Below are 288,358 nucleotides of genomic sequence, written 5' to 3'. Positions count from 1 at the left end.
ACTTGTTTCATTGCTGATGTTTGACTTGGACTGGCTAGGGGTGCTTTGTTGTTTTTTTCGCTGGGAGTGAAAACGTTGGCTCTTATTGGAGGAGCTTTATGCTGAGCACTACAGTTTGCCATTGCCCATTTGTTTGAACAGTGCATGGGGGTTTAGGGGCTCGGTAAAGCCTGGTATCAAAGCCCTGAATGCGATTGGCACCTGGATTAGTGACCAGAGAAGGGAAAAATCAGCGCACCTAGCAGTTTAGCTGTTTAACTGTGAAATCACAATTTAATGTTACGTGATGGGTTTGCTTAAAGTAAACATTTAAATAAAGTTTTTTTTTTTTTTTTTTTGCCGTTCACTTTGTTTAGTGAGAAAGTGGTAAAAAAATGTATGACTCGACCCCTCAAACATCTTGGGAATATCTATGGGTCATCAGCTGGGATAAGGGTTTTTTGTTACATAATTCCCGGTGGAATATCTTGTCCATAGTGTCCTGAACAGAACTGAACATGCCAGTCCAGTCAAGTGCTGCTTTGCAAATCCAGAATTATTTTAGTTAAGAAGTGCAAGAAGCTGATGGTGACGTTTTATCAATATGAACAGACACCAGCATTAATGCACCGTGAAAGGACCACGCGTAGAATGCTGGGTTAGATGGGTCAGTGAAAAATAAAAGTGTCCAAAAAGTGGATAAAATCTTAAACTCAATTGAAAATGCATGTCAGATTTTTTGAAAATGTTGTCTTGGTATTCATGGTGTTTTCACATGGTTTTATCCTTTAGACCATTTAGTGGTGTAACCAAGTAATTTTATACCAGACAGAATTTGTCAGAGAAAAGTTTTTTTTTTTATTGTTTGCTTTTATAAACTTTGCTTTTAGTGTGTGTGTGTGTTTTAGTTCTTTAAACAGAAATGAGATTTAATTTTTTTCTGTACGTTGTGTTTATTTCATTATAAATGAAATGAATGGTTTTGGTTTTAGTTAACAATAATATCCACAAAAGTATCAAAATAATGTTTTTATCAAAAATGTATAACGTTTATCATTGAAGAGTTGTATTCAAGCCATTTGTCAGTATAAATTGTATTTTTTATGTATTTTGAAATAATCTATATACAGACATGTATCTAGGTCAATGGAGGTAACGTATCCAGTCAAGGTCTACATTTTTCTGATATATAATTGTCTAAATTTCTCTCTAGGGGGTGCTGTCCAAAATGGAGGTGAAGACATCACTTCTCGACAATATGATAGGGGTGGGCGATATGGTCCTCCTTGAGCCCCTGTCAGAAGACACCTTCATTGAGAATCTAAAGAAGCGGTTCGATCACAACGAGATCTATGTAAGTAATGAATCCGTGTATCATTCGTTCAGTCGTTTTTTTATTTAATATCAAAAGTAGAAAAGTTTTGAGACTAATATAACTTTGCTTCCCATTTATTACTTTAAGTACTTTGATGCCACAGCAAAAATTCCTAACTAATAAAGTTAAAATATTATTAAAGACAAATGAACAGACAGTAAACATAAGAATACATAAATTGAAACGTAGATAAATACTATAAAAACAGTTAGAAATAGTTATGTCTAAGAGTAGTATTCAGGTTGGGAAATGTAGTAATTAATATAAATAAGTAAATAGCTGTCTAATGAATCAGAATATGCAATGTGAATGGATATCAAGAAGAATTGAGGATCTTCTACTTTTCTTAGATCAAGCTCTGTGGCTCTGTTTCATTATTAAAGCATTGCTCTGTATTGGCTCAAGTCAATTGGTTATCTCTTGTTTGACCAGTGGCAGATACTGTGAGTTTTAAGGAAACCTGTTTGAAAACAGTCAATATATATTTTTTTTTTAGCATAACTTACACACTGCATTCTTAAAGGGAACCTTTTATGCAAAATGTACTTTTTTTTCTTTTTCTTTTTACATAATTGTGTCCTCAGTGTGTGTACGCACTGTTTAGGAATGCACTCCATTTTGCGTGGCTTAGCTCCTCCCCTGAGTGAGCTGTACTCATTTATCTCCTCTCTTGTTGTTTGATTCACATTAACACAATAGACAGCAACAGGTACTGTACATTAAACTACTGCCACTTTAATACACCGATCTGATATCGTGACTTGTGATTTCTTTCCCAGCTGTTTACGTTCACAGACCTAACTGACTGTGTTTGAGAGTTTTTTACAGTTTAAGTTCAATAAGATGCAAAAGAGTGTTCAGAAAAACTTATATCTGACTTTTAATCTGATATGGCTTTAAAACGCATGCAAATAAAATGCTTTCATGATGACTTAGAACTGCAATGTAACGTGAGCATCACAACGATTGAGATGATAATCAAAAACAAACAGGTGTCAATGTCCAACGTATCCAAGGTAACAAGTCCTTGGAAGATTTTGTTAGATTTATCTTTGTGGGGCAATGAAATCAATGAAAAATGTTCCAAATGAATTGCTGCGTTAGTCACCACACCTCATAAAAAATAGCTTTCAGTACTAGGAAATATCAAGATTAAATGATCCAGCTGAATGGCCTGTTTCCATTCAAATTGACCCTTATAAAGGGTGAGTAATGAATGACAGAATTTTTTTTTTTTTTTTGGCCGAACTAACCCTTTAAGCTTATATTGTACGGTTCATGAAGTTTCTAGGAGTGTCTCCACTCTCAGTATCAGTACCACTCTCTATGTATGCCAAGAAGCTTACATCACTGTTCATCATATCACTTACATTTCACCAATACAATACTAACTTAACAAAGAGTTATCTCCTTATCTAATCAATGCCCTGTAAAAAGAGGCTATGATGGGTCCAGTTTTAGATACAGCAGGCAATAAGAGCGGAATTATGAAACAAAGGTCCTTGTATTTATTGATATCATTAAACTTTGCTCTGTATAATTAACTGCAAGAAATAACAAATGTATTAATGGGAATGTGTATATTTGCACATGCGTCTGTTCATTCATTCTTGTCAAAGTTACCCGCCGAATTGACGTCAGACGTTTGTCCGTTTACAAACCAATCAATGTCAAGATGCAGCCCACATAGATGATGAAAACAGGACGCAAGTATGTCATGTAAAGTTTTTAGTGCGTTCGCATAATTGCAATGTAAACCAAAACTTACCAAATGTATAAAATGTATCAAAACATGAACTTTGATTCGGACCTTGGTGTGGATTTTCAGGTGTGAAAACGCCCTTAGACTGGCATACTCCTCTTCTAATGCACTGATAGAAGTCTCATCTCTAGTGTCCCCGATGTCACCATTGTTGACAGTGTTTAAATACATCTGGGAATGGGAGGATGTTATCATATTCCTCATAGAAATGAGAGATGTCAGTCCTCTTCTGTTTGTGTGAAAGAAGAATCGCTCTGAAGTTAATAATACTGAAGAATGTTTGTTTTTTTGTTCTAAGTTCCATGTCATCAAACTATGAAATAACATAAATGAATGTATGTGAATTTAGTTATTTCCTCAAAGTTGCCAACTTCTGTCTAGATTCCCTCTCTCATGGTTGATTTTTTTGGTAATAATAATAATTAGTAAATGACAGTATTGAATGAGTTCAAATGTAGGCAGACCATTTGTTAACTGATTTTCCTTCTATGTAGTTAATCTAATTTTCATTTGTTTATTTAGTTACTTGTTAATGTACTTTTTATTTGTATAATTCAATGTAAACTATTTTGCTTTGCAAAATATATATATATATATATATATATATATATATATATATATATATATATATATATATATAATATATTAGGCACAAATGATGTCTACAAATGTCATTTTAGGAATTTAGTTAAAAAAACTTTTAAGATAAATTCAGTTGTTGGAATTGTCCCAATTATGGAGCTAATAATATGACAAAACGATTTGAATTTGAATTGTGTAAATTTGAATTATTTGCAAGTGAAATCTAACAAAATTGAATTTTAGGTGGTAGTTTAAATAGTTCTGAATTTGATTTTTTTTAAACGAATATTGAACATTTGAAATTTAACAAACTGAAATGTTTTTATGGCTGAATTTTATAGACATGTATTTTCCAACAGCTAGTTTTTTTGTTCTGAATTCGTATACTGCAAATATTCAGTTTAAAAAAATACAGATTCAAGTTTTCAAGATGAAGAAATTCGTAACTTCAAATTCAGTTTTCTAAAATTCAAGTTCAAAAATTCAAGTTCAAAAATTCAAGTTCAAAAATTCAAGTTCAAAAATTCAGATCTTACAGAAAGTAGGTCACAGCACAGGTCATCCACAGGGAAGAGTAAAGGATCTCAGATAAGTCGAACAGAGCATTTTGGCTGCACTGCAGTAGTTTTCTGCCGCAAACGCGGTGGTGGTTCAAGTGGTATAAATGTTGACTTTCAAAAGTAGGCGCGCCAAGAAGGCTATTCTCTGTATTTTGGTTCATTTTTGGTGAGCGCCAGAAAGATCTAAAGAGACCGAGACGTGCTAAAGCAGCGCATCATGTTGTTTTATTTATTTTTCAATGGCATTATATTTTGTAGTCATTTTGAATGTATACAAATAAAAATATACATTTTACTGTTTCGAATTATGTCATATTATCTGTATAGTTATTTCCCAGCAGTGGAACAAATCCAAGTGATGGCGCTCGCGCATCGCGCTCTCACACAACATACTATCAGACCTGACGTTACTACTTCATATCGCAGACTGTTCATTATCAAAATGAAACACAGTCAACCAAACATATAAAAAGTTATTCTGCCTAATTTTATTGGTCTGTTGTACAATATAAAGGGCAAGCTGTGCCGCACACAGTCCCACTCCAAACATTTCCCTTGCTGTGAAGACGCTGATTTAGCCTATACGTGTATTTTGGGATTCGACTGAAGTATGACGCCTTCTTTATATTAATAGTTAGCATCCACGTGTTACATTGCAAATATGAAAACTTTTGACTGAATGAGAGATGCGCGACCGTTTCGATTTAAATAAATTTGTTTAGGCTTGGCGTTTAAAATAGGCTAAATGTTGTTTGTAATAAAGGGCACAATATAGCCTCTTTTATAGGCTATGTAGCCTATATTATTTTATTAGGCCTATACATGGCTACTTATTTTTCATTCTTGTTGTTTTTTCTTGGTGGAGACCATTTGGGCAAAAGAAAAAAAAAACAAGAAAAAAAAAAACATGTGTTCATTACCCCCACCCACATTTGGGCTAAATCACTGTTATAATTAGGGGTTCCTTGGAAATGTATTTAGGTGTAGACAAAATCAGTTATGTTTATTTCATAAATATGAACGCATCTCCCGGACACTAGCCGTTAGTCTACTTCCTTGGCCTATTTTTTTAGCTGGCCAATTCTCAAAATCTGTGTGGAAAAGCTGCGGAGCTTTTTTTTTATTATTATTTTTTATTATTATTTATTTTGGAAGTTTAGTTGCCATAGAAAATAACACAGTTTTGTTTAACATCAACTGATACTCAATATTAATGGAATAAATAAATGTAATGTCAGAGAATGCACAAAGCGCATCCTTTTGAGATGTAAATTACAATACATTTTAATTTAAATAAAACACAAAAGGCCTAGCTACATCATAAAACTCAGAAGATGATGTATTTTAATATATTATATTATAATACAAATAAAAATGCGTCATACTTCAGTCGAGTCCCAAAATACACGTAGCCTAGGCTATAGGCTAAATCAGCGTCTTCAAGGGAAATGTTTGGACTGTAGGCTACTGTGTGCGGCACAGCTTGCCTTTTATATTGTACAACAGACCAATTAAATTAGGCAGAATACCTTTTTATATGTTTGTTTGACTGTGTTTCATTTTGATAATGAGCAGTTTGCGATATGAAGCAACGCCAGGTCTGATAGTAGGCTATGTTGTGTGAGAGCGCGATGCGCTGGCGCCATCACTTGGATTTGTTCCACTGCTGGGAAATAACTTAATACTCTGTTATTTATAGTCAATTTGTGTACATTCAAAATGATTACAAAATATAATGCCATTGAAATATAAATAAAACAACATGATGCGCTGCTTTAGCGCGTCTCGGTCTCTTTAGATCTTTCTGGCGCTCACCAAAAATGAACCAAAATACAGAGAATAGCCTTCTTGGCGCGCCTACTTTTGAAAGTCAACATTTATATTATTTGACGTTAAATGCATTATATATGCCAGAGTCACTTTGGAATAAATCACAGCGTGTTTCATAAAACGTGACTTGGCCTATACAGTCCGGAAAATAGGCTATAGCAAATTCAGACCAACTGCTGGTCTACTCAGAGAAAAAGCCCTTTCTGGGCTCTTCTGTTGTGCCGAGCCATTCGTTAGTCTAGTTGTTTGATGAGGAAATGAAATATAGCCTATAGTTGCAATACACAGTTTTTGTAAGCTCCGTGCAACAGCGGACTATTATTACTAGAATATTAGAAATCTAATACTCAAGCTGTTTTCTCATTTTTCTACTCTTAATATTAAATAAAAAAACGACTGAACGAAAGATACACGGATTCTCTTGAACCACCACCGCGTTTGCGGCAGAAAACTACTGCAGTGCAGCCAAAATGCTCTGTTCGACTTATCTGAGATCCTTTACTCTTCCCTGTGGATGACCTGTGACCTACTTTCTGTAAGATCTGAATTTTTGAACTTGAATTTTTGAACTTGAATTTTAGAAAACTGAATTTGAAGTTACGAATTTCTTCATCTTGAAAACTTGAATCTGTATTTTTTTAAACTGAATATTTGCAGTATACGAATTCAGAACAAAAAAACTAGCTGTTGGAAAATACATGTCTATAAAATTCAGCCATAAAAACATTTCAGTTTGTTAAATTTCAAATGTTCAATATTCGTTTAAAAAAAATCAAATTCAGAACTATTTAAACTACCACCTAAAATTCAATTTTGTTAGATTTCACTTGCAAATAATTCAAATTTACACAATTCAAATTCAAATCGTTTTGTCATATTATTAGCTCCATACCCAATGGCTCCAAACTTTTTTGATGGTTAGTGTATGCCTTGAGGGATGTCTGCTTTTGTTGATTTTTTTTTTTGATTTTATTTTTTTTTTACTTTCACTTCATCTGTCCATTTACAATTGTTTTTTATATCTTAGGCATTCATTATGCCTCTTGTGAACACCTTGACAATAGGCTGTGTTGCCATGGGAGAGGTCTGATTCTCCAGCTGCAAGCCTTATGCAACACTCACTGTAATGAAAGGTTGAAGACGGCAGCAAGAAATAGACATTGTTCTGAGGTCCCTCAGACATTTGAGATTTGCTTTTAACGTGATAAGTTGAAAATTAGTTGTAGTGTATACGGAAAGAAAGACTTAAAGAAAGAGAAGCTGGAATAAATTATTCAATGTTTGTATAAGTCTTCTGAAATAGACTACTTCAGACACAGTTGTCCACTTTTGACCACCCTGTGATGTTGATGCATCCTGGGATTCCGAACATTTTTGTTTGTGTTCTCTTGTTCAGTTGCTTGCGGGCCCCCCGCCTGTCTGAACAATACCCAGGAATTCCCATCTGGATCGTGCAGACGGAGGCATATTGTAGCGTTACTCCCCTACACTGCTGCCGCCGCTGTTCCTACAACAGAATGAGCCAGCAAATGTGCATGCTGATGTCTGTGTCTCACAGCAGGGGATGAACTAGATTTGACAAGTAGAAATACAGTGAGCTTTTAGGGTTGTCACAATAACAGTACAAATTCACAATTACCGTCATTTTCATAATAGGCACCGTTTTTTTCATTACGACTCATTGACCCGTGCATAAACAGTGTGCAGTGACAACACTTGGGTACCAAAATTAGTCTATATACTGTATATTGAATATATGACTGGTTATGTTGTCTCTACTCATATCAGGTATTTTCACAAATTCTTATGCTTGATTCTTCTTGTTTGTTGATCAGTGGTTCACTGCTTCTTTCACTTTCCTCCACAGACATACATTGGCAGTGTGGTGATCTCAATGAACCCCTACAAGTCCCTGCCCATCTACACAGCAGAAAAGGTGGAGGAGTATCGCAACAGGAACTTCTATGAGCTCAGTCCACACATGTGAGTTTAGAATCCTTCTCATCCATTGACCTCTGTGTCGCAAGATTACACACAAGTTGATGGCTAATTTCGCTGGTACTTGTGACTAAGTGACAATAAAGGCTACTACTACTACTACTACAATTGGGACAGTATGTCAGCACCATTTTGGTTATTTGACTGATGTTTGCAAATTTATTTGATTTAATTTTATTGTTTATATTTCATATTATTTTTCCATCCATTTTCCAAACAGCTTGTCCTATGTAGGGTAGCCTATACCAGCATCTCGGACCATAGGCAGGGAATTCAATTGTTTCTTCCTATTTTAACATTTAGTTTTTAGCACTAAGTTAGCAATAAATTACAGCAAAGATTTTAATCTTTTGGAAGCACTGTCCAACAGAGTCACTGGTACCCCTTTTCCACCAACAAGAACCGGGTGCTGGTTCAGAGCTAGAGCTATTGCCAGTTCGGAGTTGGTTCGACTGACGAGCTTACTAAGAACCGGTTTGTGTTTCCACCGGCCAGAGAGCCACAACAGAGCTATATCTTACGTCACTGCATACGTATCATGTTGCCCAGCAACGCTAGGTTCGGCAGCGCCAAACACAAACACACCAGACTTGTTCGAGATGCATCGGCTTCTCGCAGAACGATCAGCACATGAAATCAAAGCACTGCGAAAGCGATCAAAAAGCACAAGGAGTCGTATGATCTCCAAACACTCCCGCAGCTCTGATCGGTCCACGCTGCTCCGATGCATCTCGAACAAGGCATCAACAATAATAGACGTTGCGTTACTATGGATGCTCATGGGTTTGTGAAAATAAATCGGCATCCAAACACGGCGAATCCAACGCGTTCGTGCAGCTCGCCGTAACTTACATAGACGGATATTATAATCGAGCTGCTATTAGCTCGACTAGCTGCTATTTAAAAATGGCGGTCACAAGTTTCTCTTCAGTCTTGTTGGCCACGGTAACCCCGCCCCCAGCCTCTGACGCAAGCGGTTCTTTCTTGACTCCGTTCTAGACCCTGCAATGATTTGGTGCTACTTAAGAACCAGTTTTACTGGTTCGGAGCTGGTGCTTTGGCGGTGGAAAAACAAAGAACTGATTTGAAACTAGGCTCTGGCTCCGAACCAGCACCAGCTCTGCCTTGGTGGAAAAGGGGTATGGGTCCTATTTAAACGATATAAGCGAATGGTCTAAAGCACACGTCGCAAGTGCACTTGAGGGCGTGTCCAAATACACTTTTGCTAGTTTAACGACGGGAGAAATGGTGGGCGTGCCCAGTGCATGGTCTAAAAGGGTCGCCCCTATTCACTTAATGAGTAATGGGTGTGTTTTGCGCGTAATGTGCAATAAACCAACCAATCAGAGTCTCATCTCACATTCCCTTTAAAAGCCAGTTGCACTCGCGCCATGGTGGATTCGCTATTTACATGGTAGAATTGCAACCGGAAAAACTGAACGCTTCACCAGAGAGGAAATGGATCTGCTCGTGTGCGAGGTTAAAGTGCACAAGCAGACCATCTATGGGACAAAATGTACACGCGTTGTGGACCCACCTATAGGGGCACATTAATAACGCGCTCTTTAAATAGCAAGAAAAATATTGCACCTTTGTGCCATTGACCAACAAAAACCTGGTCTAAAGTCAGTCTATTTCAGTTGCCTCAAAATAGCAATGTGCCAACAATGCGCCTGAACACACCTCGTTTTCAGACCAGCACATGAATATACATTTTCTATTTAAACAACGTGGTGCAGGACTTGAAAATGATAACTGCGTCGGGCTGAAACTAGCAAAAAACACTGCGCCTGGCGCCGCATTGTGCCGGATGTATGATAGGGCCCACTTTCTCGTTTCTTCTAGGCTTTCTGGTCAGCAGAGCGCAAACTTGAGAAAATCGGTTTAGGCATGAATACACAGGGTTGGAAATGCCATGCAGATTTTATAAAGCACTTTTATCAATAATAATGTGAAAGTCCCCCAGCAGTGTCATGTTTGCAAGAAGTGCTTTTGCAGAGTAGTTGTGCATAAACAGAGTGTACTCCATTCACTCGACCCCTGAGACATGTTGTCCAGCCCTGCTGCCGGGGGAGGGGATACTCCAGCTCACTGTCCTGTCCTGCTCCAGCTAATGACCATCTGTCTCTCTAGTGGGCTGCTAGCCGCCTGACCAGACTGCCAAATCACAACAAAGCAGTCTGCTTTGTTTGATCGGCAGATGCACACTTGCCCTCTGAAAAACATCATAGCCCGATCTAACTCTCAAAACAAGAGTCATTGAGAATGGAATGGCTGTTCCATTACGCTTTTCCTACTCATTCTATACACTTTCCCCTGGAAAAGAAAGTTCAAATAAACAGCTGTGTACAGCTGCATTTTCTTTCCCAATACTTTTTTTTTCTTTTTTTTCTTATGATCTTTTGATACTTTCGACTATGTTCATAGTTTGCTCTCCTCGTGTTTCTAAATTGATCTCTCTTCTGTTTCTGGGATCATCATGTTCATCTGATCTGCTTTAAGTAAATATTTTCTGTGGTATGCAAGTTCTCCTTCAGTCTTAATTCTTTCCATATTCATATGTTTTAGTCTTAGCACTGTTACAGTGATGTCAGGGTCGATGCTCCTCTGATCTGAAGCCAGACTCTGAGCTCATTCCAGGGCAGCTGCTTTTCCTGTCATGCCTGAGAAGCGGACCTTTTAGATGGCTCTGGGTTTACAGGCCTCCCGGGCTCATACATTCAGGCGTCCTGGGACAATGGGCCGTAACCGGTTCTGTTAACAGCACAAGTTAGGCTGTATTTATGATCATCACCTCTGTAAACAGAGCAGTCAGGCAGTGGAAGTAGCGAAATGGCCCAGAGCCCCTCCGCTCAAACCACTGTGAAGCTTTTGGGTGAGTTTTTGTCAAGTCTGTGCTTGTTTTATCATTTTCTGAAATATTATGAAGAGCCTAGGGTCATATAGCCAGACTTTTAACTTGTGGAATAAAGGTGTTATAATACTTAAAGCGATGTGCTATCATTCCCATTGATTTCATTGGCAGTTGCTCAGCTGGTGCAGGACCCCCTGCAAGTGTTCAATTTGAAATCAGCCCTCTTTGCTCATGGGCACTTTTGCAGTCAATGACCTTGAAAACTGACGATAGTTTAACAACACGATGAATGCAATGCATGCTGCTTAGTTGCATCATGAACGTCATACAGACATAAACACATTATTACATGTGCAGGCTGCAGGGGTGTCCAATCCTGCTCCTGGAGGACCACTGTACTGCAGAGTTTAGCTTCAATCCTAATTATACACACCTGAACAAACTAATGAAGTGGTGTGTTCCAATTTGTGTACTTATGCACTATTCTATGCTGTTTTGTTGTATAAATAGTGTGTAGTGTGTTCACACTGAAAATTCCCCCCAAAAAAGTGCACTTTAAATACCCGAATGATGCGCTTAATTAACTGAAAAAATGAAGTGTGGAATGTAGGGATGAGACGGTATGAAAATTTCATATCAGTGACCAAAATTATCGTGATTATCAATATTATCACGGTTTTGTTAAAGCGAGATGAAAGTGTTCAAAAATAACTGATGCTCACACTGAAAACATTTCAACAAGTTTTATATTTGAAAATCAACAAACAACAAATAAAACATTGGGGGGCCATTCAGACTCTGATGTTGGGTGACAAACTAACCTTATAAAGTTTATAGAAAGTGTTGAGTACATAGTGCATATTAAGTACATAGTGTATAAGTGCATAGTGCATAAGCACATTGTGTACATGGTGTATAGATTGTAATTTGGGACACAACTATATCGGTATCCGAAACCATGGTGGATATTATCGAGTGCTCTCATTCAATCCCATAATGCATCTAAATATCAAGTGTACAACCGATGTACACTTAATGGCTAGCTGCTAAAATACCCATGCACTAGCACTTTTGCACTACCCTGCAGAGTTCTTCTGGTACACTCAATGTCCGAATTGGCTCACTGGTTTTCATTCGCTAATTCAGTGGACTGTATTAGTGGAACTTCCAGGCAAGTGTACTGGAGCAAAAATGAAGCTAAACTCTTTAGGACATTGTCCTTCCAGAAGACAGACTGGACACCCTTATTTAGTGGAGTATATAGTGGAGTAGTATAGAGAATAGGGTATAGGGAGCGATTTTATATACAACCTTAGAAACTTCCTGGCAAGTTGGAGCTAAACTCTTCAGTACATTGGCCCTCCAGGAGCAGGACTGGACACCATGGTCAATAGTGTACAGTATGTTTTAGACCTAAGAATAATTCTTATCTTGAATGAGAGGCTTGGATTAAGGTCTCTTTTAATTAGGGTCCTACTCAAAGACTGTGAGGTTTTTCAGGACTTTGTAAAAGACTCCATAATTTGATTTTAATCTCCAAGTCAGGCCATCTGCTTGGGGTTATTGTGGTAGATCTTTTGTAAGATGAGACTATAACAGGGTTTGGAAGTTGTCCTTCCCTAATAATCTTTTCCTATCCATTAAGAGGTCACTCAACCCTTATCGATTTTAACAGCTGTTCATGACCATTGGGTTTATATTGTCCGTTTTTAGTGTATTTTCTGTATAGTGATACTGTATGTGATGATTGCTCTTCATCCACTGTTAGGGGTGTAATGATACACTCATGTTATGATTCGATACGATTGCCGATACTGTGCTCACAATACGATTCCCGATATAGTGCTCACGATACGATACTATCGCAATACTTTAAGCCAAAATAAAGAAGACGGTTTTATTATTATTACTTCTAAGACCTATTGTAATAAGTTAACACATTTACTGTTGATTAAAACGCAAAAAAAAAAAATATGGACATGGGGGGTGAACTTGAATGGGTTTGGACTTGTTCCTGGTCCCCAATGCAGTTGGTAATGGTGACACCAGAAAGAAAAAATACATGATTCTGAAGCTGAAATTACAGAATTATGTTTGACGCATAACCTACTTGTAATCTGTCACGACTACATAAAATAATGTACTCCCTTTTTTACTGGTTAAATCCAGACATTTGGCATTATAAGGACCCACAAATATTCCCTCTTTGCTTCATTATATATTATATTCAACATTAAATATAGTAGTTTAATGCAGTACTTTGAAACTCTGTAAACTTTCATTTTGTTTTTTTAATTTAAATGCGGCTTTAAATGCAGTAATTCGTTGGATCTGTTTTACACAAGTCGAGCACGCACAGACTCTCCCTGTGCTCACTGTGTCCTGCCTCTGTTTGGATGACTCCGCTGTTTTAAGACCACATTATTATTATTGCTGATTTTGAATCATGTAAAACTACAGTGTGTTTTTGAAAGAGGACAGAGTGTGCAGATGGGCCTGAGGCATTGAGACCTCATATGCCCACCTGTTTTTAACAGGACGTGTCCAGTTGCAATAAATCTATTGTTAACCAATCAATTGTAAAGGTTTTATCTCTAAGGGTTTTCTTAGCATTAGGGGTTTGTTGGAACAGGTAGCTGAGCTTCAGGGGTGATCAGAGCCATTGAGACAATAAAGTGTCTGAGACCACCATGCTCACTAATCACCACAGATGGTAGCGTGTTTAAAGACACTCACTGGAGGTGGCAAACATCTGCTGGTTGCCACTATATCTTAACAAGAGCTATGTGCCCTCACAAGAGGTCTAAATAACAGGCCAATCTGACAGCCCAGAGAGAAGACTGGTGCAGGACCAACTATGTAATTTCATGGTGTATTTATAATTTTATATTTGTTCTAGCATTGTAACGGTTCATGGTAAAAAAAGCGAGCCGTATCGTTCTCCACCCATGGTTCGACACGCACTTGCACCATGGTTAATCTCGAATCTCAAATGGTTTGTTGGAAATTAATGTGCCTCAGACAGCATGTGAAAACTAAATTTAGTTATCCTTCTCGTCGTGTTTCGCTTGAACAGACACATTCACATAAAATGATGTCCAAAGCTTGCCTGTCTTGGCGAGTATCCTAGCAAACATATAGTCGGTTATGTGTGAACGTAAGACAACACTTGTAGAGGTATCACTTTTGGATCCATACATCGTCTTAAAGTGACAGCAGCCTAAAATGCCTGCTGCTGTCTTTGTTTTTAATGTTAATCAAACAACAAAAGACAAAGAAATCACTCTCTGCTCTTGACTGAATAACTTTTTGTAACTTTAAGGATTGATCTTTTATTTTATTTTATTTATATAGTGAAGATTAAATGCAGTGTTATTTTACATTTGATTACTTTATTCAATTTATATACCTGAAAACTGTTAAACCTACCTCATAAACCTGAAAAGCACTGATTATTTCATTTGTATCTATAACTTTATTTTCATTTGACTAGTCTGTAGTCAGTAGTTTTTTTCTGAACAGTTCGATTTGTATCACGGTTTTAGGGGCATGGTTCTAGGGTCAAGGTTCAGTATGTGCTGAGTAATTAGAACCATTACACCTGTAATTTGTTCTATATTTTGTATAAACAAAATAATAGTAAATAAAATATAAAAAATGTGTTTCTTTTCTGTAAACATGGCATTGTAAACTAATAATATTGTTGACTCTGTGACCAATTGGTTATGCTCGTCTATTGTAAGTCGTTTTGGATAAAAGAGGGCTAAATGCATAAATGTAAATGTTTTATTATTATTATTATTATTATTATAAACACTGTTTGGTAGAAGTGATAGTTTCCCTCATAAAAACATCTGCTTCAGAAAAAAAAAAAAAATGCATTTGTATGTTATGTTATCAGAAGGCAAAAATTGTATTCGATAGTATGTTTGGAAATGCTATGCATTGGATCTTATCTGACCGCTGGAATGTGAGCTTGAACTTTTGGTGTTGAGATGGTTTTAGTTAATGACCGAGCGTGAATGTGAAACGCTTCATTCTGGCAACCACACATGGTTCAAGAGCCCCGGTGTCACCTCTCCCTCCCAAACACTTTTTTGCTGTCTTTGGCTTAGTGGCCATCTGAGTGTGGTAAGAGCAATTCAGTCAAATCAGACTGTGAATGAGGTTGTCTGCGTTCAGAATTCCCATCTTTTTTGAGGGTAAACTGTCCCTTCAATGGTCTTTATGACATCTCTGCCTGAGGTTCATGCAGAATGTTGTTCATGGGTTCAGCACATTTTGCTCTATTGCTTTACTAAACAGAGCTTTTTTATAATTCAGGACTGAAAGTGTTCTCAGGAACAGCTCAATTCAGACACCCACATAATCCTATTCTTAAATGACAATGATTCGATGTCTATTTTCCTGTAGCTCAAACAGTAAAGCCTTGGTGCTTGCAACACCAAGTTCAGGGGTTTGATTCCCAGGGAAAGCAAGAACTGATAAGAATGTAAATGTGTACCTTGGATTGCAATGTAAGTCGCTTTGGATAAAAGCGCCTGCCACATGCGTAAATGTACTAAACCTTTGACAAGTATGATCACAGCGGAACATTGAGATCTGCATTTGACCGCTGCCGTTGACCTGAGCAGTTGTCGTGTAGGTATGGGACAGTCTTCTCAACCATACAGTATCATTATTTCTGTTACAATAATTCACATTATCATAGAAATACTGGTTCACAGAAGTTTAAAGTTTGGATATATAGTTCGGATATAAATACTGATGTCTACGGCAGAGATCAAAATAGAGTAAATCACATTTTGAAAGTAACTTGACACTTCAAATAAAGATTTTATCAATTAAATTGTTACGCCAATAGTTGGCTACAAGTGACGTGAAAAAAAAATTGTGTTGATTTGAGTCATTGAATCATTCATTCCAACAGATTTATTTACCCTCTGGGGTATTTATTTACCCTTTTTTTTTTTTTTTTTTTTTTTTACATAGCAGCAAAATAGACTTAAAATACTCCATCATTTAGACTCCATCATTTAGACATACAGACTTAAGAAATATGAAAAAATAAACTGTAACTTGTCTACTTTTTTATGCGTCCACTTACAATCGAAACAAAACATTGTGTTTTTGTAAAATAAAGAAAATAAACAGGGTGTGCTTTCTGCCTCTCCATCTTCGTGAACTTTGTTTCTGGAGCACGTCTCTAAACTTAAACAAAACTCGACAAATACTATTCACCCAGGCATGAGCAATATCTTTATGCACATTTAAGTGTCTACTATTAAATTATCTAATTCAAAACGAAAACAAATATTCTCTGTTTATGTAATCTGTATGAAAAGAGAGAGATGTCAATCATTCTCATTTCAGCTCATTATCTGCTAATATGAACACGCCAACGGAGTTGCGCTATTCAAATGCAAATGATCTGAGGCAATCCATGCATCAACGCCCACATCAGCTCGATAAAACACATCAAGTTTAATCAGATTCATGTACTTTACGTTGTCTTGCGACGCTGTGAGGAATAATAATAGCGTAATAGTAATATAATGCTGGAAAAATTCACCTTTTGCATTTTGAGGAGCCATGGATCCAGCTGAGGATTGTGAATAGTCTTTATTCTTAAGTGCTTTGTTCTAATCGCGATATGGAATAGTGTCAGTAAACCGCAAAAAGACTGTTTAAATATGAATCGAGTGTCTGTGTGAATGAATGAACGGCACAGATGTGTGCTGTTGTTTACAGGCACTTAAATTAGTAAACATGTTATTTTTAATTGAACACATCTACTAGTTTAGCTTTTACCAAACTATATTGCTATACTGAGATGAGTAAAAATCGACTGAAATATGTTGAAATAAAATGTATTTGTATAAGCAACGTATTAAACTGCAAAGTAACATTTATATGCCCTAATATATCATAAAAACGATATGTTACAGACGAAATATGAATGTTAAACAAAATTTTGTTGACTAGTTTTGGATAGATTCCAAAAGTTTAAAGTTTTTACTGTAAAATAGACTACTGCCACATCAAATAAGCTTCTGTTCGCCAATTTCTGCTCGTATGTTAAATATATAGTATATGATGTTTTGTAAAAAATGAAGTCATCAACTAAGATGTTATTATAGTGTTTGTTCAATGTATATTCAAACTATAAATAATGAAAAATGAAATGAAATGAAACAATTTAATGAAAAATAATGAATCCTTAACTTTGAAATACGTATGATAAAAAAAAGTATTTTTTACAAAGAAAGATCACAATTGAAATATTGTTAAAATTGTAATTGTTGTTGATTTACATGTGAAAACTTTTTAATAAAATAGCCAAACATATATTTACAAGGTAGATGTAAACAAAATCTTAATAGGTCAATATAAGCCTTCTCATTAAATTATGTATTATTGTGTTTCATTAGTGACACATTTGGGGAGAGGATATTACAAAACTTTCTGAAAAAAAACTGTATGAGAATTAACTGCACAATTACTAGAAATGTTAAAAAGACCACTTCTGTAGAATGGCCCATATAGCCTATTTGAACAGGATTTGTTTCCAGGTATGACTATGTACTAAAAATTTGCTTTTGACTTTCATTTATATTTGTATTATATTGTTAACTATATTCTAAATAAATTAAAATGATTAGGCAGGATGATTTTCAGATAATTTTTAAGCAAAAACTCTAGGCGACAACATCCATTAGTCAAAAGTCTTGTGGTGGACACATTTAGTATGTGTTTTGTGGCCTTATTTCAGAAACTTTAATTTTTTGTTTTTTCAATAACCATGCATAAACATTATTCTCTCAAAAATACAAACATGTACATACATGTTGCTCACATATTATGGTAGCCCTGTTTGTGCTAAATAGAGTGTAATGACACCTTTGCCATTAATATGTTTATAAGCAACTGAAAAAAGCACAAATGTCAGGGCATGTCAAAACATCTCAAGGACCCCAAAAACACGTTAGACCCCAGAGGGTTAAAGTAAATAATTAATAATAATTCAAATTTTTTTACATTATTTGTTCTTTAGATATTCCTTTTTAAAAGAAAAAAGTATCAGCTGTATGCAAAGTGACCCGCATTTGGTTTTTGACCATTGAAAATGTGTACAATTTACTCATGGAGCCACATTAACATGTCCATATCTCTGGGACTGAACTGTTGAGGGCCTTTAAAATGAATATACCAAAAGGAAAGTTGAAGAACCAGAATCTAAAAGGATATTAAGATATCTTTAATACTTCCTGAGTTACAAGCATGCAAACTACACAAGAAGTGCTTTTTGCCAGATTTGAACTGCCACCATTGGCATATAATAAAACAAAGATTGCTAAAGTCAACACATTTTACTAATAGACCTGCCAATCTCTGTGTAAAAATAAAATAATGATGCTGCCATTTTTCTAAAGTCATTTTTACACCCCTCTAATTTGGCTCCAAATCTTAGGTCAAAATTGTCATTTTGTGACTTACAAAATAGTGGATTACTCAGTAAATATACATCTGTAACTTGGTGATCCATTACCTGATCCTTAACCACAGCACACACATTATCTTAATTAAATGGATGAGCTTTGCCAAATGCTTTAGACAAGCATTGTCTGTCCAGACATCTTTGAAACACTGTCATTGCCCATATGTAATGACTAGGTGGTACCCGTCTTCCCTCTGGGGTCTTCTGTTTCCTGTGTTCCTGCTTGCACCTGCTACCCAATACTGCTTATCCCTCAGCAGTGAGAGTTTGCAGCTGTGTTCCAGTCGATTAGGCCTAATTGTGTTTGATTAGAGGAGAAAAATAACTAGCATTACAGTGATATTCATGTGCTCTGCTCCAAACCTACTGGGCATTCATTAACAAAGTATTGAACAAATATTTGTGTGTATTTCTATGTGCAAAGGCATTTATCTTAGCAACATGCTAACAACAAAGTATAATGAAAATTCTGGTAGTCAAGTCTATCGTGTGCTTTGCACGAGGAGTGCTTGTTGAATGATACACTTGTTGTTGCCTATGTAGTGCCTTCCAAATCACTTGCATATGAATTAGTCTACACCAGTGGTTCTCAACCTCTCCTGCAGGGACCCCCTGACAGGCCATGTTTCTGTTTTAACCCTGAACTGGCACACCTTAATGAGTAGTTATTAGAGTAGGAAGAGTAGGAATTAGTCAATTAATCAATTAGTCAACTACTCATTAAGCCTTTAATTAATTGAATCAGGTGTGCCATTTCAGGGTTAAAACAGAAACATGGCCTGTCAGGGGGTCCCTGCAGGAGAGGTTGAGAACCACTGCTCTACACTGAATCTGCAAATGCAGAGCACATTTTACCTGGTTTAAATCAGTTTTGCTGAATTCCACAGTTTTCCCTCAAAATCTGCACTGAAAACGAGGAGTGAATGTCTGACTATTCTGTCTGGGTCCTGCTTATTTGGTCCATTTCAGTTAGGTTTGATTTGGGAAAGGTTTTCGGACAAAGCCACACTGTACTGCGCTGGATGCACTAGCCAGCCGTAGAATTAAACATTGACGCCAATCAGTGTCCACGTATGGCTTTGAATGTTGTTTTAGTAATCTGCATGACAAAGTTAGTAGCAGGTGTTTATCCTCGTCTCATTTCTGGAAGATGGGGGTCTTAGATGGTGTTGCAGATGGGGACTTTGGTCAGTGTGTCATGCCCAGATTTAAGCCGTCTCAGGGGATGGGTTGTATTACATTTTGTGTAATGATGTAATGGGACCTTTCAGCACTCTGCTATTGAGCAGCACCAAGGCATTGTTTGCAGAGAGAATGTACCGTGGGGGTGAAGCCACTGCAATGGACTGGCCTTACATCAAGGGTGTTTCCCTGCCTAGTGCCTACAATCCCAAGATTCTGGGATTGGCTCCAGCATTCAAGCGTAGGACCCCTACCTAGACAAGCAATTTGGAAAGTAGATGAATGGATAGACAGTTGAAATTACAACAGGGATTACTTAACCACACCCACCAAGAATGGGTACCTGATGGTTTTGGAATAAATTACTTTAAATGCAGCTTATGATAGTATCATCATACAAAAAACAAAAACAAAGCAAATGTTTGGATAATGAAGCTTACTGCCATATAAAATTACATTTTTGTTGATATTGACATTATTATCTAGGAACCATTTAGCTGGGTGCAGATTTTTAAGCGATTCTCAAACCTTTAATATTCTAGTAAAGTGTGGATTTTTTGCATTATTGAAGATGTGTTTGGATTTCCTGTTTTAGTGACCCTTATGAAAATAACAGTAAATAGTCATATCCCATGACCAGTGCATTCATACACACAGCAGGACCTGAGTGAAAGCATTTGAGTCCCTTTGACCTGCTGAAGGATGCGGAGCAGAGACTCGAACAAGATCAGTTCAGCAGTTTTTACATCTCATGAGTCGTGGACAATTCTTTTGGCTCGTGTTTTGGGTATGTTCTTCAGTCCAACAGAATTAAGCTCCAGACACCTGGGGGTTTTAGACCAGGGGCAGATTTACTCAAAAATGTTCATCCATGCAGGGCACTCAGCCATCAGTCTAATCACAGTAGCTTTTGTATTTAGATATCTGTATTTATTGAAGGAATTGTCTGATCATCATTGCTTCACTACATTTACTGGTCTGGAAGTTCTACCAGTACCAGGTGTCTGAAAAGAACAATAAATTTGCAATGTATTTGCAGAGAGCAGAGACATTGCAATGACAGCAAGAAACTAGGGCTGTGATATTTTAGTGTATTTCTTTCCTTCACAGATGTGCGCTTTCTTTCCACCCTAAAAGCCAAAACTTAATGTCCAAATCACCTAGATCAGTGATTTATTGTAAAATAGTCTACTGTCGCTAAACTGCATGACTTCCTCGATAATAAAAGGAGTTATTAAAACTGCATTAAGCTGCGGAAGTGATGCTGTTCCCCAAGCGGCTTTCTGTGCGCGCTCTAAAACGGAGTGAAATACGGAGAAGCAAAGTGAACTTTAACTGAGCTTTGGGTTCACGCCTAAATGGTTAAATACACACAGAAATATGTCAAAATGCCTGGCTTGGTGAGCTATTGGTTATGTCTCAAGTAAACATAAGCAGTTTGGGAAATAAGTTGCATGTGTAACAGTATATTGGATCTGTGCATTCGCTCTTAAAGGTGAACTAAGTAACTTTTTTTACCTTAACCGAACAGCTTTGGAGTCATTGTAATGGTTATATTACTGATTTCGGGTTGAATGGTGGTCGTCTCGCACCCCCCTGGTGCCTGTGAGCCGCAAAACCACCCTTGCAACTTTGGGCCGGCGGGCCGCCGGCCTCAGTGTTAGGAAGTATCGTGTGATATCAGGTCTCGCGAGGTAACGAATTGCTTTACGGCACTGCACACGTACACGCCCTCATCCATCCAGTATCCGGCTAGCTATAAGAACAAGGTAACGCTAGATATTGAGTTCTTCAAGTTTTCATAATGGCTGAACATGTAAAAAAGAAGCAGAAAGCTAGGAAATCTTTGTCAGAGGACCAAAGAAAGAGGAAACGGGAGACTGACCGAGCGTGAAGTCAGACTAGAGTTAATATTGGACCGGCTTTTTCAGAATGGAGAGAACTGAAAGAAACCGAAGCCTGCAAAACCGATGCTGACCTGGCCTTCTTGCTGTTGCACTTGTATCTTTAGAATAAACTGTGTTTAATGTTTGTATTTCTTGTAATTGTGACCTCAGGATGTTTGTTATTGTCTGTTTAGGTTTTTATTATGGTCGCTGTCTGTTACGGGCTTACTAGTACGCTACTGTAACTTAGATGTTAGCATTTTCAGTAGTAAACAAACGTGTTTGTTTTCTGTAGTGTTTTGTCCGTTCCTCTATCAGGTTTTATTTGTGTTACTGAGATCGCCTATAAATCGATATGAAATTCTTCAAATTATGCTTTAGTTTAGCTTGCCGCCTGCCTCAGAATTAGTAACGTTATATGTTGCATGTTCACAGATCTAGCATGTTAGGATGCTAGCTAGCAATACAACTTATTATGAAATTTCAAACCAAACGGTATGAACGAATAAATTATAGCCTTATACCATACACGTATTCTTGCAAAATAAATAAACAAACTAGGCTACGTGTTTGACTTTGTTTGGTCAATCGTTATGATGGACAACTCGGATCACCGTCAAAATTATAAAAGAATGTAACGTAACATTTATTTTGATAATGTATAATCTAAGTGTCTATAGCTATAGTTCAAACTTAAATAGAAATAAATAGCGGAATATTTCTTATAGTATTGTTTTTCGCCATAATGTTACTGATTACGTTTGGCAACACTATACAAATATACACTATCTCAACATTTATATGATATTCTTCTGAGAATCATACATACTTCAGTTGACATGGCTCCGTTTGTTCGCCGGCTTCTCTGAAAACAAATGCACATGGCCTGAGCGAGATGGGAGGGGTGAGTGTTGACAACGAGTTTACGACAGTTTTCTCATAATATATATATACTCCGAAACTGTAGGGGGAGCTCGAGAGAGAAACCTGCGAGAAAACAGCCAGTCTTACTGAGCGCTGCTTTAAAGTGACAGCAGCCTAATATTCCTGTTGCCATCTGTGTCATTAAAGGGATAGTTCACTTTGAAATTCATTTTTGGTATGTTTTAGCTTACCTCAAGGGCATCCAAGATGTAGGTGTCTTTTTTTCCGCAGTAGTTTCAATTTTGATATTTTTAGGTCAAACCGTTCTTGTCTGTCAGTCATATAATGCAGGTCTATGGTCACGGTCTCAAAACACAAGCACAGAGTCCAAATTAAAACAATTCCCCGTCGTCCAAATTAAACAATTCCCCATCGTAAGTACACATTGATGGCCTAAGACACGAAACGAGCGGTTTGTGTGAGAAAACGAACAGTATTTATATCGTTTTTACCTCTTATACGCAGACATGTCCGAGTGATCTGAACTGATGTGTACGCAGACTGGTGCATAGATATATACACTAGATGTCGCCTTAAAGACATTCGTTCCAATGAACTGCCGTAGACAAGGCGACATCTAGTGTGTATATATCTATGCACCAGTCTGCGTTCACGTCAGATCAGAGCACTTCGACATGGCTGCGTATAAGTGGTAAAAACGATATAAATACTGTTCGTTTTCTCACACAAACCGCTCGTTTCGTGTCTTAGGCCATCAATGTGTACTTACGATGGGGAATTGTTTAATTTGGACGACGGGGAATTGTTTTAATTTGGACTCTGTGCTTGTGTTTTGAGACCGTGACCATAGACCTGCATTATATGACTGACAGACAAGAACGGTTTGACCTAAAAATATCAAAATTGAAACTACTGCGGAAAAAAGACACCTACATCTTGGATGCCCTTGAGGTAAGCTAAAACATACCAAAAATGAATTTCAAAGTGAACTATCCCTTTAATGTTAATCAAACAACAAAATACAGAAAATAACTCAGTGCTCTTTAGTAGATTGGATTAACAGAAGGATTAATCTATATTTAATCTATACAGACTATGCAGTTTTGTTTTACATTTGAATGCTTTCTGTTGATAAAGACTGTTCTGTTTTTTTTATTATATGCTATTTTTGTTTAGCTCTAAGAGAGGGAATTGAATATGTTGTTAGCCAATAAAGTAATTGATACTTTCTCATCTCTTATACTTAAAATGCATTGTTAAGAATAGTTGGCTTATAATTTATTTCGTTGATCGGTATCGCCCAATACTGCTCTAGTGAGCGATAATCGTGAATGCCCCCAAAAATCCTGATCGGAGCACCCTTACTTGAAGAAAAAACTGCAATTTCGTTCAGATGCTCAAACTAAGCAAAAGTAAGATGCAGTTTCTAATATTTATATGGTCAAAAAAATTCAGATGAAATTCTGATTGCTGATGTTTATAACAGTATGGCGGGCAAAATGCATATAAATATAAATTGTCACTCTATATCACTCCCAATAATATGTATAAAAGATGTTGTTGAACTTCTAATGTTTTAAAGTCCATTTTAGAAGACTTGCTTCTTTGAGAATGAATCATATTTGGGTTGTGCCATGTTGCACCTTTTGGTTAAGGCGGTCCGGCCCTCCTTGAGGTTGAAAACCACAATTTAGGCTAATATTATCTCTGCACTTTACTCCTACTTGTAGGCCAGGGCTGGGTGTACATGTAATTAGTGTATTTTTGATGTTTTTGATTACCTGTTTACTATAACATTACTATATCCTTTACTACTGTAGTGTAGGGTGTGTCTCTGTGCATGACAATCTTTACAAGCAGAAAAAGAGATGTAGAAATTACAGGATGGATTCATCATTATTTCAACCTGGAATCAGGGGTCATCATCATCATCACCATCATCATCATCATCATCATCATCATCATCACCAATAGCAGATCATGATCACCCCATTCCCACAAATTGCAGGAGTGTGAATTTGGGGAGTGTTGTGTGTGCAGGAGACTCTTTTATTTGACTTGGTCTCTCACTGCCACATCTCACACACATATGGGAAGCAGGAGGCAGGTTTCATCCAGGGTGTGGGCCAGATGTCTGCTTCTCTCATCACGCCTAAACTCCAGACTGGCACAAACTTGCTGAAACTGCCGCCTAAAGGGGTCGTGTATATATAATGAGGAATCAAGAAGAACTAATGAGAGATTCAAGTTTAGAACGTTCCCCAAGCCTTTTTCTGTCTGTATCACCTACTACTCAGCAGATCCCAGTATCCCAGTGGCAGACATGAGCAATTGAAATATATTTTAACAAGATCTCTGATCATTCCAGTCTGATCACATTTCATTGTGGATTGTTTTATGAATTTGTTGCAATGAAATGCAGCTTTGCACAGAAGGATGGAGCCCTTAAAACACCAAAAGAGGGCACTCAAAACAGCTTTTTTGTAATTGTAAAAGAGTCAGATGAAAATTTGTTGACTAAGTTGACTTTTTGGTGAAAAAAATAATTAAGTGGACCCAAGGGAGAACATTTTTAATAAAATAAAAAATAATTTAAAAAGTGGGTATCTGTTAAGCCTAATCAAACCCCATTGGTTATTTGCACCTTTAAGCTGTGTTTGACAAGCCAAGACCTTGAGCTATTTTCCATTGCCAGACCAGATAGAGAAACTATGATGTAAAAAGTTAATTACTGTTAAAAAGATGTGCTATCTGATCAGACCATATAACATACATTAGTCAAAGTGCATGAGATTCATAGCAGCATTGAAACATACATATATATATATATATATTGTCTTAAACCACCTCATTTTATATATATATATATATATATATATATATATATATATATATATATATATATATATATATATATAATGAGGTGGTTTAAGACAATTTTATTTTACTCAAAAAAGATACGGTACAATTTTCATAGTGGCTGCATGACAATGCAAATGGAAAACCTACAGTACCACATTTTGTCTCTTCAGCTGCCAGTGTACAGATGTAGGCATTAGGCAATAAGGAAATGTTCAGCTACCTCTGCTGTTTACAGAGCCGCTACAGTTGTTTGCTTTCCCAGAATCCCTTAACGATCCAGAGTTTTACAGAAAATAGCCCATTACTTTCTCCCTACACTGTGAAATGTAAATTGCTTGGGTTTGTACGGTACCATTTCAGTTTGTTGCGCCAGTGAAGATATCAGAACGATTATTGATTGCGCAGTCAATCCTGAGCAAAGTTCTAAGTTGTATATCTTAGATAAATGATAGGTGATGACACAGTATCTGCCTTTACAATTATTGCTTATCAGATTGTAAAATGTGACCTTGGTAAGATCTTAGGTATATGCAAAGGACGGACAGAAAAAGAAAATCGACTTAAGGCTGTTTCTGCGTTTAATTCAAATAATAAAAAAAATCTCTATCACTTCAGCACAGTTTTACAAGCTGCAAGTGACTCTTGTTCATTGTTGCTCATCCCACACATGCTTCCAGGTAATATTGTATAACAAGTGTTGGTAAATAGTTTTCAACACTCACATAGACATTTAAGTGAGTGTGTCATCCCGGTTGTTGTTATCAGTGGGGGCTTTTAGCACAGAGAGAGGTGAACTCTGGACTTTGCGTTGGCAGACGTGCTCTTTGGTGGAGTGTGAAGCTTCTCTTCTCATGTAATTGTGGCCACCCACCCTCATCCTTTGGCAGTGAAACACAAAGCTAACCACCTCTGTCCCAGCAGTATTCACTGCCTACAATGCAAAGCTGTATAAGTGTAAAAAAGCAACAACAAAAAAGACGAATAAAAGTATGGAGTATTATGGGGCCATAGGGATAAAGTGAGGGGAAATGCTCACTTCCCAACTGGAAAGTCCCTTCTATGGGATTGCATGAGAGTTGTATGAGAGTTTCAATATGTCGGCTCCACACTGTTTGTTCTGGCTCAGGTTGTGTAATAACTAAATCCCCTCCCCTCCGTCATCAATAGATATGCATCTGAATGCAAACAAGTGTTTAAATTTCTTTTGTCAGCCAGTTAAGCCAATTAATTATAGTAAAATAATTTTAGAATAATTTGTAATAATTTTGACCTAATAGATTAGGTCAGCCGGAACCGGGAACACTCCCCATAAATTCTGATGTACTTGTTACATCATAAGAAGGATGGCGTCTACTCTAATATTAGTCTCTCTATTTATCTGAGGTTTACCCCAGTCTGCCGGATCCAGGCCATATCCAGATCTGGTGAAGGACCTGCGCCTGGACACGATGACAACGCAGGCCTGAAGTGTCAACCAGTCCCTCCCCTTCACTTTACCTCAGTAGAGATAAAATGTTGTCGGGATAATTCCGGTTCGCATGGCTACGCAGACGCAACAAAAAAATTCTGTATTATAAAATTTTAAGGCCAGACAAGTAGTTTGAGGGTTGATTTGAAAAGAAGGACTACACGCCTGCGCACATATATATTCAAATGCACTTACCTTTGGACTGAACACGTAATGTGCATGTGTGCAACATCTGCATTTTTGCGGGTTTGCGCAGAGATAACGGACAATCGTTTGCACCTTCGAACCTATTTCAGGGAGTGCGTTCTCGAGACACCAGGCAGGGGTTTTCCTGTTAGAACGGTGTTGTGTTAGCGGCCCCTAAGTTGATCTTCGCAACGGAAGTGAATCAATCAATCAAAACTAACTTTAGCTGGACAATAACTTTATCTTAGAGATGTTGTAAAGCCTAAACAATCTGTTATGGTATTTTCCTGTTATCACTGTAAAGCTGCTTTGAAACACTCCATATTGTTAAAAGCCCTTTATAAATGAAGGTGACTTGACTTGACTTAAAATGCCAATCCATAAAGGAGATTGATGGGCTTTTGCATTCATATTCGCTATTGTCCGTTTTTAATATGTAAATATGAAACAGATAAATATTTTAATCATTTACTGCATTGAGGACTTTATCTGTGTCGAGTTTCCTAATATTAAAGTATCATGCTTTTGCCCTGTGTGGATTTATAATTTGTAATTGTCCCATGTCGAGAACTATGGTATGTCATGAACTTGGCCTCAGCCAGTGTTTGCTTTTCTCATTGTTTACATTCTTGCTTTGACTTTCCTTGGTTTCTCAGGGTTGCAGCAATGACTTCACATCTTTACACTTGACTTACACTTCTTTAATTTTTTTTACCCCTGGTATCAGGCACTTGTTTGAAATAAGCTTTAAACTGTAGCCATGGGTTAAATTGCTTGCTGTTTTAATTGAGTAATTGACACTTCGCTAAGCCATGTCTTTTAAAATATTACTGTTACTGTTATTACCAATTTTACCTTGCCAACTGTTGCCACCTGTCATATCACTGAGATGCAATTGCTTGATTTACAATCTCAGCAGTTTCTGTGTAATGTAACAATTTCTTTAAAGTAAAACCTAGGTTTTGCAATGTCTAACCTTATTTCAGTCTTCATGACAATAACAACTTTAAGAACATTTTTATTTTCTCAGATCTGATACACAAATTTCTAAAGCTTCTAAATTATTAACAACCAAAACTTTGCTGAAAAACCTGTTGAACACCATCTACTACACTACCTTCTGTCATCTGATGATAGTTTGTAATTTTTTAACACATCTTAATATTATTGGGAGTGACAGCTAATATGTATGTATGCATTTTATGTAGATATGCTGCTATATCTTATTGATCTATATTATCGGAATTTCACCTTATGTTTTGGTCATATAAATATCATATTTTTGTAATTCAATTGAGGTGTTTTTTTTTTTTCTTCCTTGAGGATGTGCTCCATGAACATCTTCCTTAAATGAGCCATAAAAGCCTGATGTATCAAATATGATACTAAAAAAAAAAAAAAAACTTGCATACTTTTTTTAAGTGTATTTTTATAAATATTTCATTTTAAAGGTCCATTAATTAAATCCATTTTTAAACTATTTTTTTTTTTTTCATATGCCTGGCTTTACAGCGTTAAATCATGCTGTTCACAGAAATTACTTATTCATGTGAGACGTTCTGTAAACTTTCTAGAAGCAAGCAGACTTTGAGGTAGTCAGCCACGTTATACTGTGATAAGTTATGACCATTATATAATCACCCTATTGCACCATATAATTTTATTTATTTTGGCTCTCAAAATGTGAAGGTGACCCCTCTCCCAGCATGTTCACAATCCCTCTCCCTCATTTCCTGCCACGGGGTTGGATAAACAAGCTTTGGCTCGTGTGGAACAGCCTCCCCTTGGCCACAGCTAGCTCGTGCCACAATGGCATCGTTTGTCGTCTAGTTGGAGAACGTTTGCCTCCCCAACAGCACTACATCCATTCAGGGTCACGCTTGGGTCACATCCCCCTCCCCTCCCCTCCCATTGAGACATGTCAAGTGATGTATTTTTTTTGTGGCATGTTCAACTATTCTTTCTTTGTGTCACTCACTACATTGGCAAATGCCATTTCTAGTTTGGGTATTAGTCGACTGAATATTGGAAAGCCGTATTCTCTCCCTGCGGAGTAAGGGTGAATGAATGAGAGAGGATGTTCTCTCTCTGGGGCATCAGTACATCAGAACACCAAAGGTTTGTCCTGGGCCTTTAAAGCATGCTGTTATTTTGCATGGACTTCATTTTAGTTCATCCGTTTTCCTGTGCATCGACAAAAGCCTTCTTATTACTGCCTAGACAGCATTTTAAGGCACCATAGATGTGTTCCCAATTTGAAGGCTGTTCCAAAATGCATCCAAGATAGTTCGCTTTGGCCAAAATCCATGGCAGAAACGTGTATCCTTTACTGAGAAACCAATCCCAGAATGCATTGTAAGCAAGACTGCAGAGAAGCCAGAGAAATGTCAATTGTACTTATTTAGCCTTCATTGCTAAAGTTTTTGTGGAAAAAATTATCCATTCTAATTATATTAAAACCGCAACATGCATTTGATTCCAACAGGGGTAAATATTTAATTTGTTTAACATTCTAGTAATTCCATACATTTGCTTCATAAACATCCTTCTCTGATATATCCATTCTGCTCTCTGTTTGCTCTGTTTTCAGTGTTTATTTGTCTCAAGCACTCCGATACACTGCGTGGTATCGGTTGTTGGTATCGGAGCATTTTAATGAGTACACAAGCGCAGTATCGGGCCCGGTGCATCCCTACTCTATAGTATAAATGTTTGTAGTATGAATGAAATTTGGGTGTACAACATCTCCAATTTGTCTTTGTCATTGTCATGTTGCACCACTTCATTGCCATTTACAACTTCTCCCCTATGGCCTGATGAGATGGTAAAGTGTCCATCAGATGCTCTCTTCAGAATCTCAGAAGTGGTATGTAGTCCAGGTACTTCTTGCCTACTGTTTGATGAATTCTTAACAAATAATTCGGACATGCTGCTCTCTTCACATACTTTTGTCATACTATATATTAGGGAAGTTGGCATATTCGGATGCCAAGTTTATTTTCCAATGAGTTCATTGCAATGCATTCTGGATTATTCATCTGCTTGAGGATGAATGTAATGCTGCCTTCTGTTTCCCAAAAGAAGGCATATATATGTTCCCTTAAAATACTTTCCACAGACAGCTCTCTTGGTTGGCCTAAATGTAAGTCTACATAGGTCTCCTCAAAGGACAGATGTAGGACACATGACAAAACATACAGTGCACAGACGTCAGGAAAGCTGAGTCAGTGCAGATAGAGGGAAGCAGTAAAGTCATCCGGTTTTGGGTGACTAAAAACAGACCGACTTGCTACTTCCTGAGCGTGTGAAGGGGATGATGGAAGGGGGATCCCAAGTGTAGGTCTCTTGTTTCAACACAACATGTGCAAGTACCCTTTGTGTTAAAAACACTCAGCAAATGGAAGATTAGAGTTTGTTTTGTTTTTCGCCCCCAAAAAAATATTACATTGGAGGAATCTGAAATATCAGTTTTATAAAGTCAATTTTACTGTTAGGTTAAAGTCTTCAATGTATACAGGTAGACCTCCTCCCATCTTACTCCCAATATCTGTCATTGTTTTAAATTCAGACTTTGGCTGGAGAACAAAAATGCTTTTATTGAACTGTTGAAAGTCACATTGTCTTATTTCATATCTCTCATGGAAAAGCATCACGTCCTGTAGCTGTTTACTCTCTCAGGCTCTGCAATAGCTTCTCCGTGTGCATGAAGAGTCGGACACACTAAAGTCTGTAAAACAAGAGCTATATTTGTGCAAATCATGGCCACCTGGTTGAATGCACTTGTTTTTTTGTTTTGTTTTTTTGGGCTTTCCTTCTCCGGGCTTCTGTGGTCCATTGTTTGTTTCATGTAGTCTGTGATCATTCCACCTCAAGTTGGAAAACATTACTTCCGCTGTGGCTCATTCAGAAGCAGATATGGATATCCTATTCCAGTGTAGCGAGGTGTCCAGCATGCTAAGCCACAATTCATTATTTGGCTACAGTGTGTTTTGTCCTGCCCAAAAAACAAAACAAAAATTTAATGGCCCAGTTGTTGTGTGGCATTTCTTGAGTATTTGGCGTTTTATTTAATTATTTGTATGTTATAAAATAGTTCTGTTTTTTACCTTACCTTATAAATAAAGGTAAAGAACTGTAAATGTTTAACATCGCATTGTATGCAGTTTTACTGTAAAATACTGTCAAATGTATGGCTTTTGCAAGTAAAAACAATTCAGTTGTGTTAAACTAAAATTTCAAAAATGGTCAAAGAACTTTCCAAAAAAGTGCTGTGACATCACATATGATTTTATTTTATATTAATTTTTATGTACAGTATAATACATTATAAGTTGTAAAATATACAGGCACAAATACGGAAACATTACTATATTTTTACAGCTATTTTCAGGCAACCAGCTGCTTTTTCTTTTCTTTTTTTCTTTTCTAATTTTACCGTAAGTTTAATAGTTTGGTTTATTTTTACAGATAAAGTTTATACTAGAACTAAATTATTTTCTTGACACTTTTGAAAGAAGTTTCTTGAATGTCTGCATTCCTCTTGCTGATCTGTAAATGAATGGCTCTTTATGATCAGACAATCAAACTTGAACTTGATTTAAAGTTATTGGTTTGAATCTAACGTCTCACTTACTAACTAAATCGGTCTGTCCACTAGGAAAAAATAAACTAAGAACTTTAACATGGTTGAGGCACATTCTCCAAAAAATTCTCAATATTAAAGAATTAAGTGGTGGTATTCAGGACCAATATGTCATTTAGATGTGACAGTATCATACAGTGTAAATGAATCACTTCTACAGAAAAGCTCTGTACATTAACTGCATTGATGCCGGCTGTATTTTGGGTTTTCCTGTCCTTATGATCAGTTTTCCCTTTTATGTAGGACTATGGGTGGTAGAAACCTACTATTTTCTGCCATGTGCCTCATGTTGCGGATTTGGGCCTTACCACGGCATTAAGCCAAGCTGAAATTACTGTTCAATCTCCTGTAGGCCATGTGCTAAAGGACATCCCTCCTCCATTCATCATGAAGCTCTCATTCATCTCATGGTCAGATGTGGATACTCCAAGCCCACAGATTTCATCTCACCAAGTCTTATATCAGTCAGAGTGATGCAAGACACTACTTCTCTACATTCTATACTCTATAAATATCTCTCTCTTGTAGGGTAGACTTAGCAAACTGACCCCTCTATTCTAACCTTGTGATAATCGCACAGAGAAATTTAACTGCAGATTTTCTTAATTTCCTCTCTCTCCGCACATGGTGTGGCTCCAGGCAGGGCGTGAAGACATTTCGAAGAACATCTAATGATTCCTTGGCCTTTGAATGCAAACCAAAACTCAATTTTAGCTCACAGTTTGATCAGGACAAGTACCACACACTTGTTCCACACACAAGTACCACACACTCCTCCCTTTTGTCATTGGAAGAGTGCATATCTTTTTTGTTGCTCTTAGTAGACTGACTGAGGAAGCCTAAAGGGTCCATTCATATTCAGATTTAAGGCATTCATATTCACGTTGACCCGCCTCCACTTAAAGAGGTTTTGCAGTGCCTAAAGCATCCCGTTGGTCCAGATCTGCCACTTTGGCAAATTTCCTTCAATGGGACCCTGACCCCTCCCATGTTCCTCTGTCAGGGTTTGGGTAATTGTATTATGCTTCTCTTTTGTTTGGGCCATGTCGAGCGTTTTGGCCACCTCACAATGCTCAAACATCTGCTCTCTAGGCTGTGCACTTTCTGGATTGATGTAATGCCCCGTGCCATTTCTGGCTCTCCTACTCTTCACTTTTCTACTCCCGGACCTCCGCCCAGAGCCCAAACCAGCATCAGATGGACTCCATATTTTTGGGTTTAGTTCTCGGTGCAATTTTTGGGAGAGTCAGTCTGTTCAGTCCATTCAAGATTTTGGGTGTATCTGATGTATAACATTACATTAGATCTGTGCATTAGCTCTTTCCCCACCATTGATGGAATTTTCCATCATTCATGACACAACGCTGCAATTTGATGGAAAAGCTGTAATGGAATTAGGGGGTGGGGTTAGGATTAGGCAATCAGGTAGCGGTTTCAAGGAGGAGTGTTTTATTCAACAATTGCTGTATTTCTTATCTTAATGCGCCTGTTGGAATAGATGTAAAATTAAAAAAAAGTAAAGCACTGTTAATTTATTTTGTTACTTATATTATATTTGGTCTACTGTTTGTTATTTGCATCTTTGTTCTTATTTTTAACAACAAAGATAAAATAACTATGTTGTGATTTATACATTTAGTAAATAATATCAATAAATTAATTTGAGGAAAAGATTCATTATGATGCATTGAGAATTCAAGCAAGTGAAGATTTGCACCTTTTGACTACCAATAGGAGTTTGTATGAAATAGTTGGTTATTGCAGTCAAGTAAAAACGCTTCTAATTTATACATTACTGATTTGGAACACTCTACATATGCAGTAACTTTGTGTGCCATACAAATATCACTATTGATGCAAAACCTACAGGAGACTCTCAATTGATTTCAGTAGAGTTTAGCTTTAGAATGCTGCCAATCTAACAATGCAGTTCTCCAAGAATAAAAATACTTGGGTAAAATAATCGATAGAACTATTTTTATCATACTTTTTGGTATTGAATTGTTTATAATGGAGCCTGCTTATAATCTCCTGCTTTTCCCACCATATTAGAATTTGTAACTTAAAAAAAAAAATAATCATTGAGTTTGTTGAAGACTGCAACAAAGTTTACATGCCATGCTGCCTTGTGGTGCGGTCTCTTTTGCCTTTGTACAACAAAATTATGTTGGTAAAATTCAGTTAATCAATGCTGAATTCAGTTAATAGGTGGATCCACACAATTTCACTCGAGAAGAGATGTTTCCCCAATTGTAGTTCGCATCAGATTCAAATTTAAGCTTTGAATACATGAATTCGCAGTGATGACCAATATAAAGCTGCTTTGTTTGGAAGCGACCTCTGAGTAAGTGGTGCTTCATGCATCGTTACACTATTGATAAAGGAAATTTACCTTTGCCCACAAAATTTGCTAACATGACAGTGCCTTTTGAATTTGACTATAGTAAAGCATCACAGAAGGCAGCATAATCATCCTGGACACTTTTGGAACAGCCTACGATGCCTAAAAAGGCTGTCTATGTAGGCAACTTGAAAGATTTTGAAGCCAAAGTATTGCAATATGGTTGTTGTTTGCATGGTATCTTAACATTTTATTTACTTGCATTATTTACCCTTTTTTGTGAGTTGAATAAGTCCTGACATTTTAGGGCAATCCAGTGAAATTTTCAAATGTTTTTATGTATGGCATGCCACCACAGATAAGGCAGTTTTGTCATGGTCATTATGAACATACATATAAATGAAGTATGCATATAAATTAAGTATTACATCAATTCCATTTAACCTTGGAACTCCTTATCAATGCTCTGGAGTTTTTGTACACTATAACTATATGTATACCACTATAGCTCCTCGTGAACCTGATGAATCCAGACTTAGAGGAGGGGAAATACATGCAGCATTTCCCTCACAATCAGACCTATTATTAGTGGTGGTTTTGGAAAATTCCTGAGTAATGATTGTTGAAGAAGTACAGACTGGGAGGAAACTGGGAGGTAGAATAAAATGGGTTGAAATTAGCACTGTTTTAGGCCAATTTATTTAGAGCTGGTCACTCAGACTGGAGAGTGTCAGTCAGTAATGGACGTGTTTACGCCTAGTGTCTACAGCAGCCAAAAACCCACTCATACAAATGTGAACTGACAAGACTGCTGCTGTTGTCTTTTCCTCTTCAAACAAATCATTTACAATTACATCACTGTTACAGAGCTTGCTGGGTTATAGGATAATATGACCCACTTTTCTATTGTTTATAATCCTGGAATTTATGTAGAGTTAATCTAATTGCATATATTAATTAAGAAGATATATCCTGTTTGTTTTCTATCAGGAAATCATACAAAACAAATGTAATTGGTCTGAGGAATTTTCTCAAGTGCTGTCAACTGTTGATGCATCCATCATTAAAAAGAAAATTTTATGCAAAGCAAAATGATTCAACAGACTGCTGGAGGGTTGTGACCAAACACTGATCACGTCTGCTGTTGTTGTGCACGGCAAAATAAAAATTACGGGAATGGTTCACCCCAAAATTCAAATTCTGTCATCATTCAATTTCATCATCCTCAATTTGTTTCAAACCTGTATGGATTTCTTTCTTCTGCTAAACATAAAATATGATATTTTGAAGAATGTAGGTAACCAGACAGTTGATGCACCCCATTGACTTCCATAGTAGGGTAAAAAAAATACTTTTGAAGTCAATGGGGTCCATCAACTGTTTAGTTACCGATATTCTTCAAAATATATTTTCTGTTCAGCAGAAGAAATAAATTCATACTGGTTTGAAACAACTTGAGGGTGAGTAAATGATGACAGAATTTTCATTTTTAAATGAACTATCTCTTTAATCATATACAGTTTTTAATATGGCTTGAGAACAATGTGTGTTGTGCAGAATTATTGGATGCAGAGATTATTATTTTTAATACCTATTTCATTTATAATTTGTATGCAGTATTATCAAGATGAATACATTTCAAAGTTTAATTGCAAGGATTTTATTGTTGTCGCCACTTTTATCGCCACTTGTTGTCCCATGTAAAATCTGGGTCCTAAAATCCACTACCCTAATCCATTTGAAAATAAATGTGACCTAGTGTGGTCCAGGTTTGAAACATGAATCCCTGGTGTGTGGCCATCACTGGCAATTTTCATCTCTAAACCATGCACTGCATGTCCTCTTATTGGAGCATATCACAAAGTGTCCTCGACTTAGGATTGGTATGTTAATAATAGGTCTAGATGGTTGAAGTAAATTGCTGATATGATACAGATTCAGCAGAACACTGAAGACAGGTGCCTAATTGCTAATGCAAGCTTTGCTTTGCTGTTCAATTAACTCTTAAAGCCTTAATATTCTCTCTCTCTTTTCAGTTATGCTCTGGCAGATGAGGCCTACCGGTCCCTGCGGGATCAAGATAAAGACCAGTGTATTCTCATCACTGGAGAGAGTGGGGCAGGAAAGACGGGTAAGACCACTGAAAATACTTGCACTCGAATCAAGCTAATCAGTAACAAACTAGATAAAAAAAGTTTGTTGAGACAAAATTAAGTTGGCTTGAGAAAGCCTAACCAGAAAGCTTGAAGAAGTTTTAAAAGCTTGAAAGGTTTTCAGTTTGAAATAATTTGAAGGGGTTTAAAAGCATAAAGTTTGATGGGTTTAAAGGCAGTACAGTCTATTGGATGGATGGATGGATGGATGGATGGATGGATGGATGGATGGATGGATGGATGGATGGATGGATGGATGGATGGATGGATGGATGGATGGATGGATGGATGGATGGATGGATGGATGGATGGATGGATGGATGGATGGATGGATGGATGGATGGATGGATGGATGGATGGATGGATGGATGGATGGATGGAATAAGTAGAGAGTAAACTGTATGTCATAGATTCTGGATAGATCAACAGTAAAATTGTTATGCAAGTTGGACTAATCTGCAATCTAAAGTAGGGATGCACCGATGCATCGGCTGAACATCGGTAACGGGCGATATTTGCCTCGTTAACTGCCATCGGGAAATAAAAATGACATTTGCCGATGTTTATATGTGTCATGAACGCTGTGCTCAGGAGAAACTTTTTTTCCCCCTCTTTTTATTTGGGCGGGGGGAGATACCGAGACGGAAGAGGGCACCCGCGCCCTCTCCTCAGTAACTTAGATTAAACGAAGAAGACGGCGGTCGTGTGGCAATATTTTACAGTTTCAGAAAAAGATCAGCGTTTTGCAGTTTGCAATACGTGTTCCATTGAAATTTCAAGAGGGGGGGCTGTTAAAAAGTCATTTAACACAACAAATCTCATTGGACATTTGAGAAGCAGGCACGAGGCGGTGTACGGTGATTACCTGCAAGCTGACCAAAAACGAAAAAATGAAGCCGCCAAGAAAGCGCAAACCCCCAGTAAGACTCAGACTTCAATTGACACGGCGTTTGAGAAATCCAAACAGCTGCCTCCAGACAGCGTCAAAGCGAAACAAATAACAAACAAGGTGATGGAGTTCATCGCTTTAGATGACCAGCCTTTCTCTGTAGTGGAGGACGTGGGTTTTCGGAGTCTGATGAAGTTTATGGAGCCACGCTACACGCTGCCGAGCCGGCGTCACTTTGCCGAGGTCTGTCTCCCCGAAATCCACAACATTGTGGCCACGCACATTCATGAGCTACTGGCTTGCGACATCGCTGCAATCAGTTTCACCACAGATATATGGAGTTCAGATGTAAGCCCTGTGAGCATGCTTAGCCTCACGGCACAGTGGATTGATAAGGACTTCAACCTGGTGAAGGCAGTGTTGCACTCCCAGGAGTTTGCAGGTACCCACTCAGCATCTGCCATCTCGGAGGCATTTGAGAAAATGTTCCAGACGTGGAAAATCGACAAAACCAGAGTGCATGCTGTCGTGAGAGATAACGCTAGGAATATGACGAAAGCTATGATGGACAGTGGTCTGGCTAGTTTTGGCTGCATGGCGCACACACTGCAACTGGCAATTCATGACGGTGTTTTTAGCCAGTGCAGCCTCACGGATGTTGTGGCTATTTGCCAAAAAATCGTCGGCCACTTTAAACACTCACCCCTCGCCTATTCACGTCTCCAAGCTGTGCAGATCCAGTTGGGAATGAAACCAAAAAGGCTACAGCAAGATATTTCCACTCGCTGGAATAGTACATTTTATATGATGGAGAGCTTGCTGGAACAAAAGCGCGCACTTGCTACATATGCCGCAGACTACGACCTCCCGGCCACTCTCAGTGCGCACCAGTGGCAATTAATTGAAAACTTTATAACACTCCTCTCCCCATTTGAACAACTGACGAGAGAAGTTAGCTCATCAGAAGCATCAGCTGCAGATGTCATCCCCTCTGTGACAGCCCTGAGACGTCTTCTGAGTAAGCAGGCTACACAGACCACGGCGTTAAAACAACAAAGACCTCATTATACGCTGATTTCACGCAACCGCCATTTTGAAATCGAAAGTGAGGCTCCGGTGGGAAGAACCCCGGAAGTAAAGATAAACAACAATGCCTTGGATTACCAACCTGAAGCTGCTGCCGCGTTTGACACTATTGGATGGTAATATCCAATATAGGATATGTATATAGTTCATTCCTGCTTCTTTTTTTACATTCTGAATTATATATAAAAAACATTTTATTTATAAATGAATTTCACAGTATATAGTCTAAAGTATGAAAGAAATGTATTTACATTTTTAGAATTGACACAACATCATTAAACACAACAATACGCCATCGCATTCACGACTCTCCTGTGATTAAAGGCGACACTTCCGGTTTTCTTCCCACCGGAGCCTCGCTTTCGATTTCAAAATAACGGCTGCGTGAAATCAGCGTATTAGAGGCTGTAAATAGACGCTTCGATCAAATCCAGTACGATCCCATGTTCTGCATTGCCACCTATTTGGATCCCAGATACAAGGATCGTTACTTTGATGAGGATGTTAAACAACGCGCTCGAGAAATACTTGAGGCACACCTGTTGCCTGCTGCCGGTGCAGAGGATGGGACGCGCGATCGAGAGCGCGCACATCACACAGAGCGCAAGAGGCAACGATCCGACAGAGCAGGGCCCTCCCTGCATGATGTGTTTGAGGAGATCACCACTGGGGCGTCACCACTTTTGAATAAGAAACAATATCAAGACTATAAAACTCCTCAAAAAACGCGCACACAAACCTGACTGCACATCACATTTTTGACTTTATTGATTCTGCTTTTATTCCGGAGTCCCTTTTATTTTATTGCTCCGGAGTCGCATATCAGTCACAAAATGCGCCACGGGGAAGAAAAAAACATCTAGCCTATAGCCTAAGTCACACTGGACTAAGTCGCATTTTTTTAGAAATTTATTTCACACAAAAAAAAATAAAAAAAATGTTACAGACAGTTCTCCGTTACGGACGTGAGCGCTCTAAAGTGGCACTAAAATAATGTTTTAAAACTTTCACAGAGACCTCAAACTGAAAGCACAAAGCCTGTCTTTAAATTTAATTTCGTTTTGTATTAATTGTATCTTAATTTTAATCGATGTTTCATCAACAAATTGTCTGGATTTAATAAGAAGTAGCCTAAATATAGGCTATTAGAAAATAAATAATCAGGATACGGAGGCGCTGGCGAACCTGGAGCTCGTCTCATAATGAAACTCAGCGTAGGCCTATAAGGTAGCCTATTGCCTCACAGACCTGAGACATATAGATAGCTTGAAATGTCTACTTTTAAGCAGAACAATTCAAAACGAAAGAAAACAGACTGCGCTGCTTATGTAATTCGTATGAAATGTGCATTTCTCTCTGGCGCTGCGAAGATCGCGAGTCGTCAACTTCATCTGTCTAGCCGACACTGACATAAAAAATAACTGTTTTATTAGTAAACAATTAAAATGTCTCCTGCTATATTTTACATATTTGCCTGTTCCTTACAAAACACTGACAGTGGGGTTTTTGACGGGTTTTTTTTTTTTTTTTTTTTTGAGCAGCTGCGGACAAATTCTTTCGACACACACACACACACACACAATATTACGTAACACTCTGCGCTTATGTTTTAAAAAGATAATTTAACATATAAATAAAAAAATTTAAATAGCCCACTTAAAGTGTTTATTACAAATAAATGACTAAATGCTAAAAATGTATACATTTTAATGAACAAACATATGCGTTGCATTTACAATTCTGTGAAAACAGGGGGTGCTGCAGCACCCCCACTTCCCGCGGCCCTGGATTAGTTAGCAGTCAAAGGTTTTTGAATGTTATTTTATTTTTCAGAAAAGAACTTGTCATAAATAAGGTTATAACTAATGTCAACCAGAAAGTGACATTAAAGGTTGTTTTTGTTTCATAAATTGGTCTGATTGAATTTGTGCTCATTCTAGGATAGTGTGATCAAGAGCTGAAAGACTTGTATGTTTCCGTGGCACAAAAGAAGGAATAAATAACAAAAAGAAAAAACATCGGCATCGGCCATCGGCCAAGTTGTTATGTTAAACATCGGTATCGGTATCGGCCCAGAATTTCCCAATCGGTGCATCCCTAATCTAAAGTAATAACTTGGATTAAATTAGGTTAGAGGACTAACTCTTCTTGTGTCAAACTGTTGGGAAACCGATCAAGATCTACAAATGGGTAACAGGTGCATTTCCCCTTATAATTTATGATCCAATCATAAATGTATTTGACGCTTTCATTTGGTTCCCATTCAGTGTTTACATATGGATACCATATCATATTCTCCCTTTCGAGTGCCTGCCTATCCATCTTTAAAAAAGAAACATTTGCCTTACAGAAAATAGGGATGATCGAGCAGTTAATGACTTGCTCAAGATGCATATTATATCGATTAACTTTTTTTTTTTTTTTTAAGAATGGTAAATTAAAATACACACTTTTATTGTAGTTTTTGTATTGCAAGTGTTCATCTGACAAGCAGGTGTAGTATATTGCTCTTTTGACTGAACTTTTGCTTGAGTTCTTTTAATGTCAGCTCAACTCTGTCATGTTCATTTGAAAAAAGTTGTCTTGTTATTTTACAAAACCACAGCTGTTTAGCAGTGCATAACTGGACTCTTGTTTTAAAATGACCATCTTACTGTGCCAACCATTCAAATCCAGGATGTCCAACAGTTAAGGCAATGAGATAAATGGGGATTGTGGTAATCCATGCACTACATACTACAGAGCAAGGGCTGATGAAAAACATTGACTGTTAGTCAAGGTGACTGTTAATTTCAAAATGCTCTTCTATACTAATGAAAATCTACCACAGCTCAGAAATAAATTAAATTGGACTCTCCTATTCCATATTCAGGATCCATGCTTAAGCTATATGAAATAGGAGTTATGGTGTTATTTTCTATCTGCTTGATTATCACTCTATCTCTATGTATTAGATTTGATCAAAATGTTTCATAGTTTAAGTCCTGTGAATTGAGCAGAGTCCAAAAATAGCTGTAAATCTCTAAAACATAAGTGGGCGTCCTTCCCTTCAGAAAACATTTCATATCAGCACTTTTGTGTGTAAGTCACTGCTCTCATAGGTCCAGACATGGGAAAGTCATTAAGTTTTGAACAAGATAAATCTTAAACCGCCATTTGTGCCAAGTAGATTTAAATCATTTCATGTAAAAACTAAAACAGTTTTAAACAAATTCAACATTTTCATTTATACACATCAATTTAATAATATGCAGCAATATTTGACTAGATATATTTGATTATATTTGTTAAGGCACACTGGGACTTCTGTTGACATTTTTGAATGAGGATGCAAACAAATCAGTGAATAAGTTTTAAATAGAATCATTTAAACCAACTTTTTTAACTGATTTACGGAAATAAATCTGACTTGATGATATTAATCTAACAAACTATATCTATATATTTTTTATTATTATAAATTTTTATGTAAGGCAAACTGGACATTGATGCACAAGCATTCCCCTATATTTGAGTTGTTCTGTCATCTCTTTATAATTAATAGCACCAGCCCAATGGAATGTTGAACACTCTTTAAACAGTTGATCTCATGGTTGGCTTTAAAGGAATGGGGGAGTTTGAATGGGAAAGGCGTTTTCTCCCTGGTGTTGGGTGAGCAGAGTTGATGTAAAGGGGATTTTTGGAGGTGAGGTCTTGTCTCGAAGATGACCCCTGCCCTGACCTCATTCTTCTGTGGTCTGTTTTTCAGAGGCCAGTAAGTTTGTGATGTCATATGTGGCGGCAGTGTGTGGGAAGGGCCAGGAGGTGAACAAAGTGAAGGAGCAGCTGCTTCAGTCCAATCCTGTGCTTGAGGGTGAGTTTTCCGTTTCTTTTGATTTTGTACCAATTGTCACACCTTTAGGATGTTCATGTCCCTTGTCCTTTTAAACATACATCGGATTTTCTGGAGGTCAGTTAAAGGCAAGCTGAGTGGCAGATCTTTCAGATTCTTGAAGGCAAGTTTGAAAGCAAGATGATTTGAGACGTATATAATTTGGATTTTCCAATAATCCTAGCCCTACTAATGGGCCAAAAGCTCCTTGGTCCCTGTTGGCAATCAGACAGTTGTGTTTTTATGTGGGGCCATGAACAGGAAATGCCCATAAGCAATGAGATGGAGATGGAACAGGAATGCCCAGTGCTTCTTGGCAGCAGGACTCTGAGCAGAGTGAAGTCCCACATCTGGGAGAGTTTAGCTGCTGGAAGTAATGAGCCCCACTCTGGGGGTCCAGCACATTTCCTGCTGCATGTTTCTCTACCATAGACTTTCTGTGAATGTAGGTTATACTATGAGGAGATGGCGTTTAGAAGGAAAATGCAAAAATTCATTATATTTAATGAGGGACATGCTACACTTAAAAATAAAGTGTGGGGACGGGGAGTGAATTTCGAGGGGGGATGGCGTAAAAAAAAAAAAAAAAAAAAGGTTATATATATGAAGAGTTCAGATGCAAAAGCCTCTAAGGGCCATCTGAAATTTTCTTCTTGAATGATCATTTTTATCAAACTTGTATATTTTGTAACGGTTAGTGTTCAGTAATTTCACTTAAATAGCAATGAAAATGACCTATTAATTGTCATTTAAGTGAAATTACTGAACTTAAATATACGAGCTTGATAAAAATGATCATTCTAGAAGAAAATTTCAGATTGGCACTTAGAGGCTTTTGCATCTGAACTCTTCATATATTTTTTTTGGGACATTGTAACGATTACTATATTTTATCTACAATATAATAGCTACATAAACGTAGCACAATATATGATAATAAAAACTTAGAGGGATATTGATATTTGTCAGTGGCATTCTGTAAAATTGGCTGCGGCGTCTTTTGTTATTGGCCAATGCCTGCAGACTGCAGCCAATGGAAATGCTTCTCTATCAGTGCGCGTCTTTCTTACTACTCACAGAACTTCAAAACAGACCGCATGAGGTAAATAAATAATCTTACCTTAAAAATCGTTCTCATAAATACTCAAATCGTGTTCTTCTAATTCTTCTGAGGTAAATCCAAGGTAAACAGCACAGCACATTGAGCACAAACACAGTCTTCCAAACTCGAGGAAAACAGGAATAAGGTACTTGTTTTTGAGGTAATGAGTCCGTTAACAGCGCGTGGATCATTTGCATGTCAATCGCTCGTGCGCGCGTGGACTTGGTCACATTAGAGTTAATTAGCTCGGACTGGAGAAACTGTACATGTCGTTGCTTTCATACGGATTACTTAAACAGAGAATATTTGTTTTTTATATGGTTTACATCATTTAAAATGGAGACTTCAAGCTTTGTAAAGACGCATGTTTCATGCCACAGTGACAAGCATTCGCAGAGTTACAGATCATTTTCTGTCGCATTTCAGAATGAACTTCACTTTGAGAGAGACGGGACAACGCTTCATGTTTATTTATATTTTATTTTACGAAAAACACAAAGTTTTGTTTTTATTATTTGCAATAGCCGACCCCAGGGGGTTAAATGAAACAAAATAAATAATTTATATAATTTAGTTATTATAGATTATAAAGGTTTTTAAACATCTGAAAGGTCATCTAAAGCCAGATGACCTCTATTTATTTATTTTTTTCAAAATAGCCCAGTGAATTTTGTCCATTTCCATCACTGGTTATACTTGCCTGTATTTCATCAACTAGACCAGGGACCAGCAATTTTTAACATGTCCCACTGTGCCATTTTCAAAGTTATCAACTTTAATATAATTTGAGAATTATTTCGAAGTTTATTTGTCACTGAAATGGAAAGTTGCATTGTGGGAGACAGTATTCTGAGCAATGTGCTGTTTTGTATACTGCAAATGTCCTGCTGTAGGTAATCTGAATGTTCCATGCATACAGAACGTTTGCATACTGGATGCATACTATGTACTGCACTAATATATTAGTATGCTTTTCTAAATGTAGCCATTGTTTGTTTAATCTGAATGCTCAATAATACTTTCATTTGTTGTGGTGCCATCTTGAAGCTTAAACAGGCATGCCAATGCCAAGGTCATGGGTTCAAATCCCAGGGAATGCATGAACTAATAAAATGTAAACAGTAAATGCAATGAAAGTCACTTCAGATTAAAGTGTCTGCCAAATGTAAATTCCATTCAGTGTCCATCAGTCAACTCAAATTTGCATATTCTCGTTACACTGTTTTATAATGGACACAATTATTGATAGGACGTGAAATTGTTCTTGGCCTTCCTGTTTTTGGCCTTCTATTTATTTAGTGTTTCATGAATATGATGAAAGATAGCTTAGAGGATTCAGGATATTTTTTCCACCCGATGACATCACTCAAAGTAGAAATATAGTGCTGAATGAATATGGCATAACTAACTTATGTTTTTCCACTGCATGTTTTTCCACTGCAGCTTTTGGTAATGCCAAAACCGTGAGGAATGACAACTCGTCTCGATTTGTGAGTATCTATTTCTTCTACCAGGAAGAATATTTTATGACTGTTTTGATGCTGCTCCTCCCTTTAGCGCATGTTTGCTTTAGATTAGATCAACATGGACTTTTGATCAGTGATGTAAACACAGGCAAATGATTATATTGCTTTGTCAGCCCACCCCTAAAGTGTTCTCTCTTATCAATCTTTTCTTGGGAGTTTGGTTTTGCTTACAGTCTCCTTTTGCTTTGTGTTCCTCTTCTTTATTGACTGACACATCTATTCTGACACAGCAACAGTAGAGTGATTGCTGTTCGTGCTTGTTCATACAGTTGGATTCAAACAGAACCCTGTGTAACCTCTCTGGCAACCACCTACAGATGCCTTTGACTCTTTTCTGCTTATTTTTCTATGATTTCTTTCCTGAATCCCACAATGCCATTCAACACAACTCGCAAAGATTAGCACAGTTAAATATCTCAATTTATGCAAATATGTTTAATGCTGCGGCTCTTTGACAGTTTGGCTTTTTTTTTTCAGCTGTCTATCACGGCCTGACCACATTAAATAAACATACTCTGAGCTATAGAGTGTGTACTTACAGAGGTCAGACCACACAGAATTGTCCAGCATTGGCTTTCAGAGGTGCTGTGTAATTTACATAACAGGGTAAACAGAACAGTGTTGAGTCAATGTTGTTGTTGCTGTTGATCTAAATTTTTGTAATTCATGGGTCAAAATGCACAAAAATGAGTTTGAGCACTCTTACTGGCTCTTGCATCACCCACATGAAACCATCAGTGTTACATAACCATTTATTTTTGTGGCTTTGCACTGTGAACTAATCTGAACAAACATTGTTGTTAATACATTGCCTTTATTGTAAAGTGTTAGCGAAATAATATACTTTAAAATAATATACAGTACTTAAAGGTAGGGTAGGTAATCATTTTAAAAAAAAAAAACCATTCCAAATTTGTTTAAACTGTCTTTATATACCAATACATAATTAAAATGTAAGTACTCTGAAAAAAAAATTAAAAAAATCGAGTGACTGTAGACCTTTTAATCTGCAATAAACACAGCTCATTATTTCCATTCACTCCACCCCCTCCCTTCTGAGCTCCTTCCAAAGCCACGCCCCCAAAACACATGAACGCGCGACGCCAAACGCTCAGGCTGGAACAAGACGCATTTATTACCTGAGACGAGTGGAGAGGAAGGAGCGCAGTACATACAGTGACATCATGTCAGAATCACATGTAATAAAATACCTAACTTTATCACTATGAATATAAACAAATAAGATTTCTTTTAGTACTCACTATCAAGCTAGCATATCGATAATGGTAAAGTTTCATTCGGTAACGAGCTATATTTATAAGGCAAAACTAAAAACAGGTTGCATTGATACACGTTTTTCCATTACCATCAGTTACACTGTGATGAAGATGAATTTCGTGTAAGATTCATAACATATACGGTGTTTTGCATGTAAGAGTTTCCATGATGAAAACATTGTTGACTCTAATGAAGACTAACGTACACTCCGAGTCCGGAGAAAAGTACCGCATCGTCGGCTCGAGGACAGGTCCGGGGTTGAGGGCGAAGCAGAGGAGGTCGTTCAAGAGTGCGGGCAGGGTCCGAGGAAGTAGTTTTTGCCTTGTTTGCCTTCGCTGACTGCATATGCAGGTGCTTTGAGCTGAATATTTCCGGGAACAGTGACATGTGATGAGTGCACGCAGGGCAGCGCGCGCAGTGGGGCTCGGGGCGGGCACGAGACATGAAGGCATCTGATTGGTTCTTTACATTCGCACCGAATGGCAGTGATTGGTCAGAGTTTTTACTGTCCTGCAGCTGCTACAGAGGTCTGATTTTTTTCATTCCTTTTTCTAAACACATAATGTATTGACTACTATCAGGATGGAAGGACCATTTCACCCAGTATAAAAAAAAGTGTTTCTGAACAGGATTACCTACCCTACCTTTAAGTGTGAACAGAATGTAATGTTTTCAGACACTTAATTACATGTCAATTGCATTTTAGTTCAAATTTATTTTTGTTTAAATTTATATGAAATGCATTTAGCTGAATATTTTTTGGATCCGCTTAAGTAGAACTTAAGTACATCTTTATGTAATTTCATCATAGTTTTCTGTTGTCTTTTGAGATATTGTGTACAAGCATTAATGGTAAACTTAAATATACTTTACAATATACTAACCCTTAAACAGTCAAGAGTGGAAAATGATCAGCAAAAAAACATTTCATGTCACCTTTTATATCATCTGGATTTAAGTAAAACATATCCAAAGGAATTTTTTAAATATTTGATAATAGTTTGGATTTCCCAGGATACATTGCCATATTAGGGTATAAAAAAGCCAAAGTCATCAATATTTCTATGATTTATTTGATGCAAAAAAAGATGTAATATTCAAAATATACTACATGTCTAAGTTTCCTAGAATTGAAGCATACACAATTCTTGTATTTTTATACTACTGAACTGTCCTGTCTTCAACCTCGGAGGGAGCAACTCTAGCCCTTGAGGTCCACTGACCTGCAGGGTTTAGCTCCATCCGTAACCAATCATATAATGTAATTTATGATACAACATATAATTAGGGCCCGAGCACCGATGGTGTGAGGACCCTCTTGGAATTGCTCTGTTTATTAGGGCCCGAGCACCGATGGTGTGAGGACCCTCTTGGAATTGCTCTGTTTATTATTATTATTCTTCTCCGCATTTAATTGCATTTTTGAGGGCCTAAACATGCTCGAAAACTCACAAAACTTTGCACACGCGTCAGAACTGGCGAAAATTTACATCTGATATAGGTTTCAGAATTGGACGGGGCAAAATGGCTCGATAGCGCCACCTATAAAAGTTCAACGGAGTGCGCCTCCCGCAACGTTCCACGTACGTGCACGAAATTCGGTACATACATGTAATCACCTAATACCTACAAAAAAGTCTCTTGGAGCATAGCCCTAAACACAACAGGAAGTCAGCCATTTTGAACTTCCTCTCAGATTTTTGTGCAGTTTTTGCCATTTTCATGCCTCGTACTTTAACGAACTCCTCCTACAGTTTTAATCTGATCATCTTCAAATTTGGTGAGTGTAATCTTAAGGCCTTTGCGACGTTAAATTGCGAAGATCTTGAGTTTTCGTCGAAGGGCGGGTCCTCGGCGGCCTGACAAATTTCGATGTTTCGCCATGAAACAGGAAGTTGCTGTAACTCAGGCATGGAATGTCCAATCTGCCCCGAACTTCACACGTTTGATAAGCGTTCTGTCCTGAACACATGACCATGCTCATATTCAGTTATAGTCATAGCGCCACCTGCTGGCAACAGGAAGTGACATGTTTAACACTGTTATGGACTCCTAATAACATATAAAAAAGTGCCAGCAAGTGCTAAACATGCTAACAACATACTAGAAGCATGCTAAAACATGCTAGCAAACTCTTAGCTAAGTGCTAAAGCATGCTATTTTTGCAATTAAATAGGAATTTGCTGTAACTCAGGCATGGAATGTCCAATCTGCCCCAAACTTCACACTTTTGATAATCGTTCTGTCCTGAACACATCTACATGAGAATATTCAGTTATAGTAATAGCGCCACCTACTGGTAACAGGAAGTGTCATGTTTAACACGTTGATGCCATTCTAGCAACATGTTAAAAATGCCATTGACTTCTAAACATGCTAGAAACATGTTAAAACATGCTAGCAATACTTAGCTAAGTGCTAAAGCATGCTAATTCAATGAAACAGGATGTTGTTGTTACTCAAGAAGGCAATGTCCAATCTGCGCCAAACTTCACACTTTTGATAAGCGTTCTGTCCTGGACACATGACCATGCTCATATTCAGTTACAGTCATAGCGCCACCTGCTGGCAACAGGAAGTGACATGTTAAACACTGTTGTGGACTCCTAATAACATATAAAAAAGTTCCAGCATGTGCTAAACATGCTAACAACATACTAGAAACATGTTAAAACATGCTAGCAAACACTTAGCTTAGTGCTTAAGCATGCTAATACTGCAATTAAATAGGAATTTGCTGAAACACAGGCACGGAATGTCCAGTCTGCCCCAAACGTCACACGTTTGATAAGAGTCATGGCCTGAACACATCTACATGAGAATATTCAGTTATAGTAATAGCGCCACCTACTGGTAACAGGAAGTGTCATGTTTAACACGTTGATGCCGTTCTAGCAACATGTTAAAAATGCCATTGACTTCTAAACATGCTAGAAACATGTTAAAACATGCTAGCAAAACTTAGCTAAGTGCTAAAGCATGTTAATTCAATGAAACAGGATGTTGTTGTTACTCAAGAAGGCAATGTCCAATCTGCGCCAAACTTCACTCTTTTGATAAGCGTTCTGTCCTGAACACATGACCATGCTCATATTCAGTTACAGTCATAGCGCCACCTGCTGGCAACAGGAAGTGACATGTTAAACACTGTTGTGGACTCCTAATAACATATAAAAAAGTTCCAGCATGTGCTAAACATGCTAACAACATACTAGAAACATGTTAAAAAATGCTAGCAAACACTTAGCTTAGTGCTAAAGCATGCTAATACTGCAATTAAATAGGAATTTGCTGTAACACAGGCACGGAATGTCCAGTCTGCCCCAAACTTCACACGTTTGATAAGAGTCATGGCCTGAACACATCTACATGAGAATATTCAGTTATAGTAATAGTGCCACCTACTGGTAACAGGAAGTGTCATGTTTAACACGTTGATGCCGTTCTAGCAACATGTTAAAAATACCATTGACTTCTAAACATGCTAGAAACATGTTAAAACATGCTAGCAATACTAAGCTAAGTGCTAAAGCATGCTAATATAATGAAACAGGATGTTGTTGTTACTCAAGAAGGCAATGTCCAATCTGCGCCAAACTTCACACTTTTGATAAGCGTTCTGTCTTGAACACATGACAATGCTCATATTCAGTTACAGTCAATGCGCCACCTGCTGGCAACAGGAAGTGACATGTTAAACACTGTTGTGGACTCCTAATAACATATAAAAAAAAATGCCAGTAGGTGCTTAACATCCTACCAACATACTAGAAACATGCTAAAACATACTAGTAAACACTATAAGTACTAAACCATACTATTACTACAATTAAATATGAATTTGCTGTAACTCAAACATACAATATCCAATCTGCCCCAAACTTCACATACTTGATAAAAGTCCTGCACTGAACACATCTACAAAGCAATATTCAGATATATAACCCCACCTACTGCCAACAGAAACTGAACTGGTTAACACAGTAATGCAGTACTAACCACATACCTATTGTGTACTAAGCATGCTAAAAACATACTAAACATGCTAGCAACTACTATATACTGTATACCTCCTTAAATGCACATTGCCCAACCATGCTCTGTCTTCCTAAAGCCAACGAGTGACGATGGCACGGGTGCGAGGGCCCTTTCATCGCTGCTTGCAGCTTTAATTATTATTATTCTTCTCCGCATTTAATCACATTTTTGAGGGCCTAAACATGCTCGAAAACTCACGAAACTTTGCACACGCGTCAGAACTGGCGAAAATTTACATCTGATATAGGTTTCAGAATTGGGCGGGGCAAAATGGCTCGATAGCGCCACCTATAAAAGTTCAACGGAGTGCGCCTCCCGCTATGTTCCACGTACGTTTATGAAATTCGGTACATACATGTAAGGACCTAATACCTACAAAAAAGTCTCTTGGAGCGTAGCCCTAAACACAACAGGAAGTCAGCCATTTTCAACTTCCTCTCAGATTTTTGTGCAGTTTTTGCCATTTTCATGCCTCGTACTTTAACGAACTCCTCCTACAGTTTTAATCTGATCATCTTCAAATTTGGTGAGTGTAATCTTAAGGCCTTTGCGACGTTAAATTGCGAAGATCTTGAGTTTTCGTCGAAGGGCGGGTCCTCGGCGGCCTGACAAATTTCGATGTTTCGCCATGAAACAGGAAGTTGCTGAAACTCAGGCATGGAATGTCCAATCTGCGCCAAACTTCACACGTTTGATAAGCGTTCTGTCCTGAACACATGACCATGCTCATATTCAGTTACAGTCATAGCGCCACCTGCTGGCAACAGGAAGTGACATGTTTAACACTGTTGTGAACTCCTGATAACATATAAAAAAGTGCCAGCAAGTGCTAAGCATGCTAACAACATACTAGACACATGTTAAAACATGCTAGCAAACACTTAGCTAATTGCTAAAGCATGCTATTACTGCAATTAAATAGGAATTTGCTGTAACTCAGGCACGGAATGTCCAATCTGCCCCAAACGTCACACGTTTGATAAGAGTCATGGCCTGAACACATCTACATGAGAATATTCAGTTATAGTAATAGCGCCACCTACTGGTAACAGGAAGTGTCATGTTTAACACGTTGATGCCGTTCTAGCAACATGTTAAAAATGCCATTGACTTCTAAACATGCTAGAAACATGTTAAAACATGCTAGCAAAACTTAGCTAAGTGCTAAAGCATGTTAATTCAATGAAACAGGATGTTGTTGTTATTCAAGAAGGCAATGTCCAATCTGCGCCAAACTTCACACTTTTGATAAGCGTTCTGTCCTGAACACATGACCATGCTCATATTCAGTTACAGTCATAGCGCCACCTGCTGGCAACAGGAAGTGACATGTTAAACACTGTTGTGGACTCCTAATAACATATAAAAAAGTTCCAGCATGTGCTAAACATGCTAACAACATACTAGAAACATGTTAAAACATGCTAGCAAACACTTAGCTTAGTGCTAAAGCATGCTAATACTGCAATTAAATAGGAATTTGCTGAAACACAGGCACGGAATGTCCAGTCTGCCCCAAACGTCACACGTTTGATAAGAGTCATGGCCTGAACACATCTACATGAGAATATTCAGTTATAGTAATAGCGCCACCTACTGGTAACAGGAAGTGTCATGTTTAACACGTTGATGCCGTTCTAGCAACATGTTAAAAATGCCATTGACTTCTAAACATGCTAGAAACATGTTAAAACATGCTAGCAAAACTTAGCTAAGTGCTAAAGCATGTTAATTCAATGAAACAGGATGTTGTTGTTACTCAAGAAGGCAATGTCCAATCTGCGCCAAACTTCACTCTTTTGATAAGCGTTCTGTCCTGAACACATGACCATGCTCATATTCAGTTACAGTCATAGCGCCACCTGCTGGCAACAGGAAGTGACATGTTAAACACTGTTGTGGACTCCTAATAACATATAAAAAAGTTCCAGCATGTGCTAAACATGCTAACAACATACTAGAAACATGTTAAAACATGCTAGCAAACACTTAGCTTAGTGCTAAAGCATGCTAATACTGCAATTAAATAGGAATTTGCTGTAACACAGGCACGGAATGTCCAGTCTGCCCCAAACTTCACACGTTTGATAAGAGTCATGGCCTGAACACATCTACATGAGAATATTCAGTTATAGTAATAGCGCCACCTACTGGTAACAGGAAGTGTCATGTTTAACACGTTGATGCCGTTCTAGCAACATGTTAAAAATACCATTGACTTCTAAACATGCTAGAAACATGTTAAAACATGCTAGCAATACTAAGCTAAGTGCTAAAGCATGCTAATATAATGAAACAGGATGTTGTTGTTACTCAAGAAGGCAATGTCCAATCTGCGCCAAACTTCACACTTTTGATAAGCGTTCTGTCTTGAACACATGACAATGCTCATATTCAGTTACAGTCAAAGCGCCACCTGCTGGCAACAGGAAGTGACATGTTAAACACTGTTGTGGACTCCTAATAACATATAAAAAAAATGCCAGTAGGTGCTTAACATCCTACCAACATACTAGAAACATGCTAAAACATACTAGTAAACACTATAAGTACTAAACCATACTATTACTACAATTAAATATGAATTTGCTGTAACTCAAACATACAATATCCAATCTGCCCCAAACTTCACATACTTGATAAAAGTCCTGCACTGAACACATCTACAAAGCAATATTTAGATATATAACCCCACCTACTGCCAACAGAAACTGAACTGGTTAACACAGTAATGCAGTACTAACCACATACCTATTGTGTACTAAGCATGCTAAAAACATACTAAACATGCTAGCAACTACTATATACTGTATACCTCCTTAAATGCACATTGCCCAACCATGCTCTGTCTTCCTAAAGCCAACGAGTGACGATGGCACGGGTGCGAGGGCCCTTTCATCGCTGCTTGCAGCTTTAATTTTCTATGTAATCCTGAAGACTTTAGATTTCTTCAGGTGTTCTTGATCAGGGTTGGAGCTAAACTTTCAAGGATATGATCCACTATTATCCACTATAAACTCCACTATGATAATGAAAACCGAATTGGATTAAAAAGTCTTTCTCATGCCTATTAAAAGAGATTTGAGTATGTATTCTGTGATGCGCACTGCCTGTTTAAGGGTTAATGTAATTTCTATTAAAATGTGTATGTTATGTATTTACATATAATCGTAATTACAAATTTGTAATGATGTTGCAATTTAGTACATTGTGTTATCTAAATTAAAATAATCATAGCACATCAAAATATGTGTACTTTATAGAACAACAAAAGATTATTAAAACAATGATTTTTAAAAGTAAAACTTCTCATTTGACATTTATTACAGTGCACTTTTTAAAAGTGTACTTAGTGTTAACAAACAGTATACCAAGTACACATAAGTGGCATTTTATTTCATTATTACTGTATATTAATTGCAAGTACAATTTTAAATATTTCAGTTTTGAAGTAAACTACATGTGCACATACAATACAATTAGGTTCACTTTTTTTAAAAGAGGTTATATATACTTAGCTTCACCAAGCTCTTTTGGAAGTCCATTTATGTGGCACAAACAGTTGTGGACTGGTTAGGATGCTGCCCTATAGATGCCATATTAACACCTTAACATTTAAAATTTCAAAGCACCATTTTATCATATAAATTTTTCAACAGCTCTCTGTGTTATAGCAATATCAAAGCAATTTTCAGCTATTACTTCCTGTGTTGGAAGAGGATTTTCGAGTTTATCCATCAGCCTCTAACGCAGTTTCCTTTAGAAGTGCTGTTGGATATAAATAAAGAGGGAACATTTTTATTGGCTCCAGAGACACTGGGCTTACTGTTCCTTTCCCAAACAGTGTACAGGGACAGAAAGACAAAAAAAGTTTATTTTACCATTACAGCAGCGGAGAAAAAAAAAAAAGGCTTTTCTCTCACAGTAGTCCATTACTCCATTGCAAATCTATGTCTGATTGGCAGCATGTGTTATGAACAGGCCTGTGCTTGGAGAATTGACTGCGCTTAGAGGGAAAGTCTTTTTTTCTCATCTGCCTCACGGAAGGCTCAAATTTCAGCCCTATTTGCAGTGATCACTGCCCTCGTTGTCATGCGTCTTTTCCTACCATCAGAAACCACTGAAGAGCCACGTGGTTCTCCACAGCAAGCCTTCCATTAGTACTAAAGGCCTTGAAGTGTCACCATAGGGGAGGGGACACACTTCTTAGACCTTAACAACTTAATCATATCTTATTTTGACTGCACAAGAAGGCCCTGTTAAACAACAATAAAGAACCCATCAACTAACCCACCATGCACTTTTTATGGGATGTGCTTACAATTTCTTCTTTTTCTACAGGGAAAGTACATGGATATCGAGTTTGACTTTAAAGGAGACCCCATTGGTGGAGTCATCAGTAATTGTGAGTATAATTATAAGGCAGAGACCATGGAGTGTCCCTGTAATAGTTCCCAAGAAGGAATAAAGGAATAGTTCACCCCAAATCTGTCATTATTTAGTCACCCTTATGTTGTTCCAAGCCTTTATGCTGTTTTTTGTTTTTTATACAAAAGGAAGAAAGCTGGAAAAAAATGTGCGCAGCGACAGTTTGTTACTATAACCGCTTTTCCACCATCCTTGTTGCTTAACCATTCCATTCCATGCCGACCTGGCCCAGCCGGCACGGATATGGTTTGATTTTCCACTGTGGGACTGATAACGGAGCTCTTTGAAATGTAATACAAATGCATTGCCTTGGTATTGCAAGAGTTTACAGATTGCATGAGATGTAAATAGCGACGGCGTTACGGAGGATGATCAGATATTTATTTTATTTTTATCATTAAATTGTGTTTACTTTGCTCAAATAGCACACTAGAAACTGTAGCCAACCATGCTGAAAATCCTGGGACTAGAATGGTTTGTAATCGTGCCATGTTGCGCCATACCAGGCTGAAGTGGAAATACAACTAGAACCGATTGTTTTGTTCATGTATTTTTAATCAAGTTAATGCAGACTTGGTGAGCATAAGAGACTTCTTTAAAAAAGTGAAAAAATCTTACTGACTCCAAACATTTGAACAGCAGTATATATGGAATGTAGTGCACAACTACTTTTATGGTTGCTGTGGTTACCATGAACTGTCGCTTTATGGAAAAGAACTGCATGAACATTCTTGAGAATTTCTCTGTTTTCTGGAAGTCAGTCTGAGGGAGAATAAATGATGACAGATGTTTCATTGTGGGCACCTATTTCTTTTAGTTTTTTATACAAGTGGCCTTGTCTTTACTCTAGCTTTTAGCGGTGTGCATTTCATACACACAAACCATCCAGAGTGTGTCCTTGTTTTTGTTTTGTTTTGACTGTTTTGTAGCAGCATAGCAAGCAAACGGTTACTGTAATATCCCCTTGAGCCTGTCTCTCTGCTAATTCAAATCCAGACCATCAGTCTAGTTGGTTTGGCACACATACCCTTGACTGTTGAAGCCAGTGGTAGCTCAAGGTTTTCTCATGCACTTGGTTCATTTATAGTCTCCAATTAATGGGTTGATGAAATAAGGAATGGTGAACAGTTGCAGGACCTAAAATATGTTTACGTTATACGTTGATATACATTTCAACATTAAATCATTACACTTTCTTTTATTTGTCAACTAACCTAATACATAATTGCTGGCATAAGTACATTTCTAAACTTTAGCTACATTTATCTGGTCAAAAATGTGATTTTGCTACTATGACAAGTGCCCTTAAAGTCTTTAAATGGAAACGAAAGTGCTACCACTTGGCTTTGAGAGATAATTAATCAACCTAAGTTTGTTATCCCACAACAACTTCCTGTAACTGTTGACACGGTCCATTGACACAATTAGCTAATTGATTTGAGGAGAGTTTGTAACCTACATTATATAGTACAGCAGTTTGAGTGACTAGTCGATCGGTTAGTGTGTCACCATCCATGTGAGAGAATCAATCAATTCTCTTATTGTTGCTGTTGCGATTTCTCTACTTCACACGTCACATACAGGGTTGTCACTAGACCTAAATGACAACCTAATGATATTTCTGATATTTGAAACAAAAGGACTGACTTACTAACAGTTACACCTTCAGCCCAGGTTTTGTAGTTAGGGTTAAACAATGCTCCATGTCTTCATTTCATATCAACCTAATAAATGTGGTTGATGATAAGATAATCAAGGCTTTGGGCTGATGCTGCTGTTTTCTACTGGACACACATCTGGATGGAGCGTGGGTGGTGTGACATTTCCCTCCTCCTACAGATGAATATCTCCTGTGAGACTTCCTGTCTCAATCTAAATACAATGAACAATGAAAGCTTCATCATGGATACCTAAATATTCATTCTAATGTAAACAGGAAAACACCTTTGTTTTCCTCTAAAATGACGGGAGAATTGTCTGTAGCCAATAGCGGTTTTATCATGTATTAAATATGTTTGTATGACAAACTTTTTGCTTCCTGAAAGTAGGTGATTTAAGACTGTATTTCACAACAAAATAAAAGTGAATGACATAAGAATTTGAATCTCATTGCAAAAGATTGTTATATCCAAATTTAAATATGAAAGATGTTCAGAAGTGTAGGGAGACTTATGTTATTTACAATATTTTATTGGAGTGGGCAGTCACTGATTTTTTAAATTCCATAACAGTTAATACTCTGATTGTTGGATACGGTATAAAAGTAATATATCATTTAATATTAAAGTAATAAAGTAGAAAATTGTATATTGTGAAATTAATTTATGAAGTTGAAAACACATTGACTTCATTGAGGATATCATTGCTTGAATGCATTGTATCTCATGTTAGGCCTGTCTTTTAGGTTTAAACATTCTCGCTAAAATTTTCTATGGAGAAAATTAATTCTTTTATTTATTTATTTTACTTTGGGACAACACTTGAGGACAAGTGTTTACTTTATACATGGACATCACCCCCAGCTTTTGTCATCTTTTGTCATGAACTGTTTTATGTTTTGATATTTCCCCATCACAGATCTCTTGGAGAAATCCCGTGTGGTAAAGCAGACCAGGGGCGAGAGGAATTTCCACGTCTTCTACCAGCTGCTTTCTGGAGCATCAGATGACTTGCTCAGTAAGAGACTACTTACATTTTATTTTGATTATATGTGTATTCTGGATGCACTATCCATTCAGTGGCTTTCAGAACATGGTGAGGAAAAGACTGCACTAAAGCGTACCTGAGAATGTATGGTTCATTTGTGGGGGGGTTCGCACCATGTTGGACCATGGACATTGTCTGACATTTTTCATAAAAGAGAACACAATAACAGACTTTGATTTCAGGCATCAAAGGGGTGAGCTGGACGGAAAACCACATAGATGTAACTTAATCTGATGGCAACTGGGTCTTATGAAATGACTAATACATAGACAGAAACCTTTGACAAAACCAAAGACAGTAAAAGAGAAAGATTTACCACTCATAGAAAAACAACTGGGAGAAATGACAGTGCTCAGTTATCAAAAAGATTGTTGTCAAGTGAACTGAATTGACTTAAAGGGCACTATCATTTCATTTTTCTTTCAGAAAAACTGAAGCTGGACCGAGACTTTAGCAAATACAACTACCTTAGCTTGGATTCGGCAACAGTCAATGGATTGGATGATGCTGCCAGTTTCAGAACAGTCAGAGTAAGTTTGCTTTCAAGCCTACCGTACATACAGTAGCTGGTTCCTAAACACATTATAGCATGTGAGACATTGGTTCAAACTGTCTAGGGATTAGCTCTGATCCATGGCACCCTGTATGATGAGAGGTTAGCAAAGCACCTTATCTCCTCAGCTTAACTGGATAATATCATCCTTTACCCCACTGAGGTGGAGCTTGATCCGAGCAAGACACTTTGCCTTGTGGCATTATGTAATTTGAGCTTCGTTCAAGCCTCTACTTAAAGACTGGGAGGTTCATTTAAGGGGAAATTCCACCTGCTCTTGGCTGACTTGTGCAAATAGAAATCATTGCTTCGGTTTTCATTTCCTTCTCTCATGCATATTTATTTTTTTGTGAAAAGGGTCATGTAGGGCTAGACAATAAGATTATTTTCTGCTGGCCTGGTTGAGACCCCTTTTATACTGGCCCTGGGACAGAAATTATTACAGTATTATACATTTTTGTAAACACATACGTGGTTTCTGACATATACAAAAAAAAGTTTTTATTAACATTTAATAATGTATTTCCCAGACAAATTTATAACAAATAACGTGCGTTTTTTGCTAACAGCTATAAGTTATGTAGTGTGTTGATTTAGATAAACTACTTTATTCAACAATTTCTTCTCTTCTGTATCAGATCTCTTATGCTATTCACATTGTGAACACAGTACAGCGCTTCCGGGTTCCATGTCAGAACGCAGAAGAGAAGAAATTGTTGAATAAAGTCTTAATTTGTGTTTGTTTTTTTGCATACAAAAAGTATTCTTGTCATTTCATAACATTACATTTGAATCACTGTAGTGTTTGTGTCCCAGCAAACAATGCAGCCCACATTAAACAGTTCAGAATCCAGCACTGTATCAGACAATGCAGTGCAGTTCTGATGAACAATATGTCTAAGCCAAGCTCCATGCTGACATCAGAACACCCTAACTCAGCATGTGCTGGGCCTCTGGCTTTTTCTTTTAACCCCTTGCCTGGGGAGTCAAATCCAATTAATTAGAAACATGCTTTTTTGCAGTGTAGACAGTTGCAGTTTATAAGGTTAAGCATAAATAAGGCTTTGTGTGTAGGAGACAGTAAACACTTCCACAAGGGAGGATGGTTGCTATTTATGCTAGGCTGTAAATAATATACAAAACTCAGCAGAACTTTCATTCTTGGAGACACGGCATGCCTGTCTTATAAACATGAAAACATTATTGAAGAGTTTCTCCACTTTGATTGTCATTCCCTTTGAGCTGTGTCACGTTTGAGGCCTTTACACCTCACTCACTGTTATCTCTGGCCTTTAGATCATTGACTTTGCCAATGAACTGCTTGCACATTCATTATTAGCGATTCCATGACATTTCAAATGTAATTTATGGCTTCACTGACACAATTTATTGAAGCACAAGCAACATGAGAAATCATAAGCTGCTGATGATTCTGTTGGTGAAATACTAAATATACTGTAAAATGTCAATAATGTATTAACGTAAATAACAATACTAGGGTAAATCTCAGGTCATATTTTATCTCAACATCAAATCAATGATGAATGAAACATGAATGAGTGAAAAACATCCACATGCATTACATTTAAAATAATTTCTTTGAGAAATGTGGAGTAATTTGCTTATTGTCAAGGAAATAATGTCACAATGATAACAATTATTGGTCCTAAAACTTTCTTTAAAATATAATTTCTTATTTCTTTCCCTTTAAGGTGTCGAATGTAAACACAATTTATTATTAAGACCACCTCCAATGCTCAGTCTTTTCTTTTTGACAGCCTGTGGTGTGATGGAAATGTCTGTCATTAGTTTTTCCTCTTGATTGTTCAACACCCTCAGGCTGTCCATTAGTGGTCATGGGCCAGTCAATCACTTAACAGAAGCCACCATATGTACTGCCATGTTAAATGTCCATCAGAAGACCACTATTGATATTTTCTTTTCTGTTTTCCCAGAATGCCATGCAAATTGTGGGCTTCATGGAGGATGAGGTTCAGTCAATACTTGAGCTGGTGGCTGCCGTTCTCAAGCTAGGAAATATAGAGTTTAAACCAGAGTCTCGCGTCAACGGGTTTGATGAGAGTCGAGTGAAGGACAAGAACGGTGAGTTCTAGGCTCTGTCAGAAAGCATTGCCTAACCAAAAGCTTTTTAGGAGATCTGGTTAGATATTGTACAACTGAAAGATTATTTCTTCTTTTTTTAAAACCTCTGATTTGCAAATGGAAACATCACAATCAATATTAGACATAATGATTTAAACATTTGCTTGCATGGAAAATCGAATTAATATTAATTTTGAAACGGCATATACTGTCGTCTTAAATATAACAGGCCTTCATCTGCTCAACAGGTTGTTCACTACTGCCATCTATTGATCTGTCCAGAGATATTTACAGTAATAGCTTGCAGTTGGTAGTATAGTTAATCAACACCAACCACATGGGTACTTAAACAAATAACCCTTGCAGCTTTTAGCATGCATGCATAAGCTGATGATAAAAATGTTTTTTGTAAAGCCAGATGAATGCCTCCTTGACTAATGGGTAGATATTATATTTAAATCAGTGACAGATGTTACATGCCGGAATTAATCTTAAACCATTTTACAATTCCTCTATAATTATTAAACATTCAGTTTACCTCTGTTAAGTGAACAAATTAAGGCAAAAAAGGTCATTCAAAATAATGCTAAAACTTTAACAGGCCATTTTTCATACAATGCAGTGACATTCATGCATTTTTAAGTTTGACTTGAATACTTAAGGCTATAATTTACATGGGAAACTAATGTCAACTACTTAAATACATGCACTGCATATGAGGGTTTTGTCACTGGTTGTTCTAGTAGTTTCCTATGGCCAGGGCAGTGGCCGTCCCAGACTAAACATCACAGTCTTATGTCAACACCTCCATTTACATACTACAGCGTCTGGTTCGTCTGCTGTGCTTAAACCCATTAGCAGTAATGTGCTTTCATCTGTCCTTTTGACCGGATAGCAATGTTGCTAAAATGAGGCAGATTGAGCTGGTGTGGGAAGGGTGGGGGGTGGGTGTACCTGATGTTCCTCTCAAAAAAGAAACACTTTTAAAATACTCTATAGCTTAAACTGCTTGCAAGGGGCTTATGTCATGTGTCAGTCTAAACTTTGACCTCTAGACTCTAGGAGAAGCCTTTGATAAGAATGACTGTAGTTTTACATTTTTAAAGACATTATTAAACTAAATTGAGTTGTTTTTTTGTTTGTTTTAAGAGGTGGAGGATTTATGCTCATCTTTGGCAATTGCCCAAAAAAAATCAATTACATAATACACTGTCTAGTCTGTCCATAAATAATTATTTAACCTGATCTGCCTGGGTTTCTTTTGCATTTCCTGTCACAGACCTCAAGGAGATGTGTGAGCTGCTAGGCATTGAACAGTCTGTGCTAGAGAGAGCGTTCAGCTTCCGTACGGTGGAGGCTAAGATGGAGAAGGTGTCCACCACGCTCAACGTGGCTCAGGTCAGCACAAGCGCACTCCTTCTCTGTAGGTTGAGCTCCTTTTAAATGGTTGATTCTATATTTAAATATATTCTCAGTCTCCTGAAATATATATTTTTTTTATCATCATTCTGTTATTTTGAATGACTGAAAGTGTTAGAAATTCATTGATCAAAAGATATTGGAAAGCCTTATGATGAAATTAAGCCTTACGTAGTTTAACTTGAGCACATAATAACAAAAAATAAAGTATATTTATATTCATTTGATTTGAATGATTGATTGTCCACTACAGGAAAAACAAGTAAGATGAAATAAAATAACTAAAGCAGAAATAAACTAAACTAAACTGTCAGAACAGCCTGTGGGTCTGTGCCAAGTTTGGTGGACATAGTTTGAAAGATTTGCATGGACATGCAGTCAAAAATGATAAATCTGTGGAATTTGATTGTAAGCTATGTTAGAAAAGATAACAGAGCAGCACAGAGTGGATGCAGATTGAGCTATCTAGGAGAGTCAAACATTTTATACATTTAAATATTTGAAGAAGAAAAAAAGCAGTAACAAAACAACAACTCTTAACCTAACCTTGTACAATAACACTATGTTGTCGAGCCAACAACATAATTAGAGGTCGAAAGATATTACCGGCCCAACCTCAGTAAAGGCTGCTGGAATCCATGTAAACCCAAAAGCTTGATTACTGCAATAATTACATCTGAGTGAGCGTCCTGTTAGCATCTTGTGATGTGTCCTTGGCATAGCATCATGCTGTTAAGAGTTTATGCATGAACTTAAAATGCATTTCTGGTCAAAGTTAACTTGATAGATGACAGACCTCAGCACATTTGGATCCGAGCCACAAGATGAGACCAGGAATCTTTTTTCGTCTTTTCAACTGTGATAATAGTGTTGTTACATGATGCAGCAACAAGACATTGAGCGAGTTGGAGCTAAAGATTAAACAATATCTTGCTGAACATTGATTATAATTTGAGACTTCTCCCATTTCAGGCCTATTATGCCCGTGATGCTCTTGCCAAAAACCTCTACAGCCGACTGTTCAGCTGGCTGGTGAACCGAATCAATGAAAGCATTAAGGTATGTTGTTCTGGATTTTCATGGAATCTTTGATGTTCCTTGTAAATGTGCAGTCACGTTAAAAGTCAAGTAAAAATTATTTATATAGCGCTTTTTACAATACATATTGTTTCAAAGCAGCATTACAGAGATAGCAGGAAAATAAGTTTGTTTCCAGAAGAAAATAGCGTCACAGTCCAGCTTAAATAAGTTCAGTAATGTTTCATTTTTGTTGTAAAAAAGTTCTTAATTTAGTTAATTTATATATAAATCCGCTCTAGAGAAAACCATGATGTCATTGTCCAGCTCAGTTCAGTTTTTATATAATGGTGTCAATGCAAGCAAATCAATAATATTCAATTAAATGTCCCCAACTAAGCAAGCCAAAAGCCAATGGCAACAAAGGTGAAAAAAGGCCAAAAAGGCGACAGTGGCAAGGAACCAACATAAGGTGACAGAATGGAGAAAAAAATCTTGGGAGAAACCAAGCTCAGTCGGGGGCCAGTTCTCCTCTGGCCAACGAGTGAACAGTGTATGATTATGATTCAGGCAGCATTATAGGTCAGAAGTCAGATTGGATTGGAACAATCAAAATATTATCCAGTTCCATCTGATTGAAGATCGGAATCACACGGGTATGGAGACGAGTTTGTTGAGGATCTGTGCCGATGGCTGTCGTGTCGATGAGGCCTTCACAGGGGAGAGTCTAGTTGACACAACCTCTGCTGACTCTTCAGGGATGCGTTGTGGTCGTGTTTAGGCGCAGGTCCTCCATCTGATCTGGATTCGGCCTGGATCCGGGTGATTCGAGTAAACCTCGGAATAAGCAGAAAGACTAACATTAGTGTAGCATAGCATTCTTCTTATGATGTAACGAATACAACAGGTGTTATAGGAAGTGTTCCCGGTTCCGGTTCCGGCTGACCTAATCTATGCAGCCTAATAATCATTTAACTGATTTGAATAATAGGAATGTATATTTTTCTATGTGTATGCCAGGTTAAAGGTGTTTTTAGTCTAGATTTAAACTGACAGAGTGTGTCTGCTTCCCGGACAATGTTAGGAAGACTGTTCCAGAGTTTTGGTGCTAAATAGGAGAAGGATCTACCGCCAGCAGTATGGAGCTTATAATATGACAAAATGATTTGAATTTGAATTGTGTAAATTTGAATTATTTGCAAGTGTAATCTAACTAAATTGAATTTTAGGTGGTAGTTTAAATAGTTCTGAATTCGATTTTTTTTAAAACGAATATTGAACGTTTGAAATTTAACAAACTGAAATGTTTTTATGGCTGAATTTTATAGACATGTATTTTCAAACAGCTAGTTTTTTTGTTCTGAATTCGTATAGTGCAAATATTCAGTTTAAAAAAATACAGATTCAAGTTTTCAAGATGAAGAAATTCGGAACTTCAAATTCAGTTTTCTAAAATTCAAGTTAAAAAATTCAAGTTAAAAAATTCAGATCTTACAGAAAGTAGGTTACAGGTCATCCACAGGGAAGAGTAAAGGATCTCAGATAAGTCGAACAGAGCATTTTGGCTGCACTGCAGTAGTTTTCTGCCGCAAACGCGGTGGTGGTTCAAGAGAATCCGTGTATCTTTCGTTCAGTCGTTTTTTTATTTAATATTAAGAGTAGAAAAATGTGAAAACAGCTTGAGTATTAGATTTCTTCTAATATTCTAGTAATAATAGTCCGCTGCAGCAGTTGCACGGAGCTTACAAAACGCGTGTATTGCAACTATAGGCTACATTTAATTTTCTCATCAAACAACTAGACTAACGAATGGCTCGGCACAACAGAAGAGCTTAGACAGAGCTTTCTCTCTGTGTAGACCAGCAGTTGGTCTGAATTTGCTATAACCTATAGCCTATTTTCTCGACTATACAGGCTAAGTCACGTTTTATCATGAAACACGCTGTGATTTATTCCAAAGTGACTCAGGCATATATAATGCATTTAACGTTAAATAATCTAAATGTTGACTTTCAAAAGTAGGCACGCCAAGAAGGCTATTCTCTGTATTTTGGTTCATTTTTGGTGAGCGCCAGAAAGATCTAAAGAGACCGAGACGCGCTAAAGCAGCGCATCATGTTGTTTTATTTATTTTTCAATGGCATGATATTTTGTAGTCATTTTGAATGTACACAAATAAAAATATACATTTTACTGTTTCGGATGATGTCATATTATCTGTATGACTAAATAACAGAGTATTAAGTTATTTCCCAGCAGTGGAACAAATCCAAGTGATGGCGCTCGCGCATCGAGCTCTCACACAACATAGTAGGATATCAGTTCTGGCGTTGCTTCATATCGCAGACTGCTCATTATCAAAATGAAACACAGTCAACCAAATATATAAAAAGTTATTCTGCATAATTTAATTGGTCTGTTGTACAATATGAAGGGCAAGCTGTGCCGCACACAGTCCTACTCCAAACATTTCCCTTGCTGTGAAGACGCTGATTTAGCCTATACGTGTATTTTGGGACTCGACTGAAGTATGACGCCTTCTTTATATTAATAGTTAGCATCCACATGTTACATTGCAGTGAAAACTTTTGACTGAATGAGAGATGCGCGACCGTTTCGATTTAAATAAATTTGTTGAGGCTTGGCGTTTATAAAGGGCACAATATAGGCTATTTTTATAGTCTGTAGCCTATATATTATTTTATTATAGCCTAGCCTACATACTTATTTTTCATTCTTGTTGTTTTCTGCATTCATTTGTCATAAGGGAAAGTAAAATAGGCAACACATAGCCTACATGTTAATAGTGTTTATCATGTAAATGTTGTATTTTATTTATAGGTCTTTTACACTATTGCTGAATAGGCTGATACAAAAATAAATAAAAAAAATTATGACGCCTTTCTCTCTCAACATGATCCAGCAGACCAATTGACTTGCACTCATGTGCATGCGACTTATTTTCTGGCAAATACGGTCAGTTAAAAAATGTTGCTGTATTATTACAAAATGCATAGAGTGGAGACAAAACAAAAAAACAAAAAACAAAAAAAAACACATATTGTGTTCATTACCCCCACCCACATTTGGGCTTAATCACTGTTATTATTAGGAAATGTATTTAGGTGTAGACAAAATCAGTTATGTTTATTTATAAATATGAACGTACCTCGCATTTCCCGGACACTAGCCGTTAGTCTACTTCTTTGGCCTATTTTTTTTAGCTGGCCAGTTCTCAAAATCTGTGTGGAAAAGCTGCGGAGCGCGGAGAGAACGCACAATGGCTTTGCTTTGGAAGTGTTTTTTTTTTGTTTTGTTTTTTTGAAGTTTAGTTGCCAGAGAAAATAACACACCGTTTTGTTTAACATCAATTGATACTCAATATTAATTAAATAAATAAATATAATGTCAGAGAATGCACAAAGCGCATCCTTTTGAGATGTAAATTATAATACATTTTAATAAAACACACAAGGCCTACATCATTAAACTCAGAAGATTATGTATTTTAATATATTATATTATAATACAAATAAAAAGGCGTCATACTTCAGTCGAGTCCCAAAATACACGGGACTCTGTATTGTCTTTACAGCAAGGGTAATGTTTGGAATAACAAGTAGGACTGTGTGCGGCACAGCTTGCCCTTCATATTGTACAACAGACCAATTAAATTATGCAGAATAACTTTTTATATGTTTGGTTGACTGTGTTTCATTTTGATAATGAGCAGTCTGCGATATGAAGCAACGCCAGAACTGATATCCTACTATGTTGTGTGAGAGCGCGATGCGCTGGCGCCATCACTTGGATTTGTTCCACTGCTGGGAAATAACTTAATACTCTGTTATTTAGTCATACAGATAATATGACATCATCCGAAACAGTAAAATGTATATTTTTATTTGTGTACATTCAAAATGACTACAAAATATCATGCCATTGAAAAATAAATAAAACAACATGATGCGCTGCTTTAGCGCGTCTCGGTCTCTTTAGATCTTTCTGGCGCTCACCAAAAATGAACCAAAATACAGAGAATAGCCTTCTTGGCGCGCCTACTTTTGAAAGTCAACATTTAGATTATTTAACGTTAAATGCATTATATATGCCTGAGTCACTTTGGAATAAATCACAGCGTGTTTCATGATAAAACGTGACTTAGCCTATACAGTCGAGAAAATAGCCTATAGGTTATAGCAAATTCAGACCAACTGCTGGTCTACACAGAGAGAAAGCTCTGTCTAAGCTCTTCTGTTGTGCCGAGCCATTCGTTAGTCTAGTTGTTTGATGAGAAAATTAAATGTAGCCTATAGTTGCAATACACGCGTTTTGTAAGCTCCGTGCAACTGCTGCAGCGGACTATTATTACTAGAATATTAGAAGAAATCTAATACTCAAGCTGTTTTCTCATTTTTCTACTCTTAATATTAAATAAAAAAACGACTGAACGAAAGATACACGGATTCTCTTGAACCACCACCGCGTTTGCGGCAGAAAACTACTGCAGTGCAGCCAAAATGCTCTGTTCGACTTATCTGAGATCCTTTACTCTTCCCTGTGGATGACCTGTGACCTACTTTCTGTAAGATCTGAATTTTTGAACTTGAATTTTTGAACTTGAATTTTAGAAAACTGAATTTGAAATTCAGCCATAAAAACATTTCAGTTTGTTAAATTTCAAATGTTCAATATTCATTTAAAAAAAATCTAATTCAGAACTATTTAAACTACCACCTAAAATTCAATTTTGTTAGATTTCACTTGCAAATAATTCAAATTTACACAATTCAAATTCAAATCATTTTGTCATATTATAAGCTCCATACTGCAGGCGATTTTGATATTCTAGGTATTATTAACTGGCCAGAATTTTGAGATTGCAATAGACGTGAAGGACTATAATGAGTTAAGAGCTCGCTCAAGTACTGCAGAGCTAAACCATTTAGTGCTTTGTAAGTAATCAGCAATATTTTAAGATTTATACAATGTTTAATAGGGAGCCAATGCAGTGTTGACAGAACCGGGCTAATATGGTCATACTTCCTGGTTCTGGTAAGAACTCTAGCTGCTGCGTTTTGGACCAGCTGTAGTTTGTTTATTATGTGTCTTAATTTAGATATATTTTTTAAATGGAAGAATGCAGTTTTACAGATTCTAGAAACGTGACTTTCAAATGAAAGATTGGTTTAAAGAGCACACCCAGGTTGCTAACCGACGACAAAGACTTTGACAGAGCAGTCATCAATTCTTAGACAGTATTCTAGGTTAGTATGTGTGGAGGTTTTCATTAGAAACTCTGTTTTTTCAGAATTAAGTAGTAGGAAATTACTAGTCATCCAAAATTTTATATCAGCTATGCATTCCGTTAATTTCTTGAATTGGCAAGTTTCGTCGGGGCGCGAAGAGACATAGAGCTGAGTATCATCGGCATAACAGTGAAAACTAATCCCAAAAAAAAGTGTCTATTGTCAAAATTGTAGTGAAGTATTAAATACAACTCATACAGAAGTTACTTTTAAACCAAGCAACAGAAAGCTGGTCAGCATAGGAAATTTGAGTGTCCTTTTGGACCTATTTCTATTGGACTACTGTCATGGTGAGCAACAGTTTGCTGAGCAAATTAGTTAAAGTTAATGGAACTGTTTGATATGATATGTTTATAGCTAGTGACACAAGAGTATTGTTTGTACAACGAGATCCTGCTCCTGCCATGTGGTGCATGGCCAAGTCAGGTTTGCCTTAGAATTATGATTAATAACTTGCTTTCTTCTTTTTTTGATCAGGCTCAATCCAAGAAACCGAAGAAAGTTATGGGAGTCCTGGATATTTACGGTTTTGAAATCTTTGAGGTGAGAGATTTGTTCTGGGAAAATACATTTTTAAGAGACATAATTTTCAAATCACTTCACAGTTTATGCAAAGGGAGGTTTCCAGGCTGAACACACTCACACACCAAACACAATTTTTGGATGTTGATTAAAATAAAAGTGTCCTGCATTTCTGGGCTGACACACTTACTGTGCACCTCCACCATCCCATGCTGTTGTCCTAATTTATTTTTTATGCTAATAATATGGCTATAATGACTTTATTGTTGTTGCTAGGCAAGCACCTATACCACTTTTCCCAGAATGTGTCTGATACCGATACAAAGTACCGATATCTGTATTTTCATTGCATTTTTTATTGAAAAAAAATATTGATCAGAGAAATCTAAAGAATATTAATCAAATTAGTTGGCTTACAAATAGATATTTCCTTCAGTTATTTTCATGCCTAATTATACCTGTTCAAATGTATTGTAGGACCTTCTGTTTCTTTCACTGTTCATATTATTCATCTATCATATTTTATCTTTAATTTAATATTTGAATATTTAGAGCTGCTCCAGCAGGGCTCAACCAGTCAAAATTAGTCAAGATTTTGTTATTAGATTAACATTGAGGACAAACACGACAGTGGGTTTGTTTGAATGATGTCACTTTAAGAGCTGCACGTATCCAAAATACTGTTTCACACGTGTTTTCTTTCTCAATTGTTTAATTCATTTTAAGACATAACCGACTTTTTAATTTTGACATCATTTTGTGTGAATTTGTCTGTGCAAGCTCAAGACAACTTGAAAGAGAACTGTTTAATAGGCTATCCGCGCGCTGTCTGAGAGACAGCTTTCTGGACGCGCACTTTGGATGTTTGCGCACAGAACTTCTTGAAAACGTCATGTGATTACTTCCTGTAATTATGTAGGGAACCACTCGTTATAGGCTATGCAAATCACGTAACTGTTCATGTTTTTACTTGCACAAACGATTTAGTTTTAATCCAAATTATGCATGTATGCTGAGTGAGTGATCAGAAATCAAGAGCATGTTGAGAAGTCTCTTTGCCGTCAGTTAACGTTAGTTATGTGCTCCCCGTTTTACTTTCTTTGCTATTGCCATATCCAACTGAACCAAAAACGTAGTTTCCAGCGATGCCTGTGAAAAATGCGATAAACAAGCTCACTGCACGAACACACACTCGCTGATCGACTTTGTCGCTGTGTGCTCAATTCACTCCGGCTTTCGTTTATCAGCTTGTGCACGTGTATGTTTAATTTGTTTAATATTCTATTAATTAGATACATTTACTTCATAGACATCCATCTCTGATATATCAATTGTGCTCTGTTTATTCTGTTTTCTGTGTTTCTTTGTCACAAGCACTGTACTGTACACACTGGGGAGTATCGGTTGATGGTATCGGAGCATTTTAATGAGTACGAGTGCAGTATCGGTGCATCCCTAGTTGTTGTCATACTAAATCTCACAAGTGTTTAACATAATACAGAGAACTACTTCTCTGGCCCACACTGAATCTGAACTCCATATTTTTTATTAAATCTGTTTAATACTTTTAGCAGCATACATTGCCATGTTTAAATACACTTAATTTTCCACCAAAAAGAGTGTGAAAAATATCTGCACATTCGGGCTGGGCCTTCTAATTCATCTTTCAGCCAATGATTTTTATTTGTCCATTGCATATGTTCTGATGTCTGACTGCATCACTCTCTCCTGAATGTTGTTTATGTTGTTGTGGCCATGGCGACAGGATGGAGTAAGTAGACCTGTGGAGGAAATCCTGTGGCAGTGTGCATGCTGCAATTTTTAGCACTTAATCCTAGTCTTAATTCAGCTCTTTTACCTCAGCAGCATAAGCCACTGTTAGAGCAGAACCCTGAAGCATAGTGTTTCCTTGTAGTATTGTTATGCCCTGTACACTTCATATTACAACATTAGCATCATTTATACTGTATTTAGAAGACCTTATTGGAACAGTTCAGTCATTATTTATCATCATCATCAAATTTTTCCAAACCCATATTGTTTTGGTTTTTTTGTATTGTTTTTTTTAGAGCTTGAGCATGATTTGATAATGACACAATTAAAACATTTTGGTGAAGTATTTCTTTAAGCTTCACTGAAACCAGCCAGAGAACTGCAGTGTTTTTGAGCTTTTTGGGCTACAGAAAATGCAAGAGTTGTTGAGGTTATTCTTTGAACAGATTTACTTCTTCAATTCTCGTTACTCTGAGAACACTGCAGCTCCAGGCTGATGTGCTAATGCTAGTGCCAAGATTAAACTGGCATTGCCAAGTGAAACAATGACCTGGTGCTTTTCAGCGTGCCATATGCTGCTTTTTGGAAGTGGCTTTTTTTTTTTTTTTTTTTTGCTTTTCCTAATGCCAGGCCCATAGTACTGATAATTGCAGTGGCTTTAGTTGCAGAGACTAACATGCCCTAGGATTGCTCTGAAGATAAAAATAAAAAAAACTGACTAAAGAAGAGTATTGTTAATTCCTGAGCCCCAGCATCATGGATAAATAGTACAATCCTAATCTTTTATCATAAGCAAATGAGCATAAAAATGTATTACTGTTTATTTTATTTAACAGTGGTGTTGATTCACTGATTGGGGTTTAGCATGAGAAAGGGAAACGGTTCGTTTTTCTAACCCTGTGTTGGTAACCCTAAAAGCATTTATCACATGTTTACTGTGGGTGAAAAGATGAAAGACTTTACCTCTGAAAAGATGCAGATAAGATTATGCAGCCTTGATATGTATTGTACCATGTCACTCCTTGTACTTTGCTTAATCTTAGCTATAAAGACCTGTTTTGTAAGAGCAAACTTTGCTCAGGGTTATTTTTGATGTAGTATACAACTAATTTCCTATGAATTCTTTAAGAACGTTTTTGCCGAAAACGTATCAGAGATCCATCACATGCCAATTAAGAATGATTTAATAATTCCAGTGTACCATTTTGGTAGCAAACCAGTGGTAAATTTGATGTAATAATAGTTATTACATTATTGCTACAATGGGAGGCCAACCTTTTGAGAGATTTTTAGAAATTAAAGATTTTTTTTTATTATTATTTTTTAAGTAGATGTGGTTTTGTTGTTGTTGTTTGATTTTTGTGGCATTCCTCTCCAAGAAAAAAAAAAATCCCAAATCAAACTTTCCAGCTTGTATTCAGCTTATAGAGGTTCCTAGAGGAAGGTGCTTAGTAAATAATGTTGAGTGAATGTTGGTGTATTAGTGTGCTGGTTTGCAGCGTGTTGTAGATTGCAGTGTATTTTAATTATCACAGTTAAAATGTGTTGTATTGGTATCTCATTTATCCTTCTGTTCCTGCAGGACAACAGTTTTGAACAGTTCATCATCAACTACTGCAATGAGAAACTCCAGCAAATCTTCATCGAGCTTACTCTCCGCGAAGAGCAGGAGGAGTATGTCCGTGAGGTATGCGACAATCTTTCCATTAAGACTTGCAGGAAATAGGGCTTGTCGATATGTGTGTGTTTCTATGGTTATCATTGGCAACCATCACATTTTCGGATTCAATCCTTCATTTAAATATGGTAGTCAATCCAGAACTTTGCAGTGTGCTGCTAGCAGCATGAAAAATAAATCAAATTTTGAATGGGTTCAAATTTGTTTATAAACAAAGCGAGCAGAGTGCTCTTATTAAAATGGCTCAACTGAAAACATACTGTGGGATTGTGGGATATTGTAGGCAATCAATGGTGCATCCATGCTGCTTTCAAAGACCAACCTGATAATGAAATGAAATGTTACATTAACATTGAGTTTGAATGTTTCTTGATGATCTCCTACTTCCCTATACTGCTTGCAAAGGCAGCATTCCCGATTTTCGATACACCCACACCGTTTACTTAATATTTAATAAAATAGGTGGTATACAGAGTTTATTGTACAGTACTAATTACACTGTCCTTTTGTGCTGTGATTGTGGGGACGGAAACAATCCCTCACTCCAGTCAGGGTAAACACAATTGTCCCTGAAGAGCTTGGAGCTCTGTTTGCTTTCAGAACTCTTGAGTATGTGCCCTGACGCTGCCGTGACCCCTGCACTGTGATATTACACTCTCTGGCTTCACTCCAGTAGAGTGCATGGGAAAATACCACCGCTCTGGAGACTGAGGAGGGATGCAGGGGTCTAGGGACCAGTCTGCCCCGATCCACATTCCTCATTCTTGAACCCTCCTCCCGCTTGCATTTACCTCCTAGTTTGAGGAGCTTTCACACAGTCCAATTAGCTCACAGCTATTTTCCAGCTTGTTAATCCAGTGTGGCCTTGATTGGCTCTGATTTTATGTTTAAATCTATGGCCCATTCCATAGTTCTGTTATGGGACATATAAATTTACACTCCAGACCCTAAATATCATAGTTAAGTCACCTTAATTTATATAGAGATTGTTTCAAATCAGCTTTACAGTGATAAACAGGAAAATGATGGGGGGGATAAACCTTGGGATAAACCAGGCCCAGTCGGGGGACTAGTTCTCTGGCCAGACTAACAAACATTTCTAACAACAGAAAGAAAGAGTCATGAAATATAACAACATGGACATCAAGCCAATGTATTGGCTTAAACTGCATGGCTGAACTGCATACCATCATAGAGAACATTGTTGTGTTTATGACAGTTTTGTTGGCAATTAATTGGCATAAATAACATTTGATTTAGCTTTGTTTTGTTTTTTTATCTCTCTTCAGTGTAAGTCATTTATCTATTATATTATTTTATTTTCAAGCTTTGTAAACAAACATTCCTAATGTATAATAGAATAGCTGAATAATTAATGGTACTTATTTACGTTTAATGTCAACTGTATTTATTATTAATATTAATACAAATATTTTATTCATGTTAATTATTAATGATAATATTGTTGTTGTTGTAATGTCATTCACTTTAATAACCTATTTGTTTAGTTATCTTAAATTAGACGTGAATTAATTTGCAATTAGATCAAATCATTGCTTCTAGACAGTTGAGAAATAATCGTGACAGGATTACTCCTTTGTGTATTGGATATGTGTTGTTTACCTGTTTAAGTATAGTAAAGCTTGTCTGTATCTTTCCTAAACCAATCAGGTTTGACTGTTGACAACAGGATTTAGCTTAAGTTGGCGTTCTAGGAATATTTCTCTTTAGAAAGTTAAAACTGATGACTATTTTTGTCTACAGGGTATTGAGTGGACCAACATTGAGTATTTCAACAACGCCATCATATGTGACCTCATCGAGAATGTGAGTGTTTCTGACAGTAGTTTTACAAATATTGCAAACCACCATCTGAGACAATTGTGTCTTTGTTACTGTATCCTAAGTTATCTCTTCATTATAGACCTCATGAAAAATACTTGCAGAAACTGCATACACCTTATTTTGCAACACGGAATTAAGCAATTTTCTGTGAATGTATGAGACTTCCGATGTATTAGCTGCAATGATTAAATAACTGTGTATTTACAGTTTATAAAAGGTTCATTTTTGTCAGTTTTAAGTAGGAGACTAGCATAAAGATGGTCTCAAAGCTACAGACATGGTTTAAATCCCACAAATTTACAAAGTACAGTATCGATTTATTTTTTATTTAATTTTTTTCATAATTCATAATTATTCATAATTTGTTTTCAGAACAAGAATGGGATTTTGGCCATGTTGGATGAGGAGTGTTTGAGGCCAGGCACAGTGACAGATGAGACATTCCTGGACAAGCTGAACACCGTGTGCGCTGAACACCAGCATTTTGAGAGCAGACGGAGCAAAAACTCCAAATTCCTCACAGACCACAGTCTGCCACACAACTGCTTCCGCATCCAGCACTATGCTGGAAAGGTGAGGTCATAAACAGCTTCCCTATTTCTCAACTCCAAGTTCTCACTCTCTTTTTTTCATAGTTTTGCATGCAAGGCCATGGAAAACATGCATCACATGCTCACAATACCTTTTTACATAAAATGTTGTATATTAAGTTTTTGAAGCAAAGACATGATTGCCACATGCTGTGTGACCCACCTATGATTTATGACGTGAATATAATGAACTTTGAACCTTTTAATAGCATTCTTCTGCTAAATTGTGGAGAAGATCTCTTATTTGACAATGTTGACATCACTGTTAAATGGTTTTCTTAAAGTAACAGCTGTTCGGTATAACCCACATCCAACAGTCTATGGAGTTGCAATGATGGTTTTAAATTTTAATATCTAGATCTACAAAAGCAATCATTCATCCCAAAATTGGGCACAGTGTAAAACATGCCCTTTATACATGCAAAGTTTGGTGAGTGTTCACCATAGAGATAAAAAGTTATAGCTGTTCAAAGTGAGGAAAACTAGTAATGATGATGGGAGGAGCCAGAGGGTTCCAGCATACAAAAATCTGAGTTTACTTGGACAAATATTTTTTAACCCACATTGTGTGTTTTTAGAAAAAAGCACATTGTAAAGATCTGAGAAGTGTATAAAGAAGAGTTATTTAATATAGTATTCTGTATACACAGGTGCTGTATCAGGCGGAGGGATTTGTGGATAAAAACAATGACCTCCTCTACAGAGATTTATCCCAGGCCATGTACAAAGCCAATCACAGCCTGATGAAGCTTCTCTTTCCTGAGGGAAATCCAGCTAAAGTGAACCTTAAGCGGCCCCCCACAGCTGGATTCCAGTTTAAAGCCTCAGTGGGAACACTCATGAAGAACCTGCTGACTAAGAACCCCAACTATATCAGGTAACAATCACAAACCTTCTGACACTGACGTTGTGATGACATAACCATAATGGAACATTAAATTGCATTGTTTTTTATGGATTATCATTTTAATTAAACAGCAATGTAAGCTTAAAACAAATAATAAAAAAAAAATGTATATCTAGTTTATTTAGAAACATTTAATTTAAGGGATTAAACGGATCATAGTTGATCTGTACGGACGAGGCTCCACGGTTCGGCACGCATGCGATTTCCAGATTATTGCAAGTTTAACCACCATTTGTGTGTGTTTATAATTTGCACGTTTTGTCTTACCAGTGCACACATTCAATAGATTTTAAATTTTAAACCATTTTTTTGCTGAAATAAAGTTAAATAAAGGGTTTCTGAAGATTCACCCAATAATTTGTGATTTTCTATTCAAAGTTGAGAATATTTATTTATGTCTGTGTTGTTCAGGTGCATCAAACCCAATGACAAGAAAGCAGCCCACATTTTCACAGACTCACTAGTGTGTCACCAGGTGCGCTACTTGGGTCTGATGGAGAATGTACGCGTAAGAAGGGCTGGTTATGCTTTCCGCCAGGCCTATGAGTCTTGCCTGGAGCGCTACAAGATGCTCTGTAAGCAGACCTGGCCCCACTGGAGGGGCCCAGCCAGGTTAGACCCCCACTGATCAAGAATGTCATACAGGTCTTGTGTGTGTGGTTTTGTTTTGTTTTGTTTTGTTTTGTTTTGTTTTGTTTTGTTTTGTTTTGTTTTGTTTTGTTTTGTTTTGTTTTGTTTTGTTTTGTTTTGTTTTGTTTTTTGTTTTTTAAAAGAACTCTTCTGCAGGCTTTAATGTTTTTTTCTCAACATGCTGTTCAGCTGATGTCATTATATTGTCATCACATTTGAGATTTAAGAAGATCTTTCAATGGCTGTACCTCCTCCTGCATGACCTTTTTATTCATTTGTAGATATTTAAACATGCTGTCTCTTGTTTTAAATCTCCCTTCATGCTTTGTAAGTTTAAAGATTACCTTAACTTCGCCTGGCTACAGAAAATAAGTCCTCTTTCAAATGTACTTGTATCTGATGGCAAACATGCCAGGACAGAATTGGCCCTCATAACTGTCACTTCTAGACACCGAGTCATTTCACTGAATTGTCTGATAGGAGAATTTAGTGTTCATGGAGATTTGGACTTGCACATCTTATCATGTTATCTTTCATTGGAATGTTATCATCATCTCAATGCCGACTGTGGCTAGACTATGTTTTACTTTTCATTCAGATCACTCAGACACTGTTTGTTATCTCTAACATTGTGCATGTTTCTGTGCTAAATCATACTGTGCACCTTTACTTTGTTTTGTCTCCTTGCTTCATTATTATTATTCTTTTTTTCTTTTTTTTTTTTTTTTCTTTTTTTTTGTTTAACAGAAACTGTCCAGTGATGTGCCCAAAGTCTGAGACTACATTGAAAATCTTTTTTTTTAAACCTGGAAATAAATGTCAAAGTCTTTTGTAAAACGCAGAGCCGATCCTGACCTCCCTGGGGCCCTAAGCAAAATTCTGTTTAGGGGCCCTCATACCTGACCCGTGAGCCATGAACTATTTGCCATTGCCACACAGTCACACCTGACACCCAAGTGTTCCCACTACAATCCCTCCTTTAACTAGTTCTAGTGAAAATGTAATTCCTGATATCAGAAGACATTGTTACTAGTAAAAAGTTAATTCTTAATATCAAGAATTCACATTTTAAATAGTACAAATTGAATTATTGATATCAAAAATGCATATCATGTGAATGAATAAAAGCTAAAATGGCGCCATAGCATGTCACTGTGTTTTTAAATGATAAAAGTAATTCTTGATACTCTTGATTCTTGATGGTTATTATTTACTGAGGGATGTGCATCCATATTGACCAGAATCTCCAGCCAATCAACATTTTAAATTCAATGGAGCCTATCAATAGTCAATGTCAATACATTGCTTTCCATATTGCATTAGTGCAGAGTTGTAACTAAACCTTGACTTAGCGACTAGATAATCATCGTCTTGTTTTAAAACTATAATGAGGAGTGCCATCACGCCCATATTGTACTGGTCCCAACTCACAACAGATGTTTCTGCTGGAAAGTGCGCGTTTCATTTCATGCACGCGCATATGATCGCATGTTAACGCGCGACGCGGTTATCTTTTCCGAGCTGCAGTTTATAAACAAACACCGTTGTCCTTTGTCGTTTATTAAACATAATAAATCAACGCACATCAACTTAACTTTAGCCTACTGTTCTTTGCTGACATCAAACTTTGAGAGGAGAGCACACAAGTCTACCTGATAACTGTTGCCGCAATTAACTCTCATGGTGTTTTTTTCTCTCTCTTTTCGTGACCAGAAAGATAGTTCCGCTTCATTTTCTCATCGATATTGTAAACATTGATTGACGCGCTTTGACACGAGGGGAGGCGGGGCCTTGAGTAATTTGCGGGGCCCTACGCACCTTGCGTAGTGTGCGTATAGGGCTGATCGGCTCTGGTAAAACGTAAACCAACGTTATGATGTAAATGATGAAAAACAGATTCTGCACTATTTGTGATCTTGTTTGTGTAGATCTGGTAGAGCGTTGCACTAGCAATGCCAAGGTAGTGGGTTCGGTTTGCAAAGAATGAGCATATTGGCAAAATGTAATTCAAAGTTGCTTTGTATAAAAGCATCTTCCAAAAGTATAAAAGAAATAATACCAAATACGGTATTTTTATTAAAATTGTTAGAATTAAAATGCAATTTAGTTTCAGACATTTGTATCCCATACTTATATGCTTTTTGTGAATATATTGGTTGACTGACAGTTGGTGGCTTATTTATTATCAGGGAGGGTGTCCAGGTTCTCCTGACAGGTCTGCAGGTTCATGCAGAGGAGTTTGCCTATGGTCGTTCGAAGATCTTCATCAGGAACCCCAGAACGGTGAGTGAGTTACTACTCTAAGTTCATTGAGTGTGATTTGGAGTCAGTTACACAGAAGATGGCTCTAGCCAGGAGAATATATTCTCTATATGGCTCTATTCCACTTCCAACATGGCGATAGGCTTGGATTTGCACAATTGATACGCATGATCTCTCAAGGTTTTTTAAAGCTTCTCAAACAGGAAGTCATGTTCTTTCAGGCTTCTCTCATATAATTAGTAGCAATCGCCCTCATGAAGGAAACGCAAACAGGCATTCGCACACATGGTTTCACTTATCCCCCCCCACACACTTTAAGCCTTGGGTGTCAGTCACCGATCTAGCAGTACAGAGCATTTATCTTCTCCTTGTCCATTCCTCCTGCATAATCTCCCATCTCCAGATTTTCATTCAATGCCAGTGGAGTTAGAGATCATGTTTGACCTCTAGGGTAGACATTAGTCTAGTCATCATTCACCTCTTTTCTACCAAAATGAATCGGTGCACGGAGAAGTGACCTTTAAACTCACCTGTATTTCCAAATCCAGTCATTTCAATAGGACTTTGCATGATCGGGAGTTCCACATTAGGGTGAAAGGTTCCCCATTCAGATTTAGCTCATGTTCAAGATAGTCAAGTGAATTTACTGTGTTGACAAACATAAAGCTGCTTGGTTTGAAAGTAGCTTCTGCGTGTGCTGTGCTTTATATATAGCTACACTATTGACAGACAAGGGACCTGTTTTTCCCACTAAATCTCATCAAATGGTGCACCTTTACTCCTGGTTTTGAGAACCTTTTTTAACCAAGATTTTTTTTATTACAATGTTGATCTAGTTTTGTTTGGCGTTGTTACTGTTAACCTTTGACATTAACAGTTTCTGTTTCAAGAAGCCCAGCAGCTTTAAATTAAGTCAAGTCACCTTTATTTATATAGAGCTTTATACAATACAAATTGTTTCAAAGCAGCTTTACAGTGATAACAGGAAAATAATTAAATGATGCATACAGTTCATTTCGGCTGAATGGCATCTTTACAAGAAAACAGTGTCATTGTTTAGTTGAAGTCACTTCAGTGTTGATTCAGATCTGTTTGTAAAGATCATCAATTGTTAAATTAGTTAATTTCATCTATAAAGCAGTTCTGCAGAAAGACATTGATGTCATTGTCCAGCTCAGTTTAGTTCTCATCCAATAGTGTCAGTACAGTCAGATCAATAATATTGTTGAATATTAAGTTTCCCCAACTAAGCAAGCAAGAGGCGACAGTGGCAAGGATCTCAATCTCCATCAGGTTACAGAATGGTGAAGAAAAAACCTTAGGAGAATCCAGGTTCAGTCAGGGGACCAGTTCTCCTCTGGCCAAACAAAGCAACATGGTCTGGTTTAATTCCAGGCTGCATCACTAGTCATGGATTAGAGTGTGGATTAGTATCATTCAAAATATTTCATTCAGTTCCTTCTGCTTGAAGATTGGATTCATCACGCCGTTATGGAGACGAAGCTGGCCATCAGGGTTTGTCCAGAGACATTTTCTGGTTATCATGGTCTTTACTGAGGATCTGTGCCGATGGCTGTCTGTTAGACAAGGTCTTCACTGGGGATTGGCTAGTTGGCATGGCCTCTGCTGACATATAGGGCTGCATTGTCGTCGTGTCTAGGTGCAGGTCCATCATCTGGATCCGGCTGACTATGTCATCTTGGCAGAAGGATGAGACAGGTAGACTAATATTAGCATAGATTGGATGTTGTGAGAAGTGTTCCCAGTTACATTTGACCTACTTTATGCAGCCTAATAATCCTTTAATGGATTTGAATATATAGAAATGTGATTGTGTGTTATGTGTATGCTAGGTTAATGAGACATGTTTTAATCTAGATTTAGACTGACAGAGAGTGTGTCTGCCTCTCAAACAATGCTAGGAAGACTGTTCCAGAGTTTGGGCACTAAATAGGAAAAGGATCTACCGTCCGCAGTCTTTTTAGATTTTGGACTAAAAACTACAATAGAGCTTGCTGAAGTACTGAGGCACTAAACCATTTAGATCTTTATAAGTATTTAGCATGATTGGAGTACGGAGCCAATGCAGTGGGGACAGAACCTAATATGGTCATACTTCCTGGTTCTAGCAAGAACTCTAGCTTAGGGGTGTGTGATTTTTGATCATGATAGATTAAAATGTCTCCATTATCTGCTTTTAAAGAAATATCGTGTTACAGCGCAAAATCTATCAGTTGCAGTTCTGGCGCCGCTGTCCCATCATACTGTACAACTCAACAACTCTACATACCTTAACATAATGTTAACGCAGAGGTAGGGTTACGCTCATGTGACATTGCAGTTATTCACAATCACGAAAGTTTATTATTTGCATACGTTTTAAAGCCTTGCCGGTTAAACAATTTATTCGGGCACTTGTTCTGACATGCGCTTTTCTGAGCGTGTACACCCAAAGCTCGCGCACACTGAAAGCCTGTCAAACAGCGCTTGAGTAACAATCGAAGTAATCTTTCGAGTCTTATTGCACTTAAACTGTCAAATACACACAAGATTTGCATAAACACTGTCAGTTATGTCTTAAATAAACATAAAACAGTGTGGAGAAAACCGGATGCGTGTCTCTATATTAGATCCGTGCATGAGGTCTTAAAGTGACTGCAGCCTACCAAGCATTAATGACAAACGGCAGCATGTTTATAATTATAATCAAACAACGAAAGACAAATAGAAAACCACTAACTGCTCTTCACTGTATAAATTAAATATGCTGAATTTATTTAGTGAAGTCTGTGTATTTTTATTTTTACATTTGTTTATTCAATTTCTTACTTGTATGCTACTGTTAAATACACTTATGTGAAAAAATAAAGCAGTGTTTATTTCTTTTTTTATATTATATTATATTGTATATGTAATGTGCATCTTTGTCCTTATTTTTTATAATAAAGATAAAAAATAAAATAAAGATTCTCATCTTCGCCCACCCCTACTTTGGCCTAAATGGTCTTTCATTCCTTTTTCTTTTCGATTTTGTTACCTTGTGAGGCTACATTTTTAAAACAGGGAAATTAGTTTTGCTGTGCTGCTCAGTCACATGCAAAATAGTAAAACCAACAAGAAAAAAAAAATCATAGAATCGTGATCTCTTTTTTTTTCTGAAAAACAATCGTGATATGATATCTTTGCCATATCGCCCCACCTACTCTAGCTGCAGCATTTTGGACCAGCTGGAGTCTTTTTTTATTAAGCATGCAGGGAAACCACCCAGTAAAGCTTTACAATAATCTAGCCTTGAGGTCATGACTGCATGAGCTAACTTTTCTGAAACATTAAATATGTGTAAATATGTGAGTGATTTGCGCGTAAAGAGACCTTCCCGAAAACTCTTCTCCTGATTCACAAATACTTCGTAAACGTCCGATGTGATAGTGAAATGTGTGTGTGTGTTAATGAATTCCAATCAGTCGTAAATGGGACGCGCGTGCACGCTCATTCTCAATTACCATAAATCCCGCCCATTAAATCCGACTGACAACTATATATGGGCATCATATTATGACACCAAACGAAGGATTTCAACATGTCTTCTCAAAAGCGAATAAAAAAGAGAAATTTCTCAGATGCAGAAATTTAAGTTTTATTATCAGAAGTTCATTCAAAACGCCACATTTTATTTTCAAGCGTACATGGCGTATCAGGTCCTAATAAAAAGGAAGCTTGGCAGCATATTACAGATGCAGTTAATGGAGTTTCATCTGTTAATCGAACAGTCCCAGAAGTGAAAAGAAAATGGTTCGACATGAAGCTTGACTGCAACACTTGTGACTTGCGGACTTGTGTTCCGTTTGTAGATGCTATTACTGGCTCTCATAATAAAAGTAAAAAGAAAAACCATAGGCTATGTAATTACTAATATAATATTTTTTCAAAATGCTGTGTAAATATGTACCCGATTAAGGTGAATTAAAATGCAGCCTTCTTAATGAGCAAAACGTTCGGATGTTAAACGCACTATTTACGCGTGGCTGGGAGCAGGTGTAGATTTATTTCGTACCAACTAACATTTGGAAAATACGAACATTTTAATGAATCCGAAAATTTACGCCAGAAGCACTTTACACACGATTTACACACAAATTCGTTCTGCTCGTGTTTCATGAATGAGACCCATTGAGAGCATATGTCATTTATTTAGTGTGTGTGTGTGTAATAAAGATGGAAAAAATGTTTTACAAATAATAGAAATGTGGCTTTCAAATGTAAGATTGCTATCAAATAACACACCCTGGTTCCTAACTGACAACAAAGACGTAACCATCAAGTGTTAGAGAGTATTCTAGGTTATTACATGCAAAGTTTTTGATCCAATAATTAACCCCTTAACTGTCACCCCCCTTTTTGAGAATGTACATTAAAATGCACTATTCAAGCTTAAATGGTTGTAATTCAAGAATGCTTTGGAGTATAAATCTAAGTTTGGTCTTGTTTTAAAGGGAAAAAATAGCAGATTATGGCTGAAGTGAAAGCACTTCAAAAAATTAAAGTATGAAAAAGTTATGGAAGTTTAAATTTACATTAAATCAAATATATTTTTTAAATATTTTTTTATATATAAAATATATATTTTACAAAATATGTTTTACAAAAAAATTACTATAAAATCAAAGCCATATATCTAACCAAGTTGTGTTCTAAATTTGAAGTTGATATCACAAAAATTGAAGTTCCTATGAGATTTTGTTTAGGCGTATTACCAAAAATAGCCACCGGGTGTCATTGAATTCCATTGAATTTAACTGTATGCATTCTAACATAACAAATTAATAAATTTCTGTCCAAATATCACTTCTGTCACAAAATATGGAACCTTGAGACTCAGACCTTTCTGACAATGTGTTTTGTCAAGATTAGGAAATATTTTTATCATAAATTATGAAACATAATGATGCCCAAAAGAGGAGGAGCCTGATAAAATAATTTAGAGTACCGTTTCTATGGTAACACAATGTCCAATTTCAAAACAGTTTTCACAGGATGAATTCTGAGATCGTAAGCTTTCAAATGATACCTAATTTATGATAACTACTAAAATATGTAATGTAATAAAAAAAGGCGATAAAAAAAATAATATAATATTTTAGAGGATAATATATATATTATACTTTTTAAAAGATAATATTATTTTATATTTTTTTATTGACAAATACTAGATTAAATGTTTTATTATGAACTTTTAGCATGAAAACCAAAGTTTCAATTATTAAAAGTGTGTGAGTCGACTTTTTGTGACAAATGCCAGAACTCCTGTTATGATGTAGATTTTTTGAGGTGCACTCTTGTCATAAATTCATCTATTACTGTTCCTGCAAAAATTGTAACAAAAAACAGTGCTGAAATATCTATTAAGGAGTCTTAGACCATTCCAACGATATATAGTTTGCCATGATTAAATTAGGATTTAATTGTAATATAGTGACGTAAACTTAGGCGTCCCGTATACGGGACGGTGACAGTTAAGGTTAAAACCTGTATTTTTTTTTTTTTTTCTAATAATTTAATAGTAGGAAATGACTAGTGCATTCTGTTAGTTTCGTAAATTGGAATGTTTCATCGGGCCACGAAGAAATATGGAGCTGAGTATCATCAGCGTAACAGTGAAAACTGAACAGGGTAGCATGTACAGGGTGAAAGCAACGGTCCTAGTACTGAGCCTTGCAGTACACCATACTGAACTTGTGGTTAATATACCTCTTCATTTACTGACAAGTATGATTTGAACTATGCTAATGCAATTCCACTAATGGCAAAAAAAAAAAAAACTTTTTTTACTGACTCTTAAATTTGGCCTCAGTGAAGAGAAAACAGTGAAGGTGGGAAAGGTTTGACCGACTCTGTTAATAACTACTTAAGTAGAGGATGCTGGTCCCACAATGGCTGGAATTTATTTTGCTGGTCTTGGCGATCATCGTGTGGTCTAACAAATGTTCTCTCCATCAACTCTCACGGTTTTGTCTTTGGGAATTTGATCATTTATATCTTAGTTTTGCTCACATTGCGCACAAATCTGATTTGTTTTTTCAAATCTGATCTTGTTCAAATCTGAGGCTGACTGTCTGTGCTGTCATTTTGCAAGGGATGAAATCTGATCCGTTCATTCAGACAGTGTGTATCTACATCAGTTGCTATAGTAATGACATCAGCTCAATGCCAACAGCTGAGAGTATGAAAGAGATGATGATGAATGTTTTTTTGTTTTTTTTCTTGGCACATGTCCATCATGACATATCTGTGCAGTGCTGATATGTATCAGCAATGAAGGAACTTTTACACATTCTGCATATGTTGTGTTTGAAACTGCTCATTCAGGACCCCTCTGTCATTCACTGTCATTCAATACATAAGATGAGCCCCATGTTAGTGTGAACAAATTAAGAAAATGACAGTACTGCACCTGTCTGTGGTGTTAGTCACATTTCACCCCTTATGATAAAAAAAAAATATTTTATTTGCTTTTCCAAAATATTTATGTGAATATTTATTTAATTTTTTTTCAGATTTGCAAAAATCAGATTTTATTTTTTATTTTCTTGTGTTTTTTGTTTTGTGTATTGCTTTTTGTTTTGTCTTTTATTTTGTTTTCCTGAGTCACATATGCCAAAAATATCAGATTTTTCCTGCCTGCCTAAAATGCCTCTAATCTATTCTTTATTTTGATACTTATATATTTTTTCTTCAGCTTTTCTTCTTGGAAGAAAAGAGAAGGCAGTGCCTAGAGGACTTGGCAGCACTCATACAGAAGATCTACCGTGGCTGGAAGTGCCGCACTCACTTTCTCCTGATGAAGAAGAGCCAGGTGGTGGTCTCCGCCTGGTACCGAAGATTTGCGGTGCGCTTCATTTACTACACTTTTCATAGAAAACCTTGATTGTGTTCAATATGATTCATTGTTTCACAGGGATCAGAGGCAGATTTTTTTTTTATCTCAAGATTGCTGTTGTTGTTTTTTGATTGCAGCAACAAAAGAAGTACCAGAACATCAGGTGCTCTGCCTTAGTGGTTCAGTCATTCATCCGTGGATGGAAGGTAGGTTTCTGGTACACTGCATTTCATTTCCTTTAGCAAACAAAGGCCAAATTCACATTGCAGCAAAATACGGTTGTCAGTCTAGTATTTGAGTCCTTAATACAGTTACGTTTACACACAGTTAAGTTATTTAGGGGAGAGACAACCGCATTCCAAGCTCACACCCATACATTTTCAGGACCAACAACCGCATTCTCTAAAAAACCTGCGCTGCGCCATTCACACAGCGCAGAAGTTGTTTGTCACGTCATGCAATGCAAGAGAGATGCTCTGCTATGAACAAACACATATCTACAATGTGTTGCGGGTTTTGTCTGTGGTTTAGCTTTCAGTAACTTACAGCGATGGAGATATGAGCTGTGTATCATCTGAAGGTTTTAGATCCAGTTACTGGAGCTGCTACCGTCAGTTTTTTGTTCTATGCGCAACTCAAATGCTCCGCTCTCCACCCAAATATAAAAACTACTGTCAGTTAATGAAGATCTGATGGATGACCTTCTCATGTTTATGGACTTCGCCATCTTTAATATTACTTTTTTCACTGTCGCTATGTTTACTGGTAAGAGAATACAGTCTTGATTCCTGTTGCACGTTTACTAGCTAACAGTCAGTATTCAAGATGCTACTGTAAGATGCTGTTTGATCAGGACATTTCGAGATTCACACCTATAAATAAATGCGGTTGTCAATCCCAAAAACTGAGTGTGAATGTAGCCAACGGGTCTGTCCCCACGATGTAACGGTAGCCCTTCTTTCACAGGCCCGGAAGCTTCTGCGTGAACTGAAACACAAGAAGCAGTGCGAACAGGCTGTCACGACTATTTCAGCCTTCTGGCATGGAACTCAGGTACTGAACTCCGTTTCTCTATGAATAAGGAGGTGAAATGATAAATTGTGGGGTTAGATTTTCAACACCGGAGCTTCTTGCCTTCTTTTTTCTCTCTAGTCCTAATTCACTTCTGCTTTTGATGCGACTTACTCTTTTCAGTCACTCTTTCCTTGTCATATTTCTGACTTTAACCTTTGCCACCCTATCTCTGCTTCCACGTGGCCCTCCTCGGCCAACATCCGCAGGCTCGCTGGAAACTGCGGCGTCTTAAGGAAGAGGCACGGAATAAACACGCTGTGTCTGTCATTTGGGCAGCTTGGCTTGGAACTAAGGTATTTAACAAGCCTGCCAAATGAAGTCGTGTCCCATCCCACCTCACCTCACTGTTAATGACATACCTTTTGTTTGCGTGTGACTAACTGTTTCATCATCTTGTTGGTAACGTCTTGTGGGAAACGATGGGGAAATACTAACATATTGTTATTTTGCTGACATTGAGTTGAAACATCTGTACCCAGAAAATGAAAACTGATGAATCCAAGTTGCATGTATGAATCTTATGTTCTTAAAACTAACCCTTTTTTTTTACTTCTATATAACCCTTAATAACCCTTTAACAATATTCAAATGTTTTATCACTCCTTTATTTATTTGCATTTTGGAACTTGTGATGTGTTTCTCCTTTCATGTTTTGAAGATTTCAAAACTGTACCGAAAACTCTGAGTTGATTTTGGTTTTAAGAACTTAGGTCTCCTGCAGTTTCTAGTAGCTGTTATCAAGCTAAATGTTTTTTTAAAAAGTGACTGATGTCTGTCCTGGCTGGCCATGTGGTTATTCTCAGTGTCACTCACTTGTTGCAAAAAAAAAAAAAAAGACGTGGGCCATATATGCTGATATAGATATAACTATTTACAATAATTTGAGCCCCTAAGGGTTCATTTAGACATTCCAATGTTACATTATTAGAACTGATAAGCAAGAATCAAGAAGTCCAAATACATTACTTCAGTTCAAATACAATGAAAATTTGACTGATTTACAAAACTGATTTAAAACACACTTGTGTCTTTAGCTTCTGTTCTTAACACTTTTCCACCCTCTTTTCCTTCATTTTCAAAAAAAACAAAAACGAAAACATCACTCTGGATAGGCTCGAAGAGAACTGCGGCGCTTAAAGTATGAAGCTTGCAGTAAACAGGCCGTGTCTGTCATTTGGGCCTGCTGGCAAGGAACTAAGGTATTCACCACTGTCTGTGTGGCATCCCGTCACTCACTTAACCCATCTCTCACCTTCATGTGTTCATGAGGTGGACCGGATCATGACCCGTCTTCCCTGAGCTCATCCCATATGTTGTGCATGCCGATATATTCAGGACCCCACAGCATGAATCATACTTGCACTTTATTTTAGCTCATTGTAAGAAATTAGATGGAATGGCAGAGGATGGGAGCAGAAAGAGTATGGTCAACGGGTATTGCATTGGGGGTGGAACCAAATGCGATATTTTAAGCTTCTTTTCTCTGACTTGCCGATGGATTAAAGCTCATCCCGACGGTCACCCTGCAGAGCGGGCCGATTCCCACGCAGCAGGCTTGCATCACAGCCGGATGACCTCTGTCCTTACCAAATGCACCATTTTATTAACTGATCCCTAAGAGTGAGTCTGGACACCTTATGTTTGGTCATATCTCACAATATCCAGTGAATTTCTGCAGCATGGATCCGTACATTTTGTCGCAAGGTTTTTACTATAGTTATAATAGATATATGGTTTTCTGAAAATACAAGGTCAGTTTTTTTCACCCCATCATTATTTTCTTTTTTACTTTTTACTTACTTTACTAATATTTTAGGGCTGTCAAAGTTACTCTGCCAAATGATATTATATAAAAAAATTCAAAAACGTCCCATGTATCAAAAGCTAAAACTCCTTTTTAATTTATTTTAAATAAATAATCCTTTGTCCAGTTTAAATTTTTTATTTAGTTAAAATGTTTCTTTTATCATTTTTAGTGTCCATTAATAATAATAACCATAGTCAGCTTGTGGGGTCAATAAATTGACGCTTTACTTTTATTTGGTTTAAAACTATACGGTAACCAAAATCCACAAATAGTCTCATGTTTATGCTAGTGTCACAATGGACCAGTCACTAAGGAATTTTGCATATCCTGATTCTTTGATTCATGGTTATTAAAGAAAAATGACTTGATGAATTGCAAAACCTTTGATAAACTAGTGATTATCAATTTAATGTAACAACTATAATATGCACGTTTTAGAGCCCATCTGCTCTGCGAATGAGTGCTACGATGTGTCATTACTGCAATGCTTTATAATTGATGTACTTGCATGCAGTGTCACCGTCTTCATTTGTTATAAGAGGAACGTTCTGATTGCCTGAATAACCTCACGGCAGGCTTGATGAAGATTAAGATAGGCTTGTCTAATAGATGAGAAAAGTATTCTCATTCCATCCACAATCCCATGTGAACTACTTTTTGCATGTTGGAATCACAGTCCACTGCTGTTCTCCCACTCAATCTGAGTGCCTTCTTGAGGTTGATGTGGCTTGTTTTATTGTGTGTTTGTGTGGTGTGCGCCTTAAGAGAGCAGTTGCACTCTTGCTTTCTTTTTTATTGCTCTTTTTCCCCTTGTTCTCGCTCATGTTTAGTTAACCCCATGAAAATAAATGTGCTCTCCACAGGAAAACCTCAACAATGTCCATCTGTCTTAACCAACAGCAAACACAGAATGTGTTTACCAGCTGGTAATGGGGTGCAGTTTTGTGTGGCGTGGACCTGGTGTTATGCTGCTTCTTTGCGCTTTTCTTTATTCAATTGATTCCCTCCTTTCTGCATTTATGCCCCTCTCCCTCTTTCACAGGCACGTAGAGAGCTGAAGCGCTTGAAGGAGGAAGCCAGGCGTAAGCACGCCATCGCTGTCATTTGGGCCTACTGGTTGGGACTAAAGGTATCTTCCAACCATCGGTACTTGCCAGGCGTTGAAATGAGTGGGAAGCGTGCACATAACCAGCCTCTAAGTGTCCTTAACCAGCTGCTCTGCTATGTACTAACAGTATAATCTAACCTCATAGTTCAGTTCCACAGGTCCATTAGCATCTAAGTCAGTGACACATGTCACTGATGTCATAAGCGAGGATGAAGTGCTAAAAAACATGTCACGAGGCTTTAGATACTGCATGTGTCTCCAGAAAGCAGAATCAAATATGTTTTCATAATCCATGGCTTTAGAAAAGCTTCCTCTGGGCAAAATAGCTGTTAGCATGAGTCCTATGGAGGCTGCCTGATGATACTGCGGTCTCGGTCAAGGGCTGTTCCAAGGTCAGTGGGTGTTCGGGGTGTACCGCAAACATCTGCCGACGTGTATGGGCCGTCCTTTGAAATATTGGAATTGATAAAACGGATGGTTCTTATCCTGGATGCTAACTTGTCAGTACAGTGTTTTAGTTGTGCTGAAATAGTTTTAGTAGCAGCTATGATGTAAAATGTCTGCGCAACTGTGATATCAACTATTATTTTTAACTATAAATTACTATTAATAACTATTATTGCACGGCTCTGTGGAATTGATTCTTATTGGTCAAACACGCCATCCAGCGGTATGTTATGTAAGGGATAATGTACATCCAGCCAGTTGTTATCTCAGAATAAACCCCCGACAGGGTGATGAGGACCCCGACACGAAGCGGAGCCGCGTGATAACCGCTGAAAACAGATAATGCAGGCTCATCCGGGTCACTGAAGTCAGCAGCGCTATACACTTGCTAGGAACGTTTTTTCTTTGTGGAAGTTTTGCATTTGGTTAGCTAATTAAATATGTATACAGTTATTTAATTATGCCATCCAGTATCGTGGACTCTTGTTTCACACAAACGCAGCTGCCATTTTGTGACTATTCTTTTGTACACTGTTGGATTATAAAATACAAACAGGTACGATTTTAAAACGGTTTAATCTGAAATCAATATCTCTTATCTCCATAATTATTTATGTGACGAAATGCTGTGTAATTGACTGTATACCGTATCTCTTAAATGTTTGAAATTGCCGGCGCGCTAGCAACTGCTTTCTCATCACCCTGTCGGGGGTTTATTCTGAGAGAATCACTGGCTGTATGTACATTATCCCTTACTTAAACTTATATTACCTTATAACCTGTCAGAGACTATAACTTCTTGCTGAAAGATGATAGGCACTTAATAATGTGTTTAACAAAAATGCTTTCATAAAAATCTGTGTCCTAAATACAGTACATGGCCAACCATTCAATCAACCATTAACATTAAATATGTTTGTGTTAACAGTTTTATTTAATTATTTGTTTGCTCTTAAATAGCAATTTCTACCCGATAAAATATTTTGAGTTTGTTACAAAATGTCTCTGTGTGTGTGTATATATATATATATATATATACATATATATACATTTATTTTTATTTATTTTTTAACTCTGACCAAAGCAGACCAAAAACAGTTTTTGCAGGACAGGCCATTATGACGTATTTAAATGAGCTGTCACTTGTAAAATTATCTACAGGTTACGCCCGGCTTTATCCCAATAGTCGGGCTTGCGAGATGACATCTGAATAACAGAGCAGAATGGCATGAATTTATCATTGACAGAAATGAGTAGACATGAAAACTTTGCCCCAGTAGCTCAACCATAGGACAGCCATGTTTTCTGTCTGTTGCTGTGTGCCTGTCCTTTCTGCTGTCTGCATGCTGCTCCTAACATACTGTTAGCTTTTACAGATATTACAGTCCTTTCTTGTGTTTTGCCTCCATTTGTTTTTGTGTTTTTTGTGTGTTTTGTTTTTTAACTTGTTGTCATTACTGGTTTTATTTTGTGTCTGGGTTTTAGGGGTGACATCAAACTTTTCAAGTTCTGTGATATGATTGTTGTGTACAAAAGGATTACTGTGAATCTGTCCTGGTTTCACAGCATCCATTCTCTCATCTTTGGTTTCCAGTGTGCTGCTCTTTAGGTGTAAAGACCCTGCTTGTCACGCACCACTTGTCTGAACTGATAGTGTCCTTTCCCATCTCTGCTGTCATCACAAGACTGTCAATACAAAGAAGTGACTATTTAAACCCACCTTTTCACAGGTCCGTCGGGAATACAGAAAGTTCTTCAGAGCTAATGCTGGCAAGAAGATCTATGACTTCACCATCCAGAGAATTGTAAGTGACTTAATTTAACCAATACTTTTTGCTAGTCACCTAGTTATCCAGAAAAGTAGTCTTACTTGTTGGCGGGCCAATGTTTACCTTATGATTTGCCACAAAATGTGTAGTATCAGGTTTTTATAAAGATTATGTTCTCTTTATAAAGACTATGTTACAAAGAACCATTGGACTTGCCAGAAATAACAAAGCTAGAGTGCTCCTGCTTGATTATTTTCACTTTCATTCCATGTATATATTTGGCCGTAACCAACTATATCAAGCTAATAACAGCAGGAAGAGGAATTCTTCGCCTGCTGAGTCCATGTATAGAACGAGTGCAAATTAAGTCGTCTTCACATTTAGTTGACTTCACGTGACCCAATGCAGTGCAAGAAATACATTTTAAAACTAGTTGGTGCTACCCCAGGAAATAATTTCCTAGATGTTCTCCATTTAATAATTTTTCAGAGAAGAAAGAAAATACTCCCTGGTACACTGATGTAAGTTTTTATCTACAGATGCAGAAGTACTTCCTTGGCTTGAAGAAGACGATGCCTTCCATGTCACCGATTGATAAGAGCTGGCCAGCTCGGCCCTATGGTTTCCTGGATGGGACACACAAGGAGCTCAGGAGGGTTTTCCATCTGTGGAGGGTCTGTGTCATTATACAACTCTGTATATCTAAAATGAACTGATAAGACTTTTGTCATGACTCATGTCTGACTTTAAATTAATAATAATTTAACAGGGATGGGGGAAGACGTTTTATGTTGTGGGTGCTGTGCTTCACATTTGAATAAGAAACAACATCGAGTCTATAAAATGCGTCAAAACTCCACAAAGCACAACAAGAGTATAATTTGAGAACATTCATTTAAACTGCATACACACCAAGATATTGTTGACATTATTGATACTGCTTGCAATCGTATAGAAGACTAATTATTTCTACGCACACTGCAACGGTCAAAATATGATGTCAGACTCTGATTGTACATTTTTAAAAACATAATTCAGCATATAAATAACACTTCTTTTTTTTATAGCCCACTAATTTATTACAAATAAATAACTAAATGCTAAAAATTAATACATGTAAATGAACAAAAATTTGCATTGCGTTTACAATCCTGTGAAAACAGGTGCTGCAGCACCCCTACTTCCCCTGTAATCTAACCATGTATCCTCATGGTGTCCTTCTAATAGTGTAAGAAATACCGCAGCCAGTTCACAGAAGAAAAGAAGGCTACCTATGAGGAGAAGCTTGCAGCTAGTGAACTCTTCAAAGATAAGAAGGCCTTGTATCCTAGCAGGTAGGAAAAAAACTGTTCACCTATGTTCCTTTGTGTAATTTGCCTATTGAAAACGCGTATCTGCAGTGTAGCAATTTATTGCAATGACAGATATCCTGTGCTTTACAGTGTGGGGCAGCCTTTCAAAGGAGACTATGTGGAGATAACCAAAAACCCAAAGTACCAGAAGCTAAACAGCTTGGCAGAGGATAAAGTTCTTCTTGCAGATGTGGTCAGTAAAATCAACCGTGCCAATGGCAAGGTGAGTACAAGTAGCCCTGTGCCAATAGAATTAACCTTATAACAGGACTGATCAATCAAATCGCAGTGCCAAAATTGCAAATTCCAGTCATTATGGTAAAAAGGCGTTATGGTACAGTACATGCAATTTAGAATCTAGGTATCCAGAGAAGCTAGTGAATGAAGTGGTTTGTTCCGTTCGCAAAACCAGTAAGTAATCTTGAAAAATTCATGCGTTGGATCACTCTACAAATTTTCAATGATTGTGCAAATGTAGAGATGTTTTTGGACGAAGGAAAGGAATCGTAGAATACTGTATGGTGGATGTTTTTTAGAAAACGTTTTAAATATCACTTGTTCTTTGACATTGACTTTCATTTTACACTTCCATAGTTTGTTTTCTCCATTAAATATAAAGACTACATGCACGCAGCTAAAATTAAAAACACACACAAAAAAACTAATTTTTGCCTGTTTGCATCTGCAGAAAGTGTCTGTTACACTTTTTTTTGTGTGCAAATGTCTATATTAAAAACTTGTCAACTGTCTGACTTCAATATTTGGGTACATTTTTCCCCTTTTAATTTCACTATGAATTAATTTATTCTCAGCAAGCCTGCTGACTTGCAACATCATTTAGTTTGACAGACATTAAGTACCAACCCTTAAAATGCTATCATGAGGTCATTTTCATCCTTTTTGTCTAAACTTGACATTTAAAGTCTACTGATTTACTTTTTAGGGAGCTCCAAGAATATTCCTCCTGACCAAGAAGAGTTTGGTTCTTGCGGATCAGAAGACAGGCCAGGTGAAGGCCAGCGTTCCCCTGCTAGACCTCAGCAGTGTGTCTGTGAGCACACAGAACGATGGCTTTTTCGCCCTTAAGCTCAAAGAGGTACGGCATGCAATAAGTCATCTCACACAAGGCAGTCAGGAACACTACTGACCATGCTCTCTCTTTAGGGTGCTGTGTCTGCAGCCAAAGGTGACTTCCTGCTGAGCAGCGACCGACTGATTGAGATCATCACCAAACTTCATCGCACCGGTGCAGCTTCAGCTGACAGGAACCAGATCAAGATCGATATTTCAGATGAGTAAGTGTCCAACATTTCTGTGCATGTTGTTTCCTTAGTATCGTTCTTGTAGCTTAAGTTTTCTCTCTCTCGTTCAGGTTCTTAGTGCAGTTCAAACAGGACAAAGTGTGTGTAAAATTCATCCAGGGTACACCAAAGAACGGCAACGGTGTCGCCTGCAAGCGTAAAAACAACCGTCTTCTGGAAGTGTCCGTTCCGTCACCATAAGGAGGGGTCAGCTCGGTCATCTCTGAGATTCTTCACCCTCCCCCAATCCCGTAATCATTGTGCAATTATGTTGATCCTGTCATTGTCATTTCTGATTCTATAGTCAAATCAGCAGTTCTAAAGATTTTACTGCTTCCCTGTTTATAATGGTTGGGTGGAAGTCCGTTGTTCTCTCGTCCTAATTCTTGGGACTCACAAGAATTAGTCTTTAATTAAAATAACAATAAAAACCATTATTATTACAACTAGATGCTTTCTGGCCGACATTGGCTGAAGATTTGCTTGGTGAATCTCACCTCGTGCTTTGCTCAACTCATTTTAGTTGTCATACTCTGGGTGAAACTATGTAAATGGGGATGCTGAAAGGTTTTTGCTGAGTTCATAGAAAGAGGCTGAAAAGCTACAAAATGTATGATTGCACTTTTTCACTGGGGTGGTGGTCAGGAAAGACTGACTGGTTGGTTGATGTGTTCTATTCTCATTTTGTTTCTCTAGTGCTGAACAGTAATTTATTAGAAAAATACTCATCTGACTTTTGCCAAATGATAAGGCATTTTGCGATCTAAAATCTTGTGCCATTTAGCTGTTCCTCCCTGGAGAAAGGCATTATCTTGTAGACGTTATAGTGCGGACACTTTCTTATTTATAAGCCAAATAATGATTCATTTTCATGACAAATGCCAAACAATATCATTTGAATCCTGCTTTTTAATGTATTATGTTTATCAATGCTTACTTCATTCTTTTCATACATTAAATTAGGGTGTAATCATGAAAACCACTTCCCCACAATTTTAACGTGTCACTGAAATACGGCGTATTATTCCTGCGTTGTTCGTATATATTCATTCAGTTCATCGTTTGATTTCACAAGGCCTAAAGACCGTCCACAGCCTGCATTTATAATGGAATCTCCAATGCTCGAAAGATCTCCCCTAAAAATTAGACAACAACTATGCATAAGTGGAAATGCCTCCATGCAGCAGGAAGACTTGGTTCTCACATCTGGGATTACTTAGACCGGTTAAGACCTTTTGTGAGCGCTTGTTTCAGAAGGCCTCATAGAAGAACGCTAATAACCGGAATGCTAGAGCCCTGGCCGGTACGATCTTTGCGAAGTCGCTTCAGTGTGTTACTTAAAGCTGCATTTCCATTAGCAGTAGAACTTGTATGTAAGGAGGCTAATTATAGTAGGTGGTATTGTCTTATAACTGTATTGGCAAAATCTATATGCTTTTTTGCCACTGGAATGTGGGCTGCATCATTTTATTTTTGGCTTGATCACATCTACTAATAATAAATGGAGTTTTTTTTTCTTAAGGTCTGACCCACATGTTTGTTTTTGTTTTTTTAGTGCAAGCAGCAATGCATTCTTTGGATGCAAAGCAAACAGTGCACTCTCCTCAAGTATATGCCATTTATCAAGATTGTGGATGATACTTTTTTTCAGTCGTATTTAATGTGATATTTTCTCGCAGTTTTAGTGGACTTTTTGTACTCCCAAACTTCTGAAGACAAGGCCCACCAATGTAACTAACTCTGCTTCTGCTTCGGTTATACTTTTTGATGTGTTTTTGTCATTTTACAGTAAAAGCATTAATGGAGTTTAGGGGAAGGGATTATCTTCCTCTTCACTTACAGGACAATTGTGGAAGCTGAATTACTTTATGATGTAAAATTCTGCATTGTGTCTCTCTTTCATGCAGTAAACTCTGGGTTCTTTTCCTCCTCTTCCATGTCTGAAGTTTGAACGGAAAGAGGAAATATTTGTTGTATGCATTTTTGTGTGCCTAAATGTAACCTGTTCTGAAACAAAACATGGAAGTGTTTCATTAACTACTAAATGTAATAAATGACAAGTAATCTTTTTTTTTCTTTTTTTTTGTAAATTAAAGCAATAAATAAATGACTTTGGATAATCAGTGTGGTTTGTTTTGATAATTGAGTATTGTGAACTTATGATTGAGTCATAATGTTGGATGTGGTAAACATTTTTATTTTCTTTATAAATCAGCTGTTCATACAATTTAGCTTAATTATTATATGTAAAATATCTATATTAGAAAACAACTACAAAACCTGAATGCATCCCGGGCCCATACTAGCAGTATTAAAAGTAGTAACCATATAATACAGTATATATGGGTTGGGCAAGAGTTTGAAAATGTGTTTATTGCTTTTCAATAAATGAGTTTAAATGGAAGGTAATTAATTGTGGGCAATTATGTCCATTTATTCCATGATTAGAAATATTTCTTGGCGTTCAGTACTGTCAGTATTTACATCTATCATACGGTTTAATTTTACCATGAAGCACCACAGTGTTTAGTTTGTTTATGGAAATTATCTCGGTAAAGCTGCGTTGAAACAATCTGTATTGTAAACAGCGCTATATAAATAAATGTGACTTGACTTTTTCAAGCAGTCTCGGGTGAAATTCATGCCACTCAAGTTGACCATGTCCTTGTCCATGGTATGACTATTAGGGAGGCTGGGCTACAAGTACAGCCAAACTTGAGTCACTTCACCGTCGCCTCGATCATAAGAACTTTCAGGGAGGAAAAGCGGTAGCTGTACCTCACTGCTCTCTACTGTAAATTTTGAGTGCTGTACTCTGCTGTTACAACACATGCATGTACTGTAGCTGTTGCACTAAACATGGTTTCTCCTATCACTGTTGCTGATGACGCTACCTCTCATTCCAACCAGAGGATCCAACGGTAGCTGATACAAGCCTGCCTGACAGACATTTCTTGCTGGATGAAGGACCACCACCTACAACTAAACCTTGCGAAAACAGAGCTGCCTGCTTGTGTTCCCGGCCAACCCAACACTTTCATCACAACTCGTCATCCATAACTCCATCAAGGTCAGCCAGGAACCTTGAAGTTGTGATTGATGATCAATTGAACTTCACAGACCACATTGCTAGAACTGCCCGGTCCTGCAGATTTTCCTTATACAACATTAGGAGGATCAGGCCCTTCCTATCAGAGCATGCTACACAACTCCTTGTCCAAGCACTTGTTCTATCCAGAATGGACTATTGTAATGCTCTCCTGGCTGGACTTCCAGTTTGCACTGTCAAATCTCTGCAACTGATCCCGAATGCTGCAGCAAGAGTGGTCTTTAATGAGCCAAAGAGAGCGCACGTCACTCCTCTCCTCACAAAATTTAAGGCACTGATGCTTGCCAACAGAATTACCACTGGCTCTGCTCCCTTTTACCTAAACTCATTACTCCAGACTAACTTGCGTTCTGCATTTGAACGTCGCCTTGTGGTGCCATCTCAAAGAGGCAAAAAAATCACTTTAACAGACCTTAGCCTGACTGTTCCCTACTGGTGGAATGACCTGCCTAACTCAAACCGAGCAACTGAGTCTTTAGCCATTTTCAAGAAACAGCTAAAGACGCATCTTTTCCAGCAACACGTGATCCATTAATATGAACACTTTCTATTCTCTTCTCTTTCTCTACTCTTTTTTTATTTATTTATTTTTTACATATACTGCATTAGACTAAACTGGGAAGGGTCACAGCACTACATATTGTTGTCCTATTGTTAGTTTAACTGCTTCTATGGCTCTCCTCGCTTTGGTAAGTCACTTTGGAAAAAAGCGTCTGCTAAATGATTAAATTGATTAAATGTAGAGTTTCTGAATGCTTCCATTTTGTAAAAAAAAAAAAAAAAAAAAAAAGGATGTGTAACAGTAATCAGTACTTAATTTTTTTTAGGACACAAAGCCTGCTAGACATTTCAGTTTGATGCGTGTCAGGGGTGGATCAGGCATGCTAGAGGATTTTACACCCGATGCCTGGCTAGGACCAATATAGCCTGTGATGTTGATGAGATTCTCTGGCCTGTCCCAGACCAAAGACGGGATGCTGGGGCAAAATCATTTTTGTTGTTGTTGTTTGGTGTATCGTACTGTACAGTACATTAAGAATAAATGTATACATTTGTTGTGTCTTTTGTTGTGTTCATTATGTGAAAAGGTTTTTGAAGGGGAGAACCACAAGCAACATAACTTACGGAATCAAACTACGAATTGTTTTGAATTTATCTCAACAGTCAAGTCAAGTCAAGTCAAGTTTATTTGTATAGCGCTTTTCACAATACAGATTGCATCAAAGCAGCTTCACAGTATTAAATTAAAATAATACAACAAAGTTTGTTTCAAGAGGAATTTATTGATTGATAAAATTAAATTAAATATCCCCAAAATATCCCCAACTGAGCAAGCCAAAGGCAACAGTGGCAAGGAACCGAAAAACTCCATCAAGTGACCTAATGGTGTCCTAAAACTCCATCAGGTGCCTTAATGGAGAAAAAAAAAAACCTTGGGAGAACCCAGGCTCAGTCGGGGGCCAGTTCTCCTCTGGCATTTATGAGCTAGAGGCCGGATTGTAGTTTGAACTGTAGGATTATATGAATGCCTGGCTGAAGAGATGCGACTTTAATCTAGTTTTAAACTGGGAGAGCGAGTCTGAGCAACGAACAGTATCAGGAAGACTATTCCAGAGTTTTGGAGCCAAATGTGAAAATGCTCTCCCTCCTTTGGTGGTTCTGGATATCCTAGGTATGACCAAAAGCCTTGAATTTAGTGATCTCAAAGAGCGCGATGGATTATAGGGCGATAGAAGATCCGTTAAATAGACTGGAGCTAAGCCGTTTAGGGCTTTATAAGTCAGTAGCAATACCTTGTAATTAATAGGCCTGTCAAGTGTGTCAACAGTGTGTAAGACTATGTTGTACTGAGTGTGTTTTTGAGGGCTTGTGTGTCATTTCTGAGGGCAAAGTTAGTTTTTTCAGCAAGATTGCATGGTTTTGAGTGGAAAGCTTCATTTTGACCTGAAAATAGGAAGTTTAGGGAAATGGGTGAGAAATGATGGATTTGTGTTTAGAGTTTTGAGAAAAGGATGCAACATTTCAAGAAATGTGTTTAAGCAATCGAGAAAACTAATATAAATCCAATCAAATCAAACTCAGGTATTCAGTTTACAGTTTACAAGGCATTCTCAGAGCAATTCTGAAAGGTACCAGACCCTGGCAAACTGACTAACATCAATGGATCATTTCAATCTGGGACTGGATTTCCAACTTGTGATTTGGTTGTAGTAATAGTGTAAGAGTAGGCTATAGATTTTCAACCATTTAACCCATCAGAAACCTCATTACACCAATATAAGAGGTTAAAACCCTTAGGAAATGTATTTTCTATAGACACCTCTTTTAGTACAAAAGTACATATAACCGAGCGAGAGAAAGATCCATTTTGCCTGTCTGCAGCTCAGCCCAGATGTTTTCCATCACATCTGGAGAGTTGTCCCGGGTTGAATTCCGTGGCTTGAAAAGACTGCTGGTGGCAGGTCTCTGTGGAGCAGGCCTTGACAGATTGTGGATGTAGTGTTTAAAAATAGCAACCAACTGCAGAGCTGCCCTCCCAGGGTTCCCACCATTGTGCAGTCTGGGAACAGTTGATGCGAAACCCCCTGACATAGACCATCCCATAGACACACCCAGAAGAGTGTTTTAACTCAGCCCCTAAAAATCCTGCGATTGAATTGTGCTCTATTATGTTCATTCAACACACATTAGACCTGGGCAGTATTGTTTGTTTTTTTGTTGTTGTTGTTGTTGTTTTTTCACACTACAGCCAGGACAGTCATCAGGTGGGGACAACCAGGTAGACTGGCACTGTGATCCTCTGTGGTATAACCGCTCTATAGTCCACCCATAGTACATACCCTGATACACCTACAACAACTGATGATTGTCTGGCTATTTACATGACTAATCTTTCTCACCTATGTTCTGTAGCTTCAACTGAAATGTTTGTGAATAAAAAAAGCGTCTCTGCTTCATAATCTTAAGCTACCATATCAATATGAACTGCGCAGGCCTCTGACGCCATCTTGTGGACAAACTGTTGATTCAGACCAGATTTAAAGTTTGTTTAGGCTTTTTGTAAAAGCATATTTTCTATGAACATGGGTATTCTCAGTGGAATATGTGGCACTAGACAAATCAGTCATGACTTTGCGCTGAAAACTTTGTTGAACATCACCACGGTCTTATGGAACAAAAATATATTTCCATATATTTATGATCAATATATGGTGTAAATATACTGAAAAACATATATTGTCATATATTAGATAAATGCAGGGTATGATCTGATGGGTATTTATTGCTGATTTCATAATCATTATTGAATATCTCAGATAACAGGTCTCATCCTAAAGTGTATTACAAAAGTTTTGTCAGATCATGAAGTTATAACAAGAGATCAAACGCCGTTGTGGAAATCAGATACTTTTTTAAAAACACTTTGTGCACAAAGCATTTGGAATCACTGCCATGTTTAGTAACACAGCATATGAATCTCAACAACGGTGACATGCTTCATGCTGCAATACATGCCAGGACCCATGGATGAGTTTTTTTTAACTATGGTAGCTCCCAGAATGCATAGCAAAATGAAATGTCACCGTTGTTGAGATTCATATGCTGATTCTTGATGTCTGTGTGTGACTAAATATTACAGAAGTTCAAAACGTTTTGTGCACAATGTGTTTAAAAAAAAAATATATTGTGTAACAACAACAAAGTTTTGTCTTTTGTTATATTCACAGTGTTTATAATACAATATTTAAATGCATTTTATGACCTAACACATTTCTGATCAGTGGTAAAGCTTAGAATGTGAAATGTGACAATAGCATCATTAATAAATATTCAGCAGATTATCCACTTAATTTCTTTTGGATAGTCGTTTTAGCCATAACGACTGTATCGTATATAGTAACACAGTTACAGCAGACAGAGAAAAAGTAAAGCTAAAAAGTCAAGAGCCCAACTAAAGCAAACACTGAGTTCCATAATGGTGACTGCAAAATGTTATTATTTTCAATAAATCATCAACATCTAAACCTCTATTTATGCTCAAGAACTTCTGTAGATGTATGACAGAAATAAAGTCATTCTGTTTAGTAATAAGTGAAGCTGGTAATGCTGTTTTTGTTGTTTAACTCTCCTCTGCTGAGATCTTCAGAGATCTGTTAGTGTTTAATGTTTTGTTGAGATTTAAAGGGTTTCTGTTGTCTGAGTTTTATGGGTCACGATTGTGCTGAAGAGTAGAGCCTGTGGTTCAGTCCAGGAGAAGACCAAGAAACATGATATGCATGTTGCTTTATTTAAAATGCAGAAATCTATTGCAGTCATTTCTATGAACTTTATGTAGATGTTTATATATATATATATATATATATATATATATATATATATATATATATATATATATACACATACATATATGAAGACTTCAGATGCAAAAGCCTCTAAGTGCCATCTGAAATTTTCTTCTAAAATTTGTATTTTTATCAAGCTCGTATATTTAGGTTCAGTAATTTCACTTCAATGACAATTAATAGGTCATTTTCATTAGCATTAAAGTGAAATAACTGAACATAAACATAGAAGCTTGATAAAAATGATCATTCTAGAAGAAAATATTGGATGGCACTTAGAGGCTTTTGCATCTGAAGTCTTCATATATATATATATATATGTTCTGTTGAGTTTCTGTTTAATAAAAACAGTTTAATGTAGAAACTTACAACTTTGAGTAAAACATCTAATTTAAGATCGTAAATTAGATGTTTGTTTTTAGTACTCAACTAAATGTAATTCGTTTTTAGCACTCAACTAAATGTAATTAGTTGAGTGTTTTACTTAGAAACCATGTTTTCTAAGTAAAACACTCAACTAATTACATTTTACAGTATAAATATATTGTAAATATTTTTTTCAATATATAAAAAATGGCGATTCCTTATGTATTATTAAATATATTGTAATATATAATACAGTATATTAACACAATATATTATTTTATATTATTTATATTATTTATTTAATTTAATATATTGATCATAAATATATGGAAATATATTTTTGTTCCATAAGGGCGTTTACACAACTGTGCACTGAAACATTTGTAGTTGTTGTCTAACCAGGTGGTTAATAATAAGAGGAATATATATTGTTTGGGATGTCTTATAGGTATAAGACATCCCAAACAAAAAAGAGACATCCATTCAACGTCTAATTTTAGTTGCAAAGGTCAGTCATCCATACATTTTCAATCACTTATTTTTTAAGTTACTCTCTCAATGTCATTTGGTCGAAAATAAAACATCTAAAACTTACAATCGTCATGACAGCAGGACTTTGAGGTAGGCTAAATGTTGGAAACTCTTAACTTGCAATAGGTTGTACTGAGATTGCTGCTGTTGTTTTCATTTACTTGTCACTATTACCATGACATTATTATTTAATCTTGACGAACTGTGTATCATTAGAACAATCAGAATAACAAATGGAAAGATCTATGGCACACTATTAGAAATTGATAAGCTGCAATTATTGTTATTAATGATATTAATAATATTTGTTACCACATGAAACACATATTTAGATTAACTTTTTATTTTTCAGTGTCGATCCATAAAGTAAGATTTCTGTAAAGCCAATGTTTTTATTACTTCCTTGGTATTTTCACATGGGCTAGAGTACCTACTGTAACAACAGTCAGTAATATTCATCATCGATCCTAACAGCCACTTTCAGACTTCTGCTGAAATTCAATATAAACAAACAATTTTACATATTCAAGTGACGTAAAACACTCAAGGCTTTTTAAGACCTTTTTAAAAACTGAAGAAATTAAATTAAAACCATATTAGAAATCAGTGTTCATGGTAGCATCCTAAAACACCCTTACATATAAATGACTATTTAAACAACTTTACAGTTTACAGTTAAAATAATACAAGTTGACAATTATTATAATTTTTTTAAATATATATTTTTCTGAATAGCACCATGCTGCTATAATAAAAACTCGTTCAAGCACTTTGAAGGGCCTATATTCAATATTGAAGGGCCTTCCATCTTTCTGAAATTCAAGTACTTTCAAGAACCGTAGGTACCCTGTACATGTAAATGAAAAGAGTGAAATCAAATCATTGTCAATTTTTTTTTTAAGATATGTTATTTGGGTAAGGAGAAACATGTCTGACCAATGTGGGGTGTTTAGGACCTCACATTGGTCTAAAATGGGAGACTGAAGGGTGTGGATTTTGGAATAAACTGCTGCTTCAATGTATATGTAATAAGTGATTATAATCAAGGTATTCATCAATATTTTTCCTCTAAATGTCAAATGAGTTGAATGACTTCTATAGGCTTGTGAGATTTTACTTTGTTATAGAAGTTACCAGTGTGATTACTGAAATGTTCTTTTCATGTATTCTCTAATGACTGTATTTGATATCTGAATGCAGTAACAGTGCTTTGCTCACGGCTTCAAGAAATGTTTTGTTTTGAGACCAGACCAAGATGCAGAATCCTTCGGATTCCAGAACGAGTCAGCTTTCATTATTCTACGCAGCCCCGTTCATCATCCGGTTGTGTCCAGCATTTCAGTTCGGGTCCGAAACGCAACTCAAGGAGGATGACTTCTCCGATCTCCCTCCTCTCATCGGCCCAGTTGATCCACAGCCACCAGTCATCTTCACTTCCTCACCCATCCTCATCCAGAACCATTTCAAGCCTTCAAGTGTCTGCCCAGCTGAACCAGAGTCTGCAATCGTCTGCCCAGTCGAACCAGAGCCAGTCGCCTGCCCGCCAGAGCCTGTGAGCGTCGTTCTCCCCGAGCCAGAGTTTTCAACGCCCTCTTCGCCGCTGGTCCCGTCCAGCTCAGAGCCCTCTTCGCCGCTGGTCCCGTCCACATCCTCCTTGGCACACCTGCACACCTGCACTCATTCAGCCATCATCATCACCTGCACTCCCTCGTTAACTAGCCCTATATATTCAGCACTCTCCCTTCACTCCTCGTCTGGTCTCGTCAATACACGTCGATACACTAACATTGACACAGACTCACCTCTCGTCATCCGGATACTTGCCTGCTTTCCCGATCTTCTTCAGCCTGGTTCATCTGCCATCTGCCTTCATCACCTGCAACAGAGACATTATTATCATTGCCTTAAGTTACCATAGTTTATCTGTTATCTGCATACTCACCATTCTCCACTGGATCTGTTCCGTTCTGCAATAAAGCACTTAAAACTTACCTTCTTGTCTGCTTCCTGTACGAAACCTGACACTATTATAAACAACGACTTTTGCCTCAAGCACCTTATTTACTGCTTATTAATAGTTATAAGGTAGTTGTTGTATTGTTTAAGCTCTTGTATTGGGTAGGATTAAGGGGTGTAGAATATAGTCATGCTGAATAAAGCATTAATATGTGCTTTGTATGTACTAATAAACAACCAATATACAAGCTAATAAGCAACTAGTTAGAATTGTTTCCAATACTAAAGTGTTATCAAAAATCATACTAAAAATACATTCGGTGCTCGGTAGCCTACCGAGTCACTGGTTTCAACTTACATTGAAGTAAGCTAGATCGATATTAGAATATCATTAATAAAAGCTGGATGATTTGCGTTGCTAAATGGCATGCAGTTAATTTTTAAATATATTGTATGGTGGAGAAAATGCTGAAAATTACTGTTTCTTCAAATAAAGCTCTTTCTGATTATGCTATGTTAGCCACTTGACAAAAGTGTTGTCAACAGAGACTGTTGTCTCTGAGGCATGGTACAAACATGTTACTCGTGGTAAATCAAGAAAACCTAACAAATACACAGGCTGCTTTCCTTCCGAGTGAACCCTAAGATCAATTCATAACACTGCAACAAAAAACTATTTTGGGGAATAAGAAATGATTTTGCCGCTCAATGTCTATTACAGTATACAACATCATAAAATACTGCAGATATGTAAAATACAACAATGAGCTTTAAAGAAAATAATTTTTCATTACACTACTGTAAAGTGATCTTACAGTAGACCTAAATGAAAAGCACTAGAAAAGAAAAGTGTAGAAAAGAATTGAAAATGAACTTTTGTAGTGAAAGTTGCAGTTACACCTTTGGGGCAGTTGTGGCCTAATGGTTAGAGAGTCTGACTTGTAACCCGAAGGTCGCGGGGTCAAGTCTCAGTTCCGGCAGGTAGGTAGGTGGGGGGAGTGAATAAACACACAGGAGGCTGCGGTCCATCAGAACCAAAACCTCTCGCCACAAAAAAAGTTTTTTCCCATCTGCAGTTTGCCTCATGAACAAACCCCGGGTCCCTCATTGACACGTCCCCCCTTGCAAATTATACAAATGTTTTTTTGCACATGGATTTTTAAAGAAGTTAAATACTTAATATTTTCCATTTTATATCGTATTTGTATTGTCCATTTCATATTTGTATATTTTTTATTTATTTATTTATGTCAACTGTATTTTGTCTACATGTAGCACCTTTTTTAACCAAAGCAAATTCCTTGTATGTGTAAACACTACTTGGCAATAAAGTTACTTCTGACTTCTGACTTCTGAACAGCGCTGTCTTCCGCTGTTCCGCTTTAGTCTTGTGTGTCTTCATTACACACAACTGAGGTGTGTGTGTGGGTGAGTTCAATTCTCACTGTTGTGTGAGTGCACATGGATGGGTGAAATGACAGCACAACTTCCGAGTAAGGGGCACCATAAAGGTTCAGCCCCCAATAAGGGTATGATTTGGAAAAAAATAATAATATATTGTTTGTATACTAGGGTAGGCCTGAACAATACAGTAGGTTCTACTGTACTACACTAGGTACTACACTACTACAATATGTTCTACACTACCTATCAAGTCAATCTCTGAATATTGATTTCATTTCCAGCTAATATTCAGTAATATCCATTAAGAATTTATACAGTATTTGCTGTAATTGTCTAGATTGGCAATATGTGGGTAAATATACATTTTTTTATTCTCAACATGCAATGTGTCACGTGTAGGTTCAGATGAAGATGAGAAGGATGAAAAAAAGTTCCACAAACAAAGTATTTATTTACAAAACAAACTCAAAAATCCAATACAAGAATCAGGTAATGTGTAACAATATCGGACAATGAATGAGAACTCAAGAGGAACTTAAATACACAGTGATGATGAGACAATGACGAACAGCTGTGATGATAAATGAGTGTCCATGACAACGATTGGAGGGAAAGGAACAATGGAAACATAGGAAACAGGTGACTGACGAATGCATAGTAAAAGTCCATGAAAACAAAACTAAACACACAGATTGTGACATAATTACATAATACCTACATTTGTGCAGTAAAATTAACTTTAAAGAAGATCTAAATGTATCATTTGGTTCATGGAGATAACATGGAAAATGTGCAATGCTCAGTGTTGGGAGTACTAGTTACATGTAACAGAGTTACGTAAATTAATTACAAAATAAATGTAACTAATCTGTTACAGTTACTGAGAAAAAAGGTGTAATTAAATCACAGTTATTTATGAAAATGTTAACAATTACAAAGAGAGATCTGAATAGTTTCTGTAAAAAAGCTAGGATATGTTGAAAATATGAATTTGTTGCTTTGCCTGTTTTTGATATGCATGATGCCTCCTGCCATTTAAAGGCCGTTTAGTAAAGCAATGCTATTCTGATGCTTTGATTGGCTCTGAATTGATTGGATTTGAATTGGCAGTGCACCACATCTGCCAATTACATCAATCCACATTGCCACTGAAAGCTTTAGGCAACCTGTCTGAGAGATGCCATGGAGTGATAAAAATGCGTTCCAGTGCTGAAAATGTAAAAATATGTTCATCCAGAAATCAGAAAAGGGCGCAAATATCAGTGCAAAATACCTTTGCCAACTATTAAAATGCTATCGACTTTGTCGAACCTGAGGAAGCATCTGCAGGCATGTAACTTAGCCAACAGTTACCTGTAAGCAGTCAATAAATTAAGTAGGAGAGGCATTGCCTTCTTCCGCCTGCCACACCATGCTACTAACATGTGTGTGTTTTAGCTCTGAATTGCTTGGTGCATGTCCACAGGATACCAGCAGGATACCACAAATGTGGCGAAGCCCCCTCGAGGTCCATCCCTGGACAACTGTGCCTTTGTCGATGCTTCATCCTATGAAGAAGAATGAACAAAGCAGTTGTCCGGGAAGCTCAACTGATGTGCTAGGACAAGGAATTCTGTGACGTGCCTCGAGGGAGTGTCAAGGCACAATAGTCAGACACCCAAGGTTCCAGCTCCACGGCGATGTCTAGCTCAGTTGTTCCTTTAAATTTCAGGCTTTCTGTGTTTTCACTGTTAAATTGAATAGAAAGTTGAATATAACTGAAAGTTGTTATACTTTCTTCGGAAAGAGTACTGAATCTCCTGATCAAAACACAGACGAAGAAGAAGCAGAAACAAGCAATAGCATATTTAATATGCATATGTAAAATAACGCAATCAGCATTAAACAGCATACAAATCAAAACTGCCTAAAGTTACTGAAAGTGGTAAGTGGTATTAGAAGTGGTATTAGACTGTGATCCATACCATAGATCCATAGATCTACTTAGACTTAGACTCGATCTACTCCATCTATGTTTTGATCATCATGCTGAATCCAATCTGGATGTAGTCTTTGACCAAATGCGTTTTTCTCAGCTTTTTGCTCAAAATGTTGCTTTTTTTTATGCCCACAGACAAGTTTTAATAAAAAAATAATTAAAATAAAAGAATGTATAAAGCAAGAATAAAACATTTTATTTTTTTATTTAAGGCTCTGTTCTTTCTTTTGATACATAGTTGACAGTGATGATAAATCAAATCAGTAACTATGATGACACTAGTGGCACTAATGGTGCAAAACAAAACAAAAGTCCAAACAGGGTGATATTGTGACAAGTACACAGTGTGCTTTTAAAATTTTCACTATTTCATGTTGTTTTGCTTTGACTTAATGTGTAATCTATTGAACAGCTGTTGCAAAACCCTGTGTAGTGTGCAGATAGAGGTAAATACACACTTACCTCTATTTTACCACTTACCTCTACACAAAAGTGTTGTGATCTTGTGTTTTCACTTACAGTTTTTAAATCTGCTTGCTCAATGAAATTTTGTTTATTTTAACCAAAACAAACATCTTCCAGATTGTAGCTTTAAGAGATAAAGGTGATTCTGCCAACAAATTTGGGTGACACTTTAGAATTCTGTTCCATCATTAATGAATAACTAGACATGAACATTCTTGAAACTACTATTAACTAACAAGAAATTATGATTATTGAATTAATAAGTAATAGTTCACTATTAGCTAATCAATAAAAATCTAAAATCATACATCTCAACTACTAAATACAGATTCATAATTAATGTGAATAATGCAAAATGAATTAATTCTAAAGTGAAGATCATGGTAACCCACTAGTAATGACTAAAATGTTACAAAAGGCTCTGGGTCTGGAGTGGAGCTGGTGATGTCCTCCTCAGCTGGGCACATAGTGAATGCCGAACTGTTGTTCACCAGCACCCACTCTACAAACGTGGGAAATGTGAAGTCTTTGTTGCTCCTGCTCCATTTGGATGGCCGGCAAGTCCATAATAAAGGGGGCGGCTCAAAAAAATCTGCCCCCTTTATTAAGACTAGATTTCACTAGTCTTGCAATAGTGAAATCCACAGAGAAAGAAGCGTTACGAACAAACTAACTTTTAACTAACAAACTGCACTACTTACAACTTAACGTTATTCCAAGACAAAGAACATAGGCTAACTTTAAGGGTTTAAATACACAGGAGTAATCAATGGAAAGCAGAACCGGTGTAGAAACTAAACAGAACTGAACAGAACTGTCACACCCTCTGCAGTGAATGTCAACATTTTCTTGAATAAATTAAAACAATATTAATTAAAAAAATTTAGTTTTGCTAGCTCTATTGATTGTTACATAATCATTCAAACACTGGTGCAGTCACCATATAAATCTATCAATGTGCACAACTATGCGCAGTGTCTACGCATTATTTTTATTTACAAAACAAAAAAAATTCAACTGTATTTTTAATGGGTGGGTTGGAGCAGATGATGGAGTAGTAAAGCTTACTATCAGTGCTGGACACAAGATAAGGTTATATAAGATGTGTTTAGATAAGCTAAACACATACACATGCACATCAAACCGTGCACACACTTCATTTGACTGTTTATTAAACTGTGTTGATGTTGGCGCAGTCCTGCATCTCTCTGTAGAGCATAAGTCTATTTGTTAACATATCAAGGGAGATCAGTAACCATGTGGAGACAGAGGGAGCAGGTGCTACACCTCCTTCTATAACCAATCAGAGAATACTGAGCTCTCTATAAGAGCCTGTCTAAGTCAGATACATTTTTAGTCTACAGAGGTCCTGATGACACAAAGGTCTGCATAGTAAAGGGGCAAAAGTTAGCATTAGAACAAATCAAAAGGATTAAAGGATTGTCTTGAAAGATACAACTGCTGCCAGGTACAAAAATGGATTAAATTCTGCATGTTTCTTTTTCCTATATATCTGTGAACAAATAATGAATTTATATTTACCGCTCTCTTGCAGATTATCGAGAACTGCAATCATGGCACCTATTTTAATGAACAGCACTGGAAATGAACACAGCAGTTACATTCAGTAAGATAACTTTTATTTACTCAGAAAGCACACATCTTTAACAGAGCAGAGAAGATGAACTAAGTAACTGGACAATTTCTGGTTGATGAATGTGTAAAGACTTCATGTGTGGGCTTGTTTGGGTCTTTGGATATACTGGGTTCGGTTCAGTTCTGATGTCTAAATAGTCAGGATATTGAGAAAATGTGCTTGTTGCTTTGCAAAGATAATGAGAAAATCTCTTCGGTCCTTGACTTCATTCTATTTCTAACTAATTTTTTAATAATAATTTTTCTCAGTTTTTTTAATTAGATTGATACTTTTTGAGTAAAGCACATTACCCATGCTTTTACTTTTTTTACACTATCTACACACATGAATGTCATATGAGTTATATGAAACATATGAAATATTTGTGTTTAACAGTCTAACTTCTCTTAGTCCACAGCAATAACAGATGTGATGTGTCACAGACAGGTGGAGTATGTGAAAAACCCTCACCTGGACAGCATGGAAGAGGACATCCTGTACCACTTAAACCTGGGCACCAAGACCCATGACCTGCCCCAGATGTTTGGGGATGTGAAGGTGTGTACAGAAGTGTGTATAGAAGTCCTGACCACACCTGACTGAATAAAGTAACATTTATTTTTAACAACATTATGAAAGTAAAAAGCCTAACTCATGTCTATGAGGTGTGTTTCAGTGTGGACGAGCTAGTATGGATGGAGAGAGTTTTGAAATGATAATGGCATTTTCAAATTTAGACCTAACCTTAGACAGCACATTTAAGGTGAAATTAAATGCAATAATCTTGAAGAAAGATAGTCTTTAGGACTGTATAGAGGATGATTGATGAAAATTATTATCTATTTACAAGGGTTGATGCACAGTATGGTCAGCCTGTCATTATCACGAAATCAAAATCCTCTTGTATAAACCCCAAAGGGGTTTATTTTGTGATAATCTCCAGCTGATTGTGCAATATTTTCATTTCTTATTTGGATAATAAAATAATAAATAAATAAATAAATATTTGAGCCAGAATTATTTTGTTAGGACAGTTATGTCAGAAAATCAGTTGCCTGAGACTACTTTCATTTAGCATCATTATCAGGGTGTGGCTTATTTTTCAATAATCCAGTGAGACTTAAAACAGTTCAATTCAATTAAAACAGTTGTAAACAAATTATAGGGTAAGAAATAAAAAATCCTGCTAGAATATCCTGAAATGTACGTAGTCTGTTACCATTAAATATATTACAGAAAGTAAATACACCTTCTGAGGAGCAGGGAGGGTAATTTAAAGGATTGCTGACATATAACAGAAGGGTATTTTTCCAAAAAGGGGACTGCATGGCGCAAATATAAATTAGATCGTTTATTTTCTACTCCATTAAACCAAGATTTTAGAATAGCTGAAATAATACATCTGAATTTTGTGATTAAGACTTCTTGAGCTACATGTAAAGGGCAATTCTTGAAAGGGACAAAAAAAATTTAAAACCTTGAAGTCTACAGAACAAAACAAAAGCAACATCAGATAGTTTAATGTTACTTTTGGTTGGAAAGTGATTCACTTTGCTATGTTTTGTCTGTTATCTCTCCTGTAGTTTGTTTGTGTTGGCGGAAGTCCTAATCGGATGAGATCTTTTGCCCAGTTCATCCATGAGCAGCTGGAGCTGCCAGGAAACATTGCAGACATCAGAGATATCTGTGAGGGAACGGATCGATATTCCATGTATAAAGTGGGACCTGTGCTGTCCATTAGCGTGAGTGTCTGAAATCCTGATGAGGCTTGTATTTGAATGAGAGTTTATTCATACCTGTAAATTGATAAAAAAAAAAAAATAAAAAAAAAATGAAGATCATGTGATGTAGGTTAATGTACTGTAGGAGTATTTCTCTGAATCCAGGATAAATATTATCCAGTGGTAGTTGACCTTTATCTCAAAGCCAGTGAATACTGAGTTAATGATCTCTCTCTCTCTCTCTCTCTCTCTCTCTATATATATATATATATATATATATATATATATTTGCAACAATGAATGATTGGATGAAACGTGTAATCATTAGCATCAATCATCATTAATCATAATCTGTAGTGGGCTAGCATTACTTCTTTTTCACTTGCATCATAATTGATGTATTCTCCTCCGTTTTGTCTCTGACAGCATGGCATGGGCGTTCCCTCCATCTCCATCATGCTGCATGAGCTCATTAAAATGCTCTATCATGCTCGTTGTCGTGATGTCATCATCTTTCGCATTGGCACGTCAGGCGGAGTTGGTGAGCACTTCCTGCTCTATTGTATCATTGAGTTATGAAGCACAAATACATCAGCCTGAGGAAGTGGTTTTAACTTCTGAAGCATTACATATGAAATTTAAAACTGCTGGATGGAGGGGGACATGAAGTATATGGGTTTTCTACTTTCTAGTAATTCTTTGCCGTTTGTTTGAACACACAGGTCTGGCTGCAGGGACCGTAGTGATCACAGATAAAGCTGTGGACTCTTTCTTCAGGCCCCAGTTTGAGCAGGTGGTTTTGGGAAAGGTTATCATCAGGAGCACAGAGCTAGATGAAGATGTAGCCCAAGAGCTCCTGCAGTATTCCTCAGAGCTTCCAGATATTCCTACTGTTATTGGAAACACAATGTGCACACATGACTTCTATGAAGGTACTGCAATGTTTTTGTACTTTGTTTTATTTAGTAGCCCATACAGGGTTGGGTCCTGTAGCTTAAACAGTAGAGCATGTTATTAGTGATGCCATGATCCTAGGTTTGATTCCCAGTAAATGCTTTAACTCATTAAATGTACTGAATGCAATGTAAGTTGCTTTGGATAAAAGAGTCTGCCAAATAGGCCTACATGTAAAAATGTAAAAATCAAATACAAAAAAAACTGATTGTTTGATTGAACTGATTGAATCAAACTGATTGAACCTGGATGTTGATTTGTCAATACAGTGTTCTAGCCATGCTAAAATATACAATAGTTGTATAAAATATAGTAAAGTATACTGTAGTTATGTCAAATCTGTTCACCAGCTATTCTGTGTGTGTCATAACCCACCCATAACCGTAGTTTAAATATCAGACTTGCCTAACAACTGCTTTAACCGTGACTGTATTTACAATACAGCATTGCCTCTCACACACAAGCATTCAAAAACAGAGCTTGTGATCTATGGATCTATATCTTAATGTGCTTTTGAAGACAGCACACTTAAAGGATATTTCTTTTCATATAGTGACATACCAAATCTCATTTTCCTGTTGTAGGTCAGGGGCGACTGGATGGGGCCCTGTGCTCATTTTCCACTGAAGAAAAATTCGAATATCTGAGGAAAGCCAATGAGGCAGGCGTCAGGAACATTGAAATGGAATCCACTGTCTTTGCTGCCATGTGTCGTGTCTGCAATCTTAAAGGTACATCTGTTGTCATCATCACTACTATAACACAGAGTGCCAGAGTAGGCAGGTATGGACCTAATTTTTTTTAAGGGGCCACCATAAGCCCCTTAAGGCTGATATATAAATTGACATATAGGAATTATCATTGCATGTTAAAAATTGCATGTTGTTTCTTTGTTCTTTTTTCTTTTTTACAAAAATGTAGAAAAGGAGAACTGCCTTTGTCTGTTGCCTTTGGGCTGCCTATTAGGGGGATAAACAAAAATAATCTTCAGTATAAAGTATCGAAGGGACTATAATTGAAACTACTGCAGCACTTAATTCACTGACACTGTATTGTCCTCTGTAGAGCTGATTTGTTTTTGAAACTTAAGTTTTTTGGAAATATTTAAATTGCATTAAGCACTATAAGAATAAACTTGACTTGAAAAGCTACAATCTTTTTTATAATTAAATTTGTATGAATTTTACAGGGTTTTTTTTCACTCTCAAATCAAATCGTATCAATTATTTGAATAGGGACAGTGCTCATCAATCAACAGTCAGACACTTTAAATAAGCCAGACACAGGCTAACTTTTTTCAATTTTAAAATGGCAACCTAAAATAAAAAATAAAAAAATGTAAATAAAAAAATCACAATTATCCACAATTGATCAAATATATGTCTATATATTAAAACCAAGAAAAACCTTCTCCATGATTAAGTAATGATAAAAAAACACAAAATTTAACAAACCTTAAAACAGTATATCAAATAAAATACTAATATCCTACTAAAGATAATACTAAAGATAATAATGGAAGAATATAAAAAAAATATGATTTATGTACAAGTTTGATTTGCTTTCAGCCATATCTTTAATTTATATTTAAATGTTGAATAATTTCTACTATCCCTCAACTCAGTTGTTAAAGTGTTCCAATAATGAATGGCTTTAACTGAAAAGACTGATCGCCACAATGTAAATTGTTGAACACAGTCTCTTCTAGTAGTTGCTGCGCTGCCACTATATTATCCTTCTGTATTATAAACTGGCTTAACGTCCATTTCAAATCTAACAAATCAAGCAAGCATCAGCAAAATGTTTAATAGGCTACAGATTTTATTTTTGAACTTATATTGCAACGATTAAAACTAACAGTCCTCCGATCAAGCGTTTTATATGTCTGTTTGTAAAGGGATTCAAATAGATTTTTAAAATTGTTGTGCTTGCTTGTGACTAGTGAAGTAATATGTGATACGAGGAAAAGACCATAGAATGCATAAAAAGCTGTGCTGCCTCTATTGTTAGATATGGTCTTGTATGCAAAAAATTTAATTTAGAATATTGGCTACCTTTTTTGGCATGCTTTCGAAAAGACACTCAATAAATCAAATGAAATGAAATACAAAATTAGATTTAAATTAGAATGTCCGAGTTGCTTTTCTCCATTCTAGGAAAGTGGTTGGTTATTTGTATTGTCAAGCTCTAAAAATAACATTATAAAAACGTAAAAAATGATCTGGAAGTTGGAGCTAAACTTTTCAGGATGGTGGCCCTTCAGGCGCACTGCTGCTTTAAGCACATCACTCCCGGGTTCACATCAGTGCTTTTCGACCAAGTTTGAAAAACATGCAGCTTTAGACATTTTTGAGCTTTGCAAGTATGATTTGAGAGCTTTTGAAAAGGCAAAGGTTTTAAGTGAATACCACCTTACTTTTGATTGTGTATGTCAGTCTTGGACATTCTGAAGATCTTATAACAGAACTTTATCTTTGCTTGAACTAACCCTTATGTAAAGCTCATAATCCAGGGTTTAAGTACTGCTTTGTATGCCTCACTTTATGCAGCATTGAATTACCTTAAATCTACTTCAAAGTGGTTAATGGCATGATATTTTTGCAGCTGCAGTGGTGTGTGTGACTCTGCTGAACAGGTTTGAGGGAGATCAGATTTCAACACCTCATGATGCTCTTCTGGAATATCAGCAGAGACCGCAGCGCCTTGTGGTTCATTTCATCAAGAAACGTCTCGGACTCATCTCATAAAAATATGTAATTAATATCTACAGTGTAAATAATACTGTTTATAGTGTTTGTGTTATTTAAAGGCAACATTCACATTCTCAAACCATCCTCAGCTGACTTCCTAACATTTAAATCAAATGAACACACACTACTCTTAATGTTGTAAGTAATTTGTGTGTATTATAACTTGTAAATCTACTATATGATTTAAATTATATGTGTGGTAAACTTATCGGCATGTGTGGTAAACTTATATTGTAAAAATAAGCTAAATAAATTATGTGAAGTTCATGTGGGTTTTTACTTTAGTAACACTTGATACTGATAATATGGAAAACTCAAAGCAACTGATTATGCTGGAGATGCATATTCGTGTCGCTAGAGGAAATTCTTTGTCTCTAGAAGTTTATAATGGTTAAGAGTCTTTGCTCATAAACCTCATGCGGCTCTTTAAACAGTGCTGTGGTTCATAATCTCTCTGTTATGGAGGGGTCGAGGAGAGGTGGATTAATGAATAATTATCACTGAACTGTACTGAGCTGAATATTGACACTAATCTCTTGCTACAGCTGCTTTACAGCTGATCCATATCATTAAATCTGTTCCTGTCCTGTTTATTATTGTGAAGCTGCTCTGAAACATTTTCTATTGTATAAAGCGCTATAAAAATAAAGGTGACTACTTGTAAACTGGCTCCTAGATGTATACTGACAGGCTCTATCTCCAGGGTGAAACTGCTGAAAGAGGAACCACTCTTGGCGAGTAATAAAGGGGTGGTTGATTATGATTTCGCTTTTCTAACTTTAGACACAACTACCACACAGTTGTCATCATTTACACACAACGACTCAAAATTGTTCACACTTATATGATTTGACCAAACCAACTGTACATAATACAAGTCAGTTCAGAGCTCAGTACTGACTCAAAATGTTGCACTGAATGTTGATACCAACAATGGATGGAAACAAGGGAGAGGAGGAAGAGTAAAAAGAGGAGGAGGTGAACATGCAGGAAGAGGAGGAGGACGAGAAAGAGCAAGGTGTGGAGAATGTTGTCTGGCTTTAGGGTTTTTCCCTTTGCCTGCAGAGATGATATTGTCTGTGATGTGGACAAAGTCATCCGGCCAGACCCAACATGAAGACATGAAGACATTATCCTGAAGCAGAATAAAATCTCTCTCACTGACATTTTGAAATTGCACAACTCTTCTGAGTGACTGTAACATACTTTTCATTTAGAGTTTTTTTACTGTTACCTTTTTGGCTTTTGCAGTTGGGTCACTGTATTTTCACAGTATGCAAGTGGTGAATATACAGACATTCAATAGGCCTACTATACAATATTCAGAACAATACTTGCAGTGCATACAGTATATAATTTAGTTACCTTACTATTGTAAGTTGTCATTACTATACTTTTTTATGTAATTGCAAAATTTGTTTACTTTGTTACAATATACTTTTTTTCTGTAACTGCATGCTTTGGATTCTGTGTTCTCCATGTTTTGATGTATTGTCTAATGTGATCATTATCTGTAGTGTTTATAATATTGACTCATGTGTATGTTCTGAAAGCATTGTTTGATTTTGAGCACAGATAAAATGGTTTTGAGGCAATTGTTTGATTTTGCCAGAAGAGTCAGAGGTTGACCCAGACCTGAGGAGAGATGATGATGCTGTTGCTGAGTAGCCTTTACATTTGCTGCATTTGGAAATAAAACTTTTTAAAATGTAAGTATTTTACTGTGCATGGGCTCTTCCTTACATGTTTTGTCAATGTGACGTTTCAAAGGTCCAAAACAGCATGTACAGGAGTACTGCTTTATTCACTTATGTAAGAGGTATTTATTATAGTACTTTTTTGCATTTATTTTGACAGGGTTGTCCCTGAAAGAGTTATCAGTCAGTGCTGTGATTTCACAAAGTTCCAAATTATTTATCTGAAAACCTATTGTAAAGCATTTGGTAACAGTATTTTGAATTAATCCATCCAATGTGTGACAAACAGTCATGTTTTCAACATTTTGTGTGTATTGTCTGAGGGAAACGCTTGAATTGGGATTTAGAAGTTAGCTGTTTGTACCGTTGGGTGTGAGTTTTTAAAACTGTGTGTGAGGATTAAAGAAAATGGTGAGTTGTTCCAAGAATTATGTCTAAGCAATTGAGAAAAACTGTAAACAGCTGGTTTTTGTGAAGTAAAAAAAATGCAATGCCACTGAAAACCAAAATCACTTTTCAGAAAAGAAGAAAAAAACGGGAATAACAAACTGCATAAGTCTAAACTAAAGTTGAAGCACCCTTAGATTTTTATTACAGCACTCAGGAGCTTGGCACAACTTGATGAATATTTTCTTTGCATTCTCCTTTTCAGAAGCATTGCAGGGGCAGTGTTTACAAATAATTTTATCTTACAGGGTTAGTTTACCACAAAATGAAAATTCTATTAATTAATTACCCTCATGTTGTTCCAAACCCTTAAGATTTTTGTTAATCTTCTAAACACACTGAAGATCTTTTTAATGAAATCTGAGAGCTTTATAGACCCCTTTTCAGTTGGTAAACATGTCGTTTTTTGCGTGGGCGGAGCTTAGGTGGTGGCAGAATGATCCCTCTTGGCCGCTTCACAAACGTTAGTTTGCAAGTTTTGTTAGCTTGTTTTTAATAATGACTGGAGAAAATGCGATTTTATCTTAATGTGCAAGGTCACTCACTGTCCAGGACCACGATTGTTATTTGCAAAATTTTATTTTAACGGACATCCCAGATTGGCTGACCCGTACACGCTCAGTCAATGGATGGACGATCTGACAGGATTAACGTTAACGCTCGACTAGTTAAATTGCAGTGATACAGGCAATACCTTTTTTAAAGGTCTATGTCATTGTAAAATTCCAATATATTTACTTATATATTTACTTTAATAACTGCAGGCATGCATATATATATATATATATATATATATATATATATATATATATATATATATATATATATATATATATATATATACCTGGGATAAATAAATATATTACTGGAATAAAGTGTCCAGTGGGAATATGTACTTGAAATTAATTCTAAGGGTCAGAGAGGGTTGAAAATCATTAAAAATTAAAATATGACATAGCTCAAAAAGTCACCAACATGTGGAACATATGTTTTTTTAGTATTTTAAAATGATTAATCGCCCAGTTTTAGGTAGACATATATGTGTTATATGTGAAAAGATGAATATATTTATTTATTTAATGTTCAGGTTTTGAAGGCAGTGGATTCCATGTCTCGTCTGGGTGGTTTTGGAGGTTGGATCTCAGACAGAATCAGTTTTGCATAAGGGGTGTTATGGAGACCAGCAGTTCTGAGCGCCTGTTCAATACGAACTCTGGGATCAGACACAATCTGAAAGACAGACAAAATAAGAAGAAAAAAGATAAGAGCGTCTTTCAATTATTCATAGAATTATTGATTCATTGCAAATCCATATAAGTCACCATGATCAAGCCTTCCAAGTGAGATGCTCAAGCAAAAGTCAGGGAAGTAATATAAATAGAATTCTTTTAATAGTTAAATGTTTTTTTGTTACAGGATTTGCTGTTGACCGGTTGATCTGCTTTGACATGACCAAGGTTAAAGTCAGTAACTTATCTCAGTTTTATGTTTACAGGATGTGATATTAAACCTCCATGTAATGAAACAAGTCTGGAAAAAAAGCTGTTTCACAGTTTGGCCTTGGCCAATAACTTTGTAAAGGCCAGAGTCCCAAAACGTCACAGGTTAACCATTATTATTGGCAGAAACATAATGTCCCATGTACATGACAGTCAGAAGCACTACCGCTGCAGATCTACCCTGAACAACAAACACTGAACCAGACTATTGAAATGTTGAGCAGTAAATAAAGGACTGCCTGTGAGATCAGCAGAGGCCAATCATCTTGTGCCATGCGGTAATGATGTGACTGCTTGCAGATTGCATGTAAAGGACCTATCAGCCTGCGCCCTCTGGAGTTTCACGACTGAACTAGACACGTATCTAAATTTCAGCACATTTGTTCTTAACTGATTAGACATAGACATCAAAGTTTGTATTTGTTAACTATATAATAAATAATTACATTGAAAAATGAAATTGTGAAATTAAAGTGAAAAGTAAAATAGTCCACCATTCCACTATCTACATTTATCCTACACCTCGTGACGCTTTGCGCAAATTATAGGAGTAACTGTGAGACACACACACACAAAGAATACTCATTTATTAAACAAAGAGAAAACACTAGGAGATAGATATAGCAATATGACATTCACATAAACAATACCGAACATGGAACAGACTCAACTAAAGGCTGTATCATTTTACTCATTAACTGTTGCAACATGACGGAATTTGCAAGCGGAAAAACTGAACGTGTCTCCAGAGCGCAAATGGATCTGCTTGTGCACGAGGTTAAAGGGCACAAGCAGACCATCTACGGGACACCACATTGTAACTGTGTAACTGTTTGTGTAATAAGCAGATTGTACGTGCGTTGTGGACCCGCCTATAGGCGCACATTACTAACGTGCTCTTTAAATAAAAATAAAATACTGCGCCATTGACTTTAGACCCGGTTTTTGTTGGTCAATGGCGCAGTCTATTTCAGTTGCCTCAAAATAGCAACGCCTGCAATGCGCCTGAACGCGCTTGAACACACCTCGTTTTCAGACCAGCGCGCTCATGGGCGCACAAATTGGCGCAAATGCATTTGCTATTTAAACAACGTGGCGCTGGACATGAAAATGATAACTGCGTCGGGAATGATAACTGAAGCTAACAAAAAACACTTGCGTCGCGCCTGCCGCTGCATTGCGCCGGGTTTATGATAGGGCCCTAAGTGCACTTGCGCCTTGCGCTTTAGACCATGTGCTTAGACCATGTGCTTAGATTGTTAAAATAAAGCCCATGCGACCTCTTTGTGAATGGAGCTGAGCGCAGCCGTCGAGCCCCCGTCTTCCTTAATGTCACCAACTTCCCTTGAGCCGACTTCGCTAGTGTCCCCTTTTCAATTTCTAATGTACTTGGATTTCGGGGATTATATTTGGCCGATATCAGAGCTGTCTTATGCTACCATTCTGTATCACACACCACCAAAAGTCTGATGGATATACTTAATACATTCTAAAAAAATAAAAAATAAAATTCATAATAAGGAATTTACTGTATTTTGAAGTGACCACGACTCACATGTGCATTCCAGTGAATTACTAATGGGATATATTGTAAATTAAATCGGGAGAGCAGACCACAAATGTGCAGTATATGTTTTTCATACTGTTACAGCAGAATACAAAAGGAAAAAAGGAAATAATCAGGAGGAATAGAATGCAGCAACTGAAAAGAGCTCTTGCCATATATATTCTTGTCATACCACGTCACTTTAAAATACCAAGTGTTATTTTATTCTCTTAAAGTTTTGCAGCTCATTCAGACAAATGGACGGATATGGATTATTTGGATTAACCGTATGATTTGAAATGATTTGTTTCAGTCTTTTTGAGTGGAACTTCCCCAAACCGGAAGTGCCACCTATAATCTAAAACGCAGTAGGCTTGTTAGGAAAAAGGTGAATAAAAATAATGTATTTAATGTATGATTTATTTATGATTTATTTAATTTATTTAACATATGAAATATAAATTATAGGTTAACAACTAATGTTTCTTGAAATAGCCTATATTTCATGTGCATGATTCTTTTTCTGGTTCAACACAAAGGTTGGTTGGATTATTGGTCTCAGTGTAATAAAAGGCTTCATGTGTGTTTGGGAGGTGAATGGTGCGATAGGTATCTACAGTATGTGCTGTGTGTGTTGTGTGCATGTGCTACCTGTTTATCTGTGTATGTATTTAGCGGGTACAGTGGTTTTTGCAAAGCAAAAACTTCTTCTGGAAGTTGACGTACTCTCCATGCCTCTGTGTTCCCCATCATCCTCTCTGGATTGGCCTCAGCTACTTTAGAGACCTGTAAACCAAACAAATACGCACAACGATTTGTCACGGCTTCACAAAAATGATGCTCTAACATAGGCTTAGGCCCTGATACAAATCATTAGATTAGATTAGAGTTTTAAGAGTGTCTGGGAATTTGCATGTGTAAAATGCATGTGCAAACTGTATGTGCGTGTACCTGGTTGCATAAAGCTTGTAGTCTCTCCTCTCTCTCCTTATCATCCTTCCTTTTTAGTTTTTCTTTAATTTCATGCATTTGCAGCTTCTGCTGTAACAGTTCTTTCCTGAACTTCACCCTACACAACATATCCAACCAATGATACAGCTGAAACAATTATATGATAACATTCTGATTACTGTACATTTGTCAGCATTTTGACAATATTCTGCGTACAGTATTTCAGTATTACAGTATGCTCTGAAAAGGCTTACATTTATTTAATTTTTTTTAATTAGAGGAATCATAATCATTATATAAACAACAAAGTTTCCTAGTAGATTCAAAATATTGAAAGCAAAAAGTAAAATACAGTTTAAAAAAGAATATGTATATTTAAGATAATAAAAATAAAAAAATCCACTCTTTCACTGAATAAACAATGAAGAATGCAATTCATTTTTTTATTTGACATAATACTATAAACAGTATTATTACATAATAACTTGTTAAAACAAATATGTTAAAACATGCATTAATTATACTAAGATTTTGAAAGGAATGCAGATAGTATATTTGGTGGAAATGTATAAAATCTTTGTTCTTACAATATGATTCATGATAATAGTTTGTCTGGTCTACAGTATCTGTAGCTGCAAGGCTGGTACTAAAGGTTTGCTGGTTATTTGGCCTTTTTTGTCTAATTGTTTCTCCAACCAAAGTACTTTACCTTTCTTTATCTCTCTGCATCTGTTCTTCTATCTCTCTTCTCAGTTCTGCAAGCCTCTTCATATCCCTCTTTCTCTGCTCATTTCTTCTCCTCTGCTTCTCTGAATGGAACCTATTTATCTGAGAAAGAAAGAAAGAAAAGCCATGTGATTTGTATTAAACTAGATTTTTTTTGGCTGAACCATAAGCCAAAAACAAAAATGTACAGACTTCAGACATATGTAGTTTTAGATTAAAAATTATGTAGACATTTAGAGATGAATTTATGTGTTGTGTGAATGGAGAAAGTACGAAGATCGGTATAATCTATTTCTTTCTCATAAACGTCATTAATCAGGAACAAAACACAGCTCTGCAGGAAGTAAAGGGAAGCAGGAACACACACACACATTTACATTCACATTACATTTATCAAGCTAATGGGCTGAGGACAGAGCCTTGGGGTTCCCCTAAGTATTTTACTACACTGAGTTTTTCAGAGTGCTCTGATAAATGACTTATGTATGAATGTAATAATGACTTACAAGTGTTAATAAAAATGAAAATTAATGAAAATGGCCCATACAAATTGTATTCAATAATTCTGTTTTTATTCAAATTACATCACATTATGGAAATAGTTTGGTTTTCATGCTGACTTTAAATAATGATGACATCACATGTCCTGTCATTTAAGTTTTCATTAAAATGTACCTGCTGGGTCAGTTGAGCTCTTCTAGTTTTTTCTCTCTGTTGTTCTTTCCTCAATGTCTTCTCTTCCTCTTTGTGCCAATAAGCAGCAAGAGCAGCTTCCAACTCCGCAGCCTCCTCCTGCTGAATGCGCCACTGCTGGAGCTAAACCCACACAGAGAGACAGGTAACTTCAGAAGCAATTTCTCTGTAGAGTTTAGACCACTGAAGTGTTAAGCAGGAACTATGTACAGTAGACTGGAGATACAGTGTGTAGACTTTACTGATCCATCAAAAAAACTAAAACAACAACAAAAAAACCCATAGCAAATCTCTGTAGGCACGCACAGTATTAAAATATGATTACACACTCAAATTAGAGAAACTGAGTCTTAAACACTCACACATGCACATGGATGGAATACTTGCATGGATCACTCGTCACTGCATACTATATCTATGTATAAAATAGTATATGAAAGAGTATGCAAAATAATAAAACAATGAAGAATAGTATGTTACAGTGTTAAGACTGAGTGGTGTTCTGGTTATCATCTACAGCAGGGGTTCTGAACTCTGGCCCTCGAGATCCACTTTCCTGCAGAGTGTACTTCCAAACTTAATTAAACTCACCTACGCGCAACTTTCTAGTGATCCTGAAGACTTTGATTTGTTTGTTCAGGTGTATTTCATTAGGGTTGGAACTAAAGCCTGGAAAGTGGACCTCGAGGGCCAGAGATGATATTCCCTGATCTGACAACAAATCCTAAAACAGTGGTTCCCGAACTGGGGGTACATGAGGTGACAGAGGGGGTCTGCGAACAAAATGCGGAGTATTGTCATTCATTTAATTCTACCCCATCTTAAAATAGCATTAAAACTAAGCATGTATTTCCAGCAGACAAAATGTCACCTCTAGTCAAGTCAAGTCACATTCATTTATATAGTGCTTTTTACATTACAGAATGTTTCAAAGCAGCTTTACTGTGATAATAGGAAATGAATGCAAATAAGATTGTTTAGGCTGTACAGCAGCTCTAAATAATAATAATAATAATAATAATTAAAGCTGCAAGCAGCATTTATCGGGGTTCAAGCAGTTAAGGCCTTTAAGGCATTTAAGCACAAAAGCATCAAAAGTTATTAAGAGTTATTAAGCAAGCATGTAACCACTGACATAGTAGATGGAAAAGACCATTTACTGCCAATACAGGCAATGTACCATAGGAAATATATGATTTTAAAGCTTTTTAACAGTTATAGCGCCACCTTTGGTCCGATCTCCATAAAATTTGGTACGCTTGTTAATGATGTTATGTCACATATGCGCACCAATTTTTGTCAAATTCTGAGTTTTCATTTATGATTTATAGGCTTTTTAGTGTATTTTGCCACGCCCCTTTTTATAAATTACCCTATTACAGCCACCAAAATTAAAAAAAGTTCAACTTTTTTTCGATAATTATTGATCTAGAGAGTCCAGAGAATTGTTCTAGACTGGTCTGGTTCCGATCGGGCGAAAAACCAGGGACTAGTTTGCAAAAGTAGGTTTTTAACATATTCATGAATATTTAATGAACGGTTTGATTGACAGCAATGGTTCTTGAGGCAAAGTTGTTCAGCATAAGCAGATCTATCAGTTGATATGCATTTTGTAATGATAAGTGTAACACCACGTGATTACAGAGCCATAAAACTCGTTAGCGCCAACTAGTGGCCGATTTCTTTCAAAATTCTTACAGACCTCTAGGGGCTTGAGCCGAACATGCCCACCGAGTTTCGCTCCGATCGGACTTCGTCAACGGTGCTCAAACCTCATTGGCCAATGGCGGCCATGTTTTTTTAGATACGCCATATTCCTTTTAGACATACATGGCCCCTTGGGCCAAGACACTGCATACCAAATTTCAAGTCATTCGGAAAAACGGTCAGGTGTCTATACGTTTTTGTTTTGTTTTATAGCGCCACCATGTGGCCAATCGACGAAATTTGTTTACCGTGACCTCAGATTGACCTCTTACACATGTGTACCAAGTTTGGTGAAGATATCTCATTTACTTCTCGAGTTATAGCCATTTTAGTAAAATAGGCTCCTCCCACAACATTAATTTATCACCCCCTAGCGACCAAGAATCGGAATTTCGACTTTTTTTCGATAATTATTGATCTTCAGACTCCAGAGAACAATTCTGCACTGGTTTGGTTCCGATCGGGCAAAAAACCAGGGACTAGTTCGCAAAAGTAGGTTTTTGACAAAATTCAAAATGGCGGAAAATCTATCATGACGGAAATGAAATCGGAGATATACGTTTTGTTCGTCAGGCGTCCAGCTTTCCAATGATATAAGACACTTGAGTCTACGACATAAGGTCTAGGAGTTATGAGCTGTTTCGCGCTTTTGGTTGCTATAGCGCCACCTATGGGCCGATTGGGCTGAGTCCGTGTATCTGAGTAGCGAGCAATAGTACTACCATCTGGCAAAGTTTCAAGTCTCTAGGTCTTACGGTTTGGGCTGCACGATGCGTTTTATGGCGGAAAAATAATAATAATAAAAATCAGGACAATTACAATAGGGTTTCAGCACTTCGTGCTTGAACCCCTAATAATTAAAGCTGCAAGCAGCATTTAGCGGGGTTCAAGCAATTAAGGCCTTTAAGCACAAACGCATCAAAAGTTATTACGTTTTATTTAGCAAGCATGACATAATAGACGGAAAAGACCATTTACAGCCAATACAGGTAGTTTACCATGGGAAATATATGGTTTTAAAGCTTTTTAACAGTTATAGCGCCACCTATGGTCCGATCTCCATAAAAATGTCCATGCTTCTTTAGCATGTTATGTCACAAATGCTCATCAATTTTTGTGAAGTTCTGAGTTTTTATTAAGGATTTATAGGCTTTTTAGTGTATTTTGCCACGCCCATTTTCTAAATGACCCTATTACAGCCATTCAAATGCAAAAGTTCAACTTTTTTTCGATAATTATTGATCTAGAGAGTCCAGAGAATTGCCCTAGACTGGTCTGGTTCTGATCGGGCGAAAAACCAGGGACTAGTTCGCAAAAGTAGGTTTTTAACATGTTTGCGAATATTTAATGAACGGTTTGATTGACAGCAGTGGCTCTTGAGGCAAAGTTGTTCAGCATGAGCAGATCTATCAAATGATATGCATATTGTGTTGATGTGTGCAACACCACGTGATTACAGAGGGCGTAAACCTTGTTAGCGCCAACTAGTGGTCGATTTCTTTCAAAATTCTTACAGACCTCTAGGGCCATGAGTCGAACATGCCCACTGAGTTTTGTTTCAATCAGCCACCGTTAACCTTGTCTAATAGGTGCTCAAACTTCATTGGCCGATGGCGGCCATGTTTTTTGAGATACACCAATGTCCTCATAGACATACATGACACCTTGGACCAAGACACTGCATACCAATTTTCAAGTCAATCGGACTAACGGTCAGGTGGTTATAGCCTGTTTTATGTTTTTTTCATGTTATAGCGCCACCTTGTGGCCAATCGCCGCTATTTTTTTACTGTGACCTCAGATTGACCTCTTACACATGTGTACCGAGTTTGGTGAAAATATCTCATTTCGTTCACGAGTTATAGCCATTTTAGTAAAATGAGCTCCGCCTCCTGCAAACGTTTTGACGCCCCTTAGCAACCGTGGATCGAAATTTCAACTTTTTTTCGATAATTATTGATAACCAGACTCCAGAGAACATGTATGCACTTTTTTGGTTCCGATCAGGCAAAAAACCAGGGACTAGTTCGCAAAAGTAGGTTTTGGACAAAATTCAAAATGGCGGAAAATTTTTCCAGGCGGAAATGAAATCGGAGATATACATTTTGTCCGTCTTGAGCCAAGGATTACAGTGATATAAGATACTTGAGTCTATGACAAACGGTCTAGGAGTTATGGCTGATTTCATACTTTTGCTTGCTGTAGCGCCACCTATTGGCCAATCGTTGTCATACTTTGATAGGTTCTCCCCAAATTGAGGACTACCATTTGGCTGAGTTTCAAGTCTCCAGCATTTACGGTTTGGGCTGCACGATGCGTTTTAGGGGAAAATAATAATAATAATTAAAGCTGCAAGCAGCATTTATCGGGGTTCAAGCAGTTAAGGCCTTTAAGGCCTTTAAGAACAAAAGCATCAAAAGTTATTAAGTTTTATTTAGCAAGCATTTAACCACTGACATATATGATGGAAAAGACCATTTACAGCCAATACAGGCCATTTAACATAGGAAATATATGGTTTTCAAAGCTTTTTGACAGGTATTGCACCTTTTTGCCTGAGTCTTCTTACAGTCTTGCCTGATCTCCACCACTTTTATTAGTAGTACTCAAAGTGTGCCCATATATATGTGTCAAATTTGTTGTAAATATGTAATTTTGATAAGGAGTTTAGACAATTATATTCAGTGGCATAACGAGCCAACACACGGCATACGGCTCCTAAGATTGTGGCCAAAACTGGTACTGCAATCACTTTCAAATTACTGTAGAGCGGTGTATCCCCTCCCCCTCCCCCTGACTCGAGGTTGCCAGATAGGCTGCAGGATCCAGCAGGAACGTAGGCTACTACGTAGCTGTGGTAACTAGAGCAGAACTGGCAACCCTGAGGCCGAAACACTACTGACTTCGTGATTGGTAGATAGGTGGAGGGTGGCGCTTCAGGCCAAAACACAACATGACAACATCAACATCAGTTGAGGGCTGCAACTTCAATTTTAAAATGACAATATTCTGCCCGGACTACTGTTGTCAGTGATATAAGTATTTGAAATGAACATGATTTCTTAATGTCTAGTGATATATCAGGGCCATTTTATGATTAATTGAAATACATTTCTTACATACAGCTCCTTTAAGTAGGATTATCAAGGCGGGCCCCTTGATGACGCAATTGATGACATTGATGACGCAATGTCAGCGAGTAGGCTACCATAAATAGGGCAGGATATGATCATACACAGCATATAAGAGATGAGATGACTAACAAAATCAGGAGGAGCCTACGCTCACCAAAAAACAAAAAAAACACTGGTGATAGCGCACCATAACACATTGTTAGGCCTAGGTCCAAATACATAAAAAAGATGCTCTCTTACATTATAGCGGGATTTTCCGGGCTTTCCTATGTGCAACTGCAAAGTTGTCGATTAGATCAGGATTGTGCGCACGGGCATTCTCAATTGACCATTTGCAGGGAGTTTGATTGACAGGCGATCTGACTAATCATAATCCGCCATTTTGTCCCACAAAGCAGTCAGGAGAGTTAGTAGATTAACATTGGAGGATTTAAATTTGAAAAACAAAGTGTACTGACGTCTTAGCACTTTAAAACAACATTCCTTTTATGTTCATTCATGTTTATTTTAATGCTATAAATTAACTAGAAGGAAGAGATGATTGGTTCACGAGCAGCTTTAACTGAGCCTCGAGTCTACAGCGATCTGTCAGACACATTAAAGAGTCACAAAACAGTATTTATTGTTTAAATGTCTCTAAAAAGTGACTACATTTGAAAGGTGAGACTTCAGCATTTCATGCTTGAACCCCTAATAAGAATGAAGGCTTTTTGCCAGTTATAGCGCCACCTATGGTCCGATCTCCATGAAACTCTGCATGCTTCCTCACCATGTTCTGACACATATGCTCATCAATTTTTGTGAAGTTCTGAGTTTTCATTTGGGATTTATAGGCTTTTTAGTGTATTTTGCCACGCCCCTTTTCTAAATGACCCTGTTACAGCCACCCAAATGCAAAAGTTCAACTTTTTTTCGATAATTATTGATCTAGAGAGTCCAGAGAATTGTCCTAGACTGGTTTGGTTCCGATCGGGCCAAAAACCAGGGACTAGTTCGCAAAAGTAGGTTTTGGCAAAATCCGACATAGCAGAAAATTTCCCCTGCCTACATCCAAATCGGAGATAGCCATCTTGTCCGCCTTGAGCCAAGGATTCCAACGATATAAGACACTTGATCCTGGGACAAACGGTCTAAGAGTTATGAGCGATTTAGTACTTTTGGTTGCTGTAGCGCCACCTATGGGCCAATTGGGGTCATACTCTGATAGGTTGTCCCCAAATTGAGGCCTACCATCTGGCCAGGTTTCACGTCTCTAGGCCTTACGGTTTGTCCTGCACGATGCGTTTTACGAATCCTTACAATTACAATAGGGTTTCAGCATTTCATGCTTGAACCCCTAAAAAAATCAGTACAATTACAATAGGGTTTCAGCACTTCGTGCTTGAACCCCTAATAAAAATCAGTACAATTACAATAGGGTTTCAGCACTTCGTGCTTGAACCCCTAATAAAAATCAGGGCAATAACAATAGGGTTTCAGCACTTCGTGCTTGAACCCCTAATAAGAAGAGACGTTTTTGCCAGTTATAGCGCCACCTATTGTCCGATCTTCACGAAACTTGGCATGCTTCTTCACCATGTTAGGACACATATGCTCATCGATTTTTGTGAAGTTTGGTGTTTTCCCTTAGGTTGTATAGGCTTTTGAGTGTTTTTTGTCCCTCCACTTTCCTAAATGACCCTGTTACAGCCAGGCAAATGCTAAAGTTCAACTTTTTTTCGATAATTATTTATCTAGAGAGTCCAGAGAATTGTCCTAGACTGGTTTGGTTCCGATCGGGCCAAAAACCAGGGACTAGTTCGCAAAAGTAGGTTTTGGACAAAATCCGACATAGCAGAAAATTTCCCCTGCCTACATCCAAATCGGAGATAGCCATCTTGTCCGCCTTGAGCCAAGGATTCCAACGATATAAGACACTTGATCCTGGGACAAACGGTCTAAGAGTTATGAGCGATTTAGTACTTTTGGTTGCTGTAGCGCCACCTATGGGCCAATTGGGGTCATACTCTGATAGGTTGTCCCCAAATTGAGGCCTACCATCTGGCCAGGTTTCACGTCTCTAGGCCTTACGGTTTGTCCTGCACGATGCGTTTTACGAATCCTTACAATTACAATAGGGTTTCAGCATTTCATGCTTGAACCCCTAAAAAAATCAGTACAATTACAATAGGGTTTCAGCACTTCGTGCTTGAACCCCTAATAAAAATCAGTACAATTACAATAGGGTTTCAGCACTTCGTGCTTGAACCCCTAATAAAAATCAGGGCAATAACAATAGGGTTTCAGCACTTCGTGCTTGAACCCCTAATAAGAAGAGACGTTTTTGCCAGTTATAGCGCCACCTATTGTCCGATCTTCACGAAACTTGGCATGCTTCTTCACCATGTTAGGACACATATGCTCATCGATTTTTGTGAAGTTTGGTGTTTTCCCTTAGGTTGTATAGGCTTTTGAGTGTTTTTTGTCCCTCCACTTTCCTAAATGACCCTGTTACAGCCAGGCAAATGCTAAAGTTCAACTTTTTTTCGATAATTATTTATCTAGAGAGTCCAGAGAATTGTCCTAGACTGGTCTTGTTCCGATTGGACCAAAAACCAGGGACTAGTTCGCCAAAGTAGGCTTTGGACAAAAGTGGCCATATAAACATGCCCACCGAGTTTCATTCTGATCGGCCTCCGTTAAGAGCAAACTAACAGCTTTGAATTAAAATGGTGAGGTATCCTGTTGTAAACATCAACCATGCCTGTTGACAGTTCTCTTTTGTGGGAAGGGAATGAAAAGTTCTCAAATCCGCAGCACAGCCTCAGACATAGCATTTATATCCATGATCTGCCATTTTCACTATTGTCCTTGCTTGCTTCTTCACAATACCTGCAGATCTTCTGATGATTCGGCTGTGCATGTCCACATTAACACTGCCTGGCCTAGAACATGGACTGGAAAATGCAAATTTGGGGGGTATAAATATTAATGATCCTGACTCCAACGTCACAGTCGGTGTTATGGTGGGATTCACTCATTTTTCAGCGGTCTTTTGCAAACAGGAGATTTACACATGAAGGAGGAAACAATGGTGTTTGAGGCTCACGGTATGTCAGTTCCATGTCCAGAACTCTTATCATTCAACTATGCCAAGATAAATACAGTTTTCAATTGTATGGCACCTTTAAAATAGATGATTAGTAATATAATGCTTACTTGGAGTCTGAAATGGCTTTAACAAAAGAAGAAAAATAGTCTTAGATTTCTGTTCATTCTAATCATGTACAAATAAAGTAGCACAGTAAGATTACATTTATTTGAATGCATTAGTGAGTGTGTGATTGTGCTGTGTGTGCAGCGTGTCAATACTAAAAGTGAAGGTGTAGTTGATATCTTTGGTGATAATATCTGTAGTAATCATAAAAAAACAATTAAGAAATAAAGAATTAAAATTACAAATAATATTCTATTAAGATATGAGTTACAATAACATGATTTGCAATAGTAATAATATCAATAATATATGCACAATACACACAGATTAGACTATCAGGTCTGTGTTTTACAAAAACATTAGTATTGCAGCCAATGTGAGTCTGTGGGATTTATAAACAGACAAAATATGATTTGAAATGTTATTTTAATGATTTTATTAAGTTTAAACAATATTTCAAATGGAAAAAAAAATGAAAAATAATATTTTAGTGAGCAGAATGAACCAATGAGTGTTCTTCTGGTGGTTAAAATGTAAATGAAAACAATAATACTTAAACAATAATACTTAATACACTAACCATGCTTGAACACACACATACATTTTTTTTGTAGTTGTAGATATTTAAAATAAAAGATAGGTAACAAAATGATAATTGCAAATCTCCTCTGTATAACACCATTTTCAGATTTCAAATTAATCACTGAGAGGCAGAATTGTTCAAACTGAGAGCTCAGTAAAAATGAAGTGATAAACTTTGACAAAACATGACTGTGTTATAATAGGTGATTTTCATGCAAGTAATTTTATATAGTCCAAAAACTAATGCAAAAGCACAGATGAAAATATTTTATTAAGTAGAATGTCCTGCAGAGGGCAGTAGAAGACCACTAATTGACTCACTTTCATTTGAAAGACTTTTTTATCCACCAGTAAAACAAAGCAGTTTCTCCATGTTCTTTCCATTAAGCATGCTTACACACACAGACACACAAACACAAACACATCCATCCACACACACACACACACACACACACACACACAAAGACAAATATGTTTTCAATGTTTTTATGATGTGATATTGTGAAAATATCTTCATCTCCTCATCTTGAACAACTTTGCCTCAAGAATCACTAATGTCAATCAAACCGTTCATAATCATAATAAAAAAATAAAATATATACAAATATCATAATAAAACAAAAAACATCGTAATAAAAAAGATTGCTTCTTAAAGCATTTGTTTATTTCCCAATACTGAAAGCGAATTAAAAGATCATGCGTAATCCTGCTGCTCCCTCTAGTGGACAACAGTGGTATTTTAGCTTTTTTTACAGTTGAAGTGTTTGAATGAATGAATGGGAATTTGTTTTTTTACTTATATCTCAGGAACCAAAAGGCGAAAAATTCTGAAACTCAGAGCATAGATAGTGCTTGAGGAGCCCTGTTGAATGAGACCATCAAGGTGTTTTTGGGCGATTGGAGCTGGGAGTTACGACTGTTATAAGGCATATCTGTTCGGGCTATTATCTCTGGAATGCCCAGGGCAAATAACACCACATTTGAATCGAAGCTAGCCAAGGACGCGCCCTTTCCAACGAGCTCTCACACAAGGTTCGGGGTGGTTTGGGTCGGGAGTTGCGGTCGTTCAAAGTCGGGGGTCCGCGGGCTTGCGATGCGCGGGGGGGCGCGCTCCCGAGGCCCGCGACGACACGTTTCGATCAAGAGCCCCGAGAGGTCCTCACCATCAAAATTTGAGCGCGCAACGACTTTCCGTTTTCAAGTTATGAATGAATTTGTATTTGGGGGCGTGGCTTAAATGCCGTTATACTTTCGTTTCATTTCATTCATTTACTTTCGTCCATTTCCATATCTCAGTGTAACACAATTGTCAATAGTAATACTCAATAGATGAGTTTTGACAAAATGTGATTGTAAATGTTAAAATAATGATTTTATAAAGTCTAAATATGAATTTTATAACAATATTAGGGAGTAGTATGATGAAATGACAGCAGGGGGCAGTAAAATACCACTTATTGGCTTAATATGTCATTATATTCATATAAAATCACCTTTTGAAGAAGTTAAACTTTTTTTCTGATAATTATTGATCTAGAGAGTTCAGAGAATTGTGCTGCACTGGTTTTGAACATTATGATATGAACATTATATGATAGAAGACACCATTTACAGCAAATACAGGCAATTTACCATAGGAAATATATGGTTTTAAAGCGTTTTAACAGTTATAGCGCCAACTATGGTCCGCTCTCCATAAAATTTTCCATGCTTCTTAAGAAGGTTATGACACATATGCTCATCAATTTTCGTGAAGTTCTGAGTTTTCGTTTAGGATTTATAGGCTTTTGAGTGCATTTTACCACGCCCATTTTCTAAATGACCCTGTTAGCCATGCGAAAAATGCAAAAGTTCAACTTTTTTTTGATAATTATTGACCTAGAGAGTCCATAGAATTGTCCTAGACTGGTTTGGTTCCGATCGGGCGAAAAACCTAGGACTAGTTCGCAAAAGTAGGTTTTTAACATAATTACGAATATTTAATGAACGGTTTGATTGACAGCAATGGTTCTTGAGGCAAAGTTGTTCAACAAGAGGAGATCTATCAAATGGTATGCATTTTGTGACAATAAGTGTAACACCACGTGATTACAGAGCCATAAAACTCGTTAGCGCCAACTAGTGGCCGATTTCTTTTAAAATTCTTACAGACCTCTAGGGCCATGAGTAGAACATGCCCACCGAGTTTCGTTCCGATCGGCCTCCGTTAACCTTGTCTAATAGGTGCTCAAACTTCATTGCCCGATGGCGGCCATGTTTTTTTAGATACGCCAATGTCCTCATACACATACATGACACCTTGGACCAAGACACTGCATACCAATTTTCAAGTCAATCGGACTAACGGTCAGGTGGTTAAAGCCTGTTTTATGTTTTTTTCATATTATAGCGCCACCATGTGGCCAATCGCCGCGATTCTTTTACTGTTACCTCATATTGAGCTCATACATATGTGTACCGAGTTTGGTGAAGATACCTCATTTACTTCTGGAGTTATAGCCATTTTAGTAAAATAGGCCCCTCCCACAACGTACGTTTTGGCACCCCTTAGCGTCCGTGAATCGAAATTTCGACTTTTTTTCGATAATTATTGATCTTCAGTTTCTAGAGAACATTTCTGCACTGGTTTGGTTCCGATCGGGCGAAAAACCAGGGACTAGTTCGCAAAAGTAGGTTTTTGACAAAATTCTAAATGGCGGAAAATCTATCATGGCGGAAATGAAATCGGAGATATACGTTTTGTTCGTCAGGCATCCAGCTTTCCAATGATATAAGACACTTGAGTCTACGACATACGGTCTAGGAGTTATGAGCAGTTTCGCGCTTTTGGTCGCTATAGCGCCACCTATGGGCCATTCGAGGTCATAATTTGATAACCTCTCCTCGATTTTTGTACTACCATATGGCAAAGTTTCAAAGTTCCAGCTCTTACGGTTTGGGCTGCACGATGCGTTTTACGGCAGAAGAAAAATAATAATAAAAATCAGGACAATTACAATAGGGTTTCAGCACTTCGTGCTTGAACCCCTAAAAATCCTTACAATAACAATAGGTGTTCAGCACTTCGTGCTTGAACCCCTAATAATTTGTTACATTTATATAGTGCTTTTCTAGGAAGGGGGAATCTCCTCAACCACCACCAATGTGTAGCATCCACCTGGATGATGCGACGGCAGCCATACTGCACCAGAACGCACACCACACAAGAGCTTATTGGTGGAGAGGAGACAGTGATGAAGCCAATCAGTATATGAGGATGATTAGGAGGCCATGATGGCAACAAAAAAAAAGTCATGTTTTTGATTGATTCCTTTTTGTTGTAAAAATCATTAGTAATTAAGGGGGCTGCTTACACAACACCATTTTCAATTGAAAATGGAAAGCTTTTAATGCGTTCTGGCCGTTAATTTACATGAAAATGGCATATTGGTGGCCTGAGAACGCAAACTTTGAAAAATGTTGTTGTTGTTTTTTCAAAATTAGAAAAAATATACATTCTCCTGTGAATCAAAAGAGGCATGAATGTTTGTTAAACGAGTTTAAATGTAGGCAATATTTTAAGAAATGGTAAAAACAGTATAAAATAAGCTGTATTACAGTTCCCTATCGTCCGGTCACTACGACGTACGTCGTGGTGAACGACGAATAGGAATCTCGCTAGAGAGGCCAATCTACTTCGAGTAAAACTAAAACAAGCCAATACACATTGGCTTGCAATCATTTGCATCAGCTGCGCAGCCTCGCAGCGCGGGTATTTAACGAGCAGCTGGTGTGATTGCACTTCAGCCTTTTGCTTCGGAGCCAAGCACTTCGATGCGTCTTACAGAGAGTGATTTTCTAAATCAACGAGCCTTTCTGGACCTCTCCTTCCCGGTGCGGGCGTTACAGCACGGCAGCGCGAGCAGTCTTTTTTTCTTTTCTCTCTTCTCTTTCTCTGTCTTTTTTGTTTTGAGGTATTGAGCAAACAAAAAAGCTGTTATAACAGCTGGTAAGGTGCGCCATCAGAGCGCTCAAAGGCTGTTCTTACAGCTGGTAAGACCTGCCAGCGAGAGAGAGAGACAGCGCACAGACAGGTGCACATTCCTGTCTGTGTTCGCAGTGACTGTTCCCCTGCGTGTTTCAGCACCAGTGAGAGCAGTCCCTAAAAGAGCTTACACAGATAGAGAGCGTCTTTTTAAAGATGACTTTCTATCTGTGTGTTTCTGGATGCGGTCGTTACCTGGGTTCACGGGATGGTTACAAACGTTGCCTCGTGTGTCTGGGCATTAAACACGCTGAGGCGGCGTTTGTGGATGAGTCACGTACCCATTGTTGGAAGATGACCATTGCGGAGCTGCGGTCGAGACTCACGTTCCTGCAAAGGGGCGGAGTCCCCGTGCCTCTGCCTCGATCCAATCCTCCTCAGAGGGTTGCTTCGGGCAGTGACACGGGTGACCTGAGGATTACGGTGAGCGTGTCTCCTTCGGGGAACCAACCCCCTAGGAGCCCTCACCCCTCTCACGCTCCGCAGCCAGTTGAGCCCCCATTGGAGAAAGCTGGACCATCCTCGCGGTGTGTACCGGTTGTCTCCTTTGGGGCTCCCTGTGAAGATCAGATGTCGATCGCTGCATCGGAGGGTGGGTCAGACTTCTCCGCGGATGACGACTCGGAACCGCTGCCTCCTTCGGGTGTGCCAGCGGTGCCTGAGACGGACCCGGAGATGATGGCCATGCTTTCCCGGGCCGCCAACGGGGTCGGGCTCATGTGGAATCCTCCACCGTGTCCCGAACCCTCGAGGTTGGACGGTTGGTATCTCGGGGTGGCGCGTGCTGGTTCTCAGCAACCCACCCCAGTGCCTTTCTTCCCGGAAGTGCATGAGGAGCTTACACTGCCAGAAACCGTGTGGCTCCTCCTCCCTCACCACCCTTGATGGCGGGGCGGCTAAGGGATACACGCGTATCCCGCCAGTGGAACGGGCCGTTGCTATGCAACTGTGCCCTAACTCCACTTGGCGTGGAGAACCGTGTCTTCCTTCCCGGGCCTGTAAGTACTCGTCGGATTTAACCGCAAGGCTTACAAGGCCTGTGGGGAAGCCGCCTCTGCCATGCACGCTATGGCGTTGCTGCAGGTCCATCAGGCCAAGGCACCGAAGGACATGCACGAGGGTGGTCACGATCCCCAAGTTCTTCAGGAACATCGCATCGCGACGGACCTCGCGCTTCGTGCGACGAAGGTGACCGCGCGGTCGGTGGGTCGTGCGATGTCCACCTTGGTGGTCCAGGAACGCCATCTCTGGCTGTGTCTGGCCGACATGAGGGAGACCGACAAGCTCCGGTTCCTTAACTCCCCCGTGTCCCAGACCGGCCTCTTCGGCGACGCGGTCGAGAACTTCGCCCAGCAGTTCTCGGCTGTACAAAAGCAGACTGAGGCCATCAAACACATCCTGCCGCGGCGGCCAGCTGCTGCCCCCACCCCACTGCCTGCGGCCCCTCTGCTCGTCGCCGAGGGCGGCCTCCTGCGTCTGCCCCTGCTCCCGCGCCGTAGCAGCAGCCTCCATCTAAACGGCGCCGTGGAGCCAGTTGCAGGCGGGCCGCCCCGCCCGTCCAGGACCCCGCTAAGAAGGGCGGCAAAGCCAGGAGCAAGCGGCCCAAGGACGGGCGACCCAGAGATGGCAGGGACTGCTCTCCAGGAGACGATGACCGCATCGCTCCATCCCCCGGAAGAGGGCCGGGTGGAAAATCCTTGGTTTCCTTTTGTTTATGTTCCGCCGCTGGCCTCAAAACCAGCTGTACCCAAATTTTCAATAAAAGAGCAGTTTCTTCCATCTCTGGGTCTGAAGAGAGAGAATCCTCACCACTCTCATCCGCCTCTTCTATCGCCAGCAGGCAGCAGTGTGCAGTTCGAGAACGCAACCAAGCCACCTCCTGCACCTCCGGCCTCGTGGAACCAGGTAAGTGTTGCACAGCACACTCAGACTCCGCTACGGGCCGCCTCCCAGAGAGAGCCTCCCGAGCCGAGCCCCTGTGTTCCACCTCGCTGCCCCACTCCGGGTACGCCTACGGTCCCTTTGGTCCCGCTTGTACGGTCTCTGCGAGCCTGGCTAGCGCTCCCCAGTCCGTCTTGCTGGCTCATTCGGACCATCAGGCTCGGCTATGCGATTCAGTTCGCCCGGCGTCCCCCCAAGTTTCGGGCCATCCACTCCACTACAGTGAGAGCAGCCGATGCCCATGTCTTGCGCGCGGAGATCGCAGTCCTACTGGCGAAGGACGCGATAGAGCCGGTCCCTCCAGCCGATATGAGGTCAGGGCACTACAGTCCCTACTTCATTGTACCCAAGAAAGGTGGTGGGTTACGACCGATCTTGGACCTGCAAGTTTTGAATCGGAGCCTTCACAAGCTACCGTTCAAAATGCTCACGCAGAAACGCATTTTCGAATGCATCCGTCCCCAAGATTGGTTTGCAGCGATCGACCTGAAGGACGCGTACTTTCATGTCTCGATTCTTCCTCGACACAGGCCGTTTCTGCGCTTTGCGTTCGAGGGTCGAGCATATCAGTACAAGGTCCTGCCCTTCGGGCTGGCCCTGTCTCCCCGTGTCTTCACGAAAGTCACGGAGGGGGCCCTTGTTCCCATGAGAGAACAGGGCGTTCGCATTCTCAACTATCTCGACGACTGGCTCATACTAGCACACTCTCGAGATCAGTTATGCGAACACAGGGACCTCGTGCTCAGGCACCTCAGCCAGCTGGGCCTTCAGGTCAACTGGGAAAAGAGCAAACTCGCCCCCGTGCAGAGGATCTCTTTTCTCGGTATGGAGTTGGATTCGGTCGCACAGACAGCGCGCCTCACAGAGCAACGCGCTCAGTCGGTGCTGAACTGCTTGAACACGTTCAAAGGCAGGACGGCGGTCCCACTGAAATTCTTTCAGAGGCTCCTGGGGCATATGGCAGCGGCAGCAGCGGTAACTCCGCTCGGGCTGCTTCATATGAGACCGCTTCAGCACTGGCTTCACGGCCGAGTCCCGAGATGGGCGTGGCATCACGGCACTCACCGGGTGGCAATAACACCGGAGTGCCGCCAGACCTTCAGTCCGTGGTCAGACCCCTCGTTCCTTCGGGCAGGAGTCCCCTTGGAACAGGTGTCCAGGCATGCTGTGGTGTTCACAGATGCCTCTGTCACCGGCTGGGGTGCCACGTTTTGCAACAGACCCTGTGCAAAGTCAGGGAGGACGAGGAGCAGGTACTTCTGGTGGCTCCCTATTGGCCCACCCGGACTTGGTTCCCAGAACTCATGCTCCTTGTGACAGTCCCTCCCTGGCCCATTCCTCTGAGGAAGGATCTTCTGACTCAGAGACGGGGCACCCTATGGCACCCGCGTCCGGACCTCTGGAAACTCCATGTCTGGTCCCTGGACGGGACGCGGAGGTTCTAGGTGACTTACCCCCAGAGGTACTTAACACCATCACTTCTGCGCGAGCGCCGTCTACGAGACGTGTGTACGCCTTGAAGTGGAACCTGTTCGTCGATTGGTGTTCCTCCCGTAGAGAGGACCCCCGAAGATGTTCGATAGGGTCAGTGCTTTCCTTCTTGCAGCAAGGGTTGGAGCGAAGGCTGTCTCCCTCCACCCTTAAAGTACATGCTGCTGCTATTTCAGCATATCATGACCACATAGATGGCAAAACAGTAGGAAAGCACGACCTGGTCATCAGATTCCTTAGGGTGGCGAGACGATTAAATCCTCCTTGTCCTCCCTCCATACCCTCTTGGGACCTTTCCCTGGTGCTTCGAGCACTTCAGGATGCTCCCTTTGAGCCTTTGCAGTCAGCAGACTTAAAGCTTCTCTCCTTGAAGACTTTGCTGCTGATTGCACTGGTCTCGATCAAGAGGGTAGGGGACCTGCAAGCATTTTCGGTCGACGAATCGTGCCTAGAGTTCGGGCCGGGTGACAACCATGTTGTATTGAGACCCCTGCCTGGCTATGTGCCCAAGGTTCCTACCACTCCCTTTAGAGATCAGGTAGTGAACCTGCAAGCGCTGCCCCTGGAGGAGGCAGACCCAGCCCTGGCTTTTCTCTGTCCCGTTCGCGCTCTGCGTATGTACGTGGACAGAACTCAAAGCATCAGGACCTCAGACCAGCTCTTTGTCTGTTTCGGAGGCCAGCAGAAGGGAAAGGCTGTCTCCAAGCAGAGGATGGCCCACTGGATAGTGGATGCCATCGCCTTGGCTTACCAAGCTCAAGGCGTGCCCTGCCCGCTCAGGTTGCATGCACACTCCACGAGAGGCGTTGCATCCTCCTGGGCGTTGGCACGTGGCTCCTCGCTAACAGATATCTGTAGAGCTGCGGGCTGGGCGACACCTAACACGTTCGCTAGATTCTATAGCCTACGTGTAGAGCCCGTGTCCTCCCGTGTTCTCACCCTAAACGGGTAGAAGCACTGTGAGTACCGGCTCTGTCGGCTTGCTGCATCCTACTGTGCACCCTTATTACTCCAGAGTCAAAACCTGTTGAGTCATCCAAACACCCTCGGCCCGGACATGGCGGAGTGTCCGGTGCCAGGCCTTTATCCGCTGAATACTTGAGAACCGGGTCTAGGCTGGGTCCCATATGTGTGACCCTACGGGGATCCCATATGTGTATATTCTCCACGGCTGCTCCTAAATGGAAGCCCGTGTCTTTCCCTTGGGCTAAGTCACCCATTACTCATATGCAGTACAACCCTCGGGTTAGTCCATATGTCCATTCCCACATAAATCTCCTTAAGAATGTGGCTCCCGCAGTGTTCCCCTCCCTCAGTTCGGGCACGCTTTCCCAGTGTTATCCAATATCTCACTGTATGGGTTATCACGGAACAACAGTGACGGATACTCTCGGTGTAAGCCCTCTCCTATCGTCCTTCTGGGCAAGAAGGTGTGGAGGCTTACACAGGACGCTGGATGGGGTGCAGCAGCTGTGGCGCTTTGGTAGGGATTCCTATTCGTCGTTCACCACGACGTACGTCGTAGTGACCGGACGATAGGGAACGTCTCGGTTACATATGGTAACCCTCGTTCCCTGAGGGAGGGAACGGAGACGTACGTCCCGTCGCCACATCTGCTGCTAGCCGCCGGGGCGACCAGCTTTTCAGGCTTGGCTCCTCAGCAAAAAACTGAAGTGCAATCACACCAGCTGCTCGTTAAATACCCGCGCTGCGAGGCTGCGCAGCTGATGCAAATGATTGCACGCCAATGTGTATTGGCTTGTTTTAGTTTCACTCCAAGTAGATTGGCCTCTCTAGCGAGATTCCTATTCGTCGTTCACCACGACGTACGTCTCCGTTCCCTCCCTCAGGGAACGAGGGTTACCATATGTAACCGAGACGTTTTTCTGAATTGCTAAAACACAAAACCCCATTCTCTGAACCAAATTCACTACAGCCTAAAGCAATTTGTCGAATAAATCACTCTTTCAGTAAAACATTAAACAAGTTCAGGTACTGTAGTTAAAACACTGTTTGCAAATCTCTTGCACTCTTTGCAAAATTCTAAACAGATTTCGCACTGTGATGCACTTATGTTTCAAAACGCTAAACACAGGCAGAAAAAAGTTAAACCAGCTACAACACAGTTGTCATCGTTTTGCACACAACGACTCAAAATTGTTCACACTTATTTCTAATGATGTGACCACACCAACTGTACACAAGTCAGTTCAGAGTTCAGTACTGACTCAAAATATTGCAATGAATGTTGAGACCAACAATGGATGGCAACAATATACTGTAAGAGGGAAAGGAGGAAGAGTATGAGGAAGAGGGGGTGAACAAGGAGGAAGAGGAGGAGGACGAGAAAGAGCAAGGTGTGGAGAATGTTGTCAAGGCTGTATCTGGCTTTACGGTTTTTCCCTTTGCCTGCAGAGATGACATTGTCTGTGATGTTGGACAAAGTCCTCCGGCCGGACCCAACATGAAGACATGAAGACATGATCCTGAAGCAAAATTAAGCGTATTTAAGCGTACTATACTTTTTTACGTAATTGCAAAATTTGTTTACTTTGTTACAATATAATTTTTCTGTAACTGCATGCTTCTGTGTTCTCCATTCCTTGGTGTAGTGTTTAACGAATGATCTGTAGTGTTTATGTAGTGTAACATTGACTCGCTGTGTGTATGATCTGAAAGCATTGTTTGATTTTGAGCACAGTTAAAATGGTTTTGAGGCAATTGTTTGATTTTGCCGGAAGAGTCAGAGGTTCTCTGAATGTGGTTTGAAATTTTTATTTTGTGTTTAAGGTTTTTAGAAAGTGAGTGAGGGTTTCAAGAACTGTGTTTGAGCAATTCAGAAAAACTAAGAACTGTATCAAAAATAAAGGAAAATGTCATAAACCAGTGGTTGTGTGATGTATTTTACAAATGTTACAAAAGATCAGTGATTCCCAACAGGGGGTACTTGTGCGGGTTCTACGGGGTACGTGAAAAGATTTAGGTTTGTTCAGGGCTGTCGCAAATGATGTAAATATACTGAAAAATATATGAAATAATATATTGCAGTAATATAATGTTTATTACAATATATTGAATAATACATAAGGAACTACCTCTCTTCATATATTGAAACATTTACTTACAATATATTTACACTGTAAAATGTAATTAGTTGAGTGTTTTACTTAGAAAACATGGGAAATTATTGCCTTAAATTGGATGTTTTACTCAAAGTTGTAAGTTTCTACAATAAAAACATAAAAAGAGTGTCAGGACAATGACAGAGTTTTTTCACGTAGTATAACTGCGCAGCGCATCTGTGTTGTACGTCACACGTAGGCTCACTATTGGCCGACGATGGTCATGTGTGTGATGCGTGTGACGTACAACACAGATGCGCTGCGCAGTTATACTACGTGAAAAAACCTGAGGCCCAGAGAGAAGGAAATGAATAGTGGAATAAAGTCGTTATTTTTGTTTGTTTTTGCGCACAAAAAGTATTCTCGTCGCTTTATAAACTTAAGATTGAGCCACTGTAGTCACTTGGACTATATTAATGATGTCTTTAATACCTTTTCTGGGCCAGCAAGTTATAATGCCTTCGAAGCCTATGGAGCAGTGATCCAGCTCTCAGATTTAATCAAAAATATCTTAATTTGTGTTCCGAAGATGAACGCAGGTCTTACGGGGTTGGAACAACATGAGGGTGAGTAATTACTGACAGAATTTTCATTTTTGGGTGAACTAACCCTTTAAGTGTGTGAGAGTAGAAAAAGATGTATGTGAAAGGAGAATATATAAGTGAGTGAGAGTAGAAATATATGTATGTAAAAGGAGAATGTAAGTGTGTGAGAGTGCCAGAATGAATTATGGCTTGTACGACCCCTCATAGTTTTTCTTTACAAAGTGACATTGGCAATTATTTACCTAATTAATGCTCTAAAAACAGGACATATCGCATGTTGTTTGAAAACTCAGCTGTAATACGATCTCATGCATAATACAGCGCAGTGATTGGGTTAAAAGAGTTAATTTGCATGAATAAATGCAGTGAAACGATTGACGTCAGCTCGTTCGTCCAGCCCCTACTGGAGCCTCACAGCCAATCACCACTCCGGATCTTGCTGGAATTACGCATAGACATCAGAATAAAAACTAGTATGTTTACAGACAGTACTGGGAACTTACTTTATTTGAGTCCACTGAATAGGAATATTTCTTAATATAAAACTGCAAACATCTAATGTGTAATAGTGTATTAATCAAAAACATGACTTTAACTAAAGTCTTTGCCGTTCATATTTAGCTAGCAAAAACACACATGTATGTGCTAAAGTACGTAGCAAGGAGACTGTCACTGCATCAACAAATACAAAGTTACTGCCTTTTAAAAAGCAACAGCATAACCATCAATGTTTCTAGGCTCATCATTGACTGAAGAACAGGCTCTACTCTCCAGCACAATGGTGACAGATCTCGTGTGCAAAAACACATAAAACACTTTAGTTTAATATTTACTCTTATATTTACAGATTTCGTTCTCACAGGTTTCGCGTTTAAAGTCTGTGTAGAGTTTCCTGTTAAAACGGTGTCGTGTTAGCGGCCCCTAAGTTAATAACTAATGATCGTTGCGACGGAAGTGAATCAATCAAATTAACTTTAGCTGGAAAATAACTTTATTCAAGAACTGCTATAAAGCCAAAACAATCTCTGTTACTTTAAACTATCCTTGTATCTCTGTAAAGCCGCTTTGGAACAATCTACATTGTTAAAAGCGCTATATAAATGAAGATGACTTGACTTGACTGACTTGACTCTCCTTTTTAGTTATTGACTTTTTTCTATGAACTTTCACTAATATTTCAGTGAAATTAACTTCTTTCGTTTAGCAAATCTGACTGTTACGTTTGACAGTACATTACAGTTTTTCCTTGATTTTACGGTAATCTACTGGCAGCTGTGGTTGCTTCACTCGTCACTTTTTTTTTTTTTTGACACATTTAACCCTTTTAACCCCACTGCAAAATCTTCAGTTTTAAATTAACACTTGAGTGTCCACACTACAGAGTGTTGGAGTAACACTGAAGCAGTGTTGAAGTTAATGATATAATTCAGTGATTAATTAACAGATGATTGAGCATGATGAACACCTGATGTTAACAATCAGAATCACTGAAGGACGGAGGAACAACAAGAACTACAACTGACTTCCAGCCACAGAAGACATTAACCCCCTGAGGTCGGAGGTATCGCCGGCGATACCAGCTCGCTTTTTTTTAATCAGTGTAAAAGAAACTCATAAATACTCAGTTGACTTTGATTTTCCATAGGAGTTTCATACATCAATCGATTCTGTTAAATGTGTATTCTTTTTGTGTATACTCACAATAAAAACAAAGTGTTGAGCTTTTTGCCAAATAAAGAAAAATAAACACGAAGCGAGTTCTGCCTTCTCTCTGCCAGTGAAGTCCATTCTGAAACGCGTCCGAAAATGAACCATAACTGAGCGAATACTCAGTCAAACAGGCATACAGACACACAGGCATGAAGCTTGAATTCTCTTCTTTTAAATGAAGTAATTTATATAAAAAACTAATATTCTCATCTTGTGAAATCTGTATTAAAAGAGAGCGATTCCAGTCGAGCTCATCTCAGCTCATTACGTTATAATCGGCCCCGCCCACGGAGAGCGCGCGCTATTCAAACGCAAATGACTGAGACGATCCCATACAAACTGTGAACGCCCCCATATCAGCTCGAGAAAACACATCAAGTTTATTCAGATGATCAGTGTACTTGTCTACACTGTCTCGCAGCGCTGTGAGGAATAATAATAATGGAAAACGTACCTCAGAAGTGCTGGTATTTCGAGGAGCAACTGATAGAATACTGTAGTAAGTTTTTTTTCATTCTCAAGTAAATAGCGTTTCTGTGTGAAGGAATGAACGGCAGCGATGCGCTGTTTACCACAACTGAAATGTGTTGAAATAAAATGTATTTGTATAAGCAACGTATTAAATAGCAAATTAACATTTATATTCCTTATAATAAAAACGAATGACCTATGTTACAGACAAATGAAAGACAACATTTCGTTGATTAGTTTTGGATAGATTACACATTTTTACTGTAAAATATCTGCCACCTCAAATAAGCTTTTGTTTGCCAATTTTTGCTAATATGTTAAATATAGTATGTTTTGTCAATGTAGGCTATATTCGAAGTAATGAATCCTTAACTTTGAAATATATATGATAAAATGTATACTTTAGTTTTTACAAAGAAAGATTACACTTCAATTGTTGTTGTAATTGTAACCTTTTTAATAAAAAAATATATTTACAAGGTAGATGTAAACAAATTTTAAAAGGTAAATATAAGCCTTTTCTTTAAATAATTTTTATTTTGTTTTATTATTGACAAATTTGGGGAGAGGATACATATTCCAAAACTGAAAATACAGTATGAGAATTAACTGCACAATTACTAGACATGTTTTCCTTGGATATTATACAATTTGCAAGCAAAATTTGTGCAAAAAAAATACATAAAATAAATTGAAATGCTTCCAACTGTGAACCAATTTGGTAGAATATATATATATATATATATATATATATATATATATATATATATTGCTCTTGCATTCTTTCTTGTGGCTATAGGTGACACACCTGAATGAATGGCTCATTAAGTATGCGGGCCCCATTGTCTCCTGAGGTGTGAACCACTACATATGCATGATGCTGTTGAATGGTTGACGCCTCTTGCGCATATTGTCTTTACAAACAAAAAGTGTTTTACAAGATTTAAATCAATGTATTGTGTTATGTGAATGATAAGGGCAGGATGATTTTCACATCATTTTGAAGAAAATACTCTAGACAATGACATAAATTAGTCAAAAGTCTTATTGTCACATATTTAGTATGTGTTTTGTGGCCTTATTTCAGAAACTTTAGTTTTTAGTTTTTTCAATAACCATGCATAAACATTATTCTCTCAAAAATACAAACATGTACATGCATGTTGCTCACATATTATGGTAGCCCTGTTTGTGCTGAATAGAGTGTAATTATACCTTTGCCATTAATATGTTTATAAGCAACTGAAAAAAGCACAAATGTCAGGGCATGTCAGAACATCTCAAGGACCCCAAAAACCACTCAGACCCCAGAGGGTTAAATCTCTCAAGATCTCAGCAGAGGAGGATTAAACAACTCAAAAAAATAGCATTACCAGCTTCACTTATTACTAACCAGATTGACTTTATTTATTTTTTCATACTTCTACAGAAATTTATATTGAGAATTAACAGAGGTTTAGAAGTTGTTTTGTTTTATTTGACGTTACCATTATGGAGATCAGTGTTTGGTTTAGTTGTGGTCACTTACCAAAATGTGTTTTTTTAATACAGCTTAATTTAATATAACTACACTTTGAAACTACAGCAAAAGAAAAACAGTATTGCGCAATCAGTTATGAAGTATTTTTAAACTCATCAATCACTAAAGAATCTTGATAACATCAAATCTGCACATCACAAAACACACTACTAAAAGTCATCACAAAACCAACAGCAAAAATAAAAGCAAAAAGTAAAAATGAAAGAAAATAACCAGACAATTCAGCAGCATCATTTATTCATGCTGCAATGCATGCTGGGAGTCATATAAGAATTTTTTTTTTTACTATGCTGGTAAGCGACATGCATTGCAGCATGAAACTTTTTGATTGTCACCATTGTTGAGATTCATACACCGATTCTTGATGTCTGTGTGTGTCTGGCTGATCCAGAAGTTCAACATTTTCTGATCATAAACTTTTAAAAATCTTTCATATATTCTGCTTGTGATCAATACTCCGATAGATCTCCATCTGTAAAAACACAGTGATACCATAATCAAAAATGCAAGACATCACCCATATAAACACATTAGACAATAAATGAGATCAGTGAATCTGAGCACTAGATGATGATTGTAACCATTAAGAAATAGTAATTTAGGTACTGTCATCTGATCCTTTTTTCTTTCAGCTTTATTGCCATAGCAAATGTATTTTAAACACAGCTACAAACAGCCAAAGAAAAACTAATGTTCATAAGGCAAGGGTAAAGAGCCCAACTAAAGCAAACACTGATCACCATCATGGTAACATAAAAAAATAAAAAAATAAAAATAATAATAAAGACATCTAAACCTCTGTCACCTTTCAATAAGAACTTCTGTAAACATCTGACAGAAATAAAGTCACTCTGTTAGTAAAAGGTGAAGCTGGTAATGCTGTTTGTGGAGTTGTTTAATCCTCCTCTGTTAAGATCTTCAGAGATGTTATGTCTTTTATCTTCAGTTGATTTAATCTTTTTTTCTGTTCTTCTTGTTTCTCATTCCTTAAGTGATTTCGCTTGTTAACAGCAGATGTTCATCCATGTCTTAATTAACTCACTTGTTTTTATTCACTCCGTGAATATAGTCCAAGTGGACTATATTGGTGAACAGGGATATATAGTGAATAGTGAATGAGGGTATAGGGTGTGATTTAGAACACAGCCTGGAAGGTGTCGACTTTGAGTGCTGTTAATTCACAGTATATTCCAGTAGGCTACTTTCTCGAAAATGACAAATATCACCCAGAATGTTTTTTTTTTATCGTTAGTTTGACGTGTTCACCGACAGCAAATTTTACCTCTGACGAAATTCTGGCAGTGTCAGAAGATATGGCTCACAGTCCTGCAGTGTGACTTCTCCTACGACGACCGTCAAATTGTCTTCGTTTTTCAAGACAATTATCAATGACCATGAACAAAATAAACGTTAGAGATTTCTTTGTAGCCACCATTTCAATCCCGCGTGTAATGCAGCTCACATCACTGAACTTGTCATTGATTGATGATGTAAAACTCCTTAACTGATGATTGAGCATTAGTGATGAACACCTGGGGCCCTATCATACACCCAGCGCAATGCAGCGCCAAGCGCGACGCAAGTGTGTTTTGCTAGTTTCAGCCTGACGCAGTTATCATTTTTACGTCCTGTGCCAAGTTGTTTAAATACAGGGTTCTACGCAAAATTTTTTCCCAAGGAGTACATGTGTACAGTGAAAAAAGTTGATTAAACTGCTCAATTCATTGGGATTAGTTTTATGATCTTTTTATGAACTTTTTTCGAAGCATCAAAGTGGTAGTTCTGTAGGCTGTCAATGGAGGGAAAGAAATCTCTAAACTTCATCAAAAAGTTCTTCATTTATGTTCCGAAGATGAGTGAAAGTCTTACGGGTTTGGAACGACATGATGTAATAAAATGACAGAATTTTCTTCAGTTTATGCACTTGGTCTTTTGGTGAGACCTAAACGTTCCTAATAAAATGTTGATACTCATTTGCAAGTATTGATAGTGTGCGGGAGTTCCTTGTTTTGTTTTTATGCACTTGGTCTTTTGAGTGTGTTGCGTATCTAGCTCACTAAGTGTTTACTTGACTTTTTTTTTATGGTGTAGGGGCCTGTTTACACCTGGTCACTTCATGCATTTTTACTGATCAAAACGATTACATTTACACCTAGTCACATAAGTGTGTTTTCGCAAAACTGATATAAATCGGATCTTCTATTCCCGCGCTATATGCAGATTTAATGTAGGCCTATGCAGAGTTCACGTCACCAAAAGCAACAGATATAAGCTGCATTTTATTGATCATAAGCTCATTTCAAAATCAGCGATAGGAGAGAGCGACAGCTAGCCTGGCAAGCCAGACCTACATCAAGATGTTAGGTCTGGCAACTCACCATTGGCACGGTTCAATCCGAGGGACGGGATTAACGATTGTCTTTCAAATTCCCTCTGCACGCAATAGGATAGCGCTACAACCAACCAGAGCGTTTTCCCACCAGCGGAGCTAGTAGATTAAACTTTTGCAATATCTGGTCAGCAAAACTACGAACACATCTTTTTTAAGAATTACTTATGTGCCATTCCTTGTTCTTTTCTCAAAGAAAAGCTTAACTCCAAGTCCTCCAGAGTCGCGGCCAAAGCCGATTCGAAAGACCGCTGTTCGCCAGCAGCAGCCATTCTTTGTTTTCAAGTAGCAGGGAATTCTAATTGATTGATGAGTAGAACCGTCACAACTCTGTCGTCATTACGTTAAGCCCGCCCACCGACTCTATACACGATTTGATTGGCCTGACTAGAGTTTGGTTTTTCTAGCTCGAAAGTCAACGGAAAGTTGCTAGACTACACTGGCTGCAAAATACATTTTGCTGCCACTAGGGTGCGTCTAGATTTCTAGGCTAAGCGACAGTAGCACTGGTAGCCTAATATCATTTCGTTTCTTTACTATTAATGAATATGATTGTGTGTTGAGCGTCTACAACTTACTTTCACTTTCATTTGCGGAAGTTTGCGCGTTGGCTTGATGTAGATCGCTCATCTGTCGTGATGCGTGTTGCAGTAGCGTTATCAAATCTGGCTATAACATGACATATAGTCAATAACACGTTCTCAGACGTTTATTTTTAGCACTGTTGGGAGGAGTCACTTGACTCACTCACTTAAAATCCAGCAGTTCCCGCACATTCCCACACTATTTCAGTGATTGGCTCATTGGTTGCGAATCGTCACTCTCATTTGAATAAAGTTAAGCGCGTCATCATGTTATGTTCACATCGCGCAGTTGCGACCCCGTCCTCTTCCTTGCTTTCCGTGTGAAACATTGCGACCCCGTCCTCTTGCTTGCGTCCTCTTGCTGTGAAATCAATGGTATGCTTTGCTTCATCGCGCTGTTGTTCAGTGTATTGAGAACAGGCCATCACTCACGCACTGTGCTCGTAAATAATTTTTCAAGTTCGCACATAACTATTTTTAGGCGCAAATGCGAGTGAAATACTCGCACTGTAGAGCCCAACTGAAATAGACTGGACCATTGACCAACAAAAACCTGGTCTAAAGTCAATGGTGCACATTTTTTTATTTTATTTTTTTTATTTAAAGAGCACGTTAGTAATGTGCGCCTATATTAAAAAGCCAAATATAAAAAAATAAAAGGATTACAATGTAAAAGATTAATTTAGTGTACATAAAGATATGGTGGAATCCAGCTTGTCCCGTAGATGGTCCGCTTGCTTGCGTCTACCTCGTGCAGGTGCAGATCAGTTTGCGCTCTGGAGATGTGTTCTGTCTTTCCGCTTGCAAATTCCGTCATGTAAATAGCAATCAGACACTGCCCTATATAAAAATATATCAGACACTGCCCTACGGACTATATCCGGTTGCCTATGTGCCACTCTAACTAACCAACTGCCCCTCCTCTGAGGAATTGCCCCTGCAGAGGTCAGGCAAGAAAGTGCAATGCTGGCTCTCGCTCGAGAGGCACAGACAAGGGAATCCCACCTCCTTCACAAAATCGCCACGGAGACACCACAGCAGATGCGCCTCAAGTCCTGGCGACCTTTTGCCACACACGCCCAAGAACTGCTCCGCACTACACCAGCCAACATCTGCAAGGCTGCCTAGGTCTAGGCGAAATGGAGGGACCAGTGGAAGTCAGCGACCCCATGGACGTTCCTGGCCAGCACCTGCCCAGAAAGCAGTGGACAATCCTCAACCGCCTGAGGAAAGGTGTGGGCCACTTCGGGGCAGCAATGATGAAGTGGGGCATTGCGGATAGTCCTCAATGCGAGTGTGGAGACCCACTACAAACTGTGGAACACATTTTAACTAGCTGCCCCATATATTGGCCCCCAGAACGGCGAATGTTGTTTAATTGACCTTGATCATAGGACGTTGGACTGGCTCTCCTCAACAGAACTGAAGGTCTAAGGACATACGCCAGAGAGAGAGAGAGATACGTCTACAGAAAATCCTATTAAGAATTAACACAGGTTTAGATGTTGTTTTGTTTCATTTGTCGTTACCATTATGGAGATCAGTGTTTACTTTAGTTGGGCTATTGACCCCTGATATTTTATTGTTTTTGGCTGCTGTAACTAAGTTTTTAAGACACATTTGTTGAGGCAAAAACAAAGCCAACAAAAATTAGATCAGGTGTTGCTGATTATGTTTTGATTATGACACGCATAATGTTTGATTCACTTATCTCATCCTGTGTCTAATCTCTTATTAAAAATGTGTTGTTTTAATACACCATAATTTTATATTACCACCACTGTGAAACTACAGCAAAAGATCTATAAGTTATGAAGGATTTTTAAACTCATCATTCACAAAAAAGTTTTGAACTACGACATAATTTAGTGGGGCACTAAATTATGTCAGACATATGTCAGGCTGATTCACAGACATCAAGAATCAGCAGATGAATCTCCGCAATGGTGACAATCAACAAAAAGGATAACATCAAATCTGAACATCCCAAAACACGCTACTAAAACCAAGAGCAAAAATAAAAACAAATAGTAAAAAATAAAGAAAATAACCAGACAACTTGATCGTACAGAATTAGTCAATTGCAGGCCGATCTCGAATCTACCTTTTCTGTCAAAGATACTAGAAAAGGCGGTATCCTCACAAGTATGTTCCTTTTTAGACAGAAATTATATCTGTGAGGATTTTCAGTCAGGATTTAGACCGTACCATAGTACTGAGACTGCTCTCATTAGAGTTACAAATGATTTGCTCTTCTCATTCGATTGTGTTGTATCTCACTATTAGTGTTGATAGCACTACATCCTTATGCATCACTTTCTGTCAGGACTTTTTTACGTGCTTTTCTCAACTCAGTGAAGTGACGTCGGTGTCCGGGTTAGCAGTAGCATGAGCCGTCAGGCAAGTATTATTTAAATAAACTTCTGATTTACTTACAAACTTTCATTTAATGAGTACAGAACCTATTTGTATTACTGTAGAAGTTTGTTACCATTCTGGGCATTATTAGTGGGGTAATTTACGAGATACAAATTTGGAGCCAATAGCGCCTGCACTAAGCCATTCGGCTGATATCTCTAAATAAGCTCTAACTTTAAAAATGTTCAACTAAGGGAAAAAAGGCTTCTGGGGGGGTGTTTGGCTCGATGTCATGGTGCAAAGGACACTAGGTTGATTTTACTCCGAACCATCCCTTTAATGTGGGTGCCGATCTGAGAGAAAGGGGTAGATCATTCCGGAGCTATCGCAACAAAAGCTCGATCTCCACTTCTCCGTTTAGTTCTAGGAGTCGTTAAAACCAGTTGGTCAGCTGACCTTAAAAGACCGTTTTGGTTCATATTTCTCAATCAAATTCACCAAATACAAAGGAGCCATACCATGCAATGATTTATAAACAAAAACAAAATAATTTTTTGAATTAATAAACTTTATTCTGTAATCGATCGGTAGCCATTGTAAAAAACTCAAAACTGGAGTAATATGGTCTCTCTTACGGGTACCTGTCAAAAGCCTCGCAGTAGGATTTTGGACCAGTTGTAAGCGGTAAAGCAATTATTTATTTATGCAGACAAATAGTAAGTTGCAGTAATCTAGCCTTGTAAATACAAAAGCATGAATGAGTTTTTCGAGATCACGCGTGGACAAAAATGGTTTCACCTTCGCTATTAATCTCAAGTGATAAAAACAAGATCTAACCACAGAATAAATCTGTTTCTCAAACTTGAGATCACTGTCAAGAAGAACTCCTAAATTTTGCACTAATGGCTTACAGAAGGGGGCTAAACCACCCAGATCAACAAAATTATTTGGAACTTCAAATCACACAACTTCAGTTTTATCTTAATTTAGTTTTATAGATAAAATAGCATCTAATAGCATGTAAAGATAACCATGATTTGATGTCATGTATACAGTCCCACAACGACTCGCTTCTTACTGTTCCTTTTTCAGAGGAAGATAGACTTGGCACATCATCTGCATAAAAGTGAAAGGGGATTCCATGCTTGCTAAAAATTGACCCAAGGGGAAACAAATACAAAGAAAACAAAATTGGGCTGAGAATGGACCCCTGTGGAAACCCACTAAGCAAAGAGGCAGGTTGTGAATAATCTTGACCAATATTTATAGAAAAAGTTCTGTTTAAAAGAAAAGACTTGAACCATGCAAGCGCTATAACGTGAATTCCCACGACCTTTTCGAGGCGTGAGAGTAAAATCTCATGGTCCAGTAAAACAAGAACCGCTGAAGAATAAATCATTTAAAATCCTGATCAAAGCCGACTCAGTACTATGGTAAGCCCTAAAACCTGACTGAAAAAATAAAAAAAAATATCGTTTTGAAGCAAAAAGATGTTTATTTGATTCAAAACCACCTTCTCCAAAACCTTGGATAAAAAAGATAACTTTGAAATTGGCCGATAATTTGATTCAACAGCAGGGTCCAAATGTGTTTGTTTTTTTTTCAAAAGAGGCTGGACAAGAGCATGTTTAAACTGATTAGGGACTACTCCTGTTAAAAGACTATTATTTATAATAGATAGGATATAGCGCCAAGAACATCAAATGCTTCCTTTACTTATCTCGCTGGAATAATATCTAATAAACAGTCAGTTGGTTTTGACTGCTTGATTACCTCGGCTAGTGACTGCAAGGAGATCATTTCAAAATAGGTCAAAACTAACAAATGGTGGCCGGACAACTGAAGGATCAAACAAACTAGGTTTGATCATGGATTTCAATTTCAGAGATCTTTTGGACAAAATAATCCAAAAAAGCCTCACAAGTGATAATTGGAGGGTGAGAAATCACATCAGTTGTTGTATGAATATTTACTTTATTCAATGAAACTTGCGGCTTACTACCTTCTTTTAGGGGCCAAGCACCGAAGGTGTGGAGGCACCTATTGTATCTGTTGCCGTTCTTATTCTTCTTTTGACTGGGAGTCTATGGCAGCCCATTGAACCGCTTGTGGGAAAGTTATGAAATTTGGCACACTGATAAAGGACAGTCTGAAAAATCACCATAGCAAATTTGGAGTCTCCAACTCAATCCCTCTAGCACCACCAACTGTCCAAAGTGTCACTCATGTTTATGCTAATAACTTTTGAACCACAAGGGCTAGAAACAAAATTCTTTTTTCTTCTCATTCCTTGGCTCAAGCCGATTCGACGTCATTTTCCGTCATGGAAATTTGTCCGCCATTTTGAATTATCTGAAAAATGTACTTTTTCGAACTCCTCCTAGGCCGATGCTCTGATTTTCACGAAAATTGAACCAGATCATCTACAGACCATGCCGTCAAAAAGATATGGAATTCATCAAAATTGATCAAACCGTTCTCGAATACCGCGCAAATTAATTTTACGTAGCGCTTGCGAAAACAGGCTGTATCTCCGCAACGCTTTAACGCTTTCAGACCAAACTTGGTACATATTATCACAAGCATGACCTGAGGCTTCATGCTGTGTTTCGGCTCAGCGCCACCTACTGGTCCGGAGATATGAAAAATAGCTATTTTTGCTTATAACTTCTGAACAAATTGTCCAAAAATCATAAAATTGGTCTTGTTAGATTCAAGGCAACATGCTGAGTCGACTGATATCCAATTTTACCATATCGGACATTTTGGCTGTCGGACATTTAGAATTTTGTGCTAAAATGCTGTATTTTAAGAATGCATGAACGGATTGTTACGAAACTTGGTATGGGTCATCAGCACGATGTCCTGAAGGAGCCTGAGAAGTTTCGAAACAGCGCCACCTAGTGGTGAATTTTTTTTTAAAAATGCGTATAACTTTGGGTGTGGTCGACTTATTTTCACAAGACTCATCTCATTAGACTCCTGAATCCTTGCAGAGTCCAACGATACCAAACATGCTAGGTTTCGCCTCAAGGTTTGTGCAGCGTTGTGATTTAGCGCTTAAAAAACATTTGCCGATATCTTCGAAACCACTAGTCCGATCGAGACGAAACCACCGTCAGAAGTTTGGAAACATAGGTCGATAGCTATACGCCAATGCCCAAATGAGAAAATACTGATAGTAAGGGGTAGTAAAATCCAATCAAAGTCATGTGTCTGTCATTTTTTACGTGTTTTTTCATATAAATGTCTATAACTCTGAAGAGAATTGAGATATCTTCACCAAAATTGACACACATATGTATGGTCTCACTCTGAGGACACATAAAAAAAATGGTGGGACTGAGCCTCTTGGTGGCGCTATGATAGAACAAAACATGAAATTCCCATTGACTTCAATACAGTTTTGTGAAATAAAATGCTATACTAAACAAATGCATTGGTTTAATATTACGAAACTCAGAATGTGCCATCACCACCATCCCCTGAATGTACCCAAAATATTTTGAGACAGCGCCACCTTTTGGTCAAAAGCTATAACAAAATATTCAAAACTGCTAATAACTTTTGAATAAATCAACCTATTGTAATGCAACTGGTCTTAATAGATTCCTTGGGTCACGCTGAGAACATAGATACCAAGTTTACCTTATTTGGCCGAACTTCCTGTCCACCATCTTGATTTTCATTCATAACCTACTTTTTCAAACTCCTCTTAGACCGTTTGTCCGATTTTCACCAAAATCGAATTGTATCATCTCCAGACTGTGCCAAGTAAAAGTTATGGATTTCGTGTCGCTAGATGAAACTGTTTTTGTATACCGCAGCAGCAAATTTGAAGCAATGATGCCAAAAGGACTATTCAGGCTTTATCTCTGCAATGCCTTGACATATTGACACCAAACTTTGTATGTGTTTGTCACTTCACTCTGACCACATCACATCAGTTTTGAAACTGCGCCAACTATTGGTCGAAAGTGATAAACAATGAAATCATATTTTTAATTACTGTTTATGATTTCTCAGCCATTTCGCCTAAAATCCTCTTTAAATGTATTTAATTGTTGCAGTTGGTCTGACTCTTTCAGCCATGTCTTGTCGTCTTATTCTGCTTGGCCCCGATAATTGCTGCTTGCAGCTATATTTTGTAATTGCTTCTGCAAAACAATTTCTCTTAGCCATCTTTACGGCATTCTGATTGTTGTCTTGAGACTCCCGTAACATTTGAAAAGATACCTGTAACTTGTCTTTTTTCCATTTTCGTTTCTACAGGTTATCCTCAACCCACGAGTCACATCATTCAGCCAGGACTCAGGTCTGGATTTGCACTTTTTGACATGAAGTGGGGCTACTGAGTCCAAAAAGGGTAGACAAATGGAATATAGCACCTCGAGTGAGGAGTCTAAATCCATAGTAAGGGAAAAACTGTCCATTAAATAAAAAGGTTTAATTTCGTAAAATAAGGTTTTGAATTGCTCTATAGCTCCAGCGTTTAAAACCCGTTTTAGTTGACTTTGATCTCTAGGTTTTTCAATTTTATGTGGTGTCAACACCTTAAAAATAATTGACTTATGGTCAGAAAAAGCTTGATCTGATATTTCAACATCAGCAATAGATAAACCAAAAACTAAGTCTAAAATATGACCATGAACATGAGTGGGTTTATGCACATGCTGTATAAGATTAAAATAATCAATTACATTCAAAAAATCTCTTACCAATGGCTTTGCAGGACAGCACACATGTATGTTAAAATCACCCACTAGTAGCAATTTATCATATTTCGATACAATTTTACTTAAAAAGAAAGAAAAAAAAAAGTAAACTCACAAATAAAGTCCTTATTGTGTATAGGCGGTCGATATATTACGGCACACGCAACCTGATTAGTCACATTTAATAAAAACAAGTGCAGTTCAAAGCTTAAAAAAGTGCCAACAGATAATGGTTGACACGAAAAACTGTTCTTAAAAATAGATGTCAGGCCTCCACCACGGCTTGTGGTGCGTGGAGTATTCAAGAAACCACAATCCCGAGGTAACAGATCTGTGAATGGGCTTAAATAATCAGGAATTAGCCACGTCAAAAACAAGAAGTCTAAGTTGCGTTCATTAAAAAAGTTATTGCAGGTTCGCCTTCCGTTTGCAAAGCCGAGGGATCCGATAGCATGATGATATGGCTCCATCGCATGAACCCGCCGGCAAAATCCACTTTTGAAAATTCAAGAAAATTCAGAAAATTCAAAAGGGCGCCCGGTGAAGAACCACTTTTCTTCCCGTCAGAGTGACGGTACGAGGAAATAAGAATAGTTCAACTTGGAGGAGGTCAAACTTGCCTTCACCTTTACCGCAAAGCCACCTCGCCGTCCGTGTGCGTCTCCTGCGACGTCTGTAAAGCCTGGAACACACCAAGCCGACGGTCGGCCGTCGGGCAGTTTTTGTGCGTCGGCTGACTAAGTTTTCTCAGTGTGTTCCGCACAGTCGGCTGAAATTCGGTGAAAGAGGGAACTCTGATTGGCTGTTCAGCTTAGTCAGAACGGTTCAGATAAAAGGCTGTTCTAATGTTACGTCATCTTACCTGAGTGTTCCTTGGCGAATATTTCAATATTAACACGAGCGGAGTGGAACAAAGAAAGTGTTTAGCAGGATTGATATTCAAAAAGGTAAGCACGCATTGCTTTGTTTATGGTTTGTGTATCTGCAGCCTGCAGCGTCAGTTTCCCTTTTTGAATGACGAATATAGACAAATATATCTGCAGAAATAGACAGTTGATTTACACGAAGGCGCAAAACGCGCATTCTAGCTAACAGTCGGCAGTAGTTCTCTCGGTGTGTTCAAGTGCAGCTTTTTATCCCGACGCGAGGTGACAACACAGTCGGCTTTCATCAGCGCTAGTTTGTCGGCGTCGGCTTGGTGTGTTCCAGGCTTAAGAGTTCAGTGAGTTCAGAGAGTTCAATGCACAGTGTTCGGCACAGGTGGAATGGGAGCGAGCACCCAGATGGCAGGTAATTGGTGCCATATCCTTTCTGCGTGCAAAAGCTTGCTCCGTCCATTGATGATTTATTATCCAAAAGCATTTGCCGGTCATAAGTTAACAAGACAGAGGAGTTTATCACACAGAGACATAATCACGAATAGAACAAAGACAGACTCGCAGAGCGAGAAACGGCATGCCATGTACACTGGCGCCATTTGTCAATCTTCCTTTTCACCGGCCCCAATATGACCACAAGTGTTGGAAGAGATTGTCTGATTGGCATCAAGAGGTGGTTCTCTGTTCCTTTATCTACCTTTCCTATGTGCAGTGCTGTGGGGTGTATTTGATAGCAGATTTTACAGGTTTGGCGTTTTGTGCAGGCTTTACTCATGTGGCCTTGAACAAGACAGCCAAAACATGTTCCTTTTTACTTTATGATTTGGATTTTGTCTTTGTGCATTTTCTTTATAACCCTTTAAATGGCAAGACTATAAAGATAAATCAGAAAATGTATTTATTGCTATTTTCCATCTTAGGACACAAATAATACAATTTCATATTTATTTTTAAACAATGACTTTTATTTTTGTTTTATTTTAATGTTTGTATCCCCCTGGATACGTCGCCAGTTTGATGGATGTAACTGTATTCTCTCATAGCTTAAATTAAACATTCTTTGTAAAATTCTGTTGAACAATAAGTATAATGCCTATTTATAAATATATTACAGCCTACTGTATCATATTTAATACGCACATTTCTAAGGCCTATAAAATATCAATATGACCAACATTTTGCTGAAAAAACGGTTTTACATACTCTACTTCATGCCTTCTGTCCTCAAATTGATATTTTACACTTTTATAAACACCAACCACTCAAAACCAAAATAAATAGTGTTCCAACCAATCGCGCAAAACCTCACAACACCCACCCCCTGTCGGTGATTGGTTGGAACACTATTTATTTTGGTTTTGAGTGGTTGGTGAAACCAATTGTTTTTGTGTGCAGATCTCAGAGCCTAGGCTGCCTACAGAGACGCGTTTTTTTGACGGCCTGCTTATGGGGCGGGCGCTAGCGCATCGTTAGGAAAGATTAGATGAATGTGATCATTTATGTTTGGGCCTTTTTTGAGCCTGAAATTGCTGATACAACCTTTAAGATGTAGGTAAATGTAAAAACCTTTTGTCTGAGCTTGAGGCAGATGTTCTGCTGGTGTGAACGCTGGTTCTGAAGTTCTTGCTGCTGTATGCGAGAAATCCTGCAGTCCTCTAACATGCTCAACGCCCTCAGGAGCAGTTCTGACCGATCCCGCTGCCAGCCCTGCAGTACCAGACTCTTCTGTGTCGTGCTGAAATGATACCAGTCACTCCAACGCTCATGTGCACTCTGCAATATGACAAACACCCACAAATTCAATAACTGTTGCACAAGCATATCCAAGAAACATAGTGACATATTCAGAACAAGTATTCAGACCCCAGCTTAGTTGACAAACATTTGGCAGCGATTGCAGCTATAAGTCTTTTTATGACTTTGATGCAAAAAGCTTCACTGCTGAAAAATCCAGCTTACACCCAACACGTTCACTAGGTTTTATAGCCTTTGTGTGGACCCGGTCGCTTCCCGCGTTCTCGCCTCAAATGGTCAGAGACACGAGGGGGCCCCGGGTTCGTGTCAGCTTGCTGCACCCACAAGTGCGCTAGAATTCTCCAGAGAGTCCTCTTAGTAGACCCTGTGAGTCCTCCGATCATCCCTATGGCGTCCGGACGTTGCGGAGCGTCCGGTGCCAGGCCTACGACTGATGTATCCTCGAGAACCAGCTCTAGACCTGGATGCCCATATGTGTGACCTTCAGCAGGTTCCATATGTGTGTTCCACGGCAAGCTTTTAATGAAGCCCGTGTCTCCCCTGGCAGAGTCCGCCCTGCCGTCCCTGCCAGTGTTGTTATCCTTCGATGGTGAGAGCCACTCAGGGACTCCGTATTGCACAGCCCTCAAAAGGTTAGTCCATACGGTATCTTCCACTAGACCTCTAGTAGGATGTGGATTCCGCAGTGTTCCCTCCTTTGTAAAAGAACACTTTCCCAGCGTTATCCAATATTTGTCACTATAAAGGGGTTATTCGGAACAGTAGTGATGGACACTCTCTGGGTAAGCCCTGTCTCATCGCCAAGAAGGTTAAGAGGGTTTAAGAGGCTTGCCCAGGGCGCTGGAAGCGGGCAGCGCCCGTGGCGCTTTGGTAGGGATCCCAAAATCGTCGCCACGGGCGCTGTACCGTCGCTGGGGCCTGGGTCGCCAACTCGGCTCAACTCCTCAGCGAAAAACTGATTGCATCATGCACCAGCTGCTCATTTATACCCGCGCTGACGAGGCAGAGCAGCTGAATGCAATGATTGCATGCCAATATGAAATTGGCTCGTTTAATTACACTCGAAGTAGATCGGTCCTCTGAGCGAGATCCCAAAATCGGCGGTCACGACGAGACGTCTCCGTTCCCTCTCTCAGGGAACGAGGGTTACATATGTAACCGAGACGTTTTACGACTCTTAGCAATGTGAACAGGGCCCTGCTGCAAAACCTACAGATATTAGAACAGACTCTCCTGCATTCATTTATCGATGAACTGATTAACATGAAGTTAACATGCATTCCAGAACATTTTGTGAATGATTTACTGTCTTGTGTTGTGTCTTTTAAATACTATTATCTGTTGATACTATTATCCCTTTGATACTATGTATTTTATTATAGAACCAACAGTCAACGTAACCTCACGCATAGCATGTTTGGTCTCTATAAATTGGTACTCTGAAGATCGAAATGATTGTGTACATGATATGCCGATAGCTGTGCAACATATTAGTATTACAAGAATCTTTCTTAGTTTCGTCATCAGACACCAATCCAGCGTGCCATTGCGAATGAGCACGCTTAGAACAAAGACTCATAAATCCTCCCCACAGAGGAAACTCAGCTCAGAAATTTCCCCTTTCTTGTTGGTTGAGCCAGCCCTGCAAGGTGTGACCTTTATCAAGCTTTAAAAGGCCTCTTCGCTAGCCCTTCCCTCTCTTAGCTCTTCTCTTCTGGCCTCAACTGCTGCTTCTTCACGCTGATAGTGGGGGAGTGCAAGTTCATCATATCTTCTCCACCCAGCAGAGAAGAAAACGATTGCAACTTGTACAGTGACATTTGACACTCACGGACCCATCAACATACTCAATTTTCAACCACTTCAAGAATTGTCCCCTGCACAGACCATGCAAGTATCAATTTAATGAGATGGTCTGAAAATGATAAGCTGATGGCTCTTTTTATAGTTAAATAGATCTTTTCCATAGTTCCATTTCCTGCTTCCAGTTCCATATCACTCACCATTTTACCTATGCATGTATGTATGTATGTATGTATGAATGTTTGTATGTTTGTTTAGTTTAGTTATGTTTGTGATTTAGTTAATAAAACTTGTACACAACATGTATTTGGTTCTGATTCTCTGCTTGTAACAAAGTCCCTTTTACGATCTTGATCTTGTTACATGCTCTAAGCGCTGTACATGCTAAGAAATAATTATTTTTCCATGCCCATGAAAGATATTCTTTTCTTAGAATAAATGAATAATCAAAAGAGTTTGTTGGAACTGATTAATTGATTGTAATATTAATTTAGCTACCTCAAGTTAATCCAATTAACTGTCCCAAATATTAATAACTAATCATAATTGATAATTATGAGTTATTATTAATATTTCCCTTTTGGGCTAATTTGTAACAGTGCTGATCTAACTGTTGGACCAACATATTTGTGCTGTTATAAAGCAAAACGGAGCTGGTGAAGCTGGTTCACCAGCATGATCTTGTGGGGTTGAGTGTGAATATGCCAGCTGTCTGTATGCAAGACGTTTTTTGGAGACAAGCATTATTTTTGCTTGCATATTTCTATATTTAAAACATTAATGATGCGAAGGAAAAACAATATAAGGTTAAAACATATGATATATTGAATTATGTGATTATAACTTTGTAATTTCTTTTGCTCCCTCTGCTGAAAGGAGAACAGAACATTTTAATTGTTTTAGTTATGATTACACTGTCACAGTTACCAGCTGGTGTGCCCAGGTTGACCACCAGAGGGCACTCCTTCTCTGATCTTTGCCACTCAGCCATGAACTTCAGTTCCCATAATCCTTTGCCTGGACTCATCACTAATTATTGCATTCACCTGTGTGTCGTTACATTGTTTGTCTCACCCTATTTATACCATGTTCTCTCTGTCATTTCTTATCGAGGTTTTGTAATTGTAACACGGCATTCCTGAGCACTCTCCCTTGTCTTTTGTTCTTCTGTGGATTGTTTGCAAGTGTTTTTGACTCTTTGCCTGGCATGACTACGATTCTGGATTTTCCAATAAAGCTGCGCTTGGATCTCACCTAATCTCAGAGCTATCTGTGACATACACAATTAATCAATGTCACTGGTAAACTAGTAAAACGTTTCAAAGGATCAAAGGAATTGTCTCCTGTTTCAAAAGGTCTGTACACAAATCAGTTAAAACCAATTAAAAGGAGCTTGTGTACATTGAAAAACAAAAACATTTAGAGATATGAAAGACTTTCATACTCATTTGGGAACTCGCATGTCAAACTTCAGCTGTCAGTCACTGATTCCAAGTGCACATAGTAAAATCCACTGCTGTCATTGCAGTCAGGAGCATGAAATATTGTAGACAATAGTGATAGCATACTTTTAACAATTGCTGAAAGAGAATCGTCGACCACTTTGAAGGAAAGGAACGGAAAGCAGCATCACATTTTCATAATCTTTTGAAGCCAAAATAAATAAAAAACTAAGCTAAAACGCAGCCCTAAATCTTTCTTGAGAGCAAGGGGGTGCTAAATAACAGTTTCATATTAACATTAATGACACAGACAGCAGCAGGTTTATAAGGTTACTGTCACTTTAAGACTGAATGCATGGATCCAATATATTGTTTTACATGCAATTTACTTCCCAACTATTGAATGTAGTGAAGCAATTTTAGCTGTGTATAGAAAAACTGTCTTGCGAGTTTTGCGTCATTCGGCTCTTCTGATTGCCTCTTTATAGAGACCACCAATCAAACTACATAAAATGATTATCGGCTGATCAACAACCGACGCCCGATCAATCGGAGGACCCTTACACATCATCCCAGCGCTCATCGTTGTATAAATCCAGGAAGCCCTCCACATACTCTTTTAGTGTCCGGCTGTTCTGTAAGCGTGTCCACAACAGGAGTACACATTCTGACAAGCACGCATCTGAGGCGGCGTTGGTGACACGTTGTATTAGTCAATATATTTGATTAAATAAGTAAATTAATAAATTATCAATCGCATCGACTCATTTTACAATCCAACTACCCATTTATTTAGATTAAAACCCCTTCTCATTCATTTGGTGTGGAACATGGCATTTTGAGCAGCAGTTGCAGACCCTGTCATGCTGTTGGCTATATGCCACTGCAGTAGACGCATATTGCAGTATTAAGGCTAACGATTAATCAGTAATTAAGGAAACTGAACATGAGTAATTAAGGTCACAAAGAATACTAAACTGAAAGGATATGTACATGAAACAAAGGCTCACATTGCGAGCCTTAAGTGCTCAATTCCGATTTATTGCTCAGATCTGATTTTTTTTTTTGTATAGCTGTTCATTGTTGTTCTCTTTCATCATCTCGTTTCGAGATCCACCTATGGGAAGGGCATCCGGTACCTGACCTCTGTAGAAGCATCCAATTGCACCAAGTCTGGTTAACAGACAGAAGCGCGCAGCCAATGCCCGGTAAGGCCACACCCCCTTACCTAAGGCATATAACCCCAATGCGCGCTCGTGTACCTCAGTTGTCATTCGCTTCTCGCGATCTCTGTATTACTCAGCTCAGTGAAAATTTGCACACTGCTCACCGCGTGTCTGCAGGAGGACATATCGACTTGATCAGCCTCCGCCGGACGTGACAGTCGTGTTTTCATCTGTTGCTGCGTTGCATTCGGAGCCGCCCACGCTCTCTATCTCCGTTTTCCTCCAATAACGGCTGCCCGCCACGGATTTCTCCAGCTTTTTGCGGATATGTCGCTGTCCAAGCCTGCCGCCTCGTCGGGGGACTCCCTATCACGGGCCTGCCCGGCCGCGTGTGGAGCCCTTATTGCCGCTAAGGACCCTCACCAGCTGTGCGTGGTTTGCTTGGGTCCGAGGCATGCTCGCGAAGCCTTGGAGAATCCTGAGAATTGCAGCCTTTGTCTAAGGCTGCCGAGGAAGCTGCTGAAGCGCCGTTTCAAGGTAGCTGTGACACAGTGCACCGAGCTCTCCCTAACTTCGGACTCGGACGGAGGACACGGTGATGACGCGCTACCGGGGGCCTCCCGGGGCGCGACTCAGTTTGTTTGGGCTGACCAGCCCAATTCCGCCTTCCCCGAAGAGGACATCTTCGAGGGCGGCCTCGCTCTCGTCCACGAACCGGCCGGTTCTGGCGAGGAGGATGATGCGGCTATCCTTGGGGTCTCCGAGGACGAGGAGGCCATCCCGCCCTCCGGTGTTCCCCAGGCTAGCACGGCCCACACGGCTTTACCACAAGCCGTTCTCCTGGAAGTGTGTGAGCGAGCGGCCGCTCGTCTCAACGTTGAGTGGCCAACTCCCCAGAACGTCACTGACCAGGAGAGGGACATTTATGATGGGAAAGTGCTGGGACCCCCTCCCGGCCCAAGGAAACAACTCTTCCCCATCCTCCCGGCGTGCGCTAAGCACATGAGAACGTACTGGAGCGACCCGCTCGACTTCAGACACGGTCTCTCGGGACTCGAGGCTAAGGATATGGCGGCTCACGGTATGGGTGACCCCCCCGCTGTCGAGCCGTCCATCGCCAGACACCTCAACCCCGCTCAGGGTGGGCTACTCGCCCCGCCTAAGCCGGTCCTGCCAAACAAGATGGACCGGTTTGCTGCTTCCATTCACCAAGCCACGTATAAATCATCGGCCGTGGCTGTCAGGGCGCTGAACGTTTCTTCCCTCCTCTCCGCCTACCAGGCAGAGATTCTCGAGGAACTAGGACAGCAGCTGGTGAAAGGAAATCCTTCGGATACCCTCTGGAAGGAAATCCTCACGGTGAACGACCTCGTTCTCCGTAACGCCCGGCAGGCCGTCCAAGCTTGCGGGCGCTCCATGGCGCTTTCCGTAGTGGGAGAGCGCGCGCTGTGGCTCAATCTGTCAGGACTCCCAGACAGCGAGAAGCGGCGCATCGCAGGCGCGCCGGTGGAGCCCGGCCGGGCTCTCTTCGGTCCCGCCGTCGCACTGATGCAACAACGGTGCGACGATAAGAAGAAAGAAGATGAGGCGTTTAAGCTGTTCAGGGGGCACTCTGTGAGGTTACGTTCATGTGTAGTGGCACCAAAGCACCACTCGCCCTCTGTTCCCCTCACATTTTCAATAAAGGCTTCGGCCCAAGTGCATGTCCAGCACAAAACACACACAATTCAAAAAAACACGAAACACATAAATTCGTTTCGGAGGGAAATCCCCTCTCTGCAGAGAGATCCCATCTCATTGCAGAAAGAGGAAATTCCTCCGAATCCATGCATGCCGCCCCCAGTGTGCCCACTGGATGGCGGCATTGCATCATTGACAAACCAGCTGGACGCTCACAGCTCCGCTCCAGCCCGAGCGGGGGCGCTCGCGAGCCACGAAGCGGCTTGGCAGGCCATTTCAGCTCCCGAGTGGGTGTTGCGTACCGTAACCAAGGGTTACAGGCTGCAGTTTGCAATGAGACCTCCACATTTCAACGGTGTTCTTTCTTCTCACACAGAGGAAAACGCCGCTCACATTCTGAAAGAGAAAATCTCCTCTCTCCTAAGCAAGGGAGCGATTCAGAGGGTACCACCCAATCTGATAAACCAGGGTTTTTATTCCCGGTATTTTCTCGTTCCAAAGAAATGCGGCCCACCCCGCCCCATTTTGGATCTGCGAGTGTTGAACAAGCACTTGAGGAAATACAATTTCAGAATGTTGACACAAGGCTCTCTCGCCCGTGCCATAAAGCAGAACGACTGGTTCACATCAGTCGATCTGAGAGACGCTTTCTTTCACATAAGCATCTACCCCCCACACAGGAAGTATCTTCGTTTCGCCTACCAAGGCACATGTTACGAATTTACAGTTCTGCCGTTCGGGCTCAGTTTGAGTCCCCGAACGTTTTGTTTATGTGTGGAAGCGGGTTTGACGCCCCTGAGACTATCAGGGCTGAGAATTCTGACGTACATAGACGATTGGCTCATCATAGCCGAATCGAAGGAGAGTGTGTCGCGGGACACCACCCGGGTACTCGCGCACATCACATCCCTCGGTTTCAATGTGAATATGAGGAAGAGCAATCTGACTCCCAGTCAGAATGTCATTTTCCTGGGCTTGGAATTGAGTTCGGTCTCCATGCGAGCGCGTCTCTCTCAAGAGCGCGTTCGCTCTCTGATGGACTGTCTGTCTCGTTTCAGAGAAGGGGCGAGAGTACAATACCGTACATGCCTCAGGCTGCAGGGTCTCATGGCATCATCTATCCAGGTTGTGCCATTGGGTCTACTGAGAATGAGAGCGTTCACGAAATGGGTTTTGTCACTGCATTTCAGCCCGATTCACGATCTCTGCCGCTCAGTTACGGTGACGCGCGCCTGCTCGGCGGCCCTGCGTCATTGGGAGAGCGAGGGCTTTTACGCACGGGGAACCCCCCTCGGGACGGTTACGATGCGGAAAGTTGTGACGACAGATGCATCCTTAACAGGCTGGGGAGCCACCCAGGAAGGCAGAACGGTGAACGGTCTGTGGCCGAGCAGACTACGTTCAGCGCACATAAATTATTTAGAGCTCCTGGCCATCTGGAAAGCTCTAAATCATTTTCTGCCTCGCCTGCAAGGACATCACGTTCTAGTACGGTGCGACAATACCACGGCAGTGGCTTATATCAACCGTCAGGGCGGCAAGCGCTCGTCGAAACTCCACGCTCTAGCGCACAAGCTTTTGGTGTGGAGCAGACGGGTGTTTCTGTCATTACGCGCGACTCATGTTCCGGGCATTCTGAACAGAGGCGCGGATCTGCTATCGAGGGGAAACCCAATCTACGGGGATTGGCGTCTTCACCCGCAGATAGTGGAGATTTTATGGGCGAGATTCGGACAGGCAGCCGTAGATCTATTCGCCTCGCGCGAAAACCACCATTGTCCTATGTTCTTCTCGCTAAAGGACGTGGACGCGCCCCTCGGGGCGGACGCACTGGCCCACCCATGGCCCAAAGTGCTGCTGTATGCTTTTCCTCCTCTGTGCCTTATAATTCCTACACTGGCCAGGGTGAGGGAGCATGGCCTGTCTCTTATTCTGATAGCACCCAGGTGGCCCAAAGCCCCGTGGCTGGCAGAGATAATCCCTCTGTTATACGCCGAGCCATGGCGCCTCCCCCCTCGCACGGACCTGTTGTCCCAAGCCAACGGGGAGATTTACCACCCCCACCCGGACAGGGTGGCTCTCTGGGCCTGGCCCGTGAGAGGACGAACCTAAATGCACTGGGGCTCCCGCCGCGTGTGATTGCCACGATCCAGAATGCCAGGGCCGCGTCCACGCGATCCCTGTATGGTTGTAAGTGGCAAGTGTTCGAGGGGTGGTGTGATGGGCGTGGTCTCACATCTTATCAGTGCTCGGTGCCCGATATTTTGTGTTTCCTGCAGGACCTCATGGAAAAGGGCAGGTCCTTTTCCACTATTAAGGTCTATCTGGCTGCGATTTCAGCCTGCCATGTGGGTTTTGAGGGCTCGTCGGTTGGGCAGCACCCTCTAATCCGCAGGTTTATGAAGGGTGCACGCCGCTCTTTACCGGTCACCAGGAGAATTGTTCCGGAGTGGGACCTCTCCATGGTGCTGAAAGCGCTGTCTCTACATCCCTTTGAGCCGCTGGGGAGTATCTCCCTTAAGCTGCTGTCCCTCAAGACAGCTTTGCTCTTGGCCTTGGCATCTGCTAAACGGGTCAGTGAGCTACACGCACTCTCGGTTCATCCCTCGTGCGCCAAATTCTCCCTAAGTGGAGATAAGGTTTCCCTTAAGCCTAACCCGGCCTTCATGCCGAAATGCTTCCCTGCGTTCACGTCAGAGGTTTTGGAGCTGTCCGCTTTTCACCCTCCACCCTTTGCTTCCCCGGAGGATCAGAGGCTCAATGCTCTGTGTCCCGTCCGTGCTCTGCGAGCATATATGACCAGGACCAGTGCTTTCCGTAAGAGCGACCAGCTCTTTGTTTCATGGGCTCCTCCGCACAGGGGGAGTCCCATTTCGAAGCAACGCCTCTCACATTGGCTTGTGGATGCGATAACTATGGCGTATGAAGCGAAGGGAGTGCAGCCCCCAGAGGGCATCAGAGCTCATTCCACAAGAGGCTTAGCCACCTCTTGGGCTTTGTTCAGGGGAGTGTCACTGCAGGACGTCTGCTCCGCTGCCAGCTGGGCCTCTCCTCATACATTCGTGCGTTACTACCAGTTAGATGTCACTAGAACCTCGGTGGCACACTCGGTCCTAGGGGTAGGGTCCTCTTAACCCTTTCCCTCAAGCCCCGTTGGGTATCCAACAAGGAGTGAACGGGCGGGCCAGTCATGTTCATTCCAGTCACCAAACACTTGCATTCCTTCTTGGGTTTAGCTTGTGCATTTGTAATGGGGGGCTATTTTCATGTATGTGTCTCATGCATGATGCATGCTCTGCTTGTCCACTGCAGTCAGCGTGGCGTTATGCTGGCAGGGTCATGTTTTTCTTTTAGGACGTGTCAGGCACCACCTCTCGGAGGTGACCGTCCTTCTCTGGTCTCAGAATTTCACTGTAGGTGTATTGGGCAATCGGGGAGCTGTCCAGGTCTCCCGTAGGTGGATCTCGAAACGAGATGATGAAAGAGAACAATAGGTTACTGTCGTAACCCCGGTTCTCTGAAACATCGAGTGGAGAGATCCACCAGCTTTGCCCCGCTTGCTGCACGAGAAGCGAATATACTTACTGAGGTACACGAGCGCGCATTGGGTTATATGCCTTAGGTAAGGGGGTGTGGCCTTACCGGGCATTGGCTGCGCGCTTCTGTCTGTTAACCAGACTTGGTGCAATTGGATGCTTCTACAGAGGTCAGGTACCGGATGCCCTTCCCATAGGTGGATCTCTCCACTCGATGTTTCAGAGAACCGGGGTTACGACAGTAACCTATTGTTTTAAATGTGGCCAATATCAGATTCCAGTGCGAACAGATCATGGTTCTGAACTTACCCACATGCGCAGAAGAACGATAAAAAGTCGTCACGCAGCACGCTGTCATACGAAAGTAAACACAGAGAACATTATTGTAAATGATTATGCGTTCATTTATAGTGTGATCTGCTGCAGAAGCCAGCAAATTTATGCACAAGCAATATAAAAAAACAAAGACGAGGATGCTAAAAAAGAGAGCAGAATTTTTGAACATGTATTATACGAGCCCTCATGTTTTGCTTGTATATAGAGCTGTCACTGTAATATTTGTGTGCTCTGACACATAACTATCCTTTGCTGACTACCTTTCACAACTGTCTTGATAACTTTGGGTATGTAAAATTTTTTAAGTGACTCCATGAGCGCAGAATTGTGATGACTGTTGCTCTAAAGTGACGTAAAAGTCGCATGAATTCCGATATGACTGTTCAGATTGCAGAAGTCGCATTGCAAAACATCTGACCTGTATCGGATTTAGTAGCACAAAAGTAGCACAAATCGGAATTGAAAAGCACCGCCCCTAATGTCAGTTGGACAATGGACGCTACAATTATAAAATGAAAGTTTCTGCTCTGCTCCATACAGCAAGAGCTGCAGACTCACAGCATAGTGTAGCAGAAGTCCGATTTCACTTATCATGTGAAGAAAGTACGGAGAGATGACTGACAGGATGATGGCAGAGGATTTGGTGTGCAACAGATCCTGAGCGTCATTGAAAAATATGTTATATTGGCATATAATATGCCAAATTATATATTATATAATATATTTAATTATTTCCTTTCTGAATGCATAATTATTTTCCTTTCCGAATGCGGTATTCAGCTTCGGGCACATCCCTACTCCAGTACATTCAAAACTCTACTGCAAAGGTTCTCACCATTTCCAAAAAGTCTTCTCAAATGACCAAGTGGTTGCCTGTTTCCAACCAAAACCAATATAAAATCCCCTTTACCACTTTCAAAGTTCTCCACTGCCTTACTCCACTAATATATCTCTGATTTCCTTCACCCCTACTCTTAGCTTTACCTGCTTAGGTCCTCCACTAAGGGTTCTCTCGCCACTTTAAGCTGTCAATATTTGGAGGAATGGCGTTTAGCATTGCTGCCTCCAAATTACAGTGGAGAAAATAATTATTTGATCCCCTGCTGATTTTGTAAGTTTGTCCACAAAGAAATGAAGGGTCAATATTTTCTATGGTAGGTTTATTTTAATGGATAGAGACAGAATATCAACCAAAAAATCCAGAAAAAAAACACATTACATATACATTATAAATTGATTTGCATTTCAGTGTGTGAAATAAGTATTTGATCCCCAAGCAAAACATAATTTAGTATTTGGTGGAGAAACCCTTGTTGGCAAGCACAGAGGTAAGATGTTTCTTGTACCTGGTCACCAGGTTTGCACACAACTCAGGAGAAATTTTGGTCCATTCCTCTTTACAGATCCTCTCTAAATCCTTAAAGGCAGGGTAGGTAGGATTAAAAAAAAAAAAAAAACATTCCAAATTTGTTTAAACTGTCTTTATATACCAATACATAATTAAAATGCAAGTACTCTGAAAATGAGAGTATAAAAATCGAGTGTCTGTAGACCTCTCACGACTGTTGTAAACACAGCTAATTATTTCCATTCACTCCACCCCTTCCCTTCTGAGCTCCTTCCAAAGCCACGCCCCCAAAACACATGAACGCGCGACGCCAAACGCTCAGGCTCAGCTGGAAGACGCATTTATTTACTTACTTATTTATTTACCTGAGACGAGTGGAGAGGAAGGAGTGCAGTGCATGCAGTGACATCATGTCAGAATCACATGTAATAAAATACCTAACTTTATCACTATAAATATAAACAAATAAGATGGCTTTTAGTACTCACTATCAAGCTAGCATATCGATACTGGTAAAGTTTAAAATATTTTTTTTTTGATTCGGTAACGAGCTATATTTATAAGGCAAAGCTAAAAACAGGTTGTATTGATACACGTTTTTCCATTACCATCAGTTACACTGTGATGAAGGTGAATTTCGTGTAAGATTCATAACATATACGGTGTTTTGCATGTAAGAGTTTCCATGATGAAAACATTGTTGACTCTGATGAGGACTACACTCCGGAGACAAGTACCGCATCGTCGGTTCGAGGACAGGTCCGGGGTCGAGGGCGAAGCAGAGGAGGTCGTTCAAGAGTGCCTTGTTTGCCTTCGCTGACTGCATATGCAGGTGCTTTGAATTTTGAATGCTCTTTCTCTGCCATAATTTTACTCTTCGTAGGTTCCACGCCTCTCTTGCACTCTCCAAATCAAACAGGTGCGCGCATATGGGCAGATCTTGTAGCAACAGGGGTGGTAGCCATGGTTGCGAGAGAGAGTGACAGTCGCCCAAACCAATCAATTGTTTCGTCCCGGATGGAAATAATGAGCTGTGTTTATTGCAGATTAAAAGGTCTACAGTCACTCGATTTTTATACTCTTTTTTTCAGAGCACTTACATTTTAATTATGTATTGGTATATAAAGACAGTTTAAACAAATTTGAAAAAAAGTTTTTTAGAAAAATCCTACCTACCCTACCTTTAAGGTTTCTTGGCTGTCGCTTTGCAACTCGAAGTTTCAGCTCCTTCCACAGATTTTCTATAGGATTAAGATCTGGAGACTGGCTACACTGCAACTTACTGGCAATTTTGGTTTCCAGTAAGCCTGTAAATTTGACAAGATTACCTGAAATCATAAACTACAATTATACTGTAAAATTATACAGCACACCTGTAAAAGCAACAAAACAAGAGCAGCTGTGAATTTACAGTTCTTTAAAGTAATCTTTACAGTATGTTACTGTTGTTATTAATAATACACTGAATTAAAACCTGAGATAACTCATTTCATTTGAGGAAATTGATTGGTCAATTGCCATTAAATATTTATACTGTGAGCTATTTCATTTGAGTCCACTAAGAAAAATACTTAAATGAGTTAATTAGAAACATAAATTTAACTAAATCCAACTAGTTAACAACAGCACACTTAAAGGTCCCATGACATGGATTATTTTATTATTGTATAATGTTTCCTGGGGTGCCCTTATAATGTTTGTATGTTTTTAAGATATATTTTTTTAAATAATTTAGAAATAAAAGGCATTTTTCCTAGCCTGATTTTAGCCTCTGATTTGAACACTCTGTTTAAACGCCCACTGCTGTGATTGGCTGACATGCTTGCATATGAAATTGCTAGCATTATATGTGGAACTCTCTCGAATACTTTTACTATTACAGCTATTATACGTTTTTACTATTACAGCTATCGAGATTAATGAATCGTGAGAAGTCTTTAGGTATTTAGATCTATTCCCATCACATAAAAGGTTGCAGTGATGAGCATTGAGCAGATGACAGCCTGTTGATCACGTGAATGAAGATCTTATCATTGCAACGCAGTTTCTGCACTCTCACTAATGATTTCACCAATGCAAACATGAGGTAAGTACAGTAAGAGCTTCGTTGTGCAGCGTAACAGCGTCATTGATTTCATAACGAGTTTTGGCAAGTGTCCAGATAAACTCGAGCTGTGTGATTGACAGCTTGGGCGATTGGAAAGGGATTGTTCTTTGATCGCTTTCTGTTTTAATCACAGTTTAAATAAGATTATTTTCCTCTTACCAAGAGAAACGATGTGAAGTTGATATTTTAGCAACTGGCTTGATTTACTAATGCATAAACAGTATTGAACGATTTTGAGAGAAAGATTATCTGTCTGAACTTGAACAATTACACATCAGAAATTCACATAACCCACTGGTTCTTCAGAGGCTCGGATGAAGGAACTAAAAAAATACTTTTGTGTTCATTTGTACATCGAAACACTGAGCAACTGCCATGCTTCGCTCGTTTGCAAGCCATGATGTCTCTCGAGGAAAAAAACAATATCGCACTCGTGCAGCTCATTTTCTCATAGGCGGGCCAAATTCTCTTTGTGGGCAAAGAAGAGAAATGGGAGGTGACCTTTCCCCTTATGACGACATAAAAGGAAGATTCTAGATTCGCCCGTCTGAGCTTTCATTTTCTCAAAAATATCCAGAGCTTGGTTTACACCTATCAAAATGTCTAGCCACTGGGGGACCATAGGCAGGCTAGGGGAACTCATATTAATGTTAAAAAACCTCATAAAGTGACATTTTCATGTCATGGGACCTTTAACAAAAAGATCATCAATGCATCAGCAACTACACAGTCACTGACTTTAAATAAAACAACATGCAGCATAACATCAGTGTTACTGAGCTCATCCTGGAGTGAAGCACAGGCTCTACTCTTCAGCACAATGGTGGCCCACAAAACTCAACAGAAACCCTCTAAATCCCATCAGATCATTAAACACTAACATATCTCCGCTATATCATTATGTGCAAAAACACATAAAATCACAGTTATTCACAGAATTTTACTTTTTTTGTTTAGTAAATTTGACTGTGAGATTTTACAGTAAACAACTGACTTCCTGCCACAGTCTTAGATGAAATCAACTGAAGATAAAAGAAGATATTAAATCTCTCAAGATTTCAGAAGAGGAGGATTAAACAACTCCACAAACAGCATTACCAGCTTCACTTATTACTAACCAGATTTACTTTATTTATATCATAATAAGACTTATTGAGAAATAACAGAGATTTAGATGTTGATGATTTATTGAAAATATTTAATTTGAAGTTACCATGATCGTGATAAGTGTTTACTTTAGTTGGGCTCTTGACTCTTGAATTTTTTAACATTAGTTTTTCTCTGGCTGCAATAACCATGTCTTTGTAAGACACATTTGTTATGGCAATATGAGACAAGGAAAAATATATCAAGTGTTGATGGTTGTGTATTGATATCGATCTTATCAACATCTAGTGGCTGATCATGATCAGAGTCTATTCTCTGATTATGATGGTGAGGTTATTATAGATGTCCCTTTATTGATTGTAATAGTCATGTGTTTCTACAACATGATGTTCAGTTGTGATTTTGTCAGGTAATTTGGGTTTTAAATGTACAGTATATTCACATGATTCACAAAACCTTTCAAGTTACTGGAACAAACACAGATATCAGCATATAAACCTCAACAATGGTGACAAACAAAATATTCAGATAAACAGATCAACCAAACTGAACTGAACATCACAAATCAAGCTATTAAAAAGTCAAAAATAAAAGCACATGGTAAGAATAAAAGACAATAAGACAATTCAGCTGCATAATGCATGCTGCAATGCATGTTGTGAGTTCTGTACTATGGTGGTACCCAGCATGCATGAAGCTTTTCATTTGAGTGTCACCATTGTTGAGATTCATATGAAGATTGTTGATGTCTGTGTGTGAGAAAATAACATAATGTTTTTAAAATTGTTCAAATTATATAAATAAAATCACAGGTTATAACCATTGTGCCTCATAAACACACAGGTAAAGCAGCCAGAGAAAAACTAACGTTCAAATGTCAAGGGCAAGAGCCCAACTAAAGCCAACACTTATCACCATCATGGTGACTACAAATTAAACAATAAATCATCAAAATCTAAACCTAGGTTAATTCTCAAAAAGAACTTCTGATTAATAAAGTCAATCTGGTTCGTAATAAGTGAAGCTGGTAATGCTGTTTGTGGAGTTGTTTAATCCTCCTTTGCTGAGATCTTGAGAGATTTAATGTCTTCTTTTATCTTCAGTTGATTTCATCTATGGCTGTGGCTGGAAGTCAGTAGTTTACTGTAAAATCTAAGTAAAATTTACTGAACAAAATAAGTAATTTTCTCTCTGAATGTATTTATGTGAACATAAATGTGAAATGTGAATATATATTTATGTGAATGACTACTCAGAGGAGTAAATGTTGAAATGAAGTGTTATTTTATGTGTTTGTGCACATAATGATGATATAGTGGAGATCTGTTAGTGTTTAATGATCTGTTGGGATTTAAAGCGGTTCTGTTGAGATTTTTGTGTCACCATTGTGTTGAAGAGTAGAGCCTGTGCTTCAGTCCAGGATGAGCAAAGAAACACTGTTGTTATGCTGGTTTTTTTTTTTTAAAGACAATTTAAGTTCTTCTCTTCATGCATGTGTGCTGTTGTGAACTAACAATTATCTGCAAGAGGATTTTGTAAACTCATTTAAATTAATTTAATTTTTTTAGAAGCAATCTTTTTTTAGTGGACTCAAATGAAATAAGATCACAGTATAAATATGAAATGGCAATTGACCAATTTAAGATAATCGGTTTCCTCACATGAAATGAGTTTACGCAGGTTTTAATTCATATTGTAAAGATTACAGTAAAGAACTGTAAATTCACAGCTGCTCTTGTTTTGCTGTTTTTACAGGTGTGCTGTATTTTTAGAGTTTAATTGTAGTTGATGATTTATGGTAATCTTGTAAAATGTACATGCTTACTGGCAACCAAAATTGCCAGTAAGTTGCTGTAAAATTTACAGTAACATTTTTAGTGTAGGCCACTCCAAGACCTTAATGTGCTTCTTCTTGAGCCACTCCTTTGTTGCCTTGGCAGTATGTTCTGGGTCATTGTCATGCTGGAAGACCCATCTACAACCAATCTTCAGTGTTCTGGCTGAAGTAAGGAGGTTCTTGTCCAAGATTTTCCGGTGCATTGCCCCGTCCATCAGCCCCTCAATACAGTGAAATCGTCCTGTACCCTTAGCAGAGAAACAGCCCCAGAGCATAATGTTTCCACCTTCGTGCTTGACTGTAAGGATGGTGTTTTTGGGGTCATAGTCAGCATTTCTCTTCCTCCAAACACGACAAGTTGAGCTGATGCCAAAGAGCTCAATTCTGGTCTCATCTGACCACAGCACTGTCTCCCAAGCCTTCTCTGAATCATTAGATGTTCATTAGCAAACTTCAGACAGGCTTGTACATGTGCAGATGTGCTTGTACATGTGCGGGTGCTGCAGGATTTCAATCCATTCATGGCGTAGTGTGTTACCAATGGTTTGCTTGGTGACAGGTGTCCCAACTGCCTTGAGATCATTAACAAGCTCCTCCCATGTAGTTCTGGGCTGATCCCTCACCTTTCTCATGATCATCCTTACTCCATGAGGTGAGATCTTGCATGGAGCATGAGGTGAGTGATTGATGGATATTTTGTATTTCTCCAAATAATGAAACCAACAGTTGTCTCCTTCTCACCAAACTTCTTGCTGATGGTCTTGTAGCCCATTCCAGCCTTGTGCAGGTATACAATCTTGTCCCTGATGTCCTTTGACAGCTCTGTGGCCTTGCCCATGGTGGTGGAGAGGTTGGAATGGAAGATAGAGATTCTGTGGACAGGTGTCTTTTATACACATTGCGAGCTGACATTAGGAGTACTTTCTTAAAGTGGATCAAATACTTATTTCACTCGTTCAAATGCTAATCAATTTATAACCTTTACATAATGTGTTTTTTCTGGATTTTTTGGCTGATATTCTGTCTCTATCCGTTAAAATAAACCTACCATAAAAATGATAGACCCTTAATTTATTTGTAAGTGGGCAAACTTACAAAATCATCAGGGGATCAAATAATTATTTTCTCCACTGTATGTGATTCCCCAATCCCTCTGGGACATCGATTTATGATTTCAAGAGAGAACTGAAAACCCACCTTTTTCTTAAATGCTATTCTTATCTAAAATAAAATAAACCTTATTATAATTATAATTATTATTGTTATTTTTATTATTTTACAGTATGTATGAGTACTAACCAGTTCCTGCTGGGTTATATGTGGAAGCAATCTCTGCAGCATGTCAATGTAAAGTGAGCGCTGGTTCCTCAGACTTGGTGAATACTGGCTCATTATGTGCTGGAACCACTCATGATCTGCTGCATTCCAGCCACAGTTCCTGAGACAAAAAGACACAGTAAAAAATGACTCTTCTCATATAATACTTCCTAGACTACACAGGTTAAATTCCATACTATGGATGCTTACTTCTGCCTCAGAGTAAAATAAATAAATAAAATAAATAATAATAATACTAACAGAATAAAAAGTTATTTGCAACATTATTTTTGTAATTGTGAATTTATATTTCAAAATATTACTTTATATCTCACGATTTAACTTCATATTTACCAATGTGATTTTAACAGTGACTTGATGTCTTATAATAATTATTGTCAAAATTGTCTTGTGTTTGCAAATTCCTTCTCTCTACATCTCACAATGTAACTTTTTCTCACAATTACCTACTTCATTTCTTACTCTGACGTTTTATATCATATGACTGGTGTACTATATACAAAGTCTTCTGAGAGGGTTTTGTGATTAACAGGCATTCATTTAATTATTTGTCATTTCCCACCACCATAGCTAATCTACTGCCGTGATTGGTCATCTGATACATAAGAATCAGTGGCATTTGGTACATTTGATGTCAAACTTGGTGTGACATCTTAATGTGGCATAATTATATATACACAACCACAAATAAGATTTGAGATGTGTGGCAGAGGAGAAGATTATTAATGATTAACAATTTAAAAGTCAGTCTGTTGACTTGGAAAATGTATAGGCTTCGTATTCCAATAGGTAGAAGTGAATCAGCTGAGAGTCAGCTGATGCGAGCTTGACAGACCTGACCAGCCAGAACTAACTTGATGTTTACAAAAAAAAACTATGTGTGGTATAGACATAATTTAAATACCCACTCAAAGAGAACTGTTTAAGTACTCTTCTATGAGATCAAACTTATGATTATCCCGATCCTGACAAAAAAAAAAAAAAAAAAAAAAAAGTCTGTATCGCAAAGACTTGAAAGTGGTTTATTTTTTTAAATACAAAAATTCTATATAATATTAATTGTACTGTAGCCTACAGTTTAAATGTATTACATGAAAGAATAATGTATTAAATGTCTTATTATTAATACATATAGTAATTTATTGAAAATTGGTGTTTTAAAGATAATACTTGTGCGCCTTGTTCATGTGTATTATTGGGGCAACACTATCAACACCTAAATTAATCTTCAGAGGTCAGGAGGTTCAGCAGTCAAGTGGTACAAGTCAGAGCTCTCCGAAAATTACGAGTTTACAAGTTATAATTACGAGTTCTACAAGGACGTGAACACTTTTTACAAGTTGGAATCTTGTCATTACGGTATGACAACGCACCTTATGGATAGCCCCTCGTGGGGTAAAAAAAAACACTCATATTGTACATACATTTTAACATGTCCACTACATATAGACTATAACAGATTATAAAAGAGATGATAATTAAGAATGTTACCTATCCAGGCCCTGCATTCTGCTCTCCACTATTGCTAGTCTGAGTTTATTTTTCTCAGTAAGAGAGTGGAAGCTGTGAATAAGATCTGATCTGAGGTCAGGGTACGGGCAGTCTGCAGTGAAGATCTCCTCTGGAACCTTTTCCAAATATGCTACATGGCTTCCCATTGCTGCAGACTGTAGGTGCTCCTGTAGGACAAACAGTTTTATCTTCCAACATGGCTAATAAAATGTTTTACTACAATTTAATTACAACTTGAACACATTTTTGTATACTTTTCCACAACAAAACTCACTGATTAATGTATCATTGAAGACACAGTTAAATCAAAATGAAAGCTTTGTAGCAGTCCATGTCTTTTTGAAATAATCTATATGCTAGCACATTCCTGAAATATAAGCGTATATGTGTTTAAAATTGACAGTCTGTCTCTCTCAGGAAAACGGACCAAAAATATTGATGACATCATGTTGGACTCAAGAATGCCCCTCCCCCAGACCTTTTGCCACCCGTCCAGAAATAGCCAGTAGTCAATTGTAGTCATGTAACTAATGGCAATTAATTTAATATACAGTATCTTACAAAAGTGAGTACACCCCTCAAATTTCAGCAAACGTTTTAGTATATCTTCTCAAGGGACAATACTATATTAAATAGCTGGCAACAAAAGTGAGTACACCCTAAGTGAACATGTCAAAACTGTGTCCAAAGTGTCAATATTTTGTGTAAGCACCATTGTTATCTAGCATTGCCTTAATCCTCCTAGGCATGGAATTCACCAGAGCTGCACAGGTTGTTGCTGGGATACTCTTCTACTCCTCCATAATGACATCATGGAACTGCTGGATGTTAGACATATGGTGCTTCTCCACCTTCCGCTTGAGGATTCCCCACAGGTGCTCAATAGGGTTCAGGTCTGGAAAAAATACCTGGCCACTCCATCACCTTCAACTTCCGAGTCCTCAGCAAGGCAGTTGTCATCTTGGCGGTGTGTTTGGGGTCGTTATCATGACGTTCAGCCCAGTTTCTGAAGGGAGGGCATCATGTTCTTCTTCAGAATGTCACAGTACATGTTGGAATCCATGTTTCCCTCAATGAAGCACAGCTCCCCAGTACCCATGCAGCCCCAGACCAGGGTGTCGCCACACATGTTGGACACCATCTGAGCCAAACAAGTTTATCTTAATCTCATCAGACCACAGGACATGGTTCCAGTAATTCATGCTCTTGGACAGGTTGCTTTCAGCAAACTGTTTGCGGGATTTCTTGTGAGCCCGCTTTAGGAGAGGCTTCCTTCTGGGACGACGGCCATGTTGGCCAACCGACTTGTTGCAGTGTGCGGCGTATGGTCTGAGCACTGACAAACTGACCTTCCACTTCCGACGCACAGCACGAGGACTCAATTTCTTTGATCGACCCTTGCGAGGCCTGTTCCGAGTGGAACCCGTCTTGGAAAACCTCTGTATGACCCTGGCCTGTACTGTAACTCAGTTTCAGGGTGTTACCAATCTTCTAAGGCCATTTTTTTGGAGAGCAACAATTTAAATTCTCAAATCCTTAGAGAGTTCTTTGCCATGAGGTGCCATGTTGAACATCCAGTGGTCAGTATGAGAGAATTGTACTCAAAGCACAAATTGTAACTGCTCTAATACAAGATACACAAATTTGTATGGTCCTGTCAAGCAAACAAAAACATGAACATGATGAATGTGACATGTGGCTTTGCATGGTTAAACAACGTACTGCTATTATCACCTAGGGTGTACTCACTTTTGTTGCTAGCTATTTTGACAATGATAGCTGTATGTTGAGTTATTTTCAGAGGACAGTAAATATATATTGCTATTCAAGCAGCACATTGACTACTCTAAAATATATCCAAGTTTCATTTCTATAGTATATATAGTATATAGTAGTCTCTTGAGAAGATATACTAAAATGTTTGCTGAAATGTGAGGGGTGTACACACTTTTGTGAGATACTGTATATAAAGTCAAGTATATATACATCTATGTCTATGTCTATGTCTATGAATGAATGAATGAATGAATGAATGAATGAATGAATGAATGAATGAATGAATGAATGAATGAATGAATGAATGAATGAATGAATGAATGAATGAATGAATGAATGAATGAATGAATGAATGAATGAATGAATGAATGAATGCATTTATATAGCGCTTTCATATGTACTACTGTACACCCAAAGCGCTTTACAATCATATCAGGGGATCTCTCCTCAACCACCACCAGTGTGCAGCATCCACTTGGATGATGCGACGGCAGCCACAGTACAACGGCGCCAGTGCGCTCACCACACACCAGCTATAGGTGGAGAGAGGAGAGAGAGTGATGGAGCCAGTTCAATGGAAGGGGATTATTAGGAGGCCATGATTGTTAAGGGCCAATGGGTGGAATGTGGCCAGGACACCGGGGTTACACCCCTACTCTTTACGAGAAGTGCCATGGGATTTTTAATGACCACAGAGTCAGGACCTTGGTTTTACGTCTCATCCGAAGGAGTTATAACTATATATAACTATATATAACTATATATATATATATATATATATAAATAAATACACATACATACATACATTATATATATATATATATATATATATATATATATATATATATATATATATATATGTATATATGTATGTATGTGTATTTATATATATATACACACATATATACAGGCCTTCATAAATATAAATAAATATAAAAAATATTATAAAGCCCATTAAAATCAGCTTTTTAGAGGCCACATAGAAAATGACAACAGATGTGGAAGGCTACTGTAAAATACTAAGACTGACCTAAAAACATTACAGGTTACCAACATTTTAATGTTCAGTGAAAAGTGTATAGGCCTGTAGTAGAAATCTAAAGTGACCTTGAGTTCATTAACACAGATGTCCTGCTGTAGAGATTCACATTCACATTGCAGTCTGTTCATCACCTCCTGTTGCTGCTGTCTGACAGACAGAACCTAAAACACAACGAGACGGGGTTAATCAAAGTTAGCAAATTATGTATATTATATATGAAATATATACACACATAGATTACTTCTTCTTAGAGCAGTGTCTCTCTCTCTCTCTCTCTCTCTCTCTCTCTCTCTCTCTCTCTCTCTCTCTCTCTCTCTCTCTCTCTCTCTCTCTCTCTCTCTCTCTCTCTCTCTCTCTCTCTCTCTCTCTCTCTCTCTCTCTCTCTCTCTCTCTGGGACTTTCCATAGGTATAATAATATTTATACTGTATAAACTGTATATTATATACCCTAACTCTACCCCTAAACCTATACATCACAGAAAACTTTCTGCATTTTTACATTTTCAAAAAACATAATTCTGTATATTTTCTAAGCGTTTTCCTCATGGGAAAAAAAATAAATAAAAATTCCGCAAGGTCAAAAATTACTGGTAGTACTATCTTTGTGTAGAAATAACGTAGGGTTTACCAGGACCACACACACACACACACACACACACACACACACACAAACAATGGTACCTTATCATTATGAGGACTTTCTGCAGGCGTAATGGTTTTTATGCTGACCTCACCCTAACCCCACCCCTCAACATAACTCCCACCAAAAACTTTCAGATTTTTCAGAATCTAGTGGAAGTGGCAAGAAACCTGAATACACACAACATTATGAGGAAATTGGGTGAAGTACACACACACACACACACACAGTTGATTAACACCATTGTCCAAAATGGATGTGTATGCTCATTAAAAAATGTGTGTATTGCTAATTGTGATTGGGTACCTGTGGTAAGACTTCCTCTAGCTCACTGATGTGATTGGCTGTAGAGCAGTGTGATGTCAGTCTGTACTGAAGATCATCTTTTAGGTGATAAACAGGTTCTGCTGTGGTTAATCTAAACTTTTCACGTTCCTTTTCCAGCTCCAATTCTAGACACATACAAAACATGCACTTCAAGTAATATAATGCAAGTTAAATAATATCAAATATTCTGAATAAGAAAAAGAAAATGCTGGTCCTAGGTCTGGTCCGGCTGGTCTAGTTTGATAGAGGGGTTATAGAGGGGTTTTGGAAACCAGTTTTGGCTAGCTAGGACATTAATCAATGTGAACCCAATGTGAAGTGGCAATACATATGGTAACGTATCATTATTTTCTATTTATATTGTGATTTCAATATGAATATGTAGCTAACAGTATTTCACGCGTTTCAATATTCCAGCAAAAACCATACTTTACCATATTCCTGTAACTGAGAAAGGATATCTATGTCTGCTTCCTCTTCAAGTCCAACTCCACGAAGAAAATGTTGAAATTCTTTCTCAGTCTTGTGCCTGAAACATTCAATAAACATTACAGTGTATAGAGATTACAATTTGTATGAGATTTTCAAGTGCCAGAAATGAAGTTACAAATTACGAGTTGCAAGAGTCACAGTGCATGTCTACTGCGGTAGGAAAAATCCACTCAGTGCTCCCATAGGAATGAATTGAAAACATCTGTTTGGCTTAATTTACTCCAGACCAGTGGACATGCACTAAACTAGATTAGGATATGCCTGTTTTGCAGAAGATATGTGTCTTCATCTTAACGGTTCTGAAAAGTGACTTTTAAAGGTACTATATGTGAAACAGTTTGAAACAATAAGCATTTTTTAATAGTAGTAGGCCACATTTGTAACCTTAGGTTCCCCCACATAACCGTCAAATGGTGCCCTCTCTTTATACTGAACTCTATCCTCTGTTACCATCACATTTACTCCTTCATCTACTGTATCAGGAGCCTGATTCCTTTTTTTAATTGCGAAGTATTGTTTGCTTGGTCAGCAATTTTGAGCGTTTTCCCATTTGCCTGTCTTGCCTTGCTTTTTTGGATTATCTGCCTTGTTATATTGTGTTCTCTTTTGGATTTGGTTGCCTGATTGTGCTGTTTTCTTGGTGTATGACCCTAGTGTTTTATATATATATATATATATATATATATATATATATATATATATACATATACATATACATATACATATACATACACACACATATGGGGGGCCAAACAGGAAATAATCCGTTGTAAATCTGAATATATAGTTAAAACTCTGAATATATAGTTGTAAATCCTGAATATATAAATGTAACCCTGAATATATAGTTATAACTCTGAATATATAAATGTAAATTCTGAATATATAGTTATAACTCTGAATATATAAATGTAAATCTGAATATATAAATGTAAATCTGAATATATAAATGTAAATCCCCAATATAATATATAGTTATAACTCTGAATATATAAATGTAAATCCTGAATATATAGTTATAACTCTGAATATATAAATGTAAATCCTGAATATATAGTTATAACTCTGAATATATAAATGCAAATCTGAATATATAAATGTAAATCCCGAATATATAGTTAAAACTCTGAATATATAGTTGTAAATCCTGAATATATAAATTTAACCCTGAATATATAGTTATAACTCTGAAAATATAAATGTAAATCCTGAATATAGTTATAACTCTGAATATATAAATGTAAATCCTGAATATATAGTTATAACTCTGAATATATAAATGTAAATCCTGAATATATAGTTATAACTCTGAATATATAAATGTAAATCTGAATATATAAATGTAAATCCCGAATATATAGTTAAAACTCTGAATATATAAATGTAATCCTGAATATATAGTTATAACTCTGAATATATAAATGTAAATCCTGAATATATAGTTATAACTCTGAATATATAAATGTAAATCCTGAATATATAGTTATAACTCTGTATATATCAATGTAAATCCTGCATATATAGTTATAACTCTGAATATATAAATGCAAATCTGAATATATAAATGTAAATCCCGAATATATAGTTATAACTCTGAATATATAAATGTAAATCTGAATATATGAATGTAAATCCCGAATATATAGTTAAAACTCTGAATATATAGTTGTAAATCCTGAATATATAAATGTAACCCTGCCTGAATATATAGTTATAACTCATAACTATATTCAGGATTTACATTTATATATTCAAACTCTGAATATATAAATGTAAATCCTGAATATATAGTTATAACTCTGAATATATAAATGGAAACAGGGTTAGAGAAAAGCTTATTTAGTTTCATATTTATGTTTAAATAATGTTTATATTTATGTTTAAATAAATTGAAAAGCTTCCCATACCCACATACAGTGGTCTAAATACACAATTTTGGTGTCATTTTAAACATAAATATGAAACTAAATGTTTTCTTTAATGGCTACAACACATATACAGTACAGCAGTGGTTTCTAGGTTCAAAGGGTTTCCTTTAAAATGACACCCAAATTGTGTATTTAGACCACTGTATGTGGGTATGGGAAGCTTTTCAATTTGGGTAGGCCAAATCCAGACGGAAATCCCTCAAAATGGTCTCAGAGTTTAAGAGGTTAAACATAGCCTACTCCTATAGCTAATCTACTGCGTAACGGTTTGCCAGTTGATAAAACTTTGGATAATATAATTAATAACAACATAAAATCACATCAGTGTAATGACAATGTTCTTTGCATGAAAACACTTCAATTAGTAGAATTACATTCGTATAGACTGAGATGTAAAGAAACAGTGGTGGCCACTATCGTAATGAACTGTCAATAGTGATAAGGTATAGCTAAGAGTGCTCCAGATACGAACAAATGACTTACAGAAGGTATTCTTAACTAAGAACGTTTCGGGAAACACTTATTAACGTTAAGGTAAAGCCTGAGTTATAACTTAAGAATGATAGCGTAAATAAGGTTTTCGGGAAATGCAGCCCAGCATATTATTTAAACATAAATATGAAACTAAATAAGCTTTTCTCTAACCCTGTACAACGAACGCGCCAGCGAGTTCTGATGGATTTTTCTTTAATGACAGCGGAAGAAACTCCGTCAATTTTTGGCCATACAGATTAGTGTGTAAGACAACTACAAATGGTCTACTTTGATTTGTGTACATTCACAATAACACCAAAACCTTGTGCTTTTGTAAAATAAAGATCTGCCTTTGTTTCAACTGTCTCTGTATCCACGAGAATCTTTCTGAAACTAATAAAGTTTAAAGAATGGCCTATTATCACACAAACAATGTGCTGAGGCCACCTATGCAAAATGGTAAATGCCCCCAACAATGCCTTAAAAATAATCAACAAAGGCTAAAGTACAGTAGCCTACGTTACACTGAGATTTCATGTCGGAGCGGGATTTGAGCGCTTGGGCCGTGAGCGATTGAGTGGAGCGCATTGGCATAGAGCGGAATATTGAGCGGAGCTCACATGCTGAGTTATAACTATATATTCAGGATTTACATTTATATATTCAGAGTTTTAACTATATATTCGGGATTTACATTTATATATTCAGATTTGCATTTATATATTCAGAGTTATAACTATATATTCAGGATTTACATTGATATATTCAGAGTTATAACTATATATTCAGGATTTACATTTATATATTCAGAGTTATAACTGTAACGGTCACCAGCTGGAGTGCCCTTGAAAGCCACCAGAGGGCACTCGACATCAGACACTCACGTTCACTCTCAGACTACATTTCCCATACTCACTGCCCGGACTCATCTCTGATCACTCATCACAGTCACCTGTACCTCATTATCACTGATTGCATTCACCTGTGTCCCATCACCCTGTTAGTCTCAGTCTATTTATACCATGTTCATTCATTCACTCACTGCGAAGTCTTGTTGTACTGTTAGTCTGCATTTCTGAGCATTTTCCCTGGTTTCTTGTCTGGTTTTTGAATATCTCGCCCTGGTCCCTGGATTACTCTCTTGCCTCTGGTCCCTGCCTGTTTTGTTAGTTTGTTTCGTTATTTGTTTGTTTGGACTGCCTACCTGTGTTTTGACCTTTTGCCTGTACTTTGGATTACGCCTTTGGATTACCCCTTCAATAAAAGCTGCACTTGGATCTTAACCTTCGTGTCTCGGAGCAGTTCATGACAGAAGACTTCGCCAACACTGATCCAGCAGCCAAGTAAGACCCAGATCCATCATGAATCCAGCAGCACAGATCATGCGTCTCCGTCAGGGAGACCAACCAATAGAGGTATACGTCATGGACTTTTTGGAGCTGGCTCACTTGACCTGTATGGACGAGTTATGTCTCATGATCTTTTTTCGTGGAGGACTATCCGAGCCGCTTAGCTCCATAATGCCACTTTATCACCCTAGCTGGACTCTAAAACAGTATGTTGACCTGGCCCTGCAACTGAGTGGCTCAACTTTTTCTGTGGGTGTCAGTCCTGCCGAGCCAGAGCTTCACGTCAGTCCTGCCGAGCCAGAGCTTCACGTCAGTCCTGCCGAGCCAGAGCTTCATGTCAGTCCAGTCGAGCCAGAGCCAGAGCTGCACGTCAGTCCTGCCGAGCCAGAGCTTCACGTCCGTCCTGACCAGCCAGAGCCAGAGACTGTGTACGCCACGTCTTCCACGCCTGTGTCTTCGGACAAGATGGCCGACTCCACGCCTGTGTCTTCGGACAAGATGGCCGACTCCACGCCTGTGTCTTCGGACAAGATGGCCGACTCCACGCCTGTGTCTTCGGACAAGATGGCCGACTCCACGCCTGTGTCTTCGGACAAGATGGCCGACTCCACGCCTGTGTCTTCGGACAAGATGGCCGACTCCACGCCTGTGTCTTCGGACAAGAAGGCCGCCGCCGAGCCGGATCCAGTGTCTGCGGACAAGATGGTTGCCGCCGAGCCTGTTCACGTCACGTCTGCCGATCCAGAGACTGTTCACGTCACGTCTGCCGATCCAGAGACCGTTCACGTCACGTCTGCCGATCCAGAGACTGTTCACGTCACGTCTGCCGATCCAGAGACTGTTCACGTCACGTCTGCCGATCCAGAGACTGTTCACGTCACGCCTGCCGAGCCTGTATCCCCTGACAAGATGGCCGCCGTCGAGCCTGCGTCTGTTCCAGTGCCTGAGCCGGTGGTGCCAGTTCCAGTGCCTGAGCCGGTGGTGCCAGTTCCAGTGCCTGAGCCGGTGGTGCCAGTTCCAGTGCCTGAGCCGGTGGTTCCAGTGCCTGAGTCGGTGGTGCCAGTTCCTGTTCCTGAACTGGTGTCTGTGTCTGTTCCTGTTCCTGAGCCGGTGTCTGTTCCTGAGCAGCCGGTGCCTGTTCCTGAGTGGGTGCCTGTTCCGTGGCCGCCCGAGGGGTCTTCTCCGCCGTGGCCGCCCGAGGGGTCTTCTCCGCCGTGGCCGCCCGAGGGGTCTTCTCCGCCGTGGCCGCCCGAGGGGTCTTCTCCGCCGTGGCCGCCCGATGAACAGTCCGCTCCATCCTGGCCGCCCGATGTACTGTCCGCTCCGCCCTGGCCGCCCGATGGACTGTCCGCTCCGCCCTGGCCGCCAGATGGACTGTCTGCTCCGCCCTGGCCGTCTGCTCCGCCCTGGCCGCCTGAAGGGTCGTCTGCTCCGCCCTGGCCGCCTGAAGGGTCGTCTGCTCCGCCCTGGCCGCCTGAAGGGTCGTCTCCGCCGCCCTGGTCGTCTGCTTCGCCCTGGCCGCCTGAAGGGTCGTCTTCTCCGCCCTGGCCGCCTGAAGGGTCGTCTTCTCCGCCCTGGCCGCCTGAAGGGTCGTCTGCTCCGCCCTGGCCGCCTGAAGGGTCGTCTGCTCCGCCCTGGCCGCCTGAAGGGTCGTCTGCTCCGCCCTGGCCGCCTGAAGGGTCGTCTGCTCCGCCCTGGCCGCCTGAAGGGTCGTCTGCTCCGCCCTGGCCGCCTGAAGGGTCGTCTGCTCCGCCCTGGCCGCCTGAAGGGTCGTCTGCTCCGCCCTGGCCGCCTGAAGGGTCGTCTGCTCCGCCCTGGCCGCCTGAAGGGTCGTCTGCTCCGCCCTGGCCGCCTGAAGGGTCGCCTGCTCCGCCCTGGCCACCTGAAGGGTCGCCTGCACTGCCTGCTCCGCCCCGGTCGCCTGCACTGCCTGCTCCGCCCCGGTCGCCTGCACTGCCAGCTCCGCCCTGGTCACCTGCACTGCCTGCGTCGCCACAGTCTCCAGGTCCTCTTCCGCTCCACGGGCCTGGCCCTCCATCCCGCCCCCGGGTCCGCCTCCGCTCCACCACCCTCCTGGACAATTTAGGAGCGTCTGGAATCCGCTCCTTAAAGGGGGGGCTATGTAACGGTCACCAGCTGGAGTGCCCTTGAAAGCCACCAGAGGGCACTCGACATCAGACACTCACGTTCACTCTCAGACTACATTTCCCATACTCACTGCCCGGACTCATCTCTGATCACTCATCACAGTCACCTGTACCTCATTATCACTGATTGCATTCACCTGTGTCCCATCACCCTGTTAGTCTCAGTCTATTTATACCATGTTCATTCATTCACTCACTGCGAAGTCTTGTTGTACTGTTAGTCTGCATTTCTGAGCATTTTCCCTGGTTTCTTGTCTGGTTTTTGAATATCTCGCCCTGGTCCCTGGATTACTCTCTTGCCTCTGGTCCCTGCCTGTTTTGTTAGTTTGTTTCGTTATTTGTTTGTTTGGACTGCCTACCTGTGTTTTGACCTTTTGCCTGTACTTTGGATTACGCCTTTGGATTACCCCTTCAATAAAAGCTGCACTTGGATCTTAACCTTCGTGTCTCGGAGCAGTTCATGACAATAACTATATATTCAGGATTTACATTTATATATTCAGAGTTATAACTATATATTCAGGATTACATTTATATATTCAGAATTTTAACTATATATTCGGGATTTACATTTATATATTCAGATTTACATTTATATATTCAGAGTTATAACTATATATTCAGGATTTACATTTATATATTCAGAGTTATAACTATATTCAGGATTTACATTTATATATTCAGAGTTATAACTATATATTCAGGGTTACATTTATATATTCAGGATTTACAACTATATATTCAGAGTTTTAAGTATATATTCGGGATTTACATTTATACATTCAGATTTACATTTATATATTCAGAGTTATAACCATATATTCAGGATTTACATTTATATATTCAGAGTTATAACTATATATTCAGGATTTACATTTATATATTCAGAGTTATAACTATATATTATATTCGGGATTTACATTTATATATTCAGATTTACATTTATATATTCAGAGTTATAACTATATATTCAGGATTTACAACTATATATTCAGAGTTTTAACTAGCCTATATATTCGGATTTACATGTTTGGCCCCCCATAATATATCTATATCTATATCTATATATATATATATATATATATATATATATATTTCCAATCAGTCCAATCAAGTAATTAGTCAGGAATGAGATCATGGAAATCACAGGTAATATTGGATATTATGGATAATATTACTGCTGGTTCATATGTATACACAAACACACACATACACACGAGATAACAAGGACTCTCGCTGGTAAGAGATTGTGTATTAAATATATATTTAATGTATAAATGTCCATGCATGTTAGATTTGGTAGGGTCTGTGACCCTTTTTTCTAGGACCTTGTATGGATTAAATCCAATGATCCAATGTTTTTTCTGGTATCTCTATTTATATATTTTTGTATTCACTACCTTTTCGTGTAACAGGTATAGAAATTATACTGTTAATTGTATGTATTGTTAAGTATAATTCACACAAAATTGTTCATTTACATATACCTGATGTAGCTGCCTGATTGAAATGTGACTGCTTTCCCCTTTAATTGTTGTGATGTCATGAGCCAACATAACTTCCGGTTCGGTCTCCTCCTCTTCCTTTTTGTATCGTAACTGAATGGGAGAGGTAGGTTTCTTTCGACATCTGATAATCTTATTTCATTTTCACTGTAATTATTGCTTTTATGTCTATAATTTTTATGTATTTAATGTTATTTTTCTTACCTGTGTGATTCTTTTTGTCATTTTACCCTTTTTGAGTCATATTTTTGCCTCCTGCTTAAATATGTGGAAATGAGAGCACATGGTGACAAGTGCACATTTAGGCAATGTTAAGGGAAATTCACTCAAAGAGGCTGCTTATTTGGTCTCTTGTATCAGGTATGTTTTCCTGTTTATACTATTTTCCTGTTTAATGTGATTTCTCTTTACTCAATTTGTTTCATTCTCTTTTTTGGCCCTTTTGCATTGTAACTGAATTGGAAACGTCTAGGTTACTACTGTAACCTCTGTTCCCTGAGAACAGGGAACGAGACACTGCGTCAATTGACACTAAGGAGAATGCCTCAGGCGTGACAGGTGTCTGAAATCAAATCACGGTAATCCTATAGACTGGCGACAGCCCATGAATCATTAACGTGCGACTTGGAAGTATATAAGGGCACCTTGCAAACAAGATAATCACCTTTTCGTCTGAAGGGACTGTTTGGTAGGCAGGCCCCGAGGCATGGCGAAAAGACGCAGTGTCTCGTTCCCTGTTCTCAGGGAACAGACGTTATAGTCGTAACCTAGACGTTCCCTTTCGAAAGGGAACTCGCACTGCGTCGATTGACGCTAAGGGGAACAATATATCAATGCCACCATGCTAAGGGGAGTGCATACCCATTGGCAGTGACAACTGTAAGAACCAGAAAAATTCTAATGAAATGCCAGAACCACTCACCCTCTGGTCACACTGGGCTGTCAGTGAAAGCATTCCCTACAGTCATAGCCCATGCTATACGTATAACAGGAAAACCTCCATAAACATTGTTTAATGAAAGGCCTACCTGGGCCTTCTCAAGGGCCTAGGAACACAGCTTCAAATTTAGAAGGGGTACTTTCTAGGGAATGTGCCTAGGGAACCCGAAGGAGCCCGAGCCAATCACTATTCATGGGAACATTTTCACCCGAAATGCCACCAGGAAGGCCTGAGCTGGTGTCACTTACATTGGACATTTCAGTCTGGCCAAATTCCTGTCTGTCTGAAGACAGAGCCTCTGGACACTTGCCCACAGTGGTAATTAAGTTAAGTGCCTACAACCTTTGCTAGCGAGGGGAGTTTCTCTGCTCGATCCATGGATCTACCCAGCGTTTGTGTTTCAAAACACAGAGGAGGTCTAAAAAGGCCTAAGGGCTGATCTAACTGGGAGGCCCAACGAGAGGACTACGACCGTCTGACCAGACTCAGGAGGTCGAGTACTCATAGTGACCCTAAATGAGGGAGCACATGGTCTGCCTGGTAGGCAAACCAGGCTGTAGGCTAGATAAAAGAGGTTCTGGGAGGGAACCAGTAGCAGAAAATGACCATTAAGTCATGCTAGGGCACCAGCTCGCCTTCAGAATCTGCCAGCTAAGGTCAGCTGAACTGATAGCAAGCGGCCATTAGCTGCCAGAACCCAGCGTCACTGGGAGACCACTTAAAAGGAGGCCTGGTGAAGCCTACTACCTGATAACCAGAGGGCTGGCTACCTAGTGCCCGTATTTGGGAACTCGCCTTAAGGGAGGCCTAGTGAGGCCTACTACCTGATAGCTAGCATCCGTGGGAACTCGCCTTCAGGGAGGCCTGAAGAGGCCTACTACAGGGGCTCAGGGTTAGGGAGGCCTTGCTAAGGTCAAGACCATAAACACCACTGTTTGTATACCCCGTCACTCAAGACTCACTTAGAAGATTGAGAGGCCTACTAGGCCTGAAGCAAGTCACTGCTGTCAGCCAAAAATCACTGTCAGCCGAGGTGCTGTCAGCCGAGGAATCGCCATCAGTGAGGCCTGGTTGGGCTCCTAGCTGATAGCCAGTCTATTCTGCTACACACATATACCGTTGGGAACCATACTACACCAACACAAATATTGAGGCCACCCACAGGAGGCCTAATAAGGACTGAGGACTGAAAGTGCAGTACTCAGATCTACCCTGTATCACAGGGGAATACTTCTGTAACGGTGGCAGGCCCCAAACGAAATGTAAATCAACAAATGAAAGATGTATGTATAAAAAAAACAATTAGTTCGGGCGCCAGACAAGCTTAATCTTGTCAAATATTTTTCCTCAGAAAAGCTCTTTAAGTCACCGGTTACGAATAAACATGAATCAGAAATCACACAAAGAAAGTTCAGTTTCACAGCATGCAACACAACTTATCGTCCAGGCCCTGCTCATCTCTAGGCTTGACTACTGCAATGCTCTTCTGGCTGGACTTCCAGCATGTGCAACCAAACCCCTACAGATGATCCAGAATGCTGCAGCTCGTCTTGTCTTCAACGAGCCCAAGAGGGCCCACGTCACTCCTCTGTTCATCTCTCTGCACTGGCTACCTCTCGCTGCTCGCATCAAGTTCAAGGCACTGACGCTTGCTTACAGAACTATCACAGGCTCAGCTCCCTCCTACTTTCACTCACTCCTACGAGTCTACATCCCTACCAGACACCTACGATCGGTCAACGAGCGACGTCTCGTGGTTCCATCACAGAAAGCCACAAAATCACTTTCCAGAACATTCTCATTCACAGTTCCATGCTGGTGGAACGCTCTCCCCACCCTCATCCGGAATGCAGAATCCCTGACAACATTCAAAAGACAGCTGAAAACCAATCTCTTCCGTGAGCACTTAACCTTATAGAAAAAAAAAAAAAAAAAAAAAAAAAAAGTTTCCTTTCCCTTTGAAACATCACTTATCAGGCTTATACTACTCTGAATAATACCTGAACTTCGTATTTTGAGCACTTCTTGCGTTGTTGTTGCTTTTGCCTCTTTATGATGACTCGCTGAATTTAGTCCTAATTTGTAAGTCGCTTTGGATAAAGGCGTCTGCTAAATGACTAAATGTAAATGTAAATGTAATAAGACAAGCTTCCTGGTCACAGCTATAATGTATGTCCCACAATGTTAGGACTCCCTTCCAAGGAGGCCTGTTTAAGGCCTACTACCCATCAGTGAGTCTACTGCCCGAACTACTAAGGTCAACCACCTGAGGTAACGTGCCCTCTTGGGGGCTGCCCATTCAAGGAGGCCTGCTGAGGCCTACTACCTAACGGCGCAGCCTTCGTTGCCAGATAAGCTGTTTACACAGTGCCTACAGCATCCTGGTACTGAATCACATTGCCCATGGCAGTGTACTCCGCAAACAACACAGCACCCTTTAAGCAAGGGGAGTACAACATACACCACTCTGACTCAACGGAGGCCCCAGAGTCTGGGGTCTACCATCTGTAGACATGGGTGTCAGCTCATGGCAAAGCTCTGGCTTCATGGGAGCATATTTCAAAAACCAAAAAGAAGTGAAGGTTAGAACTTTCCGCTCGACCCGAGCCATAATGGTGCGAGGTAGGATAATAAGGACTGAAAGTGCAGTACTCAGATCTACCCTGTATCACAGGGGAATACTTCTGTAACGGTGGCAGGCCCCAAACGAAATGTAAATCAACAAATGAAAGATGTATGTATAAAAAAAACAATTAGTTCGGGCGCCAGACAAGCTTAATCTTGTCAAACATTTTTCCTCAGAAAAGCTCTTTAAGTCACCGGTTACGAATAAACATGAATCAGAAATCACACAAAGAAAGTTCAGTTTCACAGTTATATTTTCATAATTTTCAAAGAAATCAGACAAAATCTCAGTTTCACCATAAGCAAAGAATAAAAACAAACTAAACACACACCAAATAACTTTGGTTCAAGTTCAAAATCCTACAGTCTTTACACCACTGGTTTTGAATTGGTTAAAAAAAAAAAATTAAATCAAACTAACAATGAAATCAACCGTTTAAACATAACGAAACACTTCACTGTATTATACAGATACGAAATACGTGGTGAAAGTGGTTGCGTGAATGTTTGGTTGGCTTGAAGACGGTGCATGCGTGTGCGTGCGGGCGTGTGTGTGTGTGTGTGTGTGTGTGTGTGTGTGTGTGTGTGTGTGTGTGTGTGTGTGTGTGTGTGTGTGTGTGTGTGTGTGTGTGAAAGATCGTTGGCCGATAATGGCAGGAAGGAAAGTTTCCGAAGTGAGGGTAAAACAGGGAATAACCTGGAGAACTTGCTCACTCGTCAGCCTCAAAGACAAGCTTCGCTGTGCAGCCGGTGTCCAGAGGTGCAGCGCACCCTCAGTGTCAATCGCTAGGAAACTCACGCTCACTCTAGATCCACGTACAGCCCAAACACAGCGTCTCGCGTCTCACTGACTGTGGCTTCGTCTCAGGTAACCCGCTCCTTTTTTTCTCTCTCCCCTCCCTCTCTTACAACTCCACCTTATATACTCATTTCCTCACTTCCGGATAATTGATTTCCCTCCTCCATCCAGTCACGCAACTTATGTTTTTTCCGTACCGCCACACTACCACCTAACCCTGAGATTTAATCAAAAGTCTTGTGGACACATATTTAGTATGTATTTTGTGGCCTTATTTCAGAAACGTTATTTCAATAACCATGCATAAACATTATTCTCTCAAAAATAAAAACATGTAAATACATGTTACTCACATATTATGGTAGCCCTGTTTGTGCTAAATAGAGTGTAATTACACCTTTGCCATTAATATGTTTATAAGCAACTGAAAAAAGCACAAATGTCAGGGCATGTCAAAACATCTCAAGGATCCCAAAAACACCTTAGACCCCAGACGGTTAATGGATGTTGTTGCCTAGAGTTTTTGCTTCAAAATGATCTGAAAATCATCCTGCCTAATCATTCACATAAAACAATACATTGATTTAAACTTTGTAAGACACATTTTGTTTGGAAAGGCAATGTGTATGGGGGCGTGAATGATTATGAATAATGCTCTGATTCACACCTGAGAAGACTGCATAATGAGCTGCATAATGAGCCTTTCATTCAGGTGTATCACTGAGAGTACCACAAGAAAGAATGTGAGGACTTATTTTGAATGCATGCAAACTGTTTAATTTCCAAGGTAAACATTTCTAGTAACTATGCAATTAATTCTCATACTGTATTTTCAGAAAGTTTTGGAATATATCCTCTCCCCAAATGTGTCACTAAAAAAAACAATAATAAATAATTTAATGAGAAGGTTTATATTGACCTATTAAGATGTTGCTTACCTCTACCTTGTAAATATATGTTTTGCTATTTTATTAAACAGTTTTCACATATATAAATCAACAACAATTACAATTTGAACAATATTTCAAGTGTAATCTTTCTTTATAAAAAGTATACATTTTATCATACGTATTTCAAAGTTAAGGATTCATTAGTTTGAATATTGGAACAAACACTATAATAACATCTTGGTTGATATTTCAATATACCTACTTTATTTTTAACAAAACATCACACACTATATATTTAACATATGAGCAGAAATTGGCGAACAAAAGCTTATTTGATGTGACAGTAGTCTTTTTTACAGTAAAAACTTTATAATCTATCCAAAACTAATCAACGAAATCTTGTCTAAACATTCATATTTTGTCAGTAACATCGTTTTTATGATATATTAATGTTAATTTTCAGTTTAATACGTTGCTTATACAAACAAAGACATTTTATTTCAACATATTTCAGTTGATTTTTACTCATCTCAGTATGGCAATACAGTTTGGTAAAAGCTAAACTAGTAGATGTGTACTAGTAAGATAGTAGACTAGTAGATTCAACTCATCAGCTCTTTATTAGAGGATGAATGGGTCAAATAAGTGAGACATCCAAAATGTGTGCCTCCAGGAACAAAGTTGGATACTGACCAAGATACTGGAACCAGTTATTTATTTATTTATTTTACAAACAAATGTTTAAAAGGAGAAAACCCCTGCTAGTGTTTTTAAACAAAGATTTGAAAATACAGTTTTAGAATTCACAGGTACGCTACCTGGCTATGTTGAGTCTGTGATGCTCTTGGAGCCACACTTGTCTATGCAGTCTCAGAACACTCCTTTCCTTGTTCACCTGAACAGCATCCAATACCTTCTGCACCTGAGATACACACAAACTTATATTTCAATCAAGATATTCAATGTCAAACAAGAGATTCAATGGTATTTGCTAAAGGTGAGTTGATGGTGAGCATATAGTGACTAATGGGGCAGATATGAATGTGATTTTCACTCTTTTCACCCTGTACATGCTACCCTTGGGAGATATCATTAGGAAGCATGGCATTAGCTTACCAATTCACAAAATTAACGGAATGCATAGCTGAGATAAAAAAAAATGGGATGACTAGTAATTTCATAAAATGACTAGCCATTCATAAAATTAGGACTTCAAATTAGAGTGATGCCGAAACTAAATCGCAAAAGAGATTTGTCAACAACTTTAGAGGTCACTTGCGGTTAATGACATAATTACAGAGTTTACCTGTATATTACGGTATTTTCACTTTAATACACAGATCTAATATACACATGTGATTTCTTTGGTTGCTGTTTACGTTCACAGACATAACCGACAGTGTTTATGTTAACTTTGTGTGTTTTTGACATAACCCTGTGTGCATTTGACAGTTTAAGCGCAATAAGTAGTGAAAGAGAACTTAAGTTTAATACTCACGGGACGCGTCGTCTGACACCCAGCTTTCTGTGCATGTGCTTTAGATGTGTGCGCTCAGAAAACCAAATATCAGAAGTTTAAACTGATATGGCTTTAAAACGCATTCAAATAATGACTTTCATGATGAGAAAGAACTGCAGTCTCACATGAGCGTGACCGCGATAAAGATGATAAACAAAACCAAACAGATCATTTGTTGATCAAATTCTTCTCAAAATAAGAATTAGTCTTCCCGCGATAATAACGATAAAGCTTAGTTGATTGCGTATTTCTGTTTGGGACCCATTCGCAGCTCACATGCAAAGTGAAAACAACTATGGCGGAAGGCAGACGTGAAGCTGAGGCAGAGTTTATCGCTAAACAAGGAACTAGGGATGTAACGGTATGAAAATTTCATATCACGATTACAGTGACCAAAATTATCACGGTTTTGTTAAAATGAGATGAAAATGTTCAAAAAGAACTGATACGCACACTGAAAATATTTCAACAAGTTTTATATTTGAAAATCAACAAACAACAAATAAAATTACCAGCTCTATGCACTTTTTTTTAAGCATACACATTAAATGATATGACCGTCGTCAATAACAGAGAATAGTACGTACAATATCGGATGTCACTGAGAAGCTGCAGCCGCGGCGGGGAAGACTTTTGGGTGAGACACTCCTGAGCGCTGTCACTGCCTCCCGCCATTGTCTTCTCATATAAAAAAACAAACAAACAACGTTGCATGCTGCGGCTGCGTCAGACTGATGCTGCCTGGACAGGATTTACCGCAAGTTTTCAAAATCGCAATAATCGAACACGGTTTCCGTGATAATTAAATTGTAAACGGTAATACTAACCATCAGGTGTCAGGAGTCAGGCACGGAGAGCGAGGTAAGTGAACTTCAAACACAACTTTATTTACAGGTGACAAAGTGCAAGGTGAGTATGTGAATTCAGGTGCAGATTCTGTGAAGATCTCTCGGCACGGGGATAGCAGCAGGTAAGCCAGATAACTTCAGGAATGTTGAAACAACACAGTCTCAGTTCGTTAATCCTTATCTTCTTTCTATCAGATGTGATCGGAGTCAATCGGTTTCGACGAGGATTTGGAAACTCAGGAGAACGCTGAATCACAGACATCAGAGATCAGATCTGAAGACAGCAGAACAGTCACAAAGGTTAGTGTTTCTCAAGATGGTATACGTTACATCTAGGAAGCAATGGTTCAGGATACAACGGAATAAGATCAGTTCCTGTTGGAGGCTTGACAAGGACTGAAATCACAGTGAGTGTTTTATGAGTTGGCTGATGAGGTAATTGATGATTAACAGGTGTGTGTGATTACTAATCCGGAGAGAGTGAGTGCAGGTGCGCCAAAGAGGATTCTGGGAATTGTAGTGTATGACAGAGCCAAGGAGAACCAGGGAAACCGTGACATTACCTCCCCCCCCACTAGGCACGAACAGCGCCGTAAAAGGCAGAACACGGGAGGACGGGAGGACGGGAGGGAGGGAGGGAGGACGGGAGGGAGGGAGGGAGGGAGGGAGGGAGGGAGGGAGGGTGGGCATCCTGGAGTCCGTGACCAGAGGGTGAACAGGGTGACTACAGACAGGAGACTCCAGGATGACATCGCCGACCACGGCAGAGCAGGACGAGGAGGTGGCCATGGCGAAGCTGGCCGGTCAGGCGGAGCAGGCTGAGGAGGTGGCCATGGCAAAGCAGGCTGGTCAGGGGACCATAGCGGAGACGACCCTTCGGGCGGCCATGGCGGAGACGACCCTTCGGGCGGCCATTCCGGAGACGACCCTTCGGGCGGCCATGGCGGAGACGTTTCTTCAGGTGACCATGGCGGCACTGGGGAACCGCGTCAGAGAGACCTCCGCGGTCCCCCTAGCAGTTATACAGGTATATGGCTCTGGCTCGAAGACTGGCTCTGGCTCTGGCTCTTGCTCGAAGACTGGCTCTGGCTCTGGCTCTTGCTCGAAGACTGGCTCTTGCTTTTGCTCGAAGACTGGCTCTGGCTCTTGCTCGACAGGGCAGGCGACTTCTTTATTCGGAACTGGACTCAGGAACAGGCTCGGCGGGCATGACGTTCTCAGTCGCAGGCTCGGCTGGACTGGCGTGAAGTGCAGGCTCGGCTGGACTGGCGTGAAGTGCAGGCTCGGCTGGACTGGCGTGAAGTGCAGGTGACTGGATCAGCGGATCTGGTGGGACGTGGAACAAACTTGAGAGCTCCCCGGACGGACATCCAAGGTGGGTCAAACACTTTAGACACCAGATCAGCACTGTTTGAAATAAGCTTCCGTGACCTAGGCCAGGTGATCTCAGCTACGGGTCCGGAGCGGTGAAGGACCGTTACCTTTCCGGGCCTGCTTGGGCTGACTTGATGCCTGGGTTTGGCTGGGCTGACAAGGTAAGCGGATTGGACGTGGAGATCAGACTGGATGTCTCCCACAGTGAGTGAGGAACCACACACCCACAACGTGCGGTCAATGAATTTGAGGAGAGGTAGGTTGAGATCATCTAACAGCAGTATCTGGGCGAGTGGATCGTCTAACCCGCTCCAGAACTGCTGTTGAAGGAAGTCCTCATCCCAGCTCCCATCCTGGTAAAGGTGAAGGTAAAATTCAGCTAATTCCTCCAGAGTCCTACCGTTCTGGTTGAACATAGTGGATTCCGTGGGGTTCTGCATCTCTTTCTTTTTTAAGGTCAAGCCTTCTGCCAGGAGTCAGGCACGGAGATCGAGGTATATGAACTTCAAACACAACTTTATTTACAGGTGACAAAGTGCAAGGTTCTATCAGATGTGATCGGAGTCAATCGGTTTCGACGAGGATTTGGAAACTCAGGAGAACGCTGAATCACAGACATCAGAGATCAGATCTGAAGACAGCAGAACAGTCACAAAGGTTAGTGTTACATCTAGGAAGCAATGGTTCAGGATAGAACGGAATAAGATCAGTTCCTGTTGGAGGCTTGACAAGGACTGAAATCACAGTGAGTGTTTTATGAGTTGGCTGATGAGGTAATTGATGATGAACAGGTGTGTGTGATGTAAGAATAAATGCCTCTGGGTTAATGCGAATTAGCTCAAGAATATAGGGAATTTTGGCAATATTAATATTTATAACGCATGGTCATAATTCATAAATCGCATATGCATTTACTTTATCAATTATAGGAAATGCCTCGTTCTGTACTGTCTGATCATTACAGTTAAGAAGAAGTATTCCTGTCTACAAAACTCCAAGAGAGTTTGTCTTCTGGCCACGAAGACAAAACCTCTTTGGGTTTATAAATTAAAACTACTCAAAGTAGTTTTATAATATAGAGCCTGTAGCTTTATAGATCTTTTGTTTCATTGACTTTATAAAAAGTGGGTTTTCAAACACAGAGACAGTTAAAAGTATAAATGGGTTTATTAATAAAATGGCACACGCTAGAGATTATATAAACTACAAACATAAACGTACGTAAAAATGCAAACAAACGAATAAACATTTAACCGAACAAAAACATGAAATGAAAGAAAGAAAGATATAGAGGGAAGATAGAGGGTAACTTAAATCACAGACCTAAGACCTAGACACCTGGAACAGCTTTTATAGGAATCAATATACTTGCGAGTTGTGGTACTCTTTCAGTGTGATGCTGAAAAGGGGACGCGCGCGTGCGCGTGTCCGGCTGGTTTGCGTCTAGCTTTGTCTTCTGGGTCGTTTCGCAAAACGATGTAAAGGCTCACTTGAATTTAACGTTACCGAGAAAGTTCAGATTCGTCTCCCGGGATGGGAGAGGCTGGAAATCTTAGTTGCAAAGACCGGCTGTTACGACTCGAACATGGGTTCGTTCGATGGAGAAGGCCAGGGCCTCCTTCAGATGTTCCTTGGAGAAGCGCTGCGCCGGGGAGAAGAAGTTGAGTTGGAAGCGGAAGGATGAGAGAGCGAAGAGAAGAGATTTTGGACTTTTATCAGTGTCCCAGGTGCCGTCCCCTCCTTCGTGTAGGACGAATCAGCTGTCGAGATTTTTCGAGCGGGAAGATTCCTTTGTCCGGTTAGACACGCCCACTCGAATGAGTCATGATTGACTTTAACTGGAGAGGATTTTCTCCAGACATATGAACTTATAAAACAATGCGCATCACTGAATTCTGTTATTGGAATTCAACTCCGTTAGCTGGAGAGGATTACAGAGATATCAAAAATAGAATCTAGGCGTTGTAGCCATGCAACGATACATTATTATGCATTTGTATAGGCAATAGCAGTTCTATTAAGGTCACAAATAGGACATATGCTTTCCTATGGGTTACACACACCTCTTAACACACAAATTTATATATTTAGTACCTTTAGGAGTGACTTTATGGGTAAAAGTCCTTTTCTGTAGGGGGTTTCTGTTTCACAGTCCAGAGTGTGTTTGTATGTGTGTGTGTGTTGGAATGTTGCGACCCTGTTATCTCATGCATAGGGCTGGATAGCTCTGTGGTCAAATTTTATGACCTGCCAATGAGCTCGGGTTACGGGATGCGATTCTACTGGGAGAACATTCTTCAAAATTACATTTCAGATCCAAACACTCGAAGATCATAACTGTATGATCAACACAACATTAATCACACATACATACAGGAAATTCAGATACCAGTCTGAGTTACACACATTTTAAGTTAAACACAAAAGGATGTTGGTGTGTGTGTGTGTGTGTGTGTGTGTGTACGTGTGTGTGTGTTCTGGAATGTCACGAGTCTGTGAGGTTGTAAGAGTCACAGGGAGTCCAGAGCTGAAATGGGGGTTTTAGAGGGGATTCTAAGAAAACAGGGTTTCCTTATGTGACTCAAATGTCCCTCGGGGGAGCCACAAAGATGCAATTTTGACCGTTCAAGCAGACTTGGAGATCAGGATTTACTAATTTGAACAGCATGTGACCGCATGTCATAGTCATTGTCGTTACAGTGATTATTAATCCGGAGAAAGTGAGTGCAGGTGCGCCAAAGAGGATTCTGGGAATTGGGGAACCAGGAACCAGGGAAACCGTGACATCAGGACATTTTATCGTAGTTTATCATGAAACCGGTAATCATTCCATCCCTATGAGGAACTACCTCTACAATCTGGAACTGGTACTCACAGATATATTTTCACTCGCCAAACACTGACTGAGCGCTTGAGAGTTCCGTTCTCTGACAAGCGATTTGTAAAGTGGACCATTTCAGTTCATCCCAATGAATGCAGTGTATTTGACGCACAGTAAACACCAGTGTGAGGCGCCAGACTCGCCTTCGCTTTGCTGAGAGGGCTCAGTGTTTCTCACACACTCAAAGAGAGAGCGAGAGAGTCTTATACCACACAGAAGTGCTACATGTAAACGATATTATTTGTTGTATTATCCTGTAAAAAAAAATGGAGTTCATTTGAAATGATTCCGCTTTTATGAGAAACCAGAAACTAATGCAGAAACGCAAAATTTCATCGGCAGTTCGAGCGAACGCAGACAACGTGATTCATATATATATATACACACTTTTAATTCGCACGTACAATGAATGATACCACGTCGGGAGCTGACTAGCAAAATACTAAAGTAAAAGTAAAGAGCTTTGAATTTAAAGTCAAAGAGCAAACACACTAGAACATTTTTAATATTTCAAAAAATATAAACTATGTCAACTGTCTTTATCTTCTAAATTCTGCTGATGGTTACATTACGGCTCTAATATAATACGTAATTTCAGTTTTCAAATCCTAAATACTGTTGTTATATTTATTGTAGGGCTGAGTGAATATGGGTAGAACTCTTTACTGCCCTAGTCCTTGTGAATACATGTGAATTAATCATCACAGTATGCTAATGTCTATCTAGTGCAAGGGATTCATCAATATGATGATTGAGGACTGTTGGGACACTCCAGGCAACGGATGGTTCTGTCAGGAGAGACAGAGTCGTTTGCACCTCAATGACACATCTGTACCATTGTGCTTCACAGCACATGTGCTTTCAACTATACTGTTTATTTACTAGTGTGTTTCAACATGTAACTATGCCATGTGTGGTCTCAACTGACAGCTTAAAGAACTGAAATGAAAGGTGGTGAACTTAATAGAGATATTAAAGTATCCTAATGTACAATCTAGGTACTATTCCATAAACATGCATTGAGGAGAATATGTTAATGTTCTTTTCCCCCTCTTGATCACCACCCATTTGGTTCATCTTTTGGTTTGGTAACTGTTGATCTAGAGAAAGGCTTTAACCCTGCCACTCCCGCACTCCAGTGCGTAACCTCACTATGAGAAAGGCTTTTACAGCCTCTTCTGCACAGCAGTGCATTATTTGTTACAACTGAGTTTTCTAAACAGTATGTTGTTCCATTCTACTGTCTGTATATTTAAACATGTAACTTAATAAATAACTTTGCCTGCTTTAAAGGCTTTGAGAATCTTTCCTTTTATAACTTTTGTTATACAACGTTCATGTTAAATCCTATGTTTTCCTATCAGTTCTGAGAAAGACGTTTACCTAAGAGGTTAAAGAATAACTGCCACTTAAATGGAGTCAGGTTAATTATATTGTAGTCAGATTAATTATATTGGAGTCAGATAAATAACTGAATTATGCACGTCAACCTTCAACTGCTTTTTGTTCTGGTTATTGGTTCAAAATAGCACACTGTAAAAAAAAAAAAAACACGTTGAGAAAACTTAAAAGTTTAAGGCAACCAGCTGCAGGACATTTTTGAGTTTTCTCAACTTACGTGTTTGAGTTATCTCAACTTTTCTCAACTTTTTTCATGTTAAATAGTTGAATAAACTTTAAAAACTGAATTTGTCATACTTACGTTTTGTAAGTTGGATTTTTTACAGTGCAGTGTGAGCTTCGAGCTTTAAATTATATATAATACAAATAAGCAATGACTTTTACAAATAAATTAATGTCTGCTTAGAAGTTTGTCTCTCACTTCCATCTAGCAGTTGTGTAGTGCACTGCGATATCTATTGGTCCAATAGGAGGGGGAAATCATATCCATACCCAGCTAGGAAAAATATTACAAAAGCACTGATCATTTACTGAAGTCATGTCCAGGAACTGTAAATAAAGTACTGAACAAATTACTGAAAAAAAGGTAGCGTCCTCAACAAACAAATAAGAGATCACTAAGTTTAAGTTTGAATAATATGGACATATCAATAAAAATATACAAATTTTAATAACAAATGTTGTAAAATTAAAAAGGTTAGTAATTATGAGTGCTTTTTATTAGCAGGGGTGTGGTGAGGGGGCCTCCAACATAAATTTGCCAAGGGCCTCCAAATGTCTAGAACCGGCCCTGTCTAATATTTAGCATATTTCTAACATATAAAATATTTTCCTCATATTTTGATGCTTTAAGAGAACTTATACCGTTATTAAAAACAAATATCCCTGCTTACTGTGGATTGATGGGCACAAGTAATCACTGGTGCACTGCTGCTTTTTTCTAGTTGGCAAATTTTTTTTATTTTTTTTATTTTTATTTTTTTTATTACTGCAGTCTGAGCATTGACTTGTAGAGTGGGAGAAGTTATCAAATTTCTTACAAAATTAGCTACAAAAAGAATACCTTGACGATCAAGCCTGTTTCATTTTATAAACTCCCTTTCATCATATAAATCCAAATACAATTGCAGAAAAAAACATTACAATGTCCAGAAATCAATTTTAATAGTACATTGAGTTTAATATTAATTTATGTCATGTTTAACTCGATAGTTTCATTCTTACATACTATAATCATTGATCTATATAAATGACTGGATTGCCCATGATGTAATAAAAAATGAAGCCACCACGCTGCCATATTGGTATTCCTTCACATTTTATTGAACTAATAGGATATCATCAGATTTTTATGAAAAAACATTACCTAGCGAGTTTATATCTGAAGTATCCCTGTACATTCTTTTAAGGCAAACGTCCTAAACATTTAAATGGTTATTTGTTTAAAGTCTGAAATTTCCCCTGCTAAATGGTAAACTTTCTTAATATAATATAGTGCAATTTAGTAATAGGAGATTATGTCTAATGTAACATTTAGCAATATAGGTTAGCATAGGTTAGCAATTAAATGTTACATCGCAGCCATGGAAACATTTGGATTCATAACGAATGAGAGAGTTGTGCATGAGCCCATAAATTTAAGCTTTGTATTCTGGTTTGCGATCTGGTCACCCAATTATGAGCAAATTGAACAATATTCTATAGTTATTCCACTGGACATGGAATCTCTTGTTTCTTTCCCAAATCTTCACTCACGTCTCAACCATTTTCGAAGGGGATTATAAATGTTTCTTTCTTGGTTCGCTTTTAATTACGCCTATTATATATTCGCATTCTTTACTGTGGTAAAGTAGAAAAACGCTGTAGGACAGATAGCCTACCTTTTTACTTGCCCGTCAAATACTTTTTAACACAGTTCTTGTTATTAGACATGGTAAGGCGCATCAAGTTTATTTGTAAACCGCATTTCACACACGCGGGTGATTTTAGTTTTGCTTTCTCTGGCAGCATAAAATCAAACATAGCCTAAGTGCCTTGCCCTTGTGGAAGATAAAATTTGCTCTTCAGACCTTTTACAACATGTAGAAAACATGATATCAGAAAAGAGATTGATGGTCTCTTTCCTGCTCGTGTCCCACATCCCTCTCAAAGTGAAGAACGGTAGGCTATATGACGCGTCTTTGTGTGGAAATATAAAACAAATGTTTTTTTTTAATATTTAACTTTGTTTATTAGCCTATTTAAGTTACCATTATTTACTGATATTTATTTCAATGCTTTACAGGCTGAAGTATGTTGTTTCTTTGACGGAATTGCTCAAATAAACACGCATGTCAGTTACGAAATGGATGTTTGAGCCTCGTTTATTTTTTTATTTTTTTTCAAAACAACCCCCCAACCACCGCGCCACTGCTGGTAGTTAAAAAAACTGCCACCGTCACAGCCCTAAGTATGAGACTTTTATAAAGAAGCTAAAAGCAACTTTCAGCAAAGTCTAAGACTGATTCTTAGTGCTGACAGAAGTAGAACCTGTAGCTGTAGTTTGCCTTCTTTTTTTGCCAAATAATTTTGTCAGATACATACCTTCACTAAGTTTAGTGTTTTGTTCTTCCTTTGTTATTTTAATTTAATAAAAATAAAATAAAATATTTTCCCCATGTGTTGATGGTTTAAGCAAACTTGTAAGGTCAAAAAACCTTCACACAACTTTTTACCACTACTGCATGTTTGGTGTGGTTAGTGCCACAGTGTGCTATTTAAGACTCTGCTTACTGTGAACTAATGGGCACAAGTCCTCACCTTGTGAGGTGAGCATTCTTCACTGCCTCATTTTTACTTTCATTACTGCAGAAGTTATTACATTTCTTGCAAGGTCATTTACAAAAAAGAATACCTTTACAATCAAGAATGTATAATTTTATCAACTCCCTGTCATCATATCATAAATATACATAACATAATATACATATACATAATACATTATATCTTTGTTGGAAAGTGTGTGGTCTCCTCCTCTCTGCTGCCATTTTGCTACTGCTAACTAGGTTATGATACCTCTCCAGCACTCTTAAATAATTTAGGAGCTGAGACTAAGTCTTAACACTTAGGAACCTTTATGAATCAAACTTATTCTTAAGTGTAGGACTAAGGGTAAAATTACATCATTCTTAGATATTTGACACACTTAAGGCTAAAATTTTACCCTGAGTGGCTTTATACATACGGTCCCTGGTCTTTGAAACCCCTTGAAACTTTAACAACTCTCATAAAGGATGATGAAACATCACAATCCATGAAAGCTTTATCATTAATTTTTAATTGCACTTCTATTATTTATCTATTTGCTATCATAGAAATTAACACAGGTATGCAATCAAAAAAGCAAAACACATTCATTACCTTCTGTTGAGAGAGCTGAGAGGAGAGGCGTTTTGCCTCTAGCATGGCCCGCATTTGCTCATAATGGATCAGTTCGCATTTTGAGTGTCCCAGACCCACTTGTATTCTTCGAGACAACTTTTCTAGGTGATTCAAAAACATACAATAAACAAAAGATTGCATATGTAATTAATTAGTAAATTGTAGTCAATTAATCAGCTCATAGTTTATATCTGAATTTATATTTATAGTCTGTGCACAGAACAATACAAAACTGTACGATTCATGAATGTCTGTAGAGAAGTGATATTGTAGGCAGCAGAGGTATAAGCAGTCTCATAATAGACACACACTTATTTGCACCATATTTGCACCACGCACCTCACGATTCGATTATGATGCGATAATTCTTGGCTCAAAGCTGCTCTTAAAAGTTAGTTGTCAAGCATCTCAGTCAAAATGTATGTGTAGGACTAAAGTGTCAGTCTCCGAGATGATTCACAACACTTTGCTGTGCCACAAACAGGATTTTGGATGATGACATAGGCATTGACCAATCACTGAATAGATTTCCTTATTTAAGAATATTCTCAGATAAATTCCCATTGAATGGTGAAATTCTTATGAGGAGTTTACATTCAACACACATTTGACAAATAATTTTCAAGAGAATACATTATGATGTACACATTGGAAATGAAAGAGAAACACATTTTCCACCATGTCTTAAATACAAATTTTAAACCGGTGTGCTGTTAACTGACCTGCCTATGTATAAACTAGATTTTATGATATAATCAGCCACCATGGATTCCAAAAGAAATCCGAACTGGCGGGAGGAAGAAGCGCTACTGCTTGCTGAATTAGGCCGTGTGTCCACCATCTGCTGAAAACACCTATCTGTGGGTGCTTGGGAGCGTTTTAGCAGAGCAGCATTTTTTTTTTCAGTTGAGACGCTTTGCTCGTTATGATACGGAATATCCGCGAAAGTGTTTCACAGATCACTAATTTCACAGATCGTTTGTTTCTGTGTTGTTTCTATATAAAAAATATCAATAGATTATAAAGTATTTGCTCTGGCTCTTGTTTTAAATTATTTTGTTCCGTTATTATTAGTGATCGACCGATATATCGGTCGGCCGATATATCGGGCCGATATTTGCGGCTTTTACGTGTATCGGCATCGGCCGATACGCGGCTGCTGCGTTCGCCGATAGTTTTTTAGCAGGCAGACGCCACGGGAGCGCAAGCGCTTGTAGAAAGGAGAAAGCGGCACGGGCGTGCTTTCCACACGTTTTTAGACGCGATATGTGAACCGTCCCTAATTCATAATAAACTTAGAATCTATTTGGTTTAAAATCGTTTTTGTTTTATTTAAAATGGAGATCACGATTACATATATCAGACAACTATACAGAATAACATGTTCCAGTCAAATTATTTTATTTATGCTTAAATATTAATTTTCTGAATTTATTTTCAGAATTTGAATTATGCTTAAATATTTATTTTCAGTATTTTCAGCACTGAACTTTTTTTTTTTTTACTTGTTCTACCTCACATGTTTTTAATATTTCTCAAATATTGTTTTTTAAAGTTCAATAAATGTTCTTTTTTTTTATTGAGACTTGTAACATTTGTTATCATCATTGTGTCATTTCTGTCAGGACCACTATCGTCATATATGATTGACAATTAGCATACAATTTGGATTGGCGGTATGGTTCCGTTCTGGGCGAGAACTCCCTGCGCATCCATGCAGCCTAGCATGGATAAGAGCAGGGAGAGCAGCAATAACCCCCCTTGGGGTAAACAGAACAGAACCAACATGAATGTATTGCAGATATCATTAATTCAAGATTTTAAAAGTACGACATAATTCGAGAATTTATTCTGATTCGAAGGGAATCAGAATGCCAAATCCTGACTGACGAGAGGAGGAGCTGGGGATGGAGGAGGGTAATTAGCTCCTGAGAAACGCGATAGCTGCTGATAATACTGAAGCAGCTTATATGTATACGGTGATAGGCGTCGTATTCCTATAGGTAGATGTGGATCAGCTGAGGGTCAGCTGATGCGAGCTTGACTAACGTGACCTGCCAGAACTAACGCTACGCTTGATTTTTATGATGTAAATTGAGTGAGCAAAAGCAGTATCGGCTACAAATATCGGCCCAAGAAAATCGGCAGCCCGTATCGGTCATCGGCTAAGGCTGATGAAAAAAAATCGGTATCGGCATCAGCACTAAAAATATCGGCCGATCCCTAGTTATTATGCTTGTTGTTGCCATCTGTTGACGTTGTACAAGCAGTATGTGACAGTTGGTCGGTGTGGTATTAGTCCCGCCACTGTGATGGCTGGGTAAAAAGTGACAGTGATGGTCCTGTCCGATTCAATGATCTATGCTAGGCTATGCTAAAAGTGGCACCGCCAGACCCGGAGTTCGGCTGAATAGATTCGAAAACGGTAAAACTCAACTGTTTAACTCTGGGGAAGTTGTAAAATGAGCCTATTTCCAAAAAAAGTGGAGTATCCCTTTAAGTGTGCTGACTGCAAAGGCTCAAAGGGAGCATCCTGAAGTGCTCGAAGCACCAGGGAAAGATCCCAAGAGGGTATGGAGGGGGGACAAGGAGGATTTAATCGTCTCGCCCCCCTAAGGAACCTGACGACCAGGTCATGCTTTCCTACTGTTTTGCCATCTATGTGGTCATGATATGCTGAAATAGCGGCAGCATGCACTTTGAGGGTGGAGGGAGACAGCTCCAACCCTTGCTGCAAGAAGGAAAGCACTGACCCTATCGAACATCTTCGGGGGTCCTCTCTGCGAGAGGAACACCACTCGACGAACAGGTTCCACTTCAAGGCGTACGCACGTCTCGTAGACGGTGCTTGCGCAGAAGTGATGGTGTTAAGTACCTCTGGGGGTAAGTCACCTAGAACCTCCGCGTCATTTATAAAACTGTGCGTAAGAACCTTACTAAAAGTGTACGTGCGTACGCCAGAAACTGCGCAGAATTCACTTTATAAATCCCAGTCAGCGGAAGATTGTGCGCAAATGCTTCTCCTCCCCGAAATATCCATATATGGAGCTTACAACGCCTAGTTTTACTATGCAGATCCTCATCTACATATCATTTGCATATGATTATTCATCCACGTGATAACGTTTAACGGTACAAGGCACATTACATTAATAAAAATCATGTAGTTGCCTATCCTTGCCTTGTTTTTGAATACATAAATCAAATAGTGTAAAATACATTTCAGAGAAAATTTTTATTGATTTATATTTTTAATGGAAACAGATAGGCCTTGGGCATTATTTGCACGAAACTATTTTCTCAGACAATCTGGTATTATCATGATAAGCAATTATCTCTGTGGTTAAAACATTAAAACACAGCATGCCACAGGAAAAGTGTTCAAAAACATTGCATCCACAACAAATATTTCTATTGATTGAATTTGAATATAACATTTTTTGTAACTTCTCAGTAATGATTTCATGTTTAAGTGTTTAACTCCATTAATTTGAATGGCATATTTAATCTAAATGTTTATATCAGAAGTAAGTTATTTAAACTGTTATTTGCGTCAGTTTCACTAAACGGCCCAACGCGCTCGATGGCGCGGACATTTAAGAAGGGATGGATATTTGCTTCAAGTGACAGGCTTGGTGAGTGAAATTATATTTGTATTATCTTTCTGTATATGTTTCATACCTGCAAACTCAGAAGGTCTGAAAAAGGTGACTCATTTTATAACAACTAAATAATCTATAATCAAAATAATCAAAATAATTGATTTTAAAGTTTGAACATGCAATACAGATACAGATTTAACTACTGTGACTTAACCCTTAAACAGGCAAGAGTAGAAAATGATAAGCAAAAAATAATTTCATGTAATTTTTTATATCATCTGGACTTAAAGTAAAACATATCCAAAAGAATTTTTGAAATATTTGATATATTTTGGATTTGATGAGTTGTGACTCCCAGGTCACGTTGCCTGTTTAGGGTATAAAAAAAGGACCAAATCTATAACTGTAACTGCCATTGCATGTTTAAAACAATTATATCCTATACTTCTCCTGATCTAATGTTGACAAATTATATATAATTCGAAAGCTTACAAACTCAGATTCAGCCTGTGAAAACTGTTTTGAAATCGGACCCTGCGTTACCATAAAAATGGTACTTTAACCCCTTAACTGTCACCCCCTTTTTGAGAATGGACATTAAAATGCACTATTCAAACTTAAATGGCTGTAATTCAAGAATGCTTTTGGGTGTAGACCTAAGTTTGGTCTTGTTTTAAAGAAAACACTCTGCAGATTATTGCTGAAGTGAAAGCACTTAAAAAAATGAAAGTATGAAAAAGTTATGGAAGTTTAAATTTACAGTAAATCAAATATACTGTACTTAATATTCTTTTATATAAAATATCTTTTTCCCAAAATATTTTTTACTCTAAAATTAATATAAAATCAAAGCCATATATCTAACCATGTTTTGTTCCAAATTTGAAGTTGATATCACAAAACTCCTCGGTTACGACTGTAACCTCGGTTCCCTGAAGAGGGAACGAGCGTTGCGTCGAGTTTGACGCTAGGGGAACGCTTCGCGTGATGATGTCTTGAAGCACATGTAAAATCAGCCCAATGGCGTGGCGGAACGTCAGATGCGGGTGACGTCACGTACCAGGAAACTATAAAGCCTGCTTGAAAACCAGAGAACAACAGCTTCGTAAAAGTCTGAAGTAGCCGCTGACAGGCATGAAGGAGATATGGCAAGGTGACGCAACGCTCGTTCCCTCTTCAGGGAACCGAGGTTACAGTCGTAACCGAGGCGTTCCCTTTCAAGGGAACTCGCGTTGCGTCGAGTTTGACGCTAGGGGAACGTCTATACCAACGCCACCATAGCTACAAATGTCTGTCCTGTGTGAAATCATGAAGAGCAGCACTAGGAAGACAGAACATGAGACCCTGGTGTAGAGTCCAGGTCCAGTGAGTAAAATCTGACGAAAGTGTGCGGTGAGGACCAGCCCGCCGCATCACAAACGTCCTGAAGTGAAACTCCTGAAAGAAGGGCCTTAGAGGCCGCCATACTCCTAGAAGAATGGGACCGGACAGCCATAGGAGAAGGCTGTCCGGCTGCTTCATAAGCAAGTGAGATGGCCTCAACCACCCACTTGCTCATCCTTTGTTTAGACACTGGAGATCCCTTGTTAGGGGACCCAAAGCACACAAATAATTGATCACTTTTACGCCACAGGGCAGCTCTGTGGACATAAGCATCTAATGCCCGGACTGGGCAAAGCAAATTATTAGTCTCCTGGTCCGCATTCTGAAAGGGAGGAGGACAGAAGGCCTGCAGTATAATAGGTCTGGCCACATTAGTGGGGACCTTGGGGATATAGCCCGGTCTTGGATGCAGAAAAGCTTTCACCATGCCCGGAGCAAACTCCAAGCATGACGGGGCAACCGACAGTGCTTGGAGATCCCCTATCCTCTTAAGAGAGGAAATGGCTAGGAGGAACAGAGCTTTCAAAGTTAAGAACTTCTCGGGAACCTCCTCAATAGGCTCAAAGGGGGCCAGGGAAAGGCCTTGCAGCGCAATGGACAAATCCCATGGTGGCACCCTAGAGCGAACTGCAGGCCTCAGCCTCCAGGTGCCACGAAGGAAACGAGATACCAGAGGGTCCTTCCCCACAGACATTCCACCCAAAGGAATGTGGTAAGCACCTATATCTAAGCCACATAAATCTTTAAAGTGGACGGGGTCAGACCTGCAGTGAACCGGTCCTGCAGGAACTCCAGCACTGTACCAACTGGGCAGTTAACTGGGTCCAACCGACGGTCACTACACCAAGAAGTGAATACTCTCCACTTCAGGGCATAAAGTTTCCTCATGGAGGGAGCTCTGGACTGTAGAATGGTCTCAACAACCTCAGTTGAGAGACCTGACTCTATGAGCTGGGCCCCCTCAGAGGCCAAGCCCACAGGTTCCACAGTTCTGGCCGAGGGTGAAATATCAAGCCCTCTGCCTGGGACAGAAGGTCCCTCCTGACGGGTAGCTCCAGAGGAGGCCCGTCGAGGAGCGACACAAGATCGGGAAACCATACTCTGCCCGGCCAGCGCGGGGCTATAAGAAGCAGGCAAACCTGGTCCCTGCGAACTCTCTCCAGAACTCCCGGGAGCAGAGCAACTGGGGGAAAAGCGTACAGACGTAGCCTCGGCCACGTCTGCACCATAGCATCCAGTCCCAGAGGAGCTGGATGCGTGAGGGAGAACCAAAGTGGACAGTGAGACGTCTCTCGAGACGCAAACAGATCCACTTGTGCTTGGCCAAACTCCCTCCATATCAGCTCCACCACCTCGGGGTGGAGCCTCCATTCCCCGGGCCTCAGCCCCTGTCTCGACAGAGTGTCTGCTCCTATATTCTGGACCCCGGGGATGTATGCTGCCCTGAGAGACAGCAACTTCCCCTGGGACCACAAGAGGATATGGCGTGCCAGATAGCATAATGGGCGCGAGCGCAAACCCCCTTGGTGATTTATATAGGCGACTACCGAAGTGTTGTCCGTATGAACTAGCACATGGTGTCCCCTGAGATCTGTGATAAAGCTCCTCAGAGCCCGGAAGACAGCTAACATCTCTAGGCGATTGATATGCCAGGAACGATGATGGTCTTCCCACAGACCTTGAGATGAGCGACCCTCCAGGATCGCTCCCCAACCCGTGAGGGAAGCATCCGTCGTTAGCAGTTTGCGACGACAAGGAGCTCCCAACACTGGGCCCTGGGACAGGAACCAAGGTTTCTTCCACATAACCAAGGCACGTAGGCATCGCCGCGTGACCTTGATTGTGCGAAATGGGTTGCCCCTCGGGGAAAACCCCCTGGTCCTGAGCCACCACTGCAGGGGCCTCATGTCCAGTAGTCCAAAAGGTATCACGTTGGAAGCTGCTGCCATGAGACCCAACAGTCTCTGGAACTGTTTGACAGTGAGTAGCTGGCCTAGCTTTACACTTTTCACAGCTGCAAGGATGGAATCTATCCGTGGCGGTGACAGGCGCGCCTGCAACGACACTGAATCCCAAACCACGCCTAAGCAAGCCTCTTCTTCAGCCGTAACCCCAGCTCTTTCATATGGGCGAGAACAACATCTCGATGTTGAACCGCTATCTGATGCGAATGAGCTAAAATCAACCAATCGTCGATGTAGTTCATGATGCGAATACCCTGGAGGCGCAGTGGCCCCAGAGCTGCATCCACGCCTTTGGTGAAAGTGCGGGGTGATAAAGCCAGGCCGAATGGAAGAACTCGATATTGGTATGCTTTGCCCCCGAAAGCAAACCTCAGGAACTTCCAATGACACGGACGGATGGAAATATGGAAATATGCGTCCTTGAAGTCTATCGTGACAAACCAGTCCTCGGACCTGATCTGTGGCACGATTTGTCTCAATGTTAACATTTTGAACTTGAGCTGCATGACTGACTCGTTCAGAACTCGAAGATCTAAAATGGGACGCAATCCCCCGTCCTTTTTTGGAACTATGAAGTACCGGCTGTAAAACCCGGTTTCCCTGTTGGAGGGAAGTACATATTCTTTGGCCCCTTTCTCTAACAGAGTGTTTACTTCCTGTTCCATAACCAGAACCTGCTCGGGGCCCACCACTGTGGGCAGGACCCCCATAAACCGAGGTGGGCGTTTCTTGAATTGTATCTGATACCCTTTTTCCACGGTCTGCAGGACCCAACGAGAAACATTTGACAGTAGCTTCCACGCTGTCAAAGATTCTACTAGAGGTACCAGTCTCTCGAGACTGATTTCTGGGTTCTGTTGTTGTTGAGTAGTCGGTTCGTCGCCCTGTAACGGCGCACCGGCAGGGAACGACTGAACGGACTGCTCTAACACCCTCCTCAGAGGGGGCGGGCATCCCGAGGCCACTACGTTTCCGGGTGGTCCTTGAGATATGTGCTCGCCGGAGACCGCTGCGCCCTGAAACACCGGAGGTGGCAGGGTTGGCAGAACGGTCCCCTGAGGGTACCGAAGGGAGACGGGCACCGTAAAAAGAGGTGTTGACCGCTGCACTTCGGGGGGGACTACCCTCATCTGTCCTGAGCCCTCGGACGTCAGGACTTTTTCCCAGCAGCCTTCTTGGCGGTAATAACGGTCCGCAGATCCGTTCTACCCCTCGAAGGCTGCTGGGTTTGAGAGCGTCCTCCGTGTCCCCGTGATTTATGTGGGGGAGCACGGGAGGACACGCTCTGTTTTTGAGTTGCACGATGTTCAGTGCTCTTTTTAGATGAGTGAGGCTGCTCCCGCTCAGCAGCCTCGTGAAAAGATCGGCGGGGGAGAAGTTTTTGCAAAGCAGCTGCCTGCTTAGATGCTTCCTGAAGCTTATCAACAGCAACAGTAACAGCGTTGCCAAAGAGACCAAGCGTGGAAACTGGAGAATCTAGAAGAACATTCTTCTCTTTGTCTTTAATATCACTGAGGTTGAGCCACAGGTGCCTCTCAGTGGCCACCAGGGCTGCCATAGACATAGACACATTTGCTCCTCATCCTGTGACTTGATTCTGATTTATTTCGTTTTGTAGTTTTATTTAGGCCTATTAGAAAGGTATATTCTGTTCTAATTTAATTGAGTAAATTAATTGTTTATTTTTTCGGTGCATCGATGTTGTGCTGTAGGCTGGCCTGCTCGCACAGGTAATTTAGCCGATTTAATTTGATTTGCATGTGAAATGCAAATCTGCAGTGTGGCCTTTCTGGAGTTATTTATGTTATTTCTTAGTTTTATTGATCAAAAAGGTTTTTATACATTTTCTTCTATATCTTTGTGTGATTTTCTGTACATCGCGGCTTTGAAACGTTAAAGCCCCGCCCCCAGCCCCACCCCCATACACATGATTCGACTATTAGTCGACTATAGGCAAGACATGACGATTCTGCTTCGACTATGAAAATCCATAGTCGGGGACAGCCCTACCCACCAGAGAAGAAGTCACTCTGAGGGGCTTATTAGGCAACGCCGGAGCTTTCAGGGAAGATGCCGTCGCTGGAGAGAGATAGCTCGCAAGCGTCTCTTCCACCTTCGGCATCTCCCCATAACCATGCTCTCTATACCCAGATATAGTGGAATAATTCATGGTTTGTGAATTAAAAACTCTATAAGAAACTGGTCTCTCCCACGATCTCGACACCTCAGTGTGGAGATCGGGAAAAAACGGCAGATTTCGGCGTTGTGGTTGTGCACGTGAGGGCAGGAAGCGTTCGTCAAGTTTACTTTTTGAACGAACGTCCTGTTTATCAGATGGCCACTCAATACATAATCTATCAACTGCTCTTGTCACTACATCCAGCAATTCTTCAAATGCATGAGACTGAGGTGGGGCTTCCTCAGACTCAGCATCAACACTAACAACATCCAGTTCCTCAGAACTGGACAATTGCAGTGTTTGTTCTATCATCGGGGCGGAAGAAACGCGTGCTTCCGAACCCTGATGACAGACATCGGGTCTATCAGGTAAGGGCTGAGATAGGGCAGAGCCCGTCTCAGACCCCGCTGATAGATCCATTTGCGAACCCCAGGACTGAGATCGCCAGGACTGAGATAGCTCGGCAGCAGCGGGACCCGAGCCCTGGGGAACGCGAGCTTCCCGGAAGAAACTCAGCCGGGATCGGAGCGAGCGCATGGACAGCGCCTCGCAATGCACACAGCCAGCACCCTCGAGTGCTGACTGGGCATGCTCCTCTCCCAAACAAACAATGCACAGAATGTGAGTGTCCCTACCCATAATAAAACGCGGGCAGGGATGCACACACATTCTGAACTGTTCGCTGGACATAATTGCTTTCAGTGACAAGACAACAATAAATAGACAGAGACAGATTTCACATAGAGCGCTACTGAAGACACAGAAGCTGTTGTTCTCTGGTTTTCAAGCAGGCTTTATAGTTTCCTGGTACGTGACGTCACCCGCATCTGACGTTCCGCCACGCCATTGGGCTGATTTTACATGTGCTTCAAGACATCATCACGCGAAGCGTTCCTCTAGCGTCAAACTCGACGCAACGCGAGTTCCCTTGAAAGGGAACTTGAAGTTCCCATGAGATTCTGTTTAGGCGTAATACCAGAAATAGCCACCGGGTGACATACATTCCATTGAATTTAATTGTATGGATTCTGCTGTAACAAATTAATACATTTCTGTCCAAATATCACTTCTGTCACAAAATATCAAACCTTGAGACTCAGACCTTTCTGACAATGTTTTGTCAAGATTAGAAAAGGTTTTGATCATAAATTTTGAAACATGATTACGCCCAAAAGGGGTGGAGCCAGAGAAAAGAATTTAGACTACCGTTTCTATGGTAACGCAACGTTCAATTTCAAAGTGGTTTTCACAGGATGAGTTTGTAAGCTTTCAAATGATACCTAATTTATGATAACTACTAAAATATGTGATGTAATAAAAAAGGTGATAAAAAGATAATATTATATTTTAGAGGATAATATATATATATATATATATATATATATATATATATGTTCTGCTTTTTAGAGGATAATATTATTTTATCATTTTTTATTGACAAATACTAGATTATATGTTTTATTATGAACTTTTAGCATGAAAACCAAAGTTTCAATTATTAAATTGTGTGCATCGACTTTTTGTGACAAACGCCAGAACTCCTGTTATGATGTAGATTTTTTGAGGTGCACTCTTGTCATAAATCCATCTATTACTGTTCCTACATAATTCGTAACAAAAAACAGAGCTAGAATATCTATTTAGGAGTCTTAGACCTTTCCAACGATATATAGTTTGTCATGATTAGATTAGGATTTAATTGTAATATAGTGAATTAAAAACTCAAAATACACAGATAGTCAAAATTAGAGTTAATCCCTTTTTTATACCCTAAACAGGCAACGTGACCCAGGAGTCACATATATTTCAAAACGTGCTAAATAACAACATGAACAACATATTAATTAATTTTCTTCTTCAGCACTTTAAGACAATGTTCACAATTAATTTTAGCAGTATTATTATAATTTTTCCAGAAGAAAAGTAAGTTTAATATATATTTACTTTCCTCAAAATCTGAATGTCCTGCACCACTGACAGCCATGTTGGATTTAGGTCAGGCTGACTAATTTATCACAAAAAACTTGAAGCAAATCATGTGACCAGCATACTCAAGACAGACCAGGCTGTGATAAATGATAAAAGGATTTGATGAAAAAATCATTCTTAGGCCCCAAAAAAGACAATAAAAACTATGTGACTCGTGAGTCACGTTGCCTGTTTTAGGGTTAAAAAAATATCTTAAAATTAAATAAAACCACTTTTCCTAAAGTAGAACACAGTCTTCTTTTCAATTAATGATATATGCATTCTTTATAACTACTTGCATACATCATTCTTTATTCTTTCAAGCAGACATATTTAAATGAATTAAATATAATTAATCCTTATTAAAGCTATTAACGAGCAGTGAATGCTTTTCTTTTTCTTTTGTTGCTTGATCAATATTAAGGACACAGACCGCATTAGGTTTATTACCCACTGTCACTTTAAGACATCGGATCATTTCCAATGACATGCGGATCCAGAATTGCACTGATGCACATCCGATACACTCACAACTGTTTAAGACATAACCGACATATTTTACGTGAATACTCTCCAAAACGGACATTTAGACATAATGTTGTGTGTATTTGTCCATTCAGACACGAAACAGAGCTCAATTCAGTACTCGCGCGCTGTATAGGTGTCTATGGCTGCACGCTTCGGGTAGGGTGTGTGCGTGCGCACAGAAAGATGAGACATGATGCCAACTCGTGTCCCGCTGGGTACATCAGCACGTTACAGTACAAATGTGCGCATCTACTATCAGTTTTGAATGGATCGCTTCCCAAATCGTCACTATCTAACATTTTCGTCTAGTTTTTATTCGTTGACGAAAATGTCAATCGATTTTCGTCATAGTTTTTGTCATTCAAAACTAGTTTTTATAATTTACTTTATCGTCTCGGTTTCGTCAGTGAAAAATGTTGTTGATGAAAATAATGACGAAAATTATTCGTCAACGAAATTAACACTGTAATGCAGTGGAGGAGATAGCCTTGCCAAAATCCTTCACATTGAACTAACAGTAGCTACGTTTACATGGACACTTATAATCGGATTGACGGCTCAATCGGACTAAAAAACCTTCATGTAAACACCTTAATCGATCCGATTGAGCTCGATCCGAATGAAATTTCGATCGGATTGAAAGGGGTGGTTTATCCCTTTTGTAATCCGATCAAGAGAACATGTAAACACTTGGTCGGATTGAAAACCAAAACTGAAAGGACTGCGCATGTGCGATGAAGTTAATTAAAGTAATGACGTATGACGCGCGGAACGAGCTGTTCTTCCTGTTGAATAAAGTGTCATATTAATAAGTTTCCCGTCATTCTAAAATTCTCATTTCAATCGTGCGTCTGTTAAGTGAAGCAGGACAACGTCCCACTAGTCCTTGTTTTGGATTGTCATCCACAGACGACTGGTTTTGGCCGCGGGGAGGGGCATTTTTACTGCGTGATAAGCAGCACGGCAAAACGGTTAATATGCTCTATATTATGACCAGAGACTAATTAATATTACGTCTGCTGTTTAAAACAAATAAAGAACCAATAGAGGAGAATATTTATGCGCGAAAAGCGGGAAACTCTGTATTCGTGCATGTCAAAACATCAGATCCGATTTGAAACTTGTGACATATAAACGCGCACATCAATCCGATTACTTTATTTATCAGTCATGTAAACACCTTGTTCGGATTCATCAATCGGATTGATTTCATTCCGATTGTGTCCATGTAAACGTAGCTACTGTAGGCTAACAACACAATTTGCTGATCTTTAGTTAGCTGAGTAGCCGACAAGCTTACTTTCCATTATAACGTTAATGTTAAACATGTTCACTAACGTGAATTCATCCGCGGGAAAGCTGCAGCCAGGGGCTTTTCAAAGAAGACGCTGTCGTTATCTTGACTGTGATTAGCCAAATGACTCGCGTGATGACCTCGTCCTCCCTGACTTTGCACAGGGTCTGTGCAAGTAGGCTCACTGGGGGAAATGCAAATTTGCGGAGGCCCCGGGGCCAGCTGTGTGCCAGTGCGTCCGTGCCGAGTGTTCTCTCGGTCAGGGAGTAAAACAACTGGCAGTGGGAGGTCTCTGAGGAGGCAAACAGGTCTACCTGAGCCTCCCCGAACTCTCTCCAGATCAGCTGAACTGCCTGGGGGTGGAGTCGCCATTCTCCCGGGAGCACAGCTCGTGACGGCTCGTCGGCCACACGGTTGAGCACACCGGGGACATACATGGCTCGAAGCGACCTCAGATGCTTCTGACTCCAGAGGAGGAGATGGCGGGCGAGTTGCGACATGCGATGGGAGCGTAGACCACCTTTTGATGTACGCAACTAGTCAGCTGCAAATATGGCTTGACCCCCAAAAAATTCTAACAAAAGGTTTCTCAGTGGTTTACAGTAGTATCAGATGTACTTAAAAACATACTAAAAGTTTACCAAAGTTTGACTCCAAGAAAGGCCCCATTTTCAAAATGGCGGCCGTCAGGACCCAAAATGACCATTACTCCTTTGTATTCCTCCTAGACCAGGAATACTGGTGCCTGATACATGTTTGGGCCATGTAATATTCTAATTAACATATTTGCATGATAGATAAGTGATTACAAGTACAACTATATATTAAAGTAATTGGTTACAAGCATATTTATGCGGAAAATAAGTAAAATTTCCCTTAAGGCGAGACACTACAGGTGAATAGGGTAAAAATTTTAACTAGCAGATATCACCATGAAACTTTCCCAGTTGATTGTCTACTTTGAGATGAGAAAAAAATGTATTACAAGTTTTCTGTAATTTATTAATTTATTAATTTCTGTAAAAAAAAAAACATGCTTTTGCCTGCCGTGTCTCGCCTTAAGTAATTGCATATTTCTCCTTTCTCATATCGTTTTGCCTAGTGTTGGTGGTTTCTGTGGTTCATAACCATTCTTTTGATTCCAATAAATAATAAATTCATTAGAACTGTGTGGTACTGTCAAATTAGTCAAAACAGGGCTGCCACGTGAAGGCATGTGCTGATTGTCTGAACCCGTATAGAATCACACCAATTCATTGGCTGATGGCGCGGGCACCTCCTCAGTGGCGCAACTTGAGAGCGGAATGACGTGGACAAAACTTTGGTGACATAACCACGTCAGGGCCATAGAAACACCTTCACAAGACCTGGGGCAAACTCCATACAAGGCTCACTCACAGAAAGAGCCTGCAGATCCCCCACGCGCTTGAGAGAGGCCAACGCTAACAAAAGTGCCACCTTGAGAGTAAGAATCCGGTCCGGAGCTGACTCCAAGGGTTCAAAGGAAGGCTCTAATAGCCCCTCCAGAACAACTGATAAATCCCAGGTGGGGACACTAATAGGACATGCAGGCCTCAAGTGTCTAACTCCACGCTTAAACGAGGAGACCAGACAGTGTTTACCTAAGGGGACCTCGTCTGACTCCCGATAGGCAGCGATAGCTGACATAAACTCTCAAGGTAGTTGCAGCCACTCCAGCCACAAATTTATCCTGCAGGAATTCAAGCACTGAACCGACTGGGCAGCTGACAGGGTCCACTGCATGAGCCGAACACCAAGACTCAAAAACCTTGCACTTAGAGAAATACAGCAGTCTAGTAGAAGGCGCACGAGTGTTATCAATGGTCTCCCAAACATCAGCGGGAAGACCAGACGCCACTGTCGCTAGCGATTGCCTCTTATCGCCCACAGCCTCCATATCTCGGGTCAAGGATGCCAATTCCTGCCCTGGAGATGAGACAGCGGATCTCTCCTGATAGGAATCTGCCAAGGGGACTCATCCACCAGGGAGCTCAGTTCCGAGAACCACGTCTGGGATGGCCAGAATGGGGCTACCAGAAGGAGGCGGATCCCACACTCCCTCACTCTGCAAAGGACTGCATGGATTCGCTTGACCAGAGGGAATACATACAGTCTCAACTCCAGCCATGGATGAGCGAGGGCATCTATCCACAGAGGTGTCGGATGAGCTGAGACAGGGAAAACCATAGGGGGCACTGTGTTGAGCTCTGCGACGCAAAGAGGTCTGCCTCGCCAAACATGCTCCAAATTAGAGCCACTGTTTAGCAGTGCAACATCCATTCCCCCGACTTGAGCTTCTGTCTCGACAGAAAGTCCGCTGCGATGTTCAGGTCCCCTGGAACGTGAACTGCTCTCAGCGAAAGAAACCTGTCTTGAGCCCAAAGGAGGAGGCGGTGCGCATGCCTGTCGAGGGTGCGCGACCACGAGCCCCCCTGGCGATTTACATGGGACACCACTGCCATGTTGTCCGTCCTGACAATGACATGAGTCCATCATGGCTGGGAGAAATTGATCCAGGGCCAGAGAGACAGCTTGCAACTTGAGGCAATTTATGTGCCACGAGAGAGGCTCGCCCGTCCAAACATCGTACGCTGGTCTGCCCTCGAAGACCGCTCCCCACAAGTCAAAGAGGCGTCCGTCATGACAACCTGCCAATGGCAAACTACACCCATCTTGACCCCCTGAAGTAAAAAGGGGGAGTCTTTCCACCTCCAAAGAGCGTGAAAGCAACTGCACGACACTCTCAGCAGGCGGAAGGCAGACCAAGAAGGGTGGATGCCCCTGAGTTTCATCCAGCACAGGAATGGTCTCATATGAGGGAGACCCAAGGGCAGCACAGGAGAGGCTGCTGCCATGAGCCCCAGAAGCCTGCGACATATGCCCACCGCTACATGATGGCCGAGCCTGAAACGGGCCAAGCACGCACGGAGACTGGAAACTGGAGCAGGGGCCAGACGGGCCTGCATCGAGAGAGAATCGAGTTGGACACCCATGAAAGTGGTCTGCTGAGAAGGAGTTAAGACATTCTTCTGAGCATTCAACCTGAGACCAAGGGTGGTGGAGAATGAGGTGGTGGAGAATGACGTCCCTGTGACGAAACACCAACTCTGTGAAATGAGCCAGAATGAGCTAGTCGTCTAGATAATTTAGTACAAGGATGCCCTGGAGCCTCAAGGGGGCCAGAGCTGCATCCATGCACTTGGAGAATGTCCGCGGAGCCAAAGCTGGACCAAATGGAAGGACCCGATACTGATACGCCTTTCCCCCAAAGGCGTATCTAACCTGAGGTTTAGTATAATGCCACCTTTATACTCAAAAACATCTATAGAGGATGTATTACATATGTATTACCTTATTCAAATTGAAATGAGTGACCATTTTAGAGGGTTCACACACAGGCCTCTGTTCGGGCTAATTCAGAGTTGTTTATGATCAAAGTTATACAACTCCAATTTAAGTTACTTTTGGGTGCAATAATTTTTACATTGAATGTCAAGTCTGTGTTTTAGCAAAAAAAAAGGGTATGTGTCCAAAAACACGTATTGAGTAGGAGTTACATGACATAGGCTAAATCGTTTACATCTCTGGTTAACCACTAACAAAGATAAAACCTTACAGTTATCTCACAAAATCATGTATTCCATAAGTATGTAATCATGTCAGTGCAATTTAGACAAGTCCAATGGATTCATAGACCCAGAAAGCATGGGGTTAGACACCAAGATTACTTGGCTAGGTCAAATAACGAAGGAGTTAGTGTCACGGTGTCAGGTTGTGTTCTCCAGGTGTCCACTAGATGTCCTCCTTCCTCACGGTGTCTGTCACATTTTTTAACTACATTCCCCACGATCCTTGTCTCATCATTGCACTCAGCTGTCCCTTGTCATTAATCATTGCACTCAGCCAATTCCCCATTAGCATTGTCATTTCCCTGTGTATTTAACCCTGTCTGTTTTAGTATGTGTCACGGAGTCCTCGTATTTATCACGTCACTTCTGAGTTCTGTTCTTGCCCGTTTGTCTTGTGCCTGTATATGTTTTGATTGCTACTTTGGTTTTGACCCCTGTTTGGACTGGATATTGATGTAATGGTTTTCCCTTATTAAACTTACTGCAATTGGATCTACTTTTCCTCTGTTCTTGTGTGGATCGTGACAGCTAGGATATTTTAAGGGCTTCCTGCCCATCTTGGACGCCATCTTGAAAATTACACCTTTCTAGTGGTCAAACTTTGGTAAACTTTTAGTATGTTATTAAGGACACCTAATACTAAAAAAAACAGCTGGGAAACCTTTTGTTAGAATTTTTTTAGGGTTAGGTGTTTTTTTTCCATATATGCAGCCGCCTAAACGGTCGCAGTGTTGTCCGTACGGACCAGCACGTCTCTGCCCTGAAGCAGCCTTTTTAAGCGGCTCAGAGCGAGATATACTGCAAGCAACTCGAGGCAGTTGAAGTGCCAATGCAGTTGGGGGCCCGTCCACACCCCTGAGACTGCATGCCCGTTGTACGTGGCACCCCAGCCCTAGACACCTGTTCCAAGGGGACTCCTGCCCAGAGGAACGAGGGGTCTGACCACGGACTGAAGGTCTGGCGGCACTCCGATGTGATTGCCACCCGGTGAGTGCCATGATGCCACGCCCATCTTGGGACTCAGCCATGAACCCAGTGCTGAAGCGGTCTCATATGGAACAGCCCGAGCAGAGTTACCGCTGCTGCCGCTGCCATGTGCCCCAGGAGCCTCTGAAAGAATTTCAGTGGGACCGCCGTCCTGCCTTTGAATGTGTTCAAGCTGTTCAGCACCGACTGAGCGCGCTGCTCTGTGAGGCGCGCTGTCTGTGTGACCGAATCCAACTCCATACCGAGAAAAGAGATCCTCTGCACAGGGGCGAGTTTGCTCTTTTCCCAGTTGACCTGAAGGCCCAGCTGGCTGAGGTGCCTGAGCACGAGGTCCCTGTGTTCGCATAACTGATCTCGAGAGTGTGCTAGTATGAGCCAGTCGTCGAGATAGTTGAGAATGCGAACGCCCTGTTCTCTCATGGCAACAAGAGCCCCCTCCGTGACTTTCGTGAAGACACGGGGAGACAGGGCCAGCCTGAAGGGCAGGACCTTGTACTGATATGCTCGACCCTCGAACACAAATCGCAGAAATGGCCTGTGTCGAGGAAGAATTGAAACATGAAAGTACGCGTCCTTCAGGTCGATTGCTGCAAACCAATCTTGGGGACGGATGCATTCGAAAATGTGTTTCTGCGTGAGCATTTTGAATGGTAGCTTGTGAAGGCTCCGATTCAAAACTCGCAGGTCCAAGATCTGTCGTAACCCACCACCTTTCTTGGGTACAATGAAGTAGGGACTGTAGTGCCCTGACCGGAGTGAGGCAGCGAGGTGGAACGCAGGGGCTCGGCTCGGGAGGCTCTCTCTGGGAGGCGGCCCGTAGCGGAGTCTGAGTGTGCTGAGCAACACTTACCTGGTTCCACGGGGCAGGAGGTGCAGGAGGCGGCTTGGTTGCGTTCTCGAACCGCACACTGTTGCCTGCTGGCGATAGAAGAGGCGATGAGAGTGGTGAGGATTCTCTCCTCCCACTGCTCTCCTGGCCCTCTTCAGACCCAGGGATAATTTTTTAATTTAGGTACCACTGTGACTCCAGTGGTGGAACAGAATTTTGACTCAAAAGATTTGTTCCCCGGCCCTCCACCGGGAGAGAGCAGCTCCACCCATTTCCGGGTCACCCATCTCAGGTGTGATTGTTTCACCAACCACTTAAACAGCAGTTGAGACGGGCGGTGTCATCCTCCTGCAGCGGACAGAGTAGAGCAGGCTGTGCAGGATTTTTTTTTATTTTTTTTTTGGCAGGTGATGACACCCTTGGCGACGAGTAGACTGAGGGGCGGCCCACGAGGCACTCTGGTGGTACGTCGGGGGAAGCGCCTCAGTCTGCTGCTGACTGCGGAGAACTGCTGGGCCAATTCTCAACAGTGTCGCCGAAAAGGCCATCTTGTGAGATGGGAGCATCGAGAAAGCGTACTTTGACGACCTCTCGCACCTCTGCAAGGACAGCCAGGGGCCTTTCTGGACCACCAAGGTGGACATCGTCTGGCCGAGGGCCTGCGCTGTGACTTGAACACGGTCAGTCTACAAGCGCAGCTCAACTCCGGCTCAGAACTACCCTCGTGCATTAAGAGTGCCTTGGCCTCACATGCAGGGCAGAGGTGGCTCGCCAGAGGCTGCACAACTTGTGATGCGCTAGAGAGGGAGGGGCCCTAGGGGGTTGGTTCCCCGAAGGAGAAGCCCTCAGCTCTCAGATCACCCAAGCCATTCTACTGAAGTAGACCTCTCCTGGTGGCCACCAGGGAGGGCGCTACAACGCAGAATAGACACCTAGAGCACCTAGAGCGCCGACCGAGCGCTGGGTTGCCGTGACAACCCGCGCTGCAGCCCGGCAGCTCGACGGCACACGACACGCTGAGGAGCGAGAGACCCGGCGGGTTTTGCCCGGCGGAAGCTCTCACCGATCTCCACGGTCTCCCAGAGTGTCGAGAAGACTTGCTTTTACACACAAGCAGCGGCTGGCCAACAACAGAGGGGACTCAAGCTTTCCAGAGAAAGAAGAGTTGACCGGCGTGCCGACATGGTCATGTTCCCGTGCGAAAACATGAACCACCCACAAACACCGCAACCAGAAACACACGGGTGGAATGTCATCTTTAGAAAGATGCAACTCACACCCATGTAAGTTAAGCTCTTTCAGGGGAATACTCTCCTTGGTACTGAAGCACGCAGGGGAACGGTCGCAGCGGACACAGACAGGAAATATGCAACCTGTCGTGCGCTGTCTCTCTTTACGGCAGTCTTACCAGCCGTAAGAACGGCTATTCAGCGTTCTTGGCGCACCGTTTCCAGCGGTGAAAACAGCTTCTTTTTTTTTTGCTCAGTAACACAAAAATAAAAGAGAGAAAAAAAAAAGAAAGTCGACCCCGCTGCTGCGCTGTATCTCTGTATCTCGTGTACCAGACACGAGAGATAATCTTGAAGAGCTTGCTCGTTGTTTGATCACTCAGTAGATTAAACAGCATCGAAACGCTCGGCTCCGAAGCAAAAAGCTGAAGTGCAATCGCACCAGCTGCTCGTTAAATACCCGCGCTGTGAGGCTGCACAGCTGATGCAAATGATTGCACGCCAATATGCATTGGCTCGTGTAGTTTCACTCGAAGTAGATTGGCCTCTCTAGCGAGATTCCTATTCGTCATTCACCACGACGTACGTCGTAGTGACCGGACGATAGGGAACAACATGAACACCGAAATACTATTTTCACATATTGAATCTAGAATTCAACATTTTATTTTCATGTATCCTTTAGCCAAAGTTAATTGGGGAGGAGATTTCAATATGGTGTTTGATGCAACTATTGATAGATGGCCCCCTAAAAGTAGGCCTGTGCCCGGTTGCATAAAGCACCTTAAGTTTTTCCCTTAAGTATGATACTTAAAGGTCCCGTTTTATGCCCCTTTTCACAAGATGTAAAATAAGTCTCTGATGTCCCCAGAGTGTGTATGTGAAGTTTGAGCTCAAAATACCCAACAGATCATTTTTTACAGCATGTTTAAATTGACATTTTTTGGGGCTCAGAAAAACGAGCTGTTTCAGTGTGTGCCCTTTAAATGCAAATGAGCTGCTGCTGGACGACACAGGGGGCGGAGCTTCATGAGCTCGCGCTCAGTCTGTCAGGAAAAATTCATCTCACGGAATGATGATAATATCAGAAACTCTCAGTAACGGCGTTCATTTCGAGTCGGACAATAATGCCTACAGAGTCAGAGTGCTGTATAGAGATGAAACAGGTATGGTTTAGTAGTTTAATTACGGTTATTATAACGTATTTGTCATCTGCTTGTAGGCTATGTATCCATTATTTATTAATAGCCTACAAGTCTGCTGTCTGAATGATGATCAAACATGTACTGATGAGTTTAATAAAGTTTATTGTACATCACACAAAAGATGAAGCGTCAGTTTTACTTCAGAAAATCACCGTAAGAGCTGAGTAAACACAGTAGCCTAAGTTATAAGAAGTGCGCAAGTAGCCAGTAGAGTTGAGGGAGCATTCCTGTGGGCGGAGGTTAGTCAAGAAACGGTTCTAGTGACATCATTAAAGAAGGAAGTAGAGGGATGTAGTCCAATCGAGCCGTTTTTTGTAGTCAACTTCTGTTAAATAAAATATCTCGCTTGGCATTGAACTTTGAGCTTTATAATTTTACAGATATTATTTATGCTCTAACAGCAACATTACACACTAACTAAAGTTTGAAACATGGGATCACGCAGAACGGGACCTTTAAGGGGCGATTTCCCCTTACCTAAGAGAATAACTTAAGGGTGTTGCATATAATCTCTTAAACGGTTCTCTTAGGTAAGGGAAACATTTAAGTGTTTCACGACATCGATCCTGGATTCATGTTATAAAAGTCTGTTGTTGCCATAGATACGCAAAACACTAACACTTTCGCAATCAAATAAAGTAGGCTAGGATATCGGAATGGATAAAGAAAACAAAAAAAGAGAGCCTAATTGGACAGAGGAGGAGAAATGCATTCTTCTTGACAAATATGGTAAAAGAAAAACAATTTTTGACCGTCGCGTTTAAATGACGGGAAAGCCCCCGCAACCCGGTGAACCTCTCTGCTGACAGACGATTTATGCAGGTGGAAAACATCTCCCGCTAATATTGCGCGTCGATCAAATCGGTATTCCTGCAACAATTTTTTATCGCTAAGATGGTCCAAAGGGTTCTCCCTATCCCTAAAAATGATTCTTGGCACATAATGATCTTCAGCTGGTTCCATAAATTCAGCCATTTCGTCTTATTTTTGTCCGCGCTACTCTTAAGGTTACGATTTCCAAACCTTAAGTTATACTTAGGGAAATGACCGTTAAGGGGTTTTATGCAACACTTGACGCTTTTTAAGGGATTACTTAAGTGAAAAAACAGCGTTTAAGGGAAATTCTAAGTGTTTATGACGTTTCACTTAAAGAAACCCTTAAGTAACACTTAAGGGTTTTTTTCTGCAACACCCTTAGGTTTAAGGGAAACATAAGGGAGAACTTAAGGGAAAATTACACTTAAGGTGCTTAATGCAACCGGGCACTGGCCTTTAGAGTGGACTTGATAATGTATGTTTAAGATTGGGCCTTACTGATGTGTGAAGATATCAGACAGTGAGTAATAAGGACTCATCTCTTCATTCTCGTATTGACTATTGGCTAGTGTCTAATGATTTAACTAATAATGTGACTTCTGTACTGATAGAACCCTGCATAATGACAGATCATAAAGGAATATTCATAAGAATAAATAGGGTGCAAGACAAAGCAGTCAAGAAAACTAATAGTTACTAGAAATTAATTACTGAAAACAATAAATTGCTTGAAAATGATTGCTTAGTGAAAAAAATCAAACATATACAGTAATAAAAAAACATTGGTCACCATTATGGTGATCAGTGTTTCATTTAGTTGGGCAGTTTGACTCTTGGCTTTTGATGCGAGTATGTGATATTTGTAACAGCATTTACCAAAACACATAATTTGTTGCAAATTAAAGCTGGAAAAAAAAATTATCAGGTGATATAGTTTTCAGTATCATAAAATAGAATAAGTCAGTAATCTTGTCCCTGACCAAAAGTGGTTATTTATTATCAATAAATGATGTTCACCATCAATACTTTCTCTCAACAGATCAGACACTCTCTAATTAGACTTTTAAATACATTGTAATTTTTTTTTCTAAAGACACCCACAGACATCAAGAATCAGCATATGAATCTCAACAATGGTGACATGCTTCATGCCGCAATGCATGCTGGGAGCCATGAGTTTTATACTATGGTGACTTCCAGCATGCATTGCGGCATGAAGCATGTCACCATTGTTGAGATTCATCTGCTTATTCTTGATGTCTGTGTGTGTCTGAAGATTTTTTTTCACATAATGTATTTAAAAAAGTAAAATTAGAATGTCTGATCTGTTGCAAGAAAATATTATTGGTAAATAAAATCTATTAATAACAAATATCCACTTTTGGTCAGGAAAAATATTAGTGAATTCTTCTACATTACGATGCTGAAAAGGAATGAAAATTACCTCATCATGATCACCTGATCATCTTTGTTTCTGGCTTTCTTGCAAAAATTTTTTTTTTTGATAAACACTGTTACAAAGACCACAAACTCACATAAAAAGCCAAACTGTCCAACTAAATGAAACACTGATCAATGTAATGGTGACCAATATATTTTCAATAAAACATCAACATCTAAACCTCTGTTAATTCTCAATAAGAACTTCTATAGCCACATGACAGAAATAAAGTAAATTTGGTTTGTAATAAGTGAAGCTGGTAATGCTGTTAAAAACAAAATTCTATGATTGAGTTCAGTTTTTTTGTAATTTGTATACTTCCACATTGGCTACTTCCAACATTGATAGTTTTTTTTATATAGCTTTATGAGTAATACTAAAAGAATAGACGAGAACTTTCAGAATGTGTGTGATAAAGACACAGACACTAAGGAGTTGAGAGAGTGCATTTACTTAAAATAACAAATCTCCAATGATGGGCTAACAGGAGAATTTTATAAGACATTTTCTAAAGAACTTTCACCCTTTTATTATTAGTATTTGTAGAAGCTATACAAAAAGGTGAATTGCCAGCTTCATTAAAACAAGGAGTTATAACACTGATCCACAAACGTAAAAAAGGACAAGTTGCTTATTGAAAATTGAAGGCCTATTAGTTTGCTCAATAATGACAGTAAGTTGTTTGCAATGATATTTTTAATATAAAACAAAATAATTGATATAGACCAGTCTGGTTTTATGCAAGGCTGTCATATTAGGAATAATATTAGACTAGTCTTAGATATGATAGATTATAATTACGTTAATGATGATGATAATTTCGTTTTATTTATTTATTTCTATAAAGCATTTGATACGTGAAAGTAATTAAACACTGTATAATGGATGTAATAGTTTTGTCAAACTTGCTTATGGTACTTTACAAAAGTTTGATATTCATCCTGGCATTAGGAAAGGATGCCCCCTCTCTCCTTTTTCATTTTTGTTAGTCACCCAAATTTTGCCAATGCATGTAAAAAGAAATAAGTATAATGGTATCACAGCTTTAGGTGTAGAATTGAAACTTAGCCAGTTTGCTGATGACACTGCAATTTTTTTGGAAAAACAAATGAGGTACCAAAAATAATTAAATGTATTGAGGCATTCACTGCTGTATCAGGCCTTAAAATGAATAGTGATAAATGTCAATGTCAATGTCAATGTCACTTTTATTTGTATAGCACCATTCAAACAACACATGTTAGTGTTAGTTAATAATCTCGCTGCAGCATTTTGTACCTTTTGCAGCCGTTGAAAAGATGCTTGACTAATACCCTTGTATAAAGAATTGCAGTAGTCAAGTCTTGACGATATAAGAGCATGGATTGCAATTTCAAGGCTCTTATGTGTCAACGATGATTTAATTCTAGCCAAATTTCTCAAATGAAAAAAACTTGACTTGACCACATAATTTACCTGTGCATTCAATTTCAGTGCGCTATCAATATAAACACCCAAGTTTTTAACATGATCTTTCACATATAATGACAGTGATCCGAAATTGAACTCTGCTGCGCCTTTGGTTCCTCTAGGGCCAAACACTACAACCTCGGTCTTTTTTTCATTGAGGTATAAAAAATTACAAGCAAGCCATGATTTAAGATCAGACAGGCAAGACATTAGAGATTGCACATTATTTCCATTTTGTAACGGTAGATATATTTGCAAGTCATCTGCATAACAATGAAATGTGATGTCGTACTTCTTAAAAATGTCTCCCAATGGGAGCATATAGAGAGAAAAAAGCGTAGGGGCTAGGATAGAGCCTTGTGGCACACCACATTTAAGTGATGTCGATCTCGATGTGTACGGGCCCAGTCTGACTGCCATGGTTCTGGCAGTCAAGTAAGACTTAAACCAATTTAGGGCCTTCCCCTGAATCCCTACATATTCCTCTAGTCGCGAAAGCATTACCGTGTGATCTATCGTGTCAAAAGCCGCAGTTAGGTCTAATAAGACTAACACTGCTGAATCACCAGCATCCATTGTCATCAGCAAATCATTGAACACTTTTACAAGGGCAGTCTCTGTGGAATGATGCTTCTTAAAACCAGACTGGTAAACCTCACCAATATTACTCTGTTCTAAGTATACATGTAATTGATTAAACACTACTTTTTCTAAAATCTTTGACATGAATGAAAGATGAGAGACCGGTCTAAAATTGGTCAGGTCAGTTAGATCTAAGTTAGGTTTTTTTAATATAGGTTGCACCAGGGCCTGCTTCAGCATGCTTGGAAAAGTACCTGTGTTCAAGCTTTTATTTACAATCTGTAGAATACTAGGTCCAATAACCTCAATGTTTTCTTTCAAAAACCACGGAGGAACCATATCTATAGCTGACCCAGTAGGTTTCAGTCTGCTTACCGTTTCCAGCAGCTGCGGAAATGATATAAGTTCAAACTGATTTAAAACTGTATTTTGTGTAATATGGCCCAAAAAGTCACCGCTCATTTGTGGGATAATTCTTCTAAGATTCTCAATCTTAGTTGTAAATGAATCTAGAAAATTCTCGCACATCAATGGAGACGGATCTAGGATTAATGTAGGAGGATTTATAACTGTATTTATTATATTAAATAACGTTCTAGGATTGTTAGCGTTCTTTTCTATTATCTCCACGAAATACCTTGATTTGGCTGATTTCATAGTGCTCTGGAATTTTTTCTGTGCTTCCTTAAAAATGTCATAATAAACTTGTAACTTATATTTCTTCCATTTTCTCTCTGCCTGCCTACAGATTCGTCTAAGACCTCTTATCTCATTATTTAACCACGGATCAGACATAACTTTACGCTGTTTAGTATTTTGAGGAGCCACTGCATCCAACACATCTTTACAGGTTGAATACAACCAATACAAGTGTTCATCCACACCCATATCATGTAAAGCAGATTCAGATATTCTACACACCTCATTAAAATTTGTACTAAATTCTGTACCAGTTGTTGCTGAAAAACTGCGAAAGCTTTGCAAAGACTTCACAGGATTAACAAGACAGCATGAGACAGGGATATTAAACAAGATGGGTTTGTGATCCGAGATAACATGGTCATATAATTCTAAGTCTTCAATAAAGAGACCATGTGTTAATACCAGATCTAATGTATGGCCATAAATATGAGTTGGGCCATTTACTGATTGGGTTAGATCAAAAGAATCAATCAAGTTTAAAAAATCTTTCGACATCACATTTTCTGGACAGCAGACATGTATATTAAAATCGCCTAAAATTAACAATTTATCAAATTTTGAGAACAAACCTCCTAGAAAATCCCCAAATTCATTAATAAAATCTTTCTGTGCTTTTGGAGGCCTGTAAATGACAACCATAGCAACAGGACTACCAATGTCTAGTATCAACAGTTGTCGTTCAAATGTTCGGCATTCTTCCGTTGATATTAATCTGCAATTAAACTTCTCTTTAAATATAGAAACCAGTCCTCCCCCTCGACCCGATGAACGAGGGGTATTAAAAAACGTACAGTCTCGCGGTATGAGTTCAGAAAAAGGACTCATGTCCCCAATTGCAATCCACGTTTCAGTAATAAACATTAAATCCAAGTTGTGTGTAATAAAAAAGTCATTTAATATAAATGTCTTGTTCATCACTGACCTCGCGTTGATCAAACCAAACCGGAGTTTTAGTACATCCTCATCCGATTGTGTTGTCCGACGTAACTTTAGCGGTTTAAGATTACACCATCTCACCCCGCCGTGTCGTAGACGTGGAGAGCGTAACAGTTGCAGCGATCCAGAGGAAGTAACGTTAGGGAAAATCGGGACATTCCAGTTATATACTGGTTCGAGGGAGCGCCATCTCACAGAGCAAGAACGGTCTATTCCATCGACGACAAAATCTCTGTGATCATATCTCCGATAACTTCCAAGGGCAATTTTAAGTTTAACCGCAAGACCACCTCTTTTCCCTCTGCGCTTTCGTCGTTTCCTTCCCGACGCCAAACATTGCCCCCGGCGGAGGTAAGGCGGCACAGACGCCAGCAGTGGCGGTGGCGGAGGAATTCCGCAAGCTTCCCACAATAACTGATATGTTTGTCCATCTGCCAGAAGTCCAATATCCAGCAAAGTTTGCCGGTCGTAAACTAACACTGATAACGCACTATGACTTAAGACAACACTTGAATAAAAAACACCATGATTAAAAAGGCAATTAAAAAACCATAGTAAAAACAAACTTGATAATCGCAGAGAGAGACGGCATGCCAAAAACATCGGCGCCATCTTGCCATCATAAATCTGTATTGTTTCCCTTTAAATATTGCTCCTCTACAGAAATAGAGAGCATCCCAGTTTAACAAAAATTAACATAGTAATTTGTAAAAATGAAAAACAGAGGAGTCAGTTAAATTTTGAACCAATTATTGAGAAAACTAAAATGAAATTTAATTTGTGGTTAATGAGGGATATATCAATATTTGGAAGGGTATTATATTATCAAAGGCAGAAGGTATATCTAGATCTGTATCTTAATCATTAGATGTGCCTCCGAATGTGATTAAGGATTTAGATAAGATACTTTATGACTTTAAATTTAAAAAAGGAGGAAATATACACACCAAAGAGCAAGGGAAACTTGAGGTCTTAGATTACAATACACTTAATGACAACTTCAAATTTAAATGGTTAAAGGGTTAGTTCACCCAAAAATGAAAATTCTGTCAGTAATTACTCACCCTCATGTTGTTCCAACCGCGTAAGACCTTCGTTCATCTTCGGAACACAAATTAAGATATTTTTGATGAAATCTGAGTGCTGGATTCACTTCTCCATAGGCTGCTAGGTGGCCCAAACTTGCTGGCCCAGAAAAGTTATTAAAGAGATCGTTAATATAGTCCAAGTGACTACAGTGGCTCAATCTTAAGTATATCAAGCAACGAGAATACTTTTTGTGCGCAAAAACAAGCAAAAATAACGACTTTATTCCACAATTCATTTCCTTCTCTCTGGGCCTCTAGTTGGTTCGCGTAGTGTTTTTAAGCTGCGCGTCACACACATGACCAGCGTCGGCCAATAGTGAGCCTACGTGGTGACGTGTAACACAGACGCGCTACGCAAAAACACTACGAGGCCCAGAGAGAAGGAAATGAATAGTGGAATAAAGTTGTTATTTTTGTTTGTTTTTGCTCACAAAAAGTATTCTCGTCGCTTGATATACTTAAGATTGAGCCACTGTAGTCACTTGGACTATATTAACGATCTCTTTAATAACTTTTCTGGGCCAGCAAGTTTGGGCCACCTAGCAGCCTATGGAGGAGTGAATCCAGCACTCAGATTTCATCAAAAATATCTTAATTTGTGTTCCGAAGATGAACGAAGGTCTTACGCGGTTGGAACAACATGAGGGTGAGTAATTACTGACAGAATTTTCATTTTTGGGTGAACTAACCCTTTAATAGAGTTTTTGAAGAATAGAGAAAGTCTTTGGAACGTATTTCCTAATTATATATTGAATACTATTAGAGGCATAGACTTTTTTTTGGGACAAAATTCCAGTTAAATTGGCCAATTTTCACAGACAAACCCAGCTAGCATGGAAATTGGTATACACAATTTTTCACTGCACAATTATTTCATATAGAATAACAATGACTTACTATTTAAAAACAAATCACTATTCTATCATACTTGGTTCAATAAGGGGATTATATTAGTAAGACAAATGGTTAATTCCAATGGATATTTGTTATCATATACTGAATTTCTACAAATATTTCAATTACCATGAGAGTTTGTTGTTGTTTTTGACGGGATTCCAAAGAGTGTGATGTTGCTCTTAAAGAACTCTAATTAAGTGAAAATCAATATGAACAATCTTTGTGGTCACATTTTCATTGATAATGTTAATGTTTTAAAACATAAATGTAGCAATAAGGATATAAGAAATGCTCTTTGTTCTGTGTCTTTTCCTGCAGCAAGATTATTTTGGTATTCTTTCTTATCTCTTGGGTCAAAGCATTAAAATTGCTAAATAAGTTTTGTATCAATAACAAAACTAAGTGTCTTACAAAATTCTTATGTTTTGGAAAGATTTAAGCTTAATATTTTATATACTTGTGAATTTTGTGTACTAGAAAAGGAAACTATTTTGCATCTATTTTTTTCACTGTATTTACTCAAGATTATTTTGGAAAGATTTAGAAGAAAACTGAAATAGAAATAGAAATTTGTGTATTTGATGTGCTTTTTTTATACTCAGATTCAGAATGACAATTTGAAAAGAAAAGAACACCATATACAGTTATTTATTTTATTAGGAAAATACCATATACATAAAAAGAAGTGGGCTCAATGCGAAAAGAACTCTTTAAATTATATCTAAATCTTTTGATTTGGAAGATGGAACAAACTATCTTTGGTCCACCCAAAGGTTCGGTTTCCTACTATGAAAAATTAAAGGTTCCTTACAACAGACTCAAGGATGATACATGTTTTCGAAGCCTTTGTGTTAGAAGTTTTTGACATTTAAAACAGGACTTTATATCAGAGCAGAACTGAAAACTGTGCATGACTTTCTATTGTCTGAAATGTAATGAACAGCAGCTACACTAATTATTTTCCATTCGCTTTCTCATATGCTTTCAGGGCATCCCGAGGTAACTAGAGATTACACCAGCTCCAGTTTGGATCCAACCTCTTATGAAGATTTTATTTGACCCAACACCTGTGAAGAGTGTTACATTCATACTACAAACATTCATACTATTGTAGCGACACTGACTTGGCATCCGGCCAGATGTTCTGAATTAGCGAATCCTGATTTACAAAACACAGCTTGTTTCTTCTTGAGTAAACAAAGAGCATTCTGTTTACGACCCCCTTGGGGCATGTTGACCAGCGGGGGCGCCGCTCGGGCTAGGGCCTCCCTGGCACATGACACATTTATAACAAGCCGAGCGTTGAGCAAAAGGGTCGACCTAGTCCCTTGATTCAAATCTCGCTAACTCACGGGACTCACATCCTGAAAACCCCCGAAAGGGTGGGGGAAAGGACAAGAGTTCACCAAAGCAGCCTGAATTCTGAATGACACACACACGTACATACACACACACACACACAAACATCCTTTGTGTTTAACTTAACATCCTTTTAATGTATGTAACTCAGACTTGTATCTGAACTTCCTGTATGTATGTGTGATTAATGTTGTTTTGATCATATAGTTATGATCTTCGAGTGTTTTGCTCTGAAATGTATTTTTGAAGAATGTTCTCCCAGTAGAATCGCATCCCGTAACCCGATCTCATTGGCAGGTCATAAAATTTGACCACCAAGCTCATCCAGCCCTATGCAAAGGAGACAACGGGGGCGCAACATTCCAACACACACACACAAACACACTCTGGACTTTGAAACGGAAACCCCCTACAGAAAAGGACTTTTACCCATAAAGTCACTCTTAAATGTACGAAATATATCCCTTTTTGTGTTAAGAGGTGTGTGTAAACCATAGGAAAGCATATATGTCCTATTGTAACATTAATAGAACTGCAAATGCCTATACTAATGCATAATAATGTATCTTTGCATTGCTACAACGTCTATATTCTATTTTTGATATCTCTGTAATCCTCTCCAGCTAACAGAGTTAAATTTCGATAACCAATTGCAGTAATTTGTATCGTTTGACACCTTTCATATGTCTGGAGCAAATCTTCTCAAATTCGATCTCAATCATGACTCATTCGAGTGGGCGTGTCTAACCGGACAAAGGAAAACCTTCCGCTCGAAATGCGCTAAGATGATTCGTCCTCCACGCAAAAGGAGGCGTACACGGGACACTGTTAAAAGTCCGAACCTTCAGTTTACAATCTCTCTCAACTCTTGCTCTCTCGCTCTGACCTTCTCCTCCACGCGCAGCGCTTCTCCTCCCAACGCAACCAGCTGGACAGGCCTTGCCTTGGCCTCTGGGACGCATACCCTCGCGTCATGTAGAAGCTGCCGTTCTTTGCAACTAAGTTATATATATTTGCCTCTCCCTTCCCGGGAGATGAATCTTATTTTCTGGTAACGTTACATTCAGTGAGCCTTTTAACCCTCTGGGGACCAAAAACGCGCCCGCGCGTTTTGCTCGTTTTTTTTTTTAGCAATGAAAAATAAACACAAAATGCTCTGTTAATTTTGATCTTTCATTTTCGTGTAATACATCAATCGATTCTGTTCAGTTTCTATTTTTTTTCTGTATACTCACAATACAAATAAAGTGTTTTGCTTTTTGACAAATAAAGAAAAACTAACATGATGCTATTTCTGCCTTCTCTCTGTCAGTAAACTCCCATTTGAAACGCGTTCGAAAATTATCTATAACTCCGCGAAAATTCAGTCAAACAGGCAAACAGACCCACGGGCATAAAGCTTGAGATCGCAGCTTTTAAATGAAGTAATTTATATAAAAAACAAATATTATCAGCTTCTGTAATCTGTATAAAAAGAGAGCGACTCCAGTCGAGCTCATTACGAGCCATTCAAAAGTAATTTGACCACGCCCCGGAGAGCGCGTGCTATTCAAACGCAAATTCTGAGAACCATTTCAGTCTGTGAAACGCCCCCACATCAGCTGTAAACAAAGAGGCATAATATAGCCTACCTTATGGAGAAAATTTTCCGTGCTGATATGAGGAGCAGATCCCGCTGAGGAGTGAGGTAGGCTAAGTTATCCTTTCTCAAGTGTTAATGTGGAATAACGTTATGGAATAACGTTGTAGGCTTATGTAAACAAAAAGATGAATCGCGTTTCTATAATATGAATCGCGTTTCTGTGAATGAATGAAGGGTACATATTTGTAAAGAGTGTTTAGCCTAAATATGAATCGCGCGTCTGTGTGTGAAAGAATAAACTGCTTTTACAGTTACAGTTACTGCGTTACAGTCAGGCGAAGTATGAAAGACAACATTTTGTTGACTAGATTTGGGTACAGTTTTTACTGTAGAATATACTGTCACATCAAATAAGCTTTTCTGCTCATATATATAAAATACTATTTTGTCAAAAATAAAGTCATAGACTAAGATGTTCCAATGTTGGCTATATTCAAACTAATGAATACATATGATAAAATGTAGGCCTATAATCTTTTTTTTTTTTTTTTTACAAAGAAAGAGTACTTTTTTGCAGAAATATTGCTGAAATTGTAATTATTGTTGTAATTGTAACCTTTTTAATAAAATAGCAAAACATATTTACAAGATAGATGTAAGCAAAATCTTAAATGGTCAATATAAGTCTTCTTCAAAATATATATTTTGTCCTTGCATTGTGGCTCAGTCAGTGTCACACCTGAATGAATGGCTAATTATGCAGAGTCATTATGCAGAGTGGGTGGGACTAAGGTGTAAACTACTCCTCCCCCTCGCATATTGGCTTTCCAAGCAAAACCTGTTTTACACCATTTAAATCAATGTATTTTTTTTTGTGAACGATAAAGCAAGACTATTTTCACATAATTTTGAAGCTAGAACTGAAAGGGACAACATCCATTAGTCAAAAGTCTTGTGGGCACATATTTTGTATGAGTTTTGTGGTCTTATTTCAGCAACTTTCATTTTTATTTTTTTCACGCCTCCCCTCAGACGACTCACGCTGCTCTTAAAGACACACGCAGGACTCTGCCTTCCTTCCTCATACAAAGAGAACCATATGCAAGTATCGATTATTGGATTGAACTTTGAATGTTATTTCTTGGTTGTCTCTCAAGGGTTACTGTCTGTGATTTTTGCCATGGCCTACTGCGATCTCTGATCGCAGATTTTTGCTTTCACTTCCGATCTCATCTCTCCTCCTTCTCTCTCTCTCTCTCATCCTCTCTCTCATCCTTTTCTGTCATTCTATCTTTCTCTAATTCTGATCATTTTATTCTCTCTCTCACGTTATTCCGTATGTTCTTGTTTGGTTAAATGTTTGTTTGTTTTATTGTTTGCATTTTTACGTACGTTTATATTTGTAGCTCATATAATCTCTCTAGTTTACATCTATTAAAATCCATTTATACTTTAACTGTCTCTGTGTTTGAAAACCCACCTTATAAGTCAATGAAATCAAAGATCTAAGCTACAAGCTCGATATTATAGACTACCCTGAGTAGTTTTTAATTCATAAACTCAGAAATTTTGATGTTCGTGGCCAGAAGATAAACTTTCTTGGAGTTTGTAAACAGGGATACTCCTTCTTAACTGTGATAGTCTTACATTTATTCGCTGGACGAATGACTGATGACGAGACCAGTTACAGAACGAGGTATTTCCGAAAATGTATAAAGTAATGTATATGCGATTTATGAATTATGACCATGAGTTATGATTAGTAATATTTCCAGTGGCGTAGCGCAAACTGCGTTGGCCCACCCGCAAGAGTGGAGGCGGGGCCCCTCACCGCATAATTAGATGGGGGATTCACCTTTTCATTCAAAATCGTGAATTAGTACTGTGGAATTTAAGAGTATGTAATTATTTCGTATTTATTTATTAAGAACTTTTCACCAAAAAAAAAAAGAATAAAAGAAACACCAACAATAAAACAGCAATTACATTAACTTGTTAAAATGCAAGGGAGCACATGACGTCAAAATATATTTTCTATCTGCAGTATACAACAAAGATTCATGACGTTTAACATTCAATAAAGGTAATATATATTACCTTTAAAATCCTCCAAAGCGCCCCTTTCTCCTAGCATTTTTCTGCGCAAAGTCCTTGACAATGTCTGTTATGTCCATCTGACGCGCTTGCTGGCTTTCAATGCTGAGTATCGCAAGTTCAGAAAGTCTGTCCTGGCTCATTGTGCTTCTCATGCAGGTTTTTATTAGTTTTAGTTTAGAAAAAGATCTCTCGCCACTTGCCACTGTGACGGGGACGGTTAAAAAAAGCTTCAGAGCTGTAGCCACATCCGTGACACTTGGTAGAAAGGCGTATCATTCACCACAGCCGCGCCCGCGCCCACGTTAGAAGCAGTAATGTCCGTGATGACACTGCTAGCAAACTCCTGAGTAACGTTACCCGTGCTCGCTCTCGCAGCTCCTTCCCGCTGATTTGGAAGAAATATGGATGAAATTTTCAGTAGTTTTGCATTGAATTGCTCTTTTCGGTGTTGGTTAGTCCGTTTTTGAGCTCCGCTGACATATTTTCTTTTACTCATTTTGCGCTCATAAGCTTCACTCTCTAAACAGTTGCGGAAATTCTTAATCGTGATTGGATAACAAGGACAACGGATATGGTCATAATCGCCAAACACGGTAGGCTGCAATTACTACCAAAATAAAAGTCCTATACGTTCACGTTATAAAACTGACAACATTCCTGACAACATTCAAAAGACAGCTGAAAACCAATCTCTTCCGTGAGCACTTAACCTTATAGAAAAAAAAAAAAAAAAAAAAAAAAAAAAAAAATTCCTTTCCCTTTGAAACATCACTTATCAGGCTTATGCTACTCTGAATAATACCTGAACTTCGTATCTTGAGCACTTCTTGCGTTGTTGTTGCTTTTGCCTCTTTATGATGACTCGCTGAATTTAGTCCTAATTTGTAAGTCGCTTTGGATAAAGGCGTCTGCTAAATGACTAAATGTAAATGTAAATGTAAAACGATTTAATTATTTATTCGAGTCAATTTTTTGGGGGCCCCCCACAACGCGGGGCCCCCCCGCAGTACGTGCCCTGCGGGCCCGTCCGCTACGCCACTGAATATTTCCCAAATTCCCTATATTCTTGAGCTAATTCGCATTGACCCAGAGTCGTTTACGTTACACTATATAGAACTTTTTTAATGCTCGCAAAGTAAGAACTAATTCAAAATAAGTACCTACTCAAAGTTGGTATTTCGGACGCTGCTATCATAAGTTATTACCTCTATGAGTCGGTTTTGGACTTTCTGTGTGAGAGTGCCCTCTGAATACGAGTATGAATAAAACATACATTGCATGATAGCGTTTAGCACCAACACCTGTGAAGAGATGACGCCAACCCCTGAGAGGACTTCAGATGACGCCAACTCTGAATCAACATACACAACTGCAAATTTTCTATATGTTGCAATCATTATGATCACAACTTGTAATAATTGCTTTAATGAGCTCATTGTTTCTCCATAAATCAATACATGATGTTAGCTAACTACCTGGTTTGTATTTACTTAGAACTGTACATTTCTGACATATGGATATTACTGTCTTGGACACAGTCACATCTGATACAGATTCATCTAAATTGTAATGTAGAAACATGTATTTTCTGTAAAGCTTCTTTAAAACAATATGTATTGTGAAAAGCGCTATATAAATAAATGTTAATTGAACTGAATTATCTCTTACTATACCATTTTATTCTATAATGTTTTTTATTTTTTATTTTAGCATGATAAGCAGTGTCACAGGCTAACCAAAACCTAACATTTATATATAAAAATATAATGTCTAGTATTTAGATAGTGTCACATATTTTACCGGAGGCTAAAAAATATTATCACTTAATTCACATCATATTTACACATAAGCACATATTTACACTTTTTTTTTTTGTGTACACTCACAATAAAAACAAAGTATTGTGCTTTTCGCAAAAAAAAAAAAAAAAAAACATGATGCGAGTTCTGTCGTCTCTGTCAGTGTAGTCCTTTCTGAAACGCATCCGAAAATGAACTGTAACTGGGCGTTCACACTGCGGCCGGCGAGAGTGGCAAAATTCGCTCTCGCCGCCCTGCCAACGACGCTTTGTAAAAACATGCGGGGACGCTCTGACGTAGATCGAATTACTTGACTGCGTTCTCTGGAATCCTGTCAAGCGGAGGACTTCTTGGTTGCCGCCGAACCGCGTCATAACTCATTACCATAAAGTTGACCTGACTTCAACTCTTCTCGCCGTCCAAGAAGCGCCGCGCCACCCTCGCCGGAGCTCGCCGCCGACTCGCATTGAAATGAATGACTTCCGGCTACTTTGACGCTCTCGGCGGCCATCTTGGTTGAAGGCTCAGGCGGCGGCCATCTTGGCTGAAGACGAGGGCTCAGGCATGGCGGGCATGACGTGAAGAACAGGTTCGTCAGGCATGACGTGAGGATCAGGCTGGTCAGGCAGTGTTCTGGATCGGGGCGCAACGCTCTCCAGACACCTATTAACGGTCTCTTTCCAGTCCAATCTTGTGGTGTCTGGGAGGTCCTTAGGGGGTCCTTAGGGTCTCGACGTCGAGGGCGCTGGTGGCGGCAACATGAAGTTCTTTATAAAAGAAAAAAGGTAAGGGCTGTCCTGAGCCAGGACGATTATTCTGGCCCTATCGTCCATTTCGGGCGGTCCGTTCTTCTGTCACGGTGTGATGTAGGCAGAAGAAGACGAAGAGTCAAAAGCTCCAATACAAACTTTTACTTACAATATAATTCCAACAGGTACAGACAGGCAGAATGTACACACACACTAAATAAGACCGACATATGTTACATCCTGCTTAAATGGCCCTGCTTGTCTGGACAGAATGTTCAAAATATCTTATTTTCATGAGCATAGAAATGTTCTTATTTATTGTTCTATTTATTTTATACTATTGCACTATTGAAACAATAACAAGTTTGCAGTAATGCAAAGATGTCATTATTTAATTTTGTAAAAAATATTATTTTAATTTTAAAACACTGTGCATTTAGTTGTTGTTGCTAGTTTGAGTTGAGAAATACACATTTCAGCATTATCACTAACCTGTGTGTGCATTTTCCTTGAGAAACAAGCTAGTTGACTCATGAAACCATTTGTTTATTATATCGCAATCGCATATTGCAATCGCAATATTGACCTCAATAATTGATGCAGCTTTGCGGGTATCTGCTTAGTGCAAATATTATGTGATTTAAGTGATAATATTTATTAGCCTCAGGTAAAATATGTGACACTGTCTAAATACTGGATATTATATTTTTGTAATATATATGCACATATACATATTGTTTGTGCACATATGTTTGTGAATACAGATGTAAATGTTTGAAATGCGTGCAGTCTATATGACCCATCAACAGATACTCGAGGTGACGCGGTCTATGGCCCATCAATAGATATTTCTCCGTCCTATGGCCCATCATCAACAGATATATACAGTACATACACTGTGCGTCCATACCCATTAATTGCCCATCAGTTTACTTTGGACAATGTATGCTAACAGTTTTTTGTTTTGTTTTTAGGAATGTGGTCGCATCACACTCGCCTTCACCAATACCCCGCAGGTGTCGTTCAGTTCTCAGTGCGATCGAGAATCATACTGAGTAAGTGCACAGACGTAATATTTTACAAATGTAATGTAATTGTGTTAACAATCGTCAGTTAGTTAGAAAGTAAGAAAAGTTAGAAAGAAAGAAAGAATAGTTAGAAAGAAAGATTAGTAAGAAAGAAAGAAAGAAAGAAAGAAAGAAAGAAAGAAAGAAAGAAAGAAAGAAAGAAAGAAAGAATTATTAATTAGAAAGAAAGAAAAGAAAAAGAAAGAAAAGTTAGAAAGAAAGAAAGAAAGAAAGATTAGTTAGATAGAAAAAGAAAGATAGATTAGAAAGAAAGATTAGTTAGAACAAAAAAGAAAGATTAGTTAGAGAGAAAAAAAGAAAGAATAGTTAGAAAGAAAGATTAGTTAGAAAGTTAGAAAGAAAGAAAGAAAGACAGAAAGATTAGTTAGAACGAAAAATAAATAAATAAAGACTAGTTAGAAAGAAAGAAAGAAAGAAAGAAAGAAAGAAAGAAAGAAAGAAAGAAAGAAAGAAAAAGATAGATTAGAAAGAAAGATTAGTTAGAACGAAAAAAGAAAGATTAGTTAGAGAGAAAAAGAGAAAGAATAGTTAGAAAGAAAGATTAGTTAGAAAGAAAAGTTAGAAAGAAAGAAAGATTAGTTAGAAAGAAAGAAAGAAAGAAAGACTAGTTAGAAAGAAAGAAAGAAAGAAAGATTAGTTAGAAAGAAAAAGAAAGAAAGATTAGTTAGAAAGAAAAAGAAAGATTAGTTCAAGTTTTGACTGCAAATGTCACGTCCATAATGCTGGATTTTTCCAATAGTAATTTAAAGATGTGGTAGCTGTAGCAACAATGACATCCGGCCAGCTGCTTTTCAAATTAAGTGAATCATGAGGGTGTCGAACACATCTTCTTTGTCCTTAGGAAGACGAGCTCTGGTTATTATTACTCCCTACGGGGCAATTCACCAGCGCCAGTGTGACTGGGATCCCCCCAGTTCAGCGTGAACTCCCCGTGACTTTATAGACTCGTGACATTCCAGATACTCCACACACACACACACACACACAAACACGTGTGGACTTTGAAACGGACATTTCCACACATGTGATCCAATAGCAATGTTTTTGATATGTATTTTTGTGTGTGTATAATTGGCCAGATAATGTCTGAGGTATCTATGCAACGTTATTATGATAATCAAAATCACTATGCTAGTGATTATGAGGAAATTATGTAACCCTGTATTTCTTTCATGCAAAAACGTCATTCGAGGTGTCAATGTAATGGGAAAAACATGTCGGAGTCGAATCTTGACTGCAAAGTACGATAATATGCATTTATTCCAGGAAATACCATATTTCTGTTATTTTCGATCTCTCACATGACAGTCAAAGTAGGCGTTTCTTCACAAACAAAGAAACCTCTTCCCGCTTCAGATCAGAAGATCCGATTCGCTGTTGCCACGAAAAAGGGGACGTGGGACACCGCTCACGGGACACCGATAAAAGTCCAAACTTTCAGTTTGCTCTCTCTCTCAACTCTCTCTCTCTCTCGCTCTGACCTTCTTCTCCACGCGCAGCGCTTCTCCTCCCAACGCAACCAGCTGGACAGGCCTTGCCTTGGCCTCTGGGACGCATGCCCCATGTCATGTAGAAGCTGCTGTTCTTTTGCAACTAAGTTCCTACTCGCCTTGCCCCTCCACAAGGGAAATGATCTGAACTTTCTCGGTAACGTTAAATTCAAGTGAGCCTTTACATCGTCTTGCGAAACGACCCAGAAGACGAAGCTAGACGCAAACCAGCCGGACACGCGCACACGCGCCCCCCCCCCCCCCCCCCCTCCCCTTTTCAGCACCACCCTGAAAGAGCACAGAATCTTGCTAGTATCCCTCTCTAAAAGCTGATTTCAGGTGTCTAGCTCTTAGGGCTGTGAATTAAGTTACCCTCTATCTCTTCTCTCTCTTTCTTTCTTTCTTTCTTTCTTTCTTTCTTTCATTTCATTTATTCTGACCACGCGATGTTTTATGTTCTTGTTTGGTTAATGTTTGTTTGTTTTATTGTTTGCATTTTTACGTACGTTTATATTTGTAGCTCATATAATCTCTCTAGTTTTATACTTTTAACTGTCTCTGTGTTTGAAAACCCACCTTATAAGTCAATGAAATCAAAGATCTAAGCTACAAGCTCGATATTATAGACTACCTTGAGTAGTTTTAATTCATAAACTCAGAAAGTTTGATGTTCGTGGCCAGAAGATAAACTTTCTTGGAGTTTGTAAACAGGGATACTCCTTCTTAACTGTGATAGTCTTACATTTATTCGCTGGACGAATGAATGATGACGAGACCAGTTACAGAACGAGGTATTTCCGAAAATTGATAAAGTAATGTATAGCCTATGCGATTTATGAATTATGACCATGAGTTATGATTAGTAATATTTCCCAAATTCCCTATATTCTTGAGCTAATTCGCATTGACCCAGAGTCAGATGTATTTACGTTACATAGCATTAGATCTGGACGGGAAGGATAACTCTGGGAGTTGGAAGGGATGTGTCGCGATTCTGCCTTCTCACACCACGACACAGGTTCGTGGACATGAGTATCGCGATTTTGGTTTCATATCGCAAATGAAATAGTAAGAAAGAAAGAAAGATTAGTTAGAAAGAAAGAAAGAAAGATTAGTTAGAAAGAAAGAAAGACAGAAAGATTAGTTAGAAAGAAAAAGAAAGACAGAAAGATTAGTTAGAAAGAAAAATAAATAAATAAAGACTAGTTAGAAAGAAAGAAAGAAAGAAAGAAAGAAAGAAAGAAAGAAAGAAAGAAAGAAAGATTAGTTAGAAAGAAAAATAAATAAATAAAGATTAGTTAGAAAGAAAAATAAATAAATAAAGACTAGTTAGAAAGAAAGAAAGAAAGAAAGAAAGAAAGAAAGAAAGAAAGAAAGAAAGAAAGATTAGTTAGAAAGAAAGAAAAGTTAGAAAGAAAGAAAAGTTAGAAAGAAAGAAAGAAAGAAAGAAATATTAGTTAGAAAGAAAGAAAGAAAGAAAGAAAGAAATATTAGTTAGAAAGAAAGAAAAGTTAAGATAGAAAGAAAGAAAGAAAGAAAGAAAGAAAGAAAGAAAGAAAGAAAGATTAGTTAGAAAGAAAGAAAAGTTAAGATAGAAAGAAAGAAAGAAAGAAAGAAAGAAAGAAAGAAAGAAAGAAAGAAAGAAAGAAATATTAGTTAGAAAGAAAGAAAAGTTAAGAAAGAAAGAAAGAAAGAAAGAAAGAAAGAAAGAAAGAAAGAAAGAAAGAAAGAAAGAAAGGTTAAGATAGAAAGAAAGAAAGAAATATTAGTTAGAAAGAAAGAAAAGTTAAGAAAGAAAGAAAGAAAGAAAGATTAGTTATTAATTATAAAGAAAATAGATAACTTAAAGCTTAAATGAGTATCAAGGGCTTCTGACAGTTAAACAGAGTTTAAACAGTCTTGGACATTTGGTCAATGAAAGTCTATGGAATTTTTATGATTTTTTATATTAATTTTTAAGAAAACTGAAAGTCAAAATCAGTCTGAAAAGATATAGCACACTAAGTCAGAACAGTCTGAAGGTCTGACCGAGTTTGTAACGGACTGAAGTCCAGTTTTGAGTGGAGCATAGGGCACACCGACTGAGATTTTAGAGATCCGGCTAACACTTGGCACTAGTTCAAGTGTAATAATAATAATAATAATAATAATAATAATAATAAAAAGCCCTACCACCCACAGTAGAGAGTATATACTTGGGTATGCCAAGCAAATGGTCATTGCTAGATCTAAGGGCCTGGGCAGGAACATATGGTTGCACTAACTCAGCAAGGTATTGAGGTACGGGGCCATGACAGGCTTTATAAACTAAGACTAAAAGTTTAAACTGGATGCGATTGACCACAGGAAGCCAGTGAAGTTGGTAAAGGATAGGACTGATATGTGCAGATTTTTTATTATATGTAAGGACTAGAGCAGCAGAGTTTTGCACCATTTGAATGCGATGTATATGTGGGTAAGCCGCTAAGGAGTTACAGTAGTCCAATCTGGAGGTTATAAAAGCATGGATAACAGTTTTCAGCATCTCCAAAGTTAAGAGAGGGGCGTATACGAACAATATTCCACAAGTGGAAGAAGCATGATTTAACAATAAGACCAATGTGTGAGTGAAAACATAACGAGGAGTCGAGCAAAACTCCCAGATTCCGCACAGTTTTTGAAGGCCTAATCTGGACACCATCAATATCAATAAAAATGTCATGCTGGAGTAAACTCTGTGATTTAGGGCCAATCAACTTAAATGATTGTGTGTACTTTGTTAATTCATCAACCTAAATTAATGACTGTACTTAGACTGTAAAGGCTAAAAAGGGAATTTATGTTTAGGACAACAAAATGTTGATTGACCAACCTAAAGGGTGAGCCTTACCTCTGTTTAATGAAATGTTCCTCTAGCTAAATGTAAGTGGGAAACCTTGGCTTGACCAAACTAAAGCTATATCAGAGAAGTAATGTTGTTCTGCTTATAGACTATCTGTAGTAGTGGTACCCAAGATCACAAATGCACCAGTTTTGGTCACTAGACAGAGGTATTTGACTATACTGTTTAGACTATACCGCCTTCATTGCTCTATCTAAAAGTATTTTTTGTCTCCATAGATCTGTAATTTAAGTGACGCTATCTCTAGTCAGAGGTCAAGAGTTAAATAGAATAATCAGATGTCTAGATAAATTATCATATAAATGGTCAATAATAAATTGGCATTCTAACCTAAATTCGAGGTTTTGATGAAATGGAGTCAGATAAAAAAAATATTGGAATTAAATTATTTTTGCCACGCTAAAAAGACAGTAGCACGCAGTAAACCTTCACCTGCTTATTGGAAACTGTCGTTGGACTGATTGGGCGGGCCTTACAGCTGTATTGTCCAAATGACAATGTTATGATTGGTATATGTACTATAAACACTTGTGCATTGTCATCATGGATGTCAATTAGCGCTGCATTATTCATATACTTTGTTGTTATAAAAGTACAAGATGGCTTGAAAAACACATAAATCACATATTGTCGTAATAGTGTTTATTGTCTTCACGGTTCATCAGTCAAAATGTTTCTACTTCTTATTGAGCTACAGCGACAGCTGGATGCCTTTGTCCATATAAGTGATTTCCTGGAACGGTGGCTGCATCAGGAATTGCATACTTCGCAACTATATAGTAGGCTAAAAACAGTACGTGACAAGAAGTATATCCGAATTCCCAGTACTCATAAAATAGTAGGCAAAAAGTAACCAGATAACCTACTACTTCTGACGAGATTCTGAAGTGTGCATATGATGGACACTTTATTATCCCATGAGGCCACAGGAGAGAATTTGTGAATGGCTGTGAAGTGACGCAATTTACGCTGGTAGGTCACATGATAATGACAACATAGCACGAATGTAGTACGCCTGGATTACATTCATACTACAAACATTCATACTCAGGGTTTTTCCTGCAAAGAGAATTAGGAGGCGGGCTCAGACGGGCCAAGTTATAAATAATAACAAATTAATTGCGAGTGGGTCACGGGTTGATGAGACATAAATCATTATTGTAAGACACGGAACTCTCATTTCATGGTAAAACGCAACAAACATTTTAAAAGCAACAATTTTACTTTCGTTTTCAACAACATATTTCTCTTCAGGGAAAAGCAATCATGGAAAACATGACTAGAGCACCTTCTAGTGGTCATTATATGAAAAACAAAGAAAAAAACCTACATGAGATTGCTTTATAACTTAACAGCTTTAACTAAAAATATACACAAGCTTAACAGAAAACATAGTGTTTTCCAACAATTATGTAATGAAACGGTGATCATTTAAGTTTGAAGGGTTTTTCTTGGTTCAATTTGCACACTGAACATGGAGCTCTTAATTTTGAAAGCTCAAAGTGCACCAGATTAATGAATTTATCTTCAAAATGTAGCAGGACGAAGGAGGATCCCCTAGCAGGACCAAGGTCCAGCCACCACAGTTTCATAAAATCCTGTGGGAAACACAGTATATGATAGTGTCATTAAAATAATTAGCCTAATAATAATTTTTTTGGGGTTAAAATACCTCAAATACGTGCTAGTAAAAAGTGTTTTCTCCAACCAAGAGCCTCATTTTCAGCCAGAAAAAACCCTGATACCATATAGAACTTTTTTAATGCTCGCAAAGTAAGTACTAATTCAAAATAAGTACATGCTCAAAGAGAGTTTGCGATTTCGGACACTGCTGTCATGAGTTATTACCTCTATGAGTCTGTTTTGGACTTTCTGTGTAAGGGTGCCCTTCGGCTATGAGTATAAATGAAACATACATTACATGAGAGCGTTTAGCACTCCATAATGTTCACATTGCCTCAATCTGGATAAGAATAAAACGTCAGGTTATGCATAGATTTTGTTGTCTCTTTGAATTTAAACCTAGATTTATTTACATTGGCCCATGAAAAGCTCTATGTGAACACACTTGCCCAAAAAAGTGAGGAGGACAAATTTACATTTTATTAAAAGTGTGGGGAACACGCCGGGAGAGGTATTTTGATTCAAGATTATGAGGGCACATACATTAAAAATAAACAATGATGAAAAAATCTTTTATTTAAAAAAATCCATCAATTTTGATTTCGACTCCCATTCAGCCGCTCCCATTCATTAAAAAAAACCTCCTGTGTGGTCGTCATGAAAGCGTTTGACAAAACAACGTCCCTCAGCTTTTAGCTTAAAAATTTGCACATTTAGAGATATATTGATAAATTATAGGTTTACCTCAGATTTCTATAGGAGGATCTTTGTTGACATCTTTGTACGCATGCGCGAGTGGTTGTGTGGCAACAAAAACAGTATGGTGGGCTGTAAAGACGTGACGAGCACTTTCAAGAGAGTTAGCGGGCGAAATCCACAATATATAAGCACTTTAACATCTGAAGACCGGAGGAGGTTTGGAGAGAAGCTCAAAATTTGTATTGGTGACAAAATCGAAGTTATTCAAAGCCCATATGAGATCTGGGATGACAAAAAACGTTGGTCCGACTCGCCCGTGTCTTGGCCACCAATCTGCTGGGGAGACATTTATTCTTATTTAATAGAAACCCCTGGACCCTTCACTCATGAAAGATTAAAGGCTTTCAAAAGTCTGGAGGCCTATGATTATTTTGTTTCTCGAAAAGTTGGGCCCAAACAGAAAGCAGTGATCGTGCTAAAAGCAGAGGTTAGACCTGGCCAAGCAGAGTCACAGCGTGATTCGCATCCTCCGTTTGTATCGCTGAACAGCCTTTTCTTTTGCTTTTAAGTTTTGCGATCCAGAATAGCCCATTTTGATGTGAGGAACATAGTCTGGGTGCTGTGGATCGCGGTTTGGGACACCTGAATCACAATCAGAACGCGAAAACATATGACTCGGTTGATTTGACTCAGTTTTATTGTATTTTTTTATTCAATCTTCTATAAATACATAGTCACTAAGACTTACCATGAACAAAATGAGCCTCACAAACTCGATCAGAAGCTGCAGGAATCCAGGCTTTCTTCGGAGCGTCCAGGTTCAATCGCCTAATTGCACGCAACCATTTCTTTCTTTCGGAGGGAATTCGAAAAAACTTTTTATCAGGCCCCCAACGAGCCGTACAATCGACCACACAGCAAGAGTGAACCATCCTCTTCTCTAAATCCTCCTCCAAACGTGCAAAACAATCAAATTACAGGTATCTAGCGGTGTTTCCTGCCACACGATTCCCATGATGCAACGCGACAAACATAAACAAAGACGTCACAAAAGATCCGCCTATACAGAGGAATAATATTTACTGAATTTATACCCAAAATGGGCCGATGTAATCATTATGAGCGCTGGATACTCTGATGTAATGGCCCTGTCCCAAATGGCACACTTCATATGCACTTTCGGTCTTGTGGACTTACAATGGCTGCTGCTTGCACGTGTCCGTTAAGTCCGTGAGACCGTAGGGTGTCCCATTTGTCATTTTAAGCCTCAGAAGGGTGCTCGCGAGCACCCCCTTTGCGGTCGATATGCGCCCTCGATGCGCACTTTTGCCGAGCCCGCACTTCTTCCCAACAGTCAAAGCGGCATTACGTCACAAAAGTACGGACTCGTAGGAAGACCACAAGTGCTTAGGGTGCCATTTGGGACAGGGCCACTGTGTTTTCAATACACACTGGCAGCCTGAGTTCGCCCTATGCACATTTAGTCCATATATGGAACACATGAAGAAGAGCCATATCATGTGACATTCCAGGAACTACCTGACATAAACCAGGCTTATCAGAGATCTGTAACATGCAGATAAAGATGTTTTGGAGACAATAAACATGATTGCAACGATATATGATTTATCTGTGTTCTTCGAGCCATGTCAGGTATTTTCATAATAATAGATTATATTTATAATGTAATGCTAATCGATATAGATTTTATCATCGTGCAGAATACTATAAAATAATATATTTTCTGAATGATTTTTTTATCTGAAGCCAAATCAGATCACAGAAGGTTATTTAAAACACTTGACTTGCGTTATAAAGTAAGTTTGGAGCAAAAACATGGTTTTAATTTCATAAATTGTTGTGTATTGATGGTGTGCTAAGCTAACATGCTAGCTAGCCCTGATGCACCTGCCACCTAGCTGTTATTTTTATGAAAATGTTTAAATAGGAATGCTAACTGAAAAGGGAATTTGATTCAGTTTCAAATGTGAAGTGAGAACTTTGATAAAAGAAATAAGGGATTGAAACAGCGTGAATAGCCAGTCGTTAGTAATTATAATGAAAACAAAAGAAAAGCATTATTTAGAGCCATAACCAGGCTGGAGAGGTGTGAATGTGAGCAGGGGAGACTGAGACTGAATGGGACTAGTTTGCACCACAAAACAATAGAGACAATAAACTGAATGGATGCCTTACTGTGCGTTCACACCGGACGCGAATAGCGCGTCAAATTCGCGCCTGCCGCGTCTAGTTTGACGCTTGACCACTTTTGTGTTAATTCGCGTGTCAAGAGCGAAATTGACGCGCGTAAAAACAAAAGTTTGAAGCAAAATTTACGCGCGTCAGAGGCGAAAGTTTCGAAACCCGTTGGCGGCCATCTTTTTTAGATGTTTATCGAGCATTAGCATTAGCATTAATCGAGAGAGTCATCGCTCGTATATGGTCTGGAGACCAGAAACAGCTGCGTAGGGGACATCGTCGCTGTACTCGGGTCCACCAGACCCTCCAGAGGGTTTCAGGAGTTTCACAATTTGCTCCAGGAGCTAGGTTTGGTGGACCTAACCAGGGCTCGAGACTAACGGCGTCCTATCGTCCTGGGGACGATAGAAAATGTGTTTAGGACGAACAGAAATATTCTCCAGGACGCCTACAGGACGAAAGACATTTTTGTATGCGTGTTCATTTATTACTAGCCTATTAGGGTAACTTACTTAGAAAATGCCAAAATTAACCAACCAAGCGCTGACTACAACGGAGCGCGTCTTCTCATGCTGTTACTATAGTTACTATCACTGGCCGGCTACTCACCCGGAGACTTGTTTCGCGGTACATCTATCACATGGCTTATTTTCACAGACAAAAACGATACGATAACTAAATAAAACTAGTTTTGAATGACAAAAACCATGACGAAAATCTATTGACATTTTCGTCAACGAATAAAAACTAGACAAAAATGTTAGATAGCCAGTCAGAACTGATGTCCTGCGTTTGTGGTAGATGCGCACATTTGTACTGTAACGTGCTGATCTACCCAGCGGCACACGGATTGATATGCGCTGAATCCTGCATGTCTCATAAAACGTTAAAAAACTTAAACGTCTGGGAGAATGAGTAGAGCAGACATATAGATCTGAATAAGAGTGACGACGCAAAACAAGAGCTCTATTCGGTACGGTTTTCTGTGCGCACACACCCGACCCGAAGCGTGCAGCCATGCACAGAGACACCTATACAGCGGGCGAGTACTGAACTGAGCTCTCTTTCGTCTGAGTGGACAAATACACACAACATTATGTCGAAATGTCCGTTTTGGAGAGTATTCACGTAAACTATGTTGGTTATGTCTTAAACAGTTTTGATAGTATCGGATGTGCATCAGTGCAATTGAATCCGCATGTCATTGGACATGATCCGATGTCTTAAAGTGACAGTGGGTAATAAACCTAATGCGGTCTGTGTCCTTAATATTGATCAAGCAACAAAAGAAAAAGAGAAAAGCATTCACTGCTCGTTAATAGCTTTAATAAGGATTCATTATATTTAATTAATACAAATAAATATGTCTGCTGCTTGAAAGAATAAAGAATGATGATATTTTTGAGATATGTAGTCACCAGTATTTATTTGTTATTTTTTAATCCAACCAACTCAAAAACGTTTTGAGCTGTATGTATTTTTATCTTATTTTTCGTATATGTAAAAAAAGAAAAAGGATTAATAAATCTGTTTTTTACCTGTTTACAGATACCGGTAACTACTTTGAATGGAGCTAAATAAATATAATAATATATATCATAAACATTTTAATGGTGTTTTTATTATGTAACTAACAACTATAGATGATAATTACAAAGTACAGAAACAACATGTTTATTTTGGGACGGTAGACATTCACTTTAGGACGGTTCAAATCGTTTTTCAGGACGGTTCCAGGACGGAGGTGAAAAAAGTTAGTCTGGAGCCCTGCTAACGGTGAGGACGCTGACGAGGACAGCGTAGGCCGTAAGGCCTCGGCCTCGAGTGGTCGCTGCCTGACGAGCCCGCACTCTACAGCCCGGCGCGAGGTTCACCCTCGCCCGCACCCATCTAATCTGTCATTTATTTTTGTTTTGATAATAAATGGAGTCAGCCTCCAAAAGTGAAACCTGTCCTGTGATTTTTGATTTTATACACAAAATTGTGTTTGTTGTCTTTACATTAGAATAATAATGTTTCATATAATCTAGAATAGATATGGAATAAATAGCATTCAATACAAAATGAGTATCTCTCATATATTGAAATCGAGTTTTTATGTGAAAGATTTGCTTTGTTGTGCATTTTAGTCATATTACAAAATAATTTATTGAGGCCAAACATAAAATAACATTGTAAACTGTCACTTCACCACGTGACAGCAGCAAGCAGGCTCCTGATTGGTTAACGCGGCGCGAATTGACGCAGAAGTTCAGATTTTTCAACCCGGGCGGCAGACGCGAATTCGCATCAAACGCGTGAATGCACAAATAGCACTAATAAAATCATTTGCGCGTAACGCGCTTAACGCGCCAGACGCTCAATTCGCGCTATTCGCGCGAATGAGGCATATTCGCGTCTACCGCGCCACGCTCTACGCCTCATTCGCGCCGCAGAAATTTTTTGCGCGCGTAACGCGTCTTTGCATTGACTTAACATTGAAATCACTCGTGCCTATTCGCGTCCGGTGTGAACGCACCATTAGAAGATGACAATAAACATCAGTTTGCATTTTAGAGTCTAATCAAAATAAAGTCATAGATATGATCTTGAAAAACATTTAACTAAATACAGAGTTTTAGACTTATCATCTTCAGATTTTAAATATAACATGGTCAGACATGTGGCTTTCAACCTCTCCTGCAGGGACCCCCTGACAGGCCATGTTTCTGTTTTAACCCTGAAATGGCACACCTGATTCAATTAATGAGTAGTTGTTAGAGTAGGAAGAGTAGGAATTAGTCAATTAATCAATTAGTCAACTACTCATTAAGCCTTTAATTAATTGAATCAGGTGTGCCATTTCAGGGTTAAAACAGAAACATGGCCTGTCAGGGGGTCCCTGCAGGAGAGGTTGAGAACCACTGCTTTAGCTGCAGTGTATTTCTAGATTGATACAATGCCAACTTCAATTTTATTTTCATGAAGATATTTAATACAATTTGATTTCTAATAACTTTACAAAACTTTGAAGCTATTTATAAAAAAAATTCATTATGACAATAATTCATTCTAAATTTACAATAAACTGCCAAGTGTCAGCTTTCAAATGAGATCATACTTGTGCTTTTAGTGCAAAGGGTTCATGAACTGTATCTGTGTTAGTTTGGGTATGCCATTTCTGGGGACTTTTCAAAAGGGTTGCTGGCTAACAGGTTAAAGGGTTAGTTCACCCAAAAATAAAAAATGATGTCATTAATTACTCCAAAGTTAAACATGCAAGATCTTCATTTGTGTTCATTTTCTGAATCTTTTTGATTGAATTTAGATTGAATTTAGGCTTTTATTTACATATAAACATTCATCAGCTCACACATCAGTTGTGACAAACGGAGGCTCAAGCATCTTTGCTTGACATGCAAGAACCAATGAGGTTCATTCTCGTGTGTTATGCAGTTTGAGCTAACCCGGCTTGTAACACCATAAGGGTGAGTAATTAATGACAGAATGACATTTTTGGGTGAATTTACCATTTAAAGTCTGATCACATCTGCCCTACCTGTGTCTTCAGAGCAGTGATTTGTGAAGAAAGTACAACAATCTCTGCTACACATCTGTGAATAATTCAGCAGAAAAAGATTTAACATTAAAGACGATTCCAAATGTAGAACTTTGTATAAATGTAAAAAATGTGATGCATATAAATATAACAGGCTTAGAAGACAAATAATATTCAGTAATATTATCGATTATTAACTGCAATTGAACTGATTTACTTTATCTGCATTGAAATCAACACTGACTGAATATTTGAATAATGACAATTCTGTAGAGCTGCTTATAGTCCAGTCATTTTAAGCCAAAATGGGGGTCAACCTTGAACAAATTGCAACAGAAGAAAACTCAACTGATTTTCGGTATCCTTGGTATGTCCTGAGTAAGGAAAAAAAAGCCCAGAAGAATCCCATTAGGGGAAAGGCTGGTTTCTAATGTACTTCTTCCTGCCTTTATGTATTAATGTTCATGGGTAGCCTAAATGGGTTCCATTCAGACCTTAACATTAAGTATTTTATGTCAACAAGATTCAACAAGACATTTTCGCCAGGCTATACCCAATGTTTAGATCTGTTGTGGTTTTTATGCAAATTAGCACATACGTAATTAGATTATGCACCGTTTGTCCATGTTAACAAACAATTTAAAAAAACGTGTAATACATTTTTTGTTTGTCTTGATGTAAGTAATCAACTCAGTAATTTTCATGGTGATATCTAAAGGTTAAAAATTGTACCTTATTCACGTAAGAAAAATAATGAATAGGCGTATGAATAGGATATTTTTGGGTCTTTTTCGAAACTTTCCCCTAATGGGATTCTTCAGGGGGGTTTTTATTTTATTTTTTTACTCAGGACATATTGAGGATACAAAATCAGTTGAGTTTGCTTCTGTTGCAATTTGTTCAACCTTTTTTCATAAAATGACTGGACTATTATAGATGAATGTAATTTGTTTCATAATTGATGGACTTAACAGCACTGATAAAGTAATTTACCTGAATTGAAACAACATTTAACTAAACTGAGCTAAAAACAATCACAGCTGCAAACATCAACCACACCTTTAACTTGTCAATGCTGGCAAATCCACGGCCACACCTAGCCGTGGATTATAATAAATACTGCAATAGTTCATAAAAAAATAAGAATTGTCCATTTTGATTTCAAAATGTGTGACTTTTGCTAAATATAATTTACAGTGGCGAAATGTTTTCTTTGGGGACCTTTATACATAACGTTACAGTCTAATCTTATGAAAGTCTTATCTACGGTGTAAAGTCATCCATTTACATTAAAGATTGACGTAACGTTAGATATATCCTAACTTACATATAAGTTATGTAACTTAGATCTAACGTTAATTAAACATCTTAAAATATGTGCAGACCCTCGCAGAGATACTTCACAACTAATAAACAGAAGACAATATTCAAACAGCAAACCTCTACAACCCCTAACACAGAATAAACGCATATTAAAAAATGAATTACCTTAATAATGGTTCTGTTGCAAAAACTGTTACTTGTGTATTCAGTGTAACCACGGAAACTGTTTTCCTCTTTCCTATTGGCCAATTCCACAACACAGCCACCCAATCAAGCGTCCGTTCTACCGGGTAATGAACGCATCCGGATGACCAACGGACACGATTTTTTTCGCACCGCACTCGTTCGGACCCGGTTCGCACCCATTCGCATGCGGTCTGCGAATCTCCATAGGAAATTAATGACTTCCGGTCGTTTCGTAGCCGTATCGGAGCTGATTTCAACTGCCAGTGTGAAGGCGGCGTAAGCAATAGAATCTGTCTGCATCCTGCAAGACTTCAAGTTACGCCCCTTCAAATTACGTCATTTCAAGTTACGCCCACTTCAAGTTACGCCCCTTCAAGTTACGTCATTTCAAGTTACGTCCACTTCAAGTTGCTCACTGTTTTTTTCGACTTAAAGCTGCGCTGCACAGACCGGTCGGTGTATAATATCAAAGTAGCCTACCGCGAGAGCGATAAGAGCAAACAGACAGTTCTGAATGCTTTTGAATCGCTCTCGCATGAGTTTAACATAAAAAGAACAAACAGTGTTTCCCACACATAGACTAATTCGTGGCGGTGCGCCACAGAATCAACACCGGCCGCAACATATTGCGTTTCGTTATAAAAAAAGATTTTAAAAAAGTACGCTCGCTATTTAAAACACGTAGCGTATTCATTCAGCTGCATTTCCTTTCCCTGCTCTCCCTCCGTCTCTCTGTCACTCACGCGTCTCTCTCACGAGCGATTTTTTGTCTCGCCAAAGCCTTATTTGATCGGTAAATGATGTAGATGACTGCTGTATGGAAGCAGATTAGTCTCAAATATAATTCACGCAAAAAACATGATTCACAAATGCGTAGACAATTTCACATGCATGAAACCTAATTCACGTGAACACAAAAAAAAAATCCACGTGCGTGAAAAAAAAATATATTCACAAAAAGCAATTCACATGCGCAAAATAAAATTATATACTCATAAAATACATTTCACAAATGCAAAACACAATTCGTAGATATACAACTGTGCACAAAAACCTTTGAATGTTTAAAATGTACGAGTGTATCCTTGCATTTGAATGTGCAAATCGTCATTCACGTACGAATCGCCTTAGATATGTGTGTGTGTGTTTTTGAGACTTTGCTGGCAGCATAACACTCGTAACACAGAGCAGTCGTACTCTTTAGCCAATCAGATTTAAGCTTATCAATCGACCAATCAGTATCACGTGAGGGCGGGCCTACCTACATGTTACGTCATCAGCTTTCGACCAGTTCATGGCTGAGCAGAGGTAAGTGCAGTTAATCGTTCATTTCTGTGTTTAGAAGTTAGAGATCATTTGAAGCAATAGTTTATTAACTGCTGTTTAGTCCACATGTGAATATAAACATTTATTTTTAGTATTGATGGATTTTCATGTCCTGTCCACCACACATTCAACCTATGATAATGTATGTAATGACGTGCATATATAGGAGACATGTTTTGATCTGCATATATTATGTAGTTTTATTGTTTCAGATTTCCAAGACAGATGATGTATGAAGTTGCAGACAACCAGTACTGTGGTCTTACCATTTCTACTGTAATTCATTGAAAACAGTCATGTTGCAAGCCATCCATTTTGACAGTTGTTTCAACAAGTGGTTGAAAGTGATGCATTGTTACTGTATTAATTTGTCTCCTGCGGACTATATGTACACGCTTTAGGAATAAAGCCTGGCTATGCATGCATTATTAAATGTTCTTGTAAGAATTAAAAGATTCAGACATAGTTCAATTTGAAGTTTCTGAATCCTTTGGGAATAAAATATATAAAATGACTTGATCATGATTAATGTTCCTGTTACATATGAAGATCATGAACTGACAGTCTAAACTGTGAAGCACAATATTCAGTACAGAGAAATATACGTCTCTTCAGGAGTTGTGAGATCCAGTCAGAGTGTACTTTGCTTTTAGAGTATATAAATATAAGTGCAATACATCAAGTGAAAAGTTAAAAAATGAATTGTGTTCAGTCCGGTCATCAGTAGACCTCTCTGTTAGGACATATAAGATTTTGTCCTGATATTTAAAGTACTAAAACCCTATAGTACAAGAGTTGCAGAGTCAGACAGAGGACGTGGGAAATTAAGTGATGGTATTTGAATAGAGTTTACTGAGTAATCTTAGTCGCATAATCTTAATTGCCTCTCTATGATAAGTACCTTTGTCTCATCAGCATAAAATCAGATTTGCCTATTTTACTAGGCAAAGTAAAATTAATGCTTCACAATATTGTCCTGAGACCTTAAGATGACAATAAAAAACCTTATTTAAAAACCTTGCAATGACAATACAGCACAAAACATAAGGAAATGCATGTTGAATATATTGCTAACACTCTACAATATGGTACAATTTAACATTAGTTCATGTATTAACCATGAGCAATACATTTGTTGCTGTGTTTGTTAATCTTTATTAACATTAGTTAAAAATACAGCTGTTCATTGTTAGTTTACAGTGCATTTAATAATGTTAACAAGATTTTAATGAAGTATTAGTAAATGTTAACATTAACAAAAAATAATAAAGGCTGTTCACGTGCAGTTCATTATTAGTTCATGTTAACTAATGAAACGTTTTAATAAACTGTTACCAATTAAGACATAAATAAAAAATAAATAAAAAAGTATAAAAGAGAATAAAGAAAAAACATGAATTAAGATGTTCGTGACTGCTATCCAGATGTCACACCAAAGGTGAGTAATCCTGATAAAATGCAGGGAAACAAGTGTTAATAATAATTTAACATCATACACAAATGGCAAAAAACACTGGTTGCTCATTAAAATAGGTCTATTCACTATTTAAAGAACAATCTCGATGGGTATTGACCACAGATGATTGTTTTGCAATCATTAGCGTGATTGTAGCTGTGAGAGCTGTCTGTACCTTCAGCTAAAATACAACAGAACAAGCATCATTCTTCTTCATTTTTGACACGATATGGGACATCTGATTACAACAACACTTGCTTACATCAGTTAATAGTTCATAAACTATTGCTTCAACTGATCTCAAACTTCTTTAACTTCAGTTAACACAGAAATGAACGATTAACTGCACTTACCTCTGCTCAGCCATGAACTGGTCGAAAGCTGATGACGTAACATGTAGGTAGGCCCGCCCTCACGTGATACTGATTGGTCGATTGATAAGCTTAAATCTGATTGGCTAAAGAGTACGACTGCTCTGTGTTACGAGTGTTATGCTGCCAGCAAAGTCTCAAAAACACACACACACACATATCTAAGGCGATTCGTAAGTGAATGACGATTTGCACATTCAAATGCAAGAATACACTCGTACATTTTAAACATTCAAAGGTTTTTGTGCACAGTTGTATATCTACGAATTGTGTTTTGCATTTGTGAAATGTATTTTATGAGTATATAATTTTATTTTGCGCATGTGAATTGCTTTTTGTGAATATATATTTTTTTTCACGAACATGGATTTTTTTTTTGTGCACGTGAATTAGGTTTCATGCATGTGAAATTGTCTACGCATTTGTGAATCATGTTTTTTGCGTGAATTATATTTGAGACTAATCTGCTTCCATACTGCTGTGCTTGCGATAGGAACGAGCAGAGAGCCCCGGTCGCGCGCGCGCGCGTCTTCAAACTGTCTGGCTCTCTCTCTCGCTCCTTCGCGCATATTAATCAAAATCAATTGAGAATTGACACGATGGTAAAAGATCGGAAGACCGAAGTTTCACGTGGAGCATTCGGATATTTTTTTCCTGAATTACCGCTGGGTGTGAATTGTGCTATAAAAAATATATATTATTGAAGAATAATGATCTTTGGTCTTATGTATGTCATTGGTAATTCATTGTGTGTCACAATACTGTCTTTTTTTCTGTCACATTAAATAAAATATCACATGTGACATGATAATTTTACATCCATTTAATTCTGCATACACTCAAAAGTTAAGATTTAAACTAAGGATTGCATCATTAGGCTACTTGATTTTAACTGGTTTTCAAATATTTTCATCATTATAGCAAATACATGGTTGCACAAATTAACTAACATCATTCAACATACTTTTAACAAACATGATTAAAATAAATAAAACAATTTCCTTATTTGCTGAATTATTATTATTTTTCTGTACCTCTGACTACATGTGCTGAAATTTTTTTTTGAAATAATATTTAATAAAAACCTTTAATATATTGCCAAGCTGTCATTTATGTGTATTCATAAAGTCAAAGGGTAATCTAATAATGTGGTTTAAATGTTAAACTTATGACATTACTAATGTCTCTATACGAGCTGGCATCTTGCCGACATCTCCTCATTTTGAGTTTGACATATCGTGTGGTTCTGTGTGATTTGGACAACTTCAAGTTACGCCCACTTCAAGTTACGCCCACTTCCTGTTACTCCCCTCTCTTGCAGTCCGCAGACAGACCCATCTCGGCGTAAGGGCCGCGTGCGGGGTTTAACCAAACTTCCAGTCTGCCGTTGACGTCATGCGTGCTCATGTCCTGAGTGCGGCCCAAGAGGCGAAACTCAATAGAACGCTCCGGAGAGAAAGAGTAGCGACCATAGACTGTAAAAAATTGCGCCACTCCCATAGACCGGCTGTCACTTATTTCCACGGGTTTCAGTACAGCCAGAGCCCTTCTCTGGTACAGCGTAAAAATTGTGACGTTGTAGAGTAGGCGTTCTCCTAATTCCGAATTTGCATAGGTCACCGGTCATGCGCACTAAGTGTACGAGGATACACTGTTTATATACTGTCTCTATGGATACGCCAACGGTCGGTGTTTTCTTTTTTGCCGCTAATAGAAACAATTAAGGTTCAAATTGAGTATTTATGTCATGTCAAAGTAAATTATTTCTAAATCACACGCTAATATATTACACAATCGCGCCATTAAATCAATCTGAAATATTGGGATACAACATGATCCCCGGTCACACTTTTAACAAAAATATAAAATAAACTGTTTTAGTAAAGGAAAAGTGGATGAACTTAACCTTTCTCTACTGACCAGAACTGTTTCTCAACCCATCTATTAATGTAATACAATATGAATAAAAGCGCTTCACATGTTTACACTGATTGCATGATTCTTATAAACCTAGCTACAGTATAATGTAGGCTACTGTCAGTTATTAAAATGGCATAACTTTAGGCCTATTACATGTGCGTCAGATACCAGGGGTTTCATGCGAGATACCTGTCCTAACTAAGTAACATGTGCATCAAATATCTGTGTGTGTGTGTTTACAGGGGCTTCATGCGAGATACCTGTCCTAACGGAGTAATGTGTGCATCAGATACCTGTGTGTGTGTTTACAGGGGCTTCATGCGAGATACCTGTCCTTACTGAGTAATGTGTGCATCAGATACCTGTGTGTGTGTTTACTGGGGCTTCATGCGAGATACCTGTCCTAACTAAGTAATGTGTGCATCAGATACCTGTGTGTGTGTTTACTGGGGCTTCATGCGAGATACCTGTCCTAACTAAGTAATGTGTGCATCAGATACCTGTGTGTGTTTACTGGGGCTTCATGTGAGATACCTGTCCTAACTGAGTAATGTGTGCATCAGATACCTGTGTGTGTGTTTACAGGGGCTTCATGCGAGATACCTGTCCTAACTAAGTAATGTGTGCATCAGATGCCTGTGTGTGTGTTTACAGGGGCTTCATGCGAGATACCTGTCCTAACTAAGTAATGTGTGCATCAGATACCTGTGTGTGTGTTTACTGGGGCTTCATGCGAGATACCTGTCCTAACTGAGTAACGTGCAGCAGATACCTGTGTGTGTTTACAGGGCTTGTGTAATAATGTTTTTATGCAAAATTCATGCTTCTTTAATTAGCTCACAGACTTTACACACGTTCTTAGAGAATTTCAAATAAAATCTGTATATTCTAGTATATCTATTAGAATATAAATATAGATTTTATTTGAAATCATCTTAGAACTTCTGTAAAGTCTAGAGGTAAACCTAGAAATTTACTAACTTTTCCACTGCTTCTTAAAACAACATACTGACAACTATTTGTTCATACTCAACTTTATTAAAAAAAGAAAATATCAAATATTGACAGCAAGCAGAACAAGGCAGGATTTCAGCTTTTGGATGTCTCAGGACACATTCTTTACAGGATAGTCTGATGTACTATCTCCCACACCATCACCTTCCGTATGACTGGAATGTCACACTATATGGAAAAAGAGAACAATCATGTACAGACAAATTTTTATCATGGATTTTGACAAAACATTAAAAGCTTTTGAAGATTTATCAGTGAGTGATATAGTTGCTAAGGTGTTCCATGTTAGTCCTAAGTTTAGAGTGAGGTATAAACTAGTGTGTTAGTGGATAGATATGGTTATTGATAAAGTCAAACAAGTGTTAAGAATAAAGTTTGTGAGAAAAATAAATATTGTAGTTTGATCATGTACCTGTCTGAAAGTAAGTGGCTTTCCTTGAGAAAGGAAGTCTGCATATTTGCAGATAAACACACCACAGTCATTTCCATTTGTCTGTTTTGGAATTGCCTAGAAACAAGTAAGTATAACGGTTAACAAAAGGACACAGTTTAATATGTCAGTTTAATAATATTTGTATAACTTCTTATATGAGGGTATGCATACGTTGGTTCTCATTCGGCCGATGGTCCATCTGGAAGCCTCAAAGCAGCAGGCTTTTTTGATTTTGTGTTCCTCCATGAGATAATTCCTGTTAATTAATCACACATGAGACATGCATACAAGCCTTGAAAGCAGTTTGAGGTTAAAAACCAAAGTTGCAATTGGACATAACTCACAACAATGTGTGACAGATCTCATCATGTCTCTGACCCATGGAGTCAAAGCACTGGATGGTCTGGGATTTGAAATCAATTACCTGGTGATAAGCAAATGGAGGTAAAAGTTTTTCTTTAAATAGTGAAAAAGTATATATACCATTTTTATACTTTTAATAGTGTATAGACATAGTAACAATGTGTTACAAAGGCATTGCTATTCATAAATTACTTGCAGCCAAAGCCCAGTGCAAGCCAAGGTGCAAAGGAACAAGAACTAGGTAAAAGTTTTTCTTTAAATAGTGAAAAAGTATATATACCATTTTTATACTTTTAATAGTGTATAGACATAGTAACAATGTGTTACAAAGGCATTGCTATTCATAAATTACTTGCAGCCAAAGCCCAGTGCAAGCCAAGGTGCAAAGGAACAAGAACTAGATCACAGAGGAAGAGATCCACTGTTTTTGTCCATTTCTTCACTGCTGCATTGCCTGCAAAATGTCCGTCACTACTCAGAAGCTTTGGGTAGAAAAATGTGCTCAAACAGTACACTTTAATGCCTTCCTGCAGTTCATTGCTCCTCTTCATTATCAGAGACAAATAGAAGTTGATAACCTTGAAAACATAAGAGTAAAAACAATCATAATACACATATCCCCAACAGAGCTTTTTAAAATGCTCAGATTAATCAGACCAATGCCAATATTTAAAGAAATCAGAGATTGTTGTGTCCAACTTGATGTCTGTGTGATTTTAATGCAAACAAGCAAAACAGTGATAGATATATAGCAAAGATTATTAGCTACAATATTATTAGTACCATTTATCCAAAAAATAATAATCAATATTTATTGAACGATAAAAAGCATGACAAGTTTACTAAAAGAATTATGCTGGATGAAGTCAATGTGAATGTACACAATTACAACTGACTTTACTTCTATAATGTGACTGAGACAGAAAGAATTTACACCTGAAAAAAAATGGATCTATTCATCAAAAGTGATGTCGATGGTAGTTGGTCAGAGGGGAGGGGTTAAAAAGTCAGCGAAATATGCAGAGTCATCAAGCAAGTAGTTGCATTTTGATTCATTATGAACATTTTCTTTTTTGAGAAAGAAAGTGTACTGGATAATCATAAATAAAGGTAATATTTAATCTTACTGTATGTTCACTTACACTCTTACCATGTCATTGAGCCAGGAACCCTCCTCCAGCGTTGCCAGGTCGCTCTGTCTGATGCATAGTTTGAAAGCTGTGCTTATTACCATGTTTGGGTCATCTTGTTTCAGAATATGTCTCACCTCTGATGCCATGTCCTAAAAACAAATGCAACGTACATATATAAACAAGCTCAAAGAATTTGCTCAGTGGACAGATGTTATTGACAGAACATTTTATTTCACAATCATATTCTCACCTTTGTTAACCTAGGTAAGTTTTCACTATGGTTCACAAGATTGTCAGAGTTTATCAGTGTGGATGCTTTCCTGGTTTCTTCCACAGAGACCTCCACACCACATGACTGAGGAGAAAATCACAAACAACTTAAATTTCAACCATTAATAGCAGATTCATTAATAGTAATGTAACTGTATATTGCCTGGTCTTTGTCCATCTCTGTCATCTTAGACTTTTTATGGAAATGGCCATCACCTGATAAGGAAATGAACAGAATATGAAAAAGAATAAAGAGCATAGAGATATTTTCAACAATGAAATTTTAAAAGGTTGGCAAATGCCAAGACAAGTCATATGTACTATACACCAAGTTGACAGGTCAACAAAACAAAAAAGAAAAATAATACATAATTTACAAAAAATAACCCTTTGACAAACACTGATTATATAGCATTGTAATGCTACAAGATAAAAAAAAAAGGTATTTGATTTTATATACACCATTTAATTGTAATATAACAAACCTTCATTAGCAACTGCCATCGCTCTCATTTTGCGTCTTCTGACAGTTTTTTGTTTGGCCTTCTTACAGCGACTTGGTAAAGCCCGAAGGTTTTGCTTGACAGTTTCTTGCTGCTGGAGAGGAGAACCAGGCCATGATCCTTAGGTAAACTGTCTTTGAGTGTTTTACAAAGCTCATGAACAACACAGGATGCATTCTGAATTGCCTCCTTGTCAGTGCACATATATGATACATCGTGTAAATGTTTGAGCTCTTCGCGCAAGCGCTGCTGATCTGCTCCTACACCAGTTGACTGTGGCTCACTGTTGTGTGTCTGTTTCCTTGGGTAAGGAAGAGGACTAACACAAAAGTCACTAGAGAAGTCTTCTTGAGTGCTGTTCTCAGTGATTGGTGGATTTGTTAGAGCAACACTGAAATCCAGAGTTATATATGGGCTTCGACAATAGACTGGGCTAAGGTCTCCCCATGTTTTGTCAGAGTGGCTAAAAACAGCGAAGAAATGCTTGCATGGTAAGAACGTTGTTTTGAAGAGGACACATTCACAAGATGGGTACCGTTCCGAGTCTCCAAGTTCTACTCTGTACCATGCAGAGGTGGTCTCACTCTTCACCTTGAAAGATTCCTTTCCAAGTACCTCGACATGCTCTTTTGTATAGATGGAAGCTGCTTGGATGCTGTTTAAGCAATGTTTGACAAAACTCCTGGGCCTGTCTCTCAGGAATGTTGGCACATCTGGATTGTATGTTTTGCATTCACTACTGTAGATGAAGTTGAGTCTCCTGTAGGATAGCAATTGTTCAGGGATGAAATCGCATATCATAGTTTCAAGCAGAGATGTAAGACTTCCTGTTCCAGAAAATTTGAGGTAGAAGCTCTTCAATGATTTATTGAGGGCCTCAACTCCATTGTTGGTGGTCACTGCCACAGAGAATCCTTGTGGCACAAAGGCCCTACACCACCGCTGAAAAAGAAAAGAACATATTACTTTGATAAAGGTAGCCGATGCAGAAAAAAATTTAACATTACACCCAGTCTATACTGGATGCATAAAAACGAATATCCTAAACCAGTCCAGGCAGTGGGAAAAATAGATTGAGGCCAGGGTTTCCGTTGTCCGGTAATTGCCGGAAAAAAAATTAAATGTCCGACAAAATTAAATCTCTCCGGTCAAATTGTCAGATTAAAATTGCCTAATAATCCCTAATAAAACAGCAGTTGGTGTAGCCAGTTCAAATTAAAATTTTGGTGTTCAACTTTGCGTTTTAAAAAGACAACAACCGTTCATTTTTCGTTTTTCAATTACGGGTTAAAAAAGGAAAAACGAATGGACACAAAAGTAGCCTACATGGATCGTTTGGACAGAATACGAGACAGAGTTCTTTATTAAATTCGTAAAAGGAACATTAATTAGCCTATACTGGATTCTAAATCTCAAAGAAATGCCACATCAAAACCTCGGAGCAGAAATGAGGGCGAAACACCCAGAAGCTCCTTATATGTGTCGTTCACAGTATAAGGGTCTTTCCCTGCCATTAATGCTTGGATAACACGCCACGTCTCCTTCCTTTAATAATAATAATAATAATAATAATAATAGTCTAATGTGGTGGCTGTGATATTATATAAACCAACGCCCGTTGCCGTGATTTTTGAAATGACTTATCTTGAGAGAAAAAAGGACGTTTTAGTCGCATAACATCGGTTAATGGAAACGCCGTCATTTCGCAATAGTTTTTCATAGATATTTAGATAATAGCGCATTTGAGCACATCTGTAATGGAAACGCGGCTACAGGGAAGTTTTGATTTTAAGTCGGCAGCTGCACAATTCAGCACTGCAAAACAGCGTAAAAAGTAGCCTAAAATGACGCGAGACAATGTTATAGGCCTAGTCATTTGTTTGTTCCAGTTCATTTGACAAGGATTCATTTCACGGTGGCCAATTTAAATGTTACCAGCTAAATGAGTGTATAATTAAGTTCGCTTGAATAAAAACAATAGGCTACTATTCAGATATTTTATGTGGGGAAGGGGGATTGGTTTGTTAAACTATGAATGTGAAACCATAGTAAAAACAATTGGCGTTGATTGACGCCAATCGGACGTTCATGTTTTTTTCTGTCTATTTGAAAGTTATAAACATGTTGCATTCTATACGGCCTGATTATGTCATTTTTTAAGTTACATAGCCTGCCTCCAGTTTTCCTCAACTTGACTAATTAAGAGGCGATATTTGACCGGCATATCATCAAAATGTCCGGAAAAAGAAACCTCTGCCGGTCACTTTGAACGGCACCATTTTTTTCTAGCGGAAACTCTGATTGAGGCATCTATTTCCTAGACTCAGCGCAACTACCATAATCACATGTAGACTGAATCAGTGATGATGATGACTTGCTTTTGTTGTGTCTGTCTGGTGTTGACGGCGTAATCATTTTAGAGAAAACTAAATGCTGGCCTGTCCCTTTTATACCAATCTAAATGTACTGTACAACAATTGAACACGGAACATGTCCAGTGCAGTACCTCACCTCCCGAATATATAGCCACCTTGTATCAACATAATGTCTGACTTCAAATGACTTCTAAACATTGCTCTCCTTCAGTCTGTCAACCTCCCTATCACATGATGATTCACTTGGGGCACTAGCTATCTCACGCAGATGGCCAAGTAGTTCACTTTGCTCAGAGAGGGACAACTTGTTCTTGGCTGCCAGAAAGAGAGTATATGGGATATTAAACACTGTAAAAATAGGAATTACCTATACGTTTCAGATGACTAATTAACAGTACAAATTAAATGCAATTAAATGAAACTAAGAAAACAATGTAATACACTATTTAAAGTATTTTGAAAGATGTTTTTGAAAAACTCAAATGTAAATTTAAGGATGTATTGGTTTACTTATAATGAAAAGTAAAAAAAAAAAGAAAAAAGAAAAAAGAAAAATATACATCACCACATGTCCAGGATTATAATGAAAACCAAAGGCTATAATGGAATTCTGGTATAAAAAAAAAAAAAATGATAGTAATAATTAACTTCAGCTGGACTGTACCTTGTCTTGTCCATCGTATCCAAGCTTGCTCACGATGAAATGAGCATAAATACTTCTGTGCATTTGGAAATGTATGGTCCAGAGCTTGATATTCCTGTTGTGAATAATCAAGCATGAAGTACTTTGGCTCCCAATGCACGTTCCACTGTTTCAGGATGGTAAGAGCTTCAGCTATCGCTGTGGTTGTCTCGTTTTCACATATAAACTCAGCAACCGGTTTGTAGCCAACATTAGTCTGAACAACAACCAGAAACAGGGGCAATGCATATTTGGTAGTTCTGTAGGTGGCATCAAGTAGGACCATATCTCCATAACGCTCAAGTAAATGCTGCTGTTGTTTGTTTTGATGAATAAACAAGAATGTTTCTTGTGATGTGGTCATCTCCGGTGTGTGTGTATCTCCTCAAAATCAGAGTTTTCGTTGACTGGAAATCCACTTCTTTGTGCATTCACTTCAACATGAATTTCTGTCTGATGTCTGTAGTTCTCTGTGCACTGCCTAAAGAAAAACTGGGCACCATCTGTTAGTTTCCATTCATCAATTTTCTTTTCCAGTTGAAGTTGATCAAAGCCAGAGTATTTTCCAGCAAGTAAGGCCTGGTGCACATGGTTTTGAATAACATGGCTTGATGGGTAGTATGAAGGGTCCTGTGGGTGTGGTAGAACACTTCCCATGCAAGAAAGCTCTTTCTGGACAAAGGTTTTCAGAACCTTCTTCAGGAAAGGGACAGAGGTCATTCCAAGTGAAACATATTCATGTATTTTGTCACGCACCCCTTGATGGATCTTATTTGAGAAATGACAGTTTTCTGAAGTGTTGTGCTTTTTGTGTGCTTCTTCCAAAGGTATTTTGACATGAATTACTTCAGAAGTGACAGTGGATTTCTCTTTTATTGACTCCATAAGCCTCTTTATAGCTGCTTGTTTTTCACTTCTAGAACTTTTGTCTCCAACAGCAAAGTTGTCATATCTGCCAAGAACAACATACCATAATGAGTATCTGTCTGAAAAATATCCAGTTAAGTAGTCCCATGTATTAGGTTGTAAAACTTTACCTTTATAATGGTAATAAAGTTATAAATATTAAATGAGTGCATTTAAATTAGCCATGACAGTTAAATTTACCTTAGTATATATCTGACATATAGTTTTGCTGGGCAATCAACTTTCTTGCTGCTTTGAATGTGAAATCTTCTTCTGCTGATATATTCATGTTCAGTATGCTGAAGCCCCAGTAAACACACACACAGGTATCTGATGCACACATTACTTAGTTAGGACAGGTATCTCGCATGAAGCCCCAGTAAACACACACACATGTATCTGATGCACACATTACTCAGTTAGGACAGGTATCTCGCATGAAGCCCCAGTAAACACACGTACACAGCTATCTGATGCACACATTACTCAGTTAGGACAGGTATCTCGCATGAAGCCCCTGTAAACACACACACAGCTATCTGATGCACACATTACTCAGTTAGGACAGGTATCTCGCATGAAGCCCCTGTAAACACACAGGTATCTGATGCATGTTACTCAGTTAGGACAGGTAACGTTATCACGTGAAACCACTCCTTACATTTGAATCCTATCGCATCTTTTACAAAACCGTTTGCTTTTTGATCATAATAAAAGTTCAAAAACAGTTACCGAATTCTCTGTTTTGTCCTTGATTGTCCATGGCTGTTTAATGTTGACCCGTCAGCTCTTCATCGTCCTTCAGTTTGGTTTCCAATTTGAAAAGTGCGCGGGAAGAAGGCACTATATTCTGCGCATGTGCGCTGACCTGCAAATTATTTGTAAAAAAAATTGGAAAGGGGTGTGACGGCCACACCCTCGAAAACGCCCCGTGTGCGTCGCGGTACTGAAACCCCTGTACTTTAGTGAATCCCCCATAGACAGTATATAAACTGGACACAGCGACCCCATAGGTTTCAACGGAGAAAAGTGAAGCAAATTAGAAGCACTCATTTCCTGATTGCCGAGGGAACTGCGCCCCTGAAGCCCCTGTAAACACACACACAGGTATCTGATGCACACATTACTTAGTTAGGACAGGTATCTCGCATGAAGCCCCAGTAAACACACACACAGGTATCTGATGCACACATTACTTAGTTAGGACAGGTATCTCACACGAAGCCCCAGTAAACACACACACACACACACAGGTATCTGATGCACACATTACTCAGTTAGGACAGGTATCTCACATGAAGCCCCAGTAAACACACACACAGGTATCTGATGCACACATTACTCAGTTAGGACAGGTATCTTGCATGAAGCCCCAGTAAACACACACACAGCTATCTGATGCACACATTACTCAGTTAGGACAGGTATCTCGCATGAAGCCCCAGTAAACACACACACAGCTATCTGATGCATGTTACTCAGTTAGGACAGGTAACGTTATCACGTGAAACCACTCCTCCTTACATTTGAATCCTATCGCATCTTTTACAAAACCGTTTGCTTTTTGATCATAATAAAAGTTCAAAAACAGTTACTGAATTCTCTGTTTTGTCCTTGATTGTCCATGGCTGTTTAATGTTGACCCGTCTGCTCTTCATCGTCCTTCAGTTTGGTTTCCAATTTGAAAAGTGCGCGGGAAGAAGGCACTATACTCTGCGCATGTGCGCTGACCTGCAAATTATTTTTTTTTAAATTTGGAAAGGGGTGTGACGGCCACACCCTCGAAAACGCCCCGTGTGCGTTGCGGTACTGAAACCCCTGTACTTTAGTGAATCCCCCATAGGCTGTATATAAACGGAATCCCCCCATGGGTCTCCGTTGTAAAAAATGGCGGCGCTTTTAACCGCCTACTTCCGGGATTTGAAGATCGGATTAGTTCCAAACAATGGGCATTGGGGTCCATTCACCTACATTGCTTCGCGTTGAGTTGTTCCAGAGGTAAGTTGCTGAAATATCGACCTCTTTTGAATTGTCAAGTGTCTTGTATCAGAGGCCCTTTGCGACTGGTCTTCATTTGTATATGCACAGCGTAATTATTTATATTTTATCTTGGTTGATTCAACCAATTTTCTAGCATTGCCTGCTTGCAAGTTAGCTAGCGCGACTTCGCCAGCTGTGAATCTTAGTTCGGTAATGAATCGCTACCACATTTATAGCAATTTTTATTTAATTGAATTTTTGGGATATACTAACTTTTCATTATGTGACGTGTTGGCTGAGTTAGCGCTAGCTAACTAACGTTAGCTAGCAGGCAGTGCTTGAAAATTGGTTGAAACCAACATAAATTATAAATAATTACGCTGTGCATGTACAAATGACATGACAATTCAAAAGAGGTCGATATTTCAGAAACTTACGTTACCTCTGGAACAACTCGACGTGCAGCATTCACCACTCAAACTCAGCCGTCTATATTGTATCAGAGGCCCTTTGCGATGCTTATACTGGTCTTCATTTGTACCAGAACATCGTACAGACATGTTTGTTGGCTCGTACGCAATCATGTACCACACTCTAGCAACCGAGTAGCGAGTTTTGCCACTGCAAGCACCACTCACATTTTCTTCAGGAAATATACATTCTAGTGAAATGTTGCCTCTCCAAATGCAAAACTGACATTAACAAAATGCAATAATGCAATAACAGCTGAAAAAGTACTTGGGTGTGTGTTTTATTTTATATTTACCGTTCAATAATGCAAACGCTGCTGTCTGTCCCATAGAAGAACATGACAGCCAGCGTATGTTTTGGAACTATTGGGGCTTACATGAACCACGTGACAGCCATAGCGGCGAGCCAGGCGACATCAAGGAGTGTCGCAACTCTCACTAAATACTTGGGGTTTCGAGTCTGACGACAACACGAGGGCGTGGTTTGTTCGCAAGGTCATGGAGCATGCGCAGTGTACTTGCTCCAGGATTACCGCAAAACTTAAAACATTAATTAGTTGTAAAAGCGTCATGATCGCGCAGAAGCCCTCGTTGCTTAAGTTTCATTTTAACTCAGTTCAAGCACGAATGATATCATAATGTTAAACGTAAAAAAAAACTTTTTTGCGCACCTGTTGCTATGACAGCAAGTCCAGGGGCTCGTTCTTCGTACGTCGCTAACTCAGTTAGCTGGATTTGATTGTTGACGATTTGGCATGAACTTGGATTGTTTGGTTCTTCGACGCTCATCCTGGGGCTCGTTCTTCGTACGTTGCTTATTACATCCGAGATCAAATGACACATCCAAGATGATATCATCGTGCTAATCATGATCCGGCTAATTAGGTTCTTCGAACACACTTGCCGGATATGATTAGTATAGCTGGATTGAGTTATCTGAGATAATTGCGCGTTCATGCGCTGGGTTAAAGGGGGATATGTATCGATAGTAGAAACATTGATCAGCAACGCTGCTATTGGCTGTTCAGCTTGGCCAAAGAGCGCGCTCAGTTTTTCTCCTCAGCAGAGCAAGAACAGTTGAAGTTTATTCGGAATTTTAATGTTTAATCAAAACGCCAGGGAACACCTCAAAGTCTGCAAAAGCCAGGAGAGAGGACTGGCAAAAAGTAGCAGACAATTTAAATCCGTAAGAAGTGGCCATGTTAGATGTTTTTTATCACTTAATAGCCTATATTTTTGTATTTTAATAGTTGCATAATTACTTTGTTCATTGTAATGTCAGAGTCACCACACTAGAACATGGGAACAAATAAAAGTGAAGTACAAAAATATTCTACATAATGGTAATTTTTTGTTATATTATAGTCTCTTTTATAAAAGGCACTGTTAAATAAATGGTTGTCTGTTTATAAAAGCAATCAAGAAAAAGATCTTAGTAGCCTACACTGTAAAATAATTTTTACTGCATTAAATTAAGGCCGTATAGTCATTTCAACTGTTAAATCTTGAGTAATGATGAATTGCTTTGACTTGTGAAAGTGAAAACTGATAAACTTATGTTAATGTAAAAATATTTTGCCATGAGTTATTGATCACATTTTTCCTGAGTGTAGTTCATTGTAATGGCATTGTGTTTTTCTCTTTTGTGCACTTTTACATAATACACCAACACTTGTATCTGTTCCCAAGAAAGTGGTGGCTGAAATATAAGTGGACATTTTCTAACTTTCCAAAGGAAAGAAAGTATAAGACTTTGTAATGTCCATTTGTTTCCATTGCACTGGACAGTGAATAAACCCTCTCAGATAACTGTCATATGGAGGAACTAGCCTACCTGCAAGTGCATAAATAACTTTACTTATTTTATACTTGTATGCTTTATGGCTGCAATATAAGTTGCAGGATTCCACATCTACAGAAAGGCCTACAGAAGAGTCTGCACAGACAGAGGAGACATAGGCCTACAGGTGGGCAGTGGATAGCCAACTTTTCCTTTTTATTTGTTGCATGAGGCATCTAATATCTCTTGTTGCAGGCACTTGACCACTGGCTTTTCTTTACAAAGAACAATTGAAATAAAACTCAAGGAACTAAGTATATTTGTCTTTTATTAAACATTTAATGAAGTGTTTTTTTTTGTTTGGCAATGTTGTGTAATATGGCACATGCAACAATGTCACAGGCCCTGTCAGGTGTGCAACCCTCAGACTTATCAGACACTGAAATCTTCCCTTTAGTTAGCCAAAGTTCATTTCATTGTGTGCCCTTGTCCTGGCTAGAGCTGCATTGTAACTGGTTTGGGTCAGGGAATGGGGTCATAAAACACCTGTCTGCAGGCAGGAACATGTCATAATCACCTATGAAGAAATGCAGTTCTGTTAGGGTCAGCATAAGTGTATGTAATACAGTGAGCTTGATATTTAATTGTGGAACTTTTCTTACCACTTTCAAATAATGTGCATAAATGTGAATCTCTGAAAATTCTTAAGTCATGCACAGATCCTGGCCATTTTGCTTTCACATTTGTGATATGGAAGATTTTAGTCAACTGCCTTTTTTTTAATTTGATATAATATTATTAATCTGGAATATTAAGAATCCCAATAGTAACTGGGCTGCACAAATACATTGTGAACCACCTTTCTGTTCACATAATCCCCTTCATTGAGGCCTTTATGGCAGTCTAGAGCGCCTATAGTCTATGGTACCAGTCACGTTAGTGAAGCCTGAGTGACATACTGTAATCGGCATTGGTCATGATTGCATGATCTTCATAAAAAATTATGATAGCCTAAAAAATAAAAATTTGCTTTAAAAAAACTGCTTTACAACATTGGGTCTTAAGTGGCTTGGAAATGCCACAAAAAAACCTAAAACTGTTTTTTAAACCTAAAAGCGCCAGGTAAACTCCGAATGACACGACAGACAGCACTTTCCATCAAGTTCTCCGCATCTCCAATAGTGTAAAGGAAAGAGCCACTCGCAAATAATCTTAAGGCAATGCAAACAGTTTGTGCTGCAGTTAAAGCCCGACTCCGACAAGTCGAAAATAAATGTGCGTTTCCAACAATTTTATAATGTAAACGACAATCTCACGAGTCACGAAAAAATATATACATCTCAGAAAGTGCACTATCGCGCTGCGCTGGACTTCCCCATGGACTTCCCATATCAGCTCCGCTTATGAAGCCGCAGTCTAATCCTGTTTACATGAAATAAATAAGCCTGCTCGCGAGCAGGTTTAAGATTGCGCACCTGTTGCTATGACAGCAAGTCCAGGATGAGCGTCGAAGAACCAAACAATCCAAGATCATGCCAAATCGTCAACAATCAAATCCAGCTAACTGAGTTAGCAACGTACGAAGAACGGGCCCCTGGACTTGCTGTCATAGCAACAGGTGCGCAAACTTGAACCTGCTCGGGAGCAGGCTTATTTCATGTAAACAGGATTAGACTGCGGCTTTATAAGCGGAGCTGATATGGGAAGTCCATGGGGAAGTCCAGCGCAGCGCGATAGTGCACTTTCTGAGATGTATAGGCTATATTTTTTTGTGACTCGTGAGATTGTCGTTTACATTATAAAATTGTTGGAAACGCACATTTATTTTCGACTTGTCGGAGTCGGGCTTTAACTACAGCACAAACTGTTTGCATTGCCCTAAGATTATTTGCGAGTGGCTCTTTCCTTTACACTATTGGAGATGCGGAGAACTTGATGGAAAGTGCTGTCTCTCGTGTCATTCGGAGTTTACCTGACGCTTTTAGGTTTAAAAAACAGTTTTAGGTTTTTTTGTGGCATTTCCAAGCCACTTAAGACCCAATGTTGTAAAGCAGTTTTTTTTTAAAGCAGTTTTTTTTTTTTTTAGGCTATCATAATTTTTTTATGAAGATCATGCAATCATGCAATCATGACCATGCCGATTACAGTATATGTCACTCGGGCTTCACTAACGTGATTGGTACCATAGACTGCCATCAAGGCCTCAATGAAGGGGATTATGTGAACAGAAAGGGGGTTCATGGTGTAAATGTGCAGCCCAGTTACTATTGTGATTCTTAATATTCCGGATTAATAATATTATATCAAATAAAAAAAGGCAGTTGACAAATCTTCCATATCACACATGTGAAAGCAAAATGGCCATGATCTGTGCATGACTTATGACATGTATGCACTGTAAGACTGAAAATACTGGTTGAGGCCTGATTTATGGGACAAAAGGGCCATGCTGGCTGATTAACATTTGACCTCCCCCAATACAGCCTTTCTTCCTCTCAGAAACTAGGAACTCACGTAAGAACATGGTTTAATGTGAATATTCAACATTGACTGTTATGCTTTTGGTGTCATTTGAAATGTCTCAAAGTGAGTGGTACAGATATCTCATATCCAGATAGATAAAATAAAAGGAAATAAGGTTTATAGAAGTTCATAGGAAACCGGTTTAGAGATAATGCCAGATAAGGCAACCCCCCTTCTGTGGGATAGAAGCCATTTGAGGGTGGTCTCACCCCATCCCCCTTGTCACCTGGACAGAGGATAAAGGAAGGTGTTCTGGCTCTCTCTGGCGCTTCTTCTTGGCTGGACGTGGAATTGACTAGGTGGTTTCTCTCGCTCTCTCTCTCTCTCTCTCTCTCCCTCTCTCTCTCTTTCTTTCCCTTTCTCTCTCTCTATCTCAGGTACAAGCTGGGTAAGATTATTTGGTGTAACCAATGTATAACAATGCACTAGATATTTGAATTGATTGGAATTGGTCTCTGATATCTGAAATATTAAATTACTACAATGTGATTATTTTAACAGATTTTGATATTGTTCCTTTAATGGTTAAAAGAAATAGTCAAACATTCGCTCACTTTTAGTGAGGCACAGATATTATTAAAACCTTTCATTTATGGAGTCAGATGAATTAACGAGTAAATACATGATTAATGTATTGCAAATTTAACCAACCAAATACTTTGCATGAGTGAGGACAGAACACGTGACAACCTTCCCCGTGTATTGGCGAACCGGCAGATTGGGCCAATATAGCGGGCCTTACAAAATGGTGACCTCGACGTGATCTCAAAACAGATCAAAACAGTTTCACGAGAAATGTCCTTTTCAGCAAGTATTTGGGATTTTAAAATCAACAAGAGGTTTGAACATCTTCTCTTTCTTCCGCCGCGATGGTAAGTAAACTTTTTCTGCCCTTTATAGAAGTGTTGAAGAAATGTTTGCATTGTTTACGGGTCGGAATTAAAGCCCTTTGTTTAGAACGTGATGCGGTAGCCAGATGAAGAATGAAAAGCCTTGTGCATTAGATTTTAAAGATCTCCTTGTTTTGCCTAAGCAACAAGAAACGAAACCTAAAGTATAGCATCTTCCAAATAATGAATAATCGATGAAGAGCTAAAAAAAGTAAAGACTAAAAGTTTTAAAATCAGGCGCATGTTTTCCGGCCATTGTTGAAACCAGCAACACTCGAAGAGAATGAGCAAACTAACAGAAAACAGAGAAAGAAAAATCTAAGTTTGTAAAAGATCGGAAAACACGTGATTTTATAAATAAAAAAGGCAGATCGATGCATTGTTTATGAAAAGAAAATTTGGGGAAAACAGGATGATATGATTTACAAGCTAAAACTCAAATATCAAGGCTAATGCTAAGTGCTATTGTCAATGCTAAGCCATGCTGTGCCCAAGGCTAATGCTAAAGGCTAAAGCCATGCTGCGTCCAAACGCTTAAACCATGTTTCGTCTCACTGGCTGGGTAGGCCCAAAAGCCACATTGAAAACATTAATATCCTATACTAAACCTAAACTAATCTTGACAAACTCTATATTCCATAAAAATCTTAAACTTTGACACAGATGGAATTAAATTAAGTAATTCAATTTAATTTGGCTTATTTAAGTTCCTCTGAGAAGTAAACCCCTAAAGTATTTTATATGCTGGGATGGAGATAGATCTTTTTTAGAAAGAAGACTATCTAGTCAAAAATCTGGGAAAATTAACTGTAAGCCCATTATTGTGAAATCATGTGTACTGATCATGTCTTGTTTACATTATGGGCCGAAAAGGTTCAGCCTACACTGTACAAACTCAGTAGAAAAGGTCTTAACATGGATGCTATTGACAATGAAATTTTCACTTGGTGGAAAACAGTGGGTAGTAAACAGAAGAAATCAAAACATGGTGAAATAATTGAGGCTTTAAACTTCATAAGTTATAAACGGCTAAATGAGTTAACAAAATTTCTATCTTCGCTTATGAATGCTAAATGTGAAGAAGTGCATTCTAAAAATGCAGAGGCACAAAAGTCTGAGGAAAAGATTCAAGATCTTCAAACACAGCTAGATAAATTACTAGCTGAGCTGTTAGCCCTGACTAAAAAGTGTAAAAATCACAAAGACACCATTGCAGATCTTAAGGCTAAGCTAAATGCTAAAAGCAAGTCTCCCAACAAGCTTAACAGTGATTGGGCTAAAAATGTACACTTCTTAGATGAGGCAGCCTGCTCTAATAATCTTGTATCTTTACAGACAGATGAAGCATGTGATAAAGTTATGAAAAGAGTGCCTGTTTCTGCCCTTAAGGTGATACGGCACCCAAACGGCACAGAGTCAACCATTCGGCGTCCTTTAACAGTAACTGAATGTAGCTTGTTTAAAGCAGAGATCGGACCGTTCCCTTTGAAAGGGCCATTCGAACCATGGTGGAGACACATTGTTAGTCTAAAACATGCATTTCAGCTCGAACCAAAAGATATTTGGCAAATTGTTATCAGCTCAATTCCAGATGTTCTGAACTATCCCAGATAGCAATTACATTTGGCACGGATCCGTTTTAAGCCCCTTGCCTCCGTTTCTATCTTAGAGACGTTTTCTGATTGTGAACCAGATCCGTGCCAGACAGAGGTTTCATCTTAAACAATCTAACTGCCATCAGTTCAGTATTTATATCATTTTACAGATCTGGCCCAGATCACTTTTCCCATAGGTAACCGAAAGACATTAGCTGTGTCTGACACTGATTTGGTCCAGATCTGCAATATGAATCTGAGCCGATACTGTTTTCACATAGGCTACACTGGTGTGGCCCGAATCTGTGATACATATCTGAGCCGACTGCATTTAAAAAAGGGCTAAAAACTGCTCTGGCCCATATCTGCAAAACAGATTTGAGCCAACACTGTTTTGACAGAGACTACCTGATGTGGACCACATCCGAAATACTTTTCTCAAACTGTGTGAAGAACTCCGTGGAATAAACATTTTCAAAACAACATGGTTACCTGTCTGCATATTTATTTTTCTATCTTAGAGCATGAGATAAATGCATTGTCATTAAGCTGAACAATATTATCAGTGTTTAAAAACTATACAGCAACAGGTCCGTTACAGCACACACTGTAAAAAAAAAAGTGTAATTTTACAAGTAATTGTCTGTATTTTTTTTACAGATTTTTACCGTTTTGTCATTATACAGCAAATATTTGCAAATAAAAGGCATTTGCCGTTGCTGCACATTCAGGGCTTTGTGTGTGTGTGAGTGCGCGCGCGCGCGCGCGAGATGACGCAGATTCAAATTCGCCGCCATTACTTTTCCGCTGTTTACTCCCGCCCACAACGGTTAACGTTAGCTGATCAGGATCGAGTTTGGGCAAGCGGGAGATTTGAATTCAGTCTACTCTCGTGAAGTAGACTGTGAGATCAACAGTGGTTCAAAGCAATCGTGTTCGTCAAGAGCAGCCGTGAGCAGGAGCTGTTGTCTGTCAGTCCGTTTGGATTCTTTGGAAATAACACCCTTTTCTGTGAGCCTTGTTCGTCAGCGGACATCATGCCAACCGATCACCGGCTGAGGTAAGAGTCTCATATACTAAGTTACATGTGAACGATATTTTATATTACATTTGTGTTACGTTTACAGTTTTCAAGCTAACGTTAGCATTCTTAAATTATGTTCTGTCATAACTGGCGAGAGCTGGAGGGCAAAACACTGAAAATGTAGCATGCGTCTTTACATTTTCCATCTGTTTTAAGAAAGATCAGTTGAACCCACACCTCAAAAGACCTAAAACAAGCTTTCGTAGACTTGTTATACATATCAAAGTCCGTTTAATTGTGAATAAAATCTTCGTTAATACGCGATAGTATCTGTCAGTAAATCAATCTCTTAAATGGCGGGACATTTTGAATCACTGTCTGGAAGCTGAAAATCTGTAGGGGTAAAATCTTTGCGTGGCAGGGGGAGCTGACACTCGACCAGTCACAGATATATGCGCCTGCCACTGCGTTATATGCGCCCGCCACTCGACCAGTCACGGATATATGCGCCGGCCACTCGACCAGTCACGGATATATGCGCCTGCCACTGCGTTATATGCGCCCGCCACTCGACCAGTCACGGATATATGCGCCGGCCACTCGACCAGTCACGGATATCCCTGCTGAAAAAAACAATAGAAACCATTACAGAATTGCTAATGGTTTCCACTACAAAACCATTACAAACCATCAGCCGTTAACCATTAAAACCATTACCAAGTGGAGTCCATTACGTAGTGTGTTTTGGGCCAAATTCCATTAGGATTTATTGGTTTTAAGGGTTTCCATTACAAATTTGTATTGGTCTGTATTTTAATGGTTTCCATTACAGTTTTGTATTGGTTCTGATGGTTTCATTACAAATTTGTATTGGTCTTGAATTGCACATATTTAATGGTTTCCATTACAGTTTTGTATTGGTTCTGATGGTTTCATTACAAATTTGTATTGGTCTTGATTTGCACATATTTAATGGTTTCCATTACAGTTTTGTATTGGCTAAGATTTGTAGGTTTAATGCTTTTAGCTGTTAATAATTAGGACATTAATTATATTTTTAATAAATGAATGTGAATTATAACTACTATTATACACAATTGATATAAACTTCACACCAACTTTTCAATAGCTTACAGCTCAGGTTTTGTTTTGCAAAGAACAAACTTGCACCTGAAATAAAAATTATAGTATTAAGACCTGCTTTTTTACTCAACCCAGCTGGAAATAAACATCTGACACAAAACATTAATATTACATTTTTATTATTTGATTCACAGTTATTCTTTTACATTGTGTGGCTTCACTGGGGCTGACTGATTAGACCTGCAAAAAGAAGGAGAATTCATTAGAACAATGTACCTCTTAAACCACATTACCAGTACATAAGATTATCCATACATACATTATACATTTAAATATATTCATCCAACATCTTTGGGCATACTTTGATACCCATTTTTCTGTGGGTATCATGACTCCATGTCCTAGATCCTGAAAAAAACAACAACAAAAAAAAACATTAATATGCAGAATAAGACCATTTTAGCTAATTTAAAAGTAGAGGTCGACCATTATATTGGTTTTACTGATTAGTTGGCACCAATAGGTAGCAGGCAGGCTTGGCAGAGTTACTTTAAAAATGTATTCTGTTACAGTTACAAATTACTTTTAAAAAAAGTATTCAGTAACAATCCAACTACCACAATATGAAAGTAATGTAATCTGGTTACTTTTGGATTACTTTAAGGTCACATATATAAATAAAGTTAACGTAAAAATGCTTTTATTTATTAAGAATTTGGTCCAGTGTACAATATTTGCAAAATATAAACTATTCAAGAAAATGTCATATAGCTGTAAGTAACTACAGTGCTATGCATAAGTTTAGACACCCATGCTAAAGTTGACTAAAAAAGAGGAATAAAAAAATCATCTTTTGGAAATTGAACTTAATGCCTTAATTAAAAAAAAATAGGAAAAATCCAACCTTTAAGGACACCAATTTTCTTTGTGAATGAATAATGTATCGTAAATAAATAAATGTTCTTCCTTAAAATACAGGGTGCATAAGTCTGGACACCCCTATGTTAAATTCCCATAGAGGCAGGCAGATTTTTATTTTTAAAGGCCAGTTACTTCATGGATCCAGGATACTATGCATCCTGATAAAGTTCCCTTGGCCTTTGGGCCATCCTTAAAAATATTTTGGTTTGCAATAACAGCAAAAAAAAAGAAAAAAAGGGACGGTAGGTAGGTCTATATTTTTTTATATATAAAAAAATAATATAAAAAAGTATATATATTATTATTTTATTTATTTTTTAAATCGGGGTCGGGTCGGGATACATTTTTCACCTATGTCTAGGGGCTGTTTACACTAGGCCACTTCATGCGTTTTCTCAGATCGGATTCCAATCTGATTTATCAAAACGATTCCATTTACACCTGGGGCTCGTTCTTCGTACGTCGCTAACTCAGTTAGCTGGATTTGATTGTTGACGATTTGGCATGATCTTGGATTGTTTGGTTCTTCGACGCTCATCCTGGACTTGCTGTCATAGCAACAGGTGCGCAAACTTGAACCTGCTCGGGAGCAGGCTTATTTCATGTAAACAGGATTAGATCCCGGCTTCATAAGCGGAGCTGATACGGGAAGTCCAGCGCAGCGCGATAGTGCACTTTCTGAGATTGAAATTTTTTTCTCGTGACTCGTGAGATTGTCGTTTACATTATTAATTTGTTGGAAACGCACATTATTTTCGACTTGTCGGAGTCGGGCTTTAACTACAGCACAAACTGTTTGCATTGCCCTATGATTATTTGCGAGTGGCTCTTTCCTTTACACTATTGGAGCAGAGAACTTGATGGAAAGTGCTGTCTGTCGTGTCATTCGGAGTTTACCTGGCGCTTTTAGGTTTAAAAAACAGTTTTAGGTTTTTAAGACCCAATGTTGTAAAGCAGTTTTTTTAAAGCAGTTTTTTATTTATTTTTTATTTTTTTTTGGCTATCATTTTTTATGAAGATCATGCAATCATGACCATGCCGATTACAGTATGTCACTCAGGCTTCACTAACGTGATTGGTACCATAGACTATAGGCTTCCATAGACTGCCATCAAGGCCTCAATGAAGGGGATTATGTGAACAGAAAGGGGGTTCACAATGTAAATGTGCAGCCCAGTTACTATTGGGAGTCTTAATATTCCAGATTAATAATATTATATCAAATAAAAAAAGTCAGTTGACTAAAATCTTCCATATCACAAATGTGAAAGCAAAATGGCCAGGATCTGTGCATGACTTAAGAATTTTCAGAGATTCACATTTATGCACATTATTTGAAAGTGGTGAGGAAAGTCCCACAATTAAATATCAAGCTCACTGTATTACATACACTTATGCTGATCCTAACAGAACTGCATTTCTTCATAGGTGATTATGACATGTTCCTGCCTGCAGACAGGTGTTTTATGACCCCATTCCCTGACCCAAACCAGTTACAATGCAGTAGCCAGGACAAGGGCACGCAATGAAATGAACTTTGGCTAACTAAAGGGAAGATTTCAGTGTCTGATAAGTCTGAGGTTTGCACACCTGACAGGGCCTGTGACATTGCTGCATGTGCCATATTACACAACATTGCCCAAAAAAAAACAACAAAAAAACTTTTCATTATAATATAATGAAAAGTTTAATAAAAGACCAATATACTTAGTTCCTTGAGTTTTATTTCAATTGTTCTTTGTAAAGAAAAGCCAGTGTTCAAGTGCCTGCAACAAGAGATATTAGACACATGCCTCATGCAACAAATAAAAAGGAAAAGTTGGCTATACACTGGCCACCTGTAGGCCTATGTCTCCTCTGTCTGTGCAGACTCTTCTGTAGGCCTTTCTGGAGATGTGGAATCCTGACACTTATATTGCTGCCATAAAGCATACAAGTATAAATTAAGTAAAGTTATTTATGCACTTGCAGGTAGGCTAGTTCCTCCATATGACAGTTATCTGAGAGGGTTTATTCACTGTCCAGTGAAATGGAAACAAATGGACATTACAAAGTCTTATACTTTCTTTCCTTTGGAAAGTTATAAAAAAAATGTCCACTTACTGCACATATTTCAGCACCACTTTCTTGGGAACAGATACAAGTGTTGGTGTATTATGTAAAAGTGCACAAAAGAGGAAAACACAATGTCATTATATGAACTACACTCTGGAAAAATATTTTTACATTAATATAAGTTTATTAGTTTTGTCAAAGCAATTCATCATTACTCAAGATTTAACAGTTGAAATGACTATACAGCCTTAATTTAATGCAGCAAAAATTATTTTACAGTGTAGGCTACTAAGATCTTTTTTCTTTTTTTTTTTTTTTCTCAGCCTTTTTCTTGGTTGCTTTTATAAACAGCCAACCATTTATTTAACAGTGTCTTTTATAAAAGAGACTATAATATAACAAAAAAATTACCATTATGTAGAATATTTTTGTACTTCACTTTTGTTTGTTCCCATGTTCTAGTGTGGTGACTCTGACATTACAATGAACAAAGTAATTATGCAATTATTCAAATACAAAAATATAGGCTAATAAGTGATAAAAAAACATCTAACATGGCCACTTCTAACGGATTTAAATTGTCTGCTACTTTTTGCCAGCCCTCTCTCCTGGCTTTTGCAGACTTTGAGGTGTTCCCTGGCGTTTTGCATTAAAACATTAAAATTCCGAATAAACTTCGACTATTAGTTATTGCTCTGCTGCGGAGAAAAACTGTGCGCGCTCTTTGGCCATGCTGAACAGCCAATAGCAGCGTTGCTGATCAATGTTTCTACTATCGATACATATCCCCTTTTAACCCAGCGCATGAACGCGCAATTATCTCAGATAACTCAATCCAGCGATACTAATCCTATCCGGCAAGTGTGTTCGAAGAACCGAGTTAGCCAGATCATGATTAGCACGATGATATTATCTTGGATGTGTCATTTGATCTCGGATGTAATAAGCAACGTACGAAGAACGAGCCCCTGGTTACATAAATGTGTGTTGTTGTTTTTTTGCTGATATAAATCCGATCTTCAATTCCCGCTATATGCAGATTTAATGGAGTGCACGTCACCGAAAGCAACGAGATACATTATTTTATTGATCATTAGCTAAAATTTCTGAATCAAAGCCCGCAATAAGAGAAAGCGGAAACAGCCCTGGTAAGATCATTTCGTTTCTTTACATTTAATGAAGATGATTGTGTGTTAAGCGCCTGCGACTTACTTTCACTTTGATTTGCGATAGTTTGCACGTTGATGCAGCTTCTCATCTGCGGCGAGTGTGTTGCAGTAGCGTCGTCATATCTGACTAAAACATGACATATAGCCTATAACACGCTCTCGCATGTTTATTTTTTAATCAACAACATATAAAAATGAAATAATCTTTAGAGTAAAGCCGCAGCCATCATTACCAAGCGCGAACCATTGACAGTGAATGAAACGAAGCGAACTTAGCTTGCAGGCTGTAGTGTGATGCGTTAACCAATGGTGTAAACATAATCATAGATGACGCGCCACGGGTTTTTATTTAAAAGAAAGAACGTAGCTTATGCTTGTATGTAGGTCTAGGCAATTTATATTCACAATACTTAACTAATATTATTTTATTGCATTTGTATTAGTTGTTTTAAGAGTTAAAAAAAATCGGTCGGTCTTAACGCAAGTTTACAACCGGCAAGTCGGTCGGACTAAAAGGGAAAAAAATAATAATAATTGGGTCGGTACTAAATTGACAGGGTCGGTCGGGTTACGGCAAACAAGAATATTTTTAAGGATGGCCGAGTTAAAATAGCCCCACATCATCACATAGCCTTCACCATACCTAGAGATTGACATGGTTTTATTTCAGTTAGCCTAATAGCTGGTTTGATTTGCATTGAGAGATGATCTTATGGAAAGTACTCCATGCCAATCTCTAGGTATGGTGAAGGCTATGTGATGATGTGAAAATAAATATACGAATGTGGAAAAACGCCCGCGGTAGCAGAGGCGCGGCTGTCTGCTTTGCGAGTGGGCGCGCTGCCTGAGGGGTCAGGGACAGGTAACAGGAAGAAGCGTTAACGTTAAACACAAACATTACTAAAGTGTAGGCTACTGTACTGACTGAATAGATATTGCATGAATAAGGTAGGTTAGATACAGCAGTTTCATGCACTGCAGGCTTACACTGGTTTGATTATTTACCGTTTCATGTCAAGGAAAAGTTCCATGTTTACCACAGCACAGCTCGCTCGGAGCATTCAATGTCGGTTCTATATACTGTAAAACTTCAATTAATGTTAATAATATTTGTTTCAATCACTGAATGAAGCCTGCTATATAAGAGTCGCGACCTTAAATTGCTTGCACAAAACTCTAGATCAGCACTCAACATTTGCTTATTGTTGTTGTTCTTTTAAACCGTTATGCGCAGAGAGCGTGACGAGCTCATTCGCGCCGCAAGACCTCCAGACGCGCGTAAACGCGTCTTTACATTGACTTAACATTGAAATCTATTTGTTTTTTGTTTTTAGAGGGAATAGTCGAATGTCATTTTTGAGAAATTTTGACAGCCCTAATGAGTATTACATGCACACAGTGTTGCCTGGGGCTTGCGCGCTAGTGACCGACAACACAGAAACAGAGACAGCTAGCTGCCCTGCTGGAGTTACATCGTATGCCGGTGGAGCGTGTGGCGACATATAATACATCGTTTTATTTTAAAAAAGGAGCTTTACACACAACCTTATCAGAGCTTATGATAATGACCTGTATTGTTATATATTTATGTAGTCTTGATTTGGGTGTGTACAGTGGTTTTACATTTAAAAGGGTTGTAAATCTAGTTCAAGTAGCCTAAATTTTAGCACGCCATAGTCAACTTTTGCTGTAAAAATGCTGTGTGGCTGAGCAAAAAAGTTAATGTAAAGCCCTGGTTATCAGTATCGATCCTCCTAATATTCCATATGTGTCCCCGTAAAACGGTGTCCTCATAGACCAGGATTCTGTCAAACTAACACAACACACTGAGATTCTCTAGTCAAGTTAAACATCAGGAACATGTTCTTATGATGTCCCCAAAAACTGTGTCCTCATAAAACAGGTGTAAGACACACACAACCTGACATAATAAACACCCATATTATGTGATGCATTAAAGCCATGAACATATTGTTTTATCATTCATACCTATCTGTGGTAGTGATATTGCAGTATAGGCCTCTGTGAAGCCAGGATATGTAAAGACTATGCCGTGTTATTTTACAGTTGATTACTCAATTTCTGTACCTAAATTAGACTTACCTGGAATATGAGGCAAAGCTTATTTCACATCTTTGTTACATTTTTTTACACCTATGCTTGCAATTTATTATTTTCTATGCAGATGCAAACCCCTGCAAAATCACACCAATCATTCTAGAATGATAAATTATTTCCAAATAGCGCTATTTAAGTCATTTGGTGAAATAGTTTTTATTGAGATATTGCATTATATATTGCAGAAAAAATGAAATATTGCAATATCAGTTTTTTTGCAATATCGTGCAGGTCTATTACCGTGGGTCATTTTTAACCTTTAATATTACCTTATAATAATAATAAAACAAGTAAAATCATCACTGCAAATAACACATAATGTACCTGCTTTATTAAACAGTGTCACTTAAGCATGGAAACACTGAACTCACCTTTATAATGATGGCTGAATCTGCCCTGGAGCTCATCTTTGTCATTCTCCCGAAGTGTAAACTGTATGTCCTCCTCCAGATCTTGATCTTCTCCTTCACTGACTCACTTCAGCCATCATCTCATGTGTCTGCTGTCAAAGAAAAAGACCCTCAATAATCCTGACCATTGCATTTCTTTTGACATATTATTCAACAAGCTTAAACTTAAGACATAAACTGTGTTTAAGTGAATACTCTCCAAGCTCCAAGGAATATATCGTAAATTAAATTCGGGAGAACCGACCACAAATGTGCAGCATATGTCCTTTTTCATACTCTTACAGAGGATTGCAAAGGGAAAAAAAAGAAAATGATCACGAGGAAAAGAAAGCAGCGACTGAAAAGAGCTCTTGCCATAGATATTCTTGTTATAACATGTCACGTTAAAATACCAAGTATAACGTTATTCTATAGTGGCAGCTATTGTGAAAC

General features: G+C 39.0%; 4 protein-coding genes and 3 long non-coding RNA genes across 19 annotated transcripts in view; 4 read left to right on the top strand and 3 right to left on the bottom strand.

Moving 5' to 3' along the window:
- The window catches only part of myo1b (myosin IB), a 104,258-nt gene extending 8,825 nt beyond the window's left edge, over positions 1-95,433 (top strand). Inside the window, exons 2-32 of one of the 4 annotated variants that reach the window (XM_082175288.1) lie at positions 1,193-1,333; positions 7,956-8,071; positions 35,927-36,021; positions 41,767-41,871; positions 44,435-44,481; positions 54,175-54,238; positions 56,839-56,937; positions 57,394-57,497; positions 59,476-59,623; positions 60,903-61,021; positions 62,015-62,101; positions 67,846-67,911; positions 71,246-71,350; positions 73,106-73,168; positions 73,559-73,759; positions 74,427-74,653; positions 75,095-75,295; positions 77,503-77,596; positions 84,312-84,461; positions 84,590-84,658; positions 85,419-85,505; positions 85,733-85,819; positions 86,639-86,725; positions 88,376-88,462; positions 90,619-90,693; positions 91,197-91,331; positions 91,885-91,991; positions 92,100-92,232; positions 92,953-93,105; positions 93,174-93,304; positions 93,382-95,433. In XM_082175288.1, coding sequence (XP_082031414.1) covers positions 1,208-1,333; positions 7,956-8,071; positions 35,927-36,021; positions 41,767-41,871; positions 44,435-44,481; positions 54,175-54,238; positions 56,839-56,937; positions 57,394-57,497; positions 59,476-59,623; positions 60,903-61,021; positions 62,015-62,101; positions 67,846-67,911; positions 71,246-71,350; positions 73,106-73,168; positions 73,559-73,759; positions 74,427-74,653; positions 75,095-75,295; positions 77,503-77,596; positions 84,312-84,461; positions 84,590-84,658; positions 85,419-85,505; positions 85,733-85,819; positions 86,639-86,725; positions 88,376-88,462; positions 90,619-90,693; positions 91,197-91,331; positions 91,885-91,991; positions 92,100-92,232; positions 92,953-93,105; positions 93,174-93,304; positions 93,382-93,511 — 3,498 coding nt within the window. In that variant the 5' untranslated portion in view covers positions 1,193-1,207 and the 3' untranslated portion in view covers positions 93,512-95,433. The remainder of the gene's footprint in view (positions 1-1,192; positions 1,334-7,955; positions 8,072-35,926; positions 36,022-41,766; positions 41,872-44,434; positions 44,482-54,174; positions 54,239-56,838; positions 56,938-57,393; positions 57,498-59,475; positions 59,624-60,902; positions 61,022-62,014; positions 62,102-67,845; positions 67,912-71,245; positions 71,351-73,105; positions 73,169-73,558; positions 73,760-74,426; positions 74,654-75,094; positions 75,296-77,502; positions 77,597-84,311; positions 84,462-84,589; positions 84,659-85,418; positions 85,506-85,732; positions 85,820-86,638; positions 86,726-88,375; positions 88,463-90,618; positions 90,694-91,196; positions 91,332-91,884; positions 91,992-92,099; positions 92,233-92,952; positions 93,106-93,173; positions 93,305-93,381) is intronic. The other 3 variants (XM_082175289.1, XM_082175290.1, XM_082175291.1) reach the window with 3 other exon arrangements.
- A 13,337-nt stretch (positions 95,434-108,770) lies between these two features.
- On the top strand, positions 108,771-114,790 carry upp2 (uridine phosphorylase 2). Of its 2 annotated transcripts, none has more exons than XM_082175300.1 (8): positions 108,771-108,930; positions 109,018-109,089; positions 109,542-109,656; positions 110,682-110,840; positions 111,246-111,360; positions 111,542-111,751; positions 112,358-112,504; positions 114,378-114,790. In XM_082175300.1, exons 2-8 carry the CDS (start codon positions 109,037-109,039, stop codon positions 114,518-114,520), a joined length of 942 nt encoding a protein of 313 aa, XP_082031426.1. In that variant the 5' UTR covers positions 108,771-108,930; positions 109,018-109,036; the 3' UTR covers positions 114,521-114,790. The 2 variants fall into 2 exon arrangements, with proteins under 2 accessions (XP_082031426.1, XP_082031427.1); XM_082175301.1 differs by having other exon boundaries at positions 108,801-108,930; positions 109,510-109,656.
- Positions 114,654-257,445, bottom strand: LOC309502768 (coiled-coil domain-containing protein 148-like). Of its 3 annotated transcripts, none has more exons than XM_082175295.1 (15): positions 257,136-257,445; positions 255,619-255,702; positions 205,794-205,915; positions 195,190-195,293; positions 181,657-181,751; positions 181,202-181,347; positions 180,320-180,415; positions 177,416-177,603; positions 175,886-176,024; positions 158,036-158,242; positions 122,065-122,205; positions 121,373-121,491; positions 120,664-120,781; positions 120,364-120,498; positions 114,654-117,897 (listed from the first exon to the last, which is right to left on the bottom strand). In XM_082175295.1, exons 3-15 carry the CDS (start codon positions 205,845-205,847, stop codon positions 117,751-117,753), a joined length of 1,689 nt encoding a protein of 562 aa, XP_082031421.1. In that variant the 5' UTR covers positions 205,848-205,915; positions 255,619-255,702; positions 257,136-257,445; the 3' UTR covers positions 114,654-117,750. The 3 variants fall into 3 exon arrangements, with proteins under 3 accessions (XP_082031421.1, XP_082031420.1, XP_082031422.1); XM_082175294.1 differs by having other exon boundaries at positions 255,648-255,702; XM_082175296.1 differs by lacking the exon at positions 255,619-255,702.
- LOC309502776 lies at positions 205,925-219,676 on the top strand. Its single transcript, XR_014207398.1, has 3 exons — positions 205,925-208,587; positions 208,624-210,325; positions 215,889-219,676. It is a non-coding gene; the product is annotated as an uncharacterized lncRNA (long non-coding RNA).
- A 4,206-nt stretch (positions 257,446-261,651) lies between the features above and the next one.
- LOC309502770 (sentrin-specific protease 1-like) lies at positions 261,652-270,202 on the bottom strand. The gene is made up of 10 exons (XM_082175298.1): positions 270,110-270,202; positions 268,985-269,954; positions 265,928-266,887; positions 265,606-265,658; positions 265,423-265,527; positions 265,190-265,321; positions 264,021-264,617; positions 263,848-263,932; positions 263,656-263,751; positions 261,652-263,411 (listed from the first exon to the last, which is right to left on the bottom strand). The coding sequence occupies exons 3-7, from the start codon at positions 265,953-265,955 to the stop codon at positions 264,381-264,383; spliced, it is 555 nt and encodes a 184-aa protein (XP_082031424.1). The 5' UTR covers positions 265,956-266,887; positions 268,985-269,954; positions 270,110-270,202; the 3' UTR covers positions 261,652-263,411; positions 263,656-263,751; positions 263,848-263,932; positions 264,021-264,380.
- A 9,095-nt stretch (positions 270,203-279,297) lies between these two features.
- The window catches only part of LOC309502484, a 17,530-nt gene continuing 8,469 nt past the window's right edge, over positions 279,298-288,358 (top strand). The window contains exon 1 of the long non-coding RNA XR_014207327.1: positions 279,298-280,206. This is a non-coding gene — a long non-coding RNA (uncharacterized lncRNA). The remainder of the gene's footprint in view (positions 280,207-288,358) is intronic.
- LOC309502483 overlaps positions 281,416-288,358 on the bottom strand; it is an 8,532-nt gene continuing 1,589 nt past the window's right edge. For 4 of the 7 annotated variants that reach the window (XR_014207320.1, XR_014207321.1, XR_014207322.1 and 1 more), the window contains 3 exons: positions 287,888-288,018; positions 281,573-281,661; positions 281,416-281,493 (listed from right to left, as the gene is read on the bottom strand). This is a non-coding gene — a long non-coding RNA (uncharacterized lncRNA). The remainder of the gene's footprint in view (positions 281,494-281,572; positions 281,662-287,887; positions 288,019-288,358) is intronic. The other 3 variants (XR_014207323.1, XR_014207325.1, XR_014207324.1) reach the window with 3 other exon arrangements.

This window comes from Leuciscus leuciscus, assembly GCF_965113295.1.
Source record: "Leuciscus leuciscus genome assembly, chromosome: 7".
In the NCBI taxonomy this organism is placed as follows: Eukaryota; Metazoa; Chordata; class Actinopteri; order Cypriniformes; family Leuciscidae; genus Leuciscus; species Leuciscus leuciscus.
This window is presented reverse-complemented; position numbering and strand designations above follow the sequence as displayed.

Bases quoted from the DNA above. Each gene is read 5' to 3' on its own strand.
- upp2 (XM_082175300.1), top strand. From the start codon at position 109,037: ATGGCACCTATTTTAATGAACAGCACTGGAAATGAACACAGCAGTTAC. The intron at 111,361-111,541 runs GTGAGCACTTCC...TTGAACACACAG, and splicing joins TGGCACGTCAGGCGGAGTTG to GTCTGGCTGCAGGGACCGTA. The intron at 111,752-112,357 runs GTACTGCAATGT...TTCCTGTTGTAG, and splicing joins CACACATGACTTCTATGAAG to GTCAGGGGCGACTGGATGGG.
- LOC309502768 (XM_082175294.1), bottom strand. From the start codon at position 255,702: ATGTGTAGCAGAGATTGTTGTACTTTCTTCACAAATCACTGCTCTGAA. The intron at 181,752-195,189 runs GTAGCGTACCTG...TGAATGTTTCAG, and splicing joins CACAGACTCAACATAGCCAG to GCACAAGACTGAGAAAGAAT. The intron at 121,492-122,064 runs GTACATTTTAAT...TTTCTTTCTCAG, and splicing joins GAGCTCAACTGACCCAGCAG to ATAAATAGGTTCCATTCAGA.
- LOC309502770 (XM_082175298.1), bottom strand. From the start codon at position 265,955: ATGAGAGCGATGGCAGTTGCTAATGAAG. The intron at 265,528-265,605 runs GCAATATACAGT...TTTTCTCCTCAG, and splicing joins CAGAGATGGACAAAGACCAG to TCATGTGGTGTGGAGGTCTC. The intron at 265,322-265,422 runs GTGAGAATATGA...ATTTGTTTTTAG, and splicing joins ACTTACCTAGGTTAACAAAG to GACATGGCATCAGAGGTGAG.